A 258,143-nucleotide genomic window follows, 5' to 3' on the forward strand; every position below is an offset into this window, starting at 1 on the left:
AGCATGACAGGGTCAGGAATTAATGAAAATATAGCTTATCACATTGAAAATGCATTATTTTAAATGAAGAAAATTTGAGAATGAGAAGTGGAAATAAAGTGCCTAAAAAGTGTTTATTTAGAATAAAGGCATATGTTGGATAGGGTAGGTATAAGGATGGCTTTAATTTATCTATAAGTGAAATAATAGATTAAATGCAGTGTACACATTGATAAAATATAGCTATATGTACAGCTTTGCATTCACATCACCTGCTTGCCTGATTTCATTAACTGTGACTTTTAATGTGTAAAACTACATTAAGGGGCGGTTTCCTGGACAAGGATTAGCTTAAGCCAGGACTAGGCCTTAGTTGAATTAGGAAATATAACTAGTTTTAACAAACATGCCTTACTAAAAACATTACTTTTGTGCAGTTTGAGGCAAAACAAAAGGCACTGATGTATTTTAAGATATGTCAGTGAAAGTTGTTTTCCGTTTTAGTTGCTCTCAAATTTATTTTAGTCTAGGAGTAGTCTAATCCCTGTCCGGGAAACCGCCCCTAAGTGTAATCATTATAACATTTTAAATCATTACAAATCCAATTGCATCTACTTTTAAAATTTGAATGTGCAAAAGGACATATAAATGGCCCTTTACTATAAGACATATGCAAAATGATTGGAAACATCCATAATTTTAGTGTATGAATCATTTTAGTCGAGAAATGGCTGCCCACCCAAAAATTCTGACTGCCCCCCCAGTCCAGCAAGCCTAGTACCGGGCCTGCGAGGCAGAAAAACCAAATGCTCTCAAACATGCTTTATCTGTGTTCAGGTCACAAGCAGACTACATCACATCAACCCAGGTGCAAATCACATCACGTGACTTAAATACCCTCTCCCAGGCATCGGAACCAATGAACACCATTATGCATAATCATCACACATTATCCCAATACACCACAGTTACATATGGTTGAGTTTTCTCCTTAAAAGTCTATGAGATGAGTTTTAATGATGTGTGAGGACTGAGGTCAGTTAGAAATACTCAATCTGCAAGGTTTGAGGACTCGGTCTGTGCTAGTTTAATATTTAAGGCTTGTTGGTTTAAATGGGTGAACGCGGGCCTGTTTTTAATTTCCTCTGGTGCAAGAAGAGGACATCTGTATGTCAGCTTTGAAGACAATCACTTTTTTCTGGGTGTTTGAAGGAGATCTTAAAGTCCAGTCAGAATATTTGATCTGAGAGATATATGACGTCATTATCATGGTCTAGTTACGGATCAAACCTGATGGTTTTATGAAGTGCTGACAGCCGACTTCATTATAACATCAGTATAAAATGACTTTATCTTCAAGTTCGAAGTACAGAGATGATTGACACAAAGAAATAACAACAGATATCATATAGTCGACTTTAATACATGCTGCATTATGTACAGTAATAATAAGTTATATATACACTTGTTTATGTTCATGGCTGTATGTGTTTCTGTTGTGATGTAAATGTGATCTATAATCATCATGATGGCTTTATAGTATGATGCACTTAAATGAGAAAGATTCTAGAAGATGTCCTGCATGGATGCTCTGATGTTTGGTGGAGACCAGCTCCTGTTCATCTGTCAATCATTCTCAATCCACACAGAAAACATTGATACAAACACTCAAGAGAAAGTGTGTAAGCACAAGGCAGATAACGGCAGAAAGTAGTTATAAAAGTTACAGACTGGAACATTGTTAACTTTGAGTCACCACGGGCAGTGTCATTTACTCGAACATTTCTACCTCCTGCATGCAGTTAAAGGTTTACAGTTAGTGGTCACTTTATGGTTTTTCCATATGGATTATTAGTTAATGAGGTGTTGGATATCACAGACACTTTGTGTTGTAAACCACCAGCAGCAGCGACTGACCGACCGCAGGAGATCACACACACACACACGCATGCACGCACACACACGCAGTTCATATTCTATTTATATCTGTTAGCAGAATATTCACCTTAACTCAGTGTAAGTGTAAAAAATGGTTATAAATAAACTCAGTGTAAGAGTTCATGTCAGTATCCTGAGAGTCATTGTAAGAAACACACACTTTACATATGAATACAGACACTAACACATCATTCACAGTCCAGTTATACGTATACGTGTCCATGACAAACCTCAGAACTACATTTTATTATTCAGGTAACTATAAAAATGAGCTCAGTCTCGGCAGTATTGTCTTGAACCTCAAAGACATCCTCAGTCATCAATGCTGCAGAAATGTGTTGAACATCTCCTCTACAGACATGAACACAACTTGAGATCATACATCATCTCTGTCCCGCACCAATAACACGCACACGTCTGTCTGAGAGAAGATTTTCCTCAACATGATCTCAGATGTTCATCCAGAGGAGAATTTCTTCACGCCGTTGTGGTTAAGGACGTTCTCGAGTCTCACACGCTCGCACAGCGAGAAGATAAAGTGGGATGATGGCTGGATGGAGGGACGCCATTCTCGGGTCCGCCTAGAATATCGAAGCAGAGAACCTCCACGGCGTCCAGTCTTTCGATCTGTACCAGACGTGTCAGCAGATCGGGGATGCTGTAACCCGCCGTGCTCACTCGGTCAAAGAGCTGCATGCCGTCGCTCATTCCTCCGATCTCGTCGCGCTTCAGTCCGAAACTCTCTGCCAGATGTCTCCAGGTCTTTACTACGGCTTTGTCCGTACTGTAGGTGGTGCTGAGCATCCGGCTGGTGCGCTCCAAACAGTCAAAGGGCAACTCGGTAGGACTCAGACCTGCAGTCACCAAAATATTTAAATGAGTTCATTTTTTCGCTGTGTTCAGATAAATGACACAATAATGTAAAAGTCAGGAAATATTGATGATGTTTTAGGGTTATTATGATAAATAAACATCCATTAAATGAATTAAGTGTTTCTAATCTTCTGTTCACGTGTCAAAGAGATGAGCGTCTCAATCACAACAGCTCTCAGTTCAAACTAAAACACAGTTGAGATTTTTTTCTTAAACTTGAAAGATCCTGGTTGTAATTTGACTTGATTTCTGTGTGCTGAGAAAAATAACACAAGACTCACACTGACATTGATCGAGGTTTTGATGTTTTAGTACGTCTGCAGCAGAATTTGGTGATGTAAGCAGTGCTCTTACTTATGATGACATCAGTGGCGGACGGTGACTTCTTTTTTGAAGAGAATGTGAAGCTCATCACAACGTGTATTTAGCCTGTCATGTGTGTGGATCGTCATGTCAAAATATGTGTTTGGCACATCATGTGAACCTATGTGCATCATGTCAAAATAAATGCCTGCTGCAGACTCTTTGAAGGGGTTTATAATAAAAAAGATGCTCACGTTTGGCAGAAACTCACTTAATGTCATGTGTAATCAGTTTAGTTTTCCGGAAGTCATATTTGTTGACCGCATACGTCATTCATTTAAAAACAATACAATCGTAGTTTTATTCATACCTTAAAATGTAACGATTGATCTTCTGTAATGATAATAATTATCTTCTATGACGTATGCGGTCGACAAATACGACGTTCGGAAGACACACCAGAAATCCTGGCCAGGACGCGTCCGGGAAGAATGGCACGTATGGTCACCGTAGTTTAGTGAGTGTCTCTTTTATCATAAACCCTTTAGAGACGTGTGCAGCAGGCATGTATTTTGACATGACACATAATGCAGGAACTATATATTTTGAAATTTGCAGCCCTCAAAAGAGAAGTCACCGGCCACCACTGGATGCCATTAACAAAGTGTTTGTATTTCAGTCTTTGGCAATTTTACAAAAGATGTTGTGAAGTTAGGACTCACCCTCTGCAACACTGCAGGCTTTTGTGTACAAGTCCAAGATTTTTTTCCTTCTGCTGTGAATCTGCAGAAACATCATCAGATAGAGCAACAGTGCTTTATACACACACACACGCGCACATGCACACAGACAGACAGAAGGGGGCGTGTACACCAGGTGGACAGCATTTCTTCAGCAACCAAAGCGCTCAGCTATGATACTTCTGCGTTGTTTCAGTCGTTGAATGATGCACTGGTTGGTTGTTGTGATATTTGTCCCACCCCTCCTCCCCTGTGATTGGATGGCCAAGTGACATTAACAAGCTCAATGTTTCACCCAAAGTTAAACATTTTTCAACTCTGGGTACTGAGCACAAAAAAGCCACCTGCTTGTGCTTTTAAAAAGTGTGGTACTTTTAAATGAAAACAATTGAAAACATACGTCAACGTAAACGTCTTTGTGTACACGCCCCTAAAATAATGATGCTGAAGTGTTGTGTATGTAACTGTGGGTTTACACCAGATGTGAGTTCAACGATTTGCGCGAGTAGATTACATACAAAGTCAATGCAAAGACACGATCAGACGCGTCCTCGAGTGGGGCAATGTGAGTGACGCGATATGAGCGGTGTATTCGCCTCAAACGGGTCTTCGCCCAAGTTGAAAATATTCAGTGAACAATTTGTGTCATGTGGAGTTAAATCCCCCGAGTAATCTAGAGCGAGTAATGCGATGCCCTGCGTTTGGTGGGTACATAGCATAAGGAATAATAATTATTGTAATGTAAACTAATGCACAGCCAAGGTTGTAATCTGGCACGGCACGAAGTGGAGTTACACCGCGCGCATGCATTATTTTCAAATAATTCAAAGGACCGGAGTTAATTATTCCTCTTATACCACAGACATTGTTTTGGTGTTTTTTTTAAAGACATTTTAAAGGTCTTGTGTGTGTTTATGGAAAAATAATCGACAACACCCATGAACATTCTCAGCCAATCAGAATAAAGCATTATTGTGGTATAATAGCAGTGTAATCTCACCCCAGTGGCTCTACTGCTGATGGTGTTGTTGGTGTTACTGGTGTTGTGTATGGTGTTTGTTGAAGATGTTTTCTCTCGGGTCAGATGCACCAGTGACATTAGACAGAGATCGGCTGCTGTCTGTTTGTCTTGAGCCGCTTCCTCATCGCTGTCAATGCTGCGACTCAACAGCTGCTCGTTCTCTGACGATGCATCATTTTCACTGCAAAATAACAACATTTCACTCGCTGTCATTCACAATCAAATCATCTACACTGAAATAAACACAATCCTTCACTTTATAACCCATCTGAAAGTGCAGAAGATATTCAGGTAACTTCAAACATTCCTTCTCTATTGGAGAGAGAAAGAGGAAGTCCCACCCCAGACTCGTGCGATTGGATGAGACGGTGTCAATGTCACTTGTTTTTAGAGTTAAATGCTTTATAAACACAAGTGTGTTTAGTCGGCAAGCATAGAAATAAAGAGAGGAATAGAAAGTGAAGTTGATTTAAGAGCGTAATCATTAACATGCAGCGACTCGTCTGTTGTTTTTAGCTTCTCTCAGGAGAAGACTTCATTCATGTGTGTTGACAAAGAGCGCTCAGAGATGCTCACAGACCTTCATTGTTTCACAGACACTCAATACCTCGCATGATTTGGCACTGACGGCGGGCCGCATTAGCACATCGTCTGGCGTTCACGGCTTTACCACAGTAAAAACACCTCTACAACACTGAACACACACTTTTACTCGAAACATCTTATTAGTAATCATTTACAGTGACTGAAGCAGATCTCGTCTATAACTGTAAAGTCGTGACGTGATTGACTTTAAACCGCTCTGATCAACACTCACTTAAACTACAGAATTGACGACATCACTGACCAAAAACAAGTATACCAAATAACCTGTAAATAACTACAGGACACAAATACTTTCATTTATGAAACTGTTAGTTTTGATCTTTATTTCTGATGTGTTTGTGTGTGTGCATGTTGGTGTGTGTGTGTGCATGTTGGTGTGTGTGTATGTGTGTGTGTCTGTGTGTGATTGTGTGCATGAAATCTGAAATCTCATACTGAATAAGATAAAGTATCTACTCATCGACCGTTATAACAGTAGCTACTAGATAGTATGAATGAATTTGGACATCGCCATGTTGATACATCACGTGACATACGTCATCATAATTTAAGTTAGTTGTTAACTGGAATGAAGTTAAACTAGCACAATTTTACCACAAGGGACAGATGTTTAATAGATGTATTTGCATTTGAATAGAGTTCCAACCCTAATCAAACACTCCTGAATTTCATTTCCAAGTAATCCTGAAGACATTAATTAGATGTTTCAGGTGTGTTTAATTAGGGTTAGAACTAAACTCTGCAGGACAGTGGCCTCTCCAGGACCCAGGGGTCCCCACCCCTGGTTTAATCCAACTAGTTTTGGCAATGGGAAGGGTTTAAGTGTTATAATTCTGACGTCAGATGTGAAGACTGAAAGGTTTGTATTCAGGAGCGTGTGATTTTTTTTTATTGGTTAAGTAGATCTATTTTCACCTGCCGCGTGACTGTAATTATCATACACTTCTCGTCTGATAACTTTAGCTTCAGGCGGGATGAAGCTCATCCGACTGTCTGTGAGACACATAATGTTTCCAGAATCATCGTCATAAACCCACAAAACACTGAAAAGACTTTCTGCTGTACAAACTTGTCCTTTAATTACTGAGAGAGAGCGCAAGAGAGAGAGAGAGAGAGAGAGAGATAGAGCGAGAGCTGTCGGTGCTGTTATTGTTTAAGGATTAGTGGTCCACCGTATCTTCACTGATAGTTTTTTGTGTGTTTTTGTGACCTCTCACCTCTTCGCTGGTTTTGGAGGTGAAGACTTGAGCTTGTCAAATTCCTCCTTCTCTGCAAATATCACCACGCTTTCTAGAAAGACAATGTTTCTAATGAATAACAGCTTTCATCAAGTCATTTATGTGCTTTGATCATGTAGGAACACTTTATGTTCATATCTATTCATATATCATCGGTGTCATCATCAGAGCACAACACTGACTGGCTGAATGGATCTTTAAAGGGGTCATAAAGATCTTTGGTATCCATTGAGTACATATGTGAAGTTGTAGCTCAAAATACCCCACCGATAATTTATTATAAGATGTTAAAATTGACACTTTGTAGGTGTGAGCAAAAATTTGCTGATTCTGGCTGTGTCTTTTAAAATGCAAATGAGCTGATAATGCAAACAATGATCACCACAATAGTGGTTTGTTGAAATTGAGCCTATTCTGGTCCTGTCCCAAATGGCACACTCCGGACTTGTGGTCCTCCTCAGAGTCCACACTTTGATGACATCACGTAGTCCAGACTTTAGGGACCCTTAATGCGAGTCCACGTGGGTGCAACAGAGTCGTATTTTGGGACAGACTCGAGCGTCACACCGGAAATGGGTAGAGAAGTTGCCCGTCAGTGTGAGCTCCTCCCTTCCGTCGTTTGATTGCCCTTTCGCAAGGACTTCTGGGTTGGTAAAGTCCACGAAGCCTGCTGCAGTGTGGGCTTCACTGAAGACCGCATCAAGGGGGCAAAGGAGGCACTGATAAGCACACTTCAAAGCGTAAAAATGACAGTTGGGACACCCTACGGACTCGTGGACTAAGTGAGCGCGTGCAATTTAAGGCCACGAGACCGAAAGTCCACATTAAGTGTGCCATTTGGGACAGGGCCTCTCTCTCTCTCTCTGCACTAAATGGCAGTGCTGTGGTTGGACAATGCAGATTAAGGGGCAGTATTATTATAATAATCTCTCCCCTTCTGACATCACAGGGGGAGACACATTTCAAAGTGCTATTTTCTTCATATACTTGCAGAAAATGGTTTAGCAAAACTAAGTTACTGGGTTGATCTTTTTTCACATTTTCTAGGTTGATAGAAGCACTGGGACCCAATTATAGCACTTAAACATGAAGAAAATCAGATTTTCACACTATGACCCCTTTTAAGATCTTAATTCACATGAGTCTCTTCTGCTTCAGGTCATTAAATAGCAGATGAGATGAGTATATGTGAAATCATCATTATCCTCCAAATGAATTTCTGAAGTCGTGTTGTTAATTATGAAGGTCCAGATCTCTCAGTAAAGATGAATAAAGGTCCATCAGCACTTCTGATTGTTTATGGTGAGTTTCTGGTGTAGATGAGATGAGATGTAAAAGCACATATAGAGATCATCATCATCATCATCATCTCACAGCCAGTGCCAGAGCCAGAAGGGTGGCAGGGGTGGCACTAGACCCCCCAACATCTGACTGGCCACCCCAAATTTAATGTGCTACTGCTTTTAGACATTGTTAAAAATAAATATGAAAAGAATATTAATGTACGTTGCAAATACTACTTATTGATTTCATCATAGGCTGGACTGAAGAGTCTGCTTATAAAGATTGTCCTTTTCTGTTCTGTTCGCACCGTTTTTACAACAAACCTCAATGCCATGTTTTTTATTCTTGAAGTGATCTTTTGGCAAAAATCCTTAAGTGTTGAGTTTTGCTATTTGGAGTTTCCTGAAGAACTTTAATAAAAGTGACTGCAGTTAACATGAGATCTTTTGTTTCATTATGTTATGTTTACATCTGTGCTTGTAATGCACACAGTACAGTAGAAATATATCTAATGTGTAGTAATTAACAATCATGAGATTCCTTCATGCTTTTTTGATACAGGGTTACACAAGGTTTTCTTTCATGGACCTTATAAAGTAGCCACCTCATTTCTAAACTTCTGCTCACCTTGAACCTCTTTCTTCTCCTCCTGTTTGTTTGTTTGGACGTCTGCTGTCTTTATGATTTGTCCAGAACAGCAGGCTGAGAAAACATAAACACATTGTTGTTCATTGACTGTCTGGAGAAATAAGAAAGATTTTAAATCATGATAATGATGTCAGGATCTCCTGTGGATTTAACACCACAGTTTAATCATTCACACGTCATTCAACTGCGTCCCACCATTACAGATCTTATCAACTCTCACAGATCCCAGAACAGATTATACAGTAACTTTAGAAGCTCCATTGAGAAAGTATTTCTGACCTTGCCCGTTCGGCTTAGCTTTTAGGATGTAAAACATAATGATCATCACTATAGCGATGGCCATGATGAAAATGGTTGACATGGCAATAATGAGAGCCGTTGCTAGGTGACCTTGACCCGTTGGATCTGTTGGAAGAGAGAAAGATGGCAGCTGAAATAAAAGCTTCAATCTGTTTCTGTCCAGCTGTGATCACGACTGATTTAACAACATTCAGTTTCTGGATCTATATCAGGATGAAAATAACATGTGTGTCTGTTTTGAATATAAGAGCAGCAGTAGGATCATTCTGACAGTATTTGCAGTGGCTGTGCATTAGTGATCATGTTTGTGAAGGTCAGTAACAGGTTATATTGTTAATAAGATGATGTCACCTTTCTCTGGATGAGGGAGAATAGTGGTGATGCTGGATGACACACTGGGAACTCGACCTGATGACACAGCTGTAGATTTCATACCTGGAACACAACAATCATTTCATGTATTATAATCTACACAATTTTTCATACTGAACTAAACCGTTTCTTTCACTGATCACGAATGAATTCAGACTCAGCTAAAGACATTTTTGTTGTGATTGACTGACTGTTTTCTACACAATGTAAAGAAAGAGTAAAATCATGATGATGAAGAATGAAAACAAACTTTAAGAGACTTTAGATTTGACAGACAGGATGATCTTTGTGTAAATGTTAATGTAAGGTTAGAGAGGTTGTGTTATATTGTGAATATAATCTGTTCGACACGCCTTACGGTTTCTTTAGGTTTATTTCATCTTGATGAGCTCCAGACAGTTTTCATTACATGCTTTATTTGAATTGAATTGTAATGTGACTGAATTGGTTTGACGTTTATAATGACTAAACATGAAATATTGGCCAGCTCAGGTCTAATGGGCTAAAATCGAGAATAAATTTTAAACTAAAGGCCGTTCATCTGTCTGATCCTTTCTTGTATTTGAAGCATTGATTTCATTACGAGCATCCCGATGAAGACCCGATGGCAGCGTTTGAAAAGCTTCACGGTTTCAGAGCGCTTTCAGCATTAAAAACACGCTGGAGATCACCATCAGTCATTTGTTAACCTTTTAGGAAATCTTTTATACGAGTCTTGATCATTAGATGCTCTTATTAATCGGACATGGTTGCGTAAAAAACGCCTGGTGAAGTTCCTGCTTTTATTCGCTTTATGCCAAATTTTCTTTGCAAATCCCCGGAGCACATGAAGAGAATTAAAGTGTTTGTGGTTGATCGGTGATTGAAAGCAGCGAGATCTGCAACTCCATCTGCTCTTAATCGAATCACATGTTAAGCATGTCAACATCTGGGAGGTCCTGTCATTTTAAAGAGAGGTGGATGGACGCAGCGGCGGGGAATGGAAGATGTTTTTCTCCCGCGATGAACGCAAGCAGCAGCAAGTTAATCATCTTTTTATTCCCTCAAAGCGCTTCATTATGAGACTCAACCTACGCTGCGGGCGAGCATCATTTGCAGCGCTCCTCGCAGGTTTCGGCACGTCCGCACCCGAGCAAATCCACGTCTCGCTCCGCATAGTTTTGTCTTTTGACCTTACAAAAGGGCTCCAGGTTAATTAAATTTAATTTCTGTCACCGCAAAGTAGAAATAATTCAAAAAGCTCTGAAAACAAGACGGGCGCAGACCTGCTCTCAGGAAAAACATCATCACACGACAACACTGACTCGAGCGATCAGACAAGAAGAGACGTTTGTCCAACCAATGGCAGACAGGAAAGAAAAATAAATCACAGCTTATCTTAAATGAATTGTAATGTTTTGTTCAAATCAAATCACAAATGCAGGAAGCGTCTGGACGCTCAAACAAACTCTGACCTAAATATAAAGAAACATCAAATAGATGCAGTCAAATATTAAAATTACCGGTATATTAACACAATGTTTTTACATGAAGTTGAGGAAAATTTCAGAAATATACATTTTCTGAAATAACCCAGATTTTTAATCACATCTTTCACGAGTTGGCATTAACATGTTATCAATTAGGAATAAGATAAAGTATATTTGGTGTGCTGTCTGAGGAGAGGTCTCCGAGCTTGTAATGTTAGCCTTAACCCAGAGTCCTCCCCCCTCTTTAACTGGGATCAATGAAACTAGATAAGAGGAGGTGATGGGATAAAGGAGGGATGCTGCAAAAAATCTGTCATGGGACAGAGATGAGGAACAGCTATTTATAGGCACATCTTTGTGCTGATTGGTTGGATCACATGCAATGTAAAATACTAATAGTAATACTTTTATATAAGGTACATAAATGTCTGTACATAAACATACATGTTATTATATAAAAATAAAATTAATCTAGCTATTGTTCTACCTTTATACTCAATGTACACATTTTTGATTATTATTCAGCCATCTTTTAGGCTGTTTCTTAAATAGGGCTATTCCCAATTTCCATTGGCATACTGTTCCAATCCGTGCAGCCTTTAATAGACCCCTTCAAGGTTTGTAAACATTGAATGACTATCGGGTGCGCGCGCAGCACGGGGTCGAACTGTTAATACCATTTAGGCTTTATAATTTAATCTAACAGGGCTCAAAAACGATGACTTACCTCAAATGAAGTGAGCACTACAAACACAAGCCTCTTTGATCTTTGCATTGTACCAGTCTGCACGTTAATTGCTTGCAGACGCAGATGTTGTTGTTTTGTTTTTTTGAGATTCTGCATGAATCGCGAAAACTTAACGGAAGACCTGGTGCGATTTTCACAGCCCACGACGTAAGTAGGCATTTTTGATGATACCAAATAATACGCAACTCAATCTGCTGTAATGACTTTTCTGACCCCGACATGCGCAGTGGGAATAGCTTGTGACGTGAACCGTGAAGGGGTCTATAGAGAAGACATTTTTCGCAAATGCGGACTTTCTAAAAGGTACTTCACAGTCCCCTTCAGTAATTGATCTTGTACTATTTCTTTTTTTTCTCATTCCATTCATTGACCTTTAGATAAGACAGCTGCATTTAAAAACTTTAAGATTTTCGCATTTAAAAAAAAATTATACTTTTCTACGATTGAACAGTGGTGAAACAACTGTGGTTTCCTATCAAATACCTTAATTGCTTTTTTTATAAAGTTGATCTATGGGTTTTAATGCAGTGACACTGGCAAATGACCAAAAATGTGAAACAGTATTCAATATGAGAAAAGATCATACAGTCGAGATAGGATTTGTCTCTGTTGTAATGAAAGACATCATTTGTTTGTAGTTTTGCTAATTAAATTGTATAGCTTTAGTTATCTTTTTTATGTGCTTTGTGAAAGTGAGCTTTATATCTAGTATAACCTCGAGATGCTTAAACTGATCCACAAACTCCAATTCCTCACCTTCCAAAAACACAGAAGATCTACTTCTTGTTGGTAGTTTTTCCATGGGCGTCTTGCAAACAAATTCTATAGTTTTTGGTTTTACAGTTTTTTTTTTGTAAACAGTCACAACAGTCTTTTTGGTATTAAAAATGAGACAAATTTGATTTAACCAGTTTTAAACTTGGTCAATGCATTTGTAAGCTTTGTAGCTCTCTCAGTCTTTAACATTGCTGTTGGTTGACTTTCTGTCGCTCCTGAGGTTTGCTTTTGTTGGAATTCAACAGACACTGGACAATAATGCTCGTAATACATGACTAGAAATGATGATTAAAGCCAAAACTAGAGTGGTCTCTTCTTTTTTTCCACGTCTGTATATAAATATATTTATTAAACAATAAAGCAATGAGATTTTATCACCATGATGTTTAATCTTTAATAAAAGCTGAACCTGAAAAGCAAGCATCATAATTTATTGCACCAGTTCAGAAACGGCTGAAATAAGCCGTAATAACCTTTGATGAAGGTTAATTTCATCCGTTGTGTGGTTTCTGTTGTGTGTCACAGCGCGCCTGCGGTTTCATCCATACAATCAATGTTTCAGGTATGTGCTGTTATTCATGACCTCTGAGATATTGTGAACAATCTGCCAAACACCTAACGCCAGCCAAGAGCAGAAAAATAATTCATCCACCACAAACCCAACGGCTGATGGACTCCAGGCGTCTCTCTGCTGTTTTACTGATGACCTGAGATTTGTTTCATTACAGAAGGTTTGCGTGGAGAGCGTTGGCTCAGGGTTGTGCTTTGCTTTGGTTTGGTTTTAAGCAGCGTGCGTCCGTGTTCTGCGTGTGGCCTCTTTACAGCGCTCACAGCAATACAAACATGGAAACATTTAAGATAATTGTGTGTTTATGCCCGATAGAAATAAGAAAACAGAAGGTACGGAGAGAAGAAGCTGAAATGAAATGCACAGAATAGAGATGAAGGCGTTATGACGAGTTCTTACAGTCTTTGATGTTTTTGGGAGCGTTCTGACAGGAATGACACACCATGCCGTAGATGTTACGTGGTCTGTTTTCTAAAATGTAGTATCTGCAAACACAAGAACATTCACTTATCGATTCATACATAATCATCATTTACGCATTGAAATTCATGCAGGACGAGTCAATGATTAGTTTAATACAGGGTCCTCACACCTTGGTTAACTTCAAATTCAATTAATTTATGTAAGGTTACATTGTGTTACCTTGTAAGATACATTGTTATGGTTTCCACAACTATAAAATTTTGGCATTTATTTTTGCCCATATGACAGATGCATAAAACTGAAGAATATTCGGTACATATTATACTGTATTATGCATTTTTAAGATATTTTGTAATGCTAACCAGTCAGACCTCGAAATGACGGCATAACAACCACAAAAAATAAATAAATAAACAAACACACAAATGTGACTGATCTTCTCCATCACCATCTCTACTATGTCTGATATGGTGTCAGTGTCACACATCAGCATGATGGCACAGACCAGATCGTATGTGTGAATCTGACTAACTGGTTAAGTAACACATTAGCCAACCAGAGGGAAGAATATGAACTTTTTTCCCAAAAACCTTTTTTGCACAAAATAAATCCAAGCACTTTCAAGGACCTGTGGCGATGTATGTTTATTTTCAACAACTTTCCAGGGCCTTAAAGCAACACTATGTAGTTTCCATGTAAAAATGACTTACAGCTCCCCCATGTGGTTGAAATGCGCAACAGTGCCTGGTATCAGACACTCTTCTGCAGGCAGGGGGAGGTGCGGAGCTGTGTTTCCTACCCTCCACCGCCACTTTCAGAGTGTGCTTGTAGCAGCTAGGAGGCTGCTCAGGTTGCAGCAACCGTACAATTTGTACAGTTAAAAGTTGTTCTATCACTGAAATAATTTTAGAGACATTATTTAAAGGAAAAAAAACTACATAGTGTTGCTTTAAAAAAATCTTTAAGCACTAGGCCCAAAAACTATAAAAATAAAAAGCAACACTAAATGTATATCTTTATCTTAAAGTAATGAGAGTCTGTGGACAGCATCCGCATATAAAACGACACTGATGTGTGTAAACTTTCTTACCCTGGTAAACACGGTCCACACTCGGCATCGCTCTCTAAAGTCCCTGCTGTTAATATCGTGGCTCGGTACAGAGAATCACAGTCTTTATGTCGACGACAGATCTCATATTTGCCTTTAGAGAATTTCCCCGCAGGACACGGGATACAGGAATAATCTTCATCCTTTGTACCATAACCGCAGTTCTGTAAAACACAAAACAACATTTATATCTGCTTCATATTACAGTAAATACAGCAGCATATATGACAATAAGAGATAAAGATTTCTCTCATGGTTTCACTTTGTTTATACCATAACTTCATTTTAAATACAGCTGGTTTGAATCGCTGAATATTGACCAACATTCACTTCTGGTGCTCAGTTGCACAACTAACCAGATTTGAAGCTGTAGTGATGTTTAATGAGACTCTTCATCATAACTCAATCGCTTTACATTCATATCATAATCCAGACATCATGAAAAACTCTTTTAAATGTAAACACACAACAGAAATGATCAAAACTATAGAAACAAGTTCATCTACTTGATGTGTGTGTGATGTGAGTATTTCTCATCAGTTACTGAACACAGAACAGTTGTTTATAAACACCATTCATACCTAAACACACACAAGTCAATGTGTTCAACTCAGTTACAGAGAAAAACTTTAAAGATTAAATCCACTGAACTACTGCAGTAAACCTAACACACATGCACACACAACTTTCTGCTATTTTGGATGTAAAAGGGTTAACAGAAGAGCAACATTGATATAATGTAAAGAGAAGAGAAGAGACATCTGAGTGTCCTGGAGCTGAGACGAAGAGCTTTGAAGTCTCTCTGTTTGATTTATAATCGCTGCCTCTGGGATTCACAGATTCCTTTCATGTTACATACAGTACACACACTTCACCTGCACACAGACACTTCATTTTACATCACACATCAGCTCAATTACACCTCCACACATTTAAGGGTAGATTTGATTTTCATTACCACTTCAAACAATCTTTCTGTCTGTAAGCATCCCGAAAATCCATCTAAAGTACAGAGATGAATCTTCAGTAAAAGAACTAAAAAATCATGATTGTGATGTATGTTGTTATTATCTTATCTTAAATAAAGGTGTCGCTGTAAGTGCAGTACACTGAGCTCTGTTTCATCTACTCAATGAAACCTCAATATGAAATGTTTCACATAAAATCAAAACATCGCTGTGTTAACGCTTTCTGTATGGGTGGTCTACAGTCAGATCACAAACCTTCTTAACCAAAAACATTCACGTCAATATGAGCGTGAAACAAATGAAAACAATACGGCTTGTGTCCTCAACAGATGTGGTCACTAATAGCTGTGTGAAGAAAATCTCCTCTGGTGTTATTTTGAGTGTTTTTGTGTGTATTTCTTACCATGTACGGCTCTTGTCCCGGTTGACACTGTGGACACGGCCGACAGCTGTTACTTGTGTGATTGTAAAACTCATTTTCACCACAGTTTGAGTACTCGGCCTCTACAGCACAAACACTGGACACCAGCAAACACGCACACGCACACACACACACACACACACACACACACACACACACACACACACACACACACACACGTGTTTGTCTTAGCATCAATTATAAATGTATTAATCTGTGACAGAAATAAACATACAGCTACTGCAAATGTTAACCACAAACCACATCATTTAGCTGTAATGAATATCTGGCCCCGCCCACAATATTAATGACATTCCTACATACGCACAACCGGCGCAACGTCATAGAATGTCTCTGAACAGGTTCACGCCCACTTTTGGGGGAAATCGCACTAGACGTTCCATTGAGTTCCATTCAAAATAGCGGAACAAAGCAACGTTCGTACACAGCCGGCAGGTGTAAATAACTTATGAAATCACTCAGATTTAAACACGTTGAGTAATTATCTGTCCACCATGCCTGCCATAGAGCGCGAAAGATACATTAACACATTTATATTTGGTCAATATAAAAACATGTCTCTTTCATTCTCCCAGCATAAAATTTGTGTAACAACGCTCCCTATTGGCCAGAGGTGTCTTACCCGGACATTAAACACGTACCTCATCAAGTCAACAGGGAAGCAAGTGAATGATTTTACTTCGTATTTGAAAGTTACTTCGTATTTATTTATTATGTCTTTATATTTAGAGTAATGAGTGCACTTTTCCGTCCAGCCATACAACTAACTGGCTTAGCGATATATCCAGCAATCACTGGATGGCGTTGTTACACAAATTTGACGCTGTGAGAATGAAAGGGACATGTTTTTATATTGACCAAATTAAATGTGTTAATGTATCTTTCGCGCTCTATGGCAGGCAGGATGGACAGATAAATACTCGACATGTTTAATCTGAGTGATTTCGAAAGTTATTTACGCCTGCCGGCTGTGTAAAAACGTTGCTTTGTTCCGCTATTTTGAATGGAAGCCAATGGAGGCGCTGCTTTTTTAACCCCCGAAAAGGGGCGGTGACGAAATTTACAGTCAAGTTCCCGGATGTGCCGGTAGTCCATATAAATCAATCTCATATGAGTTCATCTGTTTGTTTTTCTGTGTTGAGTTACGACGGTCAAACATTTTCTGTGTGGATGTAAGCAGAAGTAAATAAATGTGTTGAGAAACTCTGTGGATGATAAAGCCAAAATACACAAATAACTCAACGATTGTTTTGCCTTGACTCTTATTTGGTTACTTTATCCAACCCAACAGAATTTATATTTGAAGAAATAAAACTAGAAAGAATGTGGATTATACGGGTATGTGTAAGTTTGGGTCCTCTGATCTCTTTCATAGTTATATGTATATTTCAGAGAGTTTTGACTGGTGTACAGATGGTGTCTTGAACTTTTCCGTTTTTTTCTCAGGTGAATTCATTTTTTTGATCATTTGTTTATTAAATAGGTGTTGTTTTTTTAGTATAATAATATTTCAGATATTATGAAGTGACAGTAGTTTAAAGGCTGAATTGAATCTAGCTGTTGGGATTAAGCGTATCTCCTCTCTGGGGTGTCTCGGTCGTCTCGTCTCTTTAATGTCTCGTGGCTTTTTGGAAAGGGAATTAAAAGCCTATCATTATGGGACTGCATTGAGAAATTACAGTCTGGGAAAGCTGCCAGACAGATTTTGTGCCGCAAACATGAATGAGGACGAGCGAGTAAAGCGGAGACCGATCGACACCTTAAGAGTTTATGATCATCCTGACCTGTTGGCTTTTATCTGCTAACTGATTTAACATTAACAGCAGCTGAGTTTATTTTACGATGTATTCATGCTGTACATTGATCATTACATCTTCAACTCTTGACTTGATAGGAGATTTTTGACATCATAAGGGCTCTCACAATTATTAAATAATCGTCTTATCGCGATTGTTGGACCTCATAACGATGATTTCAGATCACCGCGATGATTGCACATCTCTTTAAAAAACACAAGGGGGAGCTGCAGCACCTGTATAAACGAGACCGTATCAGATGGCGCTCCTGAACCAGCAATTCCAAATTTAGGAAAGTGAAGGATGTTATTCTTAACGATCTGTAAGGAATTGATTTTTTTGCAGCCACGACATGTGGTCCAGTACTTATATGACATTAGTAGGATTGGCTACTATTTGATTTTGATTGCATTTTTATTTTCAGTTATTTTTCAGAAACTTTATTGTGTTTATTTCTTATGAGAAAGATAGATTGAAAGATATTTATTTATAAAATAATTAAAGGTGTTATGTCTATTCATATTTACTGCCAGGTAAACCTTGCAAAAGATTTAATTTAAATAATCGCAACAATGTGTGAAAGTTATTTCATGAACAAACAAAAAAAATGTATTAACAGACAATTAATTGTCATAATTGACAAAATAAGTTAGACAATTAACCGTCAGCCAAATTAAATAATCGTGACAGCCCTAATCAGTAGCACTTACCAGCAAAAGACACAGAAGACACGATGGCGTTTGTTTTGCTTTTCGGCTCATGTTTGTGTCTTCCAGCTGAGGAGATCTGTAAGGAGAAAACGACAGGACAACTATTGAGTCGTGTGTGTGTGTGTGTGTGTGTGTGTGTGTGTGTGTAAACACTGAAACAAATGCACGTGTGCCTGCATGTCACGCAGGGTTTGATTCTTTACAACAATGCATTTCCAGAGAGCGCATGTCTGCTGCATACATGGTGTCAAAGAGAACGAGTGAAACACTTTGACCCTTGACCTCTTACTATACTAGACTAGTCTGTCTTTTTAACTAATAGATGAATAACATCCTCATACTCTTATATGTTATTATAAAGTTACTGATTAGAGGTTGTAAATGTTCACTTAATGATCAGCGTACACAGTGCAGCTCTGGAATGCTTGATTCTGATTGGTCAGTGGTGACATTTAAAGGTTTGAAGATTTGTTCATTCCCAGATAACAACCCCCTTTAAACTAATAACACCTTGTCAGGTGCAGTTTAATACTTACAATATGCAGAATTACTAACATACATGAGATTATATTTAATTGTGTGTTCATCTTCTTCCAATCTCATGTGTTGACCTAAAGCCATTAGGAAACATTTTTTGTCTTTGCATTAAAGGGATAGTTCGGCCAAAAACGACACCAAACCCATGATCTACTCACCCCCAAGCCGTCCGAGTTACATATGTCCATCGTTTTTCAGACAAACACATTTTCGGATATTTTAGAAAATATTTTAGATATTTCTGTTCATTAAATGTAATGTTGCGGGGTCCAGGAACAGTCCACGACCCCCAAGTCCAAAAAAGTGCGTCCATCCTCCACAAATCAAATCCAAACGGCTCCAGGATGATAAACAAAGGTCTTCTGTGGGTAATCCGTGAGGTGTTGTTGTAGAAATATCCACATTTAAAATGTTATTAACTTTATAAACTAGCTTCCGGTAGCGCCGCCATTTTGGAGTGATGCGCATTCAGGATGAGAGCTTACGCAGCGTACAGAGTTTCTCTGCTGCTGCTCGGTGCCCCCGCCCTCCGAATTTGTCATACGTCACTAAGAAAAGTGCGTACACTACGCTAATCCTCTCTCCTGAGTCTAAGATGGCGGCGCTACCGGAAGCTAGTTTATAAAGTTAATAACATTTTAAATATGGATATTTCTACAACAACACCACACGGATTACCCACAGAAGACCTTTGTTTATCATCCTGGAGCCGTGTGGATTTAAATTGTGAAGGATGGACGCACTTTTTTGGACTTGAAGGTCGTGGACTATTCCGGGACCCCGCAACATTACAATTAATGAACAGAAATATCTAAAATATTTTCTAAAATATCCGAAAATGTGTTTGTCTGAAAAACGATGGACATATGCAACTCGGACAGCTTGGGGGTGAGTAAATCATGGGTTTAATATCGTTTTTGGCCGAACTATCCCTTTAAGATTTAGATTGTTGTTACAAATAAGCTAATAACATCATTTAAATTAACATGTATTTTAATCAATCTAAAGATTTCCTTTCTGCATTAAATTGAGTAGAAAACCACATCAAAACTTTGACATCATCTTTGTTTTCACATCCATTTCACAGTGAGAAGAGAAATCGACTTCAAAGCAATGCAAGCCTTTTAAAAACCTCACAGCTCGCGGGCTTCTGTACAGAGATTGTAACACAAGACAATCCCGAATAATGCCAGACATTGACGTTTGCCTTCAGGGCCTTTAAAACCAACGTCTGCCTTCATCATGACACATTACTATTCCATCAGTTTTCCACAAAACTTTTACTACAAATAATCAAATATAAAGAGTTTCTCTCTAGACTCATAGACTACAGTCATACACAGCGTGACCATCACCGTACTAATACAACATATGAGGAGCTCAGACACAAATGAGATAATGATGTTAACTCTTTCACCGCCAGCGTTTTTAAAAAAAGTTGCCAGCCAGCGCCAGTGTTTTTCATGATTTTCACAAAAGTTTAATGCCTTCCAGAAAATGTTCTTCTTCAAATATATAAACATACAATATACCAAATGAAAGAACAGACCCTCTGCTTTCAAACAAAAAAAAACCGTTTCATCCTACCTTCAGTAGTTCTTTTGTAATCAGCTTTTGAATACAAGTAGGTTTCTGCAAAAACACCACATCTTGAGGAAAAAGCAGAGATAATTCCATTTTTGTGACGGACTTTTCATAGAGATCCCATTCAGAGCGATCTTTAAAACAGACACGGACATGCAGCAGCTTGCCATAGGGCAATACTTCCGGTTTTAAAAAGTTGCGGAAGGGCGCCACCTGGTGGATAATAGCGGTATGGCGGAAAGACGGAAATACTCGTCATCGGCGGGGAAGCGTTTTCTCTTGATTGACGAGATGTCTCGTCAATGGCGGTGAAAGAGTTAACTGAATGCTCTCAGCATGTAGTATACGTTCATTCAAATACTTTCGCTTCAAATCCGCTTAATCTCAGCCTCGGGTCATTCAGAAATAATGCTTGGACAAAAAACTGCTCAGTTACAAGAAAACATGCCGTGATTTTATTTAGTGATCAATCCATTCTCAAGTTCATTTGTTGTCAGCATGAATGTGTTTCTGAATCCTGCATCACCTGCATGAGATAAGAGCAGCGTTATATGATCATGTTTACTGGATGATGTGTGAAAGAGATGTTTATATGACTGCAGTTGCTTTCAATATATACACACAAATCCATGTAAACACCACGAGTCATAAACGCTGATAACATCAGTAAACACATAGAGACAACAATAACAAAAGACACATGTTTAGGAAATTGATTTAATGGCACAGTGTTTCAGTGCATGCGTGTGACCTTTTTTACAGTAGTTCACCGTTACTAAACTATTGGGTTTCAATTCTGCACCACCAGCGTTAACCAAACGACAAAAATGTAACGTTAAAGGCTTTCAAATCACCACAGGACTACGGTATTATAACAGTCTTTAGGGAAAGAAACGTACAAATAGTTGACATACATATATGAAATAAGCTAAATGACAAACCTTTAACCATAACCATATATCAGCTTTAATGAAGCACCTTTCTTTAACACACACAAGAACAACCGCAGAGTCAGTCTGACGGAAACTAAAAAGAAAATGTTTGTCTATTACAAACCCCCCGCGGCCCTGCGTTTCATCAGAGGATTAAGAAAGGACCGAGGGAGGAACAGAGAAAACTTTGAGAAGTAAAAAGTGATTTCTGCAGGAAATGAAGCGGCTGCCAAATGACTGAGTCCCCCCCCCCTCCACCGCTCATTACACACCCACCCAAAAACACTTTCATCACAATCCAGATTGAGAGTCGTGCTTCTTCTGGACTGGAATGCACCTCAGTATGTTTGAAGAACAGATTCACTCCAAACACAAAACCACCCGGATGATTTCTGTCCGGACTTGTCTCTGTTTGAAAGCCGACCGCAGACTCGCTGCCCGAGGTTATTAATCTCATAACTACCACCTAATCTAAGATAAATACACACAGTATCATTATCCTTATCGTTAAAGACCTGAAATATCTCTTCCTAGGGGAAGGGTTCAGATGAGAGATTATTATTTACACAACGGCCTTTCCAATTACAAATAACAATCATAACTCCTGAGAGATTTAATCTGACAATAATGTCTGATCATCTTATCCAAAGACGTCCTAAACTAAAATACTCCACGACTTCTTCACTTTATCAATGTTTTTCTTTTACTTCACTACATTCTGAAGCATTTATGTAGGTAAGTAAGTCTAAGTTATTGTGAAATGTAGGATTTTGAGTACAGTATTATACTTTATTTCACATAATTAATACTTAATTACATAAGAAATCTGCTACCTAATTATTTTTACTCAAGTAGAAGTAACTAAAAATAGTATTAATAAGAAAGTACAACATTTTTAATGTAGATAAAAACAACTTGTGTATTTATGAAATGTAGTGGAGTAAACACTTGGATAAAGCACAGCTAGTACTTCTGAGTACTTTACACCTCTACAGATACATAAACTAGTTGTAGGATTGTTGACTAGATCTGGGCTTTTTCAAAAATATGTTCTCTAGTGTTAAACACAACACAATAAAATAGAAAAATCTTCATTAAGACAGAATTTATATGTAAATGTATAATAAGAAAGCGTGTGAATGCTGGCGTGGGCATAAACTATACAGCGAGTTTTCATGTCAACACTGAGCATCATGGGAGTTTTTTAGGAAAGCCCCGTCCTTCAGAATCTGCTTTATCATTGACGATGTTTATATGTGATGTGTTGAGATGATGTTGTAGCATTGACAGCGTCTCTCTCTTACCTTCTCCAATATTTTATAATGAGTAAAATCTCAAGTCGACTTGTCCGAGACAAACCTGTCTGTATTTCTGTATTTGGTTGATTAAGCTCATTTGAAAACAGACATCAGGCTGACAGAAATCCCCCTGCTTCAAACACATTTCTTCTTTGTTGTTTTTAGGAGAGGAAATTGCTTTAGGAAAGTCACTAATCAGTGAGGAAAAGAGATGGAGGTCTCTCGCCTGCTTTTATCTATTGACATTGTGAATGAATTAAACATTACTGTGCTTCATTTTACGCTGTGTGTCAGTGGTCATCTTAAAGATTTTAGTTGAAATATAGTTAAACTTCAGCTCTGACTGGTTTGTTATTGTTTGAAACATTATGGTCAGGATCCTGATGAGATCTCTGTCTGTGAGTGATGACACATGGGGTGAAAAGTTGATTTCTCTGTTGAGTCTCAAACACCTGAGGGTACAGAAAGAGATCCTTCATGCACTTTTGAGTCCCACCTCATGTTTCTTCTCCACAGAATTAAACTCTTCTTTATTGACATCTAAAGTTATAGGAGATGAATTAAAAGTGAAGATGACTACTATGGAACTAGACGCCGTAGGCTACGCATCGGTTTTTATAACTTCTGCGTTGTCGTCTGTGTCGGTGCAATTACACATGCAGTATCCACACAAGTAACCCAAAGTCCACTCGCAGTGCAACAGCTGAAGAAGAAGTGTTGTGTGTGGCTGCATCCAAGGCTGTTTACACTTGGCATTAACATGTGTTTTCGTCGATCGGATAACAAGTGGACGACGTTAATGCCAGGTGTAAACGGTGTTCAAAACGTTTTGAGCTCGTCCACTTTCGACCACTTTCAACCACATCCAGAGGTGGTCGAAACCACTTTCGATCGGATCACTTTGGAGTTGCGGAACGCACATGGGGTTGAATGTGTTCGAACAGCCACACGCGACCGCCTTCTCTTCGCCCATTTATCTAATCTGAGGTATTAAACACAAGTTTTACGTCTTTTTTTTACTTCTGGCGTGAACACTCGGTGAACAGCGCTATTCTTAGCCTTTCATTGATAAAACTAAGCGGCTGATCTCCGTAGTTTCGTTTTGAAAGCGTGTGAAAGTTGCGCGATCCTATTTCATCAATTGCGCTGAAAATTCAAAGAAAGCTCTCACATACTCATGTACAAAACACTGTGCAGCATGTTTACTTGCTAAACAAGCAGTGCACTCCGACATAATATTAGTTTGCGTCATAATTACTCCCGCTCGGGTTTGAATGACAGCAGAGAGACTCGCCCACCGTCTCACAGACCACCCCCTCATAGTATTCAGCACAGAAGTGGTCGAAAGTGGACAAAAGAGACGGATTTAAATACCAGGTGTAAATTAAGTCCACTTGTGATCCGATCGATGAAAACACATCTTAATACCAAGTCAGTGTTTCCCATACATTGATTTATTTGTGGTGGCCCACCACAGAATCAACACTGGCCCCCACAAATATAATTTTCATGATTCCCATTTACATGTTTATTTCACTATTTAAAACAGCTTAATTCGGCTTAAAATATAATTTGATATACAATACAGATCAAATACCGATACAGATCAAAGAGTAGAAGTGAAACATATTTCAGGTGCCAACACTAGATCAAGCGCAAACACGACATGATGACATCACATATATGCTAATTAGCGGGTGGTGTCATCACCACCACAGTCTCCTCAAAATCCTGTGGGAAACACTGCAAGTGTAAACAGCCCCCAAAATGGTCCGAATACCATTTTTTGAGCTTCAAAGCTTTAGTAGAAATCACACCGAATATTTGAAGCTTTGAAAGGAGGGGCTGAACATATTTTTCTCTCTAATAAAGGCAGGAATCTCTGTGTCTGTCTGTCTGTTTGCAGTTTTATTATGTGGCTGGTGTTGCTGTGGACCCAGGGGAGTGTAGTGTTGCATTTTGGTGCAATATGGACATGTGACACATTCAGATTAGCGCTAATAATTCAGTCAAAACTGAAAATGGAATGTCAACCCACGAAACGAATATTTGAATATTCTGGTCCAGCCCTAGAAATCACCTACTTCCATACTATATAGTAGGCGAGGCGAGTAGTCATTCATAGTATTACAAAATCAGTAGTTGAAAAGTATCTGGATGATTTACTACTTCCGTCAAGATCCTGAAGTGTTTATTTGATGGACCCTTTACTATCCCGTGATCCACCAGAAGAGGAGTTCCAACTAAGAAGAAGGAGGAGAGGCGTTGTTTTATTAAAAAATGTGCAGAAGTGGTAACGCGACTCTATTCAAACGCTAACACATCTATTAAACATCTGTCCCTTGTGGTTAAATTGTGCTAGTATACCATCATTCCAGTTAACGACTAACTTAAATTATGATGACGTATGTCACGTGATGTATCAACAAGGCGATGTCCAAATTCATTCATACTATCCATATTCATACTATCTAGTAGCTACTGTTTTAACGGTTGTTGAGTAGATACTTCATGTAATTCAGTACTGTCACAGTATGTCATGTTGGACGCAGCCGATGATTTGAGAAGACCAGCAGTGATGGAGGTAAGACAGTGACTTTTATTGCAATTTGAGTTACATCACTGCTCAACTTGGCCCATATTTTTCTAACCATAACAAGCGAAAATGCCTATGAAGAAATGCAGATTTTTTTTACATGAAGGGAGGGTTTCTAGTGGACCAATCACAGCGTTTGCCGGCCGCATAGAACTGACGCATTTTTTAAAAAATGTTGCGAGGCTACACAGAGTTACGGACAGCCTACGGATAACCTACGGCATAGAACTTACACACGACTATAAAGAAGTGCCACAGTAATATAAAGTTTAACGACTCTTACAGGGATACTTCACCCCAAAAATGAAAATACCGTCATCATTTACTTATCCTCATATTCTTACAAACCTGTATAAATTTCTTTGTTCTGATGAACACAAAGGAAGAAATTTTGAGAAACCGTTCATGGACCCCATTCACTCCCATAGTAGGAAAAAAGAATGCTATGGAAGTAAATGGGGTCCACGAATGGTTTGGTTACAAACATTTCTCAAAATATCTTCATATGTTTTCATCAGAACAAAGACATTTATACGGGTTTGTGAGTAAATGATGACAGAATTTTCATTTTTGGGTGAACTATTCTTTTAAGTCATATAAAACCAAAAATCATCAGACTGCACATCCTGTATTTTGTTTTGTAACGTTTACAAACTTTTAAATCAAGCATTTAATCCAAAGCAACCAAAAGTCTATTTGGAATATACAATAAAACACCATCTTTGACTTTATGTTAATGTGTGTCTTGACTATAACTTACACCAGCAGTGTAATATTGCATTTGCAGCATGATGTGAAATACACATACATTAATACACAAACACATAAATCTGTTTGTGAAAGTGTTTGTAATGCAATAGTCTGTGTGTGTTTAGTTGGTGTTGTTTGTTCAGCGTGTGGCTGATTGTGATGTTTGGAGCACAAAGGCCGAAGCTGAGCTCTTCTCAAGACAGTGTTGTCTTTTAAGGGCGTCTGCTGTCTGCATTCACGCTTTACTGGGAAACCCAAACACTTCTTTCACCTTTTGATGATTTTAATTACAGAGCGTCTCTATTCATGTCTTCAATGAAAGCAAAGACAGAGAAAAGCCTTCAGAGCGTCACCGTGTCCTGCAGACTTAAGCTTTGATGAAGACCTCACAGACGCACTCACGGTCACATCGTCTTCTTCTTCATCATCATCTTTACTCTGGACATTAAGGTTAGGTTTGAACACTGATGCTAAGAGTTTCACACACCTTCTGATTTTATCTCTATGATTTTTGACAATAAAACAGCTGGTGTGTGTGGTGTTGTGTGACTGTAGTTTATGCTGATGAATGAAATGGACCGACTGACATTGAGCAGGACTCAAAAATAAGCACTTCATCAATCAAGTGAAAGACTGCATTTAGAAACAAAGACTTAAACATACGATATATTTCAAAACAACAACTACTTCTATGTTACTTGTAGAGAGAGCAGAAGACAAATCTCCCGTCCAGATCATTTCCACTGATGAGACAGAGCAAACATCAGATAAACATCAGTGGGGTTCAGCTGATATGTGTTCAAAATAAAACTATACAAATTTCAGGTTCCCCCTCTCCTGCCTCACAGCGTCTGCTGTACCCCTTTACCTCATCTACACGCACACACACACGCACGCACGCACACACACACACACACACACACACACACACACACACACACACACACACACACACACACACGTGTCCACTTGTTAAACTGCTCTTAAGAAAATGTGTTTATTGTTCCCCTAGTTTACACAGCATCTTAGCATCTCTAGAGATATTTACTTTATCATCGCTGTCGCGAGCATCTTAAAAACTTTCAGCGCTGGACGATTTTCCATTATTTTGATATTTTCTCTCTTATTTCCTACTTGATGTACCACAGTTGTTAATAAAAAGAGCAAAGGGAAAGATTAAGAGTAACCCATCTCATTCTTAACTATTGTGCTGTGAAGGGGATCAAGGTTTGACTGGTAAATGTTTTAAGTTTTCTGTCTGTGTATTCTCACAAAATAAATAACACAGTAACAGTAGATGAGTGAGAGATCTTGCTATTCAAATACAATAATAATGCAGTCAGACAGTTCATACAGTCGCTTCTTTTCAATAAAAACATCACAGTTTTAATAAGATGATCATATTATTATAAAATCTAATAAACCACTAATCTTTATAATAAATATAATGGATGTTTGAAGAAACTACTGATCAATATGAGCAGAAATAATAAAACATTTCAACCAACATCATAAGATTCCTTACTTTCATTTATTCATGAGGATTACCAGACAAATGATTAAAAACATTCACTTTTATAAAGTTCATTTCTGTATGATAAATTCTTACTTTAATTTCTTGATAAACCAAAACACAGACAATCCATGTAAACAAATCAAATCAATTAAAAGATCATAATATCATTTCCAGCCGTGCACTTTCACTGCACTTACCTCATCAGATTATTAGATTATCAGATCACCATCTGAACAGATCATCAGATTATTAGATTTTCAGATCACCATCTGAACAGATAATCAGATTATAAGATCACCATCTGAACAGATCATCAGATTATTAGATTATCAGATCACCATCTGAACAGATCATCAGATTATTAGATTATCAGATCACCATCTAAACAGATAATCAGATTATTAGATTATCAGATCACCATCTGAACAGATCATCAGATTATTAGATTATCAGATCACCATCTGAACAGATTATTAGATTATCAGATCACCATCTGAACAGATTATTCGATTATCAGTTCACCATCTGAACAGATTATTCGATTATCAGTTCACCATTTGAACAGATCATCAGATTATTACATTATCAGATCACCATCTGAACAGATCATCAAATTATCAGATCACCATCTGAACAGATCATCAAATTATCAGATCACCATCTGAACAGATCATCAGATTATTAGATTATCAGATCACCATCTGAACAGATCAATAGATTATCAGATCACCGTCTGAACAGATCAATAGATTATCAATTAATCAGATTAACAAATCAACAGATCATAAGATTATCAGATCATAAGATTATTTGGTTATCAGATCACCATCTGAACAGATCAAAAGATTATCAGTTAATCAGATCAACAAATCAACAGATCATCAGGTTGTTAGATTATCAGATCAGCAGACAGATCAAAAGACATATTCCTCAACAAAAATAAAAATCCAGTTTTCTCGTTGAACTCGCGAATTTTTAACTCCTGCCGCAAAGAGACGCGTGCGTGCGCATGCATGTCTCATGTGCATGCAGGACTTTCCCTTCACATCATTTTATCACAGACAAACAATCATAAAGTATTAGAATAGGTCAGACGGTAAATGAAACACAAAATCACTGCCAGCATCATCACAACATGCACAGAAATAACAACAAACACACAACAGGGCAGTGACCACAGACAACAACTGATATAAAGCAATGCTTCTACTGTATGTTACTCTACACAACTGCATAGAACTCAATGAGGACTAAAAACGCAACGCGTCTTACCTGAAGATGACGCGCGGAAGACTGCGATATATCGTACGCTGAGTAAACTCGTTTTCTTCAGGATAATCTGATTAAACTCACACATGAGACATTCGCAGAACTGAGATCGTTGATGTGAACGCGCGCATTAAACCGTTTATGAATCTCTCCGTCTCTCTCTCTCTCTCTCTCTCTTCAAGTCTCAAACTCCACCTCAACATAAAGTTACAGATGCTCTCCGCCCCAAAATCTCTTCTCGTCAACCTGAGACAGGTACAGACACACACACGCGCATGCGCGCGTACACATTACTGCGGGTGAACGCTGCCCTCTAGTGGTGTGAATCACAGCACACTTTCATTCACATTTATGAAATAACACAAGATTACAGATTATTGACATCTCACTTTACACGTTCAGTATGTGTGTGATTAGTTCAGATTAAATCACTCAGACTTTCCCAGAAGTTTTGGTGCTACTACTACTTATGTTTTAACTTTAAAATTTGCACGAGCCGCTGAGATTATTTGATGTTTCATCATTAGAGTCAGTGAAGACTGCTGTCAGTAGAGATCTTTAATATAAGACCTGTATAGTGTTCCTCTGAATCACCTCTGCTTTCATCAGTCCTGTTCATCTGATGTTTCACCAGTTTACATGAACATGTAATCAAATATAAAATAAAGCATACGAGTACTCGTCCCTCCTTAATAAGGATACCAGCAGGGAGTGAAGCGATGGGGCAGAGGAGGGATGCTGCAAAAAACAGGGCAGAGGTGATGGACGGCTATATACAGTGTAAAGACATCTTGGTTGAATTACATGTCCATGATCCTCCTGAACTTAAGTTCACTGCTCAGCCAAATATGAGATCTCCTCCTGCTCGGTCAAATCTCTGTATTAATACTTATGTAGTGCTATATTTTTTTCACTGTAAAGAATATTGCTGCAGTTATGCAGCTGTTTGCCAGTAACTTACTGTAGATTTAAATGTATGTTATTTACTGCCAACAGTTTGTTTAAAGTTAAATGAACATTAAACATTAACAATTTGTCTTTACAGAATAAAACTAAAATAACAGCCTCATGCAAAGCATTCAGGGAACCAAAATCTGAAGGAAAAACTGAAAAAGCTTGATGAGGATTTCTGGTTCCCAGAATGGTTTGGTACTACTGTCATTTATACAGACATTTTTTACAGTGTATAGTATTTATTTATTTTATGTTTGTGTTCAAGATGATTTATGAAACAGAAGATGATTTAGTGATGTACTTCTGTACACCGATGGACACAGTGCATGGAGATCATGACCAAGATCATTACTGTAACTAGGCCTATAGGACACACACACACACACACACACACGCACGCACGCACGCATGTTGTAGTATTGTAGGTAGTAGTATGTGTGTTAAATGTTTTCTTTTTTAAATCAAATGTAAATGTAAATGTACAGACTGAAGATGAGAGTGAGGGTGTGGAGTGAAACTCAATCTTCTCTTGTGTGTCTGCACTAGAAACAGAGTCAAGAGTGAGATGAAGGGTGGCGGCGGTGAGAGCTTTGATGCAGAAACATTTAATAACAGCAGTAGCTTACAGCACAACACTTCAATTCTCTTCATCTTGGGTGGTCAGAATGACAGGAAGTGAATCTCGGAGCCTGAATGTGCTGGAAGCAAACACAAAGAGAGGTAACTTCATACACAACTCTGTGTGTGTGTGTGTGTGTGTGTGTGTGTGTGTGTGTGTGTGTGTGTGTGTGTGTGTGTGTGTGTGTGTGTGTGTGTGTGTGTGTGTGTGTGTGTGTGTGTGTGTGACTTACAGAAAGCATCCATACTTTAATGTCTCAGGCAGGCTGCTACCTGTTCAGTCATGTTAATTTCACACACGCTCGCACGCACGCACACACAAAGCCTATTTACCTCTGAAAAGATTTCTCTTTATTTCTATAAAGTGCAGCAGATGGCGCTGGTTATTCATGAATATCATGACTTCAGTAGAAAAACAGCTTATAGTTTTAAAGTAAATTCCCAGTGGTCTAAACCCATTTGTCAATTATTTTGGCAAAACCTTTAACAAGTTTAGGTATTTAGACACTATTTACAAAACTCCAGCACTTCTTTGGCAAAACTCTAAACACAGGCAGCACAGTTATCATGGAGTAAACACAACAAATCAATATTCTTCACACTTTTGTTCTAATGATGTTTTGACCAATTGTACAGAATATATAGCAGCTCAGAGTGTTTAGGTGATGGTACAGCTGTGTCATATGTTTATATACCAACAATGAATGAAATAACCTGAGAGGCAGATGAGGAAGAGTATGAGGAAGAGCAGGACATTACAGAGGTCACCCAGTTGTCCTGTATAGGTGTGTTGTGTTTATTCCTGTGTTTTCTTGTTGTACTTGCAAGTGACAAAGTTGCCTGTGATGTGAATGAAGGCTTACGGTCAGAAAGATGCTGAGACAGAATGAAGTTTTCATTCATTTTATTTTGTAGTGAGGCCTGTAACATGATTTTCATGCTGAGTTTTCTTTAATATTTGGGATTGTGCAGTTGAACTGCTGATTTTTTACAGGATGCAAGTGCTGAATATATATAGACATTCAAATCTTTAAATGATATTTTCACAGTAAAATATGTGTTGTACTGTGTGTTGTGTTATACAATAAACATGTATTTTTCTGTAAACAACATACACTGTGAATGTATTGACTGTGTGAATCATCTGAAAGCATTGCTTGATTTTGAGAACAGATGAAATGATTTTAAGGGCGTCAAAGCCAGAGCATTCAAAGTGGTTGCTATGCGGTTGCTAGGGTGTTTGGAGTAATTTGCCTACGGTCTATGTGTATTGTAAATCTATGCGATCTAAAATTCAGTCTGTGCGTCGCTTGAAAAAAAAACAATTAGGGTCTATTTAGATTCAAGATTCAAACAGCATGCCAAAACCTCAATAAGCATTTTCACACAAATATATGATAGCATACGTGATAAAAAAAGTAAAGAATGGAAGAGACTCTCTCTCTCTCTCTCATACTAAATGGCTTTATTGACATGGTAAAAAAGAATCTTTACATTGCCGAAGCATAGAAACATTAAATAAACATTTTATAAGCAAATAAATAAAAAAGAATAAAAAGTTAGCTTATATCTATGAGTCTGTATTACATTAAACTTAAAAATAGTAATTGTGCAATATTATACAGCGTTTTGGTTATTTCTCAGTTGTGGTGCTGTTGTTGTCCTTTTCTCCTGATCTTTATTGAGTTTTCTCCCTGTATGTATGGTAGTTTATCCTTTTGATAAATCTGGTTAAAGTCTTTGTGGTGGTTTGTAATTTGGGTAAAAATGTTCCCCCTAATTTGTGCATAATGTTAAGAAGTGCAGTTCTGTTTCTACTTCATGTAATATATGCAGTATGGACACAGTCAGTCTGTCTTCTTTTAGTTTGTCTGTGTCTGTCTGTTTCTATAGTGAGTCTCTACATGATCAGGACTTTTCTTACGTTACTGTTGTCAGGTTTTCTCTGGGCTTTTTCTCTCCCTCTTTATAAATATATATAAACTAACGCAGGGTTAATTGTGACACAGCTACTTTACATATTTCTACAGAGATGATCAATCTGTGCTTTTGGTCTTTTTTTCTTAATGTCAGAAGATCTCCTGTGAATTTGTGAAAAGTTTTGATGTGTTTTGGTGAAGATACTGAACAAAGAGTGTTTTGGAGTAAATTTCTTCATCTTATGTTTTATTTCTAAGTTGTGTGTGTAAGTCACCAAATCCAACCTTATATTATTTTAATCACTGTCTTGTTACCTAAAACATCATTTTGAAACATGTCAGCAACTCCTAGTAACTGGGATTGAAAATATTTTTACACAGCGGGGTTACTTGTCACACAATGTTAAAACTAAACCTCAGGTATACAATGATAATGAAATAAAAACAATGTAAATACTATTTATAAAAATGATAACTGTTAATACAATAACTCAATACTATGATTTTCATGAAAAATCTATTTCTATGCATTGCTGCATAACACAAGGATAGTTAGATGAAGGATTAATGAATTTGTGGATATCTATCTATTATAGGCAGATATATAAACAATATCCACCTTATAGACAGAATTTAATTGAATTATTTGTGTTGAAACTAAACTTTCTAGCAGGTGTAACAACAAACCCTCTGTTTGTTACAATGAAGCCCACCTATGTGGTAACGTTTGCACTCCTGTCACTTTCTGTGTAATTGTATGATAACGGTACATCACACAAACAAACTTTAGGTGTTCATTTGTAGCATAAATATTTTTTAATGATAGAGACAAAGTCCAAAAGCGTTATTTTGTGCCTCACTCTCTTCTACACGACAGACCCAACAGTCGGTGACAGCACAGCAGGTTCGAGCTTGTTGAGTTTTCTTCATACAGAATTAAAGTCTTTGTGCTGTTTATTGTTTACCTCATTTGTGCAAATTTATCTCACGTACGGCACGAGCGACATCAATAGCGACGCCTGATTTAAACGCCAATGAACAGCAAGCGTTTGAGCGTCACGGGTGATGTCGCGCCGCTATTCGTCCGCGGTGTTTTCTCCCAGCGCGCGCTGCGCGTGACCTCACCGTTTCCTCACAGCTGTGCGATAGAGCAGCAGTAGCGGCGCGCGAGCGCGCAGGAGCCGCAGAGTCCGCCGGTATGTGTCGAACCGTTCTCGGCGCGTTAACGCACGCGAGCCGAGTCCGTCCGCGTTTTCCGCGCGTCGTTTACTAGACACAAGATGGACGAGTCGTCGCTGCTGGATCTGCTGGAGTGCTCCGTGTGTCTGGAGCGGCTGGACGCGAGCGCGCGCGTGCTGCCCTGTCAGCACACCTTCTGCCGCCGTTGCCTCGAGAACATCGTCAGTTCCCGCCACGAACTGCGGTGCCCGGAGTGCCGCATCCTTGTGGACTGCGCGGTCGACGATTTGCCCGCCAACATCCTCCTGGTTCGATTACTGGACGGGATTAAGCAGCGGCCACGGAACGGCGGAGGAAAACCGTCGCTGGCGGGATGCGCGGCCGGCGTCGCGGCTTCTTCGCCCCCGGGGACGGCTGTAAGGGACCTGCCCGTTGCCACTCGAAGCTCTCCGGTTAAGGTAAGCGCGACTTTCTCTCAGTAAAGCTCCGGTAGGAACGTAAGGTGTTGTGATTACGGGTAAGAGATAGCGAGTACTTTCACAGGTTGTTTGTACAGATGCTGTCGTTGTGTTTGTACAGCGAACGGTGTGTGTGTGTGTGCAGGTATGCGCAGGTTTAACTTAACTGTTATATGTAAATACACGGCGATCTCGAGGCCACACTTACACGTATTTTACCATATGAAAGAAACATCAGACATCTCTATAGTTACATAAGACACAGCCGCAGAGAGTTCTGGAAAAGTTTGATCGTGTTTGCTGGACTGTTGCTGCACGCATGACCACTTATGTTTGAGTGGTGTTTGGTGACGCCACTGCAGGTGATTTGGTTGTCTCATATTAGATCAGGCGTCACGAAAACTAAACAAACTCAGACATCTGCATCAGATGACTGACAGCAAAATGTTGCTTCGTGTTCTCGGAGAGAGAGAGAGAGAGAGAGAGAGAGAGAGGTGAAGCTTGGCACACAATGAAAACTGTAATTTTGTTAGTATTGTGATTGTTGGAGAGCTGTGATTTGTTAGTATTTTCATTGCTGGAGGGCTGTGATTGTTGGAGAGCTGTGATTGTAGGAGAGCTGTGATTGCAGGAGACCTATAATTTGTTAGTATTGTGATTGTTGGAGAGCTGTGATTGCTGGAGACTTGAAATTTGTTGTTATTGTGATTGTTTGAGAGCTGTGATTGCTGGAGAGCTGTGATTGCTGGAGACTTGAAATTTGTTGTTATTGTGATTGTTTGAGAGCTGTGATTGCTGGAGACCTGTAATTTGTTAGTATTGTGATCGTTGGAGAGCTGTGATTGCAGTAGACATGTGATTGCTGGAGAGCTGTGATTGCTGGAGACTTGAAATTTGTTGTTATTGTGATTGTTTGAGAGCTGTGATTGCTGGAGACCTGTAATTTGTTAGTATTGTGATCGTTGGAGAGCTGTGATTGCAGTAGACATGTGATTGCTGGAGAGCTGTGATTGCTGGAGACTTGAAATTTGTTGTTATTGTGATTGTTTGAGAGCTGTGATTGCTGGAGACCTGTAATTTGTTAGTATTGTGATTGTTGGAGAGCTGTGATTGTAGGAGAGCTGTGATTGCTGGAGACCTATAATTTGTAAGTATTGTGATTGTTGGAGAGCTGTGATCGCTGAAGAGCTGTGATTGCAGGAGACCTGAAATTTGTTAATATTGTGATTGTTGGAGACCTGTGATTGCAGGAGAGCTGTGATTGTTGGAGAGCTGTGATTGCTGGAGACCTGTATTTTGTTAGTGTTGTGATTGTTGGAGAGCTGTGATTGCTGGAGACCTGTAATTTGTTAGTATTGTGATTGTTGGAGACCTGTGATTGCTGGAGAGCTGTGATTGCTGGAGAGCTGTGATGGCTGGAGAACTGTAATTTGTTAGTATTGTGATTGTTGGAGGGCTGTGATTGTTGGAGAGCTGTGATTGTAGGAGACCTGTGATTGCTGGAGACCTGTGATTGCTGGAGACCTGAAATTTGTTAGTATTGTGATTGTTGGAGAGCTGTGATTGCTGGAGACCTGTATTTTGTTAGTATTGTGATTGTAGGAGTGCTGTGATTGCTGGAGACCTATAATTTGTAAGTATTGTGATTGTTGGAGAGCTGTGATCACTGAAGAGCTGTGATTGCAGGAGACCTGAAATTTGTTAGTACTGTGATTGTTGGAGAGCTGTGATTGCTGGAGACCTATAATTTGTTAGTATTGTGATTGTTGGAGAGCTGTGATCGCTGAAGACCTGTGATTGCAGGAGACCTGTGATTGTTGGAGACCTGTGATTGTTGGAGACCTGTGATTGCTGGAGATCTGTGATTGCTGGAGATCTGTGATTGCTGGAGATCTGTGATTGCTGGAGACCTGAAATGTGTTAGTATTGTGATTGCTGGAGACCTGTAATTTGTTAACATTGTGATTGTTGGAGAGTTGTGATTGTTGGAGATGTGAAATTTGTTAGTATTGTGATTAGGGGTGTGACGAGACACTTAATCCACGAGACACGAGATTGGGTTCACGAGAACGAGACGAGACGATATTTTTACACTTTTTAAGAAACCCTCGATGATAAATGAATAAGAAACTGAAATCATGTTATTTTTAAATGTTTTAACTAATCAAGGACTGGCCCTAACAATTATTTTACTAACTGATAATGAAGTAATTTGTTATTTTTGGGTAATAAAAATAGACCCAAGTGAGGAGTAGCCTTTAAAATTACATAATAATGAAGATGCAATAATAATTGGTTCAAATAAAGTATTAAAACCAAGTTACATTAAACAACATTACATTAACAAACACATTACATTTGTGGTCTATAAATAAAAAACATTATTTATATATTATAACAAATGCCTGCAGGGGGAGATAGTTGACTCGTCTCGCGGACGCTATCTTCACTTTCACTTTAGACGGAGAGAATGCTTATTTTTAGCCAAACAATGTTTAAATCCATTTGAATATTTTTAATATACGTCCATTTTTTTACAATAGAAATGAACATGCAGACATTAAATCATGTAAACTCTGTGATGGTTTAATCTGCTGAGACCTCACATCTGACACTGATCAACAGCCAACACAGCACGTCTCAGACTTCATACGAGCTCCCAAACGAACATTATTGGAAACCCAAACAAAAAAAGCAAATGCAGTAAAAGACAGAATATAATGCATGCACTGTAAGAGGCTAATTACACCAACCACGCTTTAAACGCTTGGAAACGCAAGGCGCGACGCACTGCCTTTTTAAAAAAAAGAGCAGTGCGAGTCGACGCGGCTTTTAATATTGCTAGGCAACCACCTAGTCAGCTGTCTTGTCAATCAAATATTGAAGCGTGCACTCTTTTGCTGTTAACTGTCATATTAGCAGAAACTTTAAAAAGATGACGCTTGCTCTGACCTTGTTTGAGGGTGAGAGGTGCACAAACACACAGGAGAGAGTGAGCGAGTGGAGTCCGGTTCTTCAAAGCAACTGTAAACTTCCCTCACCACAACGTAAGGCTCCCCTATGAGCTCCCCTCATTCGAGTGGACAATGGAAAGACGCGAATGATGTCGGGCGCTTCTCCGCTCAGCGTTCCTTCAAAAGCGCGTGCTGCGGCTGCCGGCAAAAAACGCAAGGCGCTCAGCGCGCATAAACAGCGCGCAAACGCTCCATGCCCATAGAATATCATTTAAAAAAGGCGCCTGCAACTGCCATAAACGCCTTTGGTGTAACTAGCCCCTAAAAGGGTCAAACGGAAAGCTGCATCCTCCGGATGTCGCATATGCAGGCTGCATACGTCATTAAGGTTTATTTCAGATCATTAACTGAGCATTACATTCGCAAGTCATGAGCATATTACAACAATTTGCGATTAACTAAATTATTAGTAAACTTTATAATTGTTAGTAGTCTCTATTAAGACAGTCTTTATGAAGTAAATGCAGTTTAAAAATGCGACCTCCGAAGGATGCAGTCTTTTATTTCAAAAACGGCCAGAATTTCACCTACACAAGAAATCTCGCGAGACACACGTAATCTCGCGATACATATTTAATCTCGCGAGATCTCGTCACACCCCTAATTGTGATTGTTGGAGAGCTGTGATTGTTGGAGAGCTGTGATTGCAGGAGGCCTGTGCTTGCTGAAGAGCTGTGATTGCTGGAGACCTGAAATTTGTTAGTATTGTGATTGCAGGAGAGCTGTGATTGCTGGAGACCTGCAATTTGTTAGTATTGTGATTGCAGGAGAGCTGTGATTGCTGGAGATCTGTAGTTTGTTAGTATTGTGATTGTTGGAGAGCTGTGATTGCTGGAGACCTGTCATTTGTTAGTATTGTGATTGTTGGAGACCTGTGATTGCTGGAGAGCTGTGATGGCTGGAGACCTGAAATTTGTTAGTATTGTGATTGTTGGAGAGCTGTGATCGCTGAAGAGCTGTGATTGCAAGAGACCTGTGATTGTTGCAGATCTGTGATTGTTGGAGATCTGTGATTGCTGGAGACCTGAAATGTGTTAGTATTGTGATTGCAGGAGAGCTGTGATTGCTGGAGACCTGTATTTGTTAGCATTGTGATTGTTGGAGAGATGTGATTGCTGGAGATGTGAAATTTGTTAGTATTGTGATTGTTGGAGAGCTGTGATTGTTGGAGAGCTGTGATTGCAGGAGACCTGACATTTGTTAGTATTGTGATTGCTGGAGAGCTGTGACTGCTGGGTACCTGAAATTTGTTAGTATTGTGATTGTTGGAAAGTTGTGATTGTTGGAGAGCTGTGATTGTTGGAGAGTTGAAATTGCTGGAGACCTGACATTTGTTAGTATTGTGATTGCTGGAGAGCTGTGACTGCTGGATACCTGAAATTTGTTAGTATTGTGATTGTGGGAAACCTGAAAACTTTTTAAATCACAACTCCAGCTGTGATTGCTGGAGACCTGTGATTGCTGGAGACCTGTGGTTAGGCCTGTCGCGATAAACGATAAATCGATTAATCGCACGCACGGTAAATAAAATGAGCTCAATCATTTTTTTCGGCCGCAATAATTCACATTTGCATGCTTGTTTATTTTCCTTGTCTCTCTCTCTCTATCAAGAAGACTGGATGACCGCTCCGTGCAGCGAGTGACAAGGAGTGAATCCTCGTCAGTAGGGATGGGCATGATTAATCGACGATCGATAATTGATCGTTAAGAATTTAGTCGATGACGTTAATTTGTTATTGATTAATCAAATACTTTTTTTATCTAATGCAGGTTGCGTTGCCTAGCGTAGCGTGCGTCTTGAAGCAATTAAAGGAATTTCACTGTGTGGCAGCAATTCAACATTTTACCACCAGGGTGCAATATTTGAAACCATACTCCGTTATCTGTGACCTTCCGTATTGATTTAAAAAAAAATAATCATGAAGAGGTCATGATTGTTTTGAACAAATGGGTCTCTGTTTAAGAATGCGGTTCGCAGCTGCAGGTTCCGCTGCTTTAGAGCACCGCATATTCAAGCGCATATATGTTCCGTTTGTCTAACTAAATGTAGTTAAACTGTTTGCCACAAGTTGATCTTGTAATAAAGGTCTCATGGAGGAAAACACGCTGTATTTTTGTATTCAACATTTTTGAATTATAAAAGTTAAAGGTATAGCGGAGGATTTTCTCGAATTTTAGAAAAGAACCGCCTTCTCCACTTTTTAAAAAAATGCAATTGCACAACACTCTTGATTGACAACTAGGAGGACCAATAGTCTTGATGATCCACCCGGAAATAGAAAATCCTCCGCAATACCTTTAAAAAATTATTTTTTTATTATAAAAAATGCATTTTGTGTGCGCCTGTGCGGAACATAATACGTGCGTTTCCGCAAGAACATATTAAGTGGCGGAAGTCTCCGCGTTCAGCGCAAGTCTTCTGTCAAACATATAACATAATTCGGCCCGCAGAAAGATTTTACTTAGTTGTATATCCGTTTGATTATTGATGTTACGTGTCGTATCTAAAAGCGCATGTTAAACGCGTGTCAACGCGCTGCTTTGTTCTTTCAAAAGTGCGTGAGAGGATGCACGTCTTTCGTTGCTACGCATTCATGAGACGCGCTTTCTGTGACAGCAAGAATAAGGAATGCGTGATCAGATTTTTCATCTGCATATCACGTCAATCATATCATTGTCACAATGCGATCAGCTGGTCGGGACAGAGAAGAGCTGTAACCCGGGCTTACTCAGCTGTTACTCAGCTGCGGAGGGGTTCGTAAGTAAAGTCACAGCTTACATTGATGACACAAGCAAAGATTAGGAGAAACGTGCAAAAGATCAAAGATGGCTATGTATGCAGCTCACTAATCTCAAAATGAGTGTATAATAACTATATCATCATGTTGCTTGCTATGCAGTTACACATAGAGCAGTATTATTATTTTTATACAGAGATGGTACATAGCCAATTCAATTCTGTGAGTTAAACAATCCAAAATAAATCAAAACAGAAAATTTTTAGTGGCAAAAATGTAGGCTAATAGTTCATAAATGTATTCAGGAATTGAATTTGTTAGTTCAAGGTTTTAGTAGAAAAAGTTTAAGAGAAGGTTAAGATAAGAGTTACCTTCTGTTATAAAATAATGTAAAAAAGAACTTTGCAGTAGTATTTTATTTATTATTTTTTCATTTTATATATATTTTATCTGTTATATTTTAATAAAGTGTTTAAAAAAGTGTAAACAAATTGTAAAAAAAAGTTTAAAGTAATAAACAACCTGCAGTTTAATGTTTGCAGTTCTCCCTTACTGTACCGAAAATGAACCGAACCGTGGCTTCAAAACCGGGGTTCGCACCGAACCGTGATTTTTGCGTACCGTTACACCCCTAAAAGCAGGTGATCTCCGCAGTTTCATTTTGCAAGCGTGTGAAAGTTGCGCGATCTTATTTCATCAATTGCGCTGAAAATTCAGAGAAAGCTCTAACATATACATGTAGAAAATACTGTGCAGCATGTTTACTTGCTAAACAAGCAGTGGACATAATATTAGTTTGCGTCCGTTTAAACTCATAATTACTCCCGCTGGCGTTTAAGTGACAGCGGAGAGACTCGCCCACCGTCTCGACAGACCACCCCCTCACAGTATTCAGGACAGAAGCGGTCGAAAGTGGACAAAAGAGACGGATTTAAATACCAGGTGTAAACGTGATATGTCTCTCTCGTCCACTTGTGATCTGATCAAAAACACATCTTAATACCAAGTGTAAACAGCCAAGTTTCAAAACCAAACGCTACAGCTGCAGTGTGGGAGTACTTTGGATTTAAACCTAATGACCGAGGTAAACCCCTAAACCTGAACGAGCCGTTATGTCGCATTTGTGGTAAAAACGTAGCACTTAAAAGTGGCAACACGACAAACATGCATATGCACCTAAAACGAAATCATCCTGTTATTTTGTTCATTTCTTGTGGATATTTAAAATGTCTTCCAGTTCCAGTATTACTTATTGTTTAGAAATAAAAGTTTATAGATCTTTGAAAAGGTGTATCTGCATTATTATAATGGTCCCGGAGCATCAATGTTATCGTCTATCGCGATAAATTCTGAGGCAATTTATCGTCTAGCAAAATTTGTTATCGTGACAGGCCTACCTGTGATTGCTGGAGACCTGTGATTGCTGGAGATCTGAAATTTGTTAGCATTTGTGATTGTTGGAGAGTTGTGATTGTTGGAGAGCTGTGATTGCTGGAGATGTGAAATTTGTTAGTATTGTGATGGCTGGAGAGCTGTGATTGCAGGAGAGCTGTGATTGCAGGAGAGCTGTGATTGCAGGAGAGCTGTGATTGCTGGAGACCTGTGATTGCTGGAGACCTGAAATTTGTTAGTATTGTGATTGCTGGAGACCTGTGATTGCTGGAGACCTGTGATTGCTGGAGACCTGTGATTGCTGGAGACCTGTGATTGCTGGAGACCTGTGATTGCTGGAGACCTGTGATTGCTGGAGACCTGTGATTGCTGGAGACCTGTGATTGCTGGAGACCTGTGATTGCTGGAGACCTGTGATTGCTGGAGACCTGTGATTGCTGGAGACCTGTGATTGCTGGAGACCTGTGATTGCTGGAGACCTGTGATTGCTGGAGACCTGTGATTGCTGGAGACCTGAAATTTGTTAGTATTGTGATTGCTGGAGACCTGTGATTGCTGGAGACCTGTGATTGCTGGAGACCTGTGATTGCTGGAGACCTGAAATTTGTTAGTATTGTGATTGCTGGAGACCTGTGATTGCTGGAGACCTGTGATTGCTGGAGACCTGTGATTGCTGGAGACCTGTGATTGCTGGAGACCTGTGGTTGTAGTACTTTTTAAATATTAAACTTGGTTTGATATGGTAATGAATAGGGGTGTCACGATTCTCCAAATCCTCGATTCGATTACATTTTCGATTCTGATGTCACGATTCAATTCGATTCTCGATATTTAAATGAATTTTTTTAAGACAAAAAATTATATGCCTTTATTATTTTTATTATTATTATTATTATAGTTTCACATTAACATGCACATTGCGTGCTTTTCCTCGCATGGGGGTTTGTGGGCTTTACGCGAGAGAGCTTGTAGAGAGAGAATTCCTGCTTGCACGCAGATAGACGTGCGTCTTGGACTCCTATTATCTGAAATAAAACCGGTGCGTCAACTTAAAGGCGGAGTCCACGATGTTTGAAAAACGCTTTGGAAAATTAGACGGGCCGTCTACCAAAACACACTTATAGCCAATCAAATCAAATAAAATGCCGGGTTGCGTATGTGTGGGGCGGGTCTATCAACAGAAGGTCCAGATTCTATTGGGATAGGGGCGTGTTTATTTAGGTGATTTCAAATATCAACATTGGCTTTCAAACATCATGGACTCCGCCTTTAAGAAGCTGCGCTTCTCTGTGTCTTACGTGCACGCGCTCTCGCATCTGTCAAAAGTCTAAACATAAACTAAAGTAATAATCCTTACGTTTTTGTTCAGTTTTATGCGTTTCATGCAAGCTGAGGCAAACTATACCTTTTGTTTATAATATAACCCGCTGCATCTTTGCGCCTCCCTCACTATCGCGCACGTGCAGAGAGCTGCGCTCTGTCCGAAGGCAGATCACTGGGTAGTAATTCTGTTTATGATATGCATTTTAAGGAGTTGTAGCAATACATCTCTCGTGTTTAAAATATAAATCGCGTTCCGCTGGATGGATGTTTTTAAAGGCACTTCTGAGAGTTTATTTTCCCCCGCTTGGCAAGCCGACCGGACATGACATGGGGGCGTGGCAGCATCGACGATCCCATTTTTTTAATTCGAAGTTCGAGGTTGTGACTTAATTTCGATCGATTTCAAATCGAAATCGTGACACCCTTAGTAATGAATGTGTTTAGCTGCATGAAATAAGCAGATATCTATCAAAAATCAGTTTTCTTTAAGAAGCTGTGTTAAAACTTAAAATATTTTAACTTAAAATACAATATAAAATACATAGCCGGCTATGCAGAAAACTGCATTTATACAGGATTTGGAGATTTGTCAGCTTTATCGTAGGCATCACTGCCTATAGTCTGCCTAGTCATTCAAAAAGCTGGTGGAAGATCTGTCGATACAAATATACTGTTGTATATTCTCAAGTCTGCAGAACCTGTAAATGTAACGTGAGTTTTTAAGTTTATAGTTTCTCCATCAACTGCTTGAGTCGAGAGCATTTTATGCATTTTTTTACGAACGCAGAGACGTGAACAAAACTGCGAGAATGTCAGTTAAGGTTTCATGCAGTGTGAAATCAGGGTAATTGGCAGAAATCTATCTCTGCTGATGGAAATTTTCTTTAGCCGTTTATGATCTTAGTCCAATAAAAGAAAACACTTTAATGCTGCATTTACATGACCTTACACATTATGTTATCAGTTTATTAAGAATAATTGCAGTAATACACTTAATGTAACTGAAGTGTTGTTATAATTATTGTTTAGTTGCAACCAAAATGCCACCAAATTTTATCCTATAAACATAAATGCACTTAGTTTAAGGTGTTTTGTGGTCTAAAATATTCCCTATTAGTAAAAGGTTTGGACCCACTTGAATTGTGTTTCTTATGATCTAAAGGCTTTTTCATGAAATGAGTTTGTAAACAAATATGAAATGTCTCCCTATAAACTTATACATATGAATGATTTATTTTTATTTAGACAGTAAAGGTAAAGCAGTCAACAAGTGTCAGCATACTCCCTAAATTGAACTTCCTAAATATTGTTTCCATCAGGCCAGGACGACGCTCCTCATAAAAGAATGACACAAAATCACTTCATTCTTCTTTGGATAAAGCATCTGCTAAATGCTTTGTGTGTATATGACAGTTTAATTTGGTCACTGTTTTGTTTCCATATATTAGTTTGTTTAATAGTCAATAATTTATTCTGAGTGAATGAGGCGTTGACTTGTAGTTTTTGGAATAAGTTTGGATGATGTTAGTGAAGAGCATCTATGAACACATGAAGTGTTTCTTTGGCATGGGTTTGTTTGGGTGTGGGGCTCAGAATCACTTTTGTCGTTGTTTTGTTAGTCTTGTGTAGGTCTTTGTGTCTGTCTGTTTAATGGCACACTGCAGTCCATCTGGAGCATGTTGTGAATGAATGTGATGTGATATGACCAGGTCAGGGCACAGTGACTGTACACAGACTTAGAGAGATTCGAAATTAGATGCTCTTGAGATCATTCTTCTGAAAATATAAAAATGAAAGAATATTGTGAATATTGGACATTGATTTAAAACGAAATGTGTGAAAGATAGGTGAGATTGCCTTTTGATGCTTTTACGTTAACTTTGTCTCACACGTTATGCTAAATTCAACTTGTTATATTTAATATGGCGACAGCAAGTGTCACAGGTGTGAAAAAACACAGGAGTAAATGATGATGATGATGATGGTTTGCAGTTTTTTAATTCAACAGCAAAGGCAAAAATAGTCAGTAATTCCAGGTCTGTTTCTAATCTCAATAGGCTTCTTTGCGTGCAGTATTTGAGCAGACACTTGTTTGTTCTGCTGTGATAATCTTCAGACACACTTCATTTACAGCAAATAAGGATCTTAAACAAGAGTCAATTTCATTTTGTGTAGGGATGCGAAGATTAATGCCAATACACTATTAATTCCTGGTCGATCTGAAATCACTTTAAGTTTGAGTCGTTTATAACATGCATTTGAAAAAACAAAACTCATCAAACATAATCATTATAGATATACTTAATTATCATGAAAATACATGAAAAGGTTTGAAGAACAGCGATATAAATATATCATTAAGACATTTCCTGGAGATGTGTGTGTAAATGGTTCTTTTTTTGCGGCACAAATTGAGTTTCTGCACGAGAGCGCCATCTAGCTTTTGCATGTAGCAGTATTTCACCGTAATTCAATATATGTTTACATGCAACCAAATGATCTGTTAGTAATCGTTCATATTGATAGCTCAATCGTATTGGAGAAGCCTTCATGTCAACACCTTAATCAATACGATCGATTGATTGCCTATATCTAAAAACTTCCAAAAAAACAACTTTATCCAACTCGGCTTTTATCCAGATTCCAGAGATAAAGTCTGAACTCGATGAGAGATGCTGTCCTCTGCTCCTCTGTCTATTATTTATGGAGGTCCTGATTCTACTGTGTATTTGCCCTTTATTAATATTTACAATGATTCTTCTGTAGTTTAACATATATAAGAATAAGGCCACTGGACCACAAATGTCTTGTCATTACTTGTCATTACAAATGGTCTTTACAGACACAACAGAGATTGATAAATAAACTGAGGAATATCTTCTGCTGTAGCTCCACTGTAGAACGTCATTAAAAATTTCATACACATGTTTTCATTGTTTCTGAAAGAGCCGATTGACACCACTGTCAAATGCTCACAGTATCAGTGCTTGACCCATCACAATGCTGGATTTATTATGTACTATAAAACCTTTTTAAAGTTCTTGTAATTGTATTTAGAGATTTGATATAAAGGAGGTCTGGAGTACAGAAGACAGAAGCTTCTTCAGTGAGATTGTCGTCTTCTCATCTTTCATCTCATAAAAAACAGCTGACAATGCACTCTGTAAAACAATTGACTTTTTATATTTGTGTTGCACAGGGACAAAAACACAACAACACTCATTCGACCAGGGGTGTCAAACTCAGTTTTTGGAGGGCCGGTGTTTCTGCAGAGTTTAGATTCAGTCCTAATCAAACACACCTGATGCAGATAATCAAGGTCTTCAGGATTACTAGAAACTTCGAGACAGGTGTGTTGGGGCTGGTTGGAGCTAAACTCTGTAGGACACTAGCCGCTTTTGCACTATCGGGCCTGTGCGAGCCAGGGCTTCAAACGGGCCTCACGGAGCCAATAGCCTCAGCCCTCCAGCTGTGTAGCCAAAATCACGACGCGTTTGCATTGTCAAGCCAATAGCGCCGCTGCGCTTCAGAAAACCCCGCCCTTAATACGCCTACCTGGATGTAACGTCACACAACTCCGCCTGTTTTACCGTGAGGAAGTCACTTCAATCTGACAGGAGACGGGAGTGAGATCGCATCATCATACAACAAACATAAAGAACATAACTGAGGCGGCTGTTTGCACGGTGAAAGCCAAGATGAGAAGATAGATGTTTGCTCCATCCGCGGTGTTACTCTTGAGTGATCTCACAACGAGACAAAATCAGAAGCAATAGTAAACTTTATGAAGTAGGATCATTACAAATAAAGCGTTCATTTACCTAATGTGCCATTATACTATATACACAATATTTTAAAGAATATAACGAGTCCTAGTTTTACATTATAATCTTATTTTAAAATATGCACGTGTGTCTAAATATGTAACGTTAAGTTTGTAATTATAGTTTTATGGCGATGTAAACATACTTACACATTATAAGAGGTGTGATATCTTTAATCATGAAAACGTTAGTTGAGCATCACATGAAACACAAGGTAACTGTCTAATAGCTATTTCAATAATGTGTCAATCAATAAATACTTTTGTCTATAAAGAACTGCCTCGAAAAGCTGAATAGGACTGAAAATCACTTTACTTGCATCTCAAAAATCAAAACGTTTGAGAGATCATTAGAAAATGTACTCGTTAAGAATCAACTCTGATTATACACAAGTATTTAAAAAGCTATGTTACAGTGGTTAAGTTAAGGATGGTTATATTTACCATTTTGTGGCATCTTACTATTTCTGTGTTTCAGATGTGATCCTTATTAAGCAATCATTTTCAATAAACTGACAAGCAGTCGTAGTAATAATAACGCGGTACTTTATTTACATATGAAGTTTATATCAGTGCACAGACAGTGTATTTAAAGACATCTCCTTCGGACGGATTTCAACATCCATGGCTCCTCTCGTCTCATCATCATCATCTTCGTTTCATCTCCTGCTCTTTCATCTGTTGCTGTATCATCTCTCATATACAAAATAAAAACTCCTGGATGACAAACTGAAAGCTTTACGTTGGCATTTTTTCTGTCAAACGGACACAAAAGAATAAAGCAGCACATGTGATGTTTTGTATAAAGGGTTTGTACATACACATACAGTATACTCACATATAAAGTTTGCTACATTCATATAAGAGTTAAATTAATCTCCAAAATACCAGAAAGCATGGCTATGACTAATATAATAAAACCATAGTTACTTTTTCTAAGGGCTGACTAAAAAATTCAACACAGATGACAATATAGCACAAAAAACACAATAAACACCCATGTAAGACACTTCATAAGCAAAATAAGCAAATAAGCAATCGTTATTTGTATTTGTATTTTAAGTGTTTTGTATGCAAACGTTATGTAGCATGTTAACTCACCGTCTGTAGATACCATCGTGACTCGAGTGATCGCTTCTTTAATAGACGATGAAATGATGATCCAACACACATCTTTAATTTCTCAGCACTGTTGCACTTTAAACACTTTGTTCTGTGCCCGAAACTTTATAAACTTCTCCCGAACCGGTAAGTTAGGGGTGTGCGCCGGATCCTTAGCATGGCGAGTTCGGCGTTGTAACGCGTCTTTGTTTTTACATATGCAGATCATTTTCTACAGTCCGAAGTACAAACATAGCAGGCATATTCCGTGAAACAGTAAATTACTGGTGATCCCGGTTATATTTAAAGTTTTAAATCTGCAGACAGATGGATGCGCATCTTGCCAGAGACTCAGATAAACCCCGCCTTCGACCTTTACCACTCCCCTAGCCCCGAGAAGCCCGATGTGGCCCAAGGAATTCGGCGGGCCAGAAAAGCCGGGCCTTAAGCCCCAACGAAGCACCAGTGAAGCACGATCATGCCCCGGAAGCGACAGGCCTCGGCAGGCACTGGCACGCCCGCTTGAAGCCCGATAGTGCAAACACGGCTACTGACCCTCCAGGAACTGAGTTTGACACCCCTGCATTTGACCATATATTAAAACTTTAAAGAGCACCAATTATCTGATGTTTTTACATTTCCTTTGGTGTGTTAGTGTGTACGAGTTCATGTTAACGATATGCAAAAGGTACAAACCCCAAAGTAAACGATGACGCGAGTTATCATCTCCAACGTAAATCTCTTTTCTTGGACTACAACAAACACACAGATTGTAGGCAACTGTTTACTTCCTGAGATTGGTGATGTAGTAAAGACCGACATTATTAGGGGCCAAGCACCGAAGGTGCTGAGGCACCTATTGGAACTGTCAGTATTATTATTCTTCATCTTCCCCAATGGGAGTCTATGGCAGCCCTATGAACCGTACGTAGGAAAATGATGAAATTTGGCACAGTTGTAGTGGTGGTCTTAAAAAGTCATGTGACCAAAAATGGGGTCTCTAGTCCTAATTCTATAGCGCCACCAGCAGTGCAAAAATTCAATGTTCAAATGGTTATAACTGCTGATCCGCTTGATCTATGAAAATTCTACTTAGTACACGTGATTACTCTCCTCATGCTTATTGTTTTTAATACCTTACAGTAAAACTCCACCCATTACAGTAGCGGCCATTTTGAAATGTACAGTATTCCGTTTATTCGCTACTCCTCCTTCAAATTTGGTTCAATTGTTATGAAATTTGGCAGAGGTGATCTTTGGAGTGAGCCACACAGAAATGACCGAACAGAATTTTGATATTTATCTTTGTTCAAAAGTAATAAATACGCAAACTTAACGAGGTTGACGCAAAAATGGTTCTGAAGCTGTAGCTCGGTCATTCTTTGATCAATTGAAATGAAATTTGGTACACTTCATGTGGACCATGAACTTGGGGTTCATGCCAAATTTGGTGACAGCGCCACCTATGGGTCATGAGATATGAAAATAGGCTATTTTTGCCCATAACTTCTGAACTGTTTGTCAGAAAATTATGATCTTGATGTCTATGGATTGCTTACCTCATGTCGCATCTGTCGATGTGTATTATGCCGGGTTTGACCGAACCGCCTGTCCGCCATTTTGAAATTTCACATAATTTGTTATTTTTTTGAACAATTGGACATATCCGCGCAAAAATTTGTAAGGAGCTTCGACATGATGTCCTGAAGGTACCTGGGAAGTCAGAGTACAGCGCCACCTAGGGGTTATAAATTATAACAGTTCTTATGGAACTGCTTATAACTTCTGAATACTTTGTCTGATATTAATATTTTTGTGAAATTGTATTCACTGGTTTATGCCGATTGCAACGATACCTCGTTTGTCATTTTCCAACATTCTGTTCATGTGTTATTGTAAAGCATATGGTAGATGATTTTTTCGCTACTCCTTTTACAATTTTTTTTTATTTTATGCCAGGTACTGCTCATATAATGTTTGGAGCAATCCGCACAGAAATGACTGAACAGATTTTTGATATTCTGTTCTCTTTCTTAGAAATACCACTCCAAAGTTGACCGTGCCTGTGACGTTGTCTATTTGTCATAGTAAATTAATGTGACTGTATATTACATTGTATAGCATTACTATACAGAATGATCTTCTTGTCTTCAATCTCACTTGAGCTTTTTGATTCTCATATACATTGTATTTCTGTTAGTTCTGCTCTGCACTGTCAGTTCTGCATCTGTGTTGATTGGCACATGTCAATCCTTGCAGCACCTAAGCTGTCTTTTTTGCTGCCCCTTGAGCTGTGTTAACTGAGTTGCGCATCTGGTTAATCACATGCCATGAGATTCTGAGGTCATGGGTTCGAATCCCATGTGCAGTGGTATTTTGTTTTGTGATTCTCATACTATACATTGTATTTCAGTTATTTGTGCTCTCTGTTGTCATTTCTACACTTTTGGTAATTGCTGGATATCAATGTTTATAGCTGTAAAGCTGTATTCTATAGCTTGGACACACCAACTCAGTGGTTTATTTGTTTACTCAGTGGCGTATGAGGTTAGTGCCGTGCTTTGGGAACATGAGGTCATGGGTTCGAATCCCAGCTTTTACTTTCACTTATTGAGATTTCCTTTTGTGTTCCCTTTAACATGTTCTTCTCGACCTGTCTGGTTTTCCACACGTGTTATATTTTTGCCATCTTTTCTGTTGATGCTCCGCACTGCAGTGGTTCTGCTCTGCATTTGCTTTGCTTCGGATTCGGGCTCTGTATTGCGTGCTTTCTGCGCTTTGCGCATTTGCTGCGTCGTGTGGTTTTTGCTGTGCTTTGGGTCCTCATTGCGCTGAAGGTGCTTGACCCCGCAATTGCTGCTTGCAGCTATATTTATAATTCCTTCCGCTCCGAATCTTTCAAACATGGTAAGGAGCGTCACATTTTCGGCTGACATCGAAGGGAATTCCGACCAAACACAACGTACAGTTTAGCTGGCCAATCAGGGACACAGCTTTTCAAATCGATTAGTTTTGTACAAAATCTGTGCGTTTCAGGAAGACAAGGATATCTGGAGCTACAAAAATGTACGGTATGTGGAAAATAATGTGTTTTTTAACCATAAACCACACAAACACATTTTGTGTATTATACACAAAATAATTTTTTAGGAATGAAATCGTGCCCTTTAATCAGTGATCATGTGACAGTTACTTCATCTTTTTACTTCATCATTTGATTATTTTTTCTTCTAGAACTATGAACAAATAAATAAGTCTGACATCTTTGCAGAAGCCTCTTAAAAGAAGGGAGTAAAAGAGTAAAATTAATATTTTAAATGAATAATTGTGAATGTAAATGTAGTTTGGACATGTTAAATAATCATAACACATGCGCACCACTTATTTATAACCTTTATTTAAATGCAATAATAATGGGATGGCTGTTTATTTATAAATAAATGGATTTATACACGATGCATGTTGGACATTTTTCAGGAGCATTTTAACTTTTAGACTGATCGAGTATTTGGTTACAATTTTTTGATTAAACAGTTGCCAAATTATTTATAGTGCACATCCCTAGTACCAACAAAACACAAAAACATGCTAACTAAACAACACATTTTATTAAAAAGTTAAATGTCAATATAAGATAATTATATAAAGCATGGCCATTCTGTATTTAATTTTAAACCTCAAGAATAAAATGTATTTGATAATATCATCCTCAGTCTGCTTAAGAAGAAAAATACAATAAACTTCAGTTAGACAACTGGTTGAACAAACAAAAGTACAACATTAGGGGCTTTTTACACCTGGTCACTTCATGCGTTTTCTCTGATCGGATAGCTATCCGATCGTAAAAAGACCAGGTGTAAATTCCCTCCAAAACGTTTTCGAGACGGATTTAAATCCGATCACTCAAACCACTTCAGGAGGTGGTCTGGGATGGATTTCAGATGAAGCTGGACAAGTGTAAATACATCCGGTTGATGAAACCATACACGTCATCCAGAAGTTAGCCGTCAAAGAGGCAAACAAACAGAGACGACACGCTCGTTGCTTTATGGAGCGACGACAGCGGGTAAAAAGCTTCCTAGAATCAATAAAATAGTCTAATGAAAAACTCAAATGATATTAAACAAAGAAATAAAACTTTAAGAGAGAGTTTTGTGCACGCTTTTCCCGTCATGGACCTGCATTAAATCACCGCGCTGTCACTCTACTGTTGCGCTGTACTGCGAGCTTTAGCTCATGCCGAGCAAGGAGACGCGCGTGCCGTGCCCAACATACAGTACAACATACAGTAAGTGCTGCCTATTGTTGCATAAACGTCATCTTAAGTTTTTTAAGGCAGAGTAGAGGTCTTCACGGGTCCACTTAGATCCGAAAACCCGAGGTCCGACCCGATCGGGTTCGGGTCTAAAAGTTTCACATGTGCCTCGGACTCGGGTCGGGTACAATAATAGCGGCATCGGGTCTCGGGTAATTTAAAAATGAATGTGTTTTTTCTGAACGGACCCGAGAAGACCCGAACTCTCTCGCCTGTGTGCGTCAATGTCCTTTTCAAACCTCTCATCTGTTTGCCAAGAGCGCTTGCGACATTGTGTGGTTGTCGGAAGGTTCATGTTCGTTGAGACAAACATGTCAGTCAATTATAAATGTACATTTTAGCGGTTACGTTGGTGTCGTCGTCAGATAACAAAGTAAAACCAATGGAGCAGCTCGCCAAATTGGTTGCAAGGCCACCGGAGTTTCTTTCTGTCTGACTGCTGCGCGTGGGTCTGCAGAATGCACACACGTCAGTGCCGTTTACATTCGGTTCCAGTCGGGTTAAAAAAAAAATGTCACTAGTTCGGGTCGGACTCGGGTCTAATTTTCTCGGGTTTGTCGCGGGTCGGGTCTTTCTTTAAAAATTTTTTATTTATGCACGTCAGGTTCGGGTATGAAGTGATTCAGTCATTTCGGGTCGGGTACATTTCTTTGGACCCGAGAAGACCTCTAAGGCAGAGTAATAAATAGTGTATTTGCATTTTGGGCGGGGGTAAAAGATCGGATTTATATCCGTTTTGCCAAGATGCATTTATGTGGCCAAATGTAAATCAAACCGTTTTAACAAATCAGATTAGAGAAAACGCATGAAGTGACCAGGTGTAAATTAAAAAGGCCCTTAGATAACTGACACCAGCTGAATCAGCATTTTAAAATAAAAAAACTGAAAGACTACATAGATTAAAGTACCTGCATATTAAAGATAAAGTGATAAACATTGCTAGACCTACATTTGTTATTTTCCATTATTACAAGAATTTAGTATGAATCGTTTTCAAAAGCCTTTGCTATGTAAAATTAGTAAATCTATTTGTCCCACTTATTTTACCCCTGTAAAAGTTTTTAAAACATTCATTGGTTAATAAGATACCTGACTGTATGAGCATTAGCCCTGCAGGTACTCTACTAAACATTATACTTCACAAACAGGTGTTCATTTCAATCCAACATTGAATTTAAAGTTATAACACTCATAATGCAAACGCAAGCAAAACTGAAGCTCACCTGCTTGAACTCAAAGGTGTGTTTGGTGACAGTTTTGTAAAAATCAAAAAGCTATCCAATCAGAGAATCACACGAAGGGACCAGATGCAAACTGAAGTGTTTGGGAATCTTGCTCATCATTGTTCATCTCTGATTTGATATTTTTGGTTTTCCTCTGATTCTGTAAGAGAAACCAGCATGAAGATGTTGTACTAATGTTTGATATATCTGTGGTGTGATTCCCAGAGAAAGAGAAATGTGGGGTCAGGAGGTGATGCTTCCCAGGGTCAAAGAGCTTTCAGCCAACCACAGCTTTTATTCTTCTGTGGTTCAGAGGTCAACCTTTCACAAACAAAGCTCATTGTAGATATTGAAATGAAGAAGAAGTTTTTAACCATGCAGATATGAAACAGACAAACAGAAACCTGAATAATTTATCACCATAGAAACAAACATTGCCGTCTGGAAGGCGAATCATTCATCTTCATCATCATCATCATAGTATAACAGGCTGGTGCTATAGAGCCAGATTCTCATGGCTTACTCAAACTATCCAATCCGAGCCACGCCCGAGCGCATTTGACCCCCAGAGCCTGGTTGGTTTGACTGGTGTGAGCGCTACGTAGCGCGCCCGGCCATAGTTTGGTTTATCGCGCCCTGGCCCGCTTGCAGCTGATAAAGAGAATTGGTGTAATGTTATTTAAGAAACATTTCTCAGGTCTTTTCATAAGTGTCTGCTGTTAGATTATTATTATTATAACTCTACATGATCCATAACTCTGTTTTATATTATACAACGATTCTTGTATAATTCTCTTATAGGAGGTCTTTCCAGCTATGTGATATTCTACTAATAACACCACAGTAACCGCTTCACCATTTATATCATTTCACCACCTACTGGTCTTACAATTAGTGAGGGAGGATTCTTTAAACACGTGAACCATTCGCTCACATATCTCTGAATGGAAAAGCTGCTTCCAGGCCGGGTGGTCTCACACACACATCCACGGGCACAAACGCCATTTTAAAGGGGCCATAGCATGAAAATCTGACTTTTTCCATGTTTAAATGCTATGATTGGGTTTTCTCTGGAGCGATCTGTTTACACATTTCTCCTTCCATTTAAAAGGACGCAAAAACACTGTTTGGAACTCCAGATAAGGATACTGGCTCTTACATTGGGACACTTGATGATTAATTTTTCCGTGACGTGACTATTAAAACGTTGTGAGATATCATCACTGATATTTATAAGCAGCACGCTGAAACATCTCTCTGACTTATATAAAAAAACAAATTTATGTAGTACTGACAAGAACAAAGTCCAGTAATAAAGTGAGTGCTCGTACTGCATTAAGATTAAATGGAATAGTATATAAATACAGTTTTATTAAGTTTTACCTCGCACCAAAACAAAAACAACACAAAATAAACTAAATATGAATAGAAAACAAATGATACCAAATACTGCTGGTTTGATCTCATTTTTGACCATTAAACACAGATACATCAGAGGGATGTAGCCCAGATCAGACGGTGGTCTGCGAGGAAGGTAAACACTGACGTCCGCTGATGCGTCTGGGTCTCGTCCCAATCTTTCTAAGCAAATGTTCTTATAGGCGCTCTCTTTACTAATCGACTGCAGATTTGAATATTATACAAGTTTAAACATACATGTGTACCATGCTTTAACCAAACACTTGACAAGCAACGTATTTTAAGTGCTTGAATTACTAGATGAAGCAGCAGACAATGATTTACTTTGTTTTATAAAACATTCAATTAATTACATACAACATAGCAGCTAATGTGTTTGTTTACAGTATATTTACAGATGCTGAGATGCTGTTGTTTCAGAGCTTTAATATCATTTATTATTATTATTGCACCTATTAGATTGAGAGGAAACATCAGGCGACGATATCAAGCTCTGCTCCTGTTGAAACAAATGAATGAGTGATGTTTATGAGAATGATGTTTTCAGGTTTGAACCAGATGTTTCTTTCAGAGGATGACAGGGACAGAAGCAGATTAAAGGTCTTTTGCTGCTCATTTACTCGTTCTGCACTCAAATGATTGGTTACGTCTCTGTTTGTCATGTAATCTTATGACAGTAACTGGCATTTAACCACAACTAATAGGAAAACAGTGAGATGGGCTACAGGAACACAAATGTGTTTTCAACATCAACACATCTACTGCAGTTTTAAAGATCATTTATATCTAAGGGATAATGAACAGCATGTTGTTATCACAGAAATGAGCCCTGACAGTGTAATACATTATCCTGCTCATTACACCACTATTTACATTATAAATAGTAAGGTAAGGAACATTAAATATTGATTTGAAATATTTTATTTGCTCATTTTTAAGGAATACAGTCCTTCCACAATATGACTTTAAAATGTCTCTCACAAACACACTATGTGGTTTAATGTAATGTCATATATGTTATTAGATGAAATATGTGTTTTTGTGTAATATTAAACTGTACCTGTCAAAATGTTTTTTGCAGCATCCAGGTTACCGTGTGTTTCAGGCGGTCGTTATCTCGGAATAACAGGCCTTGAAATGTCACGACCAGTGTTGGGGCTAGTTACTCAAAAAAGTAATATATTACGTATTACATATTACTCTCAAAAATAGTAATGCCTTACTTTACTTTATTATCCCTGGAGAAAGTAACTAGTTACATTACTAGTTATATTACTAGTTACATTTTTTTTTCTGGACAAGAATGTTTATTTGGGCAAGCCACGGCCAAGAAAATGCTGGCTTCCTTACCCGCTACCGGACGCAGGGCACAGTGTTCGGAGAAACATTAAAGAGTGTGCACTTCACCGTCAAGTTATTTTCCTTCCGTTGAACATAATAAAATATGACTGAATCTCCATGCGTCGAAACTAGCTTTCTGTTGCTGGGAACCTTCCTCTGAAAAAGAGCTTGCCATTGTTGACGCTTCCATTTTTCCGATCTGTCTTTGAGTGTGCCGCTGCCGATCTGTGCTGCTGGCTGCCGGGTTTCGACCAATCGGTGATGGTAAATGATACCTTGTGCCAAACTTAGACCAACCACTGTTCCATTCACGCCCTCCTCCCCTTCCCTTTTGTTCTCTGTGTTTTGTGCCTTGTGTGATGAAGGTGCTACTGGCGAATGTAACTCAAGTAACTAGCTCGGGAAAACTGTAATAATATTACTATTTTCAGACGGGTAATGCCTTACACTACTAGTTACTGAAAAAAGTAATATTATTACAGTAACTAGTTACTTTGTAACTAGTTACACCCAACACTGGTCACGACTGACCAATCAGAAACAAGCATTTTAGAGAGACGTGTAATAATAGATGGTAGTGATGCACCGAAATGAAAATTCTGGACTGAAACGAAAATTCTGGAATGCACTTGGCTGAAAACTATAAAATTTTTCTTTTAAGTTGTGTATCTGAGAATAGCAGCACCTTTTATTTTGGGTCTATGTTCTTTTCTTTCTTTTTTTCGGCCAAAATGTCAAATCTCAAAGCACAAAATCAAAACACTCGATAACCAATCTGATCTTGTGATTTTAATTGTTAAGTTTATTTGGGTATTTTACTAAATTATTTAAGAATTTGATATTCTGATAATGTGAGATGAGATTTTTCATTGTGCTCAACACTTGTGCAGCAGGTGTATCTGATGATGTGTGATCTGATCTACTGCTCATTCAGCTGTCTGATGTTAGTGATGTCATTAGGCAGCTGGCCTTAGACAGTTATGACATCATCAGGCAGGGTCGTGAGCCGGTGGTCACTATGGTTACGTTCTGGAATGAGGTGAAAATTGAGATTCGTCTGGTGGGAAAATTGCTCTTTACAGAGTTCCTGCTGCTTCACAAATGAATAAATGAATCCAGAAACATCTGCATCCGTTTTTTTTTTCATTTGAATAAATTCAGACAGGTTCAGATGTGCTAAGAGAAAGTACGTCAGTCTTTTTCTTCTTTTCTGTTGTGATGATTTTACTGCTAGAAGATTGAACAGCATTATTGTGAAACAATGTAATAACTGAAACCAAATCTATAGATCTGTTTGGAATTTTATGTTGGAAGTTTACCTTGATGAACTCCCTGATCTCTGCTTCAGTCCAGTTTGCAGACATTTCTCTTGAATGTTGACTCATCCTTACTACACCCCTTATTGTTTACACTGAATGCTTTCTGTAAATGTTACGGCAATATTACTAGATCTTCTTTACAGGAACGATCACAGAACATTTACGTGTTTGTGTTCACACAGAAGGCAATTTTACGGAAATTTTCTGGGACCAAAGTGCTGTGTGAATTAAGGTTAGAGAGAGACAGAAAATCCTTTCAGTTGTTTTTTCAAGATGGCAATGAGATGAACTGAAGAGCAATGGAGACTTCAGCTTAACTCACTACATTAGTATAACTGAATGTTGATGAAGCACTTAAAAGTGAAAAAATTTATGACAACACCCTACGTGAAAAAGAAACTTCTCTTTGATTTAATATTCATTTAGGTGTTTGGACAGATAGTCACCATGAAATCTTCCCCACAACAACAATCATCATATCATCATCAGTCTTTGTTGTATTTTAAATCAAGAGTCTGGTGAATCATGTATTCTTGTGAAATCAGATGATGTTGTTGAGTCCCTCAGAGAAGAATAAAGACAGTTTGAGGATTTGACCCAAGAGTTTCACTGCACGCTGGGTGGCAGAGATGTTTGTGGTCACAAGAACCACGTCTGGCTTTTCAGACATTTTTCTATGAGATGATCCCTAAACAAGACCAAATTATGGCAGATCTTTCTTTTTTTTTTTTTAAACATTTATTTATTGAAATTTTACAATTTACAAAAAAACATATAATAACATATAACAATCAAACTATAAAATAATCCACTCCCCCCACCCCAAAAAAAAAAAAAAAAAACCCGGGTAACGACATTATATGATCATACACAGCTTAGAAGGTATAGACAGATTAGGTACATATTGCCTTCAAACTTCCTCAATCTCGCAGTTCTCCAAAAATACAAAAAAGGGCAGATCTTTCTGACTGGACAGTTCATGTTTGTTTATTCTAAAGCAGACTAACACAGTTCTCGTGTTATTTTCAGCAGAGATTATTACTCTCTGTTGTTTTAAAAAGTCTCTTTAAATAAAGGCTCTTTTTAGACATTTTAGATAAGATAAAGTGTGATTGTTCAGTTTTGATTTTTTGAATTTTGGTTTATATGAATAATGTAATGGCTAAAAATGAGACGTTTTGATCTACATACACCGCAGGTCCCCCCTTACATTGAAGCTGCCAACCATGTTTCTACAGTAGCCCTAAATGGAAAAATGTTTGTCCTATGATGGTTACCATAGCTACTCTATGTGCTTCGAAAACGAGGGGTGCAATACGCAACCGCAGATATCTACACAATGTACCTTTAAATCATGTGAGACAAACAAAATCAAAATAAGTTGATACATCAGAGAGAAATGAGGAACAGTGTCTGTAACGGCAGGTGTAATGTATGTCTTAACTTTCTCTTCAGTAATGTTAAGATCAATGTGAGCAGCTCTGTGGTATTGTAAGTTACGTACATCTTTGAATTGTCTTAGCTCAGGAGGAATCTCACTTAAACACTTCTGATGATCATTGGTGATTATGTTGGGTTATGATGTATACATGCTGATCTATTTAGTGAAGATGTGTAAGTGTTGCTAAGAGATGCAGAGCCAGAAGTTTCTCATAGAAACAGTAAAACTTTTTAAGAAAGCAAAATAATGCAAAGTCACAAAGAAAGTCAATGCTAAAGGGTTTTGTAAAGAGACGCTACTGTACTGTGTGTGTCAGAAATAAAATGTATGTTGTTTACTGTATGTAGTACAGAGATGATCCTGCACACTGCGCACTGACTCCATAATACATTATGCTTAAAATAACTTCTTTCTGATCATTATTTATTATAACACTATCGTTTAATGTCTGTATTTCCCACAGTTGAATATGTAGCGTCAGTATAAATCTGATAAGAGATGAGAAATGATGAATCCTATAGGTGGTGAACATCAGCATGTTTTTGATACTCTCATAGGCTTATTTCAAAAACAGATGATTTCTTTTTTTATGTGTGTCTCATTTATGTTTTAGGTTTTTTTAGTGATGCACCGATGTATCGGCCACCGATATTTATCGGCCGATTTTTGATGAATTTGAAACCATTGGCATATCGGCAATAGCACGAGACAGGCCGATACCGATTGTTTATTAATTAGCTGCATAAAGAAATCCATTATATGTAAAAAAAAAAAAAATGAGTTAATGTTGTTAATAAAATAAATGCTGAATAGCAAAAACCACCTTTGAAGGTTGTCATGCTGTCTTATTATATTTGTTTTAATTTGTGCCTCTCTTATTATGTTGGTCAGTTGGATGTTAATCAGATCCAATCCATGTTCAGTAAAAATAATTTGATGCAAAAATAAACTAGCTATTGGCCAACTGTATTGTATTGTATACAAGCGTTTAATATCGGCATCGGTATCGGCCAGAAGTTGTCTGTTTAAATCGGAATCGGTATCGGCCCAAAAAAATCCTATCGGTGCATCCCAGCTACTTGAGCATATTTTGAAATATTTTACCTATTAAGATCATGAACTTTAGAGAATCTCTGTGTGAATGAGAGTCACATGAAGAGCAGAATGAAAAATACTCCTTTGCAGTGTTGTTGTTAAAAGCTGCATTCAAATCTTGAATTATTAAGATGTAGGTGCTTGTCTATGTGTGTTTTGTGTGTGTTTGTACACTTATAGTCTTTTCAAGTGTGTTTGTGTGGCTCATCTGAAGTCATATTTAATGAGGATTCATGAATAATAAAGGAATCAGCTGTTGATTCTCTCTAGAGAAAACTAAACCTGCTGAGATAAAGCATCTGATGCACTTCTCAACACTTAAGCGTGTTTATACGTTTGCATTGGACCTGCCGTAGCCTTTTCTTTTCAGTTTTTATTTCATACTTTGGCATCGTTGTTTGCATCAACATGAAATTACACACATGCAGATCGCTGACAGAAGCAGACCAATCACAGTGCTTGCGGTCTGTAGTACTGATGTGTTTGGAGACATTTTTGAAGAGGTCCTCATCGTTAGTGTTGGGCTTTTGATTGTTTATATGTGAACTCATAAAGGGTTTAATAGTCAGAAATCATCTGATTCATACAGAAACCATGGCATCTCACTTCAAATAATCTTGAAAGATTAAACAACGGCAAAGGGAAAAGTTTTGTAGTGAATAGATTAGTTATGATCGGACTGACTGGTTTGAGTATTAACAGGTTTAACTGTTAAACCCAGTGTTTGTTATAGTGTTTAACAGCTGCAGTCAGTATTTGTCTGAGTGAATGTGGTTTAATGATGATGTGCTTGACATTTATATAAAGGTCAGAGTTTATAGACACTACTGAGGTTTGGTTTGTTAATTGCCATCTGTTTTATTAGCTCTGAATGTTTATTTAATGACTTACTGATGTTTGATGTATTGTTTCTGAACACACTTCACCATCACAGGTGTTTATATTATACACAAGAGGCAATCCCAGAATGCATTACAACAATCTCAATATGAAAACAGAAATTTGCCAGATGAACTAAAATAAACACGCTGCTTTATAAATACGAATCATTTAATGCTGAAATATATATCGGTTTAGTCAACAGTCTTTTTAATTAGTTTGTTAGATGCATATTTTTGCTTTTGTATCACATCACTCCACCGTTACATATAAAGGAAAATTCTTAATTATAATTGTTTATTTTTTTTATTTAGTAAAACAATGCAAACATCAAACCATGTGATAATTTTTACTAATTTGAATCTCTTTGGCTTCTGGTTATTGTCTGAAGTGATATTGTAAATATCCTCTGATTGATTTATAATAAAACACTCATTTTAGTTGAAACTCTGGGGTTGTTTATACCTGCTATTAAGATGCATTTTGGTCAAGTTTGATCAAAAGTGGACGAGAGAGATACAGTCATGTTTACACCTGATGCTTATATCCATCTCTTTTGTCCACTTTCCACCGCTTCTGTCCTGATTACTGAGGGTTTGGTCTGTGGGCGAGTCCATCTGCTTTGGTTTAAACCAGAGCCATAGAAGGATAGAGTTACGTCAAGTCCGTTCACTCCAATGGAACGTTTTTTTTTACAGCAATGGCGGACCACAGAGTCTCTCCAGAGTTCCCGGAAGTCACAGTCAGCTCCATAGAGTTGCATTAGAAAGATTAAATGTGTTGAACTTAATACAAGTTTTAAGACTTAATACACTTAACAAATAAGATTGTATGTTAGCAATACATGTGAATCGAATGACTTTATGCATCAGTGTGTTTGTAGTGCATTATTTCTCATTTAATTAGTACATTTAGGGGGTGTTAGTAGAAAACGGGTCAGGCTAGGATAAGCTGTGGATAACTTTAGCAACACACAACAAACCACGAACAGCCTTTTATTGGTAAATTTCGTTTTCATAATGCAGATTCATCCATTATGTAAATATTGTGTAAATAGAGAGGCTATTAAATAAAGTAATGGTGGTATAAAGTGCATATTTATGCATTAACGTATGGGTGGAATGTTTTTAACACTGTGGTTTTGCTGGTTAATAAATAAAATAAAATAAATGTATTTATTAATAACTTGTCAAATGTATACTTACATAGTTAAGAGATTAGTAATCATTTAAAGTGATGATGATGATATTTTCCATCAGATGTTTATATTAACAACAAAAAGAAAACTACACTAAGCCAGAAATATTATTATAATTTATAATAAATTAAACAAAGTGCTTTGTAAGTCTTTTTTAATGTTGTACTTTATTTATAAATTAAACCAGTATGAGTTACTTTCACAGCACATTCACTTTGTACATTATAAACAATTAAGCATAACATTATAAACTTACATTAGTACAGCGTGATGCATTTTAAAGTGGCTAAAGGCAGCATAAAACATGTTAACAAGCCACATACCAGTAGATGACCATACAAATGTTCCTATATTGGTGGATTTAATTTGTCAAAAACATTGTTTATATAACTACATAACAATACTACATTCACATTTTGATGTGATATAAAAATATTGTAAAAAAAAATTCGTTTCTTGACTATAAATTAAGAAAAATCACAGCTCTTTGCCTCTAACTCAATGTATTTCAATGGCTCACTATGGGCTTCTAGGAACTAACTGAAGTCTCCTTGAATCATGTGACGGCCGAGCTTCTGGACTTCCGTTGGCACAGCTCTGTTTATCTATGGCTCTGGTTTAAACGTGAGCCGCAGAAATGATGGGTTTAACTAATATTAGGTAAGAGTCCGCTGAAGTGATGTCCTGTTAAAACATTGTGCTTGATACATCACACATTAGATCAATAGGCAGAGAGTAAGCCGTGTTTGGCTTTTCAAACACATTTAATCACATGAGCGTCTACACCACAAAAGCAATCCGGTGAAAAGTGTTTTCGAGTACCTCTGAATATTATCAAAAGTGGACGAGCTTAACACGTTTTACACCCAGTTTACACCTCTGCCATTAGCGTCATCCACTTGTGATCCGATCGACCAAAACGCATCTTAATAGCAGGTGTAAACGCTTTTCTGGCACAGTTTAACTGTCGTAATGTCTTTTGTGTTGTCTGTCTCTATATTATTTCTGGGTTTAGGAACATAAAAATCAATGTACACCTCTCTCTCCACTGCATTTCTGTCTGATTAACTTCATAAACTCAGACCCGGCTGTAAGCTGCAGGTTTAAATGGTTGAGCAGATCATCATCTTCTGTCTTCTCTTTCATACCAGAAGCAATGAGCTCAATGTTATGGTAGATAGGACAGATTATTGACTCCTCTAAACATCACCATTACAGACTGAAGGATGAAAATCAGGAAACAAAGAAAACAACAACAAGAAGAGAATGTGAGATGAAGCTCATATAGACGGTTTCATCGGACGCACTTGATGCACGTCTGGATCCGAACCTTACTTCCGGTTTCGTTTTTTTAATGGTCTGACTAGTTGCTAAACTGATCTCTTGAACAAATGCCTCGTCGAAGATAACAAATGTTTTGGTTTCCTATGTAATCTATGTGTTGTTTTTTTGCTTGTTATATAAATAAACTACGTTTAAAGTACTTTGTTGTTATTTATTATAAGCGGAGTTTACCGGAAGTTACGTGCGGAACGCGACAGCCGCTTGTTTATGTTGTTACTGCTGAAACAGAGAGATGATGATATCATCACATTGACTGAGTCTCAGGTTATAATGAAGTGTTGGAGTTAACAGCTCTTACAGACGTTCATTAATAATCACATGCTGTCTCAACATCATCATCTCACATCTACACTGTTTTCAAATCAGTTTCTATAGAGATCATCAAATTTTAGTTATAATGCTTGAACCTTTTAATATGGACGTGTTGGCTTCTGAGGTCAGCTAGAGAACTGCATTAACCATAATTCTGACTAGAGATCCACCAATCAGAAATGTTACTGTTACCATGGTAACCTAATTACAGTTCAGTGTTTCTCTGAATGATGCTGGTTGTTTTCTGTCTTTGTAATAATAGTTTTGAACAAAGAGCATTGGATCCGTATGTCACTGTTTGTATCCATACATGTTGACAGACTCTCCTGCATTTATTCATCATAAATTATTTGTAAATGATGGAGGATCTTGTGCATCAACAGCCCAGAACCCGAAGCATCTGAAGAGATTATTGACAGATCCTAGATCAGTACACATTACATCACCTACATACATACTAGAGTTTACACTGACTAAAACTAAATATCATGTTTGATTAAGGTGATAAGGTTTATATGAAAACTGTGGCTTTGTTTGACATGTCATACAGTAGTTTACTCTTCAGTCTTTCTGCAGTACATTATATGTGTAGTGTACAGCTACATGGGCTGCAACAACTTAAAACAATAATGAAATTTCGTTGGGTTTCTGCAGGTTGATGTTTTTTTATGGGTTAGAGATGAAGGATTTGGTTCATTAGTTGTTGGTATAATCATTGGGATGCTTTTGGATTAATTTTGAATCTCCATTGAGCTGGTTTTATAATGCAGATCTGGCAACCCTGACAGGACAATGACAGGAGCAAAAGCACAAACGAGTGCTGATTAATAAAGGTTTAATTTCCTTTAATATAAGTTAATTTTTATTTGTTTAATTGTTGTTGTATTTTCATAAACATAGTATGAACCACAAACTATGCATTAGTGATGCACCGATGTATCGGCCACCGATATTTATCGGCCGATTTTTGATGAATTTGAAACCATCGGCATATCGGCAGTAGCACGAGAAAGGCCGATACCGATTGTTTATTAATTAACTGCATAAAGAAATCCATTATATGTAAAAAATTTGTTGATGTTGTTAATAAAATAAATGCTGAATAGCAAAAAACCACCTTTGAAGGTTGTCATGCTGTCTTATTATATTTGTTTTAGATTAATTTGTGCCTCTCTTATTATGTTGGTCAGTTGAATGTTAATTAGATCCAATCCATGTTCAGTAAAAATAATTTGATGCAGAAATAAACTAGCTAATAGACCAACTGTATAGTATTGTATACGAGTGTTTAATATCGGTATCGGCCAGAAGTTGTCTGTTTAAATCGGAATCGGTATCGGCCCAAAAAAATCCTATCGGTGCATCTCTACTATGCATCTGTTTTAAAGTAATCAGTTTTATTTTATTACTGTAAAAATGCAACAATATAGGCTATATCACTTTCATATCATGATGGCTTATTTATTTTGTTTATAACATGTTAACAAAATTTCCTTACCAGCACATCCCTAAAGACTATTAATTTTGTTTATTTATATTTTGACATTTAAAGATGTTTTACTATTTAAAAATTGCACAAAGTTTTTTTTAATTTAAGGCTTAAATATCAGAACATAATATACTGTTAAATTGGTATATAGTTTAATATATAAGCTATAGGAAAATCTAAAGCTGTTAATAACAAGAAAGACAAATGAATCAGATTTCTCTCTTTCTGTGAAGAGCAGTAGTGTTGAAGAACAAAATGACACAGATCTGTATGTATTCTTTCATATCTTCATCCATATACACCAAACCACACAAGTCTTTATACAGTTTTATTTATTTTAACAGCAGAATAGAATATAAAACTAGAGATAACTGTGTAAATATTCACCTTACAGTATGATTAATAAGAGCCTTTGGTTTCTGTCATGGAGGTTTTTGTAGGTCAAGGATAAGCAAAGATCTTATCTGGTTCTGGTATCTGTGTTCATTCATCTAAACCACCTTGTCTGATCTTCATGCAGTCACTGTGATCACTATGATGTAGTGCCCAAACCTCATTTGATCTGTTTCTTTGTCTTACACACACATATATAGGTACAGTACTCGGAGTATAAAGTATTGTGATCTGGCTCACAGTCAGAAAGATGTGCAGACTTTGGCCATATTCAGTATGTTAGTCATGCAGTGTTTCGGCACCGTTGGCTTTTCTCATATCCCGTGAATTATTGTGTGTGTGTGTGAATACGGCACAAGAGACGAGTGTGTGAACGTGTATAGTGAGTCCCACCGCAGGGACAGACGGTGATAAATGAAGTCATTTTCAGCCCCTGTGTCCCCGCGTGTGATCAAATGCTTCACTCTCTGTGTTTAAGACCGAGTTCAATGTCAGTCGTTCCCTCATCTGTTCCCTATGTCGTGAAACACCTGCAGGCTGTATGTGTTGTGTCTGAAGCCTCACAAGAGCATCCTAATAATTACTGTAGTGTACATTTAGCTTTGAGACTCATCGTTGATCATCTTGTGTTCATGACCTTTAGTGTAAGTTTCTCTCCAACAGCAGTAAATCGTGTGCTGGCGTTTCAGCCTCAGGCACTGTAATAAAAACAAAAAATAAAATAGTCCAGAAAGATGCAGAGATGTTTGACCTAACACATGAAGAATGCAGACGTAATGAAGTGCATTGGACTACAGACTGCTGGTGTCTACAGGGTCTGATAAATCCACATGGAAAACTCGGCACAGTTCCTGAACGCTCACAGTTTAATCTAATCAGATCGCTGTAAATATGATTTATTATTATTTAGAGCTGCATATGTAGATGTGTCTCATACAAAAATTATGATTCAGGTTTATTAAAACCAATAAATGCATCATTTAGGTTTGTGTTTTGTTTCATAAGTTAGTTTTGAGCTGGAATGTCTTTGCAAGTATCGTTTAAGTTCAGGCTCATATATACTCAGATGGCAAACTTAATTAAATGTTTCATAAATAACTACGACTAAATATCTGTATGTTATTGTCAGGGTTTTCTTTCTTTCATCTGTGATGATGCAGTCAAACAGATCTGATCAGACTCGGACTGATAATATAGTTGTGATAATATCCGATTCTGAGATCAGTGTTAGTTTGTTGTTTGTGATGATGTGAAGGGTCTCATACAGGCATGGGGCCAGCAGCAACAACAGGCTCAGCTCAGCTCATATTCAAAAACCATGATGTTTTCCAGCTGTTAACTAACAGCCGTAGACTACAGTATGGTGAGATTTATGTATGAGAGCTTGTGTTTGAGAGAAAATGTGAGCGCATGCCAGCGGTGATATAAGTCATGTGTCCAACACATAAGAATAGAGGCATGCTGGGAACTCTACAGTAGAGCTGCATAACGATTAATCGCGACTAATCGTTTTGCATATGCAAGTATATATTTAAGAAAATAAAAATTAAGTGTTTATAATTATATAATATAAATTATATTTAAATATATAAATGTATATACACATGTAAATATTTCTTACTTGCAATTATATATATGCATAATTATTATACACAGTACATATACACACATATGATGTAAACAAAAACCGATTAATCGCGAATAATAATTTTGCAGTTCTACTCTACAGGCTAAAGGCAAACACTATAATGTTGTAGATGTGTAATGAGTGACAGTAAATTTGTATGCTTTTAACTCATACAGTACATTATAATTATAATTTATTAGATCTACTGTCTATTGGTCTCTAACGTGGAATCTCTCATCTAGAGTTTCAGATGAAAGAGTCAAATTGAATTCATGTTTTTACCCAAATTTGAGTCGGCACACTCAGCTTCTCTCAGAAGTCAGAAATGAATCAAGCCTAACATTTTAAAACTAAAACTTATTTCTTTAGGATTGAAAGTAAATAACTGTGATTGAGCATCTGAATAAAATCAATAAATAAAGTGCTTTTCTATTTTTTCTGTTTTTCTTGTATATCAGGATACTCAAAGATTCATGTAAAAACAAATAATGTTAGTTATTATAGCATTAGAAATACCACTGTGTGTGTGACTGAAGAGTTTACAGACACTGCTGGATTAACCATTATAGAAACATAATGTTTCAGACAAAGGTCATCTGTAAATAAATGAATGTTTGTTTCAGGCTGTGATGTAGCACAGATGTGTATAACACCTAAAAGATTTTCTTTAGCTCTTATAGCCTTATATCAACATTTGTGTGAAACACAGACTGCAACATTAATAATGCAGGCTGAGACGATCAATACAACACAAGATCAATGAGAGAGAGAGAGAGAGTCTGTGTCTGTGAATACTGTACAGTTAAACATTATTTGTTTTATAAACATTATTGTAGGGCTGCATGTTGATTAATCGTGACTAATCGTTTTCAGAGTAAAAGTTTTTGTTTACATAATATATGCATGTGTGTATAATAATTAATTATATAGACCATTTTGTAAGATTGGTCCAGAAACACTTCTGGTTTCAGTTTGTAACTGTTTTCTTTATTTTACTTTTATCTTAAAAATTTTTAGCTTTTTCATTCAGTTCTATATGTTCTGTTGGTTGTATTCAGCCTAATGTTTATGTAAAAGTGAAAAAACTGAAACGGGAGGTGCTTCTGGCCCAGTGTTGTTTACATCTTGCAAAATGGTGTATATAAATACACAAATCCATATATAATTTTAAGAAAAAAGAAACAAATTATAAATTAAGTTTTTATAATTATATATAATATAAATTAAATATAAAAACTATATACACATGTAAATATTTGTTAAATATCTGTGTGTATTTATATACATAATTACTTACACAGTACACACACATACAAAAACTTTTATTCTGTACACGATTACTCACGATTAGTTGCGATTAATCGTTATGCAGCCCTACATTATTGTTTATTATTTTGCTCCTTCTACAGTATTTGTGTCATGATCCTTTGATTTAAGTGTATAGCTCAGTGGTAGATGTGCTCATTGTGTTAGCAGTGCAAAAGGTCATGGGTTTGAACCCAGGAAACACAAATACTGATAAAAAACACCATGTTTACCTTGTTATGTGCTAGAAGTTGTTTTGGATAAAATGTCTGTCAAATGTGTAGATGTGTAACGCTGTTACTGGACAGCAGTAATGTAATGACCAATCAGCATGTGTTTGTTTTTCTTCTTATTCCTCAGAATGTTCCTCAGCTGCCGTGCGGTAAAGCCCTTTACAGCTATGAGGGGAAAGAGCCGGGCGACCTCAAGTTCAACAAAGGTGACATCATCATTCTGCGACGTAAGGTAGATGAGAACTGGTATCACGGGGAGTTAAACGGGAGTCACGGATTCCTGCCGGCCAGTTACATCCAGTGCATCCGACCGCTCTCCCAGACGCCTCCGCAGGGCAAAGCTCTTTATGACTTTGAGGTGAAAGATAAAGACCAGGACAAAGACTGCTTGACTTTCACTAAGGTAAAGACACTTTCACACATTTGTTTGGTCTGGTATCATCTGATCGAGTCTGTCAGTGAAGTGAACAAACAACAACTAGTTTATCTTAATAAAGAGTATCACAGCTAATGGATAACATCAAAACATCAGCGTTCATTATTTATAATTAATCATCAAAGTCATTTTTTTCACCATTCTCTGGACTATTTATACTGTAGTCGCCTAGCAACAGTGCAGTTCAGTGCATTAATATAAAATGTGAGGTCACAGGTGAACGTGTGCAGTCCACAGTGATGTCACACATGGCTCATCCAATCAGGACTGATATTCTTGATCGGAATGTGTCATTGGTGTGTTGTTGGAATAAATTCCTTTTTTGTCTCTTCATGGCAGAATTGTGTAATACACAATGTCAGTCAGTCACCTCGTTTACCTCATTTTTACCTCATTTACTTTAGTATGTGAATGTCACAGTGACTGATCTTCATCTGTTAGAGGTTCATTCATATGCAGTGATGATGATCTTCTCATTCTTCATCTCTTGTCTGTACTCTTGCTGTAAATCCTTCATTATCAGACATGTTTAGGAGATCTTCTGAAATGGTCTCCATACAGACTCTCCGTAGTGTTCAGAGATGTCAACATTTAGGGGAGGTTTCCCGGACACGGCTTATCCTAGTCCCAGACTAACATGCATGTTTGAGTTGCCTTCATTTAAAAACAACTTACACCATACGCATCTTAACATATATCACCCATTACTTTGTCTCAAGATGCACGCCAGTAATGTTGTAAGGTATGTTTGTAAAACCACTAATATAACTAAAGCCTAGTCCTGGATATACCTAAACCAAAGCAGAAGTTGGTTTAGAAGTTTTTGTTTATTAATCGTCAACATTCACCCCAAAATGACCGAGATATGAATCTGGATCAGTCTCATTACAGATTATATAATATCTGCATCATTAATCCTCATTTATTTAAGCAATATCGCTCGAGTAGGAGTATGATATAGGCCTGCGGCCTCGTGCCTCTGGCCTAATCACAGCCGTGATGATATAGAGCTATATCACACGACTCCAAGAGCGATATTGCTTTTATACAACAGTTCGACGGCACACGTTTGAAAAACGAAAACTAGAAAACAACAACGGAGTTATTTTAAAAGCCTCTTTGTTTGAGAACTACTTCTTCCGCCACGGATTTGAGGGCGGCCAGAATGACAGGTAAAACTTTCGGCTGCTTTGAATCTCATAACAACTCAATGGACGGAAAAGCCGTTACTTTATATTACCGTTTCTTGGTCACAAAGTGTAGTTTTAAGATTAGTTCAGTCGAGAATGTATATGTATTATATTTAAATCTGCAGTCGATTATTAAAGATAGCACCTGTTTGAACGTTTGCTTAGTGAGATTCAGTACGAATGAGAACCAAAGCATGATCGGACATCAGTGTTCAATCGCCCCGCTGACCACCGCCCTCTCTGGGCTACATCTCTGACAGGGATACCCTGGCTCTCATGTTGGCCTTGTTTGTTTATGATCGTCAAAATGAGATCAAATCAGCATTATTTGGTGTCATGATCAAACTATTACTTGTTTTTTATTCATATTTAGTGTCTTTTGTGTTATTGTTTTGGCGCGAGGTAAAAGTTAATAAAACTACTTGTATAATGTTACTATTGCGTTCTCATTTATTCTTAACGTGATACGAGCACTCGATTATTATTATTAAACTTTGTTCTTGTCAGTACTATATAAAACTGTTTTTTATAAGTGTCAGAGATATGTTTTTGCATGCTGCTTATAAATATACCAGTGGCGATATCTCATAACATGTTTTAATAGTCAGGTCACGATAAAGTAAATGATCAATGTCCACATTTAAAAGCTGCGGTGCTTACCTGCAGTTCCACGGTGTTTTCGCGTTCTGATAAGAAATATAGCTCCAGAAAAAAAAACGAGTGTTTATATTCCTCTTTCCAAGTGTTAATAATCCACACGATGTGATAAGACATTACTCCCATTAACTGTAACGTAACATCCAAGAGCGCTGATCTTTGACTAATAACTTCAGATTGGGGATTCAGACTGATTTATGAGCCAACTAATGAGACACACGGAGCGTGATTCACACAGCGCGTCTGTGTTTTTCCATTCAGAGATGAGCCTGCTTAGGACCTCCATTCACTAGGTGGCGGAATAATACGAAAGGTGAAGAGGTTACAGTGCTGTTATCAGCACAATATCGTATGGCTCTTAGCCAATCAGATTCGAAAACCAGAAAGAACTGTTGTATAATGAAATACATTAGAATGATGTGCAGCGTGATTGCAGTGCTTAATATCAAACTGCTTTCAACAGCACTTGGCTTGTTGATTTATTTATTATCATGTACATACATACTGTATATTAGTAGATGTGTACAATTAAAAATTAATTTGTCAGACCAAAAGATCATGTAAAACATTATTAACTTGTGAAGACTTTTAGTAAGCAGTTAAAGCCTTTGATCATTGATCTGAATGAGTGCTCTGTGTGAATGAATGAAATCCTCTGTAATGATGGACTCAATTGAGTCTCCACAGAGGAAACGGAAAGATGTGTGGTGAAAATCAGATGAGCTCTGGACGAGAGACAGAGAGACAGTCAGAGGAGAGAGACACATGCTGGATACTAAAATACTCACTAACACGTTATTGACTACCAGCTTAAAGAATCAGGAATTATTATCACATTATTATTAAATCATCACTTCCAGCTCCAGCTCAACTGTATGATGAACTTTAGTGCTGGCAGAAGTAAATGAGTATTCATGTAAATATATATTTAATGAGATTTCTATTGCTGGCTTTTTATCAAATCAATAAGCAAAATAAAAACAAATTTGGTGCATTACATTGATTTTATTTCACTTTAAGTTGTGCGTACAGACACCTCATTACTGTAAAATCACTGTAATGGCTTATGAATCACTTGAATCAAACCCATTCATAAATGACTAAATAAATCTTAATAAAGGTAAAGGTTACATTATAGTTCTGTTGTTTACCATTTCCGATGGGCCGTCAATGATATAATGAAGCGTGATGGGGTTTGGATCAGATCTCCAGAGACAAAACTGTCCATTAAACCTCCTGTCCTGACTTCACTCTTGTCTTCTGACAGATGGAGCTTCTTCACTTTGATTATATGAGGATTGGTTTCAAATATCCTCTGATGTATTGACATCTGACACATTATATCAATTACAGATTAAATTATCAACAGTAACGTGACCAGTTAGTTACATTATTCATGATCTCAGTCACTAAATATATATATAATATGTCATCTTAACGTTTTATCTATGACAAAAGAAAAAACTTTACCTCTGAAGACACACGTACTGTATTCACTTCTCTACTCTATCAAAGTCAAATGTAGTGAATGTATTGTGTATAATCTACTGTAAAACAACCGAATGATTAAAGATGTTCAGCTTTCAGATATGAGATGAACTAATAGAGCACTTACACTCTTCTGTACATCAGTTCTCATTACCCACAATGCTTTGCTGTACAGCAGGTGTTGTGAGGAGCTCTGTAGTCTCATCATTCAACCCAATGACTTCCTGACCATCTGTCTCAACACAAACACACAACACAGACATACACATAACACAACACATATAGTGCACACCTTACCCACAGCACACCATACACACAATTCAATACAGCACAACACACACACACACACACACACACACACACACACACACACAGCATATTGTACACAACACACACAAAGCCATGGTAGTATTATTGTAATATATATACTTTAGTGTAATAATGTATGTAAGTGTAAATGTGATTGTAGGATTGTGATAAAAGAGCATAAAGGGGGTCACACACTGGACGAGAAGCGCTGTATCATGTATCTAAAAATCTAAGACATTATTTTCTATGAATGATTACACCGGTGGCGTCTGACGGCAGCTGTAAGCTGTTACTCTGGACACTGCTTAAATCCCTGCAGCGTCACTCACATAGTTTAACATTAAATAACATCATATTTGTCCTACATCTTTAACCAACATAGGCTGCTAGTGCTAACCATAGACTCTAAAAAAAATATGGATGTAGTGTCCGTGACATCACCCATAAGTTTCTGAAGATCATTTCTGGCCCTGTCCTAAATGGCACACTTCGGACTTGGGACCTCCTCAGAGTCCACACTTTAATGACATCATGTAGTGCAGACCTTACCTTAGGGACCCTTGACGTGAGTCCAAGAGGGTCCACCGGAGCCATATTTCGGACAGACTCAAGTGTCACGCCGAAAATAGGAAAAGAAGTTGCCCATCAGTGTGTACTCCTCCTTTCTGTCGACTGATTGGTCTGATTCCTCTTTTGCAAGGACTGGGTTGGTAAAGTATGCTAAGCCTGCTGCAGTGGGAGGTTCGCCAAAGACCGCATCAAGGGTGCAAAGGGGGCGCTGATGAGCACACTTCGGTGCGTAAAAATTACAGATACACCCTACAGACTCGTAGACTAAGCGAGCACACGCAATTTAAGTCCACTAGACCGAAAGTCCACATGAAGTGCGCCATTTGGGACAGTGCCTTTAAAGCATGAAGTAGGTGGTGCCTGTCGTCGCCATCTTGGCCGCGCATCACTCGCGGATATTCGAAAATGGGTAAAGAGGTGGGACGTGGGTGAAGCTGAGGTGACTGACTAATTCCATGCAGCATACAGGGCATTACAATAGTCAAGCCTTGAGGATATAAAGGCGTGAATGACAATCTCCAAATCCTTAAAGCAAAGGATTTGCTTTAATTTTTTGAGCCGCTTTAGCTGGAAAAAACTAGCTCTAACCACAGAGTTTATTTGTTTGTCAAACTTCATATCAGAATCAAAAATGACTCCTAGATTTTTAACATATGAATGATGTTTTGACTGGAGATGACTCAAAGTTTTGCTGTAATTTTCAGTCTGTAGCTTAGAGCCAAACAAGATAACCTCTGTCTTATTTTCATTTAACTGCAAAAAATTATCGTCCATCCATCCTTTAATGTCCTTTAAACATGCTAACAGAGAACAAACAGCATCACCACCCAAATCTAGTGGTAAATAGAGCTGGGTATCATCTGCATAGATGTGATAAGAGATCTTATAACGTTCAAAAATTAGACGCAGTGGAAGCATATAAAGAGAAAATAAGACTGGACCCAAAATTGAACCCTGAGGCACCCCGCAAGTAATTGGTACTGATGACGATGAAAATTCTCCAATTTCTACAGACATAGTCCTATTTAAGAGGTAGGACTCAAACCAATCTAAGGCCACACCACAGATACCAACCTCAGAGTGTAATCTTTTCAACAAGATACGATGGTCCACCGTATCAAAGGCTGCACTTAGTGGCCAAGCCCTTAATTATGCAGAACTTTAAGGCTTAATATAATTTAAACAGATGAGTTACAAAAACATCACACAGTTGTCATTAAAGGGCAAAATTGATCTATACAGACCAAAAACACTTTTTGTATCAGGCTGTAAACATATTATTTTCTGCTGTAAAGTTGGGCGTTTTTACACGGAGGTCTATGGGATTGACTTGCCTTGGTCTTGGAGCCTCTAGCGGCCAGTCGATGAATTTCAGTTTAAGTCACGTCAGTATTGACTTCATCAGAGAGATCGTAAGGTTGCCTCTTGGTGTTAATGCATATTTTGCACTGTAAGTAGACTGTGACAATGTTCGTGCTATTGAATGATGTGCATGTCCAGTGTGCGATACCTGTGAGTTGTTCAACACGTGAAGCTTCTCGCCTCGGTGTGCGACACCCTTATGAATAATCTCTTTAATATTTCAGTCATCATGTAATGAACTCTAAACAGAAACACAAGTTACAGTATACAGAGAGAGATATGACTGACATTTAATAAGAGCTTACATCACCGCCAGAGAATCTAAACTTACTGCTGTCTAAAATAAAAGTTGTCTGTCTGTGTGTATATGTGCGTGCGTGCGTGCGTGTGTGTGTGTGTGTGTGTGTGTGTGTGTGTCCTCTGTCACAGGATGAAATTCTCACAGTCATACGGAGAGTGGATGATAACTGGGCAGAAGGAATGCTGGGAGATAAGATTGGGATCTTTCCCATCCTGTATGTTGAGGTAAGTGCTCTTGAATATCTGCACATACATTATGTGTTAAAGAAAAGACAAAGACTTCATTAAAAATGAAGATAAATGTTGATTCCTTACATATAACGATGTCCTTTTAGTTCAACTCCTCCTTCAGGATCAGATATGTGATTTATTAAAAGGTTATTCTTCAGGTCATATAACCATCAATTGCAACATCAAGCCGCTGAAATACAGTGATATTAATGACTTTGGTAAGGATCATAATATAATACTATATGAATTAATTTGTTATTCTCAGTCAATGCATGAATGCGTTTGTGTTTCTGTGCTTTATACAATCAGAATCTATTCTGGGGGCATATTATAAAAACTTTCTTAACTTAATATATAATGTGTTACATTTTTGCACATTTGTATTACAGAATTATAGAAATCTCATCTCATCTCTAGTTGTTAAATCGCTCAGTCGTATTCGGCTATCAACTCTCGGGTCTGTTACCAAGCAACCGATTCTCCAGCAGGGCTTCGTAATGTGATTGTTACCGCTGGTTGACATTAAAGTCTTCATCTTTTCTTTAACACATAACCTCTGAGGTTATCCTAAAGTTTATTATTGTTGTCAAGTTAGGATGCTTCTGTAATATCTGTAGTTAGATGTTAGGGTTATTCTAGTATAGCATTTGTATTAAATCAGCTAGACTGAAATGACCAGGATGGTTACCAAACAGGTAAGATAAGATTTTAAAGTTATGATCTTTCTGTCTGCTCTGAACTGGTTATTGAATGACAGGGAAATAAACTAGCAGGATAATCACATGAGTGTTAATTGATGATCATTCCAGAATGCTGTGTGCATTGGTTAGGGTTGATGGGTAATGATGATTTATTTTGAGCATCAGGCCCAGATTAGAAAGATAAAGGAGTTTAAACTACTAGACTGCTTTACTTGTAGATGTCCTGATGTCCTTTACTTTGGTTTAGAGTCATCTTAAATCACATCACATGATCTTTACCCGTTTCTCTTTGTGTGTTTGTTGTATGACTGGATGGTGTTTTTTTAGTCTGTTAATCTGATAAAGCACAAACATCTTCTCATCCTTTAAGGCTGTAATTCTTCTCATGGGGGGATTTCAGACAGAAGTTATTTGTTGTTTCTCATCGGCTGACTTTTCTTCATTTGAAACGTAATTGGGGGATTTGTGTCAGATTGATCAGACAGTGCTGAATGTGTTGAACTCGATCCTCGGTGCCTCAGGTTTCTCCTCAGATGATAATGAGAAAATAAATGATGTTTATCTCAGTTTGTTTTTTTACTTGCGGTCATGTTGGGGTCTGCCTCATTCATTTTAGATTTACACAGCGGGTATAACCAGTTAGTGTAGTAGAATAAAAACATTTATGAAGTCAATTTTACAGCAACCTGAGGTAATTTTATGTTGTAGACCTCAGCATTGAATTTCACAGTGTCATCTCTGGGTGCAATTTAGATTCGAGTAGATTTGATTGGCTGTCATTGGTTTATCGTTCATCTGTTGGAAAAAATCCCTCAGAAAGTGATCCCAACGATATCGTTCATTTGTATCTTTATAGTTGTGGTTTGAACTGCCCTTTTCTCATTCATTTCTACTGGAAAAATAAAGGAAAACTATTCAAACTGGTATTTGTTTATTAGTTTTAAGGGTTAAATCCTCCATTAATGTCCAAGTGAACACATCAGAAATGTGATGAGGTTTTACTGTGGTAAAATCACAGTGTATCATCCATAAAAGTGTTTGTTGCTTATATGCATGAATCATACACATCTCATATATATATATGAAGAGTTTGGTTCCAAAACGCAATAAATCCATTTTGACAAATTTTGGTAAAAACGTGTTTTCTATACCAAGAAAGTGACAAGATGAAAACAACTATTTTCTGTTACAAACTTTCACACAGCATCTTTAGGTTATAAAAACATAAAAAATTCAAATCCATAAGTTGATTTTCAAAGATTTATTATAAAAACGGATTATTTTTTCCACAAAATGCAATAAATCCATGACAAGTTTTTATTCAAAATGCTATAAATCTATTGAATCAATAGCCTATATAAATATGCATTCATCTTTGCCATGTTATATTCATTTAGTTGACTAGTTGTACACACTAATTAAAAATATAAACATTAATGTTATTAATCAAAACACTTACTTTGTCATATTAAGAACCCTGTCATTGCGGTTACTTGACGTCTTCGCTTAACGTCTTTCACAGCGATCAGCTGTAAAATGTTTTTGGTCCTGCTCGATTTTCGTTGACTTTGAGTAAAATTATGGAAAGTTTTTCATAAGATCCTCTGGGGTCAATGTGTTAGCATGAGAAGCTTGATGCTGTCGGGAGAACAAGCACCCGTCTCCCGAGTGCCTTCAGGGAAAATATTAGATGCTGATGGCTTACGTTTCTTTCCCATCACAGAAAACCATCACAGGTTTATGAATGCAATTAAAGTATTATTTTGTTTTGTTTGTTGATCACGTAGTACAAAGTAGATGAGGAAAACCAGGACTCCGTGTACTCAGCGCGTCCGCCATTGTTTGTTTACATTGCGTGAACGGTGGGCTGTAATATCAGAAATGGAGTTATTGCGTTCTGTAAAAAAGGGGAAGTGGCGTTTGTCGCATTTTGGGAAAAAAGGGAGAAAAGATGACAGAATAACACGGCGGATATTGGATTTTGCGTAAAATTAAGAATTTACTTTTAACTACTGACCTGATATAATGCTGATTTTGGCAGTAACTCATTTTTTTCAAAAATGGCGTTTATTGCGTTTTGGAACCAAAGTCTTCATATATATATATATATTGAGACCGGTGGTGAGCCTGTATATTTACTGAATGATTTTCTGTCACTGTTGAATATTTAAACTTCAAAGGCCGACTGTAGGAAATGAAGTTTGATTTTATTGATTGATTTTTGACCAAAATGAATAAGGTTTGCTTTGTCTTGAAGTGATTGTGATGTTGAATGGATTGTAGTCGTGTCTGGTTTCAATGGTTTCTTTATTCTGACCCAATGTTAAAATAATTATATTATGACCTTCAGTAGACTATCAGTGTTATTCCACAGAGACCACCAGAGCATCTGTGGGGTCAATCAACCTGCTTCATTTACATATCATTTACATGTCATTAGCATATTGAATATAAAAAGCAGAATATGAACAAAGGACCAGACTGACTTTTGATCTGTCTGCAACATAAAAAGATAACTTGTTTACAATCTCACACTTTCTATTCTCAAACCATCATCACTTACATTTAAATGCAGTACGTTTATGCTGCTGTGATCTCACTGTGTAGATTTGTGTTTTTCTTGAGGATGATATTGAAAACACTGAATAATCTACACTTTCATTTCTATAAAATATAATGAACTAACATCTTTGTAGTTATTGTGTGTGTGTGTGTGTGTGTGTGTGTGTGTGTGTGTGTGTGTGTGTGTGTGTGTGTGTGTGTGCGCGCATGTGCGTGCATCATGTGAAGCATTTAAAGAAACACAAACATAATACGGGTTAGTAAACACAGGTTTCTCTCAATGATCTGTGTGTTTGTGTGTGCTGTTCTCAGATCAGGACAGATGAATATGAGAATTTGCTTCATTTCAGTCCTGCGTGGGTGAAAATAAATGCAGACTGTCTTCAAATAATCCACATACTCATCTGTCTCTGGGCAGAAAGACAGCACAGTCTCAGATCTTTATATGAATGCAGCTGTGAGACACAAACATCAACTCATTTACTTTAGACAAATAATAAAGTCTGTGCTCAAACCGCAGTGTGCTTTCACATCAAACATTCATTTTCTCTCTCTCTCTCTCTCTCTCTCTCTCTCTCTCTCTCTCTCTCTCTCTCTCTCTCTCTCTCTCTCTCGACACTCAGAGCATTTGATGATCTTTTCATAAAGGTTTTAAATCAAGTCAGAAACCGCATTGAAGAAGAGTGCATGCCAGTATAAGCAGAAGTGTTGTAAAGTCTCTCTGGAGTGAATTATTGAAGCTTTAATGATGATCAGATGTGCAGGGTTTTATTATTGAATATATGACACGTACAGTAATGGAGTCACTGACAAATGTGTATAAACACGTGTGTGTGTGTGTGTGTGTGTGTGTGTGTGTGTGTGTGTGTGTGTGTCTAAACATATATGACCAGTGAGTTATTGATATCTTGACATTTTCTATTAAAACAACTTCTAAAAGCTGTATGATTTGTTTTAATCTGACAAAACAGTGACAGATCTACACGGGTTTAAAGTTGATCGAGTCAGCAAAGTCAGTTTAGAGAAAAATCTATTTAAAGATTTTTGAAGTTTCAAAAACAAAATCACCTCATTTATACCTTAAAATCACTAAAAGATGTAGCACACAACATCAAAAACAATATCTATGGGACAATAGATGTTCAACTTTTTGTCTTTATATGGTTTGATTGACATTGATACAGACTGTAATGTAAGGATCTAATATAATCTTACACATCAGATATTTTACCCAACAGTTAATTTAAGGGGTCTGTGTGCAGGAGGAAGATCATTTTCATGCCTTATCGCTTTTAATAACTCTTTAAACATCAATCAGGTCCTGAACTTTATCTCTCTTAATAACTATGTTAACATCAAGCAGTCCTGCACTTTATTTTTCCTGCATGTTTTAAAGTTGAAACCAACATATCAGACGTACATGTACGCATCTTTGTATTAGATTAAGCATTTACACCTCTCAGAAAACATACAAATAAAGATCTTTTTAGATGTTTAATGATTGAGATCGCTAGACGAGGTCATAATTTAATGTAACTTATTTTTTATGAAAACTTTAATCCAACCCTAACCCAAAACCAACATTTATACTTTCTTTCAGCTCAAAATTAGTGCATTGACTCATTTTGCCATCATATGTGATGAGTTTTCATGTTGTTTTGAAGTTATTGTTATTTAGGAGTTGTTATTTATTTGATCCTGTGAAACTAATCTGTCTCATGTGATGTGATTTGTATTGCAAAAGTGTAACCAAAAATCCCCACAATAAAAGGATCATGAAAGACATTTCAAGTCTCAGTTAATGAAGTCTGTGAATGATGTGAGCAAACAGTCGCCAGCTGCTCGTTTATGTGTGAAATATTTCTGCAGTAGTGAATAAATAATTCATTCAGTTTTTTCTCTGTTGTTTCTGTAGTTAAATGAGACAGCTAAGCAGTTAATGGAGATCGACAAGCCCACATTAACACCAGGACCCAGTACTGATACGGGATCTCCACCAGCTGGTTCTCCTCTCTGTTCTGGATCCAGCGCAGCTCTCAGTTGTAATGGCAATGGCATCCACAGACGAATGGAGGGCAAGAAAAACGCCAAGAAGCGACATTCGTTCACGGCGCTCAGTATGACTCAGCGTACGGCACAGGTGCTGGGAAACAACAGACACTCCATGGAGATCAGCGCTCCGGTCCTCATCAGTTCCTCTGACCCGAGAGCCGCGGCTCGGATCGGCGACTGTCCTCATCTCTCCTCCAGCGCTCCCACGTCACAGGTACAACACGCTTTTATTAAACTGTAATGTCTGCAATTATAAGTAGTGAGCAGATTTAGTCCATTCATTATTACAAATCAAACCTGACACATTTTGTCATTATTATTATCACCTCCAGACAGCCATCTGTGATTTAAATCCATTATATGTTGATACTACTGCTTGATTCTATTATTTAGCTTATGGTTCCTTTTCTTTTCTTTTATTTCTATAACTTAATGTTTTACTTTTATATGCACTAATTGTAGTTTTTGTCATGCCTATAAAGCACACTTAAATTGAACTTAAGAGAGAGATACTGTACTGTATATACTGTACATTGAGCTGCAGTCTGTTCTGTTATTGTAGCTGTTTGTTTGTTGACCTTTGACCTGGACTCAACTGACCCTCATGTGTGTTCAGTTCCATTAGTGTATAGGGGACAAAGGTCATCCCTCATTGAGCTCAGGTGGAAAGGGGGTCCATGTATGGTTTCAATCAGACATCATTTCAGCAGGCACTGGTGGTCACTAGTTAAACTGTTAATCTCTTTATGAAACATCTCAGGTTAGACGTCACTCCCAGATTCATGTGCGTCTGCTGCTGCTGAATGTATTGTGTTCATTTATCTTAGAAAATAATTAAATGACACGTGTACACCATCTCAGTCTTTCTGCTGCTGTAAAACAAATGAATGAATCCACCTAATGGATGTTTACCCATAATGCACCTCTCAGCATTTCTGTGCATCAATTGAAGAACATGTGTATGCTGCTGTCATTGTAATGATGGGGAGCTTCATAAATGATCACTCAGACAATAAACTACATCTGCTTACATGAGGGAGATGAAAATTCACTTTTATTGAGCAGACAAATAATTCAGTCACCACCGAATGAAGCCATTGATTTTGAGACCTTATCAGCTTCAGAAAGCTTTGAGAATGATTGTTTCACCAAACATCTATCAGCTCTTTTAAATCTATAGTAAAGGAGTTGAGGAGATCCTAAAACCCAGTGAGTGTAATATCAGAGACACAATGACTTGTGAGGGGTGTAGTCAGTTTGAATCTTTCTAGAATTTAAGCAGAAACATTAAAGGATGTTCAGGGTTTGATATTTGTTGTGGTGTTGAATGAGATGTTGTCATTTGTCTTGACAGGATTGTTCAGTCACAACAGCGTCAGGCGTTCCAGCTCCACGCATCACTTCTACATCAGGAGATCTGCTCGCCGCTGCTAAAGTCCAGCTGCCTCTTAACATGTGAGTTTATTATCCATCAGTACAAGATATCGTATGAGCGCATTCATCTCTGTAAAACAATGACATCACCAGTAATGCTTTTAAAAAAAGCTTTGATTTTCTTTTGTGAATTAAAGGTGCAGTCAGGCTGTTTTGTAGTGGTGAATTTCAGCTAATGGCTCAGTCCAAAGGCCACTCTTTCTTTTTTAAACACATAATAAAGCTATGGTAGCTGCCACAGGACAAACCAAGGGGGCAACCTTCTGATCTCTGTCATGAAGTAACTTAAACTAAAAAATTCATTGACTGGCCGCTAGAGGCTCCAAAAGGGAGTCGATTCCCATAGACCTCCATGTTGAAATGCCCAACCTTACAGCAGAAATAAATGTGTTTACAGCCTTACAGTTGCCCTTCATGACAACTGTGAGGGGGGTGAATTTTTTTGTAACTCATCCGTTTAAATTATATTACTGTCGGAGCCGATGGTGTGGCGGGCAGCGCCCCGACGCGTGGTGCTTTCGCACTTTCGGCTACCCGGGTTCGTTTCCTGGCTCGTGGTCGTTTGCCGTTTCCATGCCCCTCTCTCCTCCCTGTGCTTTCCTACTCCTCTCATCTATCACTGTTTAAATGGAAAGGCAAAAATGGCAAAAAAAAATTATATTACTGTATTTTCCAGACTATAAGTCGCTCCAGAGTAGGGCTGTGTGAAAAAATCGATTTTTCAACTAATCGTTTTATTTTTATCTGGTTGATTCAAAATTGATTCTCAAAGGCCACGAATCGATTAAAAAAATATTGAAATAACTTGATCCTGTTTGTTCAAGGAATGTGACTGTTCTGACTTTTTTTAGCATACATTTTTCATCTTGCATCAAAATTCTATTGTATTTAACATAAATGTATGCATTTGAAAATTAGAGATGGGTTCTGTTTTAATGTATCCTTCGCCTTCTGAGAATATAGTTCCCAGTATGTATACTGTTAAAAGATGGCTGTGTCTCATATGACCTTGTTATTTGTACACGGTAGAGCTGCAAATTTCAACTATTTTTTCAACCGATTAATCTATCGATTATTTTTTCGATTAATCGAATAGTCTAAAGATTTTTTTTTACAAATAATAAATGTAACATCTGCTATTAATGCCAACATTTTATTGAAGCATTTTCTCAATTAAACAAATACACAAACAGTGCCAGTGCCAAGGAAAATATAACAAATCACATAAAAACAAGTCCAACATTAATTCAGCCTAACATAAACAGTGCAAAAGGGGCATTATTCACCTTAAACAAATAAAATATATTAATATTAAAGAAGTAAAATAAAAATAAATCAAACTGAATAATAACTCCTTATTAATATAAAAACATGTCCCGCTCTTTATTGTTCCAGCCCTAGAGCTAATCATAAACTAATGAAAAGTCATCATTAACTACAAAATGACTCACATGAAATCATTGTTTATTAATACATTAACTAAAAAACATGTCATGTTGTACTTAATGATGACTCTTCATTAGTTTATGATTAGTACATGCATTTACTCAGCATTAGTTCAGACTGAAGTAAAAATAAGTTCATTGTGATTCATGAACCCTTATTATAAAATGTAACCATTATATTATTACTGTTAATATTATTACTATCAGTAGTAACGTTACTGCATTCTCATTTAGCATCAACTTTAACATTTAACTTTTCTTAAAGGGGCATTTCACCCGTAGAAACATTCATCTTTATTGAAAGAGCATCATATTTGTAGTCGAAATGTAACATACATTTAGAATTTGGTTAGCCTGACTACGTCAGACTTCGTACTTCCGCTAAATTTCATTACGCTTCTGTACTCAGTCTGAGATACCTCCCATTCAAACCGTTTTCCACCGGTCTCAAAACGACCGTCCAATCAACGAACAGAGGGCGGGCTGAGAGCCGTGACGTAGACGCTAAACCGTGACATGGAGACACAGAAAGCTATTTGCTCTGTTGTGGAGAACCGGCACTTGCCAACTTAAACCCGAACAAGAAAAGTGTTTGTTAAACATTTGAATGGAGATTATGTTGTTGCCCTACTCCCGACAAGTTTTTGGAAAAGTTTAATTTATCAACTTTACCGATCGTCAGCGAGAAACTGTGTGCAGCACAGCTTGACGTGCACAACGATCGAGAAATCATGGAAGGGAATTATATTGTTCACAGTTAATGGTGGAGGACGCGTGGGCAAGCATTCTTTGGTGACATTCCTGATTAACCAGAAAATAAGGTAGGAAGATTTAATTTACATATGGTTATGGTTGTCTGGTGGAAGAGTTTGAGAGGAGAGAGGGGCGTTTCTCCCATTAGACGTGAGTGGAAACACACCGTAAGGATAGTGTTCAACTAGCTCTGGCCCGATTTACTTTACATAATCTGCAAAAGTCGTTCATAGCCATGTTAACTCTGGTATTTCGCTCGATGGGTTTGTTTTCACATCATACGTGTATTTTACAGCAGAGATTCGATGCGGCTGATCCGGCGCATAAAGCACATCATATCCAAATGTTATGCGTGATTGGCTTACGTTTAGACCAATGATTTTAAACTTCAGACAAGCCCCTCCCACGAGACGGAAAACGATTGTCAATTATGCCCAGCCAGATTCTGTATATGAAGCGAAGCGAAATTGCAGAGGATGGTATTACCAGGCTAGAATTTGGTGCCTATTTGACAAAGAAAAGGGATGTTTGTAGTCTCACTCCCTCAACAAAGATATTTCACTTCCTTCTTTCAATGATGCAATATGATGATTTTTACATCATTGAAAGAAGGAAGTGCAACACTGAAATCTGTATTTCTCCTGTCTCAGCGGCAACTGAGGAAATTATGCATAACCATTCAATAACATGACTGGGGTTCCAACTATACAAAGCTTAATGCAAATGGGTGAAGTGTCCCTTTAAGTCTCGGGTAAATACAAATTTAGTTAGTATGATCTTCTAATATTTTATAAACGGCGTTTACACTGCTGTTACTTTAAATAAACGCATGTCAGGAATACCTAACGAGACGAGCTTTTATAATATCTGCGCACATAGCAAAAAAATAAGCTATGGGAACTCCGCGCTGCCAGCTGGCTTTCAGTGCACGCGGGCACATGCCTATATCAAGGTAACACAGTAACTTATTATTTCATAACTTCTTAATATAAAAAGTTAAACATGTCCCGCTCTTTATTTACTGTTTCAACATACTGCCCAGACGCGATGCAATGTCGTGTCTGTCAGGCGTCTCGCAGCTCGTATTAAACTAAGATGTAAACACAGCTGTATTAAGCACAATATATGCCTGCATTGATTCTATTGTTGTATAAAAACTTACTGTAAAAATTCAAATACTTACGCTGCCGTCGCGTCATTCTGAGGTCGGAGAGCTCCAGGTTGTTTTCTTTTAAGATGATCATGCACAGATGTTGCGCTGCTGTGGTATGCCATTTCAGTTTTACACAGTATGTGTTTTATTTGGTCTCTGCTTAAAGTATTGCCACACTTTTGATCACGTTCTGGCTGTTTGGTATAACACTTGTATTATCCGGACGGAGCTGAAGCCGCCTTCATTTGAAAACGTAAACAATGCGACGCGTCGTTCCAGCCCTAGTACACGGTTGTTTGTACATTTGTTTCTGTTGAATACTTAGGCCTAAAGCCAAACTGTTTAGAGTGAAGTAGATCGTGTTTTTCTAAATACTTGATAAGCTGTTCAGATACCAACTTTTCCAAGATTTTAGAGATTACAGGAAGTATAGAAATTGGTCTATAATTTTGAACCTCATCAATTGATCCTGACTTAAAAATGGGGATTATAATAGAAGTTTTCCAGTTTGAGGGGAATTTACTTTCTCTAATAGATAAATTGATCAAATGTACCAAGGGCTTTAACAAACAAGCACTGTATTTTTTTACGAATGCGGTATCTATCCCAAATATGTCCTTAGCTCTTGAATTATTCAATTGATTAATAATTTGAAGTATCTTACCTTCATCAACCTCCGAGATATAAAAGGATGAAGGTGTGTCAATTATTGCATTTTGAGGTCATTGTACAGGTTCAAAACCTAAAGTAAGCTCTTCTACAGACTGGATCTATTAAATTCATTGGCAATTTCAGTGCTATCAGTACTAAGTGTTCCATTTATATGCACCTCCAATAATGGTTTTCTTTGCATGCCTTCTCGTTTAGAAAGTTTGGTAATACACTTCCAAAGAGATGAGCTATTTCCTCCTGATTCTGTAATTAATTGCTCAAAATAAACAGTTTTGGCCTTCCTCATTTCACTAACTACTTTATTTCTTAGCGATTTAAAACTGTGTTTTTGTAAGCAAAGACTTCACTCTAAAACATTTGCGGTAATTATGCAGCTGGTTGCCAGTAACTTTCTGTAGAAGATAAAGTAAAAAAATGTTTCATGTTCATTTAACTTTGAACAAAATGTTGCCAGTAAAAAACATAAATGTAAAATCTACAGTAAGTTTGTAATGCATCATCCCAATTAATATTTTTTATATCATTTTCAAATCTTGTTATTTTACTCCTAGGGATGCCAACTCCTGGTTTAAAAGTTTGACAAATTACTCTGCAAACGTTTCTTTGTTTATTTTCTAACAACCAGGATCATGTTATGGTCGGACAAACCTGTCAGAAGAATTCATTTTTGAGGACATTTTACCATTTAACACCAAACATAATCCAGCAATATCTAATTTTACCTCAGCACATTTAAAAGTATCCCTAATATAAATCATTACTCCTCTTCGTGATAGTCTATCTTTTCTGTAACAACTATATCCAGGAACATCAATCATGCATGTTGGTATACTGTTAGACAATCAAGTTTCACTCAATGCTAAAAAGTCCAAGTTTGAGTTTATAAGTAGATGCTCAACTTGGTCCTTCTTTGATATTATACTTTGGATATTCAGGTGCCCCCCTAAAATACCCTTTGGTTTAAGTTTTGAGTCCCAAATCACTCTGGCATGGTTTACAGTTTGAAATAATTTAAACTGTTTCTGTTTCTGTGCAGCATGGTTGATGGCTCCTTTTGTCTTTGGATTTTATAGAGTATCTGTTGTATGTTTGCTCCAAACAACGCATTATATTGGTTACAGACAGGGGATGGTTTAGACTCACCAAAACTCTCTGAATCAAGGACAGGACTTGAAAAGGAGGTTTAACATAGGATGGTAGGTGGCTGGCTTGAGACCAGTGGCGGTGTCGGTAAGAACAACCCAGTCCAGTCACTTTAATTACAGAGTGTTTTATTTATTAGGTAAGTATCTTTATGTGTGTGTGGTTTCTAGGAGACAAAGGATATAGGATACAATTAATTACATAAGGCCACAATACAATTGAAGGAAAATCAAACATTTGTACAAGAACTCAGAATTCAGAAATTAGCCTACAAACAAGTCAATACATGACTATTGTCAGCCCCATAATTAACATACTATAATGCCTATAAATACTCAAATACATATTATTACGGTTACAACAGAAAGTCACATGAATAAAGCAAATTAAACAGTTTAATCTAACAATAAATTTAAACAAACAAACTGAAAGGAATGAAAGATTCATGCTCACTTTCTCATAATTAACTTAACATAGGAAACTTACATAGTTCAATAACGCACACAAGGCAGGAGACATAACATCTTTCAGCAGCAACACACAAGGATCTTCCATGTAGCATGAACAAAGGGCCGAGGCTATGCACAGGTGCTGTCTAATAAAGCCTGTGGCTGATTGAGGCTAATTAATTAAAGGTGTGGTGAGCTGCACGGGGAACTGAAAGACAAAGTGGGCGTGGCAATTGGACAGAGGAGAAACTTCCAAACAGCCGCCCCCAAATTTGCTTTGCAAATTTGCTAGAGTGGAGAGTCAAGGGGTTCAGTTAGGGCAGGGAGTGGGATGAGGCGGGCAACGGGTCTTGTGTACTGTTTGTCCCCCACCTGGACATCTGCAACTCTACAACGGCCATCTTTACCAAGATGAAGGGAAATCACTTTACCTACTGGCCAGAGGGATCGGGGGAGCTGAGGGTCAAGAATGAGAACAACAGTACTTATTTGAAGGTTAGGATTATCAGTGTACCACTTCTGTCTAGACTGGAGAGAAGGCAGATAATTTCTTATGAAGTGGGACCAAAAGTGATCAGAAAGAATCTGACTATGACGCCATTGACGGCGACTGCTTAGCTCAGAGTCAGGATATGTTACTAAGGGGAGGGAAGAGTCATGCCGCCCCATGAGCAACAGGTTAGGAGTCACAGGATCAGGATCAGCAATGTCAGAAGAGACATAACCAAGGGGCTTTGAATTGAGGATACCTTCAATTTCAATCATCACAGTGCGTAACACCTCTTCAGTGACTGCTTGGGCACCTAGGGTGGTCTGTAGGGCAATCTTGATGGAACGAATTTCATGCTCCCACGTCCCATCGAAGTGGGGTGCGTGGGGGGGTTGAACTTGAAGGAGATCCTCTGTTTAGCCAGGACTGCCTGGAGGTCAGAGGTCAGGGATTGGTAGACTTCCTGTAGCTCTCTGTTGCCCCCGATAAAGTTGGTACCTCGGTCGGAGAGCAGCTCAAAAGGTTTGCCTCTGCGTGTTATAAAGCGCCTTAGTGCCATTAAAAAGGAATCTGCATTCATGTGACTAAGTAGATCTAGATGTACACACCTAGTTGTCAGGCATTTAAAGATAATTCCCCACCTTTTCTCACTCCGTCGTCCAACTTTCACAGTGTAGGGCCCAAAACAATCTATCCCGGTGGAATAAAAGGGAGGTTTACAGAGGCGTAGGCGAGCAGGAGGAAGATCGGCCATTTGGGGAATAAGGGGTTTGGCACGGGACTGCTGGCACTTAGCACACCTGTGCTGATGTTTCCTGACAGCCTCACGACCCCTCAGGATCCAGAATTTCCTTCTTAGCTCAGCGAATAGCCTCTCTGGCCCAGGATGATGTAGGTGGTCATCACAATCTTTAATTATAAGTTTTGTAATTGGATGGGCAGGGTCTAGGACAACTGGATGTATAACATCAGGGGGTAGGTCATTGCTTTGTCGTAACCTTCCGCCTACTCGAATGAGACCTGACATTGAATCCAGTTCTGGAGCAAGAGAGAGAAGACGACTGGAATGTGGAAGGGGTTTGTGAGACTGAAGACATGCCAGATCATTTCCAAAGGAATCCAGCTGGGCCTGTCTTAGGATGGCAATCTCTGCATCGAGGTAGGTTGCTGCTGATGGTGTTGCAGGAGGCTCTGTCAACCCATGATAGGAGGCAGCGGTAGAGTCAAGGAGATCCTGAAAGGTGGTGAATTGGGTAGGGTCAGAGATGGAGGGCTTTTGGTTAAGAAATACGGCACCACAGAAACTGGGCTTACGTAACTCTACAGGATCTTCAGCTTGATCTATTGTGGGGTTAGTTGGCCACAGGTCAGGGGGTTGCAAGAGGAAGGCAGGTCCTTGGTTCCACCTGCAAGGCTCACTTAGATCAGATAGCTGCTTTCCTCTAGTCAGATCATCAGCTGGGTTGTTCGGGGAATCCACATAGCGCCATTCCTGGCCTTTGGTGAGTTCCTGGATTTCAGCCACCCTGGTTCCAACAAAGACCTTATAGCGGCATGAGTCTGAGAGAAGCCAATAGAGGACTGTGGTAGAGTCACTCCATAAAGTAGCCCGTCTGATTTTGAGGGTGAGCTCGGTTTGGAGGAGGTTGAACAGTTGAGCTCCAATCAGGGCTACTGTCTAATAAAGCCTGTGGCTGATTGAGGCTAATTAATTAAAGGTGTGGTGAGCTGCACGGGGAACTAAAAGACAAAGTGGGCGTGGCAATTGGACAGAGGAGAAACTTCCAAACAGGACTGTTACAGAGCTCTGATGTTTGAAATATGGGCACATTTGGCCAAACACCCAACATCTCCCAGCTTGCACCTCGAAGGCTCACTGATCTCTGCACCACAGTTCACACTCCAGCTTTGATTACACTCAGTTGATCCGCTTACTGGTTCAGTTATATGTTGGTTTGTTGATGGTCCCGCTGAGCAGGAGAAGAATCAGTAGAACCTCTGGACCATACCATTTGCTTCTCTTGACATGCTGATGACTTTCTTTTCATTGATGATGATTATTTTGCCAGCAGATAGAATAAATAATGTGGTATCTTTGGCTGTGGAAGTTCAGTTGTGGTCTATCAACCATGGGCACAAGTTTAACAAATGTAGTCTGTGTTTCATTTCCAGTAGCACTGGCAGCAAAACCAAGTGGACTTATCAAAAGCCACAAACAGAGCAGCCATATGCAACAGGACTCCTTATCCCTCTTTCTAACGTTTAAAATCCATCCCTGGCTTAGGATTTCTTTAACATTTATAAGAAATTGTTGAAAAATACCAAAAGAGATAAAAAATGTTTGTAAAAAAATGTTAAACAAAAGGGCAAGTGTGGAGCCTAACAAACCACCCATGCACCTGGCGGCCATCTTGATCTGATATATATATATACAAACATGTTGACAAAACAAGCTCTGTAGATCAGTTTGTCCATTTAGGGCTACTGTAGAAACATAACAGTGACTTCCGTGTAAAGAGACCTGCGGTGTATGTAGATAAAAACGATTCATTCTCAGATAATAAAAACTATACAGTTGATTATGTAAAGTCTTTATACACCACTCATAATATAGTTACATAGATTAGATTGAATTTCTGTCAAGAGATTCTTCTAAAGTTACACAACGCATCTTTAAGTTCACAAAAAGTGCAAGAAAAAGAGTTACATTAAAATCTCTTCATTATTGTGTGTTGATGGAGTCTGCGCTGGATTTTGTGAACAGTTGTGTTGTTTTAAGGGTGGCTGAATCGTGTGATTTATTGGACTGTAATGAAATGGTTGTGTGTTGGAGCAGGTCTGTATAATAAAGTGCTGCTGTCAGGATTGATCCGATCTGTCTACCCACAAACACGTGCACACAAGAACCGCATGAAAGAGAAGAGATGCATTAGTTACAAACACACATCAGGAGGCTTTAGTACAAATCTCAAAACTTTCATGATGTGTGTCAGGAATCAGCTCATAATCACTTCTCTTGTTTTAACATGATGAATAATAAATCATAAAGATTTCCTCTGTGATTCTTTCATCTCTGACTTTGATAAGTTGTGATGATCTCAGAAACACAGGCGAGCGTTTCATCGGTTCTGTACTGTTATCCGTCTGCAGGTTCTTTCTTTTATTTTGGGTGAATATTTTGTTATAAAGATGACAGGAGTGAATGTGTGAAAGGTAGAAATGATTTCATTAAACCTTCATGCAGTAAATCTGTTTGTTTTCTGGTTATTTGTAGTTATCTGGCCATGTACGCTTATAAACCACAGAAAGCAGATGAGCTGGAGCTGAGGAAAGGAGAGATGTATCGCGTGATGGAGAAATGTCAAGACGGATGGTTTAAAGGAACGTCAATGCGCTCTGGAGCTTCTGGAGTTTTCCCGGGAAACTATGTCACGCCCGTCTCCAGGTGTGTGTGTGTTTGTGTGTGTGTATGCGAGTGTGTGTCTTCTTCAATCTTCTTCAATCCAGATACAGGTTTTCTTAGGATTATATTGGTTTAGTTGTTCATTCGTTTTATGGCCCATCATGTTTGTGTTTTGTAAAATCTCTTTAACTAACACAAGCCAGTGACATCATTCTTCAGGAAGTGACATCATGCTGGGGGTCTGTCCCACATAGGCATTGCCTTCCAAATGTCAGACCAATATTGACACCCGTTTACTTTACTTATACACAGTTATATCACAGTTATAATAAATAAAGTCAAGAAAAAACATTTCTGACCCTAAATCACGAGGTGAATATTTTTTTAAATAATAATAGAATGTTTGTACAGGCCGTAAATAATGTCTGAACTACTACAACATGTTCAATTAATCCATTCAGATAAAGATCATTTGTTTTCTTTCTTTATCAGACTGATGTTTTCTCATGAGATTAAACGTCTAAATAAAAGAGAGTAAAGCTGTTTGGTTCTGATCTGATTGTGATGATGTCACATTGATAAGAGCTGATGAATTAAAATCAAACAAATCAAATGATCACAGCAGTCATTCTACTATAGTAAATATTCATAATAAACCCAACATTTATAATCGTTCAATGATTGACACAACATCACATTAAACAGACTCGTATATCTCATCACTTGTTTTTAGTTTGTTATATATAGTCGACTCATTATACAGTGTCATCACATGTTTGCTTAAAATACCCATGATCCTTTAACACCTGCTATCCAAAAATGATCTGTTATGTTGTAAATGTGTGCAGTCTGTAGATGTGTGAGATGTGTGAGTCTCAGTTTAAGCTTTATTCCAGGAGCTACACACACACATCATCATCATCATCTTCATCATCATCATCATCATCATATCTCTCCTGTCTTAACTACACTGTAAAAAATTAGCTGTAATTATGCAGCTGGTTGCCAGTAACTTACTGTAGAAGATAAAGACTAAAAATGTTTAATGTTCATTTAACTTTGAACAAAATGTTGCCAGTAAATAACATAAATGTAAAATCTACAGTAACTTACTGGCAGCTAGTTGCCAGTAAAACTTTAATTTCTACAGATTTTTTACAGTGTATATCATCATGTTTATGTGTGTGTATGATGCTGGTGTGATTAACTGTGTGTCTGCAGGGCTCCGTTTGCAGTCGGACAGACACGTGCGAGTGTTTCAGACAGACGGACTCAGTCATCTCCTGGATCGCCGGGTTCCTCAAGTCCGGTTCTGATGGCATCTGCGTCACGATCCAGCACTCCGCTCAACAGTCCCTCTTCTCCTCAGCTGCAGCCGGCGGCCGTTCATCTGAAGAACTGTCTGCGCATGTCCAGTCAACAAACTGTCAATCAAACGCGCTCTGCCATGCAGTTAGGTGAGAGAGAAACTAACTCATCTGTACTGGGTTTAAATCTTTAACGTAACTGATCCATCACTTATCACATGATTGATGAATGAAATACTGCACAGTATACAGCTGAACCAAAGGTGGGTCAAGTGTCTGTTTAACATTCCTGTCACACATCGCTTCTCATTTATCTTCTGTTATCATATCAGACACACACACACACACACACACACACACACACACTCACATATGCATACATGCTGCATTGCAGATGACAAGAATCATGGTTCCCCCTGTCTGTCTGTGTGTGCGTGTGTGTGTGTGTGTGTTTCTGTGTGTGTCTGTGAGGCATTAGTGTGTTAGTGTATCTTGTTAAATTGTTTTAACACTTAGATAAGATGTCTGTTGTAATGAATGTCTCTCCGCCCTGCGCTGGCAGTAATTGCTGGGTTGCATTGTCTGCAGTTTTTGATCAGAGAGAGATGAGTGTGATTCTGCAGCACATAAATGAAGATGTGTTTGAATGTGCAGGAGCTGCCGATGAGGTCACACAAAATGATCTGAGTTATAGTGATGCCGTTGTCCTCACAGACCGGTCTGAGATCAGACACATTAATGCTGTGCGTTTTCATCAGTTCACAGTCCAGAACGAGGCACGTCAGCCGTCGGCCCCCTCAGACCTCAGATCAGTCCGTCACGCTCCCCCTGCTCCGGTCGACCCCTCTCAATGGTGGCGGCTCCTCAGACGCACGCATCCCTTCAGTCCGGTCCTCTGTCTCCAGCCTCCGCACGCCCTCTCGTACCTCTGACCTCCGCCGCGACCGCCGTTACGCCCCCTAACGTCAGCGCGGCTCATCTGAACGGAGGAGACTCGTCTCTCTGCCCGCTGTCGTCCTCGTCTCCAGCGCACGCACAGGGCGCAGTCGCCGGCTTCACCAAACTTGAGGAGAAGAAGGTGAGCGAGTGAATGTGTTTCTGTAATAATACTGCACTGATTCTCATGTAGATGATCTGTTTGACATATAAATCAACATTTGAATTGTGTTTCTCATGAATCTTTACATTCTCATTTGGGTCTTTTGGGGTTATTGATGTGTTTGTGACAACCTTACAGAAGTGTTTTGATCTGTGTGATTTAAAGAAACAGACTCTGATTTTCTGTTAATAGAGGGTATGTATTGACGTCACTTTTAAAACTCCCAGTAAAACTGACTATTATCAGCTTAAATTAAATTTAGTTGGACTTGATAGCAGAGGTGGACAATACTTTGTTACATTAGTTACATTTTCAAAGCATCTGTGCTTTATTAGGATGTTTGTATTGGGAATAATTTTACTTCACTACATTCTAAAGCATATTAACATTTAATTAATACCTAATTACATTAAAATTGAGTAAAAGTACGTTAATGTACTTTAATATTAAATGTAAATTAAACACGTGTATTTATGAAATGTAATAGAATAAAAATGATGATAATATGCTTTGGAATGTATGTTTTCCAAAGAAAAACACAGATACAAATACAAATACTTGAAAAGTACTTTTAAGTAGAAAGTAAAACCTCTGCTTGATAGTGACCCTAGCAACTTATCAACCCACCTGTGGTCTGTGGACGTTGACATGAACGATCAGTTTACTTCTACTTTCGGTGTTTTTTTGTAGTCTGTATGATAGCTCAGAATTCTTGTTAATCTGTTAGTAGAGTCTATCGCACAACAGCTAGTTCTCATTTAGGTGCTTTTTCTTCGTGTTTTCGCTGATTTCACACTGTACACTCATTCTGCCGCGCTGTATTTTGCCACTCAGTGGGCGTAACCGCAGTCACTTTAGCCGAAGGTGACGTCACGTGCATACCCTCTATAATGTCGTGTGGTCACAGACTCTCTCTCTCCATTCATGTGATGGGAAACATCTGCTTTTAGAAAATGCCTGTATAATATTTTTTATTAGTAATGATTTTACGATGTCTTCAGGATTGATTTTAGCAGATTGGATTCTTTTTACTACAAATATTTAAATATTATGTTCATGTTTAACAGTCACAGCTCCAATAAACCTCATTCACACAGCACTTTAATCCCAGAAAATTTCTATAAAATTGCCTTTTGTGTGAACACAAACACGTCCTGTAAATGTTCTGTGATCATTCCCATAAAGAGGATCTAGTAACATTGCCGTAACATTCACAGAAAGCCCTCTGTGTGAACAAGAGACAGAAACAATGCCGTAAAGGACGTGGTGTAGTAATAACGCTCGTGTCATCGCAACAAGAAGTTATAGTTCAGCAGTTGGATTTAAACACTGATCAACATTCGCGATGAGAAATGTCTGTAAACTGTACTGAAGCAGAGATCAGGAAGCTCGTCACTATCAGAGATCATTCAAAAGCATGACAGAACAGAGTATCACACCTTCATTATCATCTTATCATAAACTAAAATACATGCATGTGGTTCCTCCAGAGAGAAATCACAGATAATGATCAAACTTCAGACGCTGTGGAGGAAACCTAACACGTGCAGTACATTTAAATACGTCACGTGTCTTTATGAGATCTTTACGGTATGTGTGTGAATGCATGAACAGATTCTGGAAAATCATTGGCAGTGTACACGAACCAAAAATCAAATGATCCCAGACAAATCTCAGATGTATTTTCTGTGTAATCTGTGTGAAAAGGGCTAATTGACTCCCGTCCTTTGAATTTTTCGAAAATAATGCTCTCTCTCTCTCTCTCTCTCTCTCTCTCTCTCTCTATTACAGAAAGAGAAGAAGAGTAGTGGTCTGCTCAAACTTCTTTCTGGAGCTGCAGCAAAAAAGAAGTCTCGTTCACCACCGTCCGTGTCTCCGACCCATGAGCCGCGTGTGTCGTCTGTGGACTCGTCCTCCTCCTCCTCTTCTTCATCCGTTCAGGGCGCTATGGCTCCAGAGCTTCGGTCTCTCGGTGGTCACGGTCGGGCCGGCTCGTGTCCTATTGAGAGTGAAATGCACGGTGCTATGGCTATTGAACCTCTTCACAGAAAGTCCGGTTCATTGGATCTGAACTTCTCTGTGTCTCCACCAGCACGTCAACCCTGTTCATCCTCACCGCTGGCCATCAGACCTGAACCTAAACCTTTATCCAGAGAGAGGTGAGCCAGCCCATGATATTAATAAAGATCTTTTTAGTTCAAATGATTGATGAGTGTAAATGTAAAGTCAAACACAGACGGGTTAAAGTCTTCTCTGAGAGACAACATCACTTCTCATGACTGATCATGTGATCTTTATAATAAACAAGTCTCGTATCAGATGGATGTGTTATACAACAGACTGACATTATAATCATCGTTATATTCATGCATATAAAAGAACATTATACACATATAATATAAAAGAAATGTGTTCCTAAAGTTAAACTGAGTATTATAATGTAAAGATGTTCATCATCACACATCTGTCTTTGTCTTCAGTGAGAGATCGCCATCTGCTGGTGGGAATATCATGACTTTATATTATTCACACACTTTCCCAAAACAGTGACTATATGTCTCAAGATCCCTAATAAATGTTTGTCATCAAATCAACACAAGGAAGGCTTTTATTTCATCATTCATATACATACATTGAGATATTACTGCTAAACTTCTCTACACGGTATTTTAAATGAATTTCTGTGGTGATTTCCAGCAAAAAATGACTTTCTTACTTAGTATTTTTGTCTTGTTTTCAGTACAAAGATCTAAAAATTCGAAATGCATTTTCTTGATGAGCAAAAAAATAAGTCTAGTTTTTACACAAAAAAAATCATATTTAAAGGAATTTGTGCTTAAAAATCTGCCAGTGGGGTAAGAAAGAAATCTTTTTTCTTGAACAGTTAACTTATGACAATGTAAGAAATATTTTCTTACCCATTGGCTGATTTATTGCTTGTTCACTTAAATTGTACATATCTTCTTAGGTCATTTTACTCAACAAGAAAATGCATAATAATTTAATAATTTTTATTACATTTCATGTAAAAAGTCATTTTTTTTGCAGTGCTCTTTCTGTTTCCTTGTTATTCTTCATCTGCTGTCATCCATCAGGTATCGTGTGGTCGTCCCGTATCCACCGCAGAGCGAAGCAGAGATCGAACTGAAAGAGGGCGACGTCGTCTACGTCCATAAGAAACGTGAAGACGGCTGGTATAAGGGAACGCTGCAGCGGACGGGTCGAACGGGACTTTTTCCTGGGAGTTTTGTAGAGATCTTCTAAGAAACGTCATCAACCGGCTGTGTCGAGGGACTCTGGGAAGTGACTTACATGTGAATTATTTCATCATCCTTTCACACGGTGTGAAATATCGTCAGACGGGTTTATTGTTTATTTAACATCTTCTGACGAACAGAAATAAACCTGAGCATCTTTACTGCCATTCGTCACAGATCGATCACACATGCACATGACACTTTCCATGGATACGGTTTACTGTGCTGTTTCTTTAAGAAGCACAAATCTACAAAACTGTAATTATATAAACAACAGCACATGGTAAACATGTTAGAAACACATCAAACCTCTATAGGACAAACTCTTTATAAATATTTATAAACAATAAACATTTTTATATACAAACCACAGTGCAAAAACTCGTCTTACCGTTTAACCAAAGTAAGAAAAGCATTTGAATAATAAAAAATGTTTTTTACATTTCTAAAAAAATCTTTAAGAAGTTTATAAATAACTAGAACATCTGGTCTAAACTAGTCCATCAACTTAATCTACAACCCTATTAAATATTATTACACTTAGGGCCAGATTTACTAAAAGGGGGAAATTAGTGCAAGAGTGTAATTCCAAAAAAGTGCTAATTAAATAACACAGACGCAACAACTGTTTTCCATAATGACCAACGCAATCTACTAAGGCTAAGTTTACACGTGGGCGGCTATTTTCATAAACGGACATTTCAACCTCTCCGGTTTCAAAATTAATATCGTGCACACATGTCAGTTTTCAGAAAAGTGTTTATTTACACGTACCCGTGCATATATGCCGTCAAGAGAAGCTCAAGCCCACCTAAGCCAATCACCGGCAGGTTCTTCATGTTGGAGGGACGAGTTGTTGCAGTAGGTAATCGATGACGTCTAAGTACCGCGAGAGCGAGTTGAGGAATCACACGTAGAGGTCTAATTTCGAATCGCTCTCGCGTTACTTTGACATCATCCGTCCGTCGGTTCTTGCAGCGCCGCATGAAGTCAAACACGCGTAAAATTGCTGACCTCCGAGCACTCGTCTCTGCTCCTCGACATAATGGAGCAGCTGTATTTGCAAATACAAGCACACGAAACGAGTTTGCACGAACATAAATGTGATCTTGGAAGCGTTCAGAGTAGCAGTCACATGTAAACATGGGTCGCACTTTGGACGTAGGTGCGAGCTCTGGCGCATACTCTGTGATGTTGCCTGCTCAAACATCCGTTTGTCTCGGTTTACATGCAACCGTGCAACCGAAGGTTTTCAAGATCTCCACTCTGGCCGGAGTTTTTAGAAACAATCGGTTTCAGAGGCGAGTTCTCCGTTTGCGTGTAAACGAGGGGCACAAACGAAGGTAAATCTCTCTGTTTTTAAAAATAACCATGTACGTGTAAACAGAGCCTAAGAGTAGCACAAATAATCAGAGCTGATGAGGTGCAGCTGATCTACTAACACCTGATGAGCTTGAGTTCAGCACCACACACATCACAGATAACAAAGCCATAATACACTGAAAAGAACCAGAGGACAAAAAGATGAAGGTTTAAAATAGGTTTTGAATGTCTACTATTGTGTGAATTCTCCTATTTCCTCCAACAAATAAAAAAAACAATATTTTTGAATAATTACAAATAAACTCTTACGTGTTAAAAAATCCTCTGCCTTTTATCACACGCTCTCTGATGCTCTGATGCCTCTTCCATTAGCTACAATTGCAGGCATTTAAATCGCAAAATGATTTAAGACATGCTTTTTATCACACACACAAACATTAGTAAACTGCGTTGCATGAATCATTTAAATAATCTCCTCCCATAAATCTTGCGTCTAAAAGGGAAACTCCTAGAAATGCAATAAGATCAGTTGCAAAAATAACCAGACCACACCTTTTCAGTGCTAATTATTCACAATTATTGACAGTCATTATTTAACGGCAAAATGGTGGTTTACGCTGGCGCAAGCTGTTAGTAAATCTGGCCCTTGTTGACTTTGTTAATTGCTAGAAAATAGTAAGGCACAATTTGTGGATTTAAAGTTTTAAGATGATTTTGGTACCTATGCTGAAGGAAAAATCTTTACTGTAAAACCCAAAGATTTCAGATGCTGTTTGTCCCTATTCATGGAAAGTGCAACATTGTTGTGGTTTAACCAAATCCTGATTCACACAAACAGACACAGACAGAAAGCACACACATCAGATGAATCAGACACATCAGACTCGTCCAGCACACTCCACAGCATTCACCTCCAAGAGGATGAGATGAGGCTCAATGGTGCCTTTGATCTGGAGAAACTGCCAAACACAGTAAACAGTAAAGTGTGAGAGTGCACGTGTGTGTGTGTGCATGAATGTGTGTGTATGTGCGTGCACGTGCGTGTTTAGACAGGATACAGTTTTGGCCTATATCTTGTGAAGTGTTGGGTTTGCTCATCCTGTGAGATTTCAGAAGATTTTGGCCGTAGCTGTATCCCTTCTAGCCACAAGCGTTCAGCTTCGTCTCGTGTGTTCGGATCAAACCTCATACAGAAATGATTCAGAGTCTCGGCATGAAAATCATAAACGGTGTCAGATTGTGACGGCTGATGTAAAAATGGAGATGAAATGATGTGGTCGATGTTTGCAACACTAGATTTAGTGTTGAACTCTCTTATTTCTGTACTTTTATTAAGAGCAGATCTGAATGATAATGGCACAATACAGAAGTTATAAAGTGAATGTAAGGAGGAGAAGATGAAACCTGTCAAGAACACATTCAGGACAAATCTCACCCTTAAATGAAGAAAATCTTACAGTGCTTTGTGTTTTACAGTATTTATGTTCTGCGTTGAGCTGGATTGAGGATTATTCATGTTGTGATGATGAAAAGATGATGTATATTTTATCAATGATAAAGTACACCATGCTGGGATTTGTATCATTTTAAAAGACTTTGATTGTTTGTTTGAGGGTTGTGATCTTTCCTGGACGTCTTCATGAGAAGTGACAGTAAATGTTTACATGCAGTTTATTCATTGAAACTAAAATGTGAAGCACAAACTCTTTCATTTCTTTTCTATGATTGTTCTTCTTTAGTGTCTGCATGCCAGTTGTGTGTCTCCAGAAGCTGAAGTGTTCAGTTCAAGTTGTTGATTCATAGCCAGACATTCAGGAAAACGTTGTTTTTTTCCAGCCAGCATAATGGAGAGTCTTCATTCACAGAAGATCTCACGGCACAAACTCAGTGAAGCACACATGCAGAAGTTTATCAATGACAGATACTGTAGGTTTGTTTATTTATTCTTTTAAAAAATTACTGCAACAATCTCTGTGTTATATCTGATCTTTCTGTTCTGGGACAGATGGACGTCTTTGACATTTACAGTTGATTTTATTTGAGGAGAGCATCTGTTTTTAACAGCCGCTGTCTTATGCGTCTGAATTAAGGAAATCAACTTTAGTTTCTCATGATTCAATATTGAGATTATTATTAACTTCAGACTTCATCTCTGTTGTTTTAAAGGATTTCTCTCAGTGTTAAAGATTTGTTTATTGTCTCTGTGATGGAGGATCTGTCAGCAGATGAACGTCACGTGTAGATTTTACTCTTTTATTTGGGATGAGCAAGAAAAGTCTTCAAGGGGTGGTTTATCGGTCAGGGATTAGTTTAAGACAGGACTAGGTCTTAGTTTAATTAGGAAATATAACTAATTTGAACAAACATGCCAAAGGGCACTGATGTATTTAAGATAATGAAAGTGCAGGTTGTTTTCAGTTTGGACAGCTCTTATATTTATTTTAGTCTAATCCCTTTCCAGGAAACCACCCCAAAGCAATAATTCACTAGAACTAAATCTGTCATGTTATTCTCTTTCTCATGTCTTTATCTAATCCGGTTCTGTTTCCAGTGGAAACCACAAAGAGGATTTTTAAAGAAAATGAAGCTGCATTATTTCAAATTCATTCAAAATCAAACCATACAAATATAATGAATGTCTCTTAAATCTGATTTAAGTGAAATATTCTTAGGTATGGTATTACAGACACGGCTTAGGTAAACCCAGGACTAGTCCTTAGTTAAATTAAGATGTTTATAAATGTTAACCCTTACAAATAATGTGTGACTTTTATTCAGTGTTGTGTTATGTGTTTGCCAGACAGTATTTAAAGGACAATGAGTGCCAGTAAATCATGACAGAATCTTTGATTTTAGCTGAATTATTGCTTCTTATGTCTGATCATCTGTGCACATTACATTGGAATTAAAGAGTTCATTATTATGACATTTTGGTAAGACTTTACAATAAGGTTGTATTTTTTTAACAACCTTAGTTAATGGTTACTCATTAGGTACGTTTACATGCAACCAAATAATCCGTTTGTAATTGTATTGAAAAGCCTTCATGTAAACATCTTAATTGATACAATTTGATGCAAATGTTGATCGTATTAAAAGGGATGATGTAGTCCAATCTGTGATCTGATCATCAGGAGAAAAGTACTCATGTTAACGTGTAAATGGTACGTTTATGTTAGTTAATGCATTTACTAATACAAGCTTATTGTAAAGTGTTACTGGCATATATTTGTATGCTGTTGGTGCTCGAGTGGAGATGTTGAGGGATATTTCCTCATAAACTGGATCTCTGGTATTTGACATTGTATTCATTTCAACATTGTCTTATACAGATTATGATGATGTGCTTTGATTTTTTTATTTGTTTAATGTCAAGTACATTTTAGCAATAAATGCCTTTTGTTTGAAAGCAACAAATGTGAGTTATTTGGACAGACGCACTTCTGTATCTCTTACCAAGCAAAGTCAAATATTTCCCGTGAAGAAACAAAATCTGTAAAACTTTACTTGAAAGATTTGTATTGTTTGTAGTAATTTAGTATGACGGCTGTTTAAAGTGTTTATGCTGGACAGTAAATCTCACAAAACATTGATTTATGAAAGAAGAAACAGTTTGGCTTGTTCTGTAGAGAACTTCAGCAGATCATCTTTGGTGTGCTGTCATGTAATCATCTCATTATCAGCAGAACATTTATAACATTATCCATCATCAGTTTCTGATCATTCCCTTCATATATTAGTGTTTTCCTGGAACTGATCTGGTAAAGCGTTGTGTTTACAGCACAAAGGCTGTGGGTTTGAGTAAAATTATCAAAATGTTTAAATGCAGCGTTAAGTCAACAAAAACTTCTGCATGGCAAACACAGACCAAAGCAACAGATTCTGATTTCTACTCATATTGAGACTTAGAGAGATGGACATCATCTGCTATCTGTCTGTCTTGTCTATCTGATCTTCTGTCTGTCCTGACATTCTCTCAATGTGTCACGTGTGTCGTTTCAATGTAATTGAACATTTCAAATCTTCTGCTGCAGACTCGAGTAAGAAATCAATGTTGTTCAGGTGGACAGACACTGAAGTCTGCTGTCATCGACTGACTATCTAAATGCAAATGTAGGAGATTATTTCAAGGTTATTTGCTTCTGTAAAGGTTGTGTAACTTGAACGTCTTGTTTAAAATTCCTCCCAGGACTAAAGTGATGTGCAGTGTCATGAAATACACCAGTAAATAAATAAATAGAAATATTGTACTGTCACATCAGCATTTAAACATCACAATCATCTTATTGTGTTAAGGATGTTTATTTAACCCAATAATACTTTATAAAAACCTTTTCATTTACACAATTATAGGTCAAATATAAACCCTGATCAGCCAAAAGAGGCTGATGTAATATTTTTTTTGCTTTTTCTTTTCTCATGATGACGGCTCAACTTTCTCATGTTGTGATATCAAGATCATTTCTTCTGGTGATCTCGAGATAAAAGTAGTTTTTTTTTCATTATCCTGACAGACATAATTCAAATCTCATGATGTTTTTCCTCTCCAGAATATTTTGTGCACTTTGAAGTGGACTGCTGATATGAGTTGGGCTCTTTGCAGTCTAATAATTGTCCATGATGGACTTAAACTTAAACTATAATGTACATGTTTCTATCTTCAATATGTGGACCATTGCATACTTGTTGAAAATGAACTATACTTTGGCCTTTACTGAACACTTGATTTGTTTTTCTTTAACAGAAGAGTTTAAAAGACTGATCTGGGCTCGTATGTATAAATCATCTCAGAAATGCTCTTAAGAATAGTCTTAAGCTTTGACTTAAGTGTCAAAACATTCTTAGTAATGAGTAGGAGCAGTCTGAGAGTATGAGACGTTTATAAAGAAGCTGAAAGCAACTTTCAGTAAAGTGTAAGATTCATTCTTAAGTGCTGTAAATTGAGGACTACAATGATTTCAACCTAAAATGGCCGCCCTTAACCTCTGAATCAACCAATAGAATGCAGGCAACGGTACATTCACAGCAGCATAGGCTATGACAACATACATTCATGAATCGTGAAGACATTATAATTATATTAGTATTTAAATATAATAATTTAGATTTGCTTCAAGAAATGTTTATTAATATTACAAATAAGTACATGCATTTATTTTACACGATTTTGCACCATTTTGATTAAGTTTCAACATGTTAATGAAATAGACAAACGTAATGCAATTTATGAATCACATCATTTTGATTTTACTCACAAGCTGTTTATAAAGAAAAGACTAAAGTTTGCAAACACTTAGATAAAAAATACTTTGATGATCAAGCCTGAACAAGATTATCCAGATAAGTTGGATTTCTCCACTTAAACACAATTGTAATTTTTCCCATCTTTATCACTTTCACGTTTGGCTTGCTCACGGCTAACATCATGTTTTGGATCAGGGTTGTATATTCTATTAATATCACTTTACATAGTGTCACTGCAATCTTGTAGATACTTCACATTTTTTTATTGTAGATTTTATTTACATTTTATGGTATTTTATTATCATAAACTGTAAAATGTAAAAGGGGCTCTACTTAAAAACTTACTTCAATTGGTAACATCTAATATTTAAACATTTTTAACTTTAATTATTTCACCTAAACTGAAAAATTTAAGTTAAAAAAAAAACATTAAATTTTTAGACATTATCAATAATTTGATCCAACTTTAACTTTTTACAGTGTATGTTATTCAAATGTATATACATTATACCATTGCTGTCTTGATAATCCCATACAAATTATTGGTACTGTGCAAGCACTTGAATAAGTTTTTTTTACCAGAAGATGTTTTCTGTAACTGAACTATACTGTATATTAATTGTGTAATATAATATACATTGAATAAAAAAACCTATACTCTTTATATTTCATAATGTTATATTAATTCCTATCTACTGTCTATATACTACTTACATGTATTTATTGTACATTTTCTGCTCTGCAACAATATATTTTTTCAAAAGTGCTATAGAAATACATTTGAATTAAAGTAATTCTAGCACACACATTAACGCTAACAATCTAACATGTGTCCATCATAGAAAATCCAATAGGCAGAAAAATATGTTTATTTGGTTAAACATCACCCATAATAACACTGTTTAAATACATGAGTATAAAATGTCAAAGATAAATGCAATAAAGGTCAACATTTGTTTCTAGTAAATTAGTATAATTTCACTCGTGTTTATATCTCTTCATGAGCCACTAACAAACATTTAGCAGTAAAAATACAAGATGAACATTTTCTCAACAGAGCTTCAGCATTCATTTGATAAAAACATTTCTATGATCTGGACACATTAAAGTGAAGTGATGTGTGCTCTGACTGTACCATACAGTAAATATAAACATATTTAAATATGCTGCTGGTGTGTGTGTGTGTGTGTCAGTATCAAGTCAATTATTTAAAGAAACAACATTAAAAACATGATCTAACACTGCTGTGTATAAACATTGTGTGTCTATAAGAGTTCAGCTGGCCTGTGTCACATCACTTTTCACATGAATCCAGAACTGGAAAAACACACAAACATGGAAACAATCAGTTAGGTAACAAAACCACAACAATAACCTTCCCAGAATGCACCACACATGAATAAGCATGCATTACTGTGTGTATATATATTTTTATGTGTGTGCATGTTGCTCACTCAGTCGACCCGTTTCTCATTTCACTGCTATTGATTTTTTGATTAGATTGGTTGTATGATGATGGTGAGTGATGGGCTACTTACTTCTTACGATCTTTGTCTTTCTTGTTGTTGGCGCTGGTGTTAAAGGTCTGTGCCTGTAGAAGCTCAGTAGCAGCTTTGCGTTTGTTAAAGATGCTCATCTCATCCTCCAGAGTCCTGCGCTTCTCCTCCAGCGCGTTCTTCTCCTCCGCATGCAGACGCTTTAACTGCTCAAACTTACCCTGCAGCTAAACACATCACCAACAGAGGGCGACACACACACACACACACACACACACACACACACACACACACACACACACACACACACACACACGTCTGTTTACATCTACATAACAGCTTTACATTCTTATTTCAAGTCAGAATCTGTTTTATATGATATAAGTTTCACTCTGTGCATTGATTTCAGTGTGTGTGATGATGTGCAGGTGTGTTAGTGTACGTGCATGATGTGCGTGTGCGTATGTTCATCATACCTCTCTCTCAGCATCTTTAAGCTCCGCCTCTTTCTCTTTCACTCTCTGAACAAACGTCTGTCTCATTTCTTCCTCTCGTCTCTGTAGCTCATTCAGAAACTCTTGTCGCTTCGCCTCATACGTCTGCTGTAGACTACACACACACACACACACACACACACACAGGACATGGTCACTTTGATTTCCTGATGAAAATCTTAAATCAGAAAGTAAAGATTAGTGCCGTCCTGCTGTGAGCTGCTGATGGAAATAGAAAGCAAACTAACAAATATTTGAGGCACAGATGTGACCTCTGTCTGTTCTGGGTACAGATATTTGTCTTCATCTGTTATGTTTTGTCCTCTTCTTGAGAAACTTTGGTATGACAAGCATGTAGACTGAGAGATGATGATGGTACGTTAAGTCGTAGGCTGTGATGACTGCAATGCATGTAAATGCAACTTCATCAGCACGTGCTAGTGGTAAACAAATAGCAGTACACGGGTCATAGCAACCTTAACCTTAACACACCACTTGTTGATCATGCTAAATTTCTCACACTGCCAGAAAACTATCGTGGGCCATCTATGGACACCATTGTTTTATGATGGTAATCTTTCGTCTAGGACGGCCAAAATTCATTCACACTTTACCCTCCACGTCCACACAACAGAGACCGACACAGAGGTGTGCACACGAGACGGAGACGAGTTCAGACCGCATGGTCTAGTCGGGTCACAGATGTTTTCACACTGCATGATTATCTGGGGATTGCGATCAGTCGCTGCTGTTTCAGACTGCATGATGGATCAGCGACAGAGGGTTTCATACTGCATGACTTTACCGAAGGAAGAATCGCCGACAACTTTGTCCTGGTCCGCAAACTACGTCTCAACCAAACACACATGAGAAGTGACGCAAAGGAAACAGCATGAGACTGGGATTATTATTTAAGATGGAATGATAGCCCGCAAGAAGCTTACCATGCAAATTGCATGTGCGCTCATTTGCGGCAGAAAGAAGAAGAAAAAAAGATTATTAAAAAGGAAATGTTTGGAGAGACTCCTCCCTGAACTTCCAGCTGTCCTCTATGTTGCTCTCTCATTGGCTGTACCCAGCAAACACAGAACGTTACCCTAACGGTTTTTGGGAACCAAATAATAATGCCCTCCCTGCTGAAAAAAACAGCATACCAGCAAGACCAGCATATGTTGTGTTTTGGTGCTGGTTTGCTAGTGAACACCAGCTAAACCAGCATCAAACCAGCACCAGCATTAGCACCAGCTAAACCAGCATTAGCACCAGCTAAACCAGCATTGGCACCAGCATCCCATGCTGGTCATACCAGCATATGTTGTGTTTTGGTGCTGGTATGCTGGTGACCACCAACTAAACCAGCATAGACCAGCATAATTCCCATGCTGGTCCATGTTGGTTTGATGCTGTTTTTTTCAGCAGGGCTGGGAATGTTCTTTTTTAGGTTTTATTTTTTGCAACCGTAAAGTAACGTTCCCATTATTCTAACATTACCGTTCTATTTCTGTTAAGAAAACGTTCCTGGCTAACCAAAAACTAATGTTAGGAAAACGTTTTGGGAACCAAAAATTGTTAGCTGGGTAGGTCATCGCCGATGTTAGTTTCAGTCTTAAGTCATGATACATCATGTGATTCTGATTGCTATGCTTCTCAATGCATTACAGTAAAACACCACCACATCCAAAATCCAGAGGGCGCTCTTGTGCACAAACTCAATATGAGCCACAATCAATGAACCATTTACAAACACAAATTCTTTGTTCTTCAAACATTTACATGATAATAAAGAATATTTATAATGATTGTGTTTGATGAGTGTTGCTTTTTCAAATGCATGTTATAAACGACTCAAACTCACAGTGATTTTAGATTGACAAGGACTTCCTACTGAACACAGAGCCATAATACATGAAAAGAGCTGTGCATAATAATCACCTTTGCGATTCAGAATCAATATCAGACAGGTATTATAGCGTATATCATGAAATATCATTACACCCTCTAGTGTAGAGACAAAAATGTAAAATGTTCTTAAGTAAATATTTGAGAACTTTTTAAGAAATGTTGAAGGACTACACTTTTTATAATTAATCTTAAGAATGTTGTTATTTTTTGTCTTAAGAATGTTTTGGTGAATTCGGCCCCTGATGTGTTTTCAGTCTGAAATGATCCTGACAGCTGTTTATAAAAGCACTGAAGGAATGTCAGGAATGTCCTTCAGAACCAGCTGAAATAAATCCTTCTCATGCTTCAGTGCTTTTCTCCACAGTCTTAAAAACGATGTTATATTATAAAAAAACAAGCACATGACCACATGAGAGAAATGTGTCTACCTGACGGGTTTAGACTCTGGATCAGTATCTTTGAAGCCCATCTCCTCTAGTTTACAGCGTCTGTAGAGCTCATAATGTCTCGTGTGCGTCTGTTCTCGGAGATCCTCCATGTTCACGCAGATCAGCATCTCACGTAACTTCACAAAATCACAGTGACTCTCGTTCTCCACTAAACAAACACAGTACAGAGACTAAACGCTTTCATAATAACATTCAGATCATCGTGAGGATCGTATGTCTGTTTTCATTTGCAGTATGTGATTGTAATCTATGATCATCAGTAGCTCAGATCAACCTCTCTTACAAAACTGAAACTTTTAAGCGTGGAAAGCTCATTACATAACATCCAGAAGTCTGATCCTACAGAAGAGTCTAGATAAAGTGATCTTTTATGATCCACTCCATAAAAAACATCTTTGATTGGGCCACTAAACATCATTCAGTTTTTTTTAATGAGTAGTAACTATAATAATGGTTTTAAGGCAGATGACTGTGTGTTAATGGCTCACCCTGCACCACACCCCACGGGTACTGTCTCGCTTTCACCATTTTATTTCCAATGTTCACCTCCTCTGTGCTCCCAACAACAGCAAAAGGAAGATGACCCTAAAACAAAGTTAACAAACCCATATGGGTCAACTCGCAACAGGGACACAAGGATCTGTTCACATTCTGCATTTGAAGATTTGGTCTGAGAGCTGCGACTTACATTCATAGTGGTGTTGATCTTGGCCACGGTTTCATCATCGATTGGAAACTGATAGATCTGCACACCGTTGCTCACCAGCTCGCTCATGATCTTAATCTTAAACTTGTGTAACTCGCTCTTAGAGATGGTGTCGGCTTTAGCGATGACGGGAATGATGTTGACCTAAACGATGGGAAAACAGACTCCATGATTCAGGAATAACACACTGCAGTCATATATTTAGAGTAACCACAGGTTTGGTTTGGTTTAAACTTTCCTTCTGTTCAGCCCTTTATACACAATCTACACTGCCCGAAAGTCACTTTTCCTATCAGACGTGGTTTGTTTAAGACACTTTTACTTACAGCTTTGTACTTACAGAGTTTAGATTCATGATGCATCTTATTTACACATTTTTTTCAGAGTTTTAAATAAATTCACAGACAGTTGATATATAAATAAAAAACCTTCCTAGTACTATTATTACTGATAATATAAGGACTCTCTCTTATAAACTACCAATTGTGTTTATTTCGTGAAAAATGAGCGTCTGACCTTACTGTCCAGTTTCTTCATAGTGACCAGATCTAAAGATTTGAGCGAGTGTCCTGACGGAGCGATGAAATAAAGGCAGGCGTGTATTCTGGAGTCGTGATAGTTGTGCAGAGAGCGTTTGATCTTCAGTTCCTCCTGTAAGTACGACTCAAACTGGGTGTCTATGTAATCCACAATGTGCTGGTAACTGTAAGAGATAAAGACGGAGACTAAACCTTTATATCGTCTATTCATTTATAAATATAAATGTTCAAATGGACACCAAATGAAGAAAACAAACCTCTCCTGTTTGTTCATTTGATCCCCAAAGCCGACGGTATTAACCACAGTAAGCTTCAGACGAACGTTACTCTCCTGAAGATCATACGTCTGCGCTCGCAACTTCACCTTCGGTTCAAAATGAGAAGACTCGAAATTCTCAAAATTAGTGTTGAAAAGAGTGTCCATCAGTGTTGATTTACCGATACCAGTCTCTCCTACAGAGGAAAATAAACAGCATTATAAGAGAAGTTGAACTTTTATATCACAATGAATCGTAATAGATATGACCACACACATCTTATACTGCAATCTTATACTCATTAAAGCTATAAGAACAGAAAAGTAAATCATGATATTGAAACAGCAACTAAATATTATACAACTTTATAAAACGGGTCTGTTGTATGCTTTATTCTGATTGGCTGAGAAATGTTTCACTGGTATGCATTATTTATCTATAAAAGCACACCTGTGCTGTCAAATGTCTTTAAATAACCACCAGAGCAATGTCTGTGGTATAAGCAGACCTCCGGTCCTTTGATTTATTTGTAAACCTTGTACACCATTCTCAATTATTCCTTGTGTAAACTCCAATAAAGTCTCTTCAGGAAAGTTGAGCCACTATGAGGTCATGTTTGCATATTTCAGTCAGAAAAGACTCAAGTCATATATCTACTTGAATGAGGAAAGACAGATATCTCTAAAATCTCAATTAAACTTGACATCAGCTGTATTATTATAACTTTAGTTCTTCATCTGCTAAAACACATTTATGAAGATTCAGTGCATCCAATATCTTTGATTGTAATTGGATATTATTTGAAGAATATAAATATTTTGCTGATTCTGTAGATCATTTAAATCTGACTTTATATTCACCGATGCAGAGGATGTTGAAGCAGAAACCCTGTCCTGTAGATTTATTCACCAGCTGATCTGGCAGACTGTCAAAGCCAACATGACCTGACAAAGCCAAAGGACGAGCGTTCTTATCCTGTAAAAAGAACATGAGAAAAAATCTAGCATTACACAAAACCACATTCACTCTTAACTGCCGTTTATATTAACAGAAGATGTTATCATTAAAGGTGCCAAAGAATGCATTATAATAATCTGTTAAATTCTTCTCTGATGAAGATTTGTGGCTTTATTAAGTGCAAACAATGATCCAGAGTCAGTTTTACATGTCCATTTACAACCCTCGGATTTCCCTTTAGGACCCTTCTATTTGAAAGGGTCATGAAAATAATGTTGAGCTCTGCTCTGATTGGCTGTTTCTCCTTTAGTAGCTCTGTGTGTATGTAAACAGATCTTATGATTGAGTCTGTATCAGATTTTGAGGAATAATCAATTGTTTGGAGATTGTTAATGGATGTTTCTGAGTGATAAGTTTGTGTTTTTTTTCCAGTATGAACCTGCAAAACCTAACTGTAACATCAATAGTAGAACTTCAGCCTAAACGTTAACATACAGCAGGTGTCCCTGGCATATAGCGCTAACTAACATATAACGCTAACTAGCATATAGTGTTAAAGGCGGAGTCCACGATGTTTGAAAGCCAATGTTGATATTTGAAATCACCTAAACAAACACGCCCCTACCCCAATAGAATCTGGACCTTCTGTTGATAGACCCGCCCCACACATACGCAACCCGGCATTTGATTTGATTTTGTTAGCTATAAGTGTGTTTTGGTAGTCGGCCCGTCTCCTTTTCCAACGCGTTTTTCAAACATCGTGGACTCCGCCTTTAACTAGCATATAACGCTAATTAAACAGCTAAACAACTTAGTTTTTAGCATTGGAACAACATTGTACTTAATTGAATGTGTAATTTAATGTTGGGTGTATATATCGACTGTAACGTCACAGTTGGTCTGTTTTCCAGCTGACTTTTGCATGAACATAAGAAGGAAACAATCGTGTTTGAGGTATAGACCCTTTTACAGCTCACGTGATCAAATAGCCTACGCGCTCATTTAGGCAACAGAAGTGGTGTTATTTCACAGTGGTTCTAACGTGTTAGCACGTTTCCCAGCATCAAAATGTCTGATTGTAGCGTTGCTTGCACTAATATAATATACTAATATACGTATATATGTATCTGGACACTTTATATTTGGTCATCTGCTAATGTCTTCTATCCGCTCCTTTATAGTACACGGATCTGGTAGCCGTGTTGAAAAAGTTGATAGTCAACTTACTAAAATAACTTTCTCTGTCTATGTTGCTTCACTGCTGATTCTTGCCATACTTTTGTTGCCTAAATGCGCCCGCATACGCATACAAACAGTATAAGGGTCTATTGGCCGTCTATTGGCCGTTTCTCAATCTGAAGGCTGCATATGTCGTCAAGCCTGGTTTATTTGAGTTAACAGAGAAACATTTGCAAGTCATAAGCATATTATGCTTGATGACGTATGCAGCTTACCAATACGACCTCTGGGGGCTACAGCCTTCAGATTGAGAAACATCCAATATCTTGCCTCAATTCCGCCACCAAGCCAGGGGGTCATCGCTGATATCAGTTGCCTTCCCTTGCAAATAGTGCATTAACTCCACATCTGCTGGCTGTTTGCGTCAACCCTAACCTTGCGAGTTTTATGTGTATCGGCATGTGCCGATATGTGGCTGCCGTGTTCGCGGATTTTTTCCCGGCATTATTTACAGACAGAGTTGCTGGAAGCTAAAGCGATTGCAGGTCATGTGACTAAAAACAACCAACCTTTCCATGACAACATCAAAAGATGGTTCCATAGCACCCTCACCTGTTTTTACTATTTGTTAAATATAGTTTTTTTTTTAAGTTCTATACCTGTTACTTTTTTTTAAAAATTAAGACTTGTAACATTTGGCATCATCATTGTGTCATTTTTATGATGTAAATTGAGTGAGCAAAAGCAGTATCGGCCCCAAATATCGGTTGAAGAAAATCGGCAGCCTGTATCGGTCATCGGCTAAGGCTGATGAAACAAAAATCGGTTTCGGCACAGAAAAATCCTTACTGAAGACATCTCACCGGGCGAGATTGTACTTTATATTTTTCATAGTTTGTGACGTATACAGCACCGCAGGTCACACTTCCTCACCGCGGTGGTCATTACAACCGTCACAGCCCTCCCTATAAATACAGTTTCACATTCTATAGCACCTTTAAATGTGTATTTTGTGATCCAGGGTCAGCTATATAAAGTTCTTTAAATGCATGCATTTACATTAAGATAATCAGCTGTCACGTGCACATTGTTGCTTATATTTGTCTAGTAATATTGAATAGTGTAAAGAATAAAACCAAAACTGTTAACTTGCACTATTATTATCAACGTAAGTTAACTCATACAGTTTCTAACAAGTCTGACAGAAAAACACTGAAAGATTCCTGAGAGATTGTTAGTTATTAGTTTGGATTAGTTGATACATGTTGGTCATTCCTATGTGTGCGTGTTTAGTTTTACAGCAGCAACGTTAACTTGTCGTTCATTCAGACACAGATTTACCCAAATCAATATCTCGCATAAATCAAAACTGTGTATTCAGATGAACAAATCACACGCAGATTGACAACTCAGATCAATATATTTAGATATTTCGAGTGATGATCAAATCAAACAAACTAAAATGCTCGAGCGCGGGACACTCCCAAGCGCGCTCTCGCCAACTCACTTCCACAGACACAAACTTCACTGAACTCGGGAAAGCCGCAGAACCTGGAATGTGTTGTGTGCATACGTACCATCTGTCGAACCACATCAGAAGACGCCATTTACGCGCACAAAAATGACCGAAATCGCTTCAGTTTCTGATGAAAGTCAAAAAGTTGCCGTGAGTCGCCCCTCGTCCAATAATTTCCAGCTGATAAACCACTGGGAACAGCTGCTCTACCATTTCACCCTTTTGGGAGGGCTTTGTCTCAATTATAGTACGCAAAACGCGATGATTTTACATGTAAACATAAATCAGCGGCCATTTGGGTAAGAAAATTATCATTTAACCTTAATGGAAGCTACAAGTGACGGTCGATATAATTAATTAACACCTATTATTATCGGTGGAGCATTAACTCCCCATAGGGCTAGTAAAGTGGTATGTCCCAAGTCCTGATCCGCCCTCTTCTGCGTACGCGATGGAATGAGAAGCCATCTTGGCTCATCACAGCGCGGCAAGGTCGACGTTCAGGCGCAGCGGTTTTGAGCCACAATGAGCGCCAGTGTACTCCAGTTTCACATTAGTGATTCTGTTCTCCCAACAAGAGTTGCTAGGATGCAAACATCATTGTAGGCGCTACAGCCCCCTGTCTGCACACTGACTCATGTCATTTACAGATTAGTGTTCACTTGCGCTCAGTCAAACGCTTTATCGATGTCAGCGCTTAAAAATGAGACAGACGCACTGATTTGTGTGTTCATTTATTTATTTATATTAAACATTATATAATGGCGACGGAATGCACGCAAGAATCCGTTCTGGACTTTCTATTAGAAAATGGGGGGCGTGTAAAAAACAAAGTCTTAATCGAGCATTTTAAAGTATTTCTGGGTAGCGACAATCCTAAGAAGACGTTGTTTAAAGAGAGATTTAAGCGATTTATTGACAATATCGCGTATGTCAAGCAGGAGGATGGAGAGAAAGTGGTGTGTTTGAAGAAGAAATACAGAGAGACGCGGAGGGGACGCGCGCTGGATGGCGATGAAGACATCAGCAGAGGAATAAACGCGTTACAGTTTAAAGAAAACGTCAGTGTTGATGAAGAAATACACGGAAAATGCCACGTGAGTGAGAAATCTGAGGCGACAAAGACGTCGGATGAGAATATGATCGTCGCTGAATCTGAAACGCCCGACGCGTTGTTGTGCATTTCAGACATCGCATTGATCGAGAAAAACGATTCGCAGGAGAACTTCAATGACCCAGAATCACATGATCCGGAGCTCTCCGATAGACAGTCAACTGGAAAACGGGAATGTGGTGCAGGAGAAGCTCCTCACGCCTCCAAGAGCGTCCCGATCCGACGGAGAACATCGAGAGGATCTCAGCGCAGTTTGCTGGCCTCCGAAGATGGACTTCATGTCGGACAGTGTGATGGGTTGGGCACGGACGCCACCCCGAAAGGCAGCCGTAAGACCTTCATTGAGCTCATGAAGAGCAGTTCTCCACAGGTGAGACGTTCACTGGTACATCTCGAGCAGCACATCTCCACCAGAAACTGCGACTTCATCTCGTCCTCAGTGGATGAGGATTGTGCCTGTGTAACCTTAGACCCTGTTGAGCACGAGTGGATGGTGTGTGCAGCAGATGGTGAATGGGGCACCCTCCAGCGTTTGCTCGGCTCTGAACCCTCGCTCATCCTGAAGAAGGACTTCATCACCGGTTTCACCTGTCTGCATTGGGCGGCCAAGCAGGGCAAACACGAGCTGTTGGCCATGCTGGTGAATTTCGCCAAGCAGCACAACGTTGTCATCAACATGAACGTGCGCTCCAGTGCCGGATACACCCCCCTACACCTGGCCGCCATGCACAACCAGATAGAGGTCATGAAGCTGCTGGTGGGGGCTTATGACGTTGATGTGGACGTGAGGGATTACAGCGGGAAGAAAGCAGCCCAGTACCTCCGAGCCACAGTCACTGGAGACATCAAGGACATCATAGGGGCTTGTGAGAACTCGGATGGGGAGAATGCACCTGGTGCCTGCCGATGGTGGCTTCCTAAAGTCCTACCGTCCAACCTGAACCCGCTGCGCTTATTAAACTCCCTGGATGACACGTCAACGGATGGCCAGCCGAAGGCCCGGGGTCTGTACCGCAGGTCGTCCATCGGTCGTATCAGAATCCAGAGGAACAGATTTAAGACACAAATTGTCCACAGCACTTCGTTTAGAGAGAATGATGAGAGAGAGAATTCACTCAAGAGTCCTGTCAAATCAAGGCCCTTATCAAATCTGTTCGGTTGAAGCAGAACTTTTGCCATCACCGTAGAATTTGTAACATCCATATGAAAAAATACTGTAGTTTTTACTATAGTAGTAGTATTGGAGTAATATTTACTATAGTAAACTGCAGTTAAATACCTAGATACTGTATTGTTTTGATACTTTATCATAGTAAATCTTAAAGTACAGTATTTACTACAATTTTATATATGCTAGTTACAGAATAGCGTGTGCTATTGTTTCACAATTTACTGCAAGTTGCTACAGTTTACTCCTCTACTGAAATATCCAGCTAAGACCAGCATGAGCCGGTAGCTGATTAAAGGTGACAGTAGCTGGTTTAAGCTGGTATTCCCAGTCTGGTATAGCCTGACCAGCTAAGTCCATCTTAAAAAGTGACCAAAACACAGCTACTCCAACAAAATCAGCTCACCAGCTTTTTTTCAGTAGGGATAGTAAATATTAAAGTATACTATAGTATTTTTTAATGTGGGTAGTTACATATATAATATAACCTATGCAAATATTATTTGTGGTACTATGACACTAAACAATTCACTGAGATACGGGAACAATTTGGCATTAAGTTGAAATGCTGCCATTATTTACAAACCCCTCGTGTCAAAGGTGCAGTGTGAGGATTTTTATTTATTTATAAAGATTTATAATATAGGGCATAACTTAGGGCTGGGCGATATTGACCCAAATTCACATCTCGGTAATTTTAGACCGAATGATGTCGTGCGGTAAATATCTCAGTATTTTGAGGAAATAAATGTTTACATGTAAGTCAAAGCCTCCTGTGATACCTTTAATAACACAGCGTATGATGAATCATAGACATTGGTTTCCTCACTGTTTGGAAATATACAGCTACACAACATGTTTACGTCTGACCTGACAGAGCTTCTGTTGCAAAAGAGGCTCATATAACAGCATAATAATATAGACACTATTGTATCATCCCATATCCAATTGGGAAAAAAGACAAATATATTACCAAAACTTACCGCCCAGCCCTATTGCATAACTTTTATGAAGTTGAAACTTGTAGGGTGCTTTTGTTCTTTTTCTAGATTTTTCCCTGTTTGATTCCACAGAAACAACAGCACAGAGATTTAGATCAAGCAGTCATCTTTAGTTCTGTCTGAGCTGTTGTTTTAAGATTGAATCAATCTTCTAGGTGGGATATATATATATATTTATATATTACATGTATATGAATATAAATGATAATAATACAGATTATTTCACAAACAGTCTTGGCCACACTGATGCACTTTTTAATTTAATTCTTTTTAACTTAACAGTTAAAGTTTCTCTGTAGCATGTTATTTTCTCCTGGTTCAGACTTTTAATGATGGTCTTCCAGATGTTGAAACATTTATTGTGACTGTTATTATCCTATAAATGTGAATATGTAAAGCTGCTGGTTCATATAGTTTTAACCCATACATTGATTTAGACACTTTTAGGCTATTATGACATGTTTAAAGTGAATATAAAGTGTTTTTATATGCCTAATATGAATCCCAGATCACTGTGTTTTAATGATTTAAAGTGCCTTTTTAATAATAAAGAAACCATTGTGAATAGTGTAATTTCCCCAATAATCACACTTAAATATTTAATAACATACACACCCCAACAAATATTTGTTATCTTTTTAAATATTTCAAGTTTTTATTTCTTCCTGTATACATTTCTCAGATAATAACAGAAATCCTGTTGTAAAGTGACTGTGTCTGCTGTTTTGGGTGTGTAAAACTCTTACTGTAGGTGTGTTTTTTTTGTTTTTTTTTTGTTAGGGCTGGGTTGTATATTGAGTTTTACATTTTTAAACAGGGAGGAATGAAGCTTTGACTTGCATGCAAACATTTTCCACTTTGTAGAAAATATTTATTGTGTATCGTCATCTTTAAATGACCGAGATTTGATTTTTGGTCAAAATCACCCAGCCCTACAGTTAGTTCAGAAACATCACACGTCTTCTCAACTAAATGCATCGTTTGACGTGTTTACAGTATGTCTTTAGGACAGATTGTGCCAGATACACTAGACGCTGAGATTTATTATTTCAGTTTAGTGGTTTATAAATATTATGAGCTAATTGACTTGGAAGACACCACAAATGATTTGCTGTGAAATTACACTTCAGTTTACTCTCTGTTATGTGTTCATAGTTTATTTGTTTTGATCATTGTGTTTGAGATGCATTAGAGTTTCTCACAATATGGTGAACAGATTTGTTTTGTAGTTCGTTTCTTAAATGTATGTTGTATGTGAGGACTTTTGTTTTGGTATTCTGCTGTACCAGAGAACTTTGGAGTGAGTTGCGGGTTAACATGTTATGTGTGTGTGTGTGTTTTGGGGTTAAGTCTCTTGGTTTATTTTGCCCATTAAAGTCGTTAATCCTGTTTAATCTGGAGTCTGTCTTCATCTCTACAGATAAACTCAACAATATTACTAAGGAAATGAACAGTTATTGGGTCACTGATTGGTCATTGTTAACTACTGACTGTCATTGGGGTTAGTGGTGTTGTGAATCAGGTATAACAGCTTTATTTGGCTGGAAGGCAGAAATGTTCAGTTATTTCAACACATGCCCAAACACATCACTTGTGCTTCCTCATCACACCTAACAATTATGAGCCTTTCAATATAATAGAGGTGATTTCTAACATTATACAGTGGAGTAGCACTATAGATGTGATTATTCTTTGATTTGGACATGTGTAAAGTGGTCAAAATGTTGAATGTTGTGTTCAGTGTCTGAGTTTAGTGTTGAGATAAAGAAGCTGAGTCTAAGCCAGGAAACACTCGTAGGGTTTCCCAAACAATAGAGATGAAAACAGTCTGTGGTTGAGGTAGATGTATTTTTATGATGCCATATACTCTTTGTTTGTGATCTGTCTTTGATGTAGCGTATAGCCGGACACCAGAAATGTGTTGGCCAGTCTTCACCAGCCACCGGAGAGCCGTCTCATTCTGAGACAATGCTGTTGTCATATTAAACTGATGTAGATTGAAATGGTGTTAAGTGATAAAACATCTGCTGGATGTGGGGCAGGTGAGCTTTAATTTGTTTTCTAATAAATTATCTTTTATTAGTTCTCCCTTTTTTGTAAGAGGTGTTGCCTACTGCAATAAAAACATCTCTGGCCAAAAATATGTTTGAAATATATTGTAAATATATTTTGTAGAAAGTAAAGCTTAGTTAAATATATTTTTGAATTTGAAAATGTATTTAATTTTACACTTCATATATTAACATATATTTTAAAATTTATTTCAGGAGCAACAAATACATTTCTAATTTTACAATAAAGCAAAAAATATATTTTACCTGGCAAAAATATTAAAGTTTTTACATAAGTATATTTTTGCAGTTGGGCAGATTAAATTCAAATTTAAACCAAATATATTTATTTTTAAAATATATTTTAAAATATACAAAAATGGCCACAAAATATATAGGTGAAAAATACATTTTTGGTATATTTTTTTAAATATTTTTTTTGCTGTATGGTTGAGGATAAATCTGAGTTTTTATCAGTTATGTAACATGTTATTGCAATGTTATATAACAATCTATTTCATAACATTTGATTATATTGACATGCCAGTGAGACAGTAGCTGAAAGTCAAAATCATGAAACCAATCTACAGCTACAAAAATATGGTAATATTGGAATTTTAGTTTGTACGATTTTCTTTCATTAGTTTCTGACTTTAAAAGGTGTTTTGGTCTTTTAAAGCAACAAGCACTGTTAGAGACGAGATATATTTATGTAACTAGACGAGCCCTTGACTGTCTAATGTTTGCTGATTGTTTATATGAACATGAGGATGAAATAAGATAACAGATTTCTAAAGATTAAGCTGCAGCTTCAACAATCTCCACGCGAAGGCAGCAAAGAACACGACACATGAGAGTGACGCGGAGACACTTCCGGTTCCTGTGACGTATGCGGAAGCGCGTCATCATCAGTCCGTGTGTTTGCGGGTTGATGTGACTGCAGTGCTGTTATTATTTATCATTATGGCTCATCAGTATGTTTGTGGTAATATTCGGAAAGGTGAGTAATAATTCATCTCTGTAAAGTTTAATTCACGCGAGTTATATTCAGATCTGAGAGGATTTATCATCGTCATTGTTCAGCAAAACCGAGCGGACGCTGTATGATTTTAATGCAGATGTAACGTTAACTGTTAGATGACAACATTTCAGAATCCAAAATATTTGTATAATCTTAGGCTCAAATCGGTTGTGTTTGATTGCTAGTTTGACCGAGAACAGATTCATGACCATTGCGATCAAAAATTTCCTTCGATAAAAATGCGACAATCCTGCAATGTGGCTTCAGACAAATCTTTAATGTCTCTCTCTCTCTCTCTCTCTCTCTCTCTCTCTCTCTCTCTCTCGCAATTTAAGGGTGGTTTCCCGGACAGGGATTAGCTTAAGACAGGACTAGGCCTTAGTTTAATTATAAAATATAACTAGTTTAACAAGTATGCCTTACTAAAAACATTACTTGTGTGCATTTTGGCAAATCAAAAGGCATTGTTGTATTTTAAGATATGTCAGTGCAAGTTGTTTTCAGTTTGGACAGCTCTTACATTTATTTTAGTCTAGGACTAGTCTAATCCCTGTCTGGGAACCCACCCCTTTGCGTCATAAATATCATGCTAACACAGCTTATTTGGGGTGTGTGAAGGTTTCTTTACTTTATATTTAAGAACAGAAACGGTCTGTATTCACTTAAACTTGTATCTGTTTTTTTTTTTTTAGTTTTCTTCAGATGAAGCGTGGTTGTTTTGGACTCCGTCATGACGTCAGTAGTAAATGATACAGCTGAGGCTGTCGATCTGTGTCCCGATTACAATCTCTACCTGAAGCCTATTGCAAAAATGACCATCAGCGTTGCTCTTCCTCACCTGAAGATGCCGGGCAAATCCATCTCTAACTGGGAGGTGATGGAGCGGCTGAAAGCCATGGCACAGCCGGAGCAGTTCTCTTCGCTCCGCATCTCCAAGAGCACCATGGACTTCATCCGCTTCGAAGGCGAAGTGGAGAACAAGAGCGTGGTGAAGCGGATCCTGGCCAAGCTGGAAGCGAAGAGCATCAAGCTAAGCGGATTCACGGATGTCCTGAAGGTGCGGGCGGCCGAGAACAAAGTGGATTTTCCCACACGCCACGACTGGGACTCGTTCTTCAGAGACGCCAAGGACATGAACGAGACCGTCCCTGGAGAACGTCCCGATACCGTTCATCTGGAGGGGCTTCCGTGCAAGTGGTTCGCCCAGAAAGACGGTTCTCCCGACAGACCCTCCGAAGACGTTTTCAAAGTGGTCTTTGAACGATTCGGCAAGATTCGGAACGTGGACATTCCCATGTTGGATCCGTACCGCGAGGAGATGACAGGGAAGAACTTTAACACCTTTTCATTTGGAGGGCACCTGAACTTTGAAGGATACCTGCAGTACCAGGATCATACTGGTTTCGTCAAAGCCATGGACTCTTTGAGAGGAATGAAGCTGATGTTCAAAGGGGAAGACGGCAAAGCTGTCGCCTGCAATATTAAGGTTTGTTATAAATCCAGATTCTCAGCATGCTGGAAACCTTTTAATCACATTATATAGATACGCTCACTGGATTCAGTCAGTCATTAAAATCTATCCTCAATGTAACTGGACAGCAGGATTGAAGTGATGTCCTCAGATGTTTTAGTTCTGGTCAGACGTCTGGCAACATCTGTGTTTCTCATAAGCTCCAGCTGTCCAATGGTCTTTTGGGGAATCTCAGTAAAAATTCATTCTAGTAATCCGCCCTACTGATGATAAAAGCATGAACAAGATACAAAACATCTCATTTGGGCAATATTTCTGAGATGGTAAAAAGCAGTTTTTCTGAAAGTAGGTCAGACTCTACAATTACACAAAGATTTTTGACTTTATTTGTCAATGTATGTTTACCTTGAGAGTTTTGACACTTGACCCAACAGTAAATTTGACCAATGCACTAACATAGGGGGTTAATGGGGTTTTAGTCATTGAGTGATCGGGTTAAAGGGATAGTTCAGCCAAAAATGATATTAAACCCATGATTTACTCACCCTCAAGCCATCCGAGGTGCAAACGTCCATCATTTATCAGACAAACACATTTTCTGTTATTTTAGATAATGTTCTAGATCTTCCAATTTGTATAATGTATGAATATGGGGTCCTCCTCCTTCAAGCCCAAAGATTGTGCATCCATCCTTAACAAAATAAATCCATACAGCTGCAGTGGGATAAACAAAGACCTTCAAGGGTATCCATGTGGTTTTGTCAGAGAAATATCCATATTTAAAACTTTCTCTGACAGCACCGCATGGATTACCCTCAGAAGGTCTTTGTTTATGCCACTGGAGCCGTATGGATTTCTTTTGTGAAGGATGGATGCACAATCTTTGGGCTTGAAGGAGGAGGACCTCATATTCATACATTATACAAATGTGAAGATCTGGGAGATTTTCTAAAATAACAGAAATGTTGATTGTCGGAAAAATGATGGACGTTTGCATCTCAGATGGCTTGAGGGTGAGTAAATCATGGGTTTAATATCATTTTTGGCTGAATTATCCCTTTAAGTAGATCTGGGTGTCATCTGTATAGCTGTGGTAAGCAGTTTTTCATGATATTTTCATTAAGTAGGAGCATATACAAATTACACAGAAGTGGTGCAAGAATTGAGTCCTGTAAGACTTCACTGATGTCCACTCAAATTTCTGGTTGGCTTTGTTCTCATAGTAATCTTTTACTAGGTAGGTAGGTAGGTATCATGACCTGAACTATTTTAAGGGCCAAACCCAGAAAGCCATGCCCAGTTTTCCAGTCTATGAGCACACTAACAGCACTGATATACAGCATGCATTAGAGCTGAAGTGAATCTCATGTATTATCTTTTAGTCTCTGTGCTGTAATCAACCCAGAAGTTAAATATCATCTGATGAATGTAATTCATATACATCGATTATATTACGTACATACATTTGCTGCACATTTCTGTAATAAAGTTCATGAATAATTGAAAGTATGAAAGTAAATCTGGGAAAGAAATGAGTTTGTGGATGTTTTTGTGTAAAAGCTGGACTCAAACACTGCAGATATTTTAATTACTTTTATTGTCTGTATTAGAAGAGGATTGTCTGTAATGAGATTCAACCGAGCACTCAAATATCAGCTTCACTTCAAGAGCTTTTAATGAAATGAAAGTCTTATCAGACACCTGACCTGACTCAAGATTCATTTAGAGATGTCAGTCTAATGATGTATATTAATCCAACAGAAATGTGAAAATGATGAAGAATATATGAAGTAAAAGCTTATATTATACATAAGCATAAAAGAGAGTAAAATATAAGCATAAGAAAAATGAAGCTGTCATCATTATATTCATGTGTGAAATAGAAGCTGAAGGTGTTGTTCATGTTTCTTCAGGTGACCTTTGACACCAGTAAACATCTGAGTGAAGCATCACTGAGGAGACGTCAGCAGGAGCGCGAGAAGCTTCAAGAGCTGGAGAGACAACGTGAGGAGCACAAACGCAGAGAGAAGGAGGAGGAGGAGAGACGCAAGGAAGAGGAGAGGTACACGACACACCCGTCACACAAACAGTCAATTATATTTCAGCGTTTAGCTTCATATTTATCTTCTTATATGATCATCATTTTAATCTGTCACCATTTAGACTCAGAATGTTTCATGAAGTACAGAAGTAAAAATCTGATCTGAAGGAGGACTTTATTGTAATTATTTATTTGCATCGTTATAAAAATACATAATGGAAAAAACAGTAATGTTTCGCCTTATATACTTTACTAAAACTTTTGTGACCCTGCTGTAAAAAACCCAGATAAAGATATATTTGTGATTGACTGCTTTTACATCAGATCATTATATAATACATGATAATGTTCACATCTTTAATATTGACTAAAATCATGACATCAAACTCTGATGCTCCTCATCAAATTGAGACAAGGGGGTGGTCCTGGACCTCCTATAAGCATTGAGGCACAAATGTACAAATAAAGCACAAAAATATACATTTAGGGAGTCCCCTGGTTTTTATTAAAAGTAAAATACTATATGAATTTATTTAAAATTGACATGCTGCCCTGCCACAACGCGATGCTGTCTGTTATTTGTCCTATTTTTGCAATAATCAAATCCAAAAGATTTCTGTCTAAAAATAAATCTAAACTCTAAAGTGCGCCTCACGCTGTTTTCTGGAGGTATTGACAGATTGTTTAGGTTTGGGGCATTTAAAAATTATTATTAAACTCAGTGTTTCCGCTATATACATTCTACCGTGGCGGTCCGCCACGCCTAAAACATCCCCGCCACGCCTGCGGTTGTGGATAGAAGGGATACAGCAAACGAAATCTCGCTGGATGACCACTGTTTTAATCTAATCCTTCAACCAAACCCAACTCTAAACACAAAATTTCACACGATTGTAGGATGTTTTTGTATCTCATTTAGCCAGAGCCGCTGTTTTCATCCTAAAAATCCTACCTCCAAATCTAATCCTTAACTTTTAGGCATTTGCTGTATCCCTTCTAGACAAAACCCACGGCGGCAGCTCGCAAAAAAGCTACAGAAATGTCCGCCCTGCCAGACTGGCTGTCTTAGAAATAAATTCCTTTCTGGATTCGCGTTGTTCACTCATTTATAAATAAATCTCCCAAAGTATCATAATTTCTTCCATGGGTTTAGTTTAATGAACAAATAGATTTAAATCAACAGAGGATGATTAGGCTACGTCTCTGTTTTGAGAAATAATAATAAAATAAATAAGCCTACGCGAAATATGTTACACTTAAATAATAATTAAATTGACAAAACGAATAAAAAAGTATTTGAGTTTCTTTTTTTTGTGACGCGCTGTAAAACCAAAGCAGCAGAAGGCACGTCATGTTTTTAATGATTTTAAAGCAACACTATGTAGTTTTTTTTACCTTTAAATAATGTCTCCAAAATTATTTCAGTGATAGAACAACTCTTAACTGGATGAATTGTACTGTTGCTGCAACCTGAGCAGCCTCCTAGCTGCTACAAGCACACTCTGAAAGTGGCGGTGGAGGGTAGGAAACACAGCCCCGCCCCTCCCCCTGCCCGCAGAAGAGTGTCTGATACCAGGCACTATTGCACTTTTCAACCACATGGGGGAGCTGTAAGTCATTTTTACATGGAAACTACATAGTGTTGCTTTAAATAAGCACAAAGTTTTCTCCTTATTGTGAGTTTACACAAATAAAAATACATCATTTGAAGTTTCGAATGTTGTTTTACTTTTATCTTTATGACTATAAATTTAGGGTAATTTAAGGTGCAAGGTCATCACGCATTTGATGTTCACCGGCGCATATACACGGACGCAGCGCAGGGCTGCGAGAAAAGAAATTATTAAACTTTTGATTTAACATATTACGAGCTTTTTGGACATTCATTTGGAATCACTGTCCTCATATTATCAACTTATCTGGCCATTAGTTATTCAGAATATAGGCTATAAGCGCAGCGCGCTGCTGACCGCTCAGCTGTCAATCAATCTTCTGTGCTTTAGATCGACACTCACAAAGTTTCACATTAAATGATATGATATTTGTCCAAAAACAAAAGGCTAAATACTGAATACTACTTATATGCGACTGCAAGACATTAATAGTCGAATCTGTTTGTAAGGAAACTTACATTATTCCCGTGGAAGAGAAAAACGTTGGTAATAGAAACTTTAGGCAGACGGTGAGACTGTTTTATCTGTTTTCAGACGAAACAACAGGGTGGGGTGAACCGCATAATATTTGATTTGATGTTTTGGTGTAATAATAGGCTTTTCGCGCGTCATTTGCGTTGTAGATGCAGGTCGGGACTCAATAAGCAGTAGGCTAAACTGCAGGTCTAACATCCAAGACCAAAATTCGACTCGTTTTTAAATGGCCCCGTGCTATTTGTGTTTAAGATCTGTCTGAAGACCGTTAAAGGTTTCTATTCTACTGCGCGATTTGCGGTGTGACCGGCTCGGGGTCACAGTCTTTATGTCAAATGGTCCGGGTGTGAAATAAAATTGCTTCTGATGTCGGATGTTCGGTCAATCACAGCGGTGCGGATTATCAAACAGGACTGTGTATGACTTTGCAACAGCTCTGTAACGCTAGACACGAGCACAACTTGCAATGCACACACTACATTAAAACTACAATGAAATATCCGAACTACATACGTAGCTATGTAACGTTTTTTAAGAAAATACATTTTAGATCAAACATAGAAAAGCAATATGCTATAAATATAAGGAAAAGTAAATGACAGCATGAAAATGAAAAAAAAAAAACATGTTAGTTTACTGTAGCCTATATTCTACTAAAAAATGTACATTTATAATCATCATCGGCGCCCCCTGCCGCCACAGCTGAAAAAAATCCTAGAGGAAACACTGAAACTGTTATTTCACACGAATATTAGGGGTAAAATGGTTAGGGTTTGATTATGACCTTTAACCTGTATTTCACAGATGGGGTCACATTTCAACACAAATGCTACAAAAAACTTTTTGAGTGATGATATAAAGCATTCAGAGTTTGAATCGATTCATTGAACCATTTACATAAATAAATGAATGAATCATCTTTATTGTTGCTTAAGTCTATTTTTCCTGCCGAATGATTTTAACCTCCTAAGACCTGCATTTTAGATCGTCTTTTTTTTCAGATTTCTTCCAGCTATTTTGTGGTTAGAACCAATAAATATAATAACTAAATATTTTTCTTTGGACATGAAGCAGTGTTATTTGTCCATGTTTGTGTACAACAGGTTCCAGTTACACAGAATTAAAACAAGAAAAAAATTTTATGTCCACATGTGTTAAAGACAAGTGATTGTGTTTGTTGTGTGCATGACTCAGCACATCTGATCTCATCATGTCTGTGAATCTCATTGATGGAGCGTGTTGATGTTTCAGAAAACAGCGTGAGCGTGAGGAAGAGGAGAAAGAGAGAAGAAGAGAAGAGAAACTGCGAAGACGAGAGCAGAAGCTGAAGGAGAGAGAAGAGAAGAAAACTCAGAAGAAGATGAAGAAACAACAGGAGGAAGAACAGAAGAAACTTCATCTGAAGATCGCTACAGAAGAGAGAAAACTGCTGCTGGCTCAGAGAAACCTGGAGTCAATACGACTCATAGCTGAATTACTGAGCAGAGCAAAGGTTACAACACTTCTCCTCCTTCTTATTAACACTTTAATGTCAACATTAGTCATGAAAAGAAAAATCTTTAGCTTCAGTCATTTAAAGAAATAGAAATGTCAGTTCATAGCTGGATGCTGTTTAGGGCCGTCAATTCTTCTGGTACTTTTATTTTGAAGATTAATCTGTATATATATTATTTTATTTCAGTTTAATATCATTACTTATCATTGTGATGATTATATTATTTTCAGCTAAAGGGTTAGTTCACTCCAGAATGAACATTTTGTCACACCCGTAAGACATAGGACTGGGTATCGATTCAGATGTTCCAGATCGATTCGATTTTGATTCATAAGCTTCGATTCTCGGTTTGATTCTGATTCTTGGAGCCATTTTTATGCTCGATTCAATTAAATGAATATAGATTTAATACAAATACTTTATTTATTAAAAAACAGTGAACATAATTTATTTTTATTAATACCACTTATAAACGTAAGAGCCACCAACCTGTATATTACACTTTTTTATTTTAGGTACATTAAAACAGAACACATCTCTAATTTTCAAATGCATACAATTATGTTAAATACAATACAATTTTGATGAAAGATGAAAAATGTATGCTGAAAAAAGTCAAAACAGTCGCATTCCTTGATCAAACAGGATCAAGTTATTTCATTAAAAAAAAAATTGATTCGTGGCCTTTGAGAATCGATTTTTAATCGACCACGATAAATCGAAAAATCTATTTTTTTGCCCAGCCCCCTAGTAAGACTTTTGTTCATCTTCAGAACACAATTGAATATATTTTTGATATACTTCACATTTTGATGATTGTTATATATTTTTTCTCATTAAATTGTGCTCGTATTTTAGTTTGTATGGCTAATGTCAGCATGATAAAGTTTGGCCCTCATAAGGGGACATTATTTCAGCCGAAGAGGTTTTGAAAAACTCCTCATTATGTTTAAATACAAATAAATACTCAATTAAACCCCACATGTAGATCAACATGACATGAGTTTGTTTTCAGATCTGATTCTTGTGTTCGTCTCCTCAGACTCTGAGACAACAGCAGATGGAGAAGAAGAGGGTGGAGCTGATGCGTTTACAGCAGCTGGAGGAGCGCAGACGCCTGCAGGAGGAGGAGCTGCGGCGCGTGGAGGCTGAGAAGGCGCGTGCGTTGGAGCTGCAGCGAAAGGAGTGTGAGCTCCGTGAGCGCCTGCTGGAGAACCTGCTGAAAAAAAGCACCAACACGCAGAACCACGACAGCGCTCGTGTCCTCACTGATCTGCAGCCGTGTGACGCACCGACACAGGTGAACTGCGTGACGCTACAAGCGGACGAGATAAAGTCTGCAGCGCTAGTAAAGATGGAAAACCAGGACAGCAAACCAAAGAAAAAGGAGAAAAAGGTCAAAGGTGATGAACGGGGCAGGTCACCAAAGGAGAAGAAGAGTACAGAGCAATGCGACGGACGTCAACGCGCGCACCGCAGCAAAGGGAGGCGGAGCAGCAATCGCCGCAGGAGGAGTCGCAGTCGTAGCCGAAGCGCTCGGAGACGCAGCGGTAGTTACAGGAGGAGGAGCAGCAGTCGAGCGAGGAGGCGTGAACGAGCGAGTCCCGGCAGGCGCAGGAGGTACAGTCACGGTCAGAGCAGCAGCAAAAGTCGCAGCAGCAGCAGTCGCAGTCGCAGTTCGAGCCGTTCGTCCAGTCGAGGACACAGACGACGCCCTGACAGCCGTTCCAGACGATAAATAACCAAACGTATCCGCCTCCTGTTTCACCCCAAATGGATTATAGTTTGTGCAGAGAAACTTCTAGAAGCGTTAGGATATTTTGACTTTATTTTCATGACAGAAAAGCCCCTCATCATTAATCTGTTAGTTTGTTATTCTCTGTCTCTTATTTTTATAGATTTATTTTAACATTGCTGTATTTCTTTGTTTTATAAGCGTAACTTAAAAGCAGTAAATCTCACGCTACTGTCATTCTCATTACGGTACATCACTGTTCACAGAATCATTTCGAAGAGAACGGTTTAGTATCATTTAATGTCCCAGACTGCACACTGCTTGTGTTTTTCCTCATGAGGTTCAGTCTGAACACGCTCACAGATTGAAGTTGTTGTTTTGGTGCTAAGACTTTTCTTTAGGTTACTTTCATCATTAGTATACACACTATACAATGTTTATTACTTGAATGTTAATGTGTAGGAACTATGAGCTGTTTTGTGTGACACTCAACCTCATTTCAAAGTTAAATTGCTTGTTGATGTTTTTTTATGAAGAATCTTTCTTTTCTTGACATCTTTACATTGCTTGCTTTAGATTTCACCTACAGTATTGACACTGTTTCAGGAGCGCAGCCACGACTTTCATGTATTAAATCATTCAGTTCAAATAAAACTGTTTGGATCTCATGATGAGTCTTGTCATTCATCTATTTTAAGTTAAAACTTCAAGCATTCAAATCGATTTGAAACACGATCAGCATTCGATTGTGTTTGTGGTTATAAATCATTGTAGATATCAGAGGATAAATGTGATTTTCTTCATGAACTCAGTCGAGTTATTCATCATTTGGTCTTAATGTTTTTGGATAATTGAAGTGAAGCTTTAGATTTATTTACTGTGTCGAAGTGAATGATGGGAACTTGTGTCTGGGATTATAATCTGTTTAATCTGATTATATGAACAGCTTGTCTCTACAGAAGCTCAGTGTTTCACGCACAGACCGAGAGCAATCGTCTGGAAAAATGACCTCTGCAAAAGATGATTTATACCCAAGAAAAATTCTGGATTACATGGAGGGCTTCATGGTGTCAAAGGTAAAGCAGATGGAAATGTGATTGAGTTTCAGTTCGTTGCTTTTCATACGGGATCTGTGTTTGAGACGGTGATGTCTTCAGTAGTTTCTGCAGAATAAGAAATATTTAACCCAACCTGTAAATGAATGAAGTTTGAGAAATTCAGTTTGATATTTCACAGTTATTGTTTTAGCTTTATTGAAGTGAAATATTCTCACTTAAGTCTTGAGATCCACAAGATTCTCACACAGACAGCAGTGCCATTTAATGTTTGTTTGAATATAAAGGAGATGTTTGTAAGGCCACAGTGAGCAGTTAAAGGTGAAAGTTTTTGTAATAAAGAACAAACTATTTGCTCAGGTGGAGGTTCAGGTCTCAACATAACATTATAGCTCAGTTTATAACAAGCTTTATATTTGTTTGGTAAGCAGTCTTTGATAGAAAATATATATCATTGAGAGACACCAAACAAACTCTTCAAAGATTGGAGCAAAATTAAACTGTAACATATTTGGTAACACTTTACTTAAAGGTGCAGTGTGTACATTTTAGCAGCTTCTAGTGGTGAGGTTGAAAATTGCAACCAACAGCTCAGTCCACTGCTCACCCCTCGCTTTTGAAACATATAGAGAAGCTACAGTAGCCACCACCGGAAAAACATGCCATCGATGGAGACAACTTAGGAAAAAAGTTTGTCCTTTAAGGGCTTCTGTAGAAAAATGGCGGCACAAAATGGCGACTTCCACGTAGGGGGACCCTCGGTGTATGTAGATAAAAATGTCTCATTCTAAGGTAATAAACACATAACGGTTCATTATAAAAAGGTCTTCATACACTCCTGATAATATAGTTTTGTATATTATTTTGCATTTCTGTTAAGAGATCCTTCTAAAAATTACACACTGCACCTTTAAAGGGGTTTTTTATAAGACGTTGTGCCACGAACATAAAGGAGATTTATGCACGTTTATGACAACTGTTTTTAAGTGTCATTGGCTTAATGATGACAATTTATGAGATGACTTTGTTATAACAACATGAACCAATACATCAAAACGTGTCATAAACATGACATACCAGATTTATTAAGAAACTACCTGCTTTATGTGTTAACATTGCATTAAACTGTCATGTGGTTGGTTTTGACATTAACTGTCATGAAGCCATTATATTTGTGTCTGACCACTTTTATTAGTGATACAAATTGAATGTGTCATTTAATTATCATTAAGTGTTAATAGTTACAAATAGTTTTATAACAGCATCATAAATATTTTTCTTGACTTCAACTACAGTTATACAAATTATAAAAGATGTCTGACACAATTATAATGACCTCATGACAGTCAATATCAATTAAGCCATAAAGCTATAGGACGTTTCTTAATCAATCAGCTATGTCATTATGAAAGATTTATGACAAATTTTGATGTATTGGTTTAAGTAATCTCAAACAATGTCATCTTTGCATTAGAAATGACGTGGTTGGGCGAATGACACTTAATGACAGTTATCATAAACATCCATAAAATCTCCTTCATGTGTCATATCAATCTTATGAACATCCCTTTAAGTAAAGTTACAACACATTTCAAAAAATCTTTCATTGTATAGAAATAGAAACACAAGTTGAATGCAACATTTTATTGAAAGAAATCTTTGCTGCTCATCCAAACATTTAAAATAGACAAAATAATGACAGATTACTTAGAGTATATTGTTTATTGATCCATTGAATTGATTTGATTGTCAGACTCTGTTTGCTGCATGTGAGTTGGGAGTATTTGAGCAGCTGCATGCGTCTGCGCAGCCGTTGTCTTCTGCAGATCTTGCGCAGGCTCTTGGTTTGAGCAGTGATGCTACTGAACGACTTCTGTCAGCTTGTGTGGGTCTGGAGCTTCTGAACACACAAACAAATCCTGCTGGTGAAGGTAACATACACCAATATTACCCATCATCAAACATATCATCAATATGAAGTCTGCTCAAGAGCGCAGAAAACAAATCTGTAAATCAAATAATGCATCATTATTCAAATATATATTTACAGAAAACACCGTTAATATTATAACTTACAGTGAGGTATTATTTCTATGAAAGTATTAACAGTCAGTGTGATTCAACTCATTCATGATTTGCATTGAAATAAACTGTTTTTTTTTCTTTACATTTGAAGTTGTTTACAGTAACACAGAAATGTCGACAGTATTTCTGATAGAATCCAGTCCAAGATCTCTGTATCACTCAATCCAGTACAGTTCCAGAACAATCTACCTGTGCTGGCATTACCTGACTGATGCCATCCGGTGAGAAACCAGCAGTGCATTCATTCATTTAATCATTCTGACATATAAAAGATGAACATCAAACAGCACACAAATCACAACTCAATCTCATCTCACTGTCTTTGTTTTATCTTTCACCATCACAGAGAAGGAAACAATCAATATGAGAAAGCGTTTGGTATAAACTCAAAAGATCTCTTTCAAGCTTTATACAGGTGAGAGATTCACTGTGTGTGTGTGTGTGTGTGTGTGTGTGTGTGTGTGTGTGTGTGTGTGTGTGTGTGTGGTTTACATAGACATGAATAGTGTGTAATGACATGTTTACTATGCTATAAACATGACACATGAAGTGTCCCCATAAACTGAACAGCTAAAAAAAACATACTAAATGGTAGTTTTTCATAGAAGTGTATTTTGTCCTTCACATCAGCCCTACACACACAGACACACAAACAAACCCATATACACTGAAAAAAATGAGTCATTGAATTTAATCAATTTTTTTAAGGTAAGTGGTTGCAATCAATTTATTTAAGCTACATTTAAACAAAAAAGATTAGTAACGTAAAGTAAAATATAAAACTTTTGTTTAAATGTAGCTTAAATAAATTGATTGCAACCACTTACCTTAAAAAAATTGATTAAATTCAATGAATCATTTTTTTCAGTGGTTTAAATATATAAAACAAATATATGCACTGAAATATATTTTCAAATAAAATAGATTTTTCACCAATATATTTTTTGGCCATTTTTGTATATTTTGAAATAGTGAAGGTGTGAAATGAAGGTTATCTTCAAATGTATTTAGCATATTTAAAACATATTTTGAATGTGACACTGGATCAAATCCATCATTACTCCAGACAGAAGAACCGGCAGCTGATGATGAATGTTTTTATTATTCAGATCTCATGAACTATGAAAGAGCAGATAGTTAAAGTTAATAATAAATGTGTTTTTACAATCAAGCTGCTGGTGTGGATGTGACTCTGATCTGATCTGTATGTGTTTCAGGTCTGATGATGAGATGGTAAAGTTCATGCATCTGATGAACTCCATCTGGAACATCTGTGGTCATGATGTCATTACAGCGTTTGATCTCTCACCATTCAGATGCATCTGTGACCTCGGAGGTGAGACATCAGACATCACGCTCTTCAGACTTTACTTTAGTGACACAATGATGAGTTTAGTTCCTCTTCGTTTACTGTGAAGATCAAACATGAGGTTCCTGTAGCAGCTCAACGGCGTTGTGTTAACAGCACAAAGGTCAGAGGTTTGATTCCTGCCACATGCATTAATGTGAATGTAAACACTTGGCTCGTGTCATGTAAGTTTTCTGAATCCACCGGATGGTGCTGTAGAGCTGATGTTGATGTTGTGTTATGAGTACTGAGAGAGGTTGTGTTGTGTTACAGTTGTGTGTCATTGATAGATGAGAGGAGGAATATTGATGCACTGATCCTCATGTTAATACTGTGAAACTATGTGTATGTATATGTGCAGGAGCTCTTCTTCATAATTTGAGATTAAGATTGGTGGTGCATATTTAGTTTTATTGTGACCTTGATATGACTTTTTGGAGATATATGATGTAACCAATGCTTTAAAATATCTGTGTTAGTTTAGTGTCTTCCAGCGGTTGAGAGAAACAGAAGTGTGTGCTGTAGAGAGCAGATGGTTGAATAATAAGAGAAGAATATTAATGTGATGTTTCTTCTCTTTTATTCAGGCTGTAGTGGAGCTTTGGCCAAACAGTGTCTGTCTCTCTATCCTCAATCATCTCTCATCATCTTTGACCTTCCTAAAGTTATTCAAACATCACGACAACACTTTGTGTCAGAGCCACATGAGCGCATCTCCTTCTGTGAAGGTCTCTGTATTATATGATCTTCATTATCTAATGTTTTCAACTGTAAATACATCTGAATATTTATAATGAATTTGAAAATGATTGCAGTACATTTGTGTCTGACAACAGGAGATTTTTTTAAAGATGCTCTTCCCCCTGCCGATCTTTACATCCTCGCTCGCATTCTTCATGACTGGACAGATCAGAGGAGTATAGAGCTGCTCACTAAAGTACACCAGTCCTGTACATCAGGTATATATACACACACACACACACACACACACACACACACACACACACACCTTTAGTATGCATGTACTGTATGAGTATGTAGTAGGCTATACTTGATGAAGAACATACTTGTCAGATGTTTATGTGTCTGTTGTGTGTTTGTGTGTTTATAGGTGGAGGTGTGTTACTGATTGAATCTTTATTATATGAAGATAACAGCGGTCCTCTGACCGGTCAGCTTTATTCACTCAATATGTTAGTTCAGACTGAAGGTCGAGAGCGAAAGGGTTCAGATTACAGCCGACTGCTCACTACAGCCGGCTTCACCTGCGTCCAGATCCACAGAACCGACAAACTTTATGATGTCATCTTGGCACGAAAATAAACATATTAGCAGGACTTACCACTCATAACTAGTCAACTTGTTTTCCAATGTGACCACTGAATTTATAGCTGTGTCTTTTATAAAATTAATCCTTCAGGATTTTTTGCCAATTCCAAAAAGTGTTAATTATGTCTTTAAATTTTTATAAAACTGTAAAGAGGCAGAAAACAAAGAAATTTGACTCATTAATGTTCATTCAAAACATTAAATTAAAGTAACACGGTTTCAGCAGGAACAACATAAAGAAACACTTTCGTAGAACAAAAATAACTTCAGGTAAACTCAAAATAACCAACAAGTAGATTACCTTAACTACACTGAACTAAAGTTACTGTGTAAAATCTGTAATACTGTAATCTATACAATCTTAACTATAGATCAGCTGTCAAACCTCCTTCACTTAGCACTGATCCATCATGATCATCATCTTCTCTCAGTTCAGTTTAACTACCAGTCAGACCATTAAACAAACTGAGACCGAACCACTCATTCCAAACAAAAGATTTGTAAATGTTCTGACATCACTACACTGCAAATAATGATTTTCAAGAAAAAATGTTCTTAGTATTTTTGTCTTGTTTACAGTAAATTTTTTGAGCAAAATGACCCAAGAAAATAAGTCTAGTTTTTAGACCAACAATATCAAATTTAAGGGATTTTGTGCATAAAACAAGCAAAAAAATCTGCCAATGGGGTAAGCAAATTTTTCTTGAATTTAGTGTTTAAAAAATAATTATCAAAAAGCTAGACTTATTTTCTTGGGTGGTTTTGCTCATCAAGAAAAAAGCATCTTAATTTAAGAATTTTTAGATATTTTTACTGAAAGCAAGACAAAAATACGGAGAACATTTTTTCTTGAAAATCATTTTTTGCAGTGTAGTTTAGTTGAGTTTGATTCAATAATATTTTTTTCTTATGCTAGTAAAAAAACTGCCCTCCATCAACAACATAAACTTAAAATGACACTCAATGATTCTTTTAACAATGTTCAATCTAAATCTTTGTTTAATTAATAATAATAACAATAATATTTAAATATCACACTTTGTTTCTGATTGAGATGAATTCAAACAAGCATAGGCCGTATGCAGCGTGAGGTTTACACTACACACATTTAATGTAAATACAGTTTATAAAGATTAAAGACTCAGAAGAGAAGTGATGTCATATTTAGCTGAAAAAACACCTTAACATATTTCCATGTTTTTATTTATGAGCCTGTAGAGAAGAGAAACGCAGCACACGAGACAGAAATAACATCAGACAGACACAAACAGCCAAAAGCATCAAACAAACCAAAGCCTCAAGTTCACCACAATGACATTTCACAAACTCTTCTCTTCAAGAGGAGACGACACAAACCCAATATCAGTATCAGTATTCACTTTCATTGTATGCAATGAGAAGCGCAGACATTTCTGACATCTCATTCTGTCTTTCTCTGAAAAATAAATGGATTTGGTACAACATGATGACAACATTTCTTCTTTATTTTGAATATTGACTAAAAGAGATTTATTTATTTTATTTCAATATCAAAACCTTCCAGCAATCACAAATGTAATGCACAACATTTATAAAAGTATTGAGTAAGCGGACAAGTATTAAACAAACATGAGTTTATTTTTATTATAGGTTCTATGGAACATTGTCAGGATATTGAGGCTTTTTTCTTTATTTTTATTGACAGAGAAATCAAAACAAGTGTTGGTATATTCATCAGTTATTGCATGTGAATCGACTCGTAGGCTGTAAATGACACAAATCAATAATATAAAGCAAAAACATTGAAACACTGCAGTGACAGTCAAAATCATGAATCAGGTAAAGAATACATCATCATCATCATCATCATCATCATCATATTGTTAACTTTGGTCAAATGGTCCAGTACGTTCACATATGCACACCACTTTGGGTTGAAAAAATGGCTTCACCTCAATCAATCACATTACACTCAACTGCATTCATTCAACATCATCTTACAAAAATACATTTCAACACACAAGTCATGTAAGCATTGAACAACCCTGAAACTCTTTATTTACACAAACAGATGAGAAACACAACTACAGATTTCATTTGACACGACACAACGAGACAGATGTGAGCGCTGAATATTTAATACACATTTATATCACAGAACAGACTGAAAACTTTACACTTCATGTTGTGTTGTTTTAGTCAAAGAAATGTTTTGCAGTCAATAGTTTCATATTAATATTACACATCATTAAATGTCAAATATTGTTGTTTCATTAAAAGCATTACAAAAACATGAGAATGTGTGAATGATTTGCTCACAGGTATCACATTGATCTTTAACGCTGAACTTTATTAATATATCATAAACATATTAGTCAAAGATGTTCAGTCATCGAATCAAATTCACATTTACGTCCCTGCTGTTGTACAATAAAGAAAGAAATCACAGTATTTTATTTTCTTAACTGGTCATTATAAGTTTTGGCAACAATATTTCCAAAAATATTTTAAAAATCACCTTTAAAGGCATTGGCACATCACTGAAGTCCACTCATTTTAATATTTCACCCAAACGTTTGTGAACGAGATGTCAAAAGGACAACACTTAGTTTCACACATTAAATATGGAAAAGTTCATCTTATGGTACACAATTACATGAAATATGCAAATGTACAACGAATGAGAAAATACTCTGTAAATGTGCTTTGCCATAAATATGTAATTATACTGCGGAATGCTTTATTCTGATTGGTTGAGAAATGTTCCACAGGTATGCATTATTATTCAATAAACACACACCTGACCGGTCAGATGTCTTAAAATAACCACCAGTAACCGTGGTGTAAAAGGAATAATTGACTTCGGTCTTTTGAATTATTTGTAAATAATGCACACCTGCGGTGTAACGGCACGACGGGAATTATCAGCTTGGGTGTGCATTATTTTACAGTCAATTATTCCTTACATAAATGTGTGTCATAAATAAACAACATTTCATCCTGTGAACATTTATCACTTAGTGCTTTAAAATAAATAACTTCATCATAAATTCCTTCATCACACCTGAATCAAACAAATCAAAGTGTGATTATTGTCAGACTGAATTCTGATTGGATGAGAGTTCACTGCAAGTAATCTTTGCTGTTTTTAAATGCTTTCAGATATTTACCATAGTAAAATCACCTTCAAGCACGCAAATATGGTCAACTGAATTTCTGTATTCTGCTGGAAGGAAATAAAAATCAAAGTTTCATTCACAGTGAATACAATCACATACACACACAACCGATGAAACATTACACAGATGACAACACATTATCTGGATAACACAAACACACTCACAGTGTAGTAATGACAGCGCTGAGCCCTTCATCATCATCATCATCATTATTATAGTACGGCCAATCACAGTTCAGTGGTATGAAGAGATTGTAAACAGAAAGAAATGACGTCAACATGAACTGAATGAAAGAGTTTCTGTTCATTTTGTGATGTCATCATGGGTCCAGTCTTCATACAGTGAGTGCCGGAGATTTAAGAGATCACAGGTCTTCTGCCAGAGTCCAGTCTGAAGATCTTCATCATAAGAGTTTAATGAAGACTCAATGCATTCTCCTTCATAAAGATAACATCCACTAACTGACTCCAGATCAGAGGAGACCGCAGCATAAACTCCAGTCACTGCACCATCAGCTGGAGTCTGGACAGAAAAAAATCATATCAACATTAACATTTATAGAAAGACTTTCACTTTAAACTATTTTAAACAAGCAAATGAAGAAGAAATATATCAGTTAACGCTGACAGAAATGGTTCAGCTGAAACATTAAATTAGAAAACCAAAACAAGAAATGAAAAGAATGAATAGAGTTTTATACGACAGGTGTATCAATGACTGAAACTTTAACTCTTATGTTCTTCATTTTCTCTACAGATATTTAACCGTAATTGGCCATACACACCAAACATGAAGTCTCGTGTTCCTCGCTCTACATCTATGTTTCATTCACTTGAGTAAAACATTTTCAACTTGCGTGAAGATGCGTTTGAAGTGGTTAGTGTGAGTTTTCGCACAATCGTGCTAACCAATTGGCGTCATTCGCATTGCCCCATGTGAGTTTACGTCTTTGCATGTAATCTACTCGCGCAAATTGTTGATTTCACGTTTGGTGTGTATGCCAAATAAGATGAACTGATGTAAGGAAAATCACAATGAACCTTTAGACCATTACTAGTTTTGCATGAATAATCCTGCAGTGATGGGCACCTGGAGGGTTAAAGGTCATTTGTTAAAGAAAGCGCACTAAATGATTTATCATACAGAAGAAATGTCTGTTTCAATCAAAAATCTGATCTGCTGACAGGAGAAGATAAAAAAAGATTGAAGAAATAACTGTGAATCTGGGATGTGATGATGTTTCTTTGTTCTGATGTGCATGACAATAAAGAAACACAAAATCAACAACTCAATGAAATCATTCAATCCTTTAAACAGAGACGCATTAAGATCTTCTGTTTTACTGGAGGATTTTTACAACATGAATCAACACCCTAAGGGTTCAAAGATTTCATTCTTTATAATTCAAATATGAAAGACATGAGATGAGATGATGGTGTGCTAACAGGTTTGAAGGTAAAAAAAAGAACATGACAGAAAAAAACAGACCAGTTTTCTCCTATTGACAATAAAGCCATTAACACTTGACACTATGATCTCACGTCATCTGCACACATTAATATCTCAACAAACCGAAATTATTTCATATAAACATTAAGGAATGGCAATTATTTAACCAGGTGAGTCATTTGAGAATTTACAATAACGACCAGGCCATGAGACAGCAGAAAAAGACAGTACCATACAAAAAACATAATAAAGATATTAAAAAGCTATGACATAAAAAAACAAACAAATAACTAAATACAACTACAATGATCCTGAATTATTCCTGAATAATGATATCATTGTTTTGATTTCAAACTATTAGAATAATAGAGTAGAATACTTCAGTCATGAGGAGATCACTTAACAGTGAAAATAACATTAAAAAAATCCTTCTTTTAGAAAATATAATCATAAAAACACATCTCACCTTAAAGAAGAGACGAGCGATGGGTTTGAGTGCATATCGGATGAGATGATTGACGTGAGAGTAAAGATCTGTGTTTACCACACCGGGATCAACCGCATTAACCGTCAGCGGTGCTCGGATGGACTGAAGTTTATAATGTAGATGATACGTGAAGAGAACCTGGGCCAGTTTACTGCAGGCATACGCCGCATGAGCGCTGTAACACTGCCTGAACAAAAACATCAACAAAAAAAACCCCGAATCATTTATATTCACCTCATTATATAAACTCTTCATGATACTCCAGCAGATTCATTCAGCTCACAATATCTTTTCTCTTCTTTATCTTTGTGTTTGAGATATCATTTGATTTTAGATGAGTTATTATTTATCAAGCATTTATAGACAAATATTCAGTGTTTGTGATGCAATAGCATGAAAATGTAAGCAAAAATGAAAGCAACTCAATAAAAGGAAAATTAAATTCTGAGTGTTAATTGGCTCCAGTGTCCCAGATACAGCTACAGGTCAATATAATTCATACCCCATAAGCTTTCTGCAAAATGTAATAGCAATGAGAATGATGCCAAACTAATCATTATAACTTTATCGGTTACACTTTATAATAAGGGTCCATGAATCATAATGAACTAATATATAAATTAATTCTGAGTTAAATATGCTGACTTCATGTATGTACTATTTATAAACTAATAAAGAGTCATCATTACCATCAACATGACTCAACACATCAATTCATTCTTAATGAACTAACAACTAAAAAACATGTCATGTCATGTACTTAAAGGCAGGGTATTGGATTTTGAGAAAATCAATGTTAACTTTAGCCTACTAGCACTGAAATCATGACCCCTCCGTCGGTTTAAATCACCATTCAAAACCACACCTCCTCTAAAACACATGAACACACACAGATCAGACGTTCACATCTCTCGTGTCTCATTCACCAGTAAGAAAACTTTGCAGTACAAAGTGAATAAAGCCGTCTCCATCTCATCAAAAGCAGTAAAGTTATCGATGTTAACGAGATGATGACGTATGATGACTGCATGAACAGGGCATGAACATTTATTGGTCTTATGCTTTTCACAGAAGACATATATGTATACAAATTAGGGCTGTCACTTTTAAAAAATATATCATTTGAACGGATATAGAATATCATGTGATGTATTCAAATATATTTGAATATTTACATGCTCCCCGCAAGTATATAAAAAAACAAAAAACAAAAAAACATGGGGATTCAATTAGAAATGTATAAACAGTGACAGTCATAAACAGGACTGTCTGGATTATGTTTTTTTACTTAACGTTTAAAACAGCAGGTTATCAGTATGAATATCAACTTATATGAAGTGCCACAATTAGTCATGAAAAAACGATTCAGAACAGTCAGAAACAATAACATGACAACTTAAACATCAGCGGGAGTAAGACATATAACCAGACACAAACTGAATCTGCAGATTTCATTATGAGAACATATTAACACAAGCTTTTTTATTCTGCTATAATATATAACACTATAACAATATGTTATTTATATACAAACTATAATTCTATCTTGACATGCACATTAGATTATCTGGTTCATGTTGGTCCAATTTAATCAATTTTTCACAAACTTATTGGTTTGGTGTATTCATTATCATTGTAAGTCTTTAAAAAGTAATTATTTTAGATGGAATTTTGCAATATTTACAGCTTAAATTATCTAATATAATTTTTAAAACATCATTCCACAGAATTCTGCAGATTTTTCCAAAAAATGTCCACAGAAAAAGCAAAAAAAGTCTGCAGAAGCAGGAGCCACGTCTTTACTCTCTTGCGCACAGTTGCCGTCGGGTTAGCATTTTAAAAACGGGATAGTTTATTTATAGTTCGAATACGGATATTTCACGTCATGTTCGAATGCATATTCGAATATCAAATAAAAAGTGACAACCCTAATACAAATACATTTAGTGATTGCTATCAGGATGTAAGGAGACCAGTATATATTTAATGATAACTCTTCATTAGTTCATGCTGAAGTTAAAAGATATTTATATCTTAGTTTATCATGATGATTCAAGGACTCTTATTATGAAGTGTAACCACTTTATATTCATGCAAATAACATCATTTTGCTTTTTCATGAAATACGGACAGATTTGTTTCTGAGATAAAATATAACATGAGTGTTTGTACAGTAAGTGTATAATGATGAGCAGATCTGGCACAAAATACTCTAAAATAAAACACCAATAAATGACAGTTAGGTAATAATCTCTAGTCTCAAAGTAAAGATAAATGTATATTGAACTTTTATATTGTAAAATTTCCATTATTCTACCATCATAATCATCAGACAACTCCCCCTCCTTGTAGGCAAATATACTCAGCTGTGTATAGATAATAATTAATCTTTATCATGACATTTCTTTATAAGTTTAGTCAACCAGCACCTTTATCATCTGTCATTCATCTGATCAAAACATGTAAGATTAACACATTTTAGCTCAGAGGTGGATCATTTGTACTAAACCAGTGTATTATATATATATATATATATGACACACCAAGAATAAACTCCATTACGTCAATTCTGCATGAATCTCAGATCTGATCTCTTGATTTATTCTGTAATCTTCTAGTGTAGATGGAGAGATTATGATGACTTACTTTAGACGGGTATGACGGTCTTATGTTCATTTCTACTTGAAATATGTGGTTTGTGATTTGAATATGAATGTGTTATTACACCTACGTGTTTTGAAGGTCCTGTAGATGAAGGTCAGCCGTGTAGTGTGCCGAAGAAGAGACATTAATGACTCGAGAGTACGACTCATCTTTCCCAGAATGCATCAGGGTTTCCAGCAGAAGGCGGGTCAACAGGAAATGACCCAGGTAATTGGTGGCAAAATGGGTCTCAAATCCATCCTCAGTTCTGCCTTCAGGGACCAGCATAACACCGGCTGAAAAACAAACAAGAAATATATCAACAGAGTACTAAACATTTCCTAATAAAAGGTTCAAAACCTTGAAGTCTCTTCTGCATTTATCTATAAAATACACGTCTGTTTCTTTAACAATCTTGTATATGACCGACAGACAGCACATGTCATATATGAGATGACTGATGTTTAACTCTTATCATCTCATTTTGATCCTCATGTTTTCATGGCTTAATATGAGAAAAAATGTTTCAGGCAGAGCTGCTGCATTTAATCCAAATGGACTTAAAATGCATTCAATAATACATATTATAATATATTTACCATATTTTACATTAGGATTAATTAAGGACGGACCGTTGAATTATTGTAAAATAATGCACACCTAAGGTGGTAATGCAGCACAACGCAAAGCAGAGTTACACCGCGGATGTGCATTATTTTCTAATAATTCAAAGGACCGGAGTCAATTACTCCTCTTATACAACGGTTACCACAAACATTGCTTTGGTTTTAAGTTAAAGACATTTAACAGGTTAAGTGTGCGTTTGTCAAAAAATAATGCATACCAGTGAAACATTTCTGAACCAATCAGAATAAAGCATTCAACAGACCCGTGGTATAAAGTCACCATAGATGGACATTACAGTATTGTGTTTGAAAAAGCAGGTCAGTTTTTGTCATGACAGAATGAATCTGATCCAATCAGAGCTCATGACCCATTAATCATCATCATCATCATCATCATCAGTCACACTGAAAAACACGGTCTGATATACAATATCTGAAGTTTATTAAGATATATTCAATCAATGATTATTAATGACCTCATATATGCACAGACAGATCTGGATCTTTAAAGTTTTGGATGAAATCTGTGAATAATCTTTTAATGACATTATATATCTGCACATTGTTCAGACACACTGAGGTAGAATAATCTGGATTAATCTGATATAAATAGACTCGTGTTATTTCTTATTGACTGACTGAGGTGAGAAATAATACAGCGCACATCTGAACAAGTCACAGACAGACAGGAAATATAATTTGAATTGAGTTAAAATAGTACAAATAAAAAGGATTAACTTTTAAAAGAGGACATGATGACGTTTGTGTGCCGTGTTCACATCCTCCAAAACTATAAACACAAATCATGTGAGGTAAAAGACAACAAGACCTACATTAAACACAGATTCACAGTCATTTGACATCTATAAAAATCATCACAATATTACTGACTTCAGAGATTTTTTTCATTTCTTTTGTACAAACAATTTTGTTAAAATAACTTTTTCTAGGTTGTAAATCTGGGCTATAAAGCTCTGCATGACGTTACATGAATAAAAACAGCTAAACTATTTGAAGCACACTCTTCCTGAAAAAAGAAATATGAAGAAGAAGTTTATATGAGACTACTTTACCATTATTGATGAGCACATGCAGGGGTAGATCTCGATCTTTAAACCTCTGGACGAAACGTCTCACCGACTTCAAAGATGATACGTCTAAATACTCAAAGTCCACTGTTAAAAGACAAATTCAAGAAACACATGGATTATTATTAAGTCATTCATAATAAAGGTGCCAAATGCATTGTAATCATTTGTTTAATTCTTTTCTGATATTTACATAGAAGGTTTGTGGCTTTATTAAGTGCAGAAATTATTTTAAATGTGGATTTACAACCTTTTATAATGAAATGATCTATTATTATCTTATTTGAAAGGGTCATGAATAATAATGTTGAGCTCTGCTCTGATTGGCTGTTTCTCCTTCAGTAGCTCTGTGTGTGTGTAAACAGATCTTATATTTGAGTCTGTATCAGATGAAGAGACAGATTTTGAGGAATAATCAATTGTTTGGAGATTGTTAATGGAAGTTTCTGAGTGATAAGTTTGTGTTTTTTTTCAGTATGGACCTGCAAAACTTAACTGTAACGTTAATAGTAGAACTTCAGCCTAAACGCTAGCATATAGCATTAACTAGCATATAGCATTAACTAGCATATAGCATTAACTAGCATATAGCATTAACTAAATTATAACAACATTGTAATTCATTTAATGTATAATTTAATGTTGTTGGTGTACATCTGGTGTTATGTTGAGATTGGTCTGTTTTCCAGCGGTCTTTTGCATGATCATGTTTGAGGCTCATGTTATGTCATTAGCATGTACACAACAACTCTTACTGTGGATTCACACCAGATGTGAGTTCAACGATTTGCGCAAGTTGATTACATACAAAGTCAATGCAAAGACACAATCAGACGCGTCCTCGCGTGGTGCGATGCGAATGACGCGATATGGGCGGCACATTTGCCGCGAAAACACGCGCTATTCGCCTCAAACGTGTCTTTGCCCAAATTGAATATATTCAACTCGGGCAAAAAATTCACATGACATCAAGTTAAATCCCGCAAGTAATCTTGAGCGAGTAACGCAATGCCCCACGTTTAGTGTTTACATAGCATATTATTCATCTATGGCTACATAAATACAGTTTTACATTCTACGGCACCTTTAACAACATTTCACATGTTCAGGTCATCTATGTTTGGTCGTACTATAGCAGAAAACTGATCTCAGATCATCACTTTTTACACAGTGCTGTATTATCAAATCTGCTCAGACACATTTTACAAAACAATACAGGAACTAAAGCTTACATAGCTGGAAGTGCATAAGTTAATTCGACTGTTTAACTCGTATATCTCATTTAAATCTCCATATAAAGTTACAGAGTTTCTGATGTGAAAAGAGTTTGAGATCATCAACTTTAACACTCATGCAGAAGTCTGTTAAGCTTATATCTGACAGACAGATTTATAATATACTGAAATACTGATGATTATATAAAACAGATGACATGTGAATCATTGAGTGTTGTAAGAGATAAACAGAGTATCAAGTAAACCAGACATTCATCAGCTGCTTTGTTTTGCTGAGATGTTATGGATTACTAAAATGACAGTATAGAGATGTGGGCCACACTAGAATCAGTATGCGGTTGTGTAGCGTTTCTTAACCTCAGGTAATTCAACGTCTAAATGTCAAAGAGAGGACGGCACAGACGCAGCGCTACACGCTGTAAGATAATAAATGCAGTCGTGTTTATGTCCGTGAGTGTCAGTGAAGCATCTGATGTTACTGATGCCCGCGGCTGAGATTTAACCTCATTCACACGTTTATAGTCTGAACCCAAGAAACCACCTCAGGGAAAACATGAAATAAATAGATACAGAGAACAAAGAACATCAAGCTGAAGCATGAGAACAGCTCACTTACTAGTGTGCACTATTAAATCAACACTAACTCACTAAACACCTTCACTACTCTCTCTGTCCAATCACACAAAAAGATTTTACTGTCACATATCTCAATATTTATGTATTTGTTGCCTATAAATCAGAGAAAACATTATTTAACTGTTGCCTAATAAATGTAAATTTTGCATTTCATGCAAAAAATACAATTTCGTTAAGAAATACACAATGCATGCTTTACCAAACTGTTGCTCACGAAATAAACACAAGGATGCTTATTCATCTGCACAAATACAGCAATACATTAAAAAAAAAACTGATATATACACACATCTATATATCATAGCTTAAACATTTAATATGTAAAATATAATATATGTAATATACAGACAATATCTGTAAAGATAATTAAACAGCAAAACATCTGCATTTACAGAAGGTCAAGAATCAAAAGGTTAAAGAGCTCCATTTATTTCATTTCATTCAATTCAATCTATTAAACGTATGACTTTAACCAAAAACGAGTGGAGGTTTTGATGTTTCAAGTCTTTGCTAGATTTGTCGACTCTGACCTGGATTAAGTCTTTGAGTCATGCAAACAGAAGCACAGAGATGAGATTTATTCCTCAGGATACACAGCAGAAAAGATGCGTCATAAACACATAAATCAACCTCTGCGCTAAAGGCATCAGAACTCAAACAGCGTCTCTGTGGACTGCAGCAGAAATGAGACCATGAAACAAACACAGATTTCTTTATAGGTGCATTCAGTTGTTTATATATATAATGTGACCTTCATCACTGCAGTCTCGCACCTTTATCAAACTGAAGAAACACAGGATGCATGCTGGGAAATATTCAGACAGTCAAGTCTCGCTCTGTTTGTACGCTCTAAAGTATAAATCTGTTTGGCCTTTGGGCTTTCCTCATGTCACAACAACTGTGTTTTCATCAAAACGTGAAGCGAATCTTCTTAAAATGTACAAAAAAAAAGAAAAACAAACAAATGCAAATTCAGTGGGTTTCCATTAGTTATTTGAGTGGATGACGGTGGTATTAGTAGGTTACCAATATAAAACAAGCACACTTCAAAATAAATACATGACTGTATTAAGTTACAATTGAACAAGTTGTAAATTAACTAGCAGTGCAGCTTGTAATTGCTAAACTGAATGCTGTGCACAGAAGAAGGAATGCAGTGTTTTTGATGCAGGCACTAACAGCAAGGGCATTTCGACAACGTCAAGCCCCATATATGATTAAGACAACAACAGCTGCAGCTAGGCAACTTTGATAATGACGAGGGCCAGCAAGGGGGGCAGACCAGAACCACACGCACACTTGTACAATGAATGTCTCTTTAAAGATTTGAACTATAAAACTTAGCAATTACGCTAATTCTAAATGACAACTTTATTGACATATGACAAGCGTTTCAGATAAAACTTCTTAACTGCATTGCTATAACATATGAAACTGCAAGAAACTTTTAAATTAGTAGTATAGAGAACATTCTCAACCCTCCATCAGATAACAAAATGATAAAAAAATTAGGGGTGCACCAATATATCGGCCGATGATGCTTGCTATGCTTCTCAATGAATTACAGTGAAATGTCGCTACATCCAAAAGCCAGAGGGCGCTCTCGTGCAGAAACTCAATATGCGCTCCAGACGAGTAACCATACACACGCAGCTATGACACGCATCTCCAAGAAATGGCTGAAGGATATATTTATATTGCTGTTCTTAAAACCTTTTCAGGTATTTTTATGATAATTAAGAATATGATGATTATGTTTGACGGGTGTGCTTTTTCAAATGCATGTCAAACTAAAGCCGTAGTACATGAAATAGCTGTGAATAAGATCAGCTGTCCGATTTAGAATAGTGATCAGCCATGTATTATTAGTTTTTATACCACGGGTCTGTTGAATGCTGCATTCTGATTGGCTGAGAAATGTTCTATGGGTGTTGATTATTTTTCTGTAAACCGCACACCTATCTTTTCAAATGTCTTAAAAATAGGCACCAGAGCAATGTTTGTGGTAACCGTGGTATAAGCGGAATAATTGACTCCGGTCCTTTGAATTATTTGAAAATAATGCACACCTGCGGTGTAACGGCACTCCGCTTTGCGTCGTGCCGCATTACCACCTTGGTGTGCATTATTTTCTTATAATTCAATGGCCCGTAGTCAATTATTCCTTACATATTGGCATTTATCGATGCACCCCTATTAAAAATATAGGAAAACTAATTCAAAACATATTTTAAAAACGTATTAATAACAATGTATTTTACCTTTCAAATCTGAGATGAGCGCAATTTTGCCGTCACCAGTGTATCCTTCATACATGTCTTTGTGAGCAGTGGTGTAAAGATTATTTAAATTATAATCCTTTATTACAGGTTTTGTTTCTGAACAAACCAAACACATGGGTGGCCCCGTGAACTAGAGATGCATCGATACCACTTTTTGGGAATACGAGTACGAGTACTTGCATTTCAGTACTTGCCGATACCGATACTGAGCACTTAATAAAAAAACATGATTTAAATTTACAGGTAACAGCTTTAGTAATATAATTTAACAAAAAAAAAAAAAAACAATGGACTAGTTTGGAATTAAGAACATTTATTTAAAATGAAAAGCATGTTGTATGCAACATATTACAGAATAAATCATTATAAAAAAATGCTGCTCAAACATAGACATTTCTCAGACCGTGGTATCAATCACAGGTATCGGGACTTTTAACGAGTACTTTAGAAAATGTGGTATCGAGGCCGATACAAGTACCGGTATCGGTGCCGTGAGTCACTGAAAAGATAATCTGTTTTACATTTTTGCTGGAAAACATGATTTTTGTTGTGATATGTTTCTTTTCTTTTTGCTCATTTTTCTATTAGCCTACAGTACTTCACATTAGCGAGCGTAAAATGTTTTTTTGCGAATTAAGGGATTTTTGTTCGAAATGAGCCGTTTTATTAGGATTTTATGCGCATTTTGAAGTATTGCATAAGAAATACGAATGAAAAGGCCAAATTTCTAATAAAAACCCAACAAATGATCAGCAGACACTGCTGGAGAGAATATTTCAACAACATCACTGATTGTTACAAACTGTGGAGAAAACATGATTACACAAGACAGGGAATTCAAATCCATCTTTTCACTAGATACTTTATATATTTCTGCTGACTTAACAACATTAGACAAACTGATTGATGTACTGGGAAATAAAAAGAGCTGTAAGAATGTGTTTTCTGTTAAAGGGCACCAATTTCATTGCTAAAAACAAGGTTATTTTGTGTATTTGGTATAATACAATGTGTTCACGTGGTTTATGAATAAAAACACATTATTTTCCAAATACTGTACATTATTATAGCTCCATATATCCCTCTCTTCCTGAAACGCACGGATTTTATACAAAACTCATCGATCTGAAAAGCGCTGTGTCCCTGATTGGCCAGCTAATCTATACGTTGTGATTGCCCTTAAAACATCTGACGTCAGTCGGAAATGTGACGCTCCTTACCATGTTTGAAAGATTTGCTCGCAATGCTAACAGACTGAAGCGGGAGGAATTATGATGATGTCCGTCTTGACTACATCTATCAATCTCAGGAAGTAAACTGTTGCCTACAATCCATGTGTTTGTTGTTGTCCAAGAAAAGAGATTTAAGCTGGAGACGATAACTCGCGTCATCGTTTACTTTAGGGTTTGTATCTTTTGCATATCGTTAACATGAACTAACACACACTTACACACCAAAGGAAATGTAAAAACATCAATCGGACCATTAGTGCTCTTTAACTATACAGTACAGTACTGTTATTATATATATATATATTATATGTAAGGAATAATTGATGACGGGCCATTGAATTATAAGAAAATAATGCACACCAAGGTGGTAATGCGGCACGACGCGAAGCGGAGTGCCGTTACACCGCAGGTGTGCATTATTTTCAAATAATTCAAAGGACCGGAGTCAATTATTCCGCTTATACCACGGTTACCACAAACATTGCTCTGGTGCCTACTTTAAGACATTTGAAAAATTAGGTGTGCGGTTTACAGAAAAATAATCAACACCCATAGAACATTTCTCAGCCAATCAGAATGCAGCATTCAACAGACCCGTGGTATAAAGCTGTGTAAAACTACACTAACGGCCTTCAGCGGAGAGATTCATCATCTCAGAGCAGAATAAATCAGACCCTGTTTGATCTCTCAGGTTTATGGTTAAAACTGTGACAATAGTTCATGTAGACATAAGAAAGACTTTATTAAGCTAAAGGAAATATTTAGAAACATTACACACTAAGAAAGTCTTGTCTTATTTGTGAGATTTGGGCTGAGATTATAATGAAGGCATTTAATCGGTCACAAGCCTCCATCTGAAGATCTGATCTTCTAATGCTGCAGGCTGTCTCAAATGAATCATTCATCAAGAGTGACTCACGCTGAAATTTTAGTGAATCCGTCTGGATGAATGAACTCTTTCTAGTGTCCTTTTGCGTTCCTTTAACTCTCTACTATGTGACAAGTGACTTAAGAAAATGTGCTGCAGCAAGCGTAGTGATATTACACAGCACCTGAAAATAGTCCCCTTGGTTACTTTCAATTGCAGAGGACTATATTCAGGCACTGCGTAATACAGCATGTTACATCAGCAAAGTCCTTGATTATAACACCAGAATGAGAGTATAGTTCATATAGCCATAACTGCCTAGAAAATCACAACTTGTAATATTCTGTTGGTCTTAGTATACGATGTAACTACAGAAGTGTCAAGTTTTAAATAGAAAAAATATTGAAACTCTTTGGTTATTTTTGAGCGTAATGCTAATGGTCTAATCGGATTCAATGGATTGTGCTAAGCTATGCTAAATGTGGTACCGCCAGACCCGGAGATCAGCTGAATGGATTCCAAAACGATAAAAATCAAAAAGTTTAACTCTGGGAAAGTTAAAAAAAGTGGTGTCTCTTTAAATTAATTACATTGTTGTTATAATGCTAAAAACAAAGTTGTGACTGCTGAGTTAGCGCTATATGCTATGCTATATGCTAGTTAATGTTATATGCTAATGTTTAGGCTAAAGTTCTACTATTGACGTTACAGTTACTCCAAACAATTGATTATTCCTCAAAATCTGTATCTTCATCTGATACAGACTCAAACATAAGACCTGTTTACACACACACAGAGCTACTGAAGGAGAAACAGACAATCAGAGCAGAGCTCAACATTATTATTCATAACCCCTTCACATAAGATAATAATAGACCATTTCATTATAAAGGGTTGTAAATGAATATGTAAAATAATTTTTGCACTAGAAGCCTCAAACCTTCTATGTAGATATCAGAAAACAATTATTACAATGCATTCTTTGGCACCTTTAAATTATTATCGTTCTCTGTATTATCATTCACTGTATAAAGAATAAACGCTGCCACAAAACAAAATGTCCAGTGAGAACATGAGCTTGATCTTCATTAGAGAAGAAGAGCAAACTCTTTCAGTTTATCCTAAACATCACGACAGCAGCTAACCAGTCGGTTTTCATGTGGAAAAAAACGAATTTCACAAACATAATTCAAAACTTAGGTGGAGTTCTGCTTAATAATATTTTTGTCACTAAAGTATGTCTGTCTTTCAAAGCCACTGAGCAGTTAAACATCAGCAGATTCAGTCATGTTGTTTATCATATAATGCAGTGAAATTAAGCTGTAAATTTCATTTGTCTTTAACAGAAGTCCAGCATTGTGATTTGTGCATTATTTTCTGTATATATGATATAAATGAATGTGATGTGTCTTACCCTGAGCTTCTGAGTTCTCCTCACGAAGCTTCCTCACAGCAGACAGACCCTCCTCTTCATCATGTGAGGCTGAAATTTAAAAGTAAAGCTTTGATTAGCTACTGTATTCATGAAATAATCCATGTGATCATCTTTTATACCATAACAATACCATAAAAATACAGAAACTATCCATCAGATTGTTAATAAGAGTAGTTGATAATGAAGCACATGACCTAATGGCACTCATTTATCAGCGAATATTACTGCTGTATGCTGTATGAAAAGCTTATTAAGTCATCTAATTAAATGTGCTATAGATGAAGAACAAAATCAGAAATAACACGAAAAATATGCTTTGATTTAGTCACAAAGGGCATGAAAGTGCTTGAAAATATATAATTAAAAGTCTTTCCATTAAAATCTACAAAGTTAAACCCAAAAGCTTGTCATATATTTCCATGAAAGCTTAACATTATTTTGTATCATTACACAATCTTTCTGCAGTTCTGAGTCTCAACACTTGTATAGTTTTTAATAATACATTTCTTATATAAGTATTAGTATTACACACAGCCTATCCTCCATTTCCAAAAACATATACATATATATAACTAATGGTCGACCAATATTTTTTTAGTTTGTTTGCTTTTTTAATGGCCAATACCGATATTAAGAAAGCTGTACGGTATATATGAGGCTGATATAACACAAATGCTATCACAGTAAATAAGAGACGAACAGAAAATTGGTGAAACATCAACATTTGTTATGCATAATATTTATAAATTTACCCGTTTAAAGTACTTGAAAAGATATTTATAAGACATAAATAATGTGGATCTGACCTCTCACAGTACTATTTGAATAAGTGTGTTAAACTAGTGTGTTAGGGTTACGGTTAACCCTAACCCTATCCCTTTAAAGACACAACACAAACTGATATTTGTCATGTGTGGGGACATTTATAATAAATGTATACATTTATTACCTATAATGACAAACATTCCCAGATTCACCAGCTGTCTCACCGTCTCATAGCCGATTCCTTTAGTACCACCTGTCACAACAGCAACCTTGCCATTCTGTTTGGCCAAAACTGTGAAATAAAAGAGCAAAAATTCTTTTCATAGTGTACGTGGAACAAAGATTTACCTTTTATTATAATAACTCTAACGCTTAAGAGGAGAAATCTCAGAGGAACGGTCACGTGTCATGACATTACAGAGTCTTTATATCATTTAAGGACATGAACTGTGTAGATTATTTAATACATCTTCCCTAAATGATGAAGGTATTTTATCAAGGGTGTAAGTTTGATTTTGACATTGCCACATCATCACAAAGGTTTATCAATGTTTACGTGAAAAGTATTTTGTTGTCATAATCTTATTTATTATGTTACAGGCCAAAAACAACAAAGATACAATGGGTTTATTTTATTTATTATTTCCAATTAATTTGAACTTTTTTGTGATGCCATGAAAATTTCCTCCAGATCTGCTAGCCATCACAAAACATGGTATTATTTACTGGAAAATAAACAACAAACAAAAAAATGCTAACTACATACAGTGTGCACTATTCCTGTACATATACTGTAAACAACTCGTCTTAATATGGAGTTGTTATGTATTTGGAGAAAACACTGTCCCTGAATCAGTGTCACACAACTTGTCCAGTACCAAACTGTTGTTATAAGAATGTTTTCTTCCTCACCCCCGATAGCCTGCAGTGCACAATCATGACATCGCGTCTTGTTGACAGAGATTTGGCGCTTTAAAGGTGCAGTGCGTAATTTTTAAAAGGATCTCTTGACAGAAATGCTAAAAAATATACAAAACTATATTATCAGTGGTGTATAAAGACCTTTTAACAATGAACCGTTATGTTTTTATTACCTCAGATTGAGATCTTTTTATCTACATACACCGAGGGTCCCCTTACATGGAAGTCGCCATTTTGTGCAGCCATGTTTCTACAGAAGCCCTTAACGGACAAACTTTTTTTACTAATTTGTCTCCCAAGATGACATGTTTTTCCGATGGCGGCTACCGTAGCTTCTCTATGCGTTTCAAAAGCGAGGAAAGAGCAGTGGACTGAGCCTCACCACTAGATGCCGCTAAAATTTACACACTGCACCTTTAAACTTCCAAATGCAGCCTACGTCAGACAGCGAGTAAAGACAAAGCCAATCATAAAGCGACGTGGATGAGAGAGGCGGGACTCAAAAAAGGCAAAGCCAATGATATTAGCGACTTGAGTTACGGAGGCGGGACTTGTTGCAGAGAACGAGATCTGTTAACCGTTTGTGTACCAAAGACTGCGTTACTTTTACAGAACGAGTTGTAAAAGATTTGTCTCATTTAAATGATTAAATGTTAAATAAAATAAGTAGTAAGTAAAATACACAGGGCACAGACGGATATCAGTGATTATTTGTAAACACAGATGAATTGTTTGGTCGAAATTATTGCTAGTGATTGTGACATGTCCCTAGGGTCCCTACCCCAATCGACCCCCTTGTAATTTATTCAAAGTTAACATTCAGACTGAGAGCAGCAGCGAATCAAACATCACCGATGAATCTAAACAATAACAGCATGAGAAAATCTGAATCATGTGAGGATTATACAGGGATTATATGACAAACTGACGGATTCGTCCTGTCAGACACAGATCACAGTCAACTCTAAACTCACACTCGTAATGTCAACACAACGCGTGCCACACGCGACGCTTACTTGCGTGATGATTAAACGCAACATGACGTCACAAACCTGGTAACGCGAAACTTCTGTTCCACAGCTGATAGAGTAAAACCTTCAGACCGATCATATAAAGCTTCAGGAAGGGAATCAGTCGTGACACGATCCACATGATTACTCCACGCGCGTGTGTTCTCTATAATGAGACCCAAGTGAGACATGAGTGAGATTTTATGTTCCGCTACGTGCAGTAGTTCATAGGAGTCGGAAGCCAAAAATGTGGGTGGGTCCAAAACATTTACTGGAGTAGATGCCTTTTAATTAAACAACTGTTTATATAGCCAGCTTCAAAAGGTTTGTTTACCTTGTTGTGTCGAAGGAGCAGGCGAAAGAAGTGAAAACACGGACTGGAGTTTAAATTATATTGACTCTAAATGAGCCAAATGGAATGGATTTGAGGAAGCACTAGCAGCGTGGACGTTAAGGTTGTAGCTAAAAAGCGGAACGGAGTTTACTGACGGCGCTCTGACAGATGAACAGACATGTGCGATTAGAAAGAAATTAGAGAAAAAGTGATTAGGTCCAATATCGTTGGTCTTAAAAAGTGGGTGGGTCTTGCACCCCCATATGGTCCTGACACCCTGCTGGATCGACATCATAGTTATTCATCTTTACGCTCCAGTTGACATAGCAATTCATTCTTGCTCATAAGTGATCATATTAAAGGAACTCTTTAAAATGCTTATTGCTCTTCTCTTTCAAAAGTTGTTTTGATGCTTTGTTTTAATTTATACAAAATATTGTAGGCTACTTAACAGCACATTATTTAGCATGCTATTGCATATCATTGTTTTATTCAATATGGCACAGCCCTAAAACAGATACACATTACAGCAGATCATAACAACGTGGGGTAAGTTGTCTCAGTGGTGAAGTTAAAAGCAACTAAAAATATAAAACATTGTTTTGACAAACTTAAAATATGAGACACTGGCTCTGACTGTGTTTAGATTTAGCAGCTATGCATGCACATTTAAATCTAAATAATATAAGAAATGAGATCAAAGTCCAACCTCTCATGAACTTTTACATCTAGTGCTTGTCTGCCCTACATTAATAGTTACAATCATCTCAGCAATCAAATATTAATGTATATCTAATGTGTCTTTGGTTAGTCATTCAGTATTGTATCATTCAGAAACTAAATGAATTGTTATGGTATTTGTTTAAAGAACTAAAATCACAGATAGACCTCAACGACTAACAGCACATATACTGGTGTTTAAAAAAGTGATGGTGTTCATTCTTCTCCATTACTAACATCTTGAGTTTTCTCTTGTTTGCTGTATTTTATGTGTTTATGTGTTTTAGGACGATATAATTGTAATTCAGAGTCAGGCAGTGTTAGAGTCACCTTGTCTTGGCCTGAAGACTCTTAGCTGCGGTTGTACTCAGTTGTTTTGTGCCGCAGGTCCCGTATTAAAGATTTAGCTGGATTCATGATGTGGATGTGTTGCACAGATTAGTTTGACGTAAAATTTACTACGAGCTTCTTGCTGGGATGTGTTGTCTTTATTTAAACAATGTTCAGTGTTGTCCGGTATACGAGAGCTGGTGATACTTGCATTTTCACTGCAATTAATTCCATTTAAGTTGGTGGGGTTGGTGGTTCAAGTTGTTCTTAACCAAATTCTCTTTATCATAATGATAACCAACTAAATACAGCAACAAAAACTTTACACACTATTAAAACAATAATATTCAATGAAAATACATAGAAACATTTTAAAAATAACATTATAGGCCTAACATATTTCTATATTTTTTTCTCTGTATTCAGTGGCATGCAGGGAGCTGGAAATCTTCTGCCAGGTTTAAGTAAAGCTACTTGAACACCACAAAACTGGGTCTCAAATGGATTAAGTAAATTAATGGGAATTGCTGAAATAAAATTTTGACAAAATGTTTAAGTATTGTGTTGTATTAATTTGCATTTTTGAGTGATAGATGAAATATCTTTAACAGAAGTTATAGCTGCAATTTTATGCACATGCAAATTGCGAGACTATACAGATTATTTGTAGTTTTAAAAATGCATTCGTCACACATCAAGATCATTAAAAATAAAAGTGAAGTCTTGATATGCTTAAAGTGAAGGCCACATACATTCATAGAAATGTAAAGATATTTATAGAGACTTCAACAATGCGTGTCCATTGAAACAAAAGCTAATGGACATGACATAAATGTATTCAACTTGCCAGAGATGGAAACACAGTAAGCATCTTATTTCACCACATCTCATCTCATTCAAATCTCCCTCATGTCTGCAAACAGTAACTTTACATAACGGTTGACTCACTTCTTCTATTTATAAACCTTTTTCTTCATTGTTTCTGTGTCCCATTGCATTATATCAACTGTGTCACACAGCAGCTTGCGTGGAAGATTTCGCTTGACAGCTGAAAGTGAGCGTTTGGCGGTTTTTGCATTAGTAGAAACATGGACTGCTTTAAATTTTTCCCATGAGAAGCTGCCTGGCCCACTTTCTATGATTGTCACTCTATTACGTTTCCTGGAGTTTCTTATCTTTGATGTCGCCTCCCCCACCTGACAAAACGCACCTCAAACAGACACCTGAAACCTTCATGAAGTCTCTGTGCTGGTGGCCTGTAGATATTTGAATGCTTGTGCCTGAACACATTTGGCATCTATTGCTGCTTGGGTTGTCTACACACATACATTAGGCTTTCTCTGTAAGTTTACATATATAGACAGTCCAAGGCACACATCTAATGAAATGCATGATGGAAAGGATTTCACTTTCCAGACTGATATTGTAATCTCATTATGTGTTTGTAAATATTATTTTATTTTATTAGGTTATTTTAAAACAAGTTAAGTTGTATTAACACACTCTAAAAATGGCTGGGTTATTTTTGACCCATAATGGGTAAATATTGGACAGAACACGTGCTGGGTTAAAATTGACCCAATGTTGGGTTGTTGTTGCAACCATGGGGTATAATAACCCAGCATTGAATCAATTTTTAACCCAGCACGTGTTCTGTCCAATATTTACCCATTATGGGTCAAAAATAACCCAGCCATTTTTAGAGTGCATTATACATTAAAACCTTCAGTTGGTAATACATTCTACACACTAAAAACGTCTGGGTTATTTTTGACCAATAATGTGTAAATATTGGACAGAACACACCGCTGGGTTAAAATTGACCAAATGCTGGGTTATACCCAAGGTTGCATAATAACAACCCAACATTTGGTTATTTTCAACCGAGCGGTGTGTTCTGTTCAATATTTAACCATTATGGGTCAAAAATAACCCAGACATTTTTAGAGTGTAGTTCAGTAAACTTAATTTTAAGTTGGTTTAGTTTTTAATATCAATTGCTCTGTCCAATCTCCACTTAGTTCATCAAGTTCAAAGATCTTCTATTTTGAATTTATTGATATTACTTTTGGTTTTATAAAACAAAAAATTATAAAACAAATAACATTTTTTTTTAAGTATAACACACAATACATTAAGTGATGTTTACGTCATTGTTTAAGTAAGAACAATATCTGGGTTAACAGTGTACATTAAGAGTCAATTATAAAATGATTTGTGTCATTTGTGTTCCCATTTTTCTCTAAAGCCTACAGTATACTGAGCATACTCGTCTGTGACAACGTACCCCATAAATATAGTGTCTGTTTAATGAACCGTATTTGATATTAGTTTGGGCATGCCAGTGAATACGTCATATAGCTTTTTTAGTCAGCCCTGTGAAAGTAAGAGCTGTGAATGCAGATGGGTGGGATGTGAATCAGTGGACAAACAGAAATGTTTCATGTGATTTATTTGGTGTCACAATTAAAAGAATCACTACAACAATGATCAGTTTTTATATGTTTTAAACTCAATTGATAGCAAATACTGCTCAGAAGACATCTACATGAATAAATTGTCCGGATGATTTACTCTTCTGCAGAGAGTGTCAGATGTCAATGCATAAGTAAGTGTAATAATACGGGTTTGTGAAATGGGCACGTCCTCAGATGTGTGTTTGGAGCGTGCTGTGAGATGAGTTCAACAGTGTACTGCTCAAACACACTGCAGTGGAGATTATTTGCATCTGCCCTTGAGTTCTCCTTCACAACCCCATAATGGCCAATAATGTAAGCTTGTAGAGCATATAGACAACCTGAAACATGTAGGATTCATTTAGCCTCCACACATCGAAGAACACAGCGACTGAGATACGGATTAAACAAAACGGCACAGCAACAGCAATATGGTATAGATAAATAAATAAACTAGATGGTTTATGACAACAAATACATTGCATGCTGGCTTTTTCAGATGCATTTAATGCTTAAAAGTTTAAAGACTACAGACTGCAAGAGAGAAGTATCATTTATTTATACCAAACTATAAGAAACCCAAATAGCATACAGAAAACCAAAAACATGACGATATTGAAGTACACTACAAAGTGCGCTTTATTCTGAAAAGAAACAAAAGTGATGGAAGTGAATGAAGATGATGTGGCAAAACATTTGAATAATCTACTTTATAACAACATCACACAGATGATGGCACGATATTCATTCTGTTCACGTCCTTTACGCATGAAAGACTGACGGACAACATCGGACTTTTTGGGGTTTTTATCGTAAAGCTCGTCGATATATTGTATGTGTCCTCTCATCTTTGTGATGTGTAGGATAAGGACGCTGTCTGTAACTATAATGTTTTCTGTTAATTAAGCCTTCATTTGTAATCGACGCTTTAATGAGAAGATCGGTCACATCACATATCGATCGCCTTCAATTGTCATTAAAATGCGCGTGTAATGGGTAAGAAAGAGACCTTCATTTACAAAAGAATGATTGGAGTATGTGGAGAAAGATAACGCGTCTTACCGGGGTCACCCTGACATCTCCATCTGATCCACAGCTTCAGCATCCAACATCAAATGCCGTGATCGCAATCCACGTCTCTACATATATACCACAGGATCACATAAAGGATGAGCAAAATGGCAAAAATAAAAAGAGCTACGAGGATTGCCTTAGTGACCGGCGATATAAGAGACTGCATGACAGCAGAGCTCAGATCTCATTTGATTCTCCTCATCACCCGCGCGCAGATCTTTGGATTTCTGCATTGACGGTCGCCGGATCAATTATTGCCATAAATTCCCGTCCGTCGTGTTAAAGGCGATACATGACGAGAGATCACCGTGAGTGACACGCACGAGCAGAGGAGATGTGATGTGGAACAGGTTGCTTCATCAGAACTTCATCAGATGCGATTGTCCAATGATGCTCCGCGTAAAGGGGAAAGCACCGAGTTTTATGCTCATCGATGAAAAAAACAACCGCCGTAAAAACGCTCACAGTGTTATCATTATTTTTCTCAGTCGTTTTGGAGCAGTTCTCAGATCAGAAATTAATTTTTCAGAACACTTTGTTCAACCTGCACATCATCAAGTCAGTTGTGAACAACATAAACGCAAAATGCAAATGTTTTGGCATCATGCAGATGAAGTGTCTGCTGTTTGCTACATTTTATCATCAAAATATTAAACTGGTTTGTTTTGAATAGTCTTACACCTCAAAACATTTAACAATAACTTCATCATACAAGTAATTTCATGCTAAATTGTTGACCTTGTGTCAAAATCTGTTACTGTAAGCATGTTTTCCATGTTTTTTAATGTTTAGTAAATGTGAACTGAATTAATAAATTGTTGTCAAGTTAATCTTGAAGTTTTGAGTTACAGAAAATGTGACATTTCTTAAAGTGTCAAGTAAATCTTTGTACTGTAAAATAAAAAATAATCCAAATCACAATGTGGGTAATTTGTTTACAGAATAAAAGGTAAAAATGTGAATTTGTCCAGTTTACATCTTAAAATACTGACACATAATTGATTACTATATACTGATAACATGGCTAAACATTTTGACTGTGTTGTTTATGAACAATGACACCAGAACTTTCCATTTTGATGGGACTGACATGTTTACTGACATAAAAATGTACTTTTGAGAGATGAAGAAAGGATTTTAAACAAGTTACTTTTGCAGGACATTAATGATGTTTGTTTGTACGAATCGTTAAGAATTATTCAAGAAATGCCCTAAAGAGAAAAACTGTATTGCAAGCACATTATTTTCTCATTTTTATTGGCATTAGCGGCAAATAGTATCAGTGCGCCGTTTCTAGCTCAGCTGATCTGTATTTTATATATACACAAAAATGAGAATAAGGCGATGACTGACTCCAAAAATCTGAAGTATGGTTTCATCAGACGCACATGCGTTGTCGTGGTTGCACATTGTTGCAGTTCCGCGTTGTCGCGGTTATGCATCTGGACAGAACTTAACTTCCGGTCTCTGTTTGTTTAATGGTCTGACTAAACTGAACTGTGGAACAAATACCTCGTTGAAAATAACAAATGTTTCGGTTTCTTTAAGACTACTGATCATGGATCAGCGCTATATGAAGGGAGGTTTGGCAGCCGATCTGTAGTTAACATTGTATAAGTTATATAGTACACATTTTACACACTAATCCCATACAGCAAAAAAAAAAACAGTTCTCTGACCAAAAGTATATTAAAAAATATATGCTAAATACATTTTTTAGAAAGTAAAGCTCAATTAAATATATTTTTGAATTTGGAAATATATTTAATTTTACATTCCATATAGCAAAAAGTGTATTCGTTGTCATATGGGATGTTTGCTCAGTGTAGTTTTTGATAAGCTTTAACTATGATTTGAACTAAGGTTATCTATACTTGTTTATTTTGCTTGTTCTCAGCAATAAACTGCTCTAAAAAGACTCGGTTGTTATTGATTCTTTGCGGCCCATACGGTTTACATAGAAATATTTTTCACAGATATATTCTTGAAAAATACTGTAAATACTGCTCTCCATATATATTTCAATCCAAGGAATTATATTTACATAATATTGTAAAAAAACTTTGTTTATCTGTAAACATTATAGGTTTTAAAAGGTTCAAATTAAATATATATTCAACTTCAAAAATATACTTTATAAAATTAACTTGTATTTAGCAATATTTTTTGGCAAAGAATATACTTTTTGCCATATGTGATGTAAAATTAGAAATGCTTGTCCTTGAACATTTTGAAAAATATTTTGATATATGAAGGTAAAACTAAATATATTTCCAAATTCAAAAATATATTAAATTAAGCATTACTTTCTACAAAATGTATTTAGCATATATTTAAAGTATATCTTTGGCAAGAGAAATGTATATTTTTTGCCATATGGGGAGTTTACCGGACGTTGCGTTTGTTCCACTAAAGCAGTTTGTTGATGTTGTTACTGCTCTACACGTCTGAACAGAAACATTTCGTGTTTGCTTTAAGTCGTTTTGTTTACCGTGCACGAGGCTAACAAAAGATAGAACTGACTATAAAGAAACCATCACTACAATACTTAATGACTTACTGTGTTTACCCGCTGGGTGGCTCGGCTTCTGTATCCTTACTAATGTGTTCAGAGGGAATTTCCCAGGAAGAGTCCGTTGGGAACGAGACCAAGGCGGTGTGTCAAACTCAAATGATCTGCACGCGGTGCTGCCTTGTTAGGGAGCTCATGCTCAGTAGAGTTTAAAGGTTTGAATCACGACCATCTGATCTGGCGCAGGGGTCAACACAGGGCAAAGGGCTTTAGGAGCAGGTCAAGCAAAAATAACACACGGATACGTTTACTGTTATGTTAATTAGCATCGTTATGATGGAAACAGTGACTCATGCTGTGCATGCGCGCGCTCATTTATTAGAGAAGATACAGGACGGGGCGGGAGAGGATTGGGTGTGTTTCTCCTTCATGCATCCTCTTGTGTGAGACAGGAGCAGAATCAAACCCTATTGGATCCCACACTCATGGGCGGAGACTGACACACCCATTAAAGTTTGTATAACAAAAGGTTGCGTGAAGTTGCACCTCGATCGAGTGCGCGCATGTGAACGGGCTGCTGCTGATTTATAACAAGCACATTTATAGGCACCGAAAGTTACTTTTCACCTCATATTTAACCCACTTTCATTCAAGCCACAATGACGTCATACTGGTGGATTTTCCTGCTGGGAAGTTTAATGGTCACTGGAGTGAAGATGCAAGAAGACTTTACTGAAACCATAATAGATGAAAACAAAAGAGATATGACAAAATTTAAAAACAAAAAGATTTGAACACAATCTACGTATTCTTTAAAATCTATTGTTGTCTGCTGTAACGGGTGCTTTAATGAAAGCGATGAAGAGGTGAATCCATGTGCAAAAGGTGTTTTATTGTAAAATCCCAATAAGGGCCAGCAAACAAATCCAAACAGGGTTATCCAATAATCGAAATCCAAATACAGGCTAGGTTCAGGGCAGGCAGAGTAACAATCAAAATCCAAGGTAACAGGCACAGGTCAAAAAACAGGCAGATCCAGGTAACAGGTTAAACAGATAAACAGATAACAAAAACAGAATTCAGGTAACAGGTCTCAGACAGGTAACAGACAGGCTTACTATATATAATATTCAGCCAGGAACAGGTGAACAGGAAGTGACTTATATACAGACAGACAGGAAATGTGAACTGTGACATGGCATGATGAATATCAAAATAAAAGTCAGAACAGAGCAGGGTATCAAAATAAAAGTCCAAAATACAAAAATACACAGAACACAAGTAAACACAGAACAAAACCATTACAGAACCCCCCCTCTAAAGGGCGACTCCCGGAGCCCAACATACAAATTACAAAGTCCAATAGAGGGTGGGCGGGCGGGCCAGGACCTCTTGGCAAAGGCAGGGCAGTTCAGGGGAGGTCCTGGGTCATATGGCCAGGATGGTCCAGGAACATGAGGCAGATGCGGGCCTGGGTCATGGGGCAGATGCGGGCCTGGGTCATGGGGCAGGCTAGGACCTGGGTCATGGGGCAGGCTAGGACCTGGGTCATGGGGCAGGCTAGGACCTGGGTCATGGGGCAGGCTAGGACCTGGGTCATGGGGCAGGCTAGGACCTGGGTCATGGGGCAGGCTAGGACCTGGGTCATGGGGCAGGCTTGGAGCTATATCATGGGGCAGGAATAGACCTGGAACACAGGGAGAGGAAGGGTCCGAGCACACTTCGGCCTCCGCCTTGGTGTCCTCTGCCTCCTCCCTGTGTCCGGGTACTACCCCCCCCCAAAAAAAACTTGGGAAAGCTCCCAAAGCCCAGGGTGGCGATGTCCCAGGTGGTGGACCAGATGAATCAGAATAGTCTGTTGAGCCAGGTGAATCAGACAAGACAGGTGAATCAGGCAGGACAGACGAATCATGTGAATCAGGTGAGACAGACGAATCAGATGGGACAGGTGAATCAGGCAGGACAGACGAATCAGAAGAATCAGAGGAGTCGGGCGGATTAGGTGAATCAGGTGAATCAGGCGAATCAGATGAGTCGGGCAGATCAGATGAGTCGGGCAGATCAGATGAGTCGGGCAGATCAGATGAGTCGGGCAGATCAGATGAGTCGGGCAGATCAGATGAGTCGGGCAGATCAGATGAGTCGGGCAGATCAGATGAGTCGGGCAGATCAGATGAGTCGGGCAGATCAGATGAGTCGGGCAGATCAGATGAGTCGGGCAGATCAGATGAGTCGGGCAGATCAGATGAGTCGGGCAGATCAGATGAGTCTGGCTTATCAGAAGAGTCGGGCAGATCAGATGAGTCGGGCAGATCAGATGAGTCGGGCAGATCAGATGAGTCGGGCAGATCAGATGAGTCGGGCAGATCAGATGAGTCGGGCAGATCAGATGAGTCGGGCAGATCAGATGAGTCGGGCAGATCAGATGAGTCGGGCAGATCAGATGAGTCGGGCAGATCAGATGAGTCGGGCAGATCAGATGAGTCGGGCAGATCAGATGAGTCGGGCAGATCAGATGAGTCGGGCAGATCAGATGGGACGGGCAGATCAGATGGGACGGGCAGATCAGATGGGACGGGCAGATCAGATGGGACGGGCAGATCAGATGGGACGGGCAGATCAGATGGGACGGGCAGATCAGATGGGACGGGCAGATCAGATGGGACGGGCAGATCAGATGGGACGGGCAGATCAGATGGGACGGGCAGATCAGATGGGACGGGCAGATCAGATGGGACGGATGAATCGGATGGTTCAGATTCAGGGCTTTGAGGAACCTCGGGAACAACAGAGCAGAAGGCAGACAAAACGCACCACAGGGCTATGGCAAATTCAGTAAGTTCAGAGTCAATGAGACATACCTCTGTGGTAGTCGGTTCAGGCAAGACGGCCATCTTGACGGCAGGTGCAGGGTGAACGACAGCCCTCATAATTGCAGGTGTGGTGGTGACGATGGCCCTCTGAAGCTCAGGTGCAGGAATGGTTGTTGCTCGCACGTAAACAGGTGCAGAGACAGGCAGGATGGCGGCCATTTTAGGGACAGGCAGGATGGCAGCCATTTTATGATCAGTCATGGTGGCGGCCATTTTAGGAACAGGCATGGTGGCGGCCATTTTAGGAACAGGCATGGTGGCGGCCATTTTAGGAACAGACAAAGATTTATTAGAATCAGACAGAACAGACATGATATGGGTTGGCGTGTTGTGAATAGCCTCTGGTTTGTTATCCACAACACCCACAGTGAAGGGAGAGCCACACAAACACAGAGCATGGTCAATGTACTGTTCTAAAGTCCAGTGTGGTGTATGGAGTGGCATAGTACGGGCAATGTCTCGATCTAATCCACAGTAAAATATGTCCTTTAGAAATGAATCCTGGAAGTTTACCTGACATGATAGTTCACAGAAATCCTCAACAAATTCCTCAATGGAGCGGTGGTTCTGGCGGAGACAAACAAGTTGATCTGCTGGAGTCATGGTGCTGGTGGGAAGTTACAAACCTTTGCTGGATTCGGGGTTCCTGGCTGATTATTCTGTAACGGGTGCTTTAATGAAAGCGATGAAGAGGTGAATCCATGTGCAAAAGGTGTTTTATTGTAAAATCCCAATAAGGGCCAGCAAACAAATCCAAACAGGGTTATCCAATAATCGAAATCCAAATACAGGCTAGGTTCAGGGCAGGCAGAGTAACAATCAAAATCCAAGGTAACAGGCACAGGTCAAAAAACAGGCAGATCCAGGTAACAGGTTAAACAGATAAACAGATAACAAAAACAGAATTCAGGTAACAGGTCTCAGACAGGTAACAGACAGGCTTACTATATATAATATTCAGCCAGGAACAGGTGAACAGGAAGTGACTTATATACAGACAGACAGGAAATGTGAACTGTGACATGGCATGATGAATATCAAAATAAAAGTCAGAACAGAGCAGGGTATCAAAATAAAAGTCCAAAATACAAAAATACACAGAACACAAGTAAACACAGAACAAAACCATTACATCTGCCTACACACATTTACCTTTCTATGTTTATAAACTGATATCTCAATAACAATTTAATTGTCGATTATAGTTTTGATGGATCTAAATATAACAGAGAGAGAGAGAGAGAGAGATAGAGAGAGAGAGAGAGAGAGAGAGAGAGAGAGAGAGAGAGAGAGAGAGAGAGAGAGAGAGAGAGAGAGAAAAGTTAAGGATAAAATGGAAAATGTGTCTTCACATGCTTCCCACAAAGGGGCCATCAAAGCATTCATTACTAACATATCAACATGACATTAAATTCATTCATCATAAAGACTTTAACCCTTAATGTCAAACTCAAAAGTCTCCGACTGAAGTTGTAAAGTTTTACACACATCTGGCACCGCAGCTGACTGCATTTACTGCTTTTGTACATTTTGTTCTTGACTGGCAGCATTCAGATGCCCACTTACTTCAACCAAATGTTTCTCATTAACATCATTTATTACATATTAATAATGAAGGAGTCTATGAGAGCAGATGTTAAAGTTGAAGCACTAATATATCGGTTGGGATCATGTTCCTATCGGTGTTGTACAAACGTGCACAAACATGAATCTTTCATTTAAAAAAGAAGATATCATCTGATGTAGAGCGGAAATACACATTGAGTTCTGCATGTGAAAGAACGACTGATGGACAGAAGCAGAAATTCAATCTCGTCCCAGCTGTAGACCGCACCCTACAGAGACAACACGTTACAGGGTTACTAAAGAGACGACTTTGATAGACCCTGAGGAGATGATGTGTCTCTTTAGTTTCTGTGTCTTACACTACAGTATGACACACACACACACACAAATCAGATCACAAGTGGACAAGAGAGACACATTCACATTTACTCCTGGTTTATTAATCGTCTCTTTTGTCTACTTTCGACAGCTTCTGCGTGTCTTTAGTGTCATCCACTTGTTGTGATTCGATGGATTAAAATGCATCTTAATTCAAGGTGTGATCAGCCTCTATGTGTTTAATGGAGAGGTGTGTGGCCATCTTGAATATTCTGTACCTCAGCTTTGGCCCAAGAGTTTAATCTCTTCTGTGTCTCTAAATCTGACAAAAAAAATCAAATAAAAGTCCTGCGGTGGTAATGTAAAGCAGTATGTGTGCTGTCACCAATACATGCAAAACTGTTACATAACAGATCCACGTCATTTTACAACATAAATGTAGAAAACTGTACAGATCGTTTGTTGGCTTTATCTGAGATGTCCAGCGAGTGTACTGACTGAAGAACTCCACTGGCAGAACATCAAACCAACACATTTGCATTTAAACCGATAATCAAATGCAAGATGATGTTGAGCTACTACATCTTGTAATGAATAGGTCAAACAAGAAATACACTACCAATACAAATAATTCTGATGTAGTCATGTTAAACAGTTCATAAAACGACACAATTTCAAAACATGAAAACATTTACCCCTTAACTGACACTGTACCCTGAGCTTTCTTCAATAGTTTGCCTTAAATCTATCACAAAACAACTATATATCATTGGAAATGTCTAAGAATGTAGTTTTCATATTTCAGTAATAATAATGCAGTGACTGTAATTCAATAATTTGTGACAAGAGTATGCAGCAAAACGTTGACACCTAGTGGCCGTTGTTGGTAAAACCACAAAAAGTGTAACACAAATCATTTTATTTTTAATACTTTATTGCATTAATTTGTTATACAATAAATGTAAACTGCTATAACAATTTTTTATTTAATATTTTCATCTCCACACACTTCTTAAAAACAAAACAAGACCAAGATTAGGCTTCTAGACAAAAAACTGTTGTTATATGAGTTATATTAATTTGAAGGTGTACATCACCCTTTAGCCCAACTCAAAAACGGCTGTACCAGTTGAGGGGTTAAAGAGAAGTGTCTACTCTGTATGAAACAATGCAATAGCTAATGTTAAATAATAAATATGTGAGATTGAAGGTTATGTAATCGTCTTTGTCTTTCTGTTGAATTTTTGCAGAAGATGGAGCTGAAGGTGATGGGAATGCAGGTTAGTTTGAATCGCACGCACGCACGCACGCACTCACACACACACACACACACACACACACACACACACACACACACACACACACACACACACACACACACACACACACACACACACACACACACACACACACACACACACACACACACACACACAGTAGTTGTGACCACACCCTTCTCTAGAGGCGCTTTACTGTTCTTATGAGCAATAACAATAAAGATTGTTGGATTTTTCAGCTCTCATGCCAGGTTTCCTCATAATAACAATGTGTTTATGTTAGTGAATGTTTGACGTGAACAGTTCATTACCTGATAATAATGTGCTAATTTTCTTTTATCACATCCAGAAAAGGCCACAGAAGATGCAGCACCAGAGGAAGAGAAGAAGTCTGAGGATGAGCCAACACAAGCAGGTCATTTATTTCTTTAGCAGAGAAAATAATACTGTTCTTATCATGAGAATAATCAACACTAACGATTTGCTTTCTCTCCTGTGGCGTCGGGGTTGGGGGTGGGGCTTCATTATTGATTTTTATGATAATCGTGCGTTTTTGTACAATTCACTTTGACGGTGATGATAAACTTTCATTTAAATAACAGAGCTTCTCAACATCACATCTGTTCTGATGGGTTCACAGAGAATAATGAGCAATACAATGAGATCGTACAAATTCATACAAATTGGCCATCTCATAAAATACTTACGAATTCCTGTGAGATTGTGTCTGTAAATCTTGTAGCAAACCAACAACATTTAAGTAATACAATGCAAATAACCCAAATAATGTAAAGGGAGAAAACTGATTAATACATTCGCTTTCCAACTGAACATGAATACATTTAGCCAATGTTTTTATTCAGACATAATCTGTCTCTTGATAGAGGTTTGCTCAAAGTTGTATAATAATAAAACATGAAACCATAAACAAAGGTTGAAGAAAATATGACCCAGACAGACTATAAATAAGGGTTAGAAACGGTGTTGTGTGTCGTCACTTGTTATCCAGTGTGAAATCTGAGTGTTAAACCAACTCAATATCACAGAATTTAGTATTTTACGAGGTGGCCAATACATATGAATTCTTACGATGTGAATTGTACAAAAACGTATGATTACTAGAAAAGAGCAATGAATAAGTCCTGCCCCTAACCCCAACATCAACGGAAAATCAGACTAAAACATACAAATGAGATTTTGTTTTTAGATTGTGTCAGTAAATCTAGTAAAAAACCAACAACATTTACCAAAAACAAATCTTTTTAAGTATTTGTGATGTTGAATAGACAGCAGTCTTATGGGGCGTACACACCAAACTCGAATTCAGCGGTTTGCATAAGTACATATAAAGTCAATGCAAAGACGCAAATAAAGGCAAACTCATGCAGGGCGATGCTAGATCAATCCAGATCAACCCACTAACTTAGTTTTGGTAAACCATTCTCTGCAAGCATGTAAAAATAGGTCACCGAAATTTGACTCCAGTTGTGATGTCAGAAGGGGATCTTATTATAATAATACCGCCCCTTAATCTGCACTATCCAACCACGGCACTGTCATTTGATGCAGAAATCAGCTCATTTGCATTTTAAAGGACACACCCAAAAACAGCACATTTCTGCTCACACCTACATAGTGTCAATTTTAACATCTTATAATAAATTATCTATATGATATTTTAAGCTAAAACTTCACATAGACTCTCTGGGGACACCAAAGATTTATTTGACTATATTGAATAGTATTGTAAAATGTCCCCTTTAAATCCTGCGAGTAATCTAGAGCAAGTAACACGATGCTTCACGTTTGTACAAAGCATTACAGATGTATTTAGGTCTACAAAAATCCTTTACACATACAGTTACAGCACTGTCAGAAAAGATGTGCAAAATTTTTACTTTTTTCTTTAGGCAGTCTGCTGTTTGCTTTGCCACCTTTATTAATAATATAAAAAAAAAATCACATTTCTGTTGGATGTTTATAGTAAAGTGATACTGCAGCAGTAATAAGAAGTTGGTTTCTTCCAACAGTTTGGTGCTTTGTAGATCTCCTCCTGTAGAAATGAAGATAATAGATAAATAAATGAAAAATCAAGATCTGTGTAGAGAGACAGCGGTCATGTAGTTACTGGTCATGTAGTTTAGTTACATTTGTGCATTATCATCTGCTTGGAATTTAGAAATGTCATTAGGAGTAACTGTTTGTAAAACGGCTTCATGAACCACATGACTATTTTTGAGATGTTTGTCTGTTATGAAGTCTAACTGTTGGTAACTTTCATAAATGAAAAGAATGGAGTAAGTGTCGAGTTTCTCTGAATAGCGAGCAGTATTGTCACACAGATTCATGACTCCAATCATCAGCAGTTTAGTATCTGACTGTTTGCCACTGATATGTTTTACCAAACCTGATCCAACTGATGACGCAGTTTGATGAAAATATTCATCATGTTGTTTCAGGTTTTCTCCTTCTCTATTTAAAAACTAAAGGTGATGTTAGGCAGAATGTGTGTGATTTAAAAGAGGAAAATGTTTCTTATTTTGTGTTTAGTATAGAGATGTTAAACTGGTGAAATGCACTGTGAATCTCTTAACAGGTTTGTTCTTGATAAACGCTGAATTTTTCTCATGTTATAGTAGAGAGTCTGAACTGTCCTGACTTGTAACAAAGTGATTTTATGCACACAGCTACAGAAGATTTACCGCAGAATTCAGATGACACATCACCCGACGCGGCCGATGGCGATGGTAAGTAAATCTCTGCCGTTATGACACTGCCGTACCTGCGGGGATTTTTCTTCACCTGCGTGAAACTTAGACTGTAGATTGCTTGAGGCGACATGAGAAGCCACGTGTCAGAACATTTGAGGTCCAACCAGCCTGAAGTTCTTGTTAGGAGCTCACACAATATGTGTCCAAAAACTAAAGGTGTCAAATCTGGAGTTTGATGTTTGATGTTACAGGCGCAGCAGATCCTCCTGCAGACGCTGAGGAGAAAACTGAAGGAACTCCTACAGGTTAGTGAACAAACAAAAGCCCTTTTCACACAGAAAAATACACGGAAAATGTGTCTGGGATCATTTGATTTTTGGTTCGTTTACACTGCCAATGATTTTCCGGAATCTGTTCATGCATTCACACACATCCTGTAAAGATCTCGTAAAGACACGTGACGTATTTAATGTACTGCACGTGTTAGGTTTCCTCCGCAGCGTCTGAAGTTTGATAATTATCTGTGATTTCTCTTTCAGAAACCATGTGCATGCATTTTAGTTTATGATAAGATGATAAGAAGTGTGTGATGCTCTGTTCTGTTATTCTGGTAAATGATCTCAGTTTCAAAGCTTCGTGATCTCTGCTTCAGTCCAGTTTACAGACATTTCTCGTCGTGAATGTTGATCTGCATTTAAATCCAAGAGCTGAACTATAACTTTATGTTGCGTGGACACGCATGTCCTCACTACAGCACAGATCTTACTGCATTGTTTCTGTCTCTTGTTCACACTGAATGCTTTCCGTGAATGAAGTGATCCCAGAACATTTACAGGACGTGTTTGTCTTCACACAAAAGCCTCTCTGACAATTTTACGGATATTTTCTGGGACCAAAGTGCTGTGTGAATGAGTTTTAACACTGTTTTAGAAACACATTGCTAATTCAACTGTTTTATAAAACACCATAAAATGTAAGTTTCAAGTTATAGGGCTCTATCTTACACCCAGCGCAATGCGCGACGCAAGTGTCTTTCGCTAATTTCCACCCTGCGCAATTATAATTTTCAAGTTTAGCACCACGTTGTTTAAATAGCAAATGCATTTGCGCCCCCTTTTGCGCCCATGGGTGTTCTGGTCTGAAAACGAGGTGTGTTCAGGCGCATTGTTGGTGCGTTGCTATTTTGAGGCAACTAAAATAGACTACGCCATTGACCAACAAAAACCTGCTCTAAAGTCTAAAGTCAATGGCGCAATATGTGTTTTCGCTATTTAAAGAGCGAATTAGTAAAATGCGCCTATAAACGGGAGTTGGTGCTGAAGTGCTGAACCTTGCGGAGAGCTGTTTGTAAATTCTTTATCTCCTGTTTGTTACAAATAAAGTATTTTTAGAGTACAAACCTTATCTTACATACTTGTAAATTATTTTTTAATGATATTGGATAGCCATACATTTAAGGCAATTACAAGCCTGCTTTTTACTTCCATGACTAAAAGAAAACGATTTTTAAAGGTTTTAATAAAAAAATAACAATTTCAATAGAAGTGAAAAACAACACAATTATTTAACATTAATCTTAAACTGGGGATCTTCTTCCTCCGCTTAGTTTTTCAGTTTACAAAGTCCATCATCTAAATAGGGATTAGACATAGCGCCAGCGCAACAGGCTTATAAAGGGGATGAGAGCTGTGACTGTCATTGGTTTATTGCACGTTACGCCCAAAATACTCCCATTACAATAGGTCCAACCCTTTTCGACCATGTGCTTGGCGCACAAACCATTTTTCCCGTCGTTAAATAAGCAAAAGTGGATTCGGACACGCCCTATTTAGACGTTGCGCTGTGCGCTTTAGACAATGCGCTTAGATCGTTAAAATAGGGCCCTGTCTGTAATATTTTTAAAAGATTCTGAAGCAATTGTGAGATTTTATTAATTTATTTATTGTCTTTACGAAACAAGCAAACATCAAACTTTATGAGAAGTTTTGAGTTTTTTGAACTGAAATAATGCAATAACTTTAGTGTAATGCAGCCAAATGTTTGAATCACACCACACGCACGCACAAACACACACACACGCACGCATGCACGCACACACACTCACACACACACACACACACACACACACACACACACACACACACACACACACACACACACACACACACACACACACACACACACACACACACACACACACACACACACACACACACACACACACAGTGTCATATAATGCCACACCTTTCTCTAGAGGCACTTTACTGTTCTTATGAAATAATATTAAAGGATTTTTTCAGCTCTTCCTCATAATAAAAGTGTGTTTACTTTAGTGAACGTTTGACGTGGACATTACGTTACCTGATGATACTGTGCTCGTTTTCTTCTATCACATCCAGAAACATCCTCAGAAGATGTCACACCAGAGGAAGAGAAGAAATCTGAGGAAGAGCCAACACAAGCAGGTAATTTATTTCTTAAGCACAGAAAATAATACTGTTTTTATCATGAGAATAATCAACAGTATCTCATTGGTAATTACTACGTGTTTTACCAGGCGGCTAATTTGTATTAATTCGCACGAGTGTGCTTTTATACGATTCGCTTTCTCCCCTGTGGCGTTGGGGTTAGGGGCGGGGCTTCATTATTGTTTTTTATGATAATCGTGCGTTTTTTGTACAATTGACCTTTTTTAGAATTCATATGAATTAGCCAACTTGCAAAATGTGTGAGATCAGAATAGACTTTATAATGAGGGTCCATGAATCATAATGAACTAAGACAAGAAATGTATTTTTACTTAAACATAAACTAGTTCACTAAATAAACTAAACTAATGAATAGTCATCATTAACTACAACATGACATGTTTTTAGTTGTTAGTTAATGTATTAATAAACAATAAATTCATGTGTTGAGTCATGTTATAGTTAATGATGACTCTATATTAGTTTATAAATAGTACATGCATTAACCCACCATTACTTTCATTCATTTAGATATTAGTTCATTATGATTCATCGACTCTTATTATAAAGTGTAACCACATTATTGAATAAGGATATATCTGAAGCTTTCTACTGCCAAGAAAACTTGGAAAATCAGGGAATTTTAGATTTAAGATTTCTAAGTTTGCTAATGCCGTGGAAGTGACTAAAGTCTTAAGTCATGGAAAAATCATATAGACACTTTGACCAAAAATATTTCATCAGCATAAAATTCATGCTCTTATTATGAGTGCATGTCGTACCAGTAATGCTGAAGGACTGGAAAACACTGGACTGGAAATTATAAAGAGGGAGACGGATAATAATGTGGTTTTCTCTGTTTTTGAATGTGAAATGTAAAAAACAGAAAGGGTGTTTAATGGTACTTTGCCCTCAGTTGTCGAGCTGGTCTGAGTGGGTAATTCTGCCAACAATACCTACTATTATTTCACAAGAGTCTCATGACTGCAGTGCGGACTGATAATATCAAATTAAATGATGGTATAAACAAGTCATAAACACACACACACACACACACACACACACACACACACACACACACACACACACACACACACACACACACACACACACACACACATCATCTGACTGGAATTTCACTGCTTGATATGTAAATGTTTTCTGCTCTGTCAGCTGAAGAGGAACCAGCTAAGGAAGAAGGAAAAGACGAGGACGTTCCTGCTACAACAGGTAGAAATCTTTCCATGAGATCTGCTGGGATATTTTGACTTTGTGGTTTGGTTCCCTGGCAGTTCAAGCCTTTGGCTTTGACAAATGACTTAGGAATTAGAACACCTTTCAGTTCCCATGTGCTGCCTGCATGTCTTTCTCTCTTCCATTTACAAATAGATTTTAGTTTCAGGTGATTTATAAATGTGTAGTTTAAAAATAGAGAGTATGGGAGAGTGGGGCACAACCTAATGCTTTTGGACTTTGTCTCTATCATTAAAAAATATTTAAGTTAGATGAATCATTTTTTTACACAATTAACACACACAACTCTGATACAAATGAACACTTAAAGTTTGTTTGTGTGATGTACCGTTATTGTTCAGTTACACCTAAAGTGACAGGAGTGCAAATGTTACCCCATAAGTGGGCTTCATTGTAACAAACAGAGGATTTGTTGTTACACCTGCTAGAAAATTTAGTTTAAACACAAATAATTCAATCAAATTCTGTCTATATACTAAAGGTGGATATTGTTTATATATCTGCCTATAATAGATAGATACCCACACATTCATTAATCCATCATCCTTCATCTAAACATACAGTACTTGTGTTATGCGGCAATGCATAGAAATAGATTTTTCATGAAAATCATAATATTGAGTTATTGTATTAACAGTTTACATGTTATGTTTTAGGTAACAAGACAGACATTAAAATAATATGAGGTTGGATTTGGTGACTTACACCAGATATAAGATGAAGAAATTTACTTTCATGCCTCCAAAACACTCTTTGTTCAGTATCTTCACCAAAACACATCAAAACTTTTCACAAATTCACAGGAGATCTTCTGACAGTAAGAGAAAAAGACCAAAAGCACAGATTGATCCTCCCTGTAGAAATATGTAAAGTAGCTGTGTCACAATTAACCCTGCGTTAGTTTGTGCCCCGCTCACCACTAAGCATTTATTCATATAGTTCATGTTTCTTGTATTTTCTGATAAGTCATTGCTGTAATAATGTTACAGTAAATGTTTTATATATAATTCATTAAAGTAAGGTCACAGACATTAAACGTTTTGTATTAATGTGACAAACAGAAACAGTTCCAGATCTGCCTACTGAAAGCTTACCCACTGAGGTCACTGAACCAGGTAAAGCAAAGGTTTACTCTTCTTTATGATCACAGTTAGACTATAACAATGTCAATAAAACACCTACACATAGCTTTACACTGAATATCAAGTGCAGACCCAACATAATACTACACCTGTAACTCATTTTTCAATGTCAACCGGGAGATTGTTTTCCCTGCAACTCTGAACAAAACCTCTTGACACAAACTTTAGTATCTGATAAGTACTTTGGTCTTTATTTTGTTGTTCTTGTTTAGTAATCATTCCAGATCAAGGAGCAGGTGACGCAAAAGAGGAACCAGATGATGAGGAACCAACAGAAAGTAAGAGAGAAGTACAAATGATTCGTTATAAATGACTTTTGAATTATTTAGAATTTTCCTGTGTCCAGTGAATTGAGTTTTTTTCTGTTTATAGTGCCAACGGCTGAAGATGATGGAGGTCTGAATCTCATTTATTCTGTAACTTAAACATTTCAAACATGATTTACTTGACGAGTCTCATTATAAAAATGTCATATTTCAGCCCAGAGCTTTAAAGATCAGTAAGATACACTAAAGTAGTATGTCACTTAATAAGACATATTGTTTAAATGAATAAAAATTAGTGTTTACTCATTTGTTGTGATGCAGATTTAAAAATATTAACATATTTTAAATTGGCTTTATTATTTTCTCATATATCAATAATTTCTATAATCTAGTGTTTAATTTGACTGTGTTTCAAAATCATGTTTGTGTTTATTCTGTAGATGCAAAGAAAGAAGAGGATTCTGAGAAATCACAGGAAAACCCTGAGATCACAATGACAGGTGTGGAACTAAATAATAATAACAGGAACTTCATTTTACTACGAAAACATTCAACGGTCATCCTCAAAAAGAGCTCAAAACTACATAAATGTCTGATTCTGCTTGTCTGATGCTGCCTGTCTGATGCTGTCTGTCTGATGCTTTCTTTCTGATGTTGTCTGTCTGATGCTTTCTGTCTGATGTTGTCTGTCTGATGATTTCTGTCTGATGCTGCCTGTCTGATGATTTCTGTCTGATGCTGCCTGTCTGATGATTTCTGTCTGATGCTGCCTGTCTGATGATTTCTGTCTGATGCTGCCTGTCTGATGCTGTCTGTCTGATGCTGTCTGTCTGATGATTTCTGTCTGATGCTGTCTGTCGGATGCTTTCTGTCTGATGCCTTCCTTCTGATGCTACCTGTCTGATGCTGTCTGTCTGTCTGATGCTGCCTGTCTGATGCTGTCTGTCTGTTGATTTCTGTCTGATTCTGCCTGTCTGATGATTTCTGTCTGATGCTGCCTGTCTGATGCTGCCTGTCTGATGCTTTCTGTCTGATGCCTTCTGTCGGATGCTGCCTGTCTGATGCTGTCTGTCTGATGCTGCCTGTCTGTCTGATGCTGCCTGTCCAATGCTGCCTGTCTGATGCTGTCTGTCTGATACTGCCTGTATGATGCTGTCTGTTTGATGCTTTCTGTCTGATGTTCTCTGTCTGATGCTTTCTGTCCGATGCTTTCTGTCTGATGCTGCCTTTCTGTCTGATGCTGCCTGTCTGATGCTGCCTTTCTGTCTGATGCTTTCTGTCTGATGCTGCCTTTCTGTCTAATGCTGCCTTTCGGTCTGATGTTTTCTGTCTGATGCTGTCTGTCTGATGCTGCCTTTCTGTCTGATGCTGCCTTTCTGTCTAATGCTGCCTTTCTGTCTGATGCTGTCTGTCCGATGTTGTCTGTCTGTCTGATGCTGCCTGTTTGATGCTGTCTGTCTGTTCGATGCTTTCTGTCTGATGCTGCCTTTCTGTCTAATGCTGCCTTTCTGTCTGATGCTGTCTGTCCGATGTTGTCTGTCTGTCTGATGTCTGTCTGTCTGATGCTGTCTGCCTGTCTGATGCTGTCTTTCTATCTGATGCTGCCTGTCTGATGCTGTCTGTCTGATGCTGCCTTTCTGGCTGATGCTTTCTGTCTGATGCTGCCTTTCTGTCTAATGCTGCCTTTCTGTCTGATGTTTTCTGTTTGATGCTGCCTGTCTGATGCTGTCTGTCCGATGTTGTCTGTCTGTCTGATGCTGCCTGTTTGATGCTGTCTGTCTGTCTGGTGCTTTCTGTCTGATGCTGCCTTTCTGTCTAATGCTGCCTTTGTGTCTGATGCTGTCTGCCTGATGCTGTCTGTCTGATGCTGCCTGCCTGATGCTGTCTGTCTGATGCTGCCTGTCTGTCTGATGCTTTCTGTTATTCAGTTTTATTGTGTATTTAACAACAATAAGTGAGATATATTTGTCTGTAGCAGATGAAGAAATGGCAGATTCAGTCCAGCCAGTTGCAGGTCAAGGCAAAGGTAGAGTTTGGTTTTATTCATAAAGTCATATCTTCATTGTTAATGGCAATATCTGTGTTAAATCTTGTGTATGCTCTCTTATTGTAGTACGCAGCGCTGGATCAGTTTCTGGGCCGAACGGTAGGAATTTTTTAATTTTCTAAAGAAGTGATTTTTGTCTGTGCTGAGATAAAAGTGTGCAGTATCGATCAGTTCACTCTACAGGCTTCACAAGCTGAACTGATCAGTACTAGGGATTGTTGCAAAGGCGTTGCTATGCAGGTCCTAGGTGAAGTGGGTAGTTGACAGGGCAACATTCTGATGTTAGGAGGTTGTGTTTAAACACGGCTGAAACGTGAGGCAGACGTCGACTATGGCTGCTTGCCAGCGTTTCTTCTGCTAAGCACTTTGATTGCTGTGATACTTTTGTTTTGTTTATCAGTGGTTAAACGATGCGCCGGTTGGTTGTTGTGATATTAGTCCCGCCCCTCCTCCTATGTGATTGGACGACTGAGTGAGAAATGAAGTTGATGAGCTGAACCGTTTCACCCAAAGTTGAACCGTTTTCAACTCTCGGTGCTCAGTGCAGCTTTTTTTAAAAGCACTTTGCTTCTATTGGGAACAATTGAAAACATACACCAGCTGCAGGCGTAAACATCTTGGTGAACACGCCTCCTTAGAAAAGTAACAGAACTTCACTCCTGAACTAATCACAGGATCTAAAATATCATTATCATGACCACTTGTGCTTAAACAAAGTGTGTTCAGATCACTAGCTATGAACAAAAGTAAGATTGATGAATGACCGAACAAAACACTATTATTGATTCATCTGAATAAATCAACTTGACAATATAAAACAGCTGCCGCCCCACCCATCCACAACCAATGACTGCCGTCATCTGCACACAAGACTTCCTGTTAAAGGATCAGTGAGATTGATGAATATTGAAAGGAAAGTTTAGTCGTGGTTTATTCACCATTATGTCCTTCTGTATTATTTACTTCCTTCAGTTGGATCACATGAGGATATTATAATTATTAACTAAAAAACTTAGATTTGAAGGTGAACTGTGTCTTTAATAGTTTGATAAGTATTTGTGTAATGTTTCCTCTCATGGGTCTTATGTGTCAGCGGGTGAATAAACTCCTGTTAAGCGTGTTTGGTTTGCGGCTTCTTTTATCTCGGGGTGAATCAGCTTCACAGGCTCGGTCTTGTCTCTCACATCTTTTTCTCACAAACAGTTTGATAGCTAAATGTGTTGATTCTTGTACAGCAGAGGCATCATCTCTGACAGATGTACTGATGTATTGTGTGTAGATTTCTGATAAGTAATTATAATACTAAACCAAAAAACACTTTTTTTAAAGGTGACCTTCACATAAGCTATTGACATGTAATCATTGTTTACACATCCTCATGTTGTTCCACATTATTTTCTTAAATCTGTGGAAGATAAAGACATTAAACAGAATGTATTATAATCAGATATGAGACTTTGTACTTTTCATATTTAGTTGAGTTTACTATAAGACTCTTTTAAATCTATAATGTGTAGCAGAAGCACAATGTTCAAGTTTTTTGCAGAAACATCACATCACATATCGATCTAATAAATCAAATATGATCATTTTAATCACCCGTGTCATTTCTTTGTCCATGCTGTAGATCATAGTGGCCTGTTTGCCCAAGCTTTTTTGATGCCAATAGTAGACGGTGCCTGTCGTCGCCATTTTGGCATCACTTGGGGATAACCAAAAATGGGTAAAGAGGCGGGACTTAGGTGGAGCTGAGGTGGCTGTTTGCTGAAACCATGCCCACCTAGCTTGACTGTAGTGACAGCAGTGGCTGTTCACCCGTCACTCAAGTGGCCACGCCCTTAAAGGGACACTCCACTTTTTTTAAATGTGCTAGTTTTCCGGCTCCCATAGACTTAAACATTTGATTCTTGCATTTTGAAATCCATTCAGCTGATCTCCGGGTCTGGCGCTGTCACTTTTGGCATGGTTTAGCATGGTTCATTCAATCTGATTAGACCATTAGCATTGCGCTAAAAATAACCAAAGAGTTTCGATATTTTTCCTATTTAAAACTTAGTGATATTACGCACTTTTACGAAAATAGTCCCCTTGGTTACTTTCAATGGCAGGGTACTGTTTTCAGACTGTGTGTAATATCACTGCAGCCATGTTACGACAGCAAGTCCTTGATTATTATGCCAGAATGAAATGAGAGTATAGTTCATAGCCATATCTGCCTAGAAAATCACAACTTTTAATTTCCGTCAGTCTTATTACACGATGTAACTACAGAAGAGTCAAGTTTTATATCGAAAAAAATATCCAAACTCTGGTCACTTTTAGCGCGATGCCAATGGTCCAATCAGATTCAATGGACCGCGCCAAGCCATGCCAAAAGTGGTAGCGCCAGACCCAGAGATCAACTAAATGGATTCCAAAACCCAAAAATCAAATGTCCAACTCCAGGGGAGCTGGAAAATGAGCACATATTTTTGAAGAAAGTGGAGTGTCCCTTTAATTATGCAGGACTTTAATGTTTAATATAATTTAAATCAGTCCTTCCAGCAAAAATCCTTGATCTTGCGGCACTTTTTTGTTAAAAAATGCAATGGAATATGCGGGATATTTATGCTATTTTATGCAATAAAATTGTGGGAACTTGCAAAAACTGTTTGCCGCTTTTTATTGATGTTCACGTTGCGTAATTATGTTACTTCCTAGCATTTCCATGACAACAGGGGGCATGGCTGCGCATGTGTGAAGTAAATGCAACATTTTTCAACTTTTTGAAAAAATAGGGATTATAAAATCATGCAAGCCCCGCATATTTTGCGAGCAATTAGCTATATTGACCAAAAACACTTTTGTTACCAGGCTCTAAACATAATATTTTCTGCTTTAAAGTTCAGCATTTTAACATGGAGGTCTATGGGATTGACAACTTTTTGAGCCAGTCGATGAATTGCAGGTTAAGCTTTCATGCTGGCTTCATCAAAGAGATTAGAAAGTTGGCCCTCAGTTAAAATCCAATCACAGAACGCCCTACCAACTGCATAGCAATGTGTCAAGTGTCTGGTTGTTTTTGTTGATGTGTTTTGTTATTATATGTGTAGTTTCAGGCGGGGGATCAGGTACAGTTATTGGTGTCGTATGTGGAGTTGCAGTCGCAGCCGTCGTTGCAATAGTCGGTTACTTCACCTACCAGAATAAGAAACTGTGCTTCAAAGCCCAAAGAGGTGAGTGAAGTCTTCATCATACTCTCAGAGTTATTGTATGAGGTGAAATGAATCTGGAGATTAAATATTATAATCAGGCTTATTTTACACAACTCACCTGACACATACAGATCTTCATGGATAGTCCTGTGAACGTATATCAGATCTTGCTTTTTATCTTCAGGTGACCCTGAGAGCGGCAGGGAAGAGAACGGCACACAGAGTGATCCTCAGGGTACGTCAAAAACAACCAATACATTTATTCCTCTGTATATTATCAGTGTTTCTACATTAAGGTTTGCTTTTATACATTTATTTATTCCTTTTTTGCAGTTTCAAGCAATCTCTTGACTTCATCTTAATTCTGTGAGGACGTGAGAAGAGCAGTCTACAGGCTCCAGTGGTGTGGTTTACATTAGAAATGACAGGTCCTAATGACACATCTGAAGAGCTTCAAGAATCTTTACAAACCAACAAACAAACACACAAACAAACACACAATGGGTTTTCATCACGAATGTGCAGTAAATAATTTAAACAAGAAGTCTTCTGATCATTCTTCAGTTTCTCTCCTCCACATTAAAGCAGCATTAATAAGATGCTTTGACTAAAGTCCTAACTCACAGGACTGATATTGATTTGTTATGAATGTAATTTTACAGCGTTTGAATGGGATGTGTCAGCCTTTTGGAGAGTCGTGTTCATTTCATTGCATTATAAAGTGTCATTTAGTTTGATGTGTTTTTTAATCGTACAGTTTTGTCTGATATCTGAATTTAATCTGATGATTCATTTTGACCTTGTGTCATCTGATCAAACAAAAGTCACTGCTATGTTTCTTTCTTTATTGGATTTTGTAAATACTCGAGTTTGAATAAAGGGTTGGTTATGTTTAAATCATTGTGTACACATGGGTAATTGAGCACCTACTTGATTAAATAATTATGCTAATTAAACAGTGAACTCTGAAGAAATAAACTAAATGAAAACAACACAAATTTTATCCACAGGAAGACACATTATTCCACTTCATGGAATTGGCCTTAAATGAAAGAAATATTAAAAATAAATTCAAGTAGTCTAGTATTATTATTTTAATGCTATTTATTTAGTAATCATACTTCACAATAATTCTTAAGTATTTGTGCATCTCATTATTATTTATACATTAAAGAACTGCTGGAGTAAACTGAGTTCAATGTCTCTCTGTCCATATTACCGTATTTACTCTACTTTACACACAAATGCGCTGTAATACACACATCATGAGCTTAAAATAAAGAAACTGAATAAAAACCACACAAAACTTCAAAAAGACTAAGCTAAATTATTTTCACATTATATTTGACAGAGCTGATATTGCTGTATTGAGCTTGTGCTTTTTTCGGAATATGTGTGCGTATTTCTGTCAGTATTTACGGTACATGTGAATATTTCACACATCCATTACAGCAAACACCGTGAAATAAACCGCGAGGAGAAGTTAAAGATGTGAAATGAATCGGAACGAGAAGAGATTCAATGAGATTTAGTGAAAGGTAAGACATAAATCATGTCTGCTTTGCGTTTAGAAAATGACACGATTGAAACTCGTTTAAAACTGAAACTATAATAGCAGCACACTAGTTCATTGGTTACATATTTACAAAAACGCGAGCTTTCAATTAATCATTTAAAGATGGAGCATAAGTGAAGAGTTTCATAGCTCTTCTACTAATAGTCGGAGCTTTTCATTATTAATCATAGACACATAGCGTTATCACATTAACTACATGTGTGAGGGGATATTTCTTAGTGCAAAGAGTAAAAACATCACAGGGCACAACGCAAATCATTTTTTTATACTGGACCGGTCGGGCCAGTGGTTCAGGTTTTCACTTGCCCTGTCAAAATTTTCACTAGCCCTAATAAAAAAATGTCAGTGTCACATACTTTAAAAGTTAAATATAATTGTATACAACAGACGTGTTCCATCGAAAAAGGCTCACAACTTTTCTGCGTTACCTGTAAACTGACAGAAAACTGTGCCAAATATTGCATTGTTGCCTTCGTCATGTTTTACCCAAATAAATGTCTGCTTCCAAGATGTTAAATAATATACATTGATGAAAATTTATTTCAGTGACTAAGGGTGAAGCACTGGCCCGATCGGGCAAGTGACAATACTTTTTACTAGCCCAAACGTCTCTCACTTTTATTACTTACCGTAATATCAATGTGGTTCTTAAACTTATAAAGCGAATGTTGACCTCTGAGAGATTTTATAATCATAAAAATCATTCATCTGTTTTACAGAGATTATACATTTTAAATGCTTACATCTCCAAAATGTAATTTTTTTTAAACAAGAACATTTAAGAAGAAGTGTAAAACAAACCCTGCAATAAACAGGATTTAATTTAAATAAAACATTTCCAAGTTTAACCTCATATCAATAGAAAAATATTTAAATATATTTATCCTAAAAAAGGAGAAAAAGATATACACACATATTCACTTCTGCTCATCACAGAGATCAAATCATGTTAAACGTCTCAGCTTTGATGAACTTCATACAGATTCCTCTGGACATTATGATGAGATGGAGGTATGTCTGCATATATCACAACAGATATTAACATGAATACAGTCGTGGAAATCCTGTAAAACTCAATGAAAGAAATCCACCGAGAAATTAATTCTGACCTTCTGTGTGCAGATACGGGTCATTGTTGGTCTTTCTGCTTGTAAGCCTGAAGTTCACAAGTGGAGACCAAGACATCCGACCCAACTTTCTTCTCATAATGGTTGATGATTTAGGAATCGGTGATATCGGTTGCTATGGAAACGACACCATCAGGTAAATGAAGCTGGACTTACTGTGATCAGGATTAGTTTATGCCAACATTTAATGGATTATTTACTCACTTGGTCTAAGCCCATCTGATGTCTCTATAATAGACAAAAAACACAATATTAATATCATATGAATGGATCATTGGTTTGTTGGTGCAATATATTGCTGATATCGGACGATATTTGGATCCCTCTCCCCCGGCATCAGCCGATAGTTGTTTGTAATGAAAATACACTCCGTGTCACTCAATGTAAAGCCTGACAAACAGTAAAATGACCAATCATTATTTACTATTTTAACTCCATATCAGTCAGGCACTAGAGTGAATAATGACTTAATGTCATGTAAAGGGGAACTAAGGTTTTATTCTGTATGTAGATTAATAAATTCAAAGTGTCATTTATTGTTCAGAACACCAAACATAGATAAACTGGCCAGAGATGGAGTGAAACTGACCCATCATCTATCAGCTGCACCTCTCTGTACACCCAGCAGAACTGCGTTCATGACCGGACGTTACGCCCTACGCTCCGGTGGGTGAGAAACACAGTCCAGATCAATCTCATCATCATCAACATTAACTCATCTAGACGTAAAATGGCCATTCACACTCAATACTGCACTGCAAAAAAATGACTTTCTTACTCAGTATTTTTGTTTTGTACAAACAAGCATAGAAACAAGCATAAAAATATCTGCCATTTTTCCCCTGAAACACTTAATTTAAGAAATAAATTCAAGAAAAATTTTCTTACACCCACTGGCAGATTTTTTAATGCTTGTTTTAAGCACAAAACACTTAAATTGTATGTTTTTGTCTAAAGACTAGATTTATTTTCTTAGGTCATTTTGCTTAGCAAGCAAATGATTAAATGAAACAACTTTATGTAATATTTACTCAAATGTACTGGTTGTTGAGAAGTGATCTCACGTTGATCTCGTACACATCATCAGTTTTAGTATTAATGTGATGATGTTGGTATCGCAGGTCTGGGAAGCACAGGAAGAGTTCAGGTTATTCTTTTTCTGGGTGGGTCAGGAGGGCTTCCACCTCATGAGATCACCTTTGCTAAACTTCTGCAGAAACAGGGCTACAACACCGGCATTGTGGGTAAGAGACGCATACATACAGCTATAAAAGTGAATCAGTGCTCAAACCTGTGGTGAAACTCGTCATCAGGTCACATTTTAGCCCAAAATCAAAAGAGAAATCCAAACTCAATGTACTGTCAGTCATCTTTCTATCATCTTATTTCATCTTACAATAACTCCAGAAAGTATTTAGATGCTCAAGTTAAAAATTCACACAATGACATTTTATTATATAACAAAATATAAAAGTAATTGACATTTGTAATAAAAGACAGCACAAGCGCATTTCTTATGGGTTTGTTAGGTTGGAAATGATCAAACATTAAAGGGTTTAAAGTATCGTGACGCTTTGTGTTTGTCAAACATTAGTGTTAGTCACGTTCACATGTAAAGTGATTAAGATGTTTTAATATATCTGAATATATATGAGTGATCACATGACCTTCACATTGACGTCTGTACAATCAGCTGAGCTTTAGATGTCACGTGACTGAAAGTCAAGAATCATCGTGGTATATTTTTACATGCACTTTTAAGTTTTGTTTTTATTTATCTGTTGTGTAAGTTTATTCACCTGTTCTTATCACTCACTGTCAATGAATCACTGCATAAAGCAAAGGAGGAAACGCTTTAACTAGAATTTCTAAACCTTTCAGTAAAATAACAGATCCAGGTGCCACAATTAGAAATAATGCTCGTCTGGCCCGGCTGCAGAATGAAATGATTGAGGAGGTACTTGACATTTTTAAGGGGGCTTGACTTTAAACCAAAAAACACACAGATTACTTGCTTTTGCCAGATATTTGAATGCAGCGTTCCCTAAAACACAATATTTGCACAAGTATTCTGCACTAAACAAACTAAACTAAACAAACAAGCAAAACTAATAACATGTTAACTTTAAATTTTAATAAAACATTATAATTTGAATAATATCATATCTCTTTTAGAAGACCTGTTATCTTCTTGATTTGGGATTAAATTTCTTTATTAATCCACGTTTATTTCTTTCCTGTCCAATCATCTTTAAACTATATCTAAATTATTTATCTATTAGATGAGTAGTGAAACCTGATAATATTTTTAGTTTATTTTAGTAAGTCTTGACAAATCAGATCTTAGGGGGCAATGCCCGCGTTTGCCCCTCGTGGCGCCGGGCCTGATAGTAGTGAAATTTCTTTTAAAAGATATTCAACAAATATAGTTTGGTGTGACAGCAGCACATCTGTGGTTAGGATATCTGTGCACATCAACCAAACATCTCAGTGAATGAGCTTTAAAAATCATTGAGAAAAACTCATTTGTTTGGTGATTATTGCTTTGATATTTACTGCATGTAATCTTTTATCATTTCAATCTAATAAAGGTGTTTTTATCAAAAGTGTTCTTGTGTATTAACAATCTCTTCAGATTCTCAACAGGTGTCAGTCAGTGTAAATCTCAGTGTGTCTCTCATTCATCTGTTGAGTTGTTTTCTCTCGTCTCTTTACAGGTAAATGGCATTTAGGTGTGAACTGTGAGAACAGAAATGACCTCTGCCATCATCCCAACAATCACGGCTTTAACTTCTTCTACGGTCTTCCCTTCACAAACTTTAATGACTGTAAGCCCGGGGAGGAGTCGGACGTGCTGGCTGATGTACAGCAAAGATTGTTGGAGATTTCTTGCGTGGTGGCATTCGCATTTCTCACAGCGTTTATGATCCGAGCTGTAGGACTGATGGAGGTCAGCGTCAGACTCCTGATACTTCTGTCCGTTCTCTCTCTGCTGGTGTTCTCGTTGTGGTACGTTCCTTTTAAACACCTGCGGACCTGGAACTGCATCATCATGAGAAACAGCGAGGTGGTGGAGCAGCCCATGAACCTCCAGACTTTAAATAAACGTCTGATGAGTGAAGCCGAGCAGTTTGTAGAAAGGTAAAGAATGAATGTGTGATGGGCGGTATAAAGTTTAACAACTGCATTCCTGCATTAATCACTTACAGCGCTTGAGGTTTCACATGAGTCATTTACAAACAAAAAGCATCATATTTACCTTTATTTACATTCAGAGCCCTGTGATCATGCAGAAACAATTAGACATGTTTTAACACATAACTCTTATATTATTGATTTCAAACACAAATACAAGCGCGCACACACAGAGACACACAAACACATATGCATGCACACACGCACGTATGCATGCATTTACACACACACACACACACACAAACTTATTTACCTTCAGTCAGTTCTGCCTGCGGCTGTAATTATCTTTGGTTTCTGTTGATGATGAATTTTTTTTGAGTTGATCTCAGAAACAGAGACGGGCCTTTTCTTCTCTTCTTCTCATTGGTTCACGTGCACACGCCGCTCTTTGTGTCCGAGAGCTTTTCTGGGAAGAGTAAACACGGGCTGTACGGGGACAATGTTGAAGAAGTGGACTGGATGGTTGGTAAGAGGCTCTTGTGTGACGCTTGATTGTGTTTTTCATAGATGGATGAAGATGCCGTCTGTATCTCCACATGTCTGCCTAAAACAAAGAAACACATTGATTTTAGGATTCAGATGAGTTTTTACACATGGTTTGATAGTTTGGTGTCACATTGTCACTTGTGTTCAGTACTCAGAGGTTGAAAATATACCCGATGAGAAAGATGTAATAATTGCTTGTGTTTTAATGTGTTTGATAGGTCAGATGGTGAAGACAGTTGAAAGGTTGGAGTTGACTAATAAAACCATGATGTACTTCACATCAGATCACGGCGGTTACATCGAAGACTCGGATGCTGGCGGTCAGAAAGGAGGCTGGAATGGAGTTTATCGAGGTTTGATTCTGATGACGAGGTTCTCATAACTTCATATAAAACTAAACCCCGTCTACAGCTGTGTGCGGATGACACGCACGCCTCAAAGGCTAAAACACAGTTTCATAAACTCTAATCTGTAATGTCTGTATCTTATTACAGCAGTGATATGAAGCATTACATCAGGCATTCAGGGTCATTCAGTTCTTCAGATAATGATAACATTGTCCTTTAACACATCCACTGCAGATAAGATCAACTCATTTAACTGCTGATATCATTTTCAACTCTTGGTAGTAGTAGTTGGTTAAAAGTTAACTCGAGTGTCAGATTTAAAACAGATTTCTGATATACAGGGAGTGCAGAATTATTAGGCAAGTTGTATTTTTGACGATTACTTTTGTTATTGTACAACTACAGAGCTCCTGGTCAACTCAAAATGCCAACAAACCCTCAAACCTGAACATTTAAGTAGTAAAAGTGAAATTTTGGCTTTCTTAAGAGAATATTTCTATGTCCATCATTATTAGGCAACTATCAGTGTGCAGAACCACCAGGCAACCAAATGAAAAACAAAGATTTTACCATCTCACTTGTTTTTTTTCACCTGTTAAAGTAAGAACAACAAACAAACTCCACATTCACAAAAAAAAATCAATAAAACAATAAAAAATAAAAAAATACACAGACTCAGAGACCAACACAGCCACCCCTCCCCTCGACAACAGCCACAAGCCCTCCATCCACGGATTCAGTCGGTTTCTTGGTCTGGTCTGGACCAACGTTTTGTGCGGATGCAGCCGCAGCCTCCCGGACGCTGTTCGGAGGGGTGTGCTGTTTGCCTTCACTGTAAATGTCCTGCTTAAGAAGGGATCAAAAGGTCTCAATAGGGTTTAAGTCAGGTGAAGAAGGGGGCCATGTCATTCGTTTTTCATCTCTGGGGCCTTTGCATGCCGGCCGTGCAGTTGGGTGCTTTGATGCGTGTGCTGAAGCGTTGTCTTGCGGGGTAATCAGTCTTCTTGGGAGATGCAGACTTTTTGCTGTGCCACTGCTTGAAGAAAGTGTCTTCTAAAAATTGGCAGTAGGTCTGAGAGTTGTTTTTTATTTCCATTTTCAACCCCAAAAGGTCCAAATAGCTCATCTTTAATAATACTTGTCTGTGCCTGCCTGCCTGTAATGTAGAAGACACTTTCTTTAAGCAGTGGTACAGGAAAAAGTTTGCATCTTTCAAGAAGACTGATTATTTTGCAAGACATCGCTCCATCACATACATCAAAGTACTCAACTGCATGACTGGCATGTAAAGGCCTTAGAGATGAAAAACTAATGACATGGCCCCTTCTTCACCTGACTTAAACCCTATTGAGAACTTTTAAGCCCTTCTTAAGCAGGACATTTACAGTGAAGGTAAACCATACACCTCTCTGAACAGTGTCTGGGAGGCTGTGGTTGCGTCTGCACAAAATGTTGGTTCAGATCAGATCAAGAAACTGACTGAATCCGTGAATGGAAGGCTTGTGACTGTTATTGAAAAGAAGGGTGGCTGTGTTGGTCACTGAGTCTATATATTTTTAAATTTTTTATTGTTTTATTATTTTTTTTTGTAAGTGTAGAGTTTGTTTATTATTCTCACTTTAACAGTTGAAAAAAAAACAAGTGAGATGGTAAAATCTTTGTTTTTCATTTAGTTGCCTAATAATTCTGCACACTAATAGTTGCCTAATAATGATGGACATAGAAATATTCTCTTAAGAAAGCCAAAATTTCACTTTTACTACTTAAATGTTCAGGTTTGAGGGTTTGTTAACATTTTGAATTGACCAAGAGCACTGTAGTTGTACAATAACAAAAGTAATCCTCAAAAATACAACTTGCCTAATAATTCTGCACTCCCTGTATTAACTATAGCAACATTTATTTCACACTACATGTAAGAGACAGAATCTATTGAGTCTTTATTTTATATGATCTGTCATGTTTCATCATCTCCATTTATTACTAATAGATTCAGATTTATTAATAAGAGTTCTGTTAAAGATTATTCATGTTGGTTAGTGCAGTGACAGGATAGTTGATGTCTGTTATGTGTCTGTGAGCGAGTATTAACTCTGTGTCTGATGATTCAGTGCTGTGTTCACAGAAATCGCTGTGCTGTTATTTAAAATATTATTTCCCTGTTGGTCTGTTATGTAAGAAAATAATTGTCCAGACCGGAATCAATTAATCCTCTTATACCACAAACATTGCTCTGGTGGTTATTTTAAGACATTTGACAGGTTAGTTGTGTGTTTCTCAGATTAAAGCATTCAACAGTCGCGTAGTATAATGTGTTTTACCAGGTAAGCGTGGTATAAGTGGAATAATAATTGACTTCAGTCCTTTCAATTATCTGCTTCATGACGTGGCCGCATTATCACCTTGGATGTGCATTATTTTCGAATAATTTAACAGCCCGTCATCAATTATTCATTACATAATCTATTTCAAATCAACCCACCCTTAAACGATACATAAACCTGTGATTAGTTACTCAGTTAGTCTCTTCCTGTCTGAATGGGTGTTTCTTCAGAATAAACAGTTAAATGGCGGTCAGTCAGTCAGTGGTCTGGTTATATAAAATGAAGCCACTGGAGCAACCCATACAGCAAAAAAATATATATTTTTAAATATAATTTTAAATATATTTTAAAAAATTGACAAAAAATATATGTGCTGAAATATATTTGGAAATATGTTTACAAAAATGTATTTTTCACCAATATATTTATATAAGCATTTATATAAACATCACATAATGACAAAGAGGTTTTGATCCACTTAAAATGTTGACTAGTATATACTAGTATAGTGTAGTATAGAGCAGGTAAAATAAGTATTTGACACATCAGCATTTTTACCAGAGATGGAATTTCTAAGTGGGCTATTGACACAAAATTTCCACCAGATGTAGCCATCAAGCCAAATATTGAATTCATACAAAGAAATCAGAACATTTAAAGGAATAGTCTACTCATTTTCAATATTAAAATATGTTATTACCTTAACTAAGAATTGTTGATACACCCCTCTATCATCTGTGTGCGTGCACGTAAGCGCTGGAGCGCGCTGTGACGCTTCGATAGCATTTAGCTTAGCCCCATTCATTCAATGGTACCATTTAGAGTTAGAAGTGACCAAACACATCAACGTTTTTCCTATTTAAGACGAGTAGTTATACGAGCAAGTTTGGTGGTACAAAATAAAACGTAGCGCTTTTCTAAGCGGATTTAAAAGAGGAACTATATTTTATGGCGTAATAGCACTTTTGGGAGTACTTCGACTCGCCTGAAAAGTCCGCTCCCCTTCTCACTCTCATAATGGGAGAGGGAGGGTGTTACTGCGCCGAGTCGAAGTACTCCCAAAAGTGCTATTACGCATTAAAATATAGTTCCTCTTTTAAATCCGCTTAGAAAAGCGCTACGTTTTATTTTGTACCACCAAACTTGCTCGTATAACTACTCGTCTTCAATAGGAAAAACGTTGATGTGTTTGGTCACTTGTAACTTTATCTCTAAATGGTACCATTGAATGAATGGGGCTAAGCTAAATGCTATCGAAGCGTCACAACGCGCTCCAGCGCTTACGTGCACGCACACAGATGATAGAGGGATGTATCAACAATTCTTAGTTAAGGTAATAACATATTTTAATATTGAAAATGAGTAGACTATTCCTTTAAGTATACAAGTTGAGTCATAATAAATAAAGTGAAATGACACAGGGAATAAGTATTGAACACACTTTATTTAATACTTTGTAGAAAAGCTTTTGTTGGTGATTACAGCTTTTAGACGCCTCTTGTATGGAGAGACCAGTCGTCTGCATTGCTCAGGAGTGATTCTGGCTCATTCTATTCTCACAAATGCTCTTTAAATCTTCAAGGTTTCTTGGGCCTCTTCTATGAACTTTGATCTTCAGTTCTCTCCATAGATTTTTTTTATGGGATTTAGGTCTGGTGATTGACTGGGCCATTCAAACAACTTGATTTTCTTTCTTTGAAACTACTTAATTGTTTCCTTGGCCTTGTGTTTGGGATCATTGTCTTGCATTTTCAGCTTTCTGGTAGATAGCAGCAGATTTTTATCCAGAATGTCCCGGTACATTTCTCCTTCAATAATATGATGTCTGCCAGTACCCCTTGAGGAAAAGCAGCCCCAAATCATGATGCGTACATCCCCAAACTTAACTGTTGGTATGGTGTTCTTGGAGTGTCATTTCTTCTCCAAACATGGTGTGTAGAATGACTGCCAAAAGGTTTAATTTTGCTTTCATCTGACCATACTATAGTCTCCCAATAATCCACAGGCTTCTCCAAATGCTCTTTCGCTAACTTTAACTGAGCCTCAACCTGCTTTTTGTTCAGCAATGGAGTCTTGCGTTCAGTGCATTGCTTATAGTTTTCTTTGAAACAACAGTACCTGCTGATTAGTGCTGTGTTCAAAATATCGATACGACGATACATCGTCATGGACGCCTGACGATGCGCGCATCGATACAGCACCTTCCGTATCGATTCGGATGCACTTTTGAAAGTAACGTGACGAATTGCTGTTGATCCATGATCCATATGGAAAGGACGCATGTGTCCCGCGGAGTGCGTAGAGTTAAAGGTAGCGGGGTATACTTTCACTTTGCGTGTCTGTCTCGCTGGAGCACGTGTCTGCATGGTGAGCCGCGTCCTCGCGCTCTCTCTCTCTCTCTCTCTCTCTCTCGCACGCGCATTTAAGTCAATGAGTTCAGTATGAAGGCGCAGATATCTTAGCCTATACTACTGCAAAGGGCTTTATTAGCCACGCTCATATAAAACAGTACTAACGCATTTGAAAAGAAACACAACAAAGATTTGCATGTGAAAAGTGAACTTCTAGAGAAGAGATACAGAGCTACTTCAAACTATAGCTGTCACATTAATAATCTGATTTCTATTAAATAGTATTAACTCGGACTGCATGTTTATAGATATATTCATAGATATAGAATAATGAGAGACAAGAGTAAGGCACCATCTCTGTAAAACTGCTTTAAAAAAACATAAGTTAAGTACTAACTCTGGGATTTTAAGTATTTCTAATAGCTATTAAATGAATGGCAAAAACACAACCGTTACAATACTGCTTATTCAATGTACAATAAACTGACAATAATAATAATAATAATAATAATAATAATAATAATAATAATAATAATAATAATGTTACTAAATTCTGAACAAAAATGTAATTCAAAATGGTCTTGTATCGTGATGCGCATCGTATCGGGCCCCTTGTATCGGGATACGTATCGTATCGGGGAATTGTTGGCGATACACAGCCCTACTGCTGATGCAAGGTCTTCCTGAAGTTCTGCCCGAGTGGCCGATTTATGGTGAAGTGATGCACTTTCCTTTTCCTCATAATGGCCCCCACAGTGCTCACAGGAACATTCAGCATTCTGGAAATGCACCTATAACCATTCCCATCAACATGCTTTTTAACGATAAGATTACGAAGATCTTGAGAGTTCTTTTCGTTTACCCATCATGAAGTCTTTCCTGTGTGCCTCCTGTGTAATGAGAAGCCTTTATAGGCCATCAATTAGGACTAAAGCAGCTGATATCAATTAGTACTGATAGGGGTCAGGGTTTCTCTCTCAATACTGACAGATTTCAGGTGATCTCCTGGCTTTCTATGCCATTTTGCACCTTGTTTTCCTCGTTTGTTCAATAATTATTCCCTGTGTCATTTCACTTCACCCATCATGACTCAACTTGTATACTTAAATGCTCTGATTTCTTTGTATGAATTCAACATTTGGCTTGTGTCAAATACTTATTTTACTCACTGTATATTTTCAACTGCAGCAATATACTTAAAATGTTATATAATTAATATTATTTTATAAATTGTATAGAAATGTTATATTTTGGCCAGGAAAAAATATATTTTTGCTGTATGGATTGTAAAAATCGAAATGTATTTGCTGCCCCTGAATTTGAATGTATGTTAATATATAAAGGTTAAAACTAAATATATTTGCAAACTAAAAATAAATGTAATTAGGTTTTAGAAAATGTCTAGAAAATGTATATTAAAACATATTTTTGGGCTGTGAAATGTATTTTTTTGCTGTATGTTGATCTATCCTGGTTCTGTTACTGGTGGCAAATATTGAAATGTGTGCTTGTGTGTTATTGCAGGTGGTAAAGCAATGGGAGGCTGGGAGGGAGGCATTCGAGTGCCCGGGATATTCCACTGGCCCGGACGTCTGACAGCCGGTAAAGAAATTTCAGAGCCGACGAGTCTGATGGATGTTTATCCTACATTGGTGAAGTTGGCCGGAGGAGAGCCGCCTCATGACAGAATCCTGGACGGTCACGATCTGATGCCTCTGCTGGAAGGTCAAAGCAATCGTTCACAGCACGAGTTCATGTTTCATTACTGTGGCATGTATCTGAACGCTGTACGCTGGCATCCGACGAACAGTGAGTGTCACTGAAGTTTACATTAAAGACTACATACAGATGTTATAACTGTGATTTAGATTGAAGATCATTCTGTGTCTTCTCTACAGGTGATTCTGTTTTTAAAGTTCATTACTTTACACCAAATTTTTCTCCTCCTGGAGCGATCGGATGTTACGACATAAAGATCTGCATGTGTCATAGGGATTATGTTACGTATCACGACCCTCCTCTGATGTTCGACCTGAGCAGGGACCCTTCAGAGAGTCAACTTCTCACACCTGACACAGAGCCGCGCTACACAGAAGTGCTGGAGAGAGTCAAGAGCGCTGTGATCGAGCATCGTAAAACTCTGAAGCCTGCAGAGAAACAACTGACCTGGGCTAACGTGATGTGGAAACCCTGGTTACAACCGTGCTGTGGGAACTTTCCCTTCTGCTCGTGCTCAGAAGATCACATGACATCTGCACAGACATCATAATACATTCATCACAACTCATACTTATTTAAGAAGAAATGAAATTAAGCGTTGTGAATTATCTCATCATTCCATCCATGCACACAGAGTTACTTTTTTCCTCTTTCAAGCTGGTTGGTTTGGATCAAGGCTCAGGACTCTTTATTGCAGACAGTACGTTCATTTCAAAGGCCAGAAATAAAAAATCTAATTATTATTCAGTAATCACAATAGACTGGAATAATTAGTAATAGATATTCAAGAAGTGAGAACCCAGTTGAAGTGGATGATAGTTTATGTGTATTATGCCTAAAGAGCCACAAGAGGGCCATCTTTCCTCTTAAATATTCACTCATGTCTTTGCTGTCTGTTATAGACTGGACATGTACAGTAGATTTTTACTAATAATAAAATACTAACTGCTGGAACAGGTGTCACATCTCATGCATTTCATTTAAGTAAAGAAATGAACTTTAAATCTCTGAATTCACTTAACAGCTGAATTCTGCCACTCCAATACGGCAAAACATTTATTTCTCTGGCCAAATGTGTTTTAAATATATGCTAAATACATTTTGTACAAACTAGGGCTTAATTAAATGTATTTATGCATTTGTAAATATATTTGGTTTTAACCTTCTTATATTAACATATATTTCAGGGGCAACAAAATATAAAGTTTTGTATAAACTAAGTATATTTTTGCAGTTGAGCAGTTAAATTTAATTTGAACTTTTTCAAGTCTGTTATGTTTACAGATTTATAATATACAAAGTTTTTCTTCCAATGCAATTGTAATGTAAATGCTTTAAAATATATTTATATTTACATTTATTTTTATTAATTTATTAAAATATATAAATAGATATTTCAGCAGATATATTTTTTGGCCATTTAAAATTATATTTGAACATATTTTTTTGCCGTATGGGCTGCAGCAACATTAAACATTTAAAAAGCATGGATTTTATCATCATTTTATCATGCTCCTCTTTTTGCACTATAACATACAGTACACATTCAGTCAATTTTATTTTTCAAAGATTATAACAGGAGAGCACTTAATAAATTAAACATGGACATAATAAGATCATCAATGTTTATAATTGCATCCAGTTTCATATTTTATCATGTTTTTAAATAATTGTTCAGTGTTTACTGCTTTTACATTTTATTATGATGTGTGATAGCAGAATAAAGCAGTATGAAGAGGTTTTTGTGTCTTGTGTGCTACCTCAGTTCAAAATATTAACACCAATTTTTATTTTTTTAGCAGAAAACAGAAGCATTGAAAGATGTCCAGCTGTGTTATACTGCAGTAAAGTTTACTGTCATGTCTATGATTGATGTCTGAGGTCTGTGTAACAGAAGGTGTACAGGTGAGTCCTGGTTCAGTCTTGAAAGATTTATTCCTCATCATTAAAATCTAGATTACTTTAGGGAAAATTCATGTGATTTGTACTTCCCAAACCTGTAGTTTTCCAGAGAAAAACATGCTGGAATGTCAGGTGAATGAATTTATTTTAAAGAATCTCATACTATGGCCATTTCTTGTAAGAGTCGAGTGTTGTTGACTTTTTGTATACAATTTGTCTATCAAAGTCTTTGATAATAATTCAATTCAATTTTATTTATATAGCGCTTTTCACAATTACTCAATTGTTCTACAGCAGCTTTACATTAATAAAATAAAGAAGATAAAAATGACCTTAAATGCATGTAAATGTCATTGTAAAGACACACAGAGAGAAAGAAACACAAAACATTTCCTACAGTATGAACATGAGTTGAGTTTATTTTTAAACAGATTTTCTCAAAATCTGAAGGGAAATTAAAAATCTATTTTTAATTTTGTGTTGATAAGTACATCAGATTTAAGAAAATAGCTCGAGGAAGTGTGTGAAGAAAATGAATGAAATGCAGTTTGGTTCGACTCCAAGTGGTTTTCTTCAAATCATTCTGGAGTTACTGATCAAATCCTGTTTTTCATTAAGTTTTGTAATCTTGTAATCTGACCAGAAAAATGTCACAACACATCTGAGACTTATGAGAGTAAATTTGGGGGCTGTTTTGGCTTAATGGTTAGAGAGTTGGGCTTGTAACCTGAAGGGTTCGATCTTCACAGCCAGCAAGAAGCTTTCTAGAAACAGAACCAATAATAACCATAATAACCATAATCAACACTAAACTAAACAGCTAGAAAATTATTTTAAAATAAATTTTGTATATTGCAGACACATGCTGGCTCTTCTCTCACAATTAACTAACAATCTGAAGAATTCACCGTTTCCATGACCATGATCAACGACCATCTGTTTAAAACTCAATTTCCATGTTGAATCGGACAGAATGACAGAGGAAAACAAATCTGAAAACACTGAATATCACTTCCATGCACATGACCCTGGTTTTGGCAAAGCAAATATCTTCAATCCTTTTAAGTAAACGTTATAATGAAAGCTCTATAGAGCAGATGTCCTCTATACATCACACTCCTTCTGCTTTCAATCAAAACTTACTGCCAATCAGATACGCATGAAACTTCAGGAAAATCTCTTCAATCTGAAAACCATTTTCTATTTGCACCATTCTAAAGAAACATCATATACTCACTCATCATGTTGATCTGACTCTGTTTTCTGTTCTGGGATTCACAATAGGACTCATATTGACATGTCCAATAGATATAGTCAGCTTTAACTCAATATATACCTTTAAAATATATCAGGAGACAAAAGCATAACCATAGACAAGTCTGGTATGATATCAGACATGAGTAATAAAAACAAGAGGAATTGAGTGAACTTTACATCGAATGTGTGCATTACTTTCAGTTATACCACGGGTCTGTTGAATGCTTTATTCTGATTGGTTGAGAAATCTTCCACAGGTATGCATTACTTTTTAATAAACACACACCTGACATGTCAAATGTCTTAAAAATAAGCACCAGATCAATGTCTGTGGTAACCGCGGTATAAGAGGAATAATAGACTCATTTGAATTATTTGTAAAAAATACACACCTGCGGTGTAACTCCACTTCGCGTTGTGCCAGATTACCACCTTCGGTGTACATTATTTTCAAATAACTCATCAGCCCATTGTCAATGATGCCTTACATTAACTTAACACTTTCTTACTAAGTATTTTTGTCTTGTTTTCAGTATAAGGAAAATAAGACTAGTTTTTAGACAAAACTAATTCAAGAAAAATTAAAGAAAAAATGTCTTACCACAATGGCAGTTTTTGATTGTTCTAAGCACAAATTCAATTAAATATTTTCCTCATCGAGAAAATGCATCTTGATTTAAGAACTTTTTTGATATTTGTACTGAAAACAAGACAAAAATACTAAGTAAGAAAGTCATTTTTGCAGTGAAAGGTCTGGAGTCAATTAGTTCCACTTATACCACGGTGAACACAGAAATTATTTTAAGACATTTAACAGGTCAGGAGTGTGGTTATCGAAAAATAATCAACACCTGTGAAACAACCAATCAGAATAAAGCATTCAACAGACCTGTGGTATGAAGTTCAATAATGTAATTACTGCATCTGCACCAGCAGGAGTTTATAATCATAATGTGACTTTGACATTTTACCATCACAGAAGAAAACTGTCATCAGTTATTTAACCTCATCATGAGGACTCACATTGCAAAAACGCCAAAAAAACCTGTGAGACCTGCGTATGTGTTGTGTATGTGTGAGTGTGTATGTGTGAGTGTGTATGTGTTGTGTATGTGTGAGTGTGTATGTGTGAGTGTGTATGTGTGAGTCTGTATGTGTGAGTGTGTATGTTTTGTGAGTGTGTATGTGTTGTGCATGTGTATGTGTTGTGCATGTGTGAGTGTGTGTGTGTGTGTGTGTGTGTGTGTGAGTGTGTGAGTGAGTGTGTATGTGTGTGTGTGTGTGTGTGTGTGTGTGTGTATGTGTGAGTGTGTATGTGTTGTGAATGTGTGAGTGTACTCCTGACCAAATGTTTGGACAAATCCTACTAATGCATTTGAGTTTAAGAATGAAAGTCATGTGAACGTGAAGTCCATCTGGTGAGAATTAGAGGGCTTTAAACTGAGAGAAAATGGCTTCAAGCCAAAGATTCACACGAGTCAAACACAACACACTTTTCACTTCAGGCATCAGATTGAGACTCTGTGTGTTAAAACTGATCTTTAGGTTCTTTAGTGAGTGATCTGAGAGGTTTATATATCAAATATTGAAATAAATGCTGCTGTCTCATTCTGACCTCCTGCTTTTAAATCTCACTGCAGCATGAAGATAAAACAAAATAGTAGGTTGAATTAACTAAAATCAAGTTAAGTTTTGGCTTGTGAACAGTTGACATAAGTAAGGAATAATTGACGACGGGCCGTTGAATTATTTGAAAATAATGCACACCCAAAGTGGGAATGCAGCACAACGTGAAGTGGAGTTACACCGCAGGTGTGCAGTATTTTTAAAGGTGCAGTGTGTAATTTTTAAAAGGATCTTTTGACAGAAATGCAAAATAATATACAAAACTATATGATCAGTGGTGTATAAAGACCTTATATAATGAACCATTATGTTTTTATTACCTTAGAAGAGATGTTTTTTACCTACATACATCGAGGGTCCCCTTACATGGAAGTCACCATTTTGTGCAGCCATGTTTCTACAGAAGCCCTTAACGGACAAACTTTTTAACTAAGTTGTCTCCGACGATGACGTGTTTGTCCTGTGGTGGCTAACGTAGCTTCTCTATGTGTTTCAAAAGTAAGGGTTGAGCAGTAGACTGAGCTGTTGGTTGCAATACGCAACCTCACCACTAGATGCCACAAAAATTATTTCTTTTATTCAAGCTCTCAATAGAAGAATGTACGGGTGTGAGGCGTTTGGAAAAATAGGTCCACAAGTTACAACAAATGCTTAAAACCTGTTGGAAAGCATCTTTTGCAGCGATTTTTGTGTGAGCATATCAGTGAACACCCCTGACCACTCGCTGAGTTTCACGTCTTTGTAAATGAAAGTTTAATGCATTTTAGGAAGGATTGTTCCAGTGCACCTATAGACCCATTATAGAGGTGGAGCTGATACAAAAAACACCCGCAAATTCGCGGGGCAGCCGCATATGTCCAAATTTCTGTTAAAACCGTTCTATTTCATCATAAACAATCTGAAAACAGGACTTTAAATGTAAAATACTGAACTTGTCCTTTAAATCACCTCTAAAGTTCTTTTAGGTGAATGTACTGTATAAGATTACACAAACACTTAGATTAATGTCATCATATAAATAGGATTGAGATAAATGTTTGTTATTGTCACCACAACACAATTTTGTCTTATGGACAGTAAATCTTTCATGAGCTGATTTGTTTTTTCCATCTGTCTCTCATTGGCAGGCAGATGTATTGTAAATAAGACTTCATGCCAGCAAACATTTGTTATGATGCTTCACACAAAGATCCTCAAACAAATGATAAACTGTTTGTTTCAACCAAGAATTGCTACAATAATTCAATCAAGATTCATGCTTAGGTTTTGACTTTCTAGAAAACAATTAGTTTTTTTCTATTATAATTTTTTTTTATCTTTCTGTCCATTTCTTTTTAAAATGAAGCTGCAGACGTTTGAGCATCAACACATGATACATCATTCAGTGACATGTGAAATTCAAATCTCATAGTTTGCTCGTAATTTACAGTTCAAGTTTGTTTTAACACAGTGAACTTACTGTAGTTTATATGTCATTATTGTCCAGTAGAGTAAAGAGAAACATCTGTATGAAATCAATTCATCCAGTCAGTCAGTCAATCTGAAGATATATACACTCACCTAAAGGATTATTAGGAACACCTGTTCAATTTCTCGTTAATGCAATTATCTAATCAACCAATCACATGGCAGTTGCTTCAATGCATTTAGGGGTGTGGTCCTGGTCAAGACAATCTCCTGAACTCCAAACTGAATGTCAGAATGGGAGAGAAAGGTGATTTAAGCAATTTTGAGCGTGGCATGGATGTTGGTGCCAGACGGGCATGTCTGAGTATTTCACAATCTACTCAGTTACTGTGATCTTCACGCACAACCATTTCTAGGGTTTACAAAGAATGGTGTGAAAAGGGAAAATGTGTCAGTCCTGTGGGTGAAAATGCCTTGTAGATGCTAGGGGTCAGAGGAGAATGAGCCGACTGATTCAAGCCGATAGAAGAGCAACTTTGACTGAAATAATCACTTGTTACAACCGAGGTATGCAGCAAAGCATTTGTGAAGCCACAACACGCACAACCCTGAGGCGGATGGGCTACAACAGCAGAAGACCCCACCGGGTACCACTCATCTCCACTACAAATATAAAAAAGAGGCTACAATTTGCACAAGCTCACCAAAATTGGACAGTTGAAGACTGGAAAAATGTTGCCTGGTATGATGAGTCTCGATTTCTGTTGAGACATTCAGATGGTAGAGTCAGAATTTGGTGTAAACAGAATGAGAACATGGATCCATCATGCCTTGTTACCACTGTGCAGGCTGATGGTGGTGGTGTAATGGTGTGGAAGATGTTTTCTTGGCACACTTTAGGCCCCTTTAGTGCCAATTTGGCATCTTTAAATGCCACGGCCTACCTGAGCATTGTTTCTGACCATGCCAATCTCTTTATGACCACCATGTACCCATCCTCTGATGGCTACTTCCCGCAGGATCATGCACCATGTCACCAAGCTCAAATCCTTTCCAATTGGTTTCGCGAACATGACACTGAGTGCCCTGTACTAAAATGGTCCCCACAGTACCCAGATCTCAACCCAATAGAGCATCTTTGGGATGTGGTGGAACGGGAGCTTCGTGCCCTGGATGTGCATCCCACAAATCTCCATCAACTACAAGATACTATCTTATCAATATGGGCAACATTTCTAAAGAATGCTTTTAGGACCTTGTTGAATCAATGCCATGTAGAATTACTAGAATGAAATTAAAGCCAACCTACTGTATAGTGAAATAAAGTATTATAATGATAATGAAGTATTTCCACCCTTCTATCCAGACCGATGATGACTTTCTCTGTTGCTCTGAAAAAAATGAGAAAACTGAAACTCGAGCAGCTCAGCAGTCTGAGAAATCATCAGAAACACAATAAACACACAGTCAACATACAATAAACACACACAGTGAACATACAGTTACACACTGCATAAAATGACACATATCTAAAAAGTCTTAAATCAAGATGTCTTAAGGGAATTTGTGCAATCAAAAATCTGCCAATGGGGTAAGAAAAATCTTAAAAATAAGTTAACTTTTTCTTAAAAACTTAATTGAAGAAACATTTTAAGAAACATTTTCTTACCCTATTAGCAGATTGTTGGTTTAAGAACCAGTTCACTTCGATTTTATATTTTTTTAGTCTACAAATTAGACTTATTTTTTTTTTAGGTCATTAAGAAAATGCATCTTGATTTACAAGGATGTTTTGCAGAATCAGATTCAAAATGTTCCTTGTCTTCCTTTCTTAAAACAACTGATCCTGAGAAAATAACGATATAATCCTTTAAGAAATAAAAAAGATGCTTATATCTGAAACAATAATGATTTAAAACAGAACTATTTGTTAACCCATCCATCTTTAAATGACATATAAAAACAGATTTTAACTCATTTATTATCTTATACTAACAGCAAATACATCATATAGAGAAGATCTGACTGATCTGACCAATGTGGAAAAACATCGACAAAAAATCAATTAATAAAAGAAATGACACAAGAGAGAGTGAAGCAAACATTCAGCAGATGAAAATAAACCAAGACATAAAGATCAGATGTGTGACTGTCAAACAGCTGCGCTAAAGACTTCAAGAGACTAGTTTAATGACCAGCTGGTTTTCAACTTCTCTTTTACCCATCTGTCTTTCTCTCATACTGTCTGTCTGCCTCTCTCACCCGTCTCTCTCTCTCAGTCAAGCTTTAATGGGCAGTTGCTGGCTGCAAGTAGTTGCCTTGTCATAATTTATTAGTTTATCCTAATTCATTTAATAGTTATACTTTATTATTACTTTAATACTTTCTTACTTTATCCAAAATAATAAAGACACTTGTAAATAACTCTAGTATGAATATAAAACACACGATACTCACACAAAGTCACGCTCATCCTTACAGTTTAGGGTTGGTAACATCATTCATCATCCACAGTTAATGTTAAAGACGCTTACAGATGATTTCTGTCAGATTCACTTTATGAGACTGAAGGTAACACTGTGTGTAGATTTCATGAGAAAATATTTTATAATGCACTGATCTGGGTTCAGCGAACAATTCACATGAAACATAGAGGAACACATCAAATAGAAATATCCTTTTATTCAGTACCAGTAAGAAATCCTCATCTGAAGATATGTGTGTACTCTTACTGAGTCTTTTTTTATCATTCATGTCATTTATACACAGAAAAGAAAGTAATATTCATGTTTTACTCTCATTCACTGAAACTGAACTACAATACATGACATTCAAAAACTTATTTATTTACAATGAGGCTAACCAAACCAATTTACAGTGAATTCAAGGTAAGTTTGCTGTGAATTAAACATTTTGGCTTCATGAGAACACTTGTTTGCTACGTAAAATCATCAGGTTTCATTTCAATCCATGGATTTTACATGGACAGCAAATCTTCTCCCCGGTTCCCGACCTTGAGTAAATCATATTGAGTTTCTCTATTGCAATGTTTGTACAGTATAGTCCACACGGATCATCTGGCTCATCTGTAAAGTGAGTCATTTGACATTAAAACACATAGACATATGTTGCTTTGCTGTCACTACCCACCACGTTTTTGGCAGTGCACTTATATAATCCATTGTCTTTTTTTGAGGGATTCTGAATGATTAATGAACCCTGCGGATGGAGATATTTATTTCCGTAGAGTCGCGGCTGCGTGCCGACCTTGAACTGGATGCCTTCGGGCATTTCCCAAATCACCTCCGCTTTCGGTGTGGCGAGAGCTAAACAGTTGAGCTGAAGCGACGCACCGGGTTTGGCGTACGTGACGGGCGCCGGGCCGCTGGTGATGCGAGGAGGATAAGCGATTACGATCACGGAAACCGTCAGACTGGAAGATCCATGTTGGTTATTCGTCTGACAGACGTATATACCTCTGTCGTAAACGGACGCTCTTTGGACGCTCAAGGTACCGTTACTCAGAACAGCGTAGCGTCCCGTTTGCTGTGGCCTGGCTAAAATAACACCGCTGGGCAGAGTCCACGTCAGTTCAGGTTCTGGTTTACCGCTCGCCTGACAGTTTAGCTCCAAATTCTCCCCGTTAACAATGCTGACCAAAGAGTTGTACTTGTTGAGTATGTCTGGCTTTCTGCTGGACTCCAGCATCACGATCCGTTCGACATATCCGGCACTGTTATGGGCCACACATCGATACCGGCCCGCCTCTGAAACTGAAGGTTCCCTAATAAGCAAACTTCCATCGAGTTTATGATGAAAGCGGAAAACACCGGAGCCTCTGAGGAGCGATGTGCCATTGGGTAAAATCCAGGTAATCTCAGGTGTGGGTCTGCCGTCTACAGAGCAGTTTAAGGTCACTAATCCACCATGAGTTAAAGGGATGTGCTCTACAGGTAAATCTCTTAACCGTGGCTTTTCTATATCTTCAGTCACATCGAGCTGGATTTGGAGTTTGGCTTCTCCTCCTTCATTACGTGCAATGCAGAGAAACACGGCAGAATCACTTTTGCGCGCGGCACGAATCTCCAGGGAACCGTTGCGATGTACGGTGATTCTTGAGCCATAATGCGGCGCTGGCAGCACTACGTTGTTGGGCAGCACCCATGTGATCTGCGGCACTGGATTTCCTTCGGTTCTGCAGTCCAATAGTACGTCATGATCTTTCATAACAGTTCTTCTGATGGTTCCTGGGTCCTTTAATCCGTTAATAACAGGGACATCTACAAGAACTTCTACTTGAATTACTTTCCTGTCTATTCCCACAGCGTTTCTAGCTAAACAAGTATAATTTCCAGTGTCAAACCTCTGGACCTTATGAACGTGCAGCGTCCCATCTTCAGTGACTCGGTGCTTGTCTGACACTGCTGATATGACACGATTCACCGGCGACATCCATGTGATAGCGGGAGCAGGTTTTCCTTCAGCACGACACGTGAGCACAGCCGTCTTCCCGTAAGGAACTCTGATGGCATCAGCTGTATTATTATGAATCACTGGCACGCTGGCCACCACCCTGATGTTAACCTTCATCTCATCTTTACCGATGCGGTTCTCTGCGTAGCACGTGTAGTCGCCCTCCTCTTTCATGCCTACCTCGTTGAAATAGAGCGTGCCGTTGTCAAACACCACATATCTCTTCCTGCGGACACCGCTGTCATCCGACTGCAAGACGCTGTTAATCACGGTACCGTCCGGAAGACTCCACGCAATCTCTGGGTTGGGAAGACCGGAAGCGATGCAGTCAACCTTTAGCTCACCTCCATACGACACTTTGTGGTGGTTTAGTGGCTTGTGTTCGATTTTAGCAGCTTTTGTTATCACTTTGACTCTCAGAAGTAAATAATCATCGCCCAATTTGTTTCTGGCCACACAAAGATAGTCGCCCTCATCCTTCTCTGTCACTGGGCTGATGGTTAAAGAGCCGTTACTGAACACTTTCATCCTTCGATCAAAGCTGAAATGAGAGGTAGACAGTTAGATGGTGACAGTTTATTACATTTAAAAAGGACATTTCATGAAAATCAGGCTGTTTCTATGTTTAAGTGCTATAATTGGGTCCCCAGTGCTTCTATCAACGTAGAAAATCTGAAAAAGATCAACCCAGTAACTTTGTTTTGGTAAACCATTCTCGGCAAACATGTGAACAAATAGATCATTGAAATTTGGCTCCCCTTGTGATGTCAGAATTATATTATATTATTTTATTATTATAATAATTAGATCTATTATAATAATACTGCCTCTTAATCTCCGCTATCCAACCACGGCACTGACATTTAGTGCAGAAAGAGAGAAAGAGACTGAATATAATTGACAGCACAATTGAGTTTTAATTTCAACAAACCACCATTATGGTGATCAGTGTTTGCATTATCAGCTCATTTGCATTTTAAAGGACACAGCCACAAACAGCACAATTTTGCTCACACCTACAAAGTGTCAATTTTAACATGTTATATTAAATTATCTATGGGGTATTTTGAGCTAAAACTTACGTACTCTGGGGACACCAAAGATTTATTTGACTTTTTAAAAAAGTCTTATGAAATGTCCCCTTTAATTGTCCCTTTAAGAAGATCAAACTGTTTTCTGATACCATTAAACATACTCTAGTTTCAAAACTCATCCACACTGAAGAGCATTTACTGCAAAAACCAACCAAGCTGCAAAAATGGCTAATTCTGAAAACATTTACAGAGACATGGCAAGATTATGTGTTTAAGTAAAAAATATGTATTTATTAAGCAGAGCCACACTGCAGGTTACTTTAAATGAAGCTTCTCGTACCTGTAATGTGCATCGAGCAGTTTTTTAGATGGTGTTCTCCAGATGATCCTGGGATTTGGGGTTCCAGTGGCGGTACAATCTAAACTCAGCTGACCTCCATACTGAACATCTGTCATCTGTGCTGGGGTGGAGATGATTTTAGCCATAGAGGAATTTCCCTTAACATGTAGAGTCACACTTCTCATTGCCACACCTACAGAATTCACAGCTACACATTCATAATTCCCAGAATCCTGTTCTGTCGGTTTGCGAATGTACAGCGTCCCGTTGGGGAAAACAAACAGGTTGTCATTGATGAACTGTGATGGGCGAATCTGCGTGCCATTAAATGTGACCCAGCTGAGAGCCGGACTCGGGAAGCCTTCGGAAGTGCAGTGGATGTACACGGCCTGGCCGTCGGGAATCGTCCGATTCTCCCTGCGCTGCTGATGGATCATCGGAGGCAATGCTGAAATTTGAAGTCTCACTGACAACATGTCCGCGCCAGCGGCGTTGCTCGCGATGCATTTGTAGACGCCCCTGTCCATGTAATTGGTGTGCTTGATTTCCAGACTTCCGTTAGCGAGCAGCATAACTCTCTGTTCAGATCCGCTAACAGTACGCACCACCGAGCGATCCGGAAGAACCCAGCTTATGTTTGGGGTGGGAAGACCTTGAGCTTTACATTCCAGAACAACACTCTTTCCTAAATAAACCATTACATCTCGATGACGTGGAAGTGTCACCCTGGGAACGTGGGCCAACACCACCAGAGTCACTGTCATTCGATCTGAGCCGTACAGATTGCGAGCGGTGCAAAGGTACTGGCCACGGTCCTGAAGCTGGACATTGTGGATGACAAACGTTCCATTGGAGTGAACCTCAAATCTCTGGATTCTGCTATCTGATAACATAATGGCTCCTGTGTGGGAAAAACAGAGAAGGAGTTTTGACTGTGTTGAATGTGAACCATCAGTTTGTGTGTGTGTAAATTCTGACATGTAAAGCATATTGCATAGTATGTAAAATCAATACCCACAAATGGACAATAGTTATTTCAGATAGGCATTGTCATACACATTGCTTTCATTTGTGTTGATTTTAACAGATCAGATTCAAATTAAAAACCACACACAACAGCTGCATCATGCCTTAAAAATGTCAACAACAATCTCACAAATGAAACTAAAACAGAACAATATGTGAATAAATCAATCCTGCAACTTTTTTCCTATTGGACACTTTCAGAAATAACACATTCTTAATCTGTAGTCATAAGAATCGTTGTTTATTTTACTGTTGCTTTTATTCATATGATTGACATTCCTGATGGTGCTTTATACTGTAGAGCACTGAATATAAGAACATCTAAGCACAAGAGAAACTTTATTCCCTCCGGCCGTCTCTATCTCTTCACAAGTGTAATATTTCACTGTTTATATAACAAGATCATGTGTATTTAACTCCTTTAAAGATAATCGCTTTTTCATCACATCTCATTGCTCCATGTTGTATAGATGAACATACTGGATATAAATTAGGATCACATATTACAGTTGTCTTTTATATTTTAAAAGTATAGATATATTTAACTTTAATTCTATTATTATTTTTATTTTTATCATAAAAAATTATATTATTATATGTCTTATTGTTGTTATACTTAAATGTGTGTACTAAACGCTTCCTTCATCAAAGAAAAATTCTTGCATTAACACTCCATAACGTTCTTTCTGATTCTCACGTCTTGTCTCGTCTCGTCTCGTCTCGTCTCGTCTCATCACGTCACGTCTCGTCACATCACATCACATCACATCACATCACATCACATCACATCACATCACATCACACATTACATCTCATGACATTTCATCACATCAAATCACATCTCATCAAATCTCATTACATCTTATCACATCACATCTCATCACATCACACCACATCTCATCAAATCTCATCACATCACACAGCATCACATTACATCACATCTCATCAAATTTTATCTGTGGACTTACCTGTGGAGACTTTTGTCCAGCTCAAGAAAGGTTGGGGATCCCCCACAGAATCACAAGGCACCTGCAGACGTGAGCCAGCATCTACAGTGACTGTGTGAAATTTAGCTGTGGTAATTCTGGGTCTCTTCTGAAGAGTAGAAAGCGTTTGATGGGTTTGAGACAGAACTTCACTCCACTTCTTGTTCACTGATTCCCCTTCTGCCTGAATCTTCTGCTTTGACTGTGTGCTTTGACTGTGTACAGCAGTTGTTGTAGTTTGGATGTTTTTGATAGACTTTATATCCACAGATGAACTTCTGATAATATTGGGCTGAATATTTCGAGAGGGATGTCTTCCGTAATAGAAAGGATATTTGTTATTTGTGGTGGGGATTCTTCCATTTTCTTTGACTATAAAGTTTGTTTCAGGATTTCTTGAGTGAAATGGAATTCTGTTGTCTTGTACAGGAAGGCCAGGTGTTAGCTGGACAGCAGACCTTTCAGTGTTGGTTAAAGATAATGTGCTTGCTGTAGGCAGGTCAATAGATGGTGTTGTTCCCCTGTGTTGGGTTGTAATGGAAATACTGGTGGCAGAGGTGGGCACTGTTGTAATGGGTGAAGAATACGTGGATGCTGCTGGAACAATCAAAGGTTTATCATGTGTTAGGACTGACTGTTCTCTGTAATCTACCCCAGAAACTGATTTTGAAATGACAAAATCATTGTTTTCAATGAAAGTAGCAACGAATGTATGTGAACTTGTGGCCACAGAGCTTATGGATTTTGTAGGTGCCTCTGTTGTTAATGGAAAAGATACTTGATTTTGAATTGATTGGTTATTAAACTTGTGAGTCACATGTAACAGTGAGTTATTCTGTGGTGGAACTGAAGTTAGAGGGTTATTTTCTCCAGCACTAGTTCTACTCAAAGCATGATTCTCTCCTTTACCATCAGAGTGTGATACAGATAAGCGAAGGACATCCATCGGAGACTCGCCTAGGTTCAGAGTAAAACTGCTTCCAGTTGCCTCTGTCTCACTGTTAGCCACCTGTAAAGCTGTTGTCAGTGGGACATGGCCAGTACCAGGTGAAGATGTTGGATCTACTTCTTTGGGAGTCAAGTATTTATCCATCCTCTCTCCTGTATACAGACTCTTTCCACCCTCTTTTTTGTCTACTTTGTTTTTGACACTATTTCCACCTGGTAATGCTCTCAGCACTGTAGGGTATATGTGGTCTGTATCTCCAGATGTCAGATAGGAAGATGTTCCTCCAAGTGTGACTGTAGGGTATATGTGAGTAGTATCTCCAGTAGTTGGATAGATTGATGCGTCCCCAGTTGGGATTGAGGGGTGTATGGGGAAAGTAGTACCAGAGGTTGAAAAGACTTTTATATCACCTGTTGGGATTGCGGAGTATATATGGGCTCCAGAGGTTGGATAGACGGATGTGTCTCCAGTCGTGACTGTAGGGTGTATGTAGGCAGTATTCACAGTGGTTGGATAAATTGATGCGTCCCCAGTTGGGATTGTGGGGTATATGGGGCCAGTAGTACCAGAGGTTAAATAGACATCTATGTCACCTGTTGGGATTGTGGGGTATATGGGGCCAGTAGTACCAGAGGTTGAATAGACTTTTGTGTCTCCTGTTGGGATTGTGGGGTATATGGGGCCAGTAGTACCAGAGGTTGAATAGACTTTTGTGTCACCTGTTGGGATTGTGGGGTATATTGGACCAGTAGTACCAGAGGTTGAAAAGACTTTTGTGTCTCCTGTTGGGATTGTGGGGTATATGGGACCAGTAGTACCAGAAGTTGAAAAGACTTTTGTGTCTCCTGTTGGGATTGTGGGGTATATGGGGCCAGTAGTACCAGAGGTTGAATAGACTTTTGTGTCTCCAGCTGGGATTGTGGGGTATATATAAGCTGACCGTGGGCTGCTTATAGTGGGCTTCAAGAATGGCCTTCTTAATTTTTTTCGCCGCCTGCTTCCAAATGCTCGTTGTCTGGAGCTCAAGTTATTTCTTGCTATTAATTGCACAGAGCCAGATGGAGCCTCTTGTCCAGTATTACTGGTTAAAGTGGTTGACAATAAAGAGCTGCCATTTTCCCCTGAATCCAAAGCACCAGTCTTAGAGAAATTAAGTTCAATCTCACTCTCAGATGGAGGTCTGATGAGAGGGCCTGAGTATATTTGGTTGTTTTCTATCCGTTCCCCACTGATGGTACCCACATGCCTCTCTTCTGCAACATTTATCTCTGTGATCCCATAATTAGAAACAGATTGAGGAGTTGTGATGTAAGTCATTTTGTCTGCACTAGTGTCGACCTCTGAAGGAGCAGTTTGGTTGATGTTTTTATTCTCTTCCTCTACATGAGCTGTAACTTTAACCACTTTTGTGTTGTAAGCATGTTGACCAGAGTCATCTGGAGATGAGCCTTCTGTATTGTCAATCAATCCTGGACTTTCTACATTTACTAATGTGTTGCCTTGGACAATATGAAATGATGTATTTTTTGAAGCAGATTTCTCACGAATTTTGGTCAAAATATTAGCCCATTTGCGTGGATCTATTTTGCTTTTTGTATTAGCCCTTCTTTGGTTTGCAAAGTCAGATTTATTTTGTTTTCTAAAGGGCCGTCTACGTCTGCCAAATGAATGTCCATGTGTTGTGGCATTTGGACCCCTTCTGCGATTCATGGAGATTCTGTTGTGCTGTGTTCGCTCTTGAGTATTGGAATCATCTCCAGATGCCTCTTCCACATCCTCCAAAAAAACGTTTACTCTAGTGGAGACACCTGCAGCAGACTGCGGTCTGCTGGGATACGGTTGGAGCGACTGGATTCTTTTCCTTCCCAAGACTGTGAGTTTAGTAGCCAAAACATCCACACCATATTGGTTTAAGGCTAGACATTTGTGATAACCATTGTTGTTCAGCTGGCTATACGGAATGAACAAAGTCCCATTGGAGTAGATTAAAGCCGTGGATGAGTTTGCCTTGGAATTCAGTATACTGCCATCTGGAAAGATCCAATTCACCACAGCATCTGGTGCTGCTACAGAAAGACAAGGCAAAGTGGCAGACTCACCAACAAATCTAGTTAAAGCACTTCCAATCTCTTCACCCTGAAGAGGGGTGGACGAATCCACGACTGCCAAACGAAAAGGCACAATATCAACATCTCCGACGACTTCAGCAATGCAGTAATAAACTCCAACGTCGCTGTGGTCAACGGATTTGATGTGAAGCTTGCCAGTGCTAGAGACGGTCACTCTGTCGTTAGGTGTGCTCGCTGAAACTTTGACCCTCGAACCATCAGGCAACATCCACTGAACGGCAGCATCCTCAGAGCTGCGAACAACACAGTTCATTTCAATCATACCACCCACAACACAGCTGAAGGTTGTTTGAGTTTTGTTGTCATGTTCGATCATGACCCAGGGTCTCTTCTGCTGTCTGATCAGGTCTTCATCTGTGACGGTTGACACCTGAGTATTAAGAATGAGTCGCACGCTCTTGGAAGAAGAATAGGGCCTGTTCAGTTTAATGTTCATAAAGGACTGCATGAGCCAAGATGGCCGAGCTAAGACGTTGGCTCGCACCCCGGTGTAATAGAAGGCATCCTTTTCAATGTCCTGCTTGTATCTGTAGCTCAGCTCGGGCTCTCTGGTTAACATAATTTCCCTTCGCAGACGCACAGGTACTTCACTGTAGTACGCAAGGAGCCTCCATAAGCTTTCGTAGTTGTCTCTGTCAAAAGAACATTCCACATCAAAAAATAGAGTCATGTTAGCAGCGATCTGCTGAGAATTGGTGTAATTCCAGCTGATTTTAGTGGAGTCGCTCGGTTCAAGTATTTGACAGAACAGATCTGCTTTGGTCCCGTGCTCATCTGATAAACTAAAAGAGACGTTTCCAAAAGGCTCTTTGATCCTGTCAATGGGCAGAAGTTCACTGATGTTCTCTTCATGTAAAATGTCTTTTCCTGAAGAGCTGATGGCTGGTCCTGTACAAATAAACTCTTTAACATCTGAGATATCTTTTCCCATCAGCTGTTTTGGAGAGGAGCAGCGTGGACACAGCTGACCATCGGCAAATGTTCTGTCCTTTTTACATTTCACCACTCCTGGGAAAAGATAAAGAGAAACGCAAGACTTTAGAAGATTAAGTCGAATTTAATATTTGAAAAGATCAAGACATCAGAATTATGTTCTGATATATCTTAAAGCTCAAACAGTTTTTTTTGTGAACCTTATAAGAAATTTGGGATTACATTTTGAAAAAATTATTTTTGCAAATTGTTAAATGTTCGTTGAAGAACATTTATACAAAAATATTGTACATTTTTATTATCCATCTTTGATAATAATATGAAATAATACTATATGTACTCTGAACTTACTGTAGGCCTACAGTTTGCTACTATGCAAAAATTCTAAAAATGATTAAATTATATTTACTATAGTGTGAAATGAAATTAGACATTTAAAGCATGTGGTATTCGGACAGTTCATACGATACAAATTTGACTTCAACTGTGCGATATTTGCTGATATATCAAACTTGTATTTGATGCAATTACGGTTCAGTATGAATACTTTGTCAATACTTTCATATTACGTGCCTAGTTAAGTAGTTACATGAACGTTTAATAAAACTCTTTAAAAAGGCACAATCTCCATCCCAATTGGTACAACAACAAACTAAAAAAAAACTCTTTTTTAAATAAAAAAATACTGAGGGAAAAAATGTCACATAAAATCATGCTTACGATGGCAACAATAAAAGTCTTTAGTATTTCAGCTGGCGCTGACAAAGGTTTTCTGCCAATCTGTTTGTCCAATCCATTTTACAAATAGAAAATAATTTTAGACCCTTGATTTGCGTCCGATAGCAGTCACACTCGTCTTCTGTCTCTTACAACTGCTTTGTTTGTGCATTGCATTCACTAGCTGACACTAGCACATAAAAATAAATGAAAATGCGCGCTTTGGTGGAAATGCATAGATGGACGTTACGTCAAGGAATGAGGATGCAGAGAGAGTCAAAATAAAGATACCTCGTATTGATATTTTATGTGTGGCATTGATGTATTGTTCTACCCTACGTGGTAATGGTGTGAAGAACATACCAGAACTTCTCCAGTCCTGCAGCCAACTCATCCTGCAGTCACAGCTCCACGGGTTCCCGTACAAGAAGATGTTCTCCAGCTGAGGCAGGTTTCCCATCATCTCTTTAGGCAGTGTGCTCAGGAGATTATCAGAGAGATAAAGATGCTTCAGTGTGGAGATGTGAAAGCGCTGGAGCAGTGAGAAGGTGCTGAAAGTAGCAGGGTGAAGCTTCTGGAGATGGTTGCCCTCTAGATGAAGCAAGCGAAGCGATGTCATCCCACTGAAAGCATCTGGATGAATGAACTCTATGAGGTTGTGGTCTAGATGTAGTCTGATGAGACCCGTCAAACCAGAGAAGCTGTGACCGGTGATCACACTTAACTTGTTGTAGCTCATTTTTAAAATCTGCAGAAAATCCCACATTCATTCATTTGACATCAAGGCACCGTCCTGCTGTTTAATGATGATGTATAGCCTGCCATTTATCAACACTACCTGCACAATTTCTCTGCTTTCTCTCTAAACAATCAATGTTTTCATTTTGATTTTAGTATTACTAGTAATTACCTTTACACTTATTCCCATGTTTTCCATGCAGAACTAATGAATAACTGAATGAGTTGTTTTACAGAAGAGATATTTACCTGCAAGGAAACAAGATCCTGAAATGCACCATCTGGAATCTTCTGCAGATTATTTCCATGCATCATAAGGAGCTCCAGTCTTCTGAGGCCACCAAAGGCCAACGCTGGGATGTGATTTATAGCATTAAACCTGTTAAACATATTCTGATGCTTTATCATGATTCATTTCTTCTGAAATAACATTATAAACAAAATCTTTACATTTTATGATACAAACAGACATGTGTAATATATCTGTGTCATAAGACTGGACACACATGAATGCATTTATGTTTCTCATTTCTTAAAAACCATCTTAAAGGCTAATGCATTAAATAAGGTTGATGTAAAGTTGCTAACCCTAATCCATACAGACAACTATAAAATAAATAAACTTTAAATAAAATTAAGACTGATACTATACAAAACTGAAGTTGTATTCATATTGTTACAATGTGTTGATAGCTACAGAATTGCAGTCATCAGGTGGGAAAAGCACACATGATGATAAAGTTTAAGAGAATGAACAGAGCTTTGATCTACACTAAGGCTTTTATTTTAAGATGATACACATTTACATGTACTATATAGGCCTAGCTCCTATAAAATATACAGTATGTCAATTGAATGAGCAAACATTTTACAGTAGACTCTATTTCATGCATGGCAATATTTATTATTTATTAATAACAATACAATTCTTCATTGTGTTAGAAACTGTTAGTGAATGTTGAAATGAGAGAATAAATGCTGTGGATGTAATGTTGTGTCATTTACCCCAGATTTACGCGCTGGGCGCGTGTCGAGATGCCCGCGGGCACGGTGACGAGCGAGCGGAAGGTACAGTGAACTTCACCGGGCGCGTAACAGGCGCACGGACGCGGGCATGCGCCGGTCGAGTCCGGTAAAGTCACGAGCAACACCAGTATCAGCCCCGTGAACGAAGAGCCCGTGATGGCCATGTTAATGCGCGTGACCTTTATCACTAACACACACAAATATACATAGGCTATTACATACATATAATGCGCGTTCACAGCTCAACTGGAGAAGAACACAATTTATTGACAAAAACTCATACAGGAATATGAATTATATCATAATGGCAGAAAATACAATAAATTCTTATTTCTCACTTTATTAATTTAAAATTCTAAAAGGAAATAATTTTGACATTAAAAAAATCGACAGCCTTTTATAAATTGAAGTCTGAAAACTGAAATATTAAATAAACTATAGTGTAGTGAAATGAATGATATTGAAGATCGAGTATCAAAGTTTGCGTTTAATGTTTAAATATTCTCACCTTTCTGTTGATTTGTTTTCGAGTCTTCATTTCTTTAAAACAGCAGCTCGCGCGTCCATGAGTTAACTCATCAGTAAAACACCTGATAGTTGTGCTGATATCAGAAACAGAATTTTGAAAGCTTCATATCATATAATGAATAACTTCCACAGGATTGTGTTATAAGCGTCCAGTCACTCGAGAGAGTCTCTTTATTCTCCTCACGATGTCTCCTCGCCACTGAAACTCAAGCTTGACTGAGGAGGAGCTCTAAACCAGACAAATAACTTCACTACAACTAACACTGCAAAACAATTCAAGACCAAGAGAAGTTTAGCATTTAAAGATTATGTTTGATTAAAGACATCAATGACATAACTCTGGGAATATCTCTTTTAGAAAACAACCGGGCTATTTTAAGCTCTACCTCCAGACCATATGGACCACACCATTCTGTACTATAAATAATTTCAGCAAAGAATGAAGTGCTTGTCACTGTTTGTTTGTTTCAGTCAGGGCAGTGGAACAGGGAGATTGGGGCTAGTTATCATACTTTTCAATAAAATAAAAAAAACGACAATTAAAAAATGTTCACTGTAGTGAAGTTAATTTTTTTATTGACTCAAATTTAAAAGCTAGAACAACTCTACCATTACTGTCCAGGAGAAAGAAAGATTCAGATACTTAACACACAATATCACCTTCAAACTTATGCTTGTTGGGTGTAACTAGTTACTAAATAATTAGTTACTGCCCTGCTGAAAAAAACAATAAAACCATTACCATTTTACCATTAAAACCACTACACTGTAGTGTTTTTTGGGCCATATTCCATTAGAACCAATACAATTCCCAATAAAACCAATAGAATTTCTGTGATGGTGTCTATTGTTTTTTTTAGCAGAGTGTAGTTTAGTTACTTTTTTCTTAAGAAAGTAAGGGATTACTTAGTAATTTAATGACTGTAACTTCTGATGTAATTGACTGTACAGATCAGTGACATATAGTGGATTTAACATCAACATTCAAAACCTTAAGGTTAAACGGCATGTTTTTATGTATCCTTCTCACTTGAAATACTTTGGTAAGTTGGTAACACTCTAGTGTAGTTTCTTACTATTAACTAGTTGGTAATTAGCATTAATATTACTGAGATATTGGCTGTTTATTAATACTTATGAAGCACATATTAATGTCTGATTGTGCAAAACCTTATTCTAAATCCTTAATCCTACCCAATTCCTACAAATACTTAAACTCATACATGAGAATTGGAGCTTAAAAAGTGTGACCAGAATAATTGATGTACTTTTATATGATTTATTCGAATCGTTTCAAGCCAATCTTTGTATTATTTACTAAATAGGATTTAGAAAGTAATAAGTAATTAAATACTTTTTGGAGAGAGTAATTTGTATAGCAATCTAATGAAAATGATTGAATATGTTATTAGTAACTAGTGATTCATTATGTTTTTTGAGTAACTTAACACTAGTTGTTGCAGTAGAAATCTGTGATTTTGTGTTCACTCTACCCAGTCTCCTGAGGTTGCGTATAAATAGCACGAAGTGTAAAACTCGTGCAATACATACGCCAAATTCCACTTTGGCGTGCATATGATACGCAAGTCCTTCCCATTCACTTAAACTGGGCATCTTTTTTTGTCGTTTTATTTATTGGTTTCTCAATTTTTTTCTGTTTTTTAAACCATTCTCGCTTGGGTTTAGGGTTAGATTTCAGATTTGCTTAATAAGGTTATTTAATATACAGGTTTCTCTATGTTTTTGTCCATATTTAAGCCATGGTCGCTTGGAGTTGGGGTTAGAGTTGGGGTTTGGGTTAGGATGTCATTTTTAAATAACAAAAAGTTGTTCTAACCCTAAACCCAAGCGAAAATGGTTTATTAACCAATAAATAAAACGACAAAAAAAGATGCCCCGTTTAAGTGAATGGGAAGGACTTGCGTATCATATGCACGCCAAAGTGGAATTTGGCGTATGTATTGCACGAGTTTTACACTTCGTGCTATTTATACGCATCTTCAGGAGACTGGGCTGCACTTACAGTACCTACTCAAACTAACTATTGCAAAAATATCATGGAAGTTTATGACAAAAATAGTTTGAAACATTTTTGAAACATAACTACAAAACAACTGTGATAATCAAGTTGTGACTCACCTCAGACCTTATTTAAAAAATAACAAGAGAAACTTGAATGCTTTCATTACAGATTGAACCATTGTTTCATCTAAACCATTATACATTCTTCTGTGGAGTGGGTTTTGGGTGCTAATCCATAAAGATTTAATGGTTTCTGTTGGTTCTCATCCACCAATACATCCCAGTAGAAAACAACAAATAAAACCCAACACATTACCAGTAGAGACCATTATAACTTTAACTCCATTAGAATATCTGTTACAGTATTGCATTTCTTTCATGAGAGATAACAACCTCAGTCTCAGTCTCAGTGTATATGTATTAATATTGTAATAGAAAAGATAGTCTGACCGCACACAGGACTGCAGTTGTTTGCTCAGCATGACTGGAAATCCTGAAGAAAGAAAGAGTTAAAAATATCTTACTTTGCGAGAACTGCATTGCTGCTTTTAATAGCAGCTTTACCAAACTAAAACAGAAGCCCTTTGTTTTTATTTGCATTAATGTTCCTGGCAGGTAAGTTAATGTGCTTTTTAACTAAACCTGTTTTATAAGAGGTTGTTCTTGTTCACATTTGTCTTAATAGGTCTCAGGTGGGTTTGTAATGACTTCTTACAGACTCACAATCTGCAGGAACACATTTCCAAATCTAGATTTATAACACATAAGATACGATCCATCTTTCCATCATTCAACTGCATCTTGTATAACTTATATGATCAGCAGATTGATCTTTTCTGCTTATATTAAATCTAAAATGACAGAGCATTAGTTGCCTTTCATATTTATGCTGATTATTTCTGAACTTTATGTCAGCATCTCTTCTGGCAGTGCGCAGATGAACTGAAGATCTACAGATGGTCAACATCTTCTCTACAGAACCAAAGGAAGTTCACAAAGATCTCCAACTAATAAAAGATAATAAAATACAGAGCATATTAAAATACAATTACTCTGGCTGTTTGTTGCTTTTCTGTTTCTAAAGACATCTAACTGATTCACAATGTGCTTTAAAATACTGTTTCAATAGCCAAATAGCACTGGAAAACATTCAACGCTGTTTAACTTTAATAGGAAGGATGGTGGGTGGAGGGACGAGAACACATAGAGTTTTTCATTCTACATTTGAAGAAGGAGTTCAACAACTTCTAGCCCTCATGTCCAAAGCTGTATTATTTCTTTTTCCCATTGACACAAGATGAGATGTCAGGACAAAAATGCCATTATGGGCTGTGGATTTGTTATGGACATCAGGGGAAATAATGTGCTGTGATGTGTTTATTGTCTTTCTTGCATCAATCCTGAAGGTAAGAACAGCAACTGAAGTACTGGATATAAAACACAAACTCTTTAGTTATACAAATAACAGTTAGGTTTCAACATTTACATCACCTGGATTTATATGATAGACACATACAAACATGCAAATAAAAAATTCAACAAGCAATGTAATTTAAAGTCTTGTGACTACAAGTTTGAAATGTTGAATGTTACTGTTGAGTCCAATGTAAGTTTATCACTGTAATCATGTGATTTCACTGACATAAACAAAGAGCCTGTAAACTTTATTAAAGGTGCCAAAGAATGCATTATAATAATCTGGTAAATTATTCATAATGAAATGGTCTATTATTATCTTATTTGAAAGGGTCATGAATAATAATGTTGAGCTCTGCTCTGATTGGCTGTTTCTCCTTCAGTAGCTCTGTGTGTGTGTAAACAGATCTTATGTTTGAGTCTGTATCAGATTTTGAGGAATAATCAATTGTTTGGAGATTGTTAATGGACGTTTCTGAGTGATAAGTTTGTGTTTTTTTCAGTATGGACCTGCAAGACGTAACTGTAACGTCAATAGTAGAACTAATCACTAGCATATAGCATTAACTAGCATATAGTGCTAACTCAGCAGTCACAACTTTTTCACACTGTTTCATTGTAACAACATTGTAATTAATTAAATGTTGTGGTGTAGGCTACATCTCGACTGTAACATCACAGTTGGTGTCATGTTGTGATTGGTCTGTTTTCCAGCGATCTTTTGCATGCACGAGGAGGAAACAATCGTGATGGGGCTCATGATATGTCATTACCATGTACAGAGCTGTAATTATTCATCTTTGCTTAGATAAATACAGTTTACATTCTACGGCACCTTTAAAGCTCTTGTGAAGGCTCTCTGTGCAGCGGGTGGAGTTGTTGTTTGGGTGTGCAGTCTGTGAAATAACCGTAAAAGTTGCGCGTGCAACACAGCTGACCTCGTAATTTGATGAAACGACAATAGCAATGTCACACAAATAATGCGAGTTTACTCTTATCAGCCAATGACTGTTGGATGACTTACATTAGTTTGAAGAGTTGCTGCTCCTCTTTATGAGCGAGTGTTTCCTCTGAGGTCTCTGCTCATCTACTCATATAATGAATGTACTGTTTGAAATCTAATGAGACTTAAGACCAACAGATGTCATCCTGCAAGAAGAAATGTTGGTTAAAGTCAATCTGAAATGTATAACATTACTGGTCTTTATTCTTCAGAGAGTGTTATGTTCAAACAAACACTGACATCAATCTCTCCAATCACCTGTCATACAGAAACACTTTCAACATCTAATTCATAATCAGTGCCATTTCAGAAATATAATCTGTCCAGTTATCCTAGAAAATATATCAGTGTATGATGTAGTGCACTCATTTATTAAACACAAAGATCTCCACCATATTATCACCGAACCAGACACCACAGAGGTGCTTCATAAACAACCATCCACAGTTTAAACCCATTCATGAACGCTGCTTTATTTCTACTGGATCGGAAGTCTGGCTCTGTCTCCAGGGATTTTTTCTCCCTAAGACTTTTTCCCACAAGAGTTTTTTCCAACCCTTTGGGAGTCAGCTGACATTGGCTTAACTTAATCTTTCTTCTATACGTTACATTATTACTACGCTCACTAGTACGGTTTAATCTTTGCCGCTCTACTTTGCTAGTTTTGTTGTCCTCTGGTTTTCTGTGTTTCTCCTGGTTTTATTAATGTTAAGCTGCTTTGAAACATTTAAACAATATAAATAAAATTTTATAAAATATTTCAGTCAATCAGCAGTCACACGGCCTCTACATCTGTGAGATCACATGAAGCTGCAACGTGGCCATAACAAGTTATGATGATAGTCGAAAGTTTGGTTATAAGGACTAAACATCCTTCCTTACCTGAACTGATGGAATCACCAACACATCTTCACTGTGGGGAATTTTAATTAAAAAAATCATTTGAGCAGGTAACTAAAGAACTTCACATAGACGATCATTAATGAAGCACATTATCTCAGAGTTTGAGACGCTGCCAATGAAACTCTGTCGTCTCGCACATGACAGATAAATATTTACAGTCCAGATGAGTGTTGGATCAAGCAGAACCCATCAGCACAGGAATGTCTTTCTTTGGATCCAGAAGCTGGCATGAGATTTTATTTCCCATCATCTCTGTTAAGTCAAACACAGACACGGAGACCTGACAGAACGTCTGGCAGCTTTTATCCTCAGCAGACTACAACAGTAACTATTATGAGAAAAAAACTCAACTATCAAATATTTATCCGACGCGATGCTTTATTGGCACAACCGAGGGTTCAACCAGTAGCAGATCTTGTGATTATTTGTGGTATAAATGTTTTCCTCTTGAAGGCACGACTGTAGTGTCTGGGTTTACACTAAGACCTTCAACAGACCTTCAATGCCTTCACCAGACACATCTGCTCTCTTCCAAACCTTACAGATCTGCCTACAGTACTTTATCTTAGACACGCTTCCTATAGCGGTCCGGATGTCAAGTGACCCAAAAATATTTATGATTTTTAAATACAATCGATTCAACACCAAACTCTTCAATCTATATACAAACCAACCAGTTTACCCAAAGGTTTTTGTGCTATATTTCCATCTTAAGAAGAGATCAAGTTCAGTAACATGCAAATATCTGAATCATCATCTGTGTATTACAGCTGATCACAGATATTACATACAGTCTCTTATGCCATTACTGTATATGATTATTATATCAGTATTGTATTGCATGGATCAGAAACAGAACTGTTACCTACATCTGACATCAGTGACAACACACAGATCATATGTGAGGATACTGTGTAAGGTTTTAATAATCAACACATGCTGTCAATGATTGTATATTCAAGAGCTCATATTGTACCTGCTATCCACTGCGATACACCTAAAAGACATAATAAACTGTAAACACACCTGATAGAAATGACATGCACTGTTTATATTTGTGAGTGTAATTATGTCATTAATGATGAGCGTGTAAACCCATGTGAATCTGAAGTGGACTGAAACCGGATCGATGACCTATATGAGGTCAGAACTGACACCACATGATGTTCCAGCAGGACACCGGCAGTTTTAATGAACAACACACTTGATGTATTCTTAAAAAAACTGCAGAGAGACCCTTGTGAAAAAAAAGTGTGCTTAAGTGTACTTTTATAAAGTGTACTTATTACATAAACAATATACTTTAATTTATATACACTTAAGTGTGAATTAAATGCCATCTTTTCGGCGCACTGAATGCACATTAAGTGTAATTAATTTAAAATATATCATATATTAAGTTGAAATAAAATGTAATAAGTTGCCATTAAGAGTGATTTTTTGGAACAACTTAATTGGTACTTTATTACAACTTTATATCTACTTTGATAATTGCTTCTAGTTTTTAAAAATATACTTAAAGTGTACTACACAATATAATCACATGCAATTAATGTTATTTAAAATATACTTTAATGTCAGTTAACATTAAACTTAAATTAAACTTAAGTGTGAATTAAATGCAATGTTTTCAGTGCATTGAATGCACATTAAGTGTAATTAATTTTAAATGTATCATATATTAAGTTGAAATAAAATGTATTAAGTTGCCATTAAGAATGATTTTTTTTAACAACTTAAGTGGGTCTTTAATACAACTTTATATCTACTTTCATAATTGCTTCTATTTTTTTTTAAATATACTTAAAGTGTACTACACAATATAATCACATGCATTTAATGTGATTTAAAATATACTTTAATGTCAGTTAACAATCATTTTAATTGTGAATTAAATGCAATGGTTTCAATGCACTGAATGCACATTAAGTGTAATTAATTTAAAATATATCATATATTAAGTTGAAATTTAATGTAATAAGTTGCCATTAAGAGTGATTTTTTTGAACAACTTAATTGGGACTTTAATACAACTTTATATCTACTTTCATAATTGTATCTAGTGTTTTTTAAGTATACTTAAAGTGTCCTACACAATATAATCACATGCAATTAATGTGACTTAAAATACACTTTAATGTCAGTTAACAGTAAACTTAAATGTGAATTAAATGCAATGTTTTCGTTGCACTAAATGCACATTAAGTGTAATTAATTTCAAATGTATCACATATTAAGTTGAAATAAAAACCAATTTGCCATTTAGAGTGATTTTTTCTCAACATATTAAGTGGGTCTTTAATACAACTTTATATCTAATTTTATATGTGCTTCTAGTGTTTTTAAAATATACTTTAAGTGCACTGTTCAATCTACTGACAAGCAATTAATGTGAAATAAAATATGTTAATACAAATACATATTTGCAAAATAAACTAAAATATATAAAATTAAATGCAATCAGTTGGACTTAAAAGTGATTTCAATGCATCTTTCTACAGTATGTAGTACTTTAACTACTTTTATTGTATGTGAAATATGGTTATGTGCTTCTAAAAATACTGAAAAAAAATCTATTTAATTAAATATGAATTCATTTCAGTTTAATGCATTGCAAACAAACAAACACCATAATGCTTAAAGTAACAATAAAACAGCTTTTATTATTTTTAAACATTTCAACAGACAACAAAGAACGAATTGCATGAACTTTGAAGTGACCTACCAAAGGGTATGTTAATTTAGTCTAATGGTCATTTAATTCTTATCGCCTTTACCACTTTCCTGAATTTTTTTGGCATAGCTCTCATTGTTGCACTTCTGTCGAAGTACAGCCCTGACTTGAGAAGGAGTGGTCCCTTGAAAACGAGCAATCACAGCATCTGTGAACACAAAAATAAAATAATTTTATTGAATATGATAATCACTGTTTAAAATATCGTGGGGGTCATGAAAGTTGGGTAAAATCATCAAATTCAGGTGGAGGTTTTAACTTTTAATAAAAATATTGTCAGTGAAGGAGTTAACATGCTGCATTCAAATAAAAAAAAATTATTTAAATGCTACCGTCTAGGCTTGTCGCGATAGTCTTTGAAACGGTGATTACCGGTGCTTCAGCCTCTCACCAGTTAGATCGCTTGCCCACCGCGACACCATCACCGATGTTTTGATATTTTCTTGTAATTGAATCATTTAGTTTCGTTAGAGAGAGCAAACACTAACTGAACGCGTCACGTCACAGAGCATCAGGTGTCAGATTTCATTTATTCCTATCAGAGTGTGCGAGGCTACCTGACTGACCAGACGATGGCAGAAGCCGTGTGCTTACTAGTTTTTGTTATAATATACATATATGATGTTTAATATAAGCGAGATCGTTTTGTTGTGTTTTTTCATCAAGAAAATAATAAACCCATCATTCAAGCAGTGCTTTATGGAGAAGTAGCCGGTTGCTCTGCTTGGGACTGGCTGGTTCTTTGAGAATTACCTGCGCACATTGACTCAAGCACTTAATTAAACCAGCTGTTGCACTCGCATTGCACGCAAATTCATACATGATTTGAGGCAGTGTACGCAAGCGCTGCATTTGAACAGTTGCATAATTCAAAAGTGAAAGTAAAATGTGCACGTCTCCATGTGCATTTATAAGCCCCTCCCACACGTTGATACCGGTATCACCGGGTTTGTCACGCGCTGATTAACCCGTGGGAAAATTCTGTCACCGCAGCAACCCTACTACCGTCACATGAAGCACATATTTTTTAGGTACCATTTATTCAGTGTAGCTGCCATATGTTTAAATCAAGAAAACAACAAACATACCAATGAGGGCATTCACTTTGATGGAGTCCAGTGCTGTTTTCATAGTTTTTTTGCCCGTTAGACTTGATGTCGCCAGAACATCGTGTCCAAACATGACAACAGCCAGCTCCTGGGTAAATACTGACATTTTGGTCTTGGACAATCTCTCGAATGTCTTTTTTGGAATGGTGATTCCTTCACCCAGGGACATCTATTTAGATAAAAGTAAAAAACAAAACAATTGTGTCAGAAGTGTGTGTTCGCGCATCAATTACATTAACAATGGCTATATTATATATACACTCGCTGAAAAAGAAAAAAAAAAGCCTTTTCATGGTACTGCAATAAATTAAGGATAATTTGCTAAAATGATTTCCTTATTCTCATGTTGTTCCAAACAACTCATATCTTCCTTTGTGTTTGGCAGAATAAAGAAATGTATACAGGTTTGTAACAACTGAAGGCTGAAGAAATCATTACCGAACTTCCATTTTGGGGTGATCTATCTCTTTAAGACACCTGATCTCACGAATTTCTGTGGGATAGTCACAGAATTTTTTGCTTATTTTTCCATGGCATTCTCACGGATCTCCACATTTTTCCGTGGCCCCTATCACATACTTTCTTTTCTGTGGCATTCTCACAGGTTGGTTACTCAACTGTTTTGTCCTATTTTCTTACTATTTTCGCTTCAGTTTAGGGCTAGATTTACATAAAAAGACATGCTTACCCAAACCCAACTCGAAAGCTAACGCCAGGTGACAATGGTTTAAAGTTTAAAAAATATAAAAGAATAAATCAGAAAAAAATAGTATAAACCAATACTTAAAGTGACATACTAACACAAACACCAAATCTAACCATTAACCAAAATGACAATGGTTTGAAAATAGGAAAAAGCAGTTGAGTAACCAATCCGTGAGAATGCCACGGAAAAATTTGCAAAAAATTCTGTGACCATCCCACGGAACTTTGTGAGATCATGTTGGTTATAACTTAAAGGGATAGTTCATTCAAAAATGAAAAGTATCCTATGATTTAATCACCCTGAACCCATCCTAGGTGTATATGACATTCTTCTTTCAGATTAATTACTATCTGAGTCATATAGTCTTTTGCTGCAAGTCGACTTGTCTATGGCCGGAAGCTTGTTATTTTAAAATAACTATATAAAGTTTTAAATATGGATATTTTTCTTACACGAACACATCGCTTCACTTCAGAAGGCCTGAATTAACCCACTGTGGTGCACTTTTATCATGAATAGATGCGCTTTGATAGACATCCAAAAAATATACATATTGATTCTCACTATATACTGTACCTTTGAAGTGCCAGGAGAATTTTTTTTATATAACTGCGATTGTATTCATCTGACAGAAGAATGCCATATACACCTAGGATGACTTAATCATGCCATCCTAGGTGAGTAAATCATGGGATCATTTTCATTTTTGGGTGAACTATCCCTGTAAGATGGACCTTTGTACCAACTCCGATAAACACCTACATAAAGACATTTAAAAAGTTAATTTTCTTTTTTATGCTGAGTTTATATTTCTTGTTTACAACATTGTCAATAATGTACTTAATTTTAGTAGTTTGCTTACATTTAAGAATAAAGTATGTATGTGTTAATGTTTAGTATGTTAAAGGGATACTCCATCGTTTTGTCATATTAAACTATGGTATTACCATAACAGGGAAGAGTTGATACATACCTCTATCATCTTAGTGCATGCACTTAAATCGCTGTGGCACGCAGCGACACTTTGATAGCACTTAGCTTAGCCCAGTTCATTCAATGGTACCAAACAGAGATGAAGTTAAAAATGACCAAACACTAGGGGTGTGACGAGACACTTAATCCACGAGACGAGACACGAGATTGGGTTCACGAGAACGAGACGATATTTTTACACTTTAAGAAACCCTCGATGATAAAATAAATGGATAAGAAACTGAAATCATGTTATTTTTAAATGTTTTAACTAATCAAGGACTGCCCCTAACAATTATTTTACTAACTGATAATGAAGTAATTTGTTATTTTTGGGTAATAAAAATAGACCCAAGTGAGCAGTAGCCTTTAAAATTACATAATAACGAAGATGCAATAATAATTGGTTCAAATAAAGTATTAAAACCAAGTTACATTAAACAACATTACATTAACAAAAACATTACATTTGTGGTCTATAAATAAAAAGCATTATGTATATATTATAACAAGTGCCTGCAGGGGGAGATAGTTGACTCTTCTCGCGGACGCTATCTTCACTTTCACTTTAGACGGAGAGAAACGCTTATTTTTTAGCCAAACAATGTTTAAATCTATTTGAATATTTAATATATGTCCATTTCTGAACATGCAGACATTAAATCATGTAAACTCTGTGATGGTTTAATCTGCTGAGACTTCACATCTGACAGTGATCAACAGACAAACACAACACGTCTCAGACTTCATACGAGCTCCCAAATGAACATTATTGGAAATGGAAACCCAAACAAAAAAGCAAATGCAGTAAAATACAGAATATAATGCATGCACTGTAAGAGGCTAATTACACCAACCACGCTTTAAACGCTTGGAAACGCAAGGCGCGACGCACTGCCTTTTTTAAAAAAGAGCAGTGCGAGTCGACGCGGCTTTTAATGTTGCTAGGCAACCACCTAGTCAGCTGTCTTGTCAATCAAATATTGAAGCGTGCGCTCTTTTGCTGTTAACTGTCATATTAGCAGAAACTTTAAAAAGATGACGCTTGCTCTGACCTTGTTTGAGGGTGAGAGATGCATAAACACGCAGGAGAGAGTGAGCGAGTGGAGTCCGGTTCTTCAAAGCAACTGTAAACTTCCCTCACCACAACGTAAGGCCCGCATCTCCCCTCATTCGAGTGGACAATGGAAAGACGCGAATGACGTTGGGCGCTTCTCCGCTCTCAGCGTTCCTTCAAAGGAAACACCGCAAGGCGCTCAGCGCGCATAAACAGCGCGCAAATGCTCCATGCCCATAGAATATCATTTAAAAAAGGCGCCTGCAACTGCCATAAACGCTTTTGGTGTAACTGGCACCTAAAAGGGTCAAACAGAAAGCTGCATCCTCCGGAGGTCGCATATGCAGGCTGCATACGTCATTAAGGTTTATTTCAGATCATTAACTGAGCATTACATTCGCAAGTCGTGAGCATATTACAACAATTTGCGATTAACTAAATTATTAGTAAACTTTATAATTGTTAGTAGTCTCTAATAAGACAGTCTTTATAAAGTAAATGCAGTTTAAAAATGCGACCTTCGAAGGATGCAGTCTTTTATTTGAGAAACGGCCAGAATTTCACCTACACAAGAAATCTCGCGAGACACACTTAATCTCGCGAGATTTTGCGATACATATTTAATCTCGCGAGATCTCGTAGCACGAGATCTCGTCACACCCCTACCAAACACATCAACGTTTTCCTTATATAAAACAGGCGATTAAGTGCACGCACTAACATGATAGAGGTATGTATCAACTATTCCTAGTTAAGGTAATAATAAAGTTTAGTATGACAAAACGATGGAGTATCCCTTTAACATGAGAAACATATCTGTGCATGTATCTATACCATTTCTGCTGGTGGTGATACGACTTCTGCATGTTGCACTTCACTTGATGAGGCTGGAGCCACCTTCATGGTCGCCACTATATCTTTCAGTGTTTTTACCACCTTTGGCAACTCTAGTGATACAAACATAATGAAAATTATATATAACTTATGTCTTTGTCAACTACAAAACAAACTACACTTCATCATAAATACCTTTCAATGCACTGAGAATCTCATTGTCAAGCTTTGGTGTCTCTTTTGATGAGCTATCATCTTCACTTTCTGTTTCAAGCTGTAAGAGAAAGAGATTTCAGCATTGTGTTTAATATAAAATAATTATTTTTATATTATTTATTGCAACACTTACATTTCTGGGTGGTTCCTGCATGGGAGAGGATTCTGCATCAATGGCTGTCGCGTCAGAGTCTGAGTCTGACTCGTAAAGTGGTGGGGCCGTGTTAGGATCAGGTACTTTTTGTTTTCTCAGGTCCTCCTTCAGGGCATCAACCATATGTGTGGCTGCCTGTTTTGTCAGGGTCTTAGCACAGGACAGTGTCATGGTCAACATTTCAAGACAATCTATCACTACAAAGTAAGAATTTTGTGATTACAATCAATATAAGAATGTCCTTCATCCAGAAATGCAAAAGCTGTCACACCTCTGTGTACCCTTTTCAAGTTTTAAGTTAAAGCACTATCTACAGCCATTGTATGGAAACAGTTAATCTCTATCATTGTGACATAATCCTGTGATACCAGTCTCTTACATTCAGCTGGTTAAATAAAGTTTATTAATAATAATAATAATAATAATGATAATAATTACAGCTCTTGTTAAATCTCTCTGTTGCGGTTGCTTTGGAGTTGAATCAGTCAATTCAAGTGCCTGTAAAAAAGTATAATAATATTAAACAAAAAAAGTATATATAGCCTATTAGTAAACAAACAAAAGATTATAAATGGATATTGCCTGTCTATTAATCAAAAGAGATGGATTAATTTATATTTTAGTTGACTAGATAGGTAACAACTAGCTGTATTAACATTAAGTGATGTGGCAACTGATGCACAGAAGCCAATGGTACATGTTGCTATGCTTAGTGACACCGGATTTCATTGCCATGTGCCACTGACATCTCAATGACACTGAGTCACAGTAAACCTTTAGTTTTACATGATGCTGCATGTTAAAATGAAGTTTTACAGTAACATATGTGGAATGGATAACATGTTTAAAACAAATATTAATGACTTTAATGCGTTTCATTTAAAATATCACAAAATTAGGCTATTTTTTAGAACTAGTGTCACAATTTTGTCAGTAAAGCTGCTCGTCTGTCAGTCACTAGTGGAAGTGTCACAACATATGGTTGTTATTCACTGTGTCATGTGTTATTCAGGTGTCATGTCAGTGTGTTGCGAAAATGTCGGTGGCACATGCCAATGAATTCCAGATGTGTCACTAAGCATAGCAACATGTGCCATTCGCTTCTGTGCGTCAGATGCGACGTCACTTAATGTATCTAATTAAACAGCTTTCCTACATCTGACTTATTTAGTAGGGTGAACCTCTAGGTTGTTGCTTTTAGAAATAGTTTCTGAAGACCAATTAAGAAAAATGTAGATTTCAAAATCTTTACAATTCGGCAATGCCAGATGTCTTTAGAATAGAATGCTTTAGGATGTTTTTAATTCAAATTAACTTTATGCACAAATGCACATACCTTTGCTGATTTCTTTGGATTAGCTCGTAATCCAGCGGCTTCCATGCGTGAGGTTTTAAAGAGAACCTTTACAATTAGAAGAAGTTAACAAGTAAGTTAAACAGGGTATTTGAATCACACAGCTGGAACACAGTATCAGATTACTGAGTTAGTAGTGCACTTAACATTTATGTAATCACTTATTTCATAACATTTAACATGCGTATTGCTATGTTCCTTGTTTGCTGTATGTAAGTGCTTCTGAAGTGGAGAGTTTGTGTTAAGAGTGGGAGAGAAAAGTAATTTTGAGAAAACAGCATTGAAACACAGCCAATGATATTGCGCTCTCACCCTAGACTCAACCTTGAACTTTTACGATTGGTTGCTGATTCAAAGGAAGAGTTTATATTTGAATCACAAAGCGTCATGCAGGATAAACAGAGCTTTCCAAAGATACTAAACCCGATATGTTTCAGATCAACGGTGGCGGTCGTGCATTAGTGATGGAAATTTTCGTTCATCTTAGTGACTCGTTCATTTTCAGTTCGTTCACCAAAATGATTCGTTCAGATTTGTTCACTGATTCGTTCAGAGACCATTTCTTTATTTTTACATAAATACGCCAGTAGGCGGTCATGTGCATATTATGTGTTATAAGACAATGACATAGACTTTTTACAAAAACGTTACACATTTTAAAACAGAAATACAATTCAGCACTCATAAAAACGTTTGAAATTTAGTTAAACTGTAATGTTACTTTTTAATAGGATATGTTTTTATCCAAGTTCTGAAGTCTTTTCACATAAAACAGTTAACGTTACACATTAATCATTAACGTTCCACGGATAAATGGGGAGGGGGTGCATCCATATAAACAAATATAATATTAAAGCGTTTGACAAACCTTTCCTTTCCTCTGAGTTTTCATCTTTAGTCAATCCTTTAAGGGTCACACAAGTTGCTGATCAAGTCGAAGTTACCTTGTTTAAGAAAAATATAGTGCAAATAAATGTATGTTTCAACTCAACAGAAATCGAAGAACGGACGTTTTCTTCTTTTGCATTCATCGTTTTATCAAAACATATGTCAATACTCAATATTTTAGTAACATTTACCTTAATGCGTCAGCCAGGATGCAAATGCACACTGTCCTGCACAGATGTTCGTCGACGACTCGTTAGGTTAGCTGTTATGGTGATTCTCAATTGGACCAATTACGCGCGATCGCGCATGCGCCTTCACGTCATTGGCTGTTTGTATTCAAAATTTGACCGGGAAATTCGGGCCAATGCAGAGATATTTAAGGAGAATTTACAAATCGTTAAGTTAGAAGTCATCATGAATCGTACAAAAAGGAAGTATAAAACATATATAAGCAACGATGACTCTGAACCAAGGGCAAACAAGTATAGGAAAAAAAAGGCAAGTAATTATTATTATTATTATTATTGATGTTGTTGATGAATTTTAATTATATTATTTTTACCTTTATAAAGCTAAATGCGTTTCCTTAATATTTATAATATTTATATTTATTAATATTTATTTTACTTAATATGATATTTAAAGAGGCTATGTAACTGACACATATCTCATTTAATATGTCAGGTTCCAAATAGAAGGACCTATAAACATTTCTTAGATAAAGAGAACATATGTCCAGACCTTATCTGCACACAGTCAAAGGTAAGAATTTGTTTCTTTTTTATATGTATATGCCCACTTTTGCTGTTATTGCTGGTTCATAAACAATGCAAATATTTTACTTTCATTTATAAAATGATACAAAATGAGTTTAAAGACACACGTACATAAACACAAATAAGTTTTACATTTAACTTATACATTCAATAGTGATGTACAATGTAATAATGTTATTTAATTTTTGTCTAAGGTCCTAAATCAGTCACTTCACAATGAGGCTACCCTTACCTCATGTAGAAAGCCAGTGCTACAGGTGAGTAACTTATGCTTCCAATTTTCAAAATCCCTTATGTAGTTTAACATAATTATTTTAAATATCCTTAGATGTCTCACCTTTTGACATGTAATCCATGTTAGATTTTGGAATGAGCTTTTGCATTTATTGTCTTGAAAAGGTATCCATATCTTTAGTTTAACTTTGTGAAGTTAGATGTGTTGACATCAGAAGCAATTTAGTATAATCTTTTGGATGTATTTTTACCCTCATTGCAGAAGACCACATAAGAAAAACAGTATATATTATCAGAGTGGACACCATTATTGACATTTTCATATATACGATCATACAGGCAACCTTACTTGATGCAAGCTACGAGGAGAATTTCCCTCAGATTGATCCTATGCATGAGCAACCCGAGCCGTTGGAAAGCAACACATCACAGGTAATATTACACACATGTGATGGACCACATCAGTTTACAATGATATCAATATCAAAGCATGTTCAAAGTTGTGAAATATCAACAAAAATCTAATTGTATAAACTTTGCCAAATTTATACATTGCTAATTTTATATATTTTTCAAAATATACGATAATATAGACAACCTTACTTGATGCAAGCTACGAGGAGAATTTCTCCCAGATTGATCCTATGTATGAGCAACCCGAGCCGTTGGAAAGCAACACATCACAGGTACTATTACACACATGTGATGGACCACATCAGTTTACAGTGATATCACTATCAAAGCATGTTCAAAGTTGTGAAATATCAACAAAAATCTAATTGTATAAACTTTGCCAAATTTATACATTGCTAATTTTATATATTTTTCAAAATATACGATAATATAGACAACCTTACTTGATGCAAGCTACGAGGAGAATTTCTCCCAGATTGATCCTATGCATGAGCAACCCGAGCCGTTGGAAAGCAACACATCACAGGTACTATTACACACATGTGATGGACCACATCAGTTTACAGTGATATCACTATCAAAGCATGTTCAAAGTTGTGAAATATCAACAAAAATCTAATTGTATAAACTTTGCCAAATTTATAAAATGCTAATTTTATATATTTTTCAATACGTACGATAATACAGACAACCTTACTTGATGAAAGCTATGAGGAGAATTTCCCCCAGATTGATCCTATGCATGAGCAACCCGAGCCGTTGGAAAGCAACACATCACAGGTAATATTACACACATGTGATGGACCACATCAGTTTACAGTGACACAAATACCCATCAATGCATGTTTAAAGTTGTGAATTATTGACAAAACACAATAGAATAGTAACAGCAGCACATTGCAGGTATTGTGACATGATTGCCATTTGTGTGTTTGTATTTGTGTCTTTTGAGGGACAAATGTCTTTACATATATAGAGAAGTATGATGATAAACAATATTCTGAGCGCATATTACTGGTCATAAGCATGTAAAAAGGCTTCTAAATCAACCAAAACAGGATTTTAATTAAATAGTGTTTTGCAAGTATCCATTATGGGTACCTTTACTGGTAGATGTTATATAGTGAACCAACATGTGTGTGTGAGTTCTTGAAACTGTAAATTCTGTGAATGTCTTCAGTGGCAACTCCTGAGTTATTATTTTGGTTTAAAGTCCTTTTGTAACGTTCCTTTAATGTACTGAAATACCAAAACAGTCATACGGTTTACTACAAATCAACAGTGACCACCAGACTGCCATTAATGTGTGTTTTTATGTTAATGCAAAAATATAATAGACATTTGTTTAATTTGTTTTTTTTCATCATACAGACAACCTTAACTGAGCATCACTATGAGGAGACCCTGTCTGATGCCACCCAGAGACTACCAGATAGAGTTGTAGAGTTTCAAAGCAGCAAATCACAGGTAAATGCATTGATTATAGAGACACTGTCAAAAAACCCCACTAAAGTTAAATCATATTCTGGAAATGTCTTATTGGCTATTTTAAGGTATTGTTTGATCAAATCCATAATTCCTGTAACTATGAATCATATCAACAAACCATTCTGCCCCACAGCAGATCAAATTAAGCATGAAAATCTGTCAGAAAAAAAACAATAACACACGCGCGCGCGCACACACACACACACACACACACACACACACACACACACACACACATATACTTAAGCAATAAGGTACAAGAGGCTGTGCTGTATACGGCACGATACAGCACTTGCCTCGAGTACCTTATTCAATATTGCTTTTATAAAACGGTTACCACACAATATTAAAGTAAAAAAAAAATTAGTGCAACTTTCATGAAGTTAAATCAATAAAAGCATTCCTTCCGCTAGAAAAAATAGTCCCTGACTGCAAACAACAACATGAAAGCTCAAATAAAAACAACAAACTGTTCTCAAACTTTGTCTCATTATATGTTTATGTGTTGCTAAGGGTGTTGCTAAGGGCGCAGTGATATTAAATAGAACCGTTGGGTGAAGCGATCATAGCAGTGTTTTTTTGTGAATAAAGCATACCTATTGACCAATCAGAATCAAGGATTGGAACTAACCGTTTTATATATATATATATATATATATATATATATATATATATATATATATATATATATATATATATATATATATATATATATATATACATTGATTTTTTATGAGATAATTTACATAAAATTATTTTACTAATGTAAGGTATGCTATTAATATAAACGTGGAAAAATAAATACCTAAAAATCTGTGCATGTCCTTTTTAGGAGCCGTATAACGGTGATGAGTTGCTGTATCCTGGATCATCTCTTACCAAAGGCCAGAGTTTGCTGCTGTTGATGTCATATGTGTTACGACATAATCTAACAGGAGTTGCCTTAGAACATCTTCTAAAAATTTTTAATGAACATTTTCCAGGATTGGTACCGGAAACTGTATACTTGTTTAACAAATCATATGGTGAGTTTGGTCATTATGAACCTCATTTTTACTGTGTGTCATGTTGTAACTACTTAGGAACAAGAGAGAAAAGCCTGATGCATTGTGCTGTCTGTAAGGCAGCATTTGATGCAGATGCTAATCTGAAAAATGGCTCATTTTTTCTAGTATTGAGCTTGTCATCACAGCTCAAAGACATTCTTGAAAATCCAAGTTTAACTTTGTCAAGGCACACTACAGCTGAGAAAGATGTAATAAATGACATACAGTGTGGAGCTGAATATAGAAAATTGAGAGAAAATGGGCAATTAGGTGATTGTGACATAAGCTTACTGTGGAATTGTGATGGAATTCCCATTTTCAGAAGCTCAAATTACCAGGTGTGGCCTGTTCAATGTCAGGTAATAGAACTAGGGCCAGCGGACAGAAAAAACAACATCTGTTTGCCATGTATTTGGTTTGGTGAAAAGAAACCAATCATGTCTGTTCTGCTAACCCCTTTTGTGAATGAGCTGTGTTCTCTTGAGAGGGAAGGGTTCATTTGGAAAGATTCACAAAATGTAGAGCATATTTCTAAGGTGTATGCACTAATTTGTAGCTCTGACTCAGTTGCCCGCCCACTCCTAAGAAACACAAAACAATTCAATGGACAATATGGGTGTGATTTCTGCTATCATATAGGTGGAGGTCCTTATCCATACAGAAGACCAGAGCCTCTTCTCCGATCTGAAACAGAACATTACAACCATGCTATGGCAGCTACCGTACAACTGCCAGTCAAGGGTGTAAAAGGCCCAACAGAACTGATGAGACTAGAAAAGTTTCAGATAATTAATGGTTTTGTACCAGAATATCAGCACAGTGTTTGTCTTGGTGTCACTCGACAACTGGCAACTCTGTGGCTGGACTCCAATAATCACAACAAAGAGTGGTACATAGGCACGAAAGCAGACATTATTGACCAAGAACTGCTGGCTATAAAACCCCCGGTAGAGATAACAAGAACACCCAGGTCACTACAAGACAGGAAATACTGGAAAGCATCAGAATGGCGGTCATTTCTTCTTTTTTATTCTTTGCCTATTCTCAATGGTGTTCTAAAGAAGAAGTTTTGGAACCACCTGTTTCTTTTAGTTTTTGCTTTGCATATACTTCTTCAACAGCAGGTGAAACTTTGTGAAGTCAGTGTAGCAGAAATAGCACTGAAGAAGTTTGTTATTCAGTTTGAGGTGCTGTATGGTATTAAGAATGTGTCATTCAATGTACACCTGTTGACACACCTTGCAGCCAGTGTTAAGAACTGGGGTCCCTTGTGGGCAACATCAACATTTTCATTTGAGTCTTTCAATGGTACTTTATTAAAGTACTTCCATGGGACTACTCATGTCCCTGCTCAAATGGTGAAGACATTCCTTAGATGGAAGAGTCTGCGAAAAAGGGTGGAAAAATGTTTAGTCAACACAGATGATAATCTAAAAGACCTCTTCTCCCAACTTCAAAATAGTAATTCCATGAGTTGTAAAGCGAAAAATCTGACTGGAAATGTCACTGTGTTTGGTCCTCATTCTGAAACTGTAAGTCCATCACACGTCTTTGCCATAGAAGAATTGAATGGTGGTATAGTGTGTAACTGTAAATCCTACACTCGTTTCATAATTGGTGAGGCACTGTATCATGCAGAAGCTAACAGCAGATTAAAGAAAAGAAATAATTCTATTGCAGAATTAAAAGATGGAACATTTTGTAAAGTCTTGAGCTTAGTTTCTTATGAAACTGTCACCAGTGCTTCAGACAGTGATGGTGGAAAAAAATGCTGTGTAGTTGTGCAGAATCTTGTAAAGTCAAGAAGACCATTGTGTAGGGACATTCAATTGAACATCTCATCCAAGTTTGTGTATGAGGTGTCTGAAAACAGTCATGTGTATGCTGTGAACACTGACTCATTTAAAAGAAAATGTGTAATGGTAAAAATACAGGACTGCACATTTGTTATACCTCTCCCAAATAATGTAGAAAGGGACTGAAGGGTTTGTAGAGTATAGCTGAATTGGGTGAAAATACCATACAACTAGATTTAAATTACACCATCAGAAAAATGCTTTTTGTGAGAATGAAGACTTGACAAGCTAAATAGTTTCTTTGACTGAATAGAAATGTTATAATAATCCTTTGTAAAATTGTGCTGTATATACTCATTGTAAATAATAAAGGAATAAGTGTATGATAACACATGTAAGTACTGAGATCATTAAAAAAAATTACATATCAACCAACTATGCTGTGTGCTTTGTGATTTAGAAATGATTTTGTTTACAGATATACAACACATTGTGTTGTTAGACTCTGTGAGTTCACAAAATTTGACTCATTCACCTAAAAGACAATAATTTTTATAGTCTCATCTAATCTAAATAAATGTATTTTAACTGAATTTAAATGTAAATTAATTTTGTTTAGATTTGTTTAACTTTGCTCGCAATTAATGCAATTAAATGTGGGTTTAATTGACTTAGAACAACATAGACTTAACACATTTGAAATACAGTAACAAAATAATTTTGGACAACACACTTTATTTGAAATAAAAATGTATTATTTTCCATGTTTTCTATTAAAATTATTATTTTAGTATATTTGTCAATACACACTATAAAATTATAATGGTTTAAAATGTATGTTTAAGAAAAACTTAAGTAAACATTTTTAAAAAGTGCATTTAAATGTTTAAATTGTCATGAAAGTGTACTTCGAGTAAAACTTAATTAGACATTATAACAAAGTGCATATATTGTCATAAAACTATACTTTCTTTAAGTAACATTTAGTTTGACATTATTAAAAAGTGCATTTAAGTGTGTTTATAAATATTATGATGAAAGTGTACCTTCTTTAAGTAAAACTTAATTAGACATTAATACAAAGTGCATTTGTAAAATGCGTACTTAAGTGTGTTAAGAAATATTGTGATGAAAGTGTACTTACTTTAAGTTAAGCTTAATTAGACATTATTACAAAGTGCATTTTTATAAGTGCACTAAAATGTGTTTATAAATATTGTGATGAAAGTGTACTTACTTTAAGTTAAGCTTAATTAGACATTATTACAAAGTGCATTTTTAAAAGTACACTAAAATGTTTTTATAAATATTGTGATGAAAGTGTACTTACTATAAGTTAAAATTAATTAAATATAATTACAAAGTACATTTGTAAAAAGTGCACTTAAGTGTGTTTATAAATATTATGATGAAAGTGTACTTACTTTAAGTTAACCTTAATTAGACATTATTACAAAGTGCATTTTTAAAAGTGCATTAAAATGTGTTTATAAATATTGTGAAGAAAGTGTACTTTTTTAAAGTTATAATTAATTACATATTATTACAAAGTGCATTTTTAAAAAGTGCACTTAAATCTATTAATAAATAGTGGCATTAAAGTGCATTCTCTTTAAGTACACTTAAGTTGTCTTTAATTTTAATTATATTATATTATCAGCAAATGCACTTCTCAAAAAGTATATTTTTATTATTTTAAGCACACAAAAAGTATGTTTTCAATACACTTAAGCACACTTTTTTTTCACAAGGGGAGGCTGAAATCTCCAGAGACTCCAGAGCTGAACACTTAAAGCAGATTATTATTCATTAATGTGAGGAACTGAATGAATTAAAACTGTCAATTAAAAAACAAACCAGCCGAGTCTTTATAAAGAGATTATATTCTCAGTAATGATCTGCTCTTAAACAATCTTAATGAACTATTTAATTAAAACTGAATACATGTCAATGGATTAAAGTATTTATGACATATTAACATAGCAACATATGTTTCTGTTGTATAGAAATGAAAACATTTTTTCTGATGTCAGGATGACATTCACAGACAGAAACATGAAGCCAAAACTGAATCTGCTATAACACTTACAAACAGACATCATTTACACTCATTCATGTTGCTCCAAACTCACGTTATTTTATTTTTTTAATAAAATAAGGATGACATTTTATTACAATTACTGTATTAGTGTATGTTAGTTATAGTTATATTATTGATGCATGCTTTAACAAAAACATACAATAAACTCTAACATAAACATTTTCTATCTAGGTAAGAGTAAGTCAAATACCGAAATAATTTATTTGTTTAATTCAATTTCTTTGTTTTGATGAACATGAAGGAAGCTATTTTGAGAAATGTTTGTAACCAAACCGATCAGAGGCTGAACTTCCATAGTAGGAAAAAAGTCAATGGGGCCTCTGATTGGTTTGGTTACAAACATTCATTAAAATATATTTCTTTATGTTCATCAGATCAAATAAATGTATACAGGATTGTAGCAACATGAGAATGAATAAATGATGAGAGTATTTTCATTTCTTGGTGAACTGTCCCTTTAAGAATGAAATAGGATCTTCTGTGGTGGATTTAGAGCCGGATTTTAACCTGCTGAACTTCTCATGAAACTTCTCGAGTTGGTCTGGCACAAGAATCAGACAGCAGCGTTTCCTTACTGTACACGAGGAAAACCAGACCGAGCTGAAGTCATAAACACCTACACATGTAAACCTGACTGATGATGAACTTCAACTCTTATGATCTCATGAGAATACATGTGTGTTATACCTAAAGTGTGGTTGTTGTACCACACCTACATTTACTTACGGTTTTTATATACACTAGAACGACATGTTGACAGGACTAATATGTTAATTAATTATTTATTTAACAGCTTTACAGATTTGTACTTATTCCTATTCATTATTATTATTATTAATAATAATACTTATCTAATGAAATGTTCATGACTTTCCGAGAATTAAACAATATTAAACAAGACTACACTTTAAAACCTTAAAATGAAGAACATTTCTGTAATCATTTAACCATTTACTAATTTCAGCCCTTTATCCAGCGATCTTGCAAACATCAGCGACCGTAAAGGGCCAATCTCACATTCAGTATGACTTTTAATTCAAATATTATGCCTCATGAAGCTTTACAACAGAACTGATATCAAACACTCATCATTTTGGCTCTTCACAGATTTGCGACATTGCTGGCTTGTAGTCAATGTATTTTTTTCACATTTGAAATGCGCACCTTGTCAGAAAGAAGCCGGATTAATGTTATCATAGATTAATAACTTTAATATTTCTGTACTTTATAAACTCCAGAGAGGACCTTGTTTGCAGCAAATCAGCATTTTAACTACTTTTGCTTTTAAAATTTCACAATAAATAAATGACTGTGATTACTCTTCTGTCTGTCTGTAATGATTTTTATTTCTAACTCTACATGATTTTATTTTACTGTTTTGGGTATGACTGTATTAGTGGCTTAAAATATCTTTTAAATGCTATATTGTAACTAACATTGTCCTACATATTTGTCAGAATATTATGTATTTTACAATGTTTGTATAGACCATTTCAAAAGATGGTCCAGAAGCACGTCCTCTTTCAGTTTTTTAACACTAGATAAACGTTGGGTTAAAATACAACCAACAGAACATATAGAACTGAGTCAAAAAGTTAAAAAAACATCTTAAAGATAATGATATATGTGTGAAATAAAAAAAACAGTCACAAACTGAAACAGTAAGTGCTTCTGGAGCAGTGTTGTGTACATCTTTAGAAATGGTCTATAAAAGGATTTGGGTTTAGGGTTAGGGGGGTAACATGGATATGACATGAAAGATTTGTAAATGTTTTACTTTTGTAGTTGTAAACACATAATAATACTACGATTAAATGTTGCAAATGTCTACATTGTACACTTCAGCATCTATTTAAACAGACATGAAACTATGTTTTGTGTTTTTGAAAGATACGTATTAACAGTGAGACCAGGTTGGTTATGATGAATCCAGCAGAGGTGTTTAAAATAATCCTGCTCACTTCAAAATCACTTCAAAATTGGAATCATATTGAAGTGTTCAAACCAAACACTAAGTAAGAGCGTACGACTTACTGGTCACAACTGAAATCACCCCGTATCTAACATTTAACAACAAATAACTTATAACAACAAATGTGTGTACCATACGACCTATTTGCTCCTCATTACTGTAAAATAACAACAAATAATATCAATATTGTTGTAGATGAAACAGACTGATTTTCCTCACCTTGTGTCAATCATCTCACTTTTATTTTTGCTTCTCTTTGCTTGGATCACAGAATAAAATGGTCAAAATAAAATAAATACCAATAAACAAACAATATATACATTCAAATCAAATGTTTTGTTTGTATTGATACATGAGTCGTGTCATGTGTCACACTTAGGTCAGGGGTGTCCAGATCTTCAGGTGGTGGATGTCTGTCCTGTAGAGTTTAGATCAGATGGGTTTGATTAAACTCTGTAGGACAGTGTGAAGGTCTGAACACCTTTGACCTTCAGTCAATCCACACAGAACCATCATCACATCTGCTGTGAGATCAGGTCTCTGTGTGGTTTTAGCATCACTTCACAATGAGACAATGTCTGATCTGTGAATATATTCATGACACAAGAAAGAACCACTAATAGTACAAAACCAGAACCTGAAAAACGATCAGAAATCTGTCCGTGCTGATACTCACAGTGGTTTGAGTTCATGTTTATGTGCATCTACTGTAAACCAGACCAACATAACTGAGACGACACCTTTCAGAGAAGCCTTTTTAAACAACAACAACAACAACTACATACTGTACAAACCCAAAATGAAAATGATGTAAATATGCTTGGAGTTCTTGACTGTCTTATCACTCCAAACTGATGAAGAAATACTACAACCACTTTAAACTACACACAATAAACTGACATTTATCATCTCATAACAAATGCGTACATAACACAATAAACAAAATAAACTTGACATTATAAAAGTATAAAGGTTTGATTGTTCAGGAACAAACTCTCTTTAAAGTCAATTCTACGGTACTGTGTGCATACGATCGGTTTGTTAGGAAAGTGTTACCTTGAGGGTGAACGTGATATCACCAAGTAAGATGTGATCCTCCTGGATCAACATTTTCATTAACCAATCAGACTGCAGGATTAGTATTAGTGTTTATGTTAGATTTAGGTTTAGGATTGGGTTAGGGGCTTTTAAGAAATACTCCTCAAACTATTATTTCACACTATTTTGAGGGTTTAGAAATGGTTAGGGTTTGAGTTAAGGGTAGGTTGGGGTATCTTTGACTAAAACGTTGATCCAGGATCACATCTTACTTGGTGAAATCACGGCGACCTTAGTTGAGACCAAACCTCGAGATAAAGACCCTCCTGTGTGAGAGCCAATAATTGACCTTATACTTTATAAAACTGTATCCACAATTCTAATGGTCTGTTTACAAGCATCAGGCTAAGATGATATTATAGCAGAGATACAGAAACATCCTAACTCTTTTTAACCTCTATTGGTTTAATAACTATAGTGAGTTTATTAAACTTATCAAATCACTGATTCACTCTTGAGCGAGCGATTTGCTATCACTGATTCACTGATTTGCTGTGACCTCACATGTCCCGTCTCTGATCTTGGAAATGTTTGTCGTTAAAGTGATTTGTTATTTAAGTATCTCTCTCACGTTCTCATCTCTCCAGCATGTCCACACAGGTTAAATGTGAACAGAAGAACTTTTCTCATTGTCTATATTGTGTCCTGATCTTCACAAACCTTAAACATCTGCAGGATTAGCAGTGAAACACTGAGACCAGAAGAAAAGACTTTTACTGCAGCTTCTATCATCTACAAAGAATGCAGTGTAAGGTTTTATAATGTTCACTTTCTCACTGAAGTGAAAATCAATCGAGGAAATCATTCACTCCACTGATTCAGTCAAAAAAAGAAAAAAAATGAACAGAAGTACAGTGTTAAACTACACAAACAAATCGGATCTATTAGTTATATCTGTATTTTTGTAAACATGCCAAGTGTGACTTTTAATAGATATATGGGTGATTCTCACGAAACCATTGAAACACCACGGCACTAATGATTTTAGCTTTAAAATGTGTAATATAGTAACATTAAAAAGCATCAGAATTAACACAATACTGTGTTCTACCTTGCACAATGTGTGATTTCAACATAAGAATTTATAATTGTAAATTTTATCTGATTTTCTGCTGAAATTCTCATTACCGCAATGTGTCCGGCTGTGTTTGAACATGCGTTATGTTGTAATTTAATCAAATTAACACAAAAATATTAAGAAAAAAAATAAATGGATGTTTTGCTAGACTACTTTAGATGACAGAAAATATATTTACTGAATATTCATGTATAATATAATAATAATAATGAAGAAAAATTAGGAAAATGTTGTGTCCATGCCTGATGTTCTCATCCTCCGCAACACTTTTTGAGAACAGTTTAAGCACACATACAGAATTTTAATAAAGTTTGATTTTGAGTGACCAAGCACATGGACCAGTTACTTCAAGATGGCTACCAGGTAATATCATTTTTTTACAGTTAATTTGAAATATTGTCTTGTCAGAATGCTTACACGACATTTTGATTATCATTACCGCAACAGATGCTTATTAAATGTTAATTTAATTAATAGAAGCATAATACTTTGATTTAAAATGCATGTGCAGAATCTCCAAATTATGTTCTTTCAGGTTTGTCATGTCATTTTGAAAATATGTCAGTGTTGATGTTTTCTGACTGTTGCGGTAATGAGATTTTTTAGGACAAATTTTTTTAATTACGTTACAAAAAGTGTTAAATGATAAGTAAAAGTTTTTAAATTAATGTTCCCATTTACTCCAGACTTTGTTTTTCAATGTCTGGTGGGAAAAAAAGTAAATTTAAGCAATTTTTACATTTTCATGCTTGACATTTTTAAAACCAAGTTTTCGTGAGAATCACCTATAGAGGAACACTGTAATATATGTTTTTAAACCAGATTTTGATTCATTCACAAGCAAAAGAGCAGCACTTTGTCTGATGTTTATATAACTTCTAAAGGGGCTGAATTCACTGGAACAATAACACAAAGTACATTCACATCTATTTACTGTAGCAGATGCTTTTATCCAAATGAGAATAATACATAAAGCAGTTATCCAGGAAACACAACAGACACACTGTTAAACCAAATATTAATAAAAGACTAGAACAATAAAATACTGTATGATAAAAACACTTCACTATTCACTCCTCAACAATCTCAAGCCTTCATCTGTCACTGACTCTCCTTTTGTACAGATATAAACTGTGTCAATACAGCTGCTAGTACACACACACACACACACACACACACACACACACACACACACACACACACACACACACACACACACACACACACACACACGGCTCAGGATGAATGCACAAAACGTCAAAATCTTCTGGAGAGCTCCAAGCACATGTCACAAACCAACCACTCCGTGGTACTAAAGTTAGGCAGTTTATGACGGTCATAAACTATCAAGATGTCTAATTTGACAAACACTGGTTTCACATTGCTCTAAATCTCACGTCAAAGACAGAAGGGTTGGGTTTAATGGCTGAATCAGTGGTACTAAACAAACTTTCCAGAAAGGAATCTCTTAGAAGAGCAAACGAACGCTGTGAAAAGTGACACTTTAACGAAAAACAAATGTGAACAAAAACTGTGTTCTGAATTATTTGTGTTTTATAAACAACAGAGAGCAGAACCACACGCAAAGTGCAGAAGAGATTTAACAGAGCCGATGTGTAACCACCTGTAGTGTCAGGATTAGAAACGAGCACATCCTCTTCAGAGATACACACCTGACCTGTACTTATAAAGAAGCTGCTGAGCTCCCTCAACATTCAGTTCAGTTCATTCGTCTGAATCAGGAAGACATACAAACTGAACTGATTAAACTCAAACTGATGATTAAACAACAAAGACATCAAACATATGGAAGTGAGTTTATATTGCGTGGATACAACTTTAATTCTTAAATTAAAAAAATTACAAAGGAGAAGAAACTTGAAGCAGGACCTGTGTGAAACACTTGTAACATTCCACTGCCATATAGTATCATATATACTGCATCGCTATGGTAACGGAAGCCCTTATATTGTGGGTTAAATGGACTTGACCTCAGCAATAGTAGAGCTCATTAAGGTGCATGCCGCAGAAGATCACAGGCAACATGTGGACACGCCGAGACACGACTCGCCTCGTAAATTCAACCAACGTTTACGTCGACTCGGCACTGAAGTACAACACGCTTATGTGCATGCTTGAGGAAACAACATATCATTACTGGACAGCAGGGGAGACAGACAGACACATGTTTGATGTTAGTGCACTACACATATAATTCTAGCATACAGTGGTCTTCAAAAACACAGTGTACTAATAAAAGTCAATAAAGTGCAAAAATTTTATAAATCATTTCAAATGTATTGAAAACATTACACATTTCATTACAAATCAAAGCATTTACACAATTTACAAAAAACAAAGAGAAGCAAGAAAAAAATTAAGCTGTAAAAAAATAACAGTTTTAAAAATTTTCTCTGTAGACAATTAAAACTGAAGAAATTTCTTAAGCATGAACTTTAATCTATTGAATTATTAATATTTAGTTGCATAACCCTTGTTGTTGATAACTGCTGGACACCTGTGTCAAAAAACTTCTGAAACAGATATTTCAGCCCAGGATCCACAATTCCTGTCAATCCTTAGTGTTTGCTTCAAAAACTGGGTAGAGATCAGGGGCCGAATCTTTGCCATCCTGAATATCTGTTTTAACAGTATTGATTCTTTTCTTCCACATGTTTTGTTTTTTTGTTGCCATTTTAAAGCATTTTAGCTGAGAATCATAAACTTTGCTTTCTTTATACGTTTTCTCCTCTCAAATCAACTTTTTAATCAAAATTGCGTTGTTCCTCTGAGAAATGTTTGAATCGGTCCATTTACTGAGAAATTCAGCAGCAGAAATATTTTATAACAATGGGTGAAACATTTGCTTCCCCTCTTTCTTAAAGGGCACCTATTATGCAAAATCCACTTTTACAAGCTGTTTGGACATAATGGGTCTCATTTATAAAGCGCGCGTAAGCACAAAACAGGGTTGGAAACTTGCGTACGCCAGTTCTTATGCAAAGGTTGTGATCTATAAAAAGACAAACTTAATTGGAGAATGGGCTTGTAGGGTGGGATCTGAGGATGATTCATGTACGCACAATTGCAGGGAACATTGCTTTGTTTTTTAAGTCTTAATATTTTTTGCTTTATGCCATTTTTGGCTTTTGTGTGTACGTAGATTTTTAGTAAGGATCTTACACACAGTTTTATAAATGAGACCCAATTTGTGTTGGCAGTGTGTGAACTGTAAGGTTTTGTTCTGTATTTTCATGTGTTCTGGTTGTGTTTTTGACTTTTATTTTGACATCCTGTTCGGCTCCGGCTTTTATTTTGATACTCATCATGCCATGTCACGCTTCACACTTCCTGTCTGTTCTGTATTTAAGCACTTCCTGTATACCTGTTCACGGCTGATTATTACATTTGTATGCCCAGCCTGTTTATCTGTTACCTGTTTACCTGTACTCTGAATCCTGTTTAGTATCTGTCCCTGTTTTTGACCTGTGCCTGTATTTGGACTTTGCCTGTTTTGCAGCCTGCCCTGAACATTTGCCTGTTTTTGGATATCGTTTGTGGATTGCCCATTTGGATGTGTTTGCTGGCCCTTTTTGGGATTTACATAAATAAACCTTTTTGCACATGGATTCATCTTTCCTTCGCTTTCATTAAAGCAACCCGTTACATGAACACAACGACTCCATGATGAAAAAATCCACCCACTCCTTTTTATAATCTCCATTAAACCAAAGCAGTCTCTTTAGACATGCTGTTTTAATTCTCTTATCAATGTGAGGTCACACTGATAAAGCCCCGCCCACTTACAGTCCTGCATTACCATAGTTTCCACCCTCAGCGAGTTGTATCTGTCCACTAGATACTAATGTCTCAGACTGTATTAATCAGATCTATTTTAACTAAAAGCACTCACTGTCTGCTTGTAAGGAGGCTGTAGCTCATTTGCATTTAAAGTCGCAACGGAATTGAAATGAAAAACTATTATTAACAAATGACTTATCTGACAGCTTCATTATTTTAAAAAAATGTGTGTATGCTCATCATCTTTAATCAAAAATGCAAATCTCCTCCCCTCCTCAAAACGATTTCTCTTCACTTCCGGTCATATGGTATGGCAGGTGGGTGGGGTCCGGGAGAAGCAATTAACAACACGACCCAACTTCAAACAATCCAATCAGATCTCGATGGACAAATTCAAATCCAGCCCTGAATTTCATTTCAGAAGCCATTTCATTCGCATATACGTCACCACGAGGAAAATAAGGCAATCGCTACTTCCGTTTCATGGCGACTTTAAAGGTACAGACATTAAAACAGCGCAATTTAGTTCCCATCCAAATAAAGTCATTTTGGACATGCTATAATAAATGATCTGTGGTGTATTTAGAGCTAAAACTTCACAGACACATTGTGGGCACACCTGAGACTTAAATTACATCTTGTTAAAATAGGCATAATAGGTGCCCTTTAATAAAGGACGTAAGAGCTGTTTTTCTAATTAAACTTCACACTGCTATTATTTTGATCAGAACCCTTTTGATAAATGAGTCTATAACTCAGAACAAGTATACGGATATCATTACCAATGGCCCATATGTTTTTCTATTACACTCCTACATCTGTAAGTAACTAATAACTAGGGGTGTAACGGTTTGTGTATTCGAACCGGACCGTTTCGGTTCAGGGCTTTCGGCACGGTGCGCACGTGCACCGAAAGCATTTTGTGTGCGCCTGTGCGGAACATAATACGTGCGTTTCCGCACGAACATATTAAGTGGCGGAAGTCTCCGCGTTCAGTAACATAATTCGGCCCGCAGAAAGATTTTTATTTACTTAGTTGTATATCCGTTTGATTATTGATGTAAACGTTTACGTGTCGTATCTAAAAGCGCATGTTAAACGCGTGTCAACGCGCTGCTTTGTTCTTTCAAAAGTGCGTGAGAGGATGCACGTCTTTCGTTGCTACGCATTCATGAGACGCGCTTTCTGTGACAGCGAGAATAAGGAATGCGTGATCAGATTTTTCATCTGCACATCACGTCAATCATATCATTGTCACAATGCGATCAGCTGGTCGGGACACGGAAGAGCTGTAACCCGGGGTTACTCAGCTGTCACTCAGCTGCGGAGGGGTTCGTAAGTAAAGTCACAGCTTACATTGATGACACAAGCAAAGATTAGGAGAAACGTGCAAAAGATCAAAGATGGCTATGTATGCAGCTCACTAATCTCAAAATGAGTGTATAATAAGTATATCATCATGTTGCTTGCTATGCAGTTACACATAGAGCAGTAATATTATTTTTATACAGAGATGGTACATAGCCAATTCAATACTGTGAGTTAAACAATCCAAAATAAATCAAAACAGAAAATTTTTAGTGGCAAAAATGTAGGCTAATAGTTCATAAATGTATTCAGGAATTGAATTTGTTAGTTCAAGGTTTTAGTAGAAAAAGTTTAAGAGAAGGTTAAGATAAGAGTTACCTTCTGTTATAAAATAATGTAAAAAATAACTTTGCAGTAGTATTTTATTTATTATTTTTTCATTTTATATAGGGATGGGCAATATAAACGATATGCAATATAAACGATAGAAAATTGGCATACGATAGAGATTTTAAATCTATTGCACTATCGCGATAATGCGTGTTGATGACACAATCTACCCGCGAACTTTAGAGCCACAAGTTGCAGCCGAATAAACATGGATGAAAGCGTCAGCGAAACAGAGGAACTCGTGAAAAAGACAGATGCAACATCTATTTTTTGGATTTAAGCCATAAGTTACATAAGTTAACTGCTGCTCCACGCGCGAAATTGGCATTATGGTCTAGTAATTGTATATATATGCAGTATAGTCCCCACAAGCATTTAAAGTGTTTAGTGTTATAAAAATAATTAACTGTGTTTTTTAGCAGATAGATCTTGTCGGCTTTATCATTTTAAAAGTAGATCACCACACAAAAAAAGTCTGGACACCCCTGCTGTAGAGTGTGTCAGGCAAAAGTTCCAGCTAAGAGAAGTAACAAGACTAATCTGGCCATAACGGTTTACTTTTACTTACTTTTTTAGCAGTTTGGCTTTTGTAAGGGTCTATATAACCTGTTCTGAAACGAGTCTATTGAAATTATTATATCGCAATACATATCGCTATCGCAAGAGGCTGCAATGTATAACGCAATATGGATTTTAGGCCATATCGCCCATCCCTAATTTTATATATATTTTATCTGTTATACTTTAATAAAGTGTTTAAAAAAGTGTAAACAAATTGTAAAAAAAAGTTTAAAGTAATAAACAACCTGCAGTTTAATGTTGGCATTTCTCCCTTACTGTACCGAAAATGAACCGAACCGTGGCTTCAAAACCGGGGTTCGCACCGAACCGTGATTTTTGCGTACCGTTACACCCCTACTAATAACAGCGGTTTATCAGTTGCACTGCTTTTTTTAACACCACTGTACTTCTCTGTATGTATAGTTCAAATAGGCTGTGAATTATTTACAACTGAATCTGTATAAAATAAGCAAATAAGCAATTTCTGTGTTATGGATGATGTGACAGTTTTAGTCAATGTGAATATAATTTCTCAGAGAATGTATTCCTGACCAACGTATTGAACCATATGTTTAAATTCTCCTAAACCCTTGATGAGAGAGTCCAGAAAACAGAAAAATATCACTATACTATGTTTTTTATAAATATACATGTGGTATGGATGTGAGAAAAAGGCCTTTTGTGAGACATACTTCTTAGGAATTCTGTGAGTTAAAAGGCACAAACCAGAAACAATCATACTCAATAAATGGAGATGGGATGGCTTTTCAGAGAACAATATTATTTATTTTAATTTCATGTTAATGAAACATTTAACACTGCATAACATCCCATGTAAAATACCATAAACTTCACAAATACAATAATTAGTACATTAATCAATTATTAATTTAGTAAGTTTTACCAAATGAAATAAATTAGCTTTCACAGACAGCCGATCAGTAGCTCAGTGTAATGATTGAAACGCTTTAGCTATGATGAATTAAGGTCATTTACTGGTAATTTACTTAATTTGTTATCAGAAATATTATTAACACTTTACAATAAGGTTGTATTAGTACACATTAGTAAATGAATTATTTAAAGGAATAGTCTACTCATTTTCAATATTAAAATATGTTATTACTTTAAGTAAGAGTTGTTGATACATCCCTCTATCATCTGTGTGCGTGCACGTAAGCGCTGGAGCGCGCTGCGACGCTTCGATAGCATTTAGCTTAGCCCCATTCATTCAATGGTACCATTTAGAGATAAAGTTAGAAGTGACCAAACACATCAACGTTTTTCCTATTTAAGACAAGTAGTTATACGAGCAAGTTTGGTGGTACAAAATAAAACGTAGCGCTTTTCTAAGCGGATTTAAAAGAGGAACTATATTTTATGGTGTAATAGCACTTTTGGGAGTACTTCGACTCGGCGCAGTAACACCCTCCCTCTCCCATTATGAGAGGGAGAAGGGGAGCGGACTTTTCAGGCGAGTCCAAGTACTCCCAAAAGTGCTATTACGCCATAAAATATAGTTCCTCTTTTAAATCCGCTTAGAAAAGCGCAACGTTTTATTTTGTACCACCAAACTTGCTCGTATAACTACTCGTCTTAAATAGGAAAAACGTTGATGTGTTTGGTCACTTCTAACTTTATCTCTAAATGGTACCATTGAATGAATGGGGCTAAGCTAAATGCTATCGAAGCGTCGCAGCGCGCTCCAGCGCTTACGTGCACACACACAGATGATAGAGGGATGTATCAACAGTTCTTAGTTAAGGTAATAACATATTTTAATATTAAAAATGAGTAGACTATTCCTTTAATTAACATGAAAAAAATGAAAAATATAGTTTTTCAGCATGCCTTAATTCTTATTAATGTTAATTAAAGACAGAGAGTTATTCATGTTAGTTCATGGTGCATAAATTAATGTTAACAGTTACAACGCTTGGTTTTATAGATGTATTAGTAAATGCTGAAATGAACATGACTAAGATTAATAAATGTATTGATCATTGTTAGTTCATGTAAGCTAATCATTAACTAAATACAACCTTATTATAAACCAAAATAATCCACCCTGTTGTTTTTGATTCTATGTGGAAGTCAAGTTTGGGCCACAAAAGCTGTTTGTTTATGTTGTTGCTGCTGAAACGTCTATAGACATACATTGAAAACGACATATATCTTGTTTTGTGGTTTTATACCACAGGACTGTTGAATGCTTTATTCTGATTGGTTGATACCACCTTGGGTGTGCATTATTTTCGAATAATTCAACAGCGGATCGTCGTCAATTATTCCTTACAAATTCAGAGTGTTTAGACAGATCTCTAGATGAATGTGAATCAGTGCAGTTGTTGTTTGTCTGTATACAGAATGCAGGAACAGCTGAAGAAACACACTAACATCACCTCTATAACCTGTGTGTGTGTGTGTGTGTGTGTGTGTGTGTGTGTGTGTGTGTGTGTGTGTGTGTGTGTGTGTGTGTGTGTGTGTGTGTGTGTGTGTGTGTGTGTGTGTGTGTGTGTGTGTGTGTGTGTGTGTGTGTGTGTGTGTCTGTTTGTATGTGTGAGTCTGTGTGTGTGTGTGTCTGTTTGTATGTGTGAGTCTGTGTGTGTGTGTGTGTGTGTGTGTGTGTGTGTGTGTGCGTGCATGCATGCATGCGTGTGTGTGTGTGTGTCTGTGAGTCTGTGTGTGTTTGTGTGTGTGCATGTGTGTTTGTGTGTGTGTGCATGCGTGTGTGTGTGTGTGCATGCGTGTGTGCATGCGTGTGTGTGTGTGTGTGCATGTGTGTGTGTGTGTGTGTGTGTGTGTGTGTGTGTGTGTGTGGTGTGTGTGTGTGTGTGTGTGTGTGTGTGTGTGTGTGTGTGTGTGTGTGTGTTACACTAGAGCCACCTTACATTCTGATTCATAAAATCTGTTTTTAAACTATTTTAATAAGTTTCAGTTTTCAGTGCTGTGTTTTATTGTAAAGTTTCTACCATAACCATAACACCCATGACACAATTTAAACCATGTGTTGGTCTCTGTTCACTTACCATCTCTCACATCATACTAGCTTTCTAGCAAAAAAATGTGCATTTTAATTTCTGTCATTTTATCAAACATGAGGAAACGATTCAGAATGAGACATTCCCAATACTTTAACAAAACATTCATTAAATTCATTACTCATGACTAAGAGGGTGGAAACTGATATTGAGGACAAAAGGAAACGCTGCAGACCTCTATGTGTAACGTACCGAAACTATATGAAAATATAAAGAATGCAGACATTAGCACACAGGTATGAGAAAAATAACATGGAAACCTTTAAAACTCAATCAATCTGGACAGTTTTTTTTATTAAACTACATGAATGTGTAATGCATAGCAAGAATGAGGCAGAAGATTAAGAAAGGGCGTTGCGCAAAATTTGAAAGCTTCCAAGTCTGATTCAACTTTCCAACCCATCATCCAGACAGCATCTGAAGTAAATGTGTGTCAGTATGTCGTCGGTTCTCCCATGAGCACTGAAAACAGACCTGGCATCTGTCACAAAGACAATCAAACCCTCTTCTAATCTAATGCTCAGGATATCACAGGATCATGGGTCTGATAGTACAAATGACTTAAACTGAACAAGAGCAAAGGTCATCAAATCTCTCTCTCAAACCAGAAGACCAAAACCATCTCGTAAAACCAGAGGTCTGGAAACACCTGACTGACTTTACAGTCTCATGATCTTATCTTCAGGCATTTGCTTAAGTGTCTAAAATCAGTTTTGTAGTTTAAAATAAACTAAGGCCACTTAAAGATTCCTTTACAAAAATGCACCAATACTGTACATAATCTCCACATTTCCATAAATGTTATTTTGTAGTTTTGAGACATAATATATATACTTGTAAACCATAACTTCTCATTGTGCAGTAGCCATGTGATGCGCCAGCGCAGCCTTACGTATTACGTAATCACGTGGAAAGGTCACGTTTTACAAATGTGAAACACACACTTACAGACCATTTTACACAATAAACTGACAGAAAGACATTAATTAGTATCATTCCTCATACATACAACATCTGAATGCTCCTCTTTCTTCATTCACACTTGTGAACACTGGAGCGGTTGTTTCACATACGTCATGCGGCACATCACACAGCTTGTGCAAGACGAGGAGATTAAAAATTAAAAATTTTAAATCACGATGGTTTCACTAAATAAGACTCTTATGTCTCAGTTGGGATCGTCTTTGCAGCTGCATTGAAACTCTAAACTGTTGAGGTCCAATAAAGTCCACTATATGGAGAAAAATCCTGGAATGTCTTCCTAAAAAACTTAAAGGTGAGGTGCTTCTGAAAGCCAATGTTGACATTTGAAATCACCTAAACAAACACACCCCTACCCCAATAGAATCTGGAGCTTCTTTTGATAGACCCGACAAACACATATGCAACCCAGGCGATGATGTCTGTATCATGCACCCCGCTTTTAATGTTGATCATAAAAACTTTTTTGGGCACAATATTGACTAATAAAGATTGAGTTGTTGTTTCCAAACAGTTGACACAACCTCAGCAGATGTTTACAACACCAATAATCTCCATTCAATCAAATAAAAGATTGACACAGTCATCATGCAATCTAACATTTCACTGTAAAAACAGTAGTGAGGTATTGAATAGCACGACGCAACTGTATTTACACTAACATTCGTCTTTAAAGCCATTAAGTGAGTGTGGAGGTCGAGTTCCTCTTTAAATCCCTTCAGATGAGGAGAAGATTTGTCTTCTGTCTCAGAGGAAACCTTTAAAGTGCTCAGAAAGGGCAGAAGACATGGACTCATGGGGGGTGGTGACTTCAAAGCAACTTCTGATTTACAGCACTGAGACACGCTGGCTTATATTTCTGCTGCTTGAAGGAATTTTGTAACCTCTAACTACTCTTATCTGACTGAAGGAACGTTTGTATGGTGCCTGACCTTTCAAAGCTAATAAAACACTCAAGAGAATCAATCATCAAACACAGAGACTGAATGGGGCTACGTGTCACGCAGGATATATCTTAAAAACTGCACGCTTAAGAGTTGAATATCAAGAGCTCAGATGCAAAATCCTACAAGTGCGTCTTATAAATGAGCATTTTTATCAGACTCTTAATGGATTCTGTCAATGAACGGCTATTTCTGAATGAACTGAGGAAGAGATTAAGTGGATTTGAAGTGAACGTAGGCTTATGCAGTGTTTCTCAACCCTGGTCCTCAACAACCCCTTTCCAGAATTTCCTTATTTAAAACACCTGAACCAACTCATCAGCTTCCTCCCAGAATGTCTCCCTATCAAACTAATAATTTAACTTAAGGAGACATCTAAAACATTCTGGAAGGGGGTCCTTGAGGACCAGGGTTGAGAAACACTGGGCTACTGTATTTGATGAACGTATAATACATGCAGAGAGCATTTAGTTAAAGGACTTCACTTTCAAAGAATCCTGATAATTTACTCACTTTGCTTTCTTTGGTCAGTCAAGAAGAAATGAAGTTTTTTGAGAAAAACATTCCAGGATTTTTCTCCATATATTGGACTTTAGTGGACCTCAACAGTTTACAGTTTTAGTGCAGCTTCAAAGGGCTCTAAACGATCCCAACTGAGATATAAAGGTCTTATCTAGTGGAACAATAGTCAGTTTCACCCAAAAAAATGTAATTAAAGCTGCAGTGTGTAAATTTTTGCGGCATCTAGTGGTGAGGTTGCAAACTGCAACTAACGGCTCAGCCCAATGCCCACGCCTCGCTTTTGAAACACATAGAGAAGCTACAGTAGCCCCCACTGGAAAAACATGTCACCATCGGAGACAAAAATGTTTGTCCATTAAGGGCTTCTGTAGAAACATGGCAGCACAAAATGGCGACTTCAATGTAAGGGGACCCTCGTGTATGTAGATAAAAACATCTCATTCTAAGGTAATAAAAACATAACAATTAATTATGAAAGGTCTTTATACACCCCTGATCATGTATTTTTGTATATTATATTGCATTTCTGTCAAGAGATCCTTCTAAAAATTACACACTGCACCTTTAAGTACTTTTACATTTTAATCACGTGAAAAGGTCATGCATGACGTATGTGAAACTACTGCTCGCTTCAGTGTTTACAAGTGTGGAGAAAGAGGAGCGTTCAGATGTTGTTCTATGTGAAATGATACTAATTAATGTCTGTGTGTCATATGTAACGTGTGATCTTTGCACGTGATTACGTAATACGTAAGGTCACGCTGGTGCATCACAAAGCTAGACAAGAAGATGTGGTTTAAAAGTGAACTTTTTTCTTGTCGAAATTGACGATGGTTTCACTAGATAAGACTCTTATGCCTCGGTTAGGATCAATTAAGAGTCATTTGCATTGAAACTGTAAACTCTTGAGGTCCACTAAAGTCCACTATATGGAGAAAAATCCTGGAATGTTTTCTTTAAAAACTTAAATTCTTCTCGACTGAACAAAGTAAGACTTAAACAACTTGATGACATCGGGGTGACTAAATTATCAGAATATTTTAATGAAAGTGTAGTAATCCTTTAAAGAGGACCTTTCACAAAGCTTCTTAAAGATGTAAAAGAAATATTTGGTGTCCCCAGAGTACATAGTGTTGAAACTCAATTGTGCTCTCAATTATTTTCTCTCTGCACTAAATGTCAGTGCAATGGTTGGATAGTGCACATTAAGGGGCGGTATTATTATAATAAGATCCCCTTCTGACATCACAAGGGGAGCCAAATTTTAATGACTTATGTGTTCACATGCTTGTAGAGAAGGTTTACTAAAACTAAGTTACTGGGTTGATATTTTTCACATTTTCTAGGTTGATAGAAGCACTGGGGACTCAATTCTAGCATTTAAACATAGAAAAAGTCCGATTTTCATGATATATCCTCTTTAATAAAAGGTTTTACAGTGATAACTTGCCCTGCTTTGTGTCATTGTAACAAGATTATTGCAAAATGATGGTGAGAAATATTCTCTGGAGTAAAAACCATAGCCCCAGTCTACAGTAGATGTGTGTGAGACAGAGATAAGTGAAGCACAGAGGAAGTTCTGAAGACCAACTCACAGTGTTTGTGTTCTCTCACTCCTCACAGGAAAGAGAAACACAAACTTCCTTTACTAAAGCACTGCCAAAACATAAAAACAGACCAGAAGCAAGTTAACACACACACGCACGCACGCACGCGAGCGGCTCTCTTTCCCTCTGTCACAGTGCCATCTGCTGTCAAAAAGCGCAAAACAGTGCTCGTGTCGTGTGTAAATCTGTAACTGAATGTGTACTTCTCCAAGCTGATTCATTTTAATAAACCTTTACTTACCTGATTTCTGATGTTTGAAATAAGTTCCCTGATGTGATTAAACATTAAATACTAAAACAAACTGAGTGGCGTTCTGGCGCACACTACGCGCGGCACTGAACACGCATGCGTCACCTAGCGGCTGATAACTGCTACAGGGTTTTGGCTAGAGGGGATAAAACTACAGCCAAATCTCGCGAGATGTTTAGGGTTAGGTTTGGGGTACGAGCATAGATATGTATAAAGGCTAGAAGTCTTACGGCAGAGTCTCTAAAGTCCTCACCTGGCGGCCATCCTACCACAGACAGTTCTCTCACTCTAAGCAAAGAGTATAGAAGCACAAGAGGGGAAACTCAATAGAACGTTCCATTGCAACAGCAGCGCCCAGTAGCAGCCCCACGAATCCGCCATTTTGGAATGAAAGCGACTCGGAGGTCGACTAGAAGTGATGGCAATATCAGCTACTTTGTACATTAAAAGATCAACTTCAAACTTGATGATTACACAGAATAACATACAATCAGACCAGTGATCATTAATCCCTTTTTACAGCTTATTTTCAGATATTAAGACAAGTCTTCCACTTTTATATAGGCTAATTTTACATACAAACATACCGACATAAACTCATCCACACATAATATTTTGGCTCCATATACATACACATATACACACATATACATCTGAATTGCTCGAAATGGATTAAATAAAAAAACACAGTTTTAGGATAACAGACAGAGCAATGCATCATGCTGCAGATTATCATGTTTGTAGCGGGATCCAGGGGATTAATATGTACAAAATATATTTCATACCTAGTGGAGTTGGTAACTAATAATAATACTAGGCTAAATGTGTAAAGTAGCATAAAATAGAGTTACATAATAAAGCAAGAAAAAACCTCAAATGTGTATCTATTTAATGATTGGATTCCACAACTGATAACAACAACAACAACACAACACATACATACAAGACAATACAGCGTTTTGTGTAGGTGTAACAAGTGAACAAAATTTTAATTTAAGAAACTTACTATTGCGCTTCTGATTTGGCTGTGAGATTCGCTGAGAATTGATTGGCTGTGAGAATTTTCATTCCAAAATGGCGGCAGCGCTACTGAAGCGCCACCTAGTGTCTGTTGCCAAAAACGAATGAGAGTTAACCCTCTTGTGCTTCTATACTCTTTGCTCTAAGCCAGTGGTTTTCAAACTGGGAGCCGCGAGATGGTGCCAGGGGGGGCCCAGTTTTATGACATTTTATAAAATACATTAATTTATCATGAATTCTGTGTAAATAAAGGTTCTCTAAGCGAATCTGTGTGTTGATTTTTGAAATGTGTTTTCAAACAAACTGAGCATAGTTAACTCCTCCCCCTCCCTTCCGTACTTTCATGAACGCGCCCAAACCCAACCCCCAAATCCTTCTTGGCGTTTATTGGTTAGAACACTTTGTTATGGTTTCTGGTGTAGGTTTGGCCAGTTTGTTATTATTGCAGTTTGTGGAGTCTGGGCTGTCTACAGAGATCGCGTTTTTATACAGTTTGATTAGCGGACAGGAAGCAAGCAGATAGTGAGGAGATGTTTGCTGTATGTAACAAAAAATGTTTTATGGGTTTTGTTTAATTAAAATATTACATTTTAAAACAGTTTTTATCATTTTCTTTGGGGGGGTGCAAAAAATGCACTGCACTGGATGCTTTAACATTTTTCATGAATTTTTTCTATTTTTTTAGTATAAGCATGCAGTGTCATAGGTACATTTTTTGACGTTTATAACAAACCAAACCGTTTGAAAATCGGTAAAGATGGCCGCCAAAATGCGGACGTTCCACTCAATTGGCCAGCAGCGCAGGCGAGACATCTATGCTGCGTCCGAAACCGCATACTTCATACTATATAGTACGCGAAAAGCAGCAGGCGAGGTGAGTAGTATGTCCGAATACATAGTATTCGAAAAACAGTATGCGAAAAGTACCAGGATGACCTACTACTTCTGGTTAGATTTTGCAGTGTGCATACGATGGACACTTCACTATCCCATGATACCCCGGGACAGGAGTTATCCAATGAAGAAGAAGAGGCATGCGGCTGTTTTCGTGATGACGACGTATGTCACGTGATGTCGCAACATGGCGGATGTAGTACGTCCGAATCTCATTCATACTACCAAGATTCACACTATACAGTACCTACTGTTTTAACGGCAATTAAGTAGGTACTTCATCTTATTCAGTACCTACTGTACAGTATGGGGTTTCGGACGCAGCCCTAGCCTTTATACATATCTATGGGTATGAGGATGAAATGAGCGCTCATGGGGCGGGATTGTACGAGATTTTGCCGGTAGCTGTATCCCTACTAGCAGCAACCCTTCTGCAGCTTTGGCTGCAGCCAGCCCCTTCATAAATTTCAGCCCCGACGTCACGTCACTTTAACGAATGACGTCAAAGTACCGCGAGAGCCTGAGATATGTTTATAGAGAATACTGAAATTTCTATTTTAAAAATGTTCGTGTGACCACCACATTGTAAAATTCCCCATTAAACACACATATATATTCATACGTTTTAGTTACAATGTATGTCCTTTTTGCAGTAAAATAGGCCTACTTAAACAAAATCAGACACATGAAAGTAGCCTAAAAAGGATAAGAATGTCCCTGCTGAAAAAAACAATAAAACCATTAAAGAAAATTCTAATGCTTTCCATTAAAATACCAACGGGAACCATTAGCTTTTACCATTAAAACCACTACACTGTTGTGTGTTTGGGCCATATTCCATTAGAACCAATACAATTCCCAATAAAACCATTAGAATTTCTGTGATGGTGTCTATTGTTTTTTTTTAGCAGGGGTGAACTCAAGGTAGTAGATTGATAGTTAGCTTACATGGGGTGTTGAAATGAGGCATATATATAATAAGTTATCCAATATTTTATTTCTGGGTATTCAGAACAAGCTGAAATGTTTTTGTCTCACATGGGGTTGTA

The 258,143-nt window shown here is 37.2% G+C and overlaps 12 protein-coding genes across 19 annotated transcripts; 7 read left to right on the forward strand and 5 right to left on the reverse strand.

Moving 5' to 3' along the window:
* Positions 1–1,943: 1,943 nt before the first annotated feature.
* edar (ectodysplasin A receptor) lies at positions 1,944–29,011 on the reverse strand. Its single transcript, XM_073854721.1, has 12 exons — positions 28,797–29,011; positions 18,310–18,387; positions 15,767–15,887; positions 14,378–14,559; positions 13,264–13,349; positions 9,282–9,365; positions 8,910–9,035; positions 8,610–8,684; positions 6,678–6,750; positions 4,834–5,035; positions 3,816–3,876; positions 1,944–2,771 (listed from the first exon to the last, which is right to left on the reverse strand). The coding sequence occupies exons 2-12, from the start codon at positions 18,360–18,362 to the stop codon at positions 2,428–2,430; spliced, it is 1,407 nt and encodes a 468-aa protein (XP_073710822.1). The 5' UTR covers positions 18,363–18,387; positions 28,797–29,011; the 3' UTR covers positions 1,944–2,427.
* Positions 29,012–33,366: 4,355 nt separating this feature from the next.
* Positions 33,367–101,448, forward strand: LOC129451546 (E3 ubiquitin-protein ligase SH3RF3). The gene is made up of 10 exons (XM_055214777.2): positions 33,367–33,921; positions 68,373–68,648; positions 74,687–74,782; positions 79,967–80,317; positions 81,458–81,558; positions 90,917–91,087; positions 92,267–92,502; positions 93,111–93,430; positions 95,243–95,610; positions 96,547–101,448. Exons 1-10 carry the CDS (start codon positions 33,565–33,567, stop codon positions 96,713–96,715), a joined length of 2,445 nt encoding a protein of 814 aa, XP_055070752.2. The 5' UTR covers positions 33,367–33,564; the 3' UTR covers positions 96,716–101,448.
* Positions 101,449–104,128: 2,680 nt separating this feature from the next.
* septin10 (septin 10) lies at positions 104,129–112,983 on the reverse strand. The gene is made up of 10 exons (XM_055214793.2): positions 112,832–112,983; positions 109,979–110,093; positions 109,119–109,314; positions 108,839–109,025; positions 108,305–108,466; positions 108,105–108,201; positions 107,596–107,764; positions 105,248–105,380; positions 104,814–104,998; positions 104,129–104,592 (listed from the first exon to the last, which is right to left on the reverse strand). The coding sequence occupies exons 1-10, from the start codon at positions 112,859–112,861 to the stop codon at positions 104,577–104,579; spliced, it is 1,290 nt and encodes a 429-aa protein (XP_055070768.1). The 5' UTR covers positions 112,862–112,983; the 3' UTR covers positions 104,129–104,576.
* A 403-nt stretch (positions 112,984–113,386) lies between these two features.
* sowahca (sosondowah ankyrin repeat domain family Ca) lies at positions 113,387–117,911 on the forward strand. The gene has a single exon (XM_055214791.2). It carries the CDS (start codon positions 113,532–113,534, stop codon positions 115,044–115,046), a length of 1,515 nt encoding a protein of 504 aa, XP_055070766.2. The 5' UTR covers positions 113,387–113,531; the 3' UTR covers positions 115,047–117,911.
* Positions 117,912–118,745: 834 nt separating this feature from the next.
* Positions 118,746–128,682, forward strand: akap17a (A kinase (PRKA) anchor protein 17A). The gene is made up of 5 exons (XM_055214778.2): positions 118,746–119,104; positions 119,818–120,611; positions 122,510–122,658; positions 126,036–126,276; positions 127,322–128,682. Exons 2-5 carry the CDS (start codon positions 119,856–119,858, stop codon positions 128,015–128,017), a joined length of 1,842 nt encoding a protein of 613 aa, XP_055070753.2. The 5' UTR covers positions 118,746–119,104; positions 119,818–119,855; the 3' UTR covers positions 128,018–128,682.
* Positions 128,683–128,821: 139 nt separating this feature from the next.
* asmt (acetylserotonin O-methyltransferase) lies at positions 128,822–133,853 on the forward strand. Its single transcript, XM_055214794.2, has 8 exons — positions 128,822–129,090; positions 130,823–131,000; positions 131,246–131,375; positions 131,501–131,569; positions 132,372–132,490; positions 133,090–133,230; positions 133,339–133,461; positions 133,614–133,853. The coding sequence occupies exons 1-8, from the start codon at positions 128,953–128,955 to the stop codon at positions 133,823–133,825; spliced, it is 1,110 nt and encodes a 369-aa protein (XP_055070769.2). The 5' UTR covers positions 128,822–128,952; the 3' UTR covers positions 133,826–133,853.
* Positions 133,854–135,429: 1,576 nt separating this feature from the next.
* Positions 135,430–161,476, reverse strand: LOC129451555 (polyprenol dehydrogenase). 4 transcript variants are annotated; one of them, XM_055214798.2, is made up of 8 exons: positions 158,569–158,961; positions 153,709–153,832; positions 151,920–152,027; positions 150,950–151,018; positions 143,268–143,369; positions 141,657–141,864; positions 138,905–139,112; positions 135,430–137,511 (listed from the first exon to the last, which is right to left on the reverse strand). In XM_055214798.2, the coding sequence occupies exons 2-8, from the start codon at positions 153,806–153,808 to the stop codon at positions 137,293–137,295; spliced, it is 1,014 nt and encodes a 337-aa protein (XP_055070773.1). In that variant the 5' UTR covers positions 153,809–153,832; positions 158,569–158,961; the 3' UTR covers positions 135,430–137,292. The 4 variants fall into 4 exon arrangements, with proteins under 4 accessions (XP_055070773.1, XP_055070772.1, XP_055070775.1 ...); XM_055214797.2 differs by lacking the exon at positions 158,569–158,961 and adding an exon at positions 154,001–154,099; XM_055214800.2 differs by lacking the exons at positions 153,709–153,832; positions 158,569–158,961 and adding an exon at positions 161,141–161,476.
* Positions 161,477–161,551: 75 nt separating this feature from the next.
* Positions 161,552–181,401, forward strand: LOC129451557 (uncharacterized). Of its 3 annotated transcripts, none has more exons than XM_073854725.1 (16): positions 161,567–161,813; positions 167,098–167,129; positions 167,476–167,541; positions 169,814–169,873; positions 170,089–170,142; positions 172,237–172,302; positions 173,479–173,535; positions 174,621–174,674; positions 174,914–174,979; positions 175,074–175,097; positions 175,408–175,467; positions 176,943–176,993; positions 177,081–177,113; positions 180,107–180,229; positions 180,393–180,443; positions 180,542–181,401. In XM_073854725.1, the coding sequence occupies exons 1-16, from the start codon at positions 161,752–161,754 to the stop codon at positions 180,568–180,570; spliced, it is 888 nt and encodes a 295-aa protein (XP_073710826.1). In that variant the 5' UTR covers positions 161,567–161,751; the 3' UTR covers positions 180,571–181,401. The 3 variants fall into 3 exon arrangements, with proteins under 3 accessions (XP_073710828.1, XP_073710826.1, XP_073710827.1); XM_073854726.1 differs by having other exon boundaries at positions 161,571–161,813; positions 176,946–176,993; XM_073854727.1 differs by lacking the exon at positions 167,098–167,129 and having other exon boundaries at positions 161,552–161,813; positions 167,474–167,541.
* Positions 181,402–181,603: 202 nt separating this feature from the next.
* Positions 181,604–194,287, forward strand: arsh (arylsulfatase H). 3 transcript variants are annotated; one of them, XM_073854722.1, is made up of 10 exons: positions 181,604–181,746; positions 182,721–182,795; positions 182,907–183,047; positions 183,456–183,577; positions 184,033–184,155; positions 185,629–186,052; positions 186,436–186,572; positions 186,811–186,945; positions 193,139–193,423; positions 193,513–194,287. In XM_073854722.1, exons 1-10 carry the CDS (start codon positions 181,730–181,732, stop codon positions 193,881–193,883), a joined length of 1,830 nt encoding a protein of 609 aa, XP_073710823.1. In that variant the 5' UTR covers positions 181,604–181,729; the 3' UTR covers positions 193,884–194,287. The 3 variants fall into 3 exon arrangements, with proteins under 3 accessions (XP_073710823.1, XP_073710825.1, XP_073710824.1); XM_073854724.1 differs by having other exon boundaries at positions 193,607–193,789; XM_073854723.1 differs by lacking the exon at positions 182,721–182,795.
* Positions 194,288–201,950: 7,663 nt separating this feature from the next.
* mxra5b (matrix-remodelling associated 5b) lies at positions 201,951–214,922 on the reverse strand. Its single transcript, XM_055214776.2, has 7 exons — positions 214,385–214,922; positions 213,856–214,063; positions 213,100–213,229; positions 212,476–212,860; positions 207,367–211,470; positions 205,373–206,273; positions 201,951–204,539 (listed from the first exon to the last, which is right to left on the reverse strand). The coding sequence occupies exons 2-7, from the start codon at positions 214,038–214,040 to the stop codon at positions 202,634–202,636; spliced, it is 7,611 nt and encodes a 2,536-aa protein (XP_055070751.2). The 5' UTR covers positions 214,041–214,063; positions 214,385–214,922; the 3' UTR covers positions 201,951–202,633.
* A 7,449-nt stretch (positions 214,923–222,371) lies between these two features.
* Positions 222,372–230,072, reverse strand: LOC129450816 (uncharacterized). The gene is made up of 9 exons (XM_055213832.2): positions 229,964–230,072; positions 229,753–229,828; positions 228,867–228,932; positions 227,969–228,028; positions 227,510–227,680; positions 227,356–227,434; positions 227,161–227,273; positions 223,571–223,760; positions 222,372–222,630 (listed from the first exon to the last, which is right to left on the reverse strand). Exons 2-9 carry the CDS (start codon positions 229,774–229,776, stop codon positions 222,506–222,508), a joined length of 828 nt encoding a protein of 275 aa, XP_055069807.2. The 5' UTR covers positions 229,777–229,828; positions 229,964–230,072; the 3' UTR covers positions 222,372–222,505.
* Positions 230,073–230,460: 388 nt separating this feature from the next.
* Positions 230,461–235,961, forward strand: LOC129450831 (uncharacterized). The gene is made up of 8 exons (XM_073854728.1): positions 230,461–230,534; positions 230,743–230,805; positions 231,122–231,214; positions 231,376–231,468; positions 231,630–231,722; positions 231,884–231,976; positions 232,568–232,663; positions 233,517–235,961. Exons 3-8 carry the CDS (start codon positions 231,173–231,175, stop codon positions 235,710–235,712), a joined length of 2,613 nt encoding a protein of 870 aa, XP_073710829.1. The 5' UTR covers positions 230,461–230,534; positions 230,743–230,805; positions 231,122–231,172; the 3' UTR covers positions 235,713–235,961.
* Positions 235,962–258,143: the final 22,182 nt, after the last annotated feature.

Source organism: Misgurnus anguillicaudatus, chromosome 17 (assembly GCF_027580225.2).
Source record: "Misgurnus anguillicaudatus chromosome 17, ASM2758022v2, whole genome shotgun sequence".
Classification (NCBI taxonomy): Eukaryota; Metazoa; Chordata; class Actinopteri; order Cypriniformes; family Cobitidae; genus Misgurnus; species Misgurnus anguillicaudatus.

Coding starts and splice junctions, on each gene's coding strand:
- LOC129451555 (XM_055214798.2), bottom strand. CDS start 153,808: ATGTGGATCGTGTCACGACTGATTCCCTTCCTGAAGCTTTATATGATC. Junction 152,028..153,708: donor CAGAAGTTTCGCGTTACCAG/GTTTGTGACGTC, acceptor TTTATTTCACAG/TTTTGGCCAAACAGAATGGC. Junction 151,019..151,919: donor GGGAATGTTTGTCATTATAG/GTAATAAATGTA, acceptor TTTAAATTTCAG/CCTCACATGATGAAGAGGAG.
- akap17a (XM_055214778.2), top strand. CDS start 119,856: ATGACGTCAGTAGTAAATGATACAGCTGAGGCTGTCGATCTGTGTCCC. Junction 120,612..122,509: donor CTGTCGCCTGCAATATTAAG/GTTTGTTATAAA, acceptor ATGTTTCTTCAG/GTGACCTTTGACACCAGTAA. Junction 126,277..127,321: donor AATTACTGAGCAGAGCAAAG/GTTACAACACTT, acceptor TCGTCTCCTCAG/ACTCTGAGACAACAGCAGAT.
- sowahca (XM_055214791.2), top strand. CDS start 113,532: ATGGCGACGGAATGCACGCAAGAATCCGTTCTGGACTTTCTATTAGAA.
- arsh (XM_073854722.1), top strand. Junction 183,048..183,455: donor TATGGAAACGACACCATCAG/GTAAATGAAGCT, acceptor TTTATTGTTCAG/AACACCAAACATAGATAAAC. Junction 186,573..186,810: donor AGAAGTGGACTGGATGGTTG/GTAAGAGGCTCT, acceptor TGTGTTTGATAG/GTCAGATGGTGAAGACAGTT.
- edar (XM_073854721.1), bottom strand. CDS start 18,362: ATGAGCCGAAAAGCAAAACAAACGCCATCGTGTCTTCTGTGTCTTTTG. Junction 14,560..15,766: donor CGGGACAAGAGCCGTACATG/GTAAGAAATACA, acceptor TGTGTTTTACAG/AACTGCGGTTATGGTACAAA. Junction 13,350..14,377: donor TGTGGACCGTGTTTACCAGG/GTAAGAAAGTTT, acceptor TTGTGTTTGCAG/ATACTACATTTTAGAAAACA.
- asmt (XM_055214794.2), top strand. CDS start 128,953: ATGAACAGCTTGTCTCTACAGAAGCTCAGTGTTTCACGCACAGACCGA. Junction 129,091..130,822: donor AGGGCTTCATGGTGTCAAAG/GTAAAGCAGATG, acceptor TTTGATTGTCAG/ACTCTGTTTGCTGCATGTGA. Junction 131,376..131,500: donor TACCTGACTGATGCCATCCG/GTGAGAAACCAG, acceptor TCACCATCACAG/AGAAGGAAACAATCAATATG.
- LOC129451557 (XM_073854725.1), top strand. CDS start 161,752: ATGACGTCATACTGGTGGATTTTCCTGCTGGGAAGTTTAATGGTCACT. Junction 170,143..172,236: donor AACTGAAGGAACTCCTACAG/GTTAGTGAACAA, acceptor TATCACATCCAG/AAACATCCTCAGAAGATGTC. Junction 175,098..175,407: donor AACGGCTGAAGATGATGGAG/GTCTGAATCTCA, acceptor TTTATTCTGTAG/ATGCAAAGAAAGAAGAGGAT.
- LOC129451546 (XM_055214777.2), top strand. CDS start 33,565: ATGGACGAGTCGTCGCTGCTGGATCTGCTGGAGTGCTCCGTGTGTCTG. Junction 80,318..81,457: donor CCAGCGCTCCCACGTCACAG/GTACAACACGCT, acceptor TTGTCTTGACAG/GATTGTTCAGTCACAACAGC. Junction 93,431..95,242: donor CCAAACTTGAGGAGAAGAAG/GTGAGCGAGTGA, acceptor TCTCTATTACAG/AAAGAGAAGAAGAGTAGTGG.
- septin10 (XM_055214793.2), bottom strand. CDS start 112,861: ATGGCGTCTTCTGATGTGGTTCGACAGATG. Junction 108,202..108,304: donor AGATCAACACCACTATGAAT/GTAAGTCGCAGC, acceptor ACTTTGTTTTAG/GGTCATCTTCCTTTTGCTGT. Junction 107,765..108,104: donor CCCGTGGGGTGTGGTGCAGG/GTGAGCCATTAA, acceptor GTGTTTGTTTAG/TGGAGAACGAGAGTCACTGT.
- LOC129450831 (XM_073854728.1), top strand. CDS start 231,173: ATGCATGAGCAACCCGAGCCGTTGGAAAGCAACACATCACAG. Junction 231,215..231,375: donor TGGAAAGCAACACATCACAG/GTAATATTACAC, acceptor ACGATAATATAG/ACAACCTTACTTGATGCAAG. Junction 231,469..231,629: donor TGGAAAGCAACACATCACAG/GTACTATTACAC, acceptor ACGATAATATAG/ACAACCTTACTTGATGCAAG.
- mxra5b (XM_055214776.2), bottom strand. CDS start 214,040: ATGGCCATCACGGGCTCTTCGTTCACGGGGCTGATACTGGTGTTGCTC. Junction 213,230..213,855: donor GCCCAGCGCGTAAATCTGGG/GTAAATGACACA, acceptor TATGTTTAACAG/GTTTAATGCTATAAATCACA. Junction 206,274..207,366: donor CTGGACAAAAGTCTCCACAG/GTAAGTCCACAG, acceptor TTTCCCACACAG/GAGCCATTATGTTATCAGAT.
- LOC129450816 (XM_055213832.2), bottom strand. CDS start 229,776: ATGAAAACTCAGAGGAAAGGAAAG. Junction 228,029..228,866: donor ATCCAAAGAAATCAGCAAAG/GTATGTGCATTT, acceptor ACTTTTTTACAG/GCACTTGAATTGACTGATTC. Junction 222,631..223,570: donor CAAAGTGAATGCCCTCATTG/GTATGTTTGTTG, acceptor TTGTGTTCACAG/ATGCTGTGATTGCTCGTTTT.